Below are 288,358 nucleotides of genomic sequence, written 5' to 3'. Positions count from 1 at the left end.
ATTCCGTACGGTTTTAAGGACAAAGCTGTTTTTTAGTTTAAGTCCTAAGAATGTTTATTTGGTATTAATGGTTTGGTTGTTTCATTTTTTAATACAGAATATAAGGTTATTCGTTTGGGCTGAACTTTGCTTACGCACTTAAATGCATCAAGCCAATCACAACTCCCAATATATATTTTTTTGGTGTTCACATGACTCACACATTAACCAATAGAATGTATCCTGTTATTTATGAAAGTACATTAGCCAATCAGATATTTTTGGTACCTGTAATAAAACTGTTTTTTGTTAATAAAAATCATTGCCATCATGAGAGCCAGTGCATTCACACGGCGTGAATTGCTGTTCCTCATGGAAGTCATTGACCAGCGCATAACGAATAGGCTGCCCCCATCTCTAACGATGGGGTTTCACAGGACCATCGGGCAACTGGAGCGACGATGGTCGGACCTGCACCGCAGGTCACCACGCCTGCTAGAATATCTACGGCTGCGGATCAGTCGGTGTAAGTGTATATGTGAATGATTTAATGTCTATGCCAATCTTAGTTGCATAATGCACTTTGCTAATGTAAATTAGCATTAATGCGCATGCAAATGTAAATCAGCCTTAATGCGTGTGCATGTGTGCAGGATGGCCTTGTTTTGTGTTAAATGAGACCTTGTTTTTTTTTTTGTTAAAGGGATTAAAAGTATTTGAATGCTTTATTATTATGGTTATCAAACTCAAAATTATGTACTAATTTTAACTATCCATCATTTAGGGCAACAGCGGATACTGAGACACCGCAGAAGGCCGACCCAACCCCTATCCCCAACTCCCACAATGTCTTCCCCTGCCCAATCCTCCAAAATTTCACCACCCTCCCCTGACCTGGCCATCCCTATTTCCCCTCTCTCTCCTGAACCCCAATCCCAAATCACCCCTCCTTCCCCTGTCCTACCCATCCACATTTCCACTCCCTCCCCTAATCAACCCTCTCAATTCTCCACTCCCTCCCCTTTCTCCACATCCCAAATCACCCCTCCTTCTTCCCACCTACATTGGCCAATGTCCTCATCGGAGGAAGATATGGTCCACTCTGCCCCTGTTCCGGAATCTGCAGGTAATTTGTTTTTCTTTTGTTCAAGTAATTACAGTAAATGTGCCCTATATGCATACACTGTGGAATCCAGATTTAAAATCTAAGGACATTCCATAACATTTTTTCTGGTGTTGTTTTTTTTATTTTTTATTTTGTTTTCTAAAATTGGTCACATGGAGGCACTCACAATGTTTTTTTTTATTTTATTTATTTATTTATTTTTTCATTAAATATGTCCATTCATTTTTGGACTAAAATATCTTTTGGCTGTGTACATCAAAATGTCATTATTTCAAAAATCTGCAACCTTGTTTTTTTTTTTTAATTTGTTGTTTTTTCATTGTGCATATGACACAGGCCAATACACGACTCTTGTGGCTTTGTAAATTTTAATTAAAAAAAAAAAACAATATTGTAAAAACTGAGAAATGGTTAACACATTTTGCTTGGTATGTCAATTTGTTTTCTTTGTTAATCAGACTGTCCTTTTTCCAGAAATTATATTGTATTGTTTATTAATACACACATTTATCTTTCAACAGAGCCACAGATGCGGGATCATGCAATTTTGCAAGAGATGCAACGCATGCACAGCCATGTGATCAATATGCTGATTTCATTTGACCACTTGATTTCACTCATGCACCAGCATTAATTTTTTTTTTTTGTGCTTTTTGTTGTTTTCAAAAATAAATTTGTTTATTGTTTAAATAAACAAATTGCCTCATTCCTTGCCTCACACATTATAAACCAAGGGCAAACAATATGTTTTTATGTGTTGAATGGGTTTAGTTTTTTTTGGACTAAATATTTGGAAACTCCAAACAATGTTCTTCTGTTAAAAATGGTCATTTTATTAGCATTAAACTTTTGTATCTTTTTATAAAATGTGTAAACATACATTCTGGGTCATTAATCTTTGAATTTTTGGTGAAAAAAATAACAAAAACATGGTTGTATTTGTCATTACCTCCATACTGGTTCTCCATAATACCCTTATGTAGTTAATGTTTTTTTTTTAATTTTTTAAACAAATGTGTTATACCAAATACAAATATGTTTTGACAATTTTGAAAACATACGTAAAAATGATTGATTAAAAAAAAAATCAAATTTTGCTACAGTTTACACTTGGACCCAAAATGCAAAGGTAATGGCCATTTTTTTGCCATTTTATTTTGTTGGACAAATAATGTTTACAAAGAAGCTTTTAATAATGAAATTTTAATGCACACAACTCAAACAAACAGGTTTAATACACACAAAACAAAAATAGAAACTCAAGAACTGGTTGTAGATGTAGCATGCCCACATGTTATCCAAAATCAGGCCAAAGTCACATTTGTCCAGGTGTAAAGTCCAAATTTGGATCATAATTGTCACAGTCATTTATTTTCAGGTAGTATGCAGGTGGTTGATTTGTGTTGCAAAAACCAAGAAAAGAATCAAAAATTCACACTTTGGAAAGTTAACACACATAAATTACCTTCTTCTATATGTTTTTGTCAATAACACGCATCACCAGTTTGTAGGTTGTTTAATTTTTGCCAAAGCCCTGATTGCCGGATGACAAACTAATCATGTGCACTGCCGGGCAACTTAGCATTCAGGGAAAGGATCTGGAAGGAGGCATCACATACCACCATTACATTCATAGAATGAAAATGTTTTCGGTTCCTAAATATAGCCTCCAGCACTGCTGGAGGCTGAAGTGGTATGTGAGTGCCATCCACAACCCCTATGATGTGTGGGAAGCCAGCAATTTCGAAAAATTTTTGCTTAACCACAGCAAGGGACCCCATATCCAATGGCATATGAATAAAATGATGGAGGTGCTTAAATATGGCATCCATCATGGCCCTCAGGATCCTTGAAAAGGAGGACTGTGAAATTCCAGCCACTACTCAAATGTGGTCTGGAAGGATCCTGAGGCACAAAAATGTAACACCGACATAAACTGCGTTAGTGGTGGTATTGCTGTTGGATTGGTAATTTGCCTTTCAAGATCACTCTCTATTAATGAAAGAGTGTCTAGGATAATTTTTGGTGGTAGGTGATAACGCCTTAACACCACATCATCAGGCATTCCAAAAAGGGTGACACGTGTTCGAGATATCTGGGGACTTGCACGTCTACGAGGCCTATGCCTAGGAGGATGTCCAGGTTGGTCGGGGTCAGGGACCATCGCCACTATGATATGACCAACATCAATCTGAAATGTTATGTAATTTTTTTTAGGATTAAATATTTGAAAATGGAAAACATACTTATCTTCTTAAAAAAAAGTCAGAATCTTACAGGGTTGGGCAGGGACATCTTGTCGAAATCCTACATGTTTTTTATTAAAAAAAAAAAGGGATTAACAAGGCAGGCTACGCCCACAAGAACAACACTGCATGCACTACACAGATGAGGTTAAGTTATGTTGACTTGTAAATATTCTAATGTATGCTTAACCTACAGACATGAGATCGCAAAACAATTCGCCACAATTCATATTATTGCATTATAGTACGCTTAACCTACAGACATGAGATTGCCAAAACAATATGCCACAATTCCTATTATCGCATTATAGTACACTTAACCTACAGACATGAGATCGCCAAAACAATATGCCACAATTCCTATTATCGCATTCTAGTACGCTTAACCTACAGACATGAGATCGCCAAAAAAAATGCAAAATCAGTACGCACAAATTAGAAAAACACATTAATTTAAAAATTTCAACACACATTAAAAAGTATTTGCAAATACAACTTGTTTTTAGGTAAACCAATCTGCACAGGCTGATCCTAACCAAAATTTGATAAATTTTACACAAAGAAAGGTTAATTTTTGACCCAAAAGAAATCTACTTACCACACCCAGACGAAACAACAAAAACAAAAGGGGTCCAAAAATCGACTAAAAGAAAATCCAAAAACTAAATGTAAGAAAAGTTAAAACACGTATTAAAAATTTATTTTTTAAAGTATAAAAAAAAATACAAAAAAAATACCTTCAAGATAACAGAATAGTTTTGAACAAAAGAACTCCAAACAAATAAATCCAACCAACCAACTCCAACCAAGAAACACCGACCAAGAAACTCCAACCACGACTCCAACCACTACAATCAACCCACACCGAAAGGAGGATACCAATAACCCTTAAATAGGCTACACTTTTCCGCTCAAATCAATGACACACAATAGCTGTGCACAAAGCATGATGCAGCCGTATAATGCACACGTATCTATAAATACGTCACGACAGTCCAAAATTGGTCTGCTGAATTCTGTTGTGGAAACATGACCACGGAAGAGCAGCAAAGGCAAAATCCTGGCCCTCAAAGTAAGTACACAGAAACGTATATCCAAAGATTGTAAACTAAATTAAGAAAATTAATTATATAATATTTTTTTAATGAAAGGTGTTGAGGCTGAGAATGAGGAGGCTGCGGGGCCATGTACCCAGGCCAGGGCCAAAAGAAAGGCAGCCACAATTCACAAGAAAGGAGATGGAGGTTTTGGTGCAAATGTGCATTGATAATCTGGCGCAGACACCATGAAATATGGGTGCAACACAGAGATGGAAACTTTGGGAGGACATAGCCAATGCTGTCAATGGTGTGGGAAATTTTGTCCGATCTACAAAAGAGGTCAAAAGGCAGTATGTAAATAAAGTAACCTATTTCAAATGTACGTTGAAAAATTTAAAATAACAATATTCCTCCTCTTTAAAACATCAGATGGAGTGACTTCAAATACCGCCTGAAGCAAAAACTGGCAGATAGGGCTAGGCATGCAGGGAGACAGGTGGTGGGCCAACCCCTGTGTCACTTGAGCTTACCGATTTGGAGGAGCTGGCACAGGGGTGTGTGCGGGAAGAGGAGGTGTTTGGCATGTCCAACATGGACACAGACATGCCAGACTTTGCAGCTCTACATGTTGCCGCAGGTAAATGTTTTTTTTTAATTAAAACATTAAAACATAAGTTAAAAAAAACAAACAAATTTAAAATGTTTACTATTTCTTACAGGCACAGAAGAGGATGAGTCAGCTCCAGAGGTGACCTTTGGCCGCAGTAGATCTGCTGGCTCCGCAGGGGAGGAAGCAGGATATCCGCCTGGGGACCCTGTGGCGGCCAGCCCAGGGCATACCCCCTCGCAGGCAGTGGCCCTCCTCACAGATCTCAATGAGAAAACGGATAAGAACACAGAGATTCTGATGAGGATGGACGCCAATCTGCTACGGGTGGCGGACGTCCTGGAGGAAAATGCTGTGGCCAATGTGAGCATAGCAAATGCCCTGGATCAGCTCATCCGCCTGTGCATGTTGGAGCCACCCTCCCTTCCTGTTGGACCATCAGGGCCATCCACCTCTGGCGCAACATCAGCCATCCCTCCAAATGTGCCTAGCCCTATGCCTAGGCCAGAGGAATCAACATCTGCCTCTGGCCAGGCCAGCCGCAGGAGCACACGGACAAAATCTTGCTCCCTACAACACCAGGCCAAGCACCCAAAAAGGCATTGACAGCACTGGCTACATTTCCCATTATCCATCTCTGTGTTTGTCCCATATTTGTGCACCCCAAAAACCTCCATCTCCTTTCTTGTGAATTGTTTTTTTAATTTAATTTATTTTATTTATTTTTGCATTTGCCTTTTATTTGCTTTTTTACTTATAAAAAAATAGCAAATGTAAAAAAAAAAAACGAAAACAATATGGTTTTGAAAATTTATTTGCTTTGAAATAAAAAAAAAATCAATTTGTATGAAATTTTTTTGGTGACCAAAAAAAAAAAAAATGTGACCGTAAGGTAACAGGTAAGTTAAAAATAACACAAGCTAAGCAATTAGTAGGTGATTGGATTTGTGTTTAAAACAAAATTAAACCAAAATAAAAAATTATTAGGTGATTGGTGTTGTGCTTTAAAAATAATTAGCAAATCACAAAACAACATACAATCGGAAGGTATAAAATATAACAGGCACATTTCAAATAACATTATAACAGGTGATCCAATTATTAGGTGATTGGTGTTGTGCTTTAAAAATAATTAGCAAATCACAAAACAACATGCGATCGGAAGGTATAAAATATAACAGGCACATTGCAAATAACATTATAACAAGTGATCCAATTATTAGGTGATTGGTGTTGTGCTTTCAAAATAATTAGCAAATCACAAAACAACATGCGATCGGAAGGTATAAAATATAACAGGCACATTGCAAATAACATTATAACAAGTGATCCAATTATTAGGTGATTGGATTTGTACCTTTTAAAAAAAAAAAAAAAAAACATCAATTCGCTTAGGTAGCTATGAAGACACTATCGTCTTTGCAAAGATACGGCCGCACATGCGCAGTGATACATGGGCGCATGCGTGGTTGTAAAAAATCGAATGCGTACGAGCGAACGGCCGCTTGCGTCCGGGTCTGAATCAGGCCCACTGTGTCCAACTTACTACCACGCTAGATCCATCCCTTCCAATATATTTTTCCATGATATACTGATCCAATTAACCTTATTTTGGACTTCAATAAATGATAAGAATGAGATACAATATTGTGTGTCACTTTAGTTACGTGTGAAGTTTTTTCTTAATCACATTCTTTGGAGCTCACCTAGAAAACAAAAGTTCTGCACCTAAGAGCAACATGGAGGCACAAAATGGGTTTTATCAATTTTACCCAATACTAAAAATTATTCCCTCTGAACTTATTCTACTGTAAGTCCTGTTTTTAGAGGGCTTGGACAACAAAAACATAAATTATTGCTAAATTGGAAAACCATGAGTGTACAATAATGGAAACCAGTCCCTGTTACTTGTGGTACTGTATGAATAAGTGAATCCTGTATATTAAACTGGTTTCACTGGAGTAAGAAAATTTCCATTTTATGGGTCCACAAGATATATGGCAGATCCAATGATGAGGAAAAATTATCCTTAAGCTTTTGGCAATGATATTACTAAGTAAATGCAACCAGGATTTGAGTGTAATCTAATGTTGTTAGTCATATTAATTGCAAAAATACTTTTGCTGCTTGGCATTCTGTGATGAAACAAGTATATATAGATTGTTGGTGCCTTCCAGTATAGTAGAATATACAAAGGATCCTCCTGGTAGGGACTGGTTAACCCATAAGGAAGAAAAATAGGAGGCACACCATTCTTGGTGAGGAGAGAGTTGTTTCACTAGCATTTTTTCACATCTCCCGAGCAAAAGGTCAGAGGGCCTTGAAATGTCGACTTGTATGTGATGTTTAGATTGTTAATACAACTACTTTCTCCCCAAGAATGGTGTGCTGCCTATTTTTCTTCCTTATGGTTTAACCAGTCCCTACAAGGAGGATCCTTTGTGTATATATATATATATATATATATATATATATATATACTATATGGACAAAAGTATTTGTCCACAACTGTTAATTGTTGATTTGAGGTGTTTCAATCAGACCCATTGCCACAGGTGTATAAAATCAAGCACCTAGCCATGCAGTCTCCATTTGCAAACATTTGTGATACAAATGGGTTGTTCTGAGGAGCTCATTGACTTCAAGTGTCGTACTGTGATAGGATGCCACCATTGCAATAAGACAGTTCAACTGTAAGTGATATTATTAGAAAGTGAAGGCATTAAGGAACAACAGAAACAAAGCAGAAGACCACGTAAAATCACAGAATGAGGTCAATGACTGGTAAGGTGAATGGTGCATTAAAGTCGCCAACGCTCTGCTGATTCAGTGGAAACATGTTTTGTGGAGTGGCGAATCACTCTTCTCAGTTTGGCAGTCAGATGGATGAGTCTGAGTTTGGCGGATGCTAGGTGAATGTTACCTGCCTGACTGCATTGTGCCAACTGTGAAGTTTGTTGGAGGAGGGATAATGGTATCGAGCTGTTTTTCAGGGTTTGGGCTAGGTCCCTTATCTCCAGTGAAGGGCAATCTTAATGCTTCAACATACCACATTTTGGACAATTCTATGCTTCTAACTTGTGGCAACAGTTTGGGGAAGGCCCTTTTCTATTCCAACATGACTGTGCCCCAGTGCACAAAGCAAGGACAATAAAGACATGATTTGATGAGTTTGGTGTAAAAGAACTTCACTTTCCTACACAGAGCCCTGACCTCAACCCTATTGAACAACTTTGGGATGAACTGGAACGGAGATAGCAAGTCAGGCCTTCTCATCCAACATCAGTACATGTCCTCATAAATGCTCTAGAGAATGAATTGGCACAAATCTCTTCAGAAGCAATACAAAATCTTGTGAAAAGCCTTCCAAGAAGAGTGAAAGCTGTTATAGCTGCAAAAGGGGGACCAACTCCATATTAAAGTATATGTATTTGAATACAGGGCCTGATTCAGACCCGTTCGTAAGCGTCCACACGCTCGCTCTGTGCGATGGTTGCACAACTGTGCATGCGTATGGTTCGCAATGCGCATGCGCAAACTAGTCATTGCGGTTGGAAATCGCGCGCTCGTAGAACACAGAGGGGCTGCTATTTTGATTGACAGAATGTGCCGTTTGTGGGTGGTAACAGGGGAAGGTGCTTGAAAACGGGGGAGTGGTTGTGCGAACGCAGGTGTGCCCAACAGTCAAAAGGCCGATTAATGGGAGTGCACAACTAGCAAAGGAGCATCATCGATCACGTCACTTAATTGTCTTTTAGCCTGAACTGCTCGCAGTGATTGCGGGAAGTAATTCCTACCTCAAGCGCTGCGAGCAGTTCGGATGCCGTTCAATGTTCCCGATTAATCTAATAAAAACAGGAGATGACGTGATTTGCGAATGGCAAAGGGGCATCTTGAAAAAATAGTGAGCGCATTTAGCGGACACTCGCACAGACATAGAGGCGTCCTCACACCGCTAAGAGAGAGCGCTCAATTTAAAATATCTGGACTCTTTTTCAGAGCGAGCGACCGCAAATAGCGTCCGGGTCTGAATCAGGCCCACAGTGTCAATAAAGTCCCCGTTGGTGTAATGGTCTGGCGTCTGAATACTTTACTCCAAATAGTGTGTGTATATATATATATCTATATCTATATATATATATATACATATATATATATATATATATATACATATATATATATATAGACATATATTTATATACAGTATATATATATATATATATATATATATATACACACACATATATATGTATATATATATATATATATATAGAGAGAGAGAGAGAGAGAGAGAGAGAGGCTGGAGTGAAACCTGTGTGTTCTGCTTTAGCAGTGAAGGTGTAGAATTACAGGTTTTCACATTTACACCTTCTTGACCCAGCTGGAATAATCACTGGAGCACAGGAAAGGTTTAAAACTCTCACAAACCTGATGCTCATTGCTCTGATGCTGAGTAGCAGCCAGGAAGTAGGGACACAAAGTTGTAGTGCCAGGGTCCAATAGCTAATTGTGGCTGCAAGCCACTGCTGACTGATTAGCACAAGGAGTGCTGGGACTTTTATGTTTGTTTGCTTGTTAATTTTCTGTTATGTGCTTGTATGTGTGCAGGCCTAAACTCACAAACGCTAAATTGCAGTGTCTGGTGCCAATAAAAGACACTGCTTTACCAAGTACCTGCCTGTCTGGATTCCTCATTTCAATACTCTGGGGTATATTTACTAAGGTGTGGGTTTTTAGAAGTGGTTTTGTTGCCCATAGCAACCAATCAGATTCTAGCTATTACCTTCTAGAAGGTGCTAGATAAATGTTAAGTAGAATCTGATTGGTTGCTATGGCAACAAAACCACTTCTAAAAAAACCACACCTTAGTAAATATACCCCTCTGTGTTACTTATGGTGGCCCATACAGGGACCTCTGCACTGCTGTTGCAGTGCAATCGCTAGACGCCTACGACATAGTAAAGGAACTGAAAAGGCAAAACGTTTGGTATATGTGAGTATGGTTGGTGAATCAGAAAAAATGCAGTTATATTAAGGACACTGTAACTTGCTGTGCAAAACTTTGGTTTCTGTGTACTTAGAAAAAAAAGTACTTTTACTTTGTTTTTACTAAGGTGCTTGAGATATTACAAATTCTGATTAGTATCTTTACGAGCTAGTATGCTGTCTAGTTAAGTTCACCTGTTGACTGACCAAGAGCAAGACACTACAGTGCTGGAAAAGAAAAATCCATTTTTTTTCCCATGTTCTGTTTAACCCTTGCATTGCTGGCGAAAAAAAAGTGTTTTTTTGTCTGTGTTAAACGTGAATTACAATTACTTTGCTGAAAGAAAGAGATATAATTATTGTGTAAACTGGCTTGTTATCTAAAAGCACCTGCACTTGTACATACATCTCCCACTATGAAAATGGAGGAAGTTTTTTGCACTATAGTAAATTTGTTGGCCTCTCACCAAAAGACAGAGGAACAAATGTTACAGTTTTTGACCCAGGTAATGGGCACAACAGGTCCTGGGCATCTGAAGAAAATGTCTGCCTCAGATGATCCAGAAACATATTTGCTGATATTTGAGAGGGTTGCACAGTGTTTAAACTGGTCAGCAGACACTTGGACTAATAGACTTGCCCCCTTTCTCACTGGTGAGGCTCAGAAAGCCTATGCTGATTTGTCCTCTGCTGATGTGGAGAAATGTGACCTGGTCAAAAGTGCTATTCTGGCCATGTCAGGTCTCACTCCTTCTGGAAAAGTGCAGTGCTTCCATGAATGGGCCCTATTACTAGGGGTCCCTAGTCTGCTGAAGCAGGTTGCAGAACTCACCAGATAGGGGTGGAGTTGGCTCCAGCCAAAAGACCGCACTGCCACTCAGATTGTAGAGACGGTGGTTGTTGACCAGTGTATAAGAACCCTAGAGTGGAATTTGCAGTGCTGGCTCATACATGCTGATCCTCAAAATCTAGAAGAATTAAATACAGTGTTGGAGTGGTATGATACCACAGGAAATATGACATAAAAATGCCAGAAAAGAAACCAGGGAATGAGCAACCTGTTAAGATGGCACCCAATTGGCCTGTGACCCCGTCTGTCACCCATCCTCAAGGAAACAGCTGGAGACACCATTTATTTTATTTATTTATTACCAGTTATTTATATAGCGCACACATATTCTGCAGCGCTTTTACAGAGAATATTTGGCCATTCACATCAGTCCCTCCCCCAGTGGAGCTTACACTATATATTCCCTATCACATATGCACACACATACACACTACAGTTAATTTGTGTTGGGAGCCAATTTACCTACCAGTATATTTTTGGTGTGTGGGAGGAAACCGGAGTACCCAGAGGAAACCCACGCAAGCACAGGGAGAATATACAAACTCCACACAGGTAGGGCCGTGGTGGGAATCGAACCCATGACCTCAGTGCTGTGAGGGTCATTTGCTATGAGTGTGGAGAGCCAGGTCATGTAAGGCAGGACTGTCCCAGAAAAACAGAACCTATGGAGTGTGGGGTTGCTAGTTTGGGCGCTACGTACCCTTCTATTTGCACAATGATACCGCTGGATTTCAGACCCCTGTTAATGTGGGAAACTGTGTTGCTGAATGGCTGAGAACTCCTAGCTATTATAGACTCAGGGAGTGAACTAACCCTGATCTCAGATTCTGTCCTGCCCAGGGCAGTGGAAAAGGTGCCATGGTTAGCTGAAGTACTTTGCGTTCATGGATCCAAAGAAAATGTTTCCCGAGTGAGCCTCACTATTAAGGGGCACACTTATGAGGTGGTCATCACAGTTGGTCCTAAGCTCCCCTATCCTATCATATTGGGATGCAATTTCCCAGGATTTCTAGAGCTCTTTAAAGGAACCACAGAGAAAATGCCAATGTAATATCTCCAAAGCCCTACCTCTGAAAAGGGAGAAGAGTGGAAAAGCATGGCCAGTCCTCTTTGGAGAGAGAACCACTGCACAATTAATGTCAGAATAAAGAAATCCACAACACTTTACCTGGTTATGACCAGGCAAAAATATTTGCAGAGGTGTCATACCCAATACAGATGTTGCCGTGGATGTGCTAGAAACCACCACCCTTCAGGTTCCTAGGGGCTGCTTTAGTTCGCATGGTCCAACAGAAGTTCCGCTGGTGGACACCTTGTCAGCAAAACAGTGAAAAGGAGCAGAAGCCTTAGTTCGCAATAAACACCCTGTGTTTTCTTCCCTGCCTGGATATACTACCTTGGTGGAACATGACATACACCTGGAGGAGTGGGCATAAAGCAGCGACCATATCGCATTCCTAAGGCTCAGCGACAAGCAATCCGGCAAGAAGAAGATTTGGTTCCTGTACCATCCTGCTCGCATGTCACAATGGCTTTTTGAAGAATACATTGTCTGCGGGGCAGCGGAAAAGAGTAGAACCCGGTGTCCGCAAGAAAAGGATGTTTGCTCCTCTGCCAGAACACACCTTGTTCAGGGGGTATGAAGAAGACATGCCAAGGAATATGTGCACTTCCTCAAGCTTTTAAAAGTGAAAGGGGGATGTGTGGTGAGAGGGGTCTTCTCTCACCTGAATTGCCCACATTCTGGTGGAATCAGCTCCCTCCAAGAGAGGCTGGACTGAAACCTGTGCATTCTGCATTAGCAGTGGAGGTGTGAAATTCAAGATTTTCACATTTACACAGAACTAGCTGGAATAATCAGTTGAGCACAGGAAAGGTTTAAAACTCTCACACACCTGGTGCTCATTGCTCTGAGCAGCCAGGAAGTAGGGACACAAAGTTGTAGTGCCAGGGTCCATTGGCTAATTGTGGCTGCAAACCACTGCTGACTGATTAGCACAAGGAGTGCTGGGACTTTTATGTTTGTTTGGTTGTTTATTTTCTGTTATGTGCCTGTATGTGTGCAGGCCTAAACTCACGTACAGTATGCTAAAGTGCAGTGTCTGGTGCCAATAAAAGACACTGCTTTACTGAGTACCTGCCTGTCTGTATTCCTCGTTTCAATACCCAATGTTACATATATATATATATATATATATATATATATATAAAATTTGTCTATGTTTAATAATAACTTTTATATGTTTAAATACTAAAACACATGTACATAATTCATATGTGAAATTTGAATAGTGTTTTTATTTCTGTTATTTCTTTAGGTTTGTTATACCAGTGAAACACACATTAAGCTGACATACTAACATACTAAAGATTGCAATGAAAACGTAAGCAATATGTGGAAGCTGACATAACAAATAGGACAATAATGATGTTGGAGAACATATGGGAAAATTAGTTTGAAAGTGTTTAACAAAAGGAGCTGTTTTTTTTTAGTCTATGCCACCTGGAAAAACAGGTTGGAGACAGCAAACAAATTTGAAAAAATTGCTTTTGTCAAAGGATATATTTTGAAAAGTTCTGATCCCTTTTTAAATACAAACATATTTTGTATGATATCTGCCCAGTTTTTAATTTGCTATTTATAGTCCTTTCCATTCTTTGACTAAATAATACAATTTGCCTATTAAATCTATAAATCATAATACAAATTCTTTAGATCTCAATAAATATTAACTCACGTAAGTATTTCAAGGTTTTAAGAGCAAGACGCTGAGACTGTGGTACACAAAATTATTCTATTCTGTTTTCTTTGACTATCTTACCATTGATCTTTTTGTTCCTGCCATGATGTACCTCTGTGGCCACTGCACAAAAGCATTTTACATGAAAGAAAATCTTCTAAGCTTTGCAGAAATAATAATGAACCAAAAGTTTTCTTTATTGTGACAAACTAACAATGTCATATATCTATTATGTATTATATCTAACAAAACATTAAAGATGTGCGGTTCAGTTTTCCGGAAATCCGAATCCAGACAAATTTTATGAATCCAGACAGATCCGAGTCGCAATTCTGATTTCCTGAGGAGATACTGACAAATCCAAGTTGCAGTTCTGATCTTACCAGGGTACGGAATTTGTGTTTTAAATCCAAATTTCATGTTTTGGATTGCAAAAATTACATGATTTTAGCTATTTTTAAAAACTTTTTATCAATTTAAAAAAAAAACAGATCCAAAGCCTAAACACTTGGGAGTAGTTGTGCAAAATCAAAACCAAAGATAAATACAGATTCAAATCCAAAACATAACATGGGGCACATCTCCACAATTTCACTATTCAGGGAGATGGGTTTTGTTAGGACCGCTTTAAGGGGCCTATTCATTGTGCTAATTATCAGGGGCCGGGCGGCCATGATAATTAACATTCTAACTAAGGCCCTGATTCAGAGCCGGACACTCTGACAGAGCGCTCGCTCTGAATCAGGGCGTCTTTTTTTTTTTTATGGAGCGGCCTCCTGGCCGCTCGCATTGCTGTGGGTTGCCACCCACAGCAAATACGAGCAGCCAGGATGATGGTCGCGATGGTCAAGACCATCACGACCATCGGGCTTGTGATGAGACCCTTGTGGTAGGGTCTCGTGGCCACAAGCCCCAGAGAGCTTTTGGCTCAAACAGATCAGAAAGCTCTCCCACTGACATCACTTGTAATGTCAGTGGGGCCGCCCCCAAATGATAGGCATTCTCATGGGAATGCCTCCATCTGGGCAGCCACCCCCCGGCCCGCCCACCAAAGGGGGCGTGCTGTCACTCAACATCGACAGCACGCCCCCTTTGGTGTCAGACCCGGAGCGATGGATTGCCCATCGCTATCCGGCTCCGTCATGCGCATGCGCTCTGGGCCACCATCGACCCGGTTGCGAGCGCTCAGTGCTTGTGACCGGGTCTGAATCAGGCCCTAAGTTCTCTGACCTCTATTCTTGTATTTATATTAGCAGTAGACCACTTGTATCTATTATCAAAAACACCTTTATTAACCATTATAACAACTAACTTATTTCTAATAAATAAAGATATGACAACTGTATGTGACATTATACTTGGTCATTTTTTTTCTTTAGTTTAGGAACTAATTTTTTGATTTTCATTTTATTAGGATGTTTGCTGTATTGTGAATTGTTTTCTAAGGTATTATTTGTATGTACACTAGATCAGGATAAAATATACCTTTTAACTTTGTAGAGATGGTGATGTGATGTCAGTGACTTGACCTATAGCAATGATATGAAATTTAAAGAACCAGAATGGATGCCATTTATATTTTATACATCTTTATGAACATGATTATCCTGTGTCATGATCATATGCTTGTACATCTGATGACTGATGTACTACCTTATAGCTATATAATTTTGCCATTGTGACCTTCATTTTCTTTCTTTATTTTTTCAATAAAACAAAAATTGTTGAGAAAAAAAAATTGGTCATCAATTTATTGATAACATTAAGAGAAGAACAATAGTAGAAAGGAAAAGGGGACATATATAGTGAGGTAATATAACAGGCTCTGAAACCACAGTAGCCTTAATATAGATGTATGTCAAATGGGATGTAATCATCCTGCTCAATATTATCAAGTTAAAAGGTCTATAACCACCAAAACAACAAATAGGGGTCATGGAGGGGGGTGGAAACAGTAACAGCAAACAATAAAGAAAGAAAACGGGGGCATAGACCTGATTGGAGGTGAGCAACTCCTGAAAAACCTATTGGGTTAACATAGAAGCCAAAATGTGGTCCCTCATTGGGCAAAAAAGTGGTTAAACATTTCTTAATACCACCTCCAGAACCTCATACTAACTGGTGGCAGGTGACAGCAGCCTCAGGTCCCCATATGTGGGGTTCCCACGGGTGCAGTGCAAAAAAAGTAAGCATATGACAGTCCAATTTCCAAAGGCCAAACATCTGCAAAGCTCACAGAGAGAAGCCTGTTGCATATATAGAAGCAACTGCACCAAAGTGAGATGGTTAGTAGCTCAGTAAGAGCTAGCCTTTGTGGGTAAAGCAGCCAAAAAGAAAAAAAAATAGCAGAGGAGGGGCACCTGCAATGTACAGAAAAGGACTGTGTAGCCCTACACAGTAATGCAACAGGTGGCAGTAAACTACAGCCATAGATGGAGCCACCAAATAGTATACCCAATAAAAACCAGGATAAAATGCTGGCACAACTACTACAGCACCTGTGGCTCACCAACAGAGACAAACTGCTAGCTACAGTAGGTGAAGGCAAATCTGCATGCCAGTATATGCAATGTCTATGGTCTGGGTCCTGTTAAGTAATAGTGAATGCAATGCCATGCAAGCGAATCCTATGAGAAGGAAAAAACACAAGGCATTAAAGAAAACATCACTCAATAAGTGGGACAGTGTATAAATGTACAAAGGAAAGCAAAAGGAATAATCCTGGAATGGACAGTTAACTAACCAGGAAAACTGAGTCACAACTGTCCCAGTCCACCTGCATGTGACATGCCAAGTGGTGGCCAGTAGGCAAAAAACTCACTTGCAATACAAAAATGTCAAAGAGGATGGAATTATGATAAAAAATGTAGTTTAACAGAATAACACATGCATAAGGCGCTGTATGAAGAAGGTACAGTACAATTATACCTCAACCACCTGTGCAACAGCACCTCAGACCTAGGGACTAATTGTGCCAACCAAGTATAGGGACAACCAGAATAGGGTAAAGAAAGGTAGAGGGTGTGACTATGCAGCCAGCGATGGTCAATCATCAGAATTTCTCAAGGGGAATATGCAGGGATAAAGTTGATTGTATCTCAGTACCCAAACCCCAGACACCTGCAACAGACTGCAGAGTCCCTGAACTAAAACATGCAGGCAGTGGAGCAGACTATGGGAAGAGGAAATAAGGGGCAAAGTCTGCCACAGGGTACAGCAGTGCACAGTCCAAACATGTGTCCCTATTCCAAAATAGCACTGCCAATAACCCAAATTATAAAATGATAGCCACATTAAGGTTACAGAGACATGTGTAGACACCATCAGGAACAAATTTGTCTTGTAGGTTTTTAAAACTGTCATTGGCCTGGTATACATACATGGAAATAGAAATATCAACATGGTAAATGCAAACACAAACAACATTATATAACATAGAGGGAGAAAAACCAACTACTGAAACTAAACCAAACAACCCTATAATCTAAAGCAGAGGTAGGATACACTACACAGAACCCACCATCAAGGAAATAAACACTATTGAAGGAAAAGCGGACTACCCAAAGAAAACTATAAAGGGCTCAGAGAAAGGAACACATGTCCATATGGGATTATGTGCTAAAGGCATTTGCCAGATGCTCATTGACCACACTGCTGTACCGAAGAGGTACAAATTGCAAGGTCAGAGAATAGAAACTCAGATCACAATGTAAACAATTATCAACTGCTGACTGACAAGTGAGAGCCCAGAGTAGCACCAAGCAACATACAATGAGCTGGGCAATTTAAAAACTGGCAAGTTGGGGACAGAGATGTGGGCAATAAGATAAACTGTGGTAGCTGAGCAGGCAAAAAGCATGGACAGCCACTGCATCCACCTTTCCACCATGCATCACTAGTCAGTGGCCCTCAGTAAACACAATGGAATCAGTAAAATAAATAAAAGGAAAGCAAGGGTGGAGACAAACACCATGGTACCAGATGACAGCTACTGTACAGGTGCACTGGAAAAAACACAACATGCAGAGAAGTAACAGGAAGAAAAGAAGCCACACACACCCAGCAGAGGAGAAAAATGGACAACAGGAGGGAGGACTGGAAGCAGGAGCAGAAAACAGTGGAAAGAAGCAACCGAGAATAACAAAATTGATAGGGCATGGATGTTACGCCACAGCAGTCATGATACACACATATGCAACTGTAAGAGCACACTACGAAAGGAAAATGCAACACTGCAACAAAGTATGTGTACAATACTGCTCAACTAGCTCAGACAGGCAATTAAAATGCCAATAGCCTGCAGTAAATAGCAAGGACAGCCAAAATTAAACTGGAACAACCATTTCCTAAAGGCTAAAAGTGAAAGACAAAGAGATAGTACCACTGACCAGTGAGTCTGGCAATGCAGCCACGGAAGCTGTAATGACCCCCTCATCGGAATCCCATATGTCGAGTCAACACCGCCGTCGAAATCCCGACATGATTCGGGATGTCGATGTCATGATGCCAGCAGATGGCATCCCGATCGTAAGGACACAGCAGAAAGGTGAGTATCAGCCTTGGGGGACACTTAGGTTGAGGTGCCTCGGGAGGGTGTTAGTGTTAGGCTGCGGGAGGGGGAGGTTAGGGTTAAGCTCCATGCAGGGAGGGGGGGATTAGGTTCAGGCACCACCTGGGGGGTTTAGGGTTAGGCACTAAGGGAGGAGGGTTAGGTTTAGGCACTTACTGGGGGGGTTAGGGTGCAGGTTAGAGAGGGTTAGTATTAGGGTACAGAAAAGGAGGGTTAGGGGGTAAATAGGACAGGGGAACAGTACTCACTATTCCCCTGTCGGGATTTGAACCTTCGGGATGCTGCTGTCCGTGTACTGACAGCCGGCATCCCATCCATCGGTATTTCATACTGATTCCGTTTTAATATATACTGTTTAATTTTTATTTCCTTCTTTCTTTTTTTATTTCCTGTTTTCCTCCTGTTTTTCACACAGGTATTCTGCAATCATTTAGTTGCATATATGTCTAGAATTTATATTATATAGTGTGCCACAGAGAACAAGGAAGGCAGGAGCCAAGTAGGGGACCGAGTAATGAGGGCCTGCTTGTCCCTAGGCATGTAAGCCCAAAAATGCCATCTGCATGCCATCCTGGAAGTCAGAAATGGCTGCCCAGGAATCCAGTCTATGAGCACAGCAGCAGGAAGATCTACAACCCAGGTACCATGAAGGACAGTACAAGGCAGTCAGAAGATTTATTGGCCAGGCACCCAGCACCCGGCGAGTGGCTCCAGATAAGGGAGGCAGGCCTGGCATGACATGAGAGTACTGTACATGCCCTGGATCATAACATGACCAACAGCTTGGATGGCTGAAGATACAGCATACAAGCTGTATCCAGGAAGAGGGCAAAAAAGGGCTGAGCATAAATGGTCAGAAATCTGCCTATGCAATACTGGTCAATGCAAGAAACCCTGCCAGGTGTCCTATCACAAATTAGCCTGGATCTTCAGCAGTACAAATGGAACAGCAGAGGGGAAGGCAGCACAGGAAAAAAAGAGAGAGGGTCAGAAAAGTAAAATCAAGGAGGAAAAGAAACAAATGAAGAAAGAAAGAGTACACCAAAAGTAGACAGTGAGTAGTGAGTACTTCCAGACTTCAGTGAACAAAGGCCCTCATTCAGAGCCGTTCGCTATTTGCGGTCGTTCGTTTAAAAACAAGGGGTGGCTATTCAAATGATCCGTACGCACATTGCAGTCTGTTCACACCTCTAAGTCTGAACGAACGAGCAAAACATACGCTCGTTTATTTGTTAAAAACGCCCCCTGGCCGCTCGCACCATACGTCATGTCCGCTATTTATTAGATTAATCGAGTACATCGACCAGCGTATGAACTGCTCGCTATTCTTGTGGTTGGTGTTTGCTACCACAAATTTGCGAGCAGTTCTGGCTATAAAATAACCCAGTGACGTGGACAATGACGCTGCTGTTTTAAATATACACACCCATAAAACGCCCGTTTTGACCTTTAAGCACGCCTGCGTTCGGATCTCCACTCCCCATTTTCAAGCACCTTCCCCTGTTACCACCCACATACGCCTCATTCTGTCACTCAAAATAGCAGGCACTCGCAATATAGCGTACAAACGATTTTCGGCCGCACTGACTGGTTCGCGCATGCGTACTAAAAACCGTACGCATGCGCAGATGTGCAAACATCGCTCGGAACGAGCGTACTGCCGCTAACGAGCGGCTCTGAATGAGGGCCAAAGAGTCCTGAGTCCCTGCATATAGGTCACATAAAGACTACTAAGGCCCAGCTCCACCTCCCCCTAGCTGACTGATTGACTAGCCACAATTTTTATAGAAAAAAGGGAGGGTTTACCCCCTATTGTTCCTCAGCACACTGAATTATACTTGCAACAATATATGAAGACTATATGGTAATAGGAATTCAGAGATATTAGTTGCATTCATTTGCAAATACATGGGAAGCTGCTAGGCCGCATCACGGCTTCTGTGTCACTGGCAGTCCCTAACACTAAGGGGTTCACGTCCGGGGAGCAGGGCACCCCAAAAAATGTCCAGTCCTGAAAACCCCATTTAGTCCCGTCAGTATGTGTGGCAACACACATACTGATACCGGGTACGTGGATCTGGAAACCCCCTTTTTTTATTGCAAAGTCCATGGATTACTGCGGAGACCAGCACCAGGATATAGGTGAGTATGCAATCTTTTTTGCAGGGCCAGTCATTAAGGATTCTACTGGAGAAGAGGACAGAAGCATCTGGTATAGGTAAGTATGTGTGAATGGGTAGGTGTATGTAATAAAGCTTTACTAATCACAGTGTGTGTGTTTTGTCTTTCTTTAGCTATTTATTTTACAGTGGGGGTATAGGTGCTGCCCATCTTTTGGCACATGTAGTTCCACAAGTGCCAAAGGGCAGGCATGCTGGCACCTGTAGTCCCATGCTAAATACAATATTTTACTTATATTTCCCCTCTTTATTACTCCTGTACCCAATGCTCCAGGGGTGCGGGGAAGAGCCCCAGGCTTCAGACCAAGCCTGGGGTAAATGAAGAGGAGGGACCCCTTTTGTGGGGAGTTCCCACCTCCCCTGAGATCCCCGGCTTGGACTGACCGGCTTGGGCTGATAATGCTTTGGCCCTGGAGCCCCAGTGAATGGGTCTCCAGGCTGTGGCATTACAGCCCGGCTGTTTTGGGTCTAGCACTGGTTTTAAATATAGGGGGGACCCTATGCAATTTTTACCCCCTATATTTAAAACCAGAACTGGCCCTGCAGCCTGGTGTTGGTTTCTAAATTACGGTGGATCCCTACACATTTTGTTCCCCGTAATTTTAGAAACCAGGACTGGCTGGCAAGCCTGGGGCTGGTTAGTCTTTTTTTGCTATTTTGGGTCTAGCACTGGTTTTAAATATAGGAGGGACCCTATGTCATTTTTTTTCTGATATTTAATTTTTTTTCCTATATTTACAGGCAGAAACATATATGGATCACAGTGATATTTGTATGTTTCTGCCAAACTCTCAGATCACAGGCAGGTGTATTTTTTCCCATCTCATGAGAGCTTAGAAAGTCTCTGCTTGGTAAATTCCAGAATCCTACCTTCACCAGTGAAAAGGTTCTCAAGTTTTGCCAATGGTGAATTGAAAAGAGTTTGCAAACTCTTCAGTATTTTCCTGTAGCAAAGGAAAGCTCTCTCCCGAGTTTGACATTAGTAATTTGAGAGTGGGAAAAAATGCCCAAACTCTCCCAAATCTCAGCTTAGTAAATTTACCCCAAAGTGTTAGATTATAAGTGTAATTACAATTTGAATACTAAGAAAGAGTTACGCCGGAGATCTTAGTAGCCATATGCAATTACAGAGCACAGCTTGAAAAATTATTTTAGGTAAATTGTCACTACTGCTCCCATCAGATGCTGTTATATTGATTGCAAAGCACAGCTTTGTAAAATTGTTTTAGGTAAATTGTCACTACTGCTCCCATCAGATGGTGTTATATTGATTGCAAAGCACAGTTTTGAAAAATTATTTTAGGTAAATTGTCATTACTTTTATATTAGGAGCAATTTCTATAAAGGAAGTTAGGAATTTATTGTGAATCTGTGATGGTCTACTCCCTTCTCACAAATTGTTTATTTTAGACTTTATTGCATCCCGATTTAGTGTGTGTTGAGCACAGGGGGTATGGTCCCAATCAGTTAGCACACAAACACATGTTTTTAACTTTAGTCATTAGTGATCAGTTTGGCTGCAATAGTCAGTTTTAGATTCAAAGTGTTAGATTATAAATGTAATTACAATTTGATAACTAAGACGAAGTTACTCCAGAGTAAATCTGGAGGAAAACTGAGGGAAAATATCCTCAAAACCAGAACACTTTCTGAACAACATCAAGCAACATATTTATGTTAAATAATGTATTCGCCATCTGCTGCTGTATGCATATCCAGGAAACTCCTTTCTGCACTCGCTGCTTGGACATTGCGAGTACTTCCCTATCTGCGTGCTGCTCTTGTTGATTGATCTTTTTGTTCAAAGCACTTCTGACCAGATCGGCTCTGTCCATTGTAATTTTTGCCTTCATATTACAAAAAATCTTGTTTGTATTGCCTTTTTCCATGGCATCACATCTATCCACTTTAATCATTATTTTAATAACTAATTCCTTCACCCACTACTCACATACTGTACCTCTCTTTACATTTCACATTTGGAGTTGTGCTCATACATTAGCAGCACTGTTCTTTTACCTGTTTTTTTGAACATTTAACCCACACTTTCTCAACATCACACAGCCTCCACTCCAGTTTTCTTCTCGCTTATTACCTTGTCCACAGCATGAACATAATTTCTAAAAACATATTAATTGTCCACATAATTCTCTACTTTATCCATCCCTATCCTCCCCATTTTGTCTCCTCCACTTGCTGTTCCCCCTTTTTTCTTTTATCAGTCTGCTCTCCAACCCTCTGCTTCTTTTTCCTGCCTTTCCTGTTCCTCCACTCTCAACCACCTCCCTCCCTTTATGACCTTGCTACCCCCCCCCCCCACTAAGCCCTGTTCCTTCCTTTGTTCTGCCTGTCACCTCCAGGGCTGTCAAGATAAATTCTGGGCCTGGATAAAGCAACATCCTGTGGGACCACAGCATGTTGGGCATGGCTGCACCCATATGTGGGTGGGTCTAGCATAGGAGATGCTCCTACTCACAGGAGCATGGCATAGCACCCAGCAGCTGGGACAAAATTATTCAGTACTGTATTAGGATGGCAGGACAGCCCCATACAGGGTTGTCTTAACAGCAGTGTGGGCCCTGGGCAAAGCAATGCACTGGGGCCCCTACCCATCCATTCACGGGAAGAAAATGTAAATGGTCAATAAAATTAAACTCTCCTGCATGCCCATCAGACCTCCCACACATGCAGAAAGACTCTGTCTGAAGCCGGCGGATGAAGTGAAACTGGGACTGAGGTGAATACTCGTCACCAGGAAGGATGGGGTGGGGGAGGTTAGATCAGAATACAGTGCATCGGCGGCTGGCTTATAAAAATATCACAAATTTACCAACTGGCTGGGCTGCAGGGGGGCAGGTTGTTGGACCCCTACAAGCTTCGGGCCCTTGGGCAACTGCCCAACAAGCCCAATGGAAGAGATGGCCCTGGTCCCATAATAGCTGCATTTTTAGCAGGATGTATTTAGATGCTAAATTGTAACACAAAAATGTAAGTGCTACAACTTTATTTTGTACATTTCTCAAGTGAAGAACACAAAAACAAAATCTATTTACTGTCATAGAGATAGATGAATGAAGGACTTAATTTCGACATAACATCAGGTAATTTTATACACACACATTCCGCAGCACATACCCTAACCCACTGCGCCATGCTCCTTCCTAACTATCTACCCCATCTGTGTCACCCCTGTCTGTCTGCCCCTCCCCTTTAGAATGTAAGCTCCCATGAGCAGGGCCCTCATCCCTCACTTGCTTCTCCTCCCCCTACTTATAGTATAATTTACTCCGAACTCCCCAATTGGCACCTATCATTTGGTTGCTGAGGCCCTGCTGCTTGTGTTATGCAGCAATGTTTATATATTATGTCTTTGTCCTGCATTGTTTTGTATTGCTATTAACTGTTTTTCTTGTGTGCTCATTTATGTATTGTGTAAGGCGCTGCGGAAACTTTATGGCACCATATAAATAAAGGAGGATAATAATAATAATATCTGGTGAATGAATCCTGAAAAGTAATCCTCCACTGTTTAATGCTGAGCTGCTTCTTCTAATGATGACACAACATATCTTGGTATTTAAAAAAATGAGACAGCTTTATTATACATGAGTAACATAAAATACAGCCCATCAAAGGTCTCACTAAGTAAGCAGTGTAATCACCCCACTGTCTTTTACTGCATAATCCATGGGAATCGACAGTGGAAGGTAAGTACCCTAACCCTCCCCTCTCCCCACTCAAACCATAACCCTTCCTTAGGGGTGCCTAACCCTGTCTTCCCCCAGTTAGTGCCTAAACCTAACCCCCACTCCCCACACCCTAAACCTAACACTCTTAGGTGGGTGCCTAACCCTAACCTCCCCTAGTGGTGCCTAAGCCTAACACCCCCTTCCCCTGCCCTAACCCTCCTGGGTGGTGCCTCACCTTACCCTAAGTCCCATTGGGGGTCCCTAAACCTAACATTCTCCCCATGGCTAGATGCTAAGACACCCGGCATACTGAACAAAGGTATGCCGATTGTCAGGATTACGTAGTGGGGCCAATGATAGTGTCAAAGCTGGATAACTGGCTGAGAGAGAATCAGTTTAAAATTAGATTGGAACGATGCCATCTTGTGAATGGCCACAAGACACCATCTTAGAAAATGAGATCTGCACAACGCCATTTTTTGAATGGCCGCCCAGCACCATTTTAGGGAAACTCACACTTAAGTACATACAGCGATGCTATTATTAGCATCATGCGATCGCATTTTTCACCTTACCCCATACACACATTAAATACACACAATTGCGCTGTTAACATGACGCACAGTAGCGACTGCATAATATCCTGCAGGCAAACACTGTTTATTAGCTTCATGCGTATGCATCTGCCCCAAGTTAACTAGCGTCTTTCCCAAACCCCTCATACTTACACACTGCACACTCACATAGAAGGTTCCATAGCTTCAAAGTGTAATATCCAAGGTGTATTAATTTCTTACTAATGTTGTGAAATAAAGACTATTTTGATATCTAAGGTTTAGTACATGATAAGCAAACTGTGTTTGGTGTTGTACTGATCTACTTTGTCTCAACAGCTGTCTGGTGTCATTGGTGAGAAGATAGCAACATGCATTATTAACTTATGGACTGTAGAGAGTTAAAACACTAAAATGTACTTTGTAATGTTAGCAGTTTGCATGCGGCAGGAAAAAGGAGACAAAAGGCTGTTGGAGGCTGACCTGTGTCCATTTGAATCAACCTGTTAAATGCCCTGTAAGAGAAGCACCGTGACTGGGAACCAATGGAATCATGCCAAACTTACCTATTGTGTTACTTATCCCTGTAAGGGTATAAATGTGTGTACAGACTCCAATCTGGAGTCTTCTTGCTGATGCTGTTGATGGAGGTTTCTTGTAGATGCCGGTAACTGGCCCCAGAGCGCGTGCATATGTATAACTGTACCTTGGGTCTGTATGATTTGTTTGCGCTAAATTGTCTTTAGATCACAGCGTGTAACCTACTATTTTTACGTTGAATAATAACCTTTGAGCGTTGGAAACACATTTCAAGGTCTGAAGGCATTTATTTACTGTATGACTGCGTATGCAAATAGCAACAATTCTAGAAGGTATAGGCAGGAGCGTATAGAAGTTTAAATCCAGTATCCTTAATAGGCATCAAGATTCCTCCCCACACCCCAATCCTAACACTCCCTCCCTGGTGCCTAACTCAAAACCTTCCCATAATGCCTAACCCTAACCTCCCCCTAAAACCCCGATACTTATCATCAGGATGCCGGCAGTCGGGATACTGGTGCCGGGATCCTGTCCTGTCAGGATTTTGGGGCCGGTATTTAGACAGTGGGCATCCTGCACACCTGGATGCCATCTACAGCCCAAATAAACATCCTATTCCATACAGCAACACCAACTTATTTGTTTTGGCGTCTGTACTTTTCCATCAATTACTGTATATTCTGCATGATATCACTTTACCTTTTAAACACAATTCTTGCCAATATGAAGTAAGGAGTCAATATACTGTACATCAGATACACTTTGGATGGATTATTTTTATTTATTTATCTTGATCATGTACTGTACAAATACACTAATGCAGTTTCACTTTAGCATGCTTTTTTTCCCTAAACTTGTATTTAAACATGTGTAAATTTGTAATACATTGTAAAAGACGTATACCCTTATATGCACTGTCACAAACTAAAATATGGACAACACCAAAAATACACACACACACACACACACATTTCTAACACAAAAAAAAGTTTGGGTTTTTTAAATAATACCTAATTTCTGTCTATTAATATGTAAAGCATCATGCTTTCCTAACTTCTACTGAACAAAACATTAATATTTGGTAAAATAAATAAATAAATAAAAAATTCCATACTGTACACATCTTATAAAACCCTTTTTTAATTTTGTTAACTTATCTATATAATAAGCGAGAAAGTGTGTGTGTGTGTGTGGTTCTGTCATTAGCTGGACCCACCAGCCAATCACAGGCCACCCTACAGTAAGTGGACTTTGATTGGCTGAGAACCACATGGCTGTCATTCAACAGCCACGAGGGTTACAGCCAATCAGCAGCCTCTCTAAAGTTAGAGGCCACTGATTAGCTGTGACCAACATGGCTATTGGCCGACAGCCATGTGGCTTACAGCCAATCAGTGGGTGCTTACTGTAGAGCAGCCTGTGATTGGCTGGTGGGCCTGGTTAATGACAGAAACCACCCAGTCTCTGTCATTTACTGGGGTAGATATATATATATATGTGTTAGCACATATATCTCTACATTTTCGCAGGTCAGTTCAAATTTTTTTTTTTTATTTTGCCAAATCCCAGGGAGTCTACAGGAGAAGAAGAACAAAGCTAGGCCAGGAGGTAGGTGAGTGCTGGCATTTTTACAGGAATACCATGGGGATTTATACTGGAGAAGTGGACAGAACAACTGGCAGAAGGTAAGTATGTGTGAGTGTGTTATGTATGTAATAAAATCATACTTTCAATGGTGTGTGAGTTCTGTCATTATTTTACTATTCATTTTACAGTGGGGGTACAGGTGTTGGTCGCCTGCTGGCCACAAGTGCCAAAGGGAAGGTAATCTGGCACCTGAAGTTCCACTGTAAATAACAATAGTATAAATCTATTTTTCACACTATTATCCCTGCAACTACCATCCAGAGGTGCAGGAAAGAGCCCCGGGCTTCAGCCCATGCCTGGGATGCTCGGAAGAGGGGAGAACCCTTTATTGGGGGTCCCCACCTCCCTTGAGGTCCCCAGCTTGGGCTGACTAGCTTGGGGTGTTAATGCTTTGGCTGGGGTGACCCGGTGAAAGGGTCACTTGACTGTGGCATTACATCTTGGCTAGGTTTGGTGCTGATAGAGGGAACCTCATGCCATTTTTGACCCCTATTTTTAACTCCAGGACTGAATCTCAGCACCCAGTGTTGATTCCTAGAATACAAGGGAACCCTACACATTTCCCCCCCCATATTTTTAGAACCAGGACTAGGTCAGGAGCCTGGGGCTAGTTGTGTTTTGGGGGAGTAACCCCACATCATTTTATTTTAATATTAACCTTTTATTTGAAAAAATAAACCTCAGAAACTTACACAGATCACACTGATCTGTTTATGTTTCTGCTAGATACAATGCTCAGAAGGGGGTCTATTTGTAAGTTCTATTTTTACACCTTGTTTACTTTTACTACACACGTGATTATAATCAAGATATTTGGTAAATTCCCATGTTGTATTCATGTGTGTCTGTGTTCAGACAATGGTGTATTCATATCTAGTTAATCTGGTGCATTTTTACTTCTAAATTGACAATGTTCACCCCTAAATATACAGAAAATACACCCTTTCTTGACATAGTAAAATTTCCGAGTTTGTAAAAATGACAAAATACTCATGTTAATGCATATTCGGGCAATCACAGAGCTTAGTAAATTTACCCCATAGTATTTGTTTCAAAGAAACCTAATGTAACAATGTAATGATTGAGTTCTATCAATACGGCACTAGTGATAATACGCAGAATGGTTTTTATGTTGTAATATAACAAGTAAGTATATTTTCTAAAAGGATATAGAGTGACCCCAAAATGATCCCCCCTAATTATATATGTATATATTTTTTGAATTATTTATATTTCCTATCTACTCTATTGTTTATCTAAATATATTCTCTCCCTTATAGGTCTTAATATCCACTATTTATTTCACATATTTTCTACAATTTATGAATTTCCTAGATTTTATTTGCAGCTTTACTAGCAAAAAAAACCACCTCACAATCGTAATTGTACTAATTTTTGGAAATTAATTGTCATAAAGCCCATTAGGTGCTGAATTCTTCTGATTAGAGCCTGCTGGAGTCACTGTCTAGTCTAAAAACAGGCTCCTGCAATGACAATGCACTATGAAAGAACCCTGCCCAGCCTGCTGCAGTCAGAACCGGCAAGTTTGAGTACTGCAAACCTTTTTGTTTGTATGTGTCACATATCAAAAACTTAAGTAGAACCAAAAGACATTGAAAATTTAATCTGAAAAGATGTGTAATTATGTCCAATATATGACTTTTCTATAAAAGGCTCTCTATTAACAGCAAATTACCAGGCCCTACATAATCATGTGGATTTGTTTCATTTTGTCAAAATACTGCAAGACAAATCAGTCTAAGAGAAACTCCTGAAGTTTGACCCATTGCACTGCTGTCCAGAACAGCAAAAATGGAAAATCTCTGATGAAATATTAAATCAACTTGCCCTGGAAGTAATTTGTGGCTCAAAGGAGACAATCCAAAAAGTGTGAGACAGGCAGCAGTTACTAGAACAATGTTACATACCTCATCAGTGAGCGCCTGAATGAGTTTCTGTCTTGTGTTCATTTTTCAAGCTTCACACAGGACTCACGAGATACTCTTTGTAAAGATCATGTGTCTTCTGTCAGTGAATCAGCTAAAGAGAAGCAAGTGCCCTTATCTTCAAAATGTAGGGTTTTCAGAACTGTCTTGGAGAATTCCTCTAGTGATAGTGTTACAGAAGAAACTATTGCCTATAGATACTGTTTAATGGCTTACAGGTACATTACAGACCAGTCTCTCCTTGGATGCTGACAGGGTTCATCAGTCCAGCCAATGTATTATTTTTCTGAATGCTCTGCAGAAATGTGATTTATTTAGTACTACTTTATTAACCTGACTATATTTGGAGTACACTTACTGTATGTGGGCAATGATACTTTCTACCCACTGAAGCCTTTAATTGTTGAAAGCTCGAAGGATACCTTTTGGGATCATTGTCTCTCTATGATTAACTTAATGAGTTCAAAGATCCTGCACATCAATGTTGACCCCCTGGTGTTTCACTCAGATCCTTTCTGATTTTAAAGCTGAGGGTGGCCAAGAAGTCATAAAACCTGCTGGTGAAAGTGTTGGACTGGTAAACAACCAGGTCTGAATTAATTGTGAATATAATAGCATGCTTTGCTGGTGTCTTAAAAAAAGTACTGAAGATGCTATTTGACTTTACAATACAATTTCCTTTTTAAGAAAAAATAAAAATTGGTTGTCATATTGTAGTGCTTGACAGGTTTCAAACATGAATAGGTTTACACTATGCAATGTTCTGTAATTCTCTTACTAACAATGCTGTACAGAGCTATGAAAGCAAAGTGTATTTAGAACTGTTGTTTAAAGAGGTCCAGTGGGATATAATTCATTCATGCCTTGATAATCCATCAGCTGCCATTTTCTTCTCAATGCAAATGCTTTGAACATTATTAATGTGCACATTTCTACTATACTAGTGTAGTTTCAGGGGAGATGAATGAACATGTAACTATAAAGCTTCATTATCTTTTTAACACATCATCATCTAGGCAAATGCTTAATTTAGGATGTAAGGGCAATGATCTGTTTTTATATAAATTTACTGTAAAATAATCATGCTGAGCAATCACTTTATCCGGAATGTTGGTGGAAGTAAAAATTAGTTTTAACAAAAGGGTTTCTCATATTAAGGTGTCTTTTTATCTAGTGGTGATTAGCCTTAACTTGGCTATTTTCACCAAAACAAATGTTCTGCCACTGGTTCACACCATTTATGAAGAGGTTAATCCCAAAGAAAAAACTGATTCCTCTGGCAGTTACACATTATGGGGCACATCATTCTGTCCCCATAAACTTCTATGGTGATACTGAGAGCAGCCCTAGCATGAGAGAATAGTGGTGATACATCACCATGGGGTTGATGTATCAAGCAGTGAAAGAGTGGATAAGTGGATCAGTGGAGAACTTGCCCATAGCACCCAATCAGCTTTTACCTATCATAGAATGTACTTGATAAATGTACTTGATAAATGCTACCCCACTAAATGCCATGGGCAACTTCACCACTGGTCCAATTCTCCACTCTTTTCACTGCTTGATACATCAACACCTTTGTATCACTGATATTAAACCATACATGATTATAGTTATAAGAGCCTCTTTGGCACCAAAGGTAAGATACCCCAAGATAAATGAGTCATCAACAGATCAATGAGCTGAGCCATGTAACATACACTTGTCTAAGTATATATATATATTTTCTATATGTCATGGAGAGAAGCAGAAAACTGGTCACCAAAAAGTGTAATTGGACGAGTTCTCATTGAGAATGTTGCTTGTATTCCTTCATACATGTTTCAGCTAGTTCCAGAGATAACCTTTATCCAAAAGTTTTAATTCAAAGTTATCATTAGTACAGTTTCTCCTGATTCCTCTATTTTGGCATTTAGGGATGTTTTTGATCTATGTTGGATTATGACATCTTGATGGTAATAAATAATTATTTGCATCCATGTCTATGAAGAAGGATTTTGTTAATTTTAATGTATATTTCAAGTTCTAAAAAAATCAGTTTTATCCTTACCAAAAGTGGATACAAATTGGAGATTAAATTCAATGACATTCAGATAAGATAACAAGTCTTGTAGTAAACCTGTATCTCATTTCCAGATAAAAAATATATCATCGATGAACCTCTTCCAGGATTTAATGTTTTCTTTAAAAGTATTGTTATTCCAGATCTTAAAATCCTCCCAGTAACCCATTAAAAATATGCATAACTTGGCAGAGAGCATGTACCCATTGCTGTTCCCTGCATTTGAAAATAAAAATGATCAAGTACTTTAAAATAATTGTGTTCTAAATGAATTTGATATTCTTAAGAATAAAATTAATATGTGCTTTTGGTAGGCCACTTTCCTTTTTAAAGTAGTACTTTGTGGCAGCCTTGGTCATGTTATTAGAGGTATATAGGGACGTAACATCTGTAGTGTAGAGGATGAAGCCTTTTTCCCATTAATCCTTCTTATGCAATTGATTATGTGGCTCAAATCTTTTAAATAATAGGGTATTTGGGACACTGAATTTTGAAGGAAAACATCTACATACTTTGAGAGTGTGCATGTTAAAGAATCAATTTCCAAGATTATGATCTTATTTTTCCCACTTTCTTTTTAATATCATATATCCTCCATCACATACATTAATGGTGGTTTATTACATTTATACTTCCCCATCAAGTGGTTAGGACCTCATCCAATTGTCTACTACTCGTTGCTTTTTTATGACATCCATTACTCATATTGCTAAATTCAATAAACTAAGGATTTCTTGGTTATTTAAAACTTTCTTGCTCACATGCCATTCACTGCCCAAGGAAGCTATTGAGCTGTGAAACATGTTGCAAGATTCCAAATAAATGTGACTTATTCTAATTACTTTGCTTTCTTTTTAATTGATTTTTGTTTGTATTTTGTATATGACTTTTTAGTGCGAACAGCCTAGTTAATTGTATTTTTTTATTTTGTCTTGTTTTATTAAATTAGTCATTGTGTGTTATAGGAAATAATTTCTAAGACATATTTGTATTTTATATATTGCAAAATTTAGAATAAAATATATTTATTTCTCACCTAAACTTATGTAGTAGATAATTTTTCTTTTCTTGGGTGCACAGCTTCTGTACAGTGAGCAAAGCAGGCAGTTGTTCAATGGACAGACAAAGTTGTGTTCATACAGGGTATTATTTATTCTCATTTAAGGTGTTACACAAAGTTACATTTAAATACACTAAAGCCAGTGCCGGAGATTTATACTATAATAAAGCTGTCTATAATAATGGGCAAAAAAAAGACGATAGAAAAAAATTGGACACAGTTTAGTTTTACCCATTCCCCAGTTGTGAAAGCACTAAAATTCATTTTGGAATAGGACACCTATTGTAAAATTCAGCTTAATTAAGCTTTCTAAACAAGCAGCTTGTACTGGCAATCCAAACCATATAAAGCAAGAAGCAAACTTTAGAATGATGTTATAACTTTTATTGTCTCAGTATGCAACCACATAAAGTTTCAGTAATTTCCCCTTTGTCAGAAAGATCTGATGAAGCAGAGATCACTAGACAATCAAGCCTTTTTTGTAAATGATCAGTGATTTCTACAGACCTAAATTTGTGGGAACTTACTGTATGTCATTTGAAAATTCATGGGTTACTGTATCATGCATGTAACATGGTTTTAATTTGAAGAGTTAACTTTTAATAATTAATTGTACATCCTGTTCTTTGGCTCATGTTGTTTGTGCTAATGTTACTTACAGAAGCTGACTATTACAGTGATTTGATGTCTTTGCCTTCCTCCATCTTTCCTAATTTCAGACATTGTGCTCGATGGATAGCTGCACAGAGATTCCATATACCAAGGTACAATCTATTATTGGCTAAAAAGAGCACTTCTGCTTTGTAATATCAAAGGTAACGATGTCTAGTGTGTACCGACCTCGTTAGTGGTGGGATCCGGAGGGGTGCCGGCATCGGCAAGTGTGTACACACTTGCCGATGCCGGCAGTTATAAAGCGAAGGCAGGGGCAATGCTGCACTCAGATCGGACAACATATCAGCTAGTGTGTACCCGGTATGTCATTACTGTCTCCCTACATCTTTATGAATGAACTTCTCTTCAGGGTTGCTGCAAAATCATCTGTAATCTTAACTGAAAGATATTAGATTATTGCACATGCTGGACAATGTACACTACCTGGATTTTATAGTCGTAAAGAGTTTCTGACTAATATTGTAATATTTGAGTATCCCTACAGCTATCATCTAGTATCCTTAATAGGATGTGAATTTCCCCAAACCTGATTTCAAGTAAACAAAAAAATATCAATATTTTAATGTGGTACTTAGAAGAATGCCTGATACTTACTTCCTGATTAAATTATAGTTACATTTTATCCTTCCCTAAGCTACAGAATAAATACTGAATAAATATGAATGTACAATATATGGATAGTGCTATCTAATTGAAATAAGACAAATGTAACATTTGTTTTAATTGTACAGTATTATTCTCTTACTTTGTTCTGTGTTTATATCTTGTTCTCTTCCTATCCTCTCTTTCAGTGATTGTAATAACTGTTTTTTATTATTTCAGTTTATTTCACCTGTATCTTGACACTACAGTTTAAATATGTTCCCGGTTCTAATTTAACCAGTGTATATATATAGTCAGGTGCATAAATATTAAGACATTGACAGAATTTTCATATTTTGGCCTCTATTCACCACCACAATGGCTTTGAAATGAAACAAACAAGATGTGCTTTAACTGCAGACTTTCAGATTTAATTTGAGGGTAATTACATCCAAATCAGGTGAACAGTGTAGGAATTACAATGGTTTCTATATGTGCCTCCCACTTTTTAAGGGGCCAAAAGTAATGGGACTGTCAACTGAAAAGCTATTTCATGGACAGGCATGGGCTATTCCTTCATTATTTCATTATCAATTAAGCAGGTAAAAGGTCTGGAGGTCTACCTTGTGTTTTGTGCTGTGCTCAGTCTTGACATGGTATGTGACCTGTAACATAAAACGGTCTTCCACAACCTGATCTTTGTAGCAGAGAGTTTGGCTATTCCTCACCCAGTTTTATGTCTCCTACACAGCTGTTTCTGTTAATGACTGTTTCAACTTGAAGAAGTCTCTTGACCATCATCCTACGAGGGCACCACAGCCAATTGTTATTTCTGTCCATATAGGAGTGCCAGGCTCGTTCTTGTTCATGTGTATGGTCTGCTGTCTGGATATTTGGTTATACTAGGTTGCAACTCAAGCCAAGGCACCCTACACATTCCTGAAAACAAGACATTGCATATTGTTCTACTAACAGGATTTTTACATAGTCTTACTGTGTGACATTTTTTGGTCACTGTAAATTGTTTTTAACTACAACACTATCATTTTGATTGTGAGGATTATCAATGACTAATTGCCACATATGGAGAAACTTGGTACTGACATGGATCCCAATCAGACACTGGAGTTCACACAGATGGATGCTTGTGATGTATTCAGCTATTTGGAAGCTGATGCAGAATCAATTTTGTATAAGCAAGCATTAGATGATGACACTACTGCCCCTACTTCGGAAGCTCTCTTTAAACAATGGCTGAGATTTAAGCAGCGAGAGTGTGATTATTTATTATAAAAACAAGCAGCTACCCAGAGGCTTCTGGGCCAGAAACATGCCTACGATCGGAAGATACAGTTTGGCATTTTGCCTTAAATGGATTTCAATTCTAAACAAGTGTTCCATGGATTTATTACTCCTGGTAATAGAGCAATCAACTCGCGAACTTAATCTGACCAAGGATAAACAATTGGAGTTCGAGACAGTGCATAAAGACAATTTATCACAAGATACCAACAATCAAATATTGGACAAACTTAATACTCAGATGGAACAATATAAGATTGAATTAATGCAATTTAAAATGAAAAATTACACAAAGTTCAATAGGACTATGAGCAATGAAGAGTATACTCCTTGATTAATAACACCAATTATAGGGGTGATAAATTTGGCAACCATAGATATAGAACACAATGCCTGAATTTTAGGGAAGTAGATGGATCAAGCACCTCTGCAAGCAAAGCAGAACTTAAGCCTACCACCTCAGTACAACAAATTCTCCCTTTGGGGTTACAGACCCGGTCCACCACATATATCCCAACCATGAGAGGTCGCAGAGGACAAGGAGGGTGGGGCAGAAGGAGAGGCAATGCCAGAAGATGACCCCGACCATAACAGATCTAGTGTTCAATCTTTCAGCTAAACCACTTACACAGGCTGAAACAAAAGTTTTGTCCAAAGGACTATCTTTTGTGCCAACTTCTTGAATGGATCCCTTCAAGTGGAAGGTATACTTGTATAAGCTCAATAGGACCTTACATATAAAGAATTTTTCAGTAAGAATATTACAGTCCCGAGAGAGTTTCCACATCTATACCACCTCATTTGAAAAAAATCAATCCAAGGTCAATGTTTGACCCAAGTACACAGAATGCATCGATTATAACATTCTCTAGGCTAATGGAAACAGAGGGTTTACAGTCACAGCCTGTTGTTGTACACCATCAAACCTTAGCAGAGAAGAATCAGCCACATTGAATGCTTTGTCTAAAAGGACTGATATCATAATCAGGGGTGCAGACAAAGATGGGGCCATTGTAGTACAGGAACTTATTGCATACCAAAGTGATGACACTACATATGAATTATTATCATCAGATCCCACTATAAAATTGAAAACAGAATTAGAACAAATACTATTTACAGCTAAGCAGGATAATATCATCCCTCTGAGCTATATCAAGCTCTATTGGCAGATCATCCTGTGGTCCCCCTGAATTACACGGTCCCTAAAATTCACAAAAGCTTGGTGGACCCCCCATGCCGTCCGGTTATTTCGGCCAGTGGGATCCCTGTATCAGCCCATAGCGGTTTATTTGGATTCTTTGTTGAATCCATGTATACAGCACCTACATTCTAATTTAAAGGACACAACTGCCCTTTTACTTAGGCTACAGGAATTGGGGCCATTGCCCACTAATTTGGTGTTTTGTACTGCGTATGTCACCAGCTTTTATACCTGCATCCCGCATGATGAAGGTATAGAGGCTGTTAGATGCTTAATTAGCAATAATCCTCACACATAGGACAATCTATTGTTTTTTTTCTGATACTTTTGAGGTTGGTATTAACCAGAAATTACTTTCACCATGATGGCAGGTATTACATTCAGAGAGAAGGGTGTGTTATGGGGTTGGCCGTGGCCCCATCCTATGCTAATGCCTTTATGTATAGTATAGAACAAAAACTGCTGTACTCCGAGGGCATTATTAATTCTGATATATGTTTATATGTAAGATATATAGATGACCTGTTTATCTTGTGGAAAGGGTCGAATATGGTGTTAAAAGATTTGCTAGATCATCACAAACACTTTTCTAGTGTAGTGAAATTTAAATACAAAATGAGTAATGACAGCATCTAATTCTTGGGTGCATATCCAATTAGCCGTGGGGTTTACCCCGTGGCTAATTATCACGCAGGTCAGGATTCAATTAGCGGGGACTCCACGCGCAGATGTCCCCGAGACCCCGCGCGCGAGTCCCCACTGTCAGGCTTTACCTCGCACCTCATGTAGGTGCGAGGTAAAATCTGCGTGAGGCCGCCCTATTCAGCCTCGCGCGAGCATGAATAACAGACTGATTCTGCAGTTCTCGCGGAATCAGTGTGTTCTCACATGGAAGTCCTGTTTTTGGACGCGGGGAAAAAGCTTCTTTATTGAATAGCTTAACCCCATGCCGTGGGACTTTCACCACTCAATTACTCGTGGGAGACGTCCCGCGGGTAATTGGATATGCCCCTTGGATGTCAAAATTTGTTTTAACAAACATTTACTCAATACTTCATTATACAGTAAAGAAACAGATCACAACACTCTATTGCGACATGAGAGCTCTCACCATCTACCTTTATGGAGCGGTTTGCTCTAATCACAATTCTTAAGGGTACGACGCATCACTTCAGATCCTAAAGAAGTAGAGCCAGCCCTTAACAATATGCTGGAAAAGTTTGTAGCCAGGGGCTATAATCGCAAAAATCTACAGCAAGTGAAAAAAAAAGGGCTGAACACCCCACGACAAGTTACCTTAACACCAAAGAACAGTACAGGAGTAGCACAGCCAACAAATTGTATTCCTTGGCTTAATAGATTTAACCCTAATAGTTATAAGATCAATAAAAAGGTAAAAAAATGGTGGCCTATAGTTACTAGCGATGCAGATTTCCCTCACTGCATAATTCCAGACTACATCCCAGCTACACATGGGGTCACAACATTAAGGACAGAGTAGTGAAGTTGGATATTACAGGCTTGAAACAACAACTGACACATTTTCTTATCCGTAAAGCAGGCTGCTACAGATGCCTGGGCTGTGTCACTTGTCGGTCTCTCATGGTGTGTGACACATTCAGTCACTCTCACACTGGTAAACGGTATAAAATTCCCTATTCGGTCACTTGTACGACTACACATGTGATATACATGTTGAGCTGCCCCTGTGGTTTGGCCTATATTGGCAAAACACAGAGACAGTTCAAGGAACGCATGGCACTTCATCGTAGTGCCATCAGATCAGCATTAGAATCGGGCCACAGTAACCAGCCAGTGGCTAGACACTGCATTCAGGCTAAACATGGAGTGGCCTGTATTCGGGCAATTATCATAGATCGTGTCCCACTCATTAAAAGAGGTGGCAACAGGGATAAGACCCTGTTGCAGAAAGATAGCAGGTACACCCTTAATACTCTGAATCCTAATGTTTAAATGAAACATTAGGATTGCAGTGTTTTTGTGATTTAATAATAGTGTTATCTTGTACTGTTATAAGATGCACATTGTCTCTGACAACCTTTCCGAAATATTACATGGTGGAATATACTACTTAGCTGGTAGTAGGCATGTTATTCCTATTTCTGATTCCTTACAACCATGATTGCTGTAATGTAATATATTGTTTTTAACTATTTGATTTTAACTTTTTTTGTTTGTATCTTTATTTCTTCAACAGACGATTTAGTTGCCTAGCAACGGGGTCAGGCATTCTGTGTTGTCTCATGCTGGAAGTTCCTTCTGGATGATGTCAAAGCGCTGTGAGAGCTGACTCCTAACCGGCAACGTGACGCGGCGCTCGGTGGGGACGGATAGGTGAGTACAATGTGCTATTATTGTGTGTAGTTCTGTGGGTATTTAAGGATGTGTTCTTAGAGGTATTTGCTGTATATGTATCCCTGAAGATGGGGGTTGGCCCCGAAACATCAGAATAAAGGATTATTATCTTACTTGATATATAGATGCAGCACTGTATTCGGTACTCTTGGGCAGAAGATGATGCTTGGGTGCCTTCCTGACGGGTATAAACCCTCAAAATAGTGCAAACAATAAGGGACACTCCAAGACTTTCACTGGTGAATATAAATGTTGCTTTAATTAATCGACATTTCGGGGACTGCTACCGCATCATCAGGACAAACATGAATGAAAAGTGTAATACAAACATTCTTATATACTTCCATATCAGGCCGCTCACCCGCCTCCAGTCGGACGCCGTCCTCTACACACACTAGACGCCGGATATCAGTGAGTCAGCGCAAGAAGAATGAAGTGTATCCTTGGGGCTGCGTCCAAGCGGAGGCAGGAAGTCATAAGTAGCAACGGCATAACAATTACTATACAAACTACTAAAGCGTTTAAACATATAAACATGACAAAAAACATAGGGTATACGCAGTGAACATATAAGACATGATGACTCACTTCAATATATAAAAGTAATCATAACAAAAAATAATGAGTAAAGAAAAAAAATAAGTAAAGAAAAAATATAAATACACCATAACTATCACCACCTGGGTAAATAACTTATACTCTCTACTGAGTTGCTAGATCTATTAATGTATTTGCATATAATGACCATAGAGAATCACACAACAATAAATTAAATATGTTACAAAATTTACTAAACTAATTACAATGAAAAAATATTTTAATAGCAATGAAAAAAATATACAATCTGATCACCATAGTGAACCCAAAGTAATATCTACATATCCCAGAAGTTTTACTATGTATAACTGACCTAAGACGGTGACCTCGGAAGAATAGCCAAAATGAGATCATAAGAAAACAATTGAAAAAATATATATGAAAAAGTATGTATAGAAAAGCATATATAAAAGGGAGAGTCTGCATACAGCTTATGGGCAATAATCCAAAATGGTTTATACATAAAAACAAGATGTGTGCAAGGATTTATGAACAAGCGCACAACCATATCCCTTCCACATTATCATAATGTCATCAGCATACCGATAGTATCTAAAAATACATTCTTTAATTCTAGGGTCACTGAAAAAGAGACTAGTTTCAACTATATACTTGTAAGAGTTTGAGTTTGCATAAGCTGGTGCTACCCTACTACCCATGGCACAACCAACTCTTTGAATAAAGAATCTGCCTTCATATAAGTAGTTGTTATGGGTCATGGTAAAATTGAGTAATTTGAGAACAAAATCAATGTGAGGCCCTACAGACTTATCATTATCACTGATTAATTTCTTAACTGCTGCTAAGCCATCTGCATGTGGTATACACGTATATAGACTAGTAACTTCTATACTAGCCAAAAATAAATCTATGGGCACAGTATCAATTTCAGACAACATACACAAAAAGGTATTGGTATCCTTCAGATAAGTATCTGTATTCTGTATTACTGGCTGCAACAGAGAATCAAGGTAGGCTGCTATAGGTTCACACAGAGAACCCCTGGCAGAGATGATGGGTCTGCCAGGGGGTCTCTGTGTGTTTTTGTGAACCTTAGGCGTAATATAAAACAGTGGGACCACTGGACATTAAGTAAATAAACTGTCCCCGATATTAGGAGTAATGACCCCATGCTCCACTGCTTCCAGCAGAATACCATCCAACTCCAGTTGAAAGGAGTCAGTAGGATCTTTGGGGAGTGACACGTACGTGTGTTCATCCGACAAGAGCCGTGTATATTTTTCTTTATATGTATCTAAGTCCATATCCACAATGGGGCCCCTCTTGTCAGCCCCCCTTATTATAATATCTTGCCTTGCTGTTAGATTGTTCAATGTTGTTGCCTCCTCCTTAGTCAAGTTATGATGGATAAATGGGATGTGATCTGTAAGTGATCCTTCTAGCATGCGTGAAAAAGTTTTAATAGAAGGGTTAAAAGATTGTGGATCAAACTGAGAGGGAGTTTTAGAATAATGCGTGGCATTAGACAGATGCTGGCTTGTGTCTCATCATTCTAGGACTTGTTTTTACCAAAGAATTCTCTCGACCGAAGCTTTCACTGTAACTTATAATTGTCAATTTTCCACTGAAAGCTGTTGTGTACATAAGTAGGTACAAATCCTAAGTCCTTGCTAAGTACTTGATGTTCTAATGTAGTGAGTGGAGTTTTAAACAAATTGAAGATTAGGCTCTCCTGTTCTTTGGGGGTCTGCCGCCTCCTCGACCTATGCGTCTGGCCACCCCTTCTCGTTGGTCTAAATTTCCCGGTACTCTTTGTGCTATGGTCTCCAATCCTAAAGGGGTGCTTGTAAAAGAATGGCTATTGTGAGGAATCTGTTCACTGTCACTTCCCGAAGTACTGGATTGCTTGAGAGTACGTGTGCCCTGATAATGACCCCTCTGCAATCTCATTTTACCCCTACTTGGGGAGAAAGATGTATGCAACCAACTGTAGACTCTGTGTTGGGTATAGTCTTGTTGCACCTTAATGAGTTTATCCTTTTTAAATTTAAAAAGATCTTTGTAATAAGCCTCAATTTGTGTTTGCAATTTATCCATCTATTTACAAGATGGATCTGTTAACAAAGTGTTATGATGTTCGTGCTCAAAAGTGGAAAATTTTTCTTTTGCCAAATTTAGCTCTTTAGTTGACTCTTCCACCACTAATAACATCAAATCCATAGAGAACTTATTCAAAATCGAAATCCACTTTGTACAGAAAGGGGTGCTATATCTCCCAATTGTGGGGGTGTTGTGGACTCTAAAGCCTCTGGGGATTTGTTTATTACGGAAATATTCCGATAATGTCATCCCATGGTACAGGAAGTCAATCTCCCTTTATTAATTTAAATAACTCTTTAAACAAATCTTCATTGCTATTAGAGCTGCCCAGATCAAATGCTGATTCCTTATAAAGAATGGTGTTGGCTTCTGCATCTGAGAAACTGTCTGCAGTATCACATGTAAGCATCTGGTTAATAGCACCTGAAATATCAGACTCTATTGACGTCATTGTAATAGAAAACAACAACTATTTTTCAGGGTGCTAGATGGAGGATCAGTTCAAACTTAAAAAACTTGTGCAAAAAGTGTAATGTGCAATAAATGGCAGTTAGCACATGAGGGATTTTTGAGCAAACAGATTAAGTCCCGCCAAAGTGCAGTTTAGTGCATAGTGTAGCAGTGTGTGAGCCAAACAATAAATGAGCAGTCCTGGATAGTATACACAGCTGACATTAGGTGTCTTTATATGCTCACAGGTCCGTACATGGGGCCTCCCGTGAATAAATAGATACAGCACTGTATCCGGCACTCTTGGGCTGCTATTTGCCCCTGAAGATGATGCTTGGGTGCCTTCCTGATGGTATAAACCCTCCAAATAGCACATACAATAAGTGGCACTCCAAGACTTTCACTGGTGAATATAAATGTCGTTTTAATTCATCCACTTTTCGGGGACTGCTACCCCGTCATCAGGACAGACATGAATGAAAAGTGTAATACAAACATTCTTATATACTTACTTACATATCAGGCCGCTCACCTGCCTCCAGTCGGATGCTGTCCCTCTACACACGCTAGGCGCCGGATACCAGTGAGTCAGCGCAAGAAGAGTGACGTGTATCCTTGGGGCTGCATCCAAGCGGAGGCAGGAAGTCACATGTACGTTGCTATAGTAACAGCATAACAAGTACTATACAAACTGCTAAAGTGTTTAAAAATATAAACATGACAAAAAGCATCTAAAATATATATATATATATATATATATAATGTATGTTACATTTTGTTGTATTCCTCAAGAGAAATTTAGTAAAGATTGAAATGTCATATCTTTGATACATTATGGCTCAAATTGTTTTTGCATTGCAAAGTCCATGGAATGCCGCCCGATATGCTGCTTTGAATGTATATATTGTTGCCTCTCTCCAGCACCACCCAGGTAGGTGAGATCCGGTGGTCATTAGGAACTGCCAGGACTCAGCTAAGAGAGGCCTGATCTCTGACATGAGCTACTGGATATGTGCAGTGTCTTTACTCCCTAGCATCCATGAGGACAGAGCGGACCAGGAGACTCTCACCACTAAAGAGTACTACAGTGCCCTGATATATGCCCAAAAGTACCTTATACGGACTTAGAGATTAGGCTTAGGGATAAAGGGATAAATACTTATCGAAATACTGAAGCATCACAGGTCAGCGCTGGAAGTATCTGTCACATGGCCGCAGAGATTGAAAGAAAACAGTTATTAATTTCTAAATCAAGATTAATAATGCATAAAGTTTATATATAAAAAAAAAAATCTTACACAATTTACAGTAAAATTGTATGTTATGTACTAATAATAATAAACTAAGCACACAGCCAGGCATTAGTTCATATTTAGCTACAGTACTGATCTCAGGATATGGCTCAGAATTTTTAAGTCTTTCGTCAGAAAAATAGAAATTTGTATATAGTAATAGACTTGTATTACAAGCCACTGGATGTTTCACGGACAATGGGTCCTTATTGTGTTACCTGCAGACTCCAATCCTGTGCAGCATGGAAAATGAAGAGGGTTGTAACACCCTAGTACCCGACTGGTACTGCGCTCAACCTGACCAGCGGGGAGTGACTATTGATGAATCCTGAAATAAGGGGGAGACTGCAGTAAAGGGGATTATTCCTCCATGCCATTTATTCTGCTCCAGCAGTGCAAATCATAGGCAAGTTCTTGGAGAATACCCCAGGGCACACCTGATGCTCCTGTCTTGTATTCCAATTCCGGAAGGTGTACAGTGAGGTCCGTTCTTCTGGCTCACATGTTGCTGGATTCTGATGTGTGAGTGGGAGGCGTAGCGGTTGGCACTTGGATGCTTGTACAGGGGGATGTAGGGCAGGAGCTATCACCGGGTCTTTTTGAATCAGAGTCAAGCAACTGAGGTGAGCCGTGTCCTTGAGATCCTGGGACTGTAGGAAATCACCTACGCATTTTGACGTCACATGGGCGTCTTTGTCAAGGCGGGTACATTGTAATCATTTTCCACTACTTAAGTAGCATTCTTAATTTGGCCTACTATAATACAGCTTTGTTCAATTAAAATGATTGGCTTGAGTGGTTTACTTGGAAATGCTATTGAGAGACTTCAAAAGGAGAGAATGCAGTCTATTGATGTAAAATGTGCATCAATAACATTCCCAGAGGATTCATGTCTCAAAATTAATCATAAAATGACACTTTTTATTATTTTATCATTAACAGACTATTATATATCTGTCAATAAACTGAGAGATAAAATACAAATGCACATACATACAAATATATATATATATATACATATTTATTTAATTATTTTATTAGTACATCCTTCCTCAGTGTATTTCTTACTTATCGTTTCAAACTATATATATTTACAAAGGAACTTTTCCAGGATTTCTAATGTGTCAGTTTTATGTTTTCAACCCTTATCTTAGGAGGAGATGTGTATATATGTGTATGTAGACCGCATATAAAAAACAAAGATTATAATAGTGGAAGAGAAAGTAAATGAATATCGGTATCCAATTAATGAACTCTGCACTTAGAGAATAGTATTTCCATAAAGTTACTTGGTACATTAATTCAAAATTATGTACGCATCATAGTATTAGTTAGGTAGATAAAGAGAGGAAGAGTGAATATCTTTTTAGTATCTCTGTATATATCCAAAGGTAGATGAGGGGACCAAGAGCAATTATTGTGAATGTAAATTAAAAAATAAATAAATAAATAAAAATTATATTATTATTATTATTATTATTATTATTAATAATAACATTATTAGTAGTAGTATATAACATACAATATTCCTATGAATTACGTAAGATCACATGTGTGATTTTCTTTTTTATAAATAAACGTTATGCATTATTAATCTTGATTTATTGGCTTGAGTTTAGTAACTGTTATCTTTCAATCTCTGTGACTGCTTTTCTTATATATACCTATTTTCTTTATGAGGCTGATTACCTCATTCAGCCGCATTGAGACTAAAAGGATTTTATAACTCTAAAAAGCGCCTGGGCTCTTTTTTCCAAGATGCTGGAGCTACACTGCTGCCAGGAGAAGGTAAGTAAAGACTGGGCCATGAGGGACAGTTTGTTGACAGCTCATCATGTTGACATATTATCCATGTAGACCTGATGAATGTCGACATTGTCACTGTTGGCAGTTCAACCTTGTTGACAGGGGCAGAACTATGGGAGACAATGGAGGCGCCTGCCGTTGGGCTCCAGCTCTGAAGGGGCACCTCCTCCATTATCCACAACATATTCACCCCACTTAGGCCTATAACTATGTACCCGGAGTGTATCATCATGGCCGCTCAATTCATGGCACCTCAGTGACAAACGCAGGATTTCTAGGGGGGCGTTTCCAAATGCTTGATTTTAGAGTGAGTGTAGCTAGTAGATGAAGAGGGTAGAATTAGTACTCAACCAGTTTTAATATGTGTCATACAAAGTGTATTGTGTATCATAATTCGAGCATATACAGGGCCAGCGATCACAGTAAGCCATTAGATACGCAAGTAGACCATCCTTCCTGAACTGGATGTTTTTATTTTAGATGTGTGCCCCATTCCAAGACTATTGGAGCAAGTCCTGGAGCCTGGAGGAGTAGCAGAAGAACCTAGCACTGCCCTGGACATATATGTACATATTGGGCTCTATAGCATTGCATCACTAATAGTGCATGTTTTCCAGATCTCCTAGATGGTGCACAGGTTATTTATTACTGTCTGATACATGTTAAAAGATCCACAGGTGGTGCTCATTATTTCATTTGTGATACTGAGAAGAACATGCAGCACTAGAAAAATTCTATTATATTACTATTTCTACTGTGGTCATGTGTGTGCTGGGGAGGGGGGTTTCCAGGCAGATGGAAACCCCCCTGTGTTTGCCTATGCACCTCTTCCTGGCACCTGAGAAGTCACTATACAGTATACACTTGTGTAAAGCTCCATGTCAGACCGTTAGCTGCTGCCTTCATCTATCTATAGCCTGTCTGCATGCGAATTGCTACATTACAGTGTCAGTGGCTATATCATGGGGGGGGGCACACACCAAATTATAACTTGCCTCCGGGCATCTGGAACACATTTACGCCACTGCTTGTTGACATGCTGCATGTCAACAGTTTGATCATGTTGACATTCTTATGTCGACCTGATGAATGTTGACATGTTAACTGTTGACAAATCATACCACACCAGAAGTCTACTATTTGTCCTGCTTTCAAAACAAATGCCTAAAAAGCATAATTGTATCAAGTATTGCATATCAAATTGTGAGGGAAGGAAGTAGTAGAACCCTTGCAGTTGTTTTCCATGTTTCAGGGACTAATGTGATTTAGATCTGTTAAACTTAGAGAATGCCTTCAACATTGCTGCTGAAGACCACTTTATCAGGGATCTGATGAAGAATGTTTAGTCAGTGCAGTTTACGTTTCAAGTGAAATGTTGAGCAAAGGTCTGATTTATCATACACATTTTTTCTTTTGCAGGAAAGTGGACTGGAGCATATTCAAAAACAGGATGCTTTTTTTTGCAAAATGTATTTGCCTAACAAACAATGTCTTCCATTGTAGAAAAGAGACATCAAGTGTGATACAATGGCTATGTTGTGTTCTGTGAAGGATGGGGGAAGGGTGTTGGAAGGAGTGGGCTCTTGCGCTGCCTCTTTCCAGCACTTTTCAGTAGGACTAAATACCGACAATTAACATACCAAGGGTCAAAATACAGACAGGGACATACACTAGAAATGTATGTCCCTGTCTGTATTTTGACCTGCAGTATGTTAATTGTCGGTATTTAGTCCTACTGAAAAGTGGCAATTACAAAATACAGACATATCACTATACCAACATGGATAAAATACAGACAGATCACTATACCAACACGTTCAAAATCCCAGCACATCAAAATCCTAGCAGGGACAAAATTCTGACCTTTAAAATTCTGAAACATCAAAATCCTGGCCCTGAATATACACTCCATATGGGTGGCATTTGTGCAACAAAAGAAAAAAATACCTACAGATGTGTCCTCATAAACCCATATTTTAGCAGATAGCAGAAAGCGTCAATTAATTTGGGTGTGTGACTTGATAGCAGATAGCATCAATTACTGTGAATATGGGTTTATGAGGACACATCTGTCAGTATTTTTATTTCTATTGTTGCACAATTGCCACCCATATGGGACTACAAGTCTCAGCATGGAAATATCTCTTATTCTTAAACACTTTTTAGCAGATAGCATCAATTACTGTGAATATGGGTTTATGAGGAAGTATCTGTAGATTTTTTTTCTTTGGTTGCACAATTGCCACCCATATGGAGTGTAAATACATTGTAGGGATTTTGGTGATTTATGGGGATTATGAACATGTCAGGATTTTTATGTGTCAGTATTTTGTCCTTGCCAGGATTTTTATGTGTCCGGATTTTATCCTTGCCGGGATTGTGTCCTTGCCATGATTTTAACTGTGCCAGGATTTTGAACATGTTGGGATTTTCACATGTCAGTATTGTCAGTATTGTGTTTGTCGGTATGCTGCCCATGTCAGCATTATGAGTTTCGGGATTTTGATGTCGGGATTATGTCTGTCAGGATGTAGTCTGGTGGGATTTTGACTACATCCTGTCTAATTTCCTGTGTAATATGCTACCTGTTATTCTAACTGATATAAAATAAATCTGAGAACTAGTTGAGTATACCACGTGTGGACTAACCGCAAATAGCACAAACTACTGCGTTATATATTTAATCAACATCACTCACACTCAGGGCAATTATATTCTACTCTGGTGCATCAATTCATCTATAGACTTACTGCTACTAGCAAATTCTGGATTAGAACAACTTTGACAAGGACCAAACTGTAACGGCTAGATGACTGGGTAAGAGGATCTCTCAAATGGCAGGTCTTGTGGCGTGTTCCCATTATGCAGTGGTTAGTACCTACCAAAAATTATTTCAAGGAAGGATGACCAAGAGAATCATGGGTGCCCAAGTGCATCGATGCATGTGGGGAGAGAAGGCTAGCCTGTCTGGTCCTATTCCACAGAAGAGCAACTGTAGCACAGATTACTGAAAAAAATTAATGCTGGCTATGATAGAAAAGTGTCAGAATGCACAGTGTATCACAGCTTGCTGCATTTTGGGCTGTGTAATCACAATCCAGTCAGAGTACTCACGCTGACCCCTTTGCACCTCTGAAGTGCCCATGAGGGGCATGTGAGCATCAGAACTGGACCATAGAACAATGGTAGAAGGTGACCTGGTCTGATGAATCACATTTGCTTTTACATCATATGGATGGCCAGTTGCATTTGCATCATTTACCTGGAGAAGTGATGGCACTAGGATGCACTATGGGAAGAAGGCAAGCTACCAGAGGCAGTGTGATGGTCTGGGCAAAGTTCTGTTGGGAAACCTTGGGTCCTGGCATTCATGCACTTACTGAACCTAAACATTGTTGCAGACCAAGTACAGACCTTCATGGTAAAGGCCTCTCAGCAGGATAATGCTTCCTGCCACACTGCAAAAATTCAGGAATGGTTTGAGAAACATGACAATGAGTTCAATTTGTTGAATTTGACTCCAAACTCCCCTGATCTAAATCTTTTGGAAGTGCTGAAAAAACAAGCCTGAGCCATATAAGCCCAACCTCACACCTTACAGGACTTAAAGATTCTATTGCTAATGTCTTTGTGCCAGAGGACTACAGGACACCTATACAGTATTTGCTGCCTCCTTTGTTTTCTATTACTGGTAAAATCATGTTGTGTAAGACTAAGAAGTAAATGTAATTAGGAAATGTAATGCACTTTGATTTTATTAGATGTCCTTTTAAGTTAAGATGATAAATCTTGCAAGCATATTTTAGTAAAAACAATTAAAACTTAATTAAAGGTTTCAACTCTGCAAGCAAGCTTGATTTAGACATTTAGTTTGAAAAACAATGGTTAATATTGCATTTCTGTTACTTTACTATCTTATAACATAGCTCTATTGCATCAAAACCATCCCTATCAGGATTCAAATATTTAAAAAAAATCTAAGACAAGAATAAAAACATTAATCAGTGTTATCTAATGATTCAGTTTGTTAAATGAGCTGCTGAATTTTTTTCCTACCACTGATCCAATATTCTTGTGCTATGTTAGTAAAACAGGTCTGAGAAACAATTGTGCACCTGCAGGTTAATATGGATGCATCAGTCTATAGCTGGATCTAATTAGTAGCAATGCAATGAATACTTGAACATGGGAGGGGTTGGGATGCTTTGCTCATGTCATGACTTTTACACTAATAATACATTAGGGTTTGCAGTACAGAATCGCAGATGTGGGTTCTAGGTTTAAAATAACCATCAGCTTTCTACATGTCTATACTCTTTAATAAATGACTTAGCTACTTTAGAAAGTAGTGTCTTTAAAATTATTAGTAAAGGTGCATACACACACAACAATTTTTTGAACAATTATCGATAACGATATCGTTTATCGTTCAATCGTTGAAAAAAATTGTTCACTTTCTGAGTTAAAATGATGAACGATAATCGTTCATGCGTGTTCACATTTGTAGTTTGTAGTTCAGTCAGACTGACCAACTCAACGATTTTCAGTAAGGGAATATGCAAAAATCGTTTGTAGTTAAAAAAAATCGTTCATTACATTTAGTAAATGAATGATTTTGGTAAATGATTTTCGTTCATTTTTCCCTTGAAAAAATGAACGAAAATCGTTTATTAAAATCGTTCATTTACTAAATCGTTGTGTGTGTATGCAGCTTTACACTGGGTAGGTTATTATTATTATCAATATTGCTATGAATATTATCATGAATATTATTATTACTACTGTACTATGATTATTTGTCTCCTTAAGCATCATCATATTTATGTTACGGTTTACATAATTATTTAATATTATCAGTTACTTACTGTATATGGTGCCACCATATTCCGTTGCACTTTACAATTGCAACGAAATATGATGGCGCCATATATAGTAATATATAGTAATAAAACAAGACTTGGTAATAACAGACATGGAAGTACGAGGGCCTTGCTCGCAAGCTTACATTCTTTAATTGCATACATATTAAGGTATGTGACACCCATACATTAGACAAGGGCTAACATTTAAGGAGGAAAGGGACTAGAAGCTGGGGCTGTCGAGCCATTTTTGGGTGGAGTCAGAGGGTCTCATTCAGACCTGCTTGCAAGCGCCTGAGTGCTCGCAAGCAGGTCAATGATGGGCTCTGCGCACGTGCAGCGGCTGCACTGTGCGTGCGCAAGCCCTGGAGTGAGAGAGAAATTATCTCGCTCTGGGGCTCACTACAAAAGGGTCGGCTGTCGATGGTGATCGACAGCTCGCCCCGTTTTCTAGGTATGGCGGAGGGTGGCTTCACAAACGGAGGTGTTCCCAAATGAACGCCAGCCATTTGTGGGCGGCCCCACTGAGATCACCAGTGATGTCAGTGGGAGAGCTTCCGGCTCTATTAGAGCCGGAAGCTCTCTGGGGCTTGTGGAAGATGAGACCCTAGTACAAGGGTCTCGTCGCAAGCCCCGATGGTCTTGACCATTGCGACCATCAACCTGGCCGCTCGCTACAGCTGTGGGTGTTCACCCACAGCTTAGCGAGTGGCCAGGAGGCCGTCTTTTTTTACAGATGCGGCCACCCTCATTCAGAACGATTTTGGCTCCAGCTTCAAAAGGTGACAAGTACTAATAATGTTGGTATGGCAGAAGGTAGGATTACCAAGCATTGTGCATTGGTTGGTGGATAATGTATGACAGTGAAATCATGTATTTTGCTAAACAGCAGGAGTAGACACCAGAGGGTAAATTTACTAAAAGCTAATTTTGGTTCCATTTAAAATCGACCAAAATAGAATTTTGGTGCATTGGTTTCTATTTTAAGTTCTATTTGAAATTCTGAATGTGTTCTATTCACCAAAATCGACTCAAAATCGACCCAAAATGGAACCAAAATTATACAAAAGCATTCATATTGGTCAAAACATGTCCCATGCACTGTATTACCCACAAACACCTTCATCCCAGTGTTAATTTGCATATCCACAATTTTCTAAATCATTGCTATGCCTTTAAATGCCTGATTTATAGAGTAAGAGTGCCCCACATGCTTCTCTCCCATGTGTTATACCATAATTTTTCAGACAATTCTACAGTATTTAAAATGCAATAGAACTATTTCTGATGGTCGATTTTGGGCCAATTTTGGGTTGATTCTCAAATCTACTGTTAGTAAATAAACTTTTTCTACTGATGGCTATGGGGAAGTACCGATGGTCTATTTTAAGTTCTGTTTGTGTGTGGTGTCGGGGATTTTGAGTCAGTTTTGCATTTAGAAAATACCTGATTGTCAAAATCACCACCAAATCACTTCAAATATACCACAAGATAGAATGGAACTGAAATTTGACCCTTAATAAATTTACCCCCACTTCAAATTGAATATACGTATGAGGAAGCAGTGTGGGGAATACTACAAGCAGATGTTAAGCAAGTCATAAATGTCCATAACTCTGATTACCACCACAGAATGGTGAGTGCTATCTATTTATTTTTTTTACTAAATAATATACAAAAAATGATGCATCTTTTCTGCCTTTCCACCAAAAAACTGTAAGCATGGCATTAGCAACCAACATGCTTTATTTGTTGATAACTTAAAAATGTATCAAATTAATAAAATAGGGTTAGTTATATTTTTGCTCCAACCACTACATAGCAATAAAGTCATGACAGTATCAGTTTCATTAAATAAAGTCTGCGGAGGTATAGCTTCTCCTGATGAACTGCTACCTGCTCCTGTGTCCAGCACGATAATGGGTTCAAGGTGCACAGCAGCTCAAGGTACTAGATTCCTGCCATTTTTATGCCTGTCAGTGTGTTCTTCTCACTAATTACCCCACAACCCGGAGACAGAGCAGCAACACGTTTTGTCCACTTCTAACAAAGTAGATGAAATGTACCGCTGGGCTGCCAAACAGCAAGGAGAGAGGGAAACTACATAGATGCAGACAATAACATCAGGTACCACTTCTAATTATTAAAAAAAAGGGGAAGGTGGGGAAAAGGAGGGGGGGAGAGATCCAGGAAATATACCACCATACTGCTAAAGCTACTACATAAAATTTCAGAATCAAAATTCAGAAGGAAAATGGATCTAGAAGGGCTGTGTCCACAGGTGTTCCTCAGTATCAACCGATTAAGTTGTGATGGAGTTGGTGGTGATGCTACTCAGAGTAAACAACAACAGTACCTGGAAGGAGATCAAATAAATGACCAACAAGACTCTATTATGGAGCACTCTTATAGCCTGTATGAGTATTTGAAATAAAATATAACTTTTAATGTATCAAAAAAACTTATTAAAATGGATTTACAAAATAAAAATGGGAAGGTGTCTCAGGTAAAGAGATAGGGGTGTGAGGGATTAACCATGTTAGGGCGGCAAAATATGAAAAAGGTGATGCATTTTATATATAGACAAAATTTACATATACAAATACATATAACACATAGATAATATAAAATACACCCAGGAACAAAGTATTACAGGTCAAGTCTCACATATCCAAATATTCCAAAATATGGAATATTATGAAATAAAGAATTTTTTTTAGCATGACTGAGATAGTGAAACCATTGATTGCTGATGGCTTAATGTACACAAACTTTGTTTAAGGCACAAAATGTGATAAAAAAATTTAAGTATAAAATTGCATTTAGGCTATATGTAATGAATTTCACATACTGTATGTACACAAACTTTGTTTGAGCCACAAAATTAGTAAAAATATTGTATACAATTAATTGTAGGCTCTGTGTATAAGGTGTATATGAAACATAAATGCATTATGTGCTTAGATCTGGGTCCTATTCCCAAGTTATTTCATTATTGTATGCAATTATTCCAAACTACACAATATTCTGATATCCAAAATACCCCAGGTCCCAAACATTTTGGATATGAGAGACTGTACAACAATATTGTTGTTGCTATCATGAACAAAAGGAGAAATTCAATTTTATTCTCTCTCTGAGTATATACAGTATTTTGCTGCAAATACTAACATCAGTAAGCACTTCATTAATACATTAGGTGGATAAGAGTAAAAAGTAAAAGTCAGGGTGTGATCTGTATTGCACAGTTCTGCAGCTTCCCATCTTACCTAGGGCATATGGTGGGGAGTGAGAGACATGTGTTCCACAGTAACCCTTGGAAACAACAGTCATTAACGTCTCACTGTTACCGCCGTTTGTCTCTACTGTACAGTGTCTTGCACTAAGTGCATAGGACAGTGAATGAGAAATTACTCTGCTGTTGGCGGGAAATGAAAAGAGTATGATAGATAAGTGATGTGTGTTCAAGTATGAATCCTCTAATAACAGTATAAGCTTATTACATACCAGAGTAGATATTTAATGATCACCTTAATCATCAACTATACAGTTTGTTAAAGATTATTCTGAGGTAGCTGTTCTCAGATAATAAAGTGTAAGTGTGCATCGTTTATAGCACTGTTTGTACAGTGTGTCATTGGTTTCTCTAAAAAAGAACCATTAGTCCACCATCATTGCAGGGTCCCACCATCCTTGATAGCAATGCTCCTTTGAAAACATAAATAGAGGAAATATAGCACAATGAATAGAGAGGTGCAGCTAGGTTAATGCACAAGAGTATACACCCAAATATAATACTCAGTTGACATAAATAGAACAAAAGTAGTACACTCAAACCAAAAAAGCGCCCCCCACTCAACATATATAACAAATAGGACACCAATGTGTTTTCACACAAAAAATGGAGAATAATCACCAATTGTAATGGTACTTAGTAACTCCAAGTCCTGGGTCTCCACTATTAGGCCTCTATGTTGAGGTACTATTCAGTTTCCCTTGGGACAATTCCATATACATAAAGGGATATAAAAAAAGTGGAATAATAGTGCAGTAAGCCTCAAAAAACATAAGTTTTAATAACAGGTTTGCACTTACAACAACGAGATGTATAAAAAGCATATAACAATTTCCATATGCAAGACTGCACCCAGCCCCCGTCCACGTGTCGACATCAAACCCAGATGTAACAGGGAAACAGTGGGACCGCCACTCCGGATATAGAGGTCCACTAGGATGAAGTCCACCTAGGCAAGCTGTAGATGCTGCAATCAGTTCAGAGGGGGAGCCCCGCTTAACGCGTTTTGGACACCGAATGGTCCTTCGTCAGAAGTGTGGAATGCTCTGCTAGTATCTTCCTTAAATAACCTAAATACAATTAACTCACATGATTCCAATTAACGAGCGCCGGCGGCTGTGTGTAGATCCGGAAGCCGGAAGTTACTCACCCGAGTGAGTTCCACCGGACCCGGAAGACCTGTGTTCCAAAGATTCAACACACGTGGTTTCACTTGCTGCAAACATGAAAGCTGGAAGTCATAAATCCTGGTGCGTTCCACTGCACCCGGAAGTCCTGCGTTCCAAAGGCACCCGGCTTAAATCCTCCATGATAAATAGAATCAAATAAATGAAATCTTTATTATTCTTAAAAATTGCTGGTTTGTCCTCATTGATAAGTCCACACAGACATATACCACATGGAAAACAAACAAATAAACAGATAAATGTATAATCTATAACCACAATAAATATAATAGCACCACAATAAATACGTGCAAATATGCAGGTTATAGCAGTACAAAACCCGCGAGAATCTGACAGTGGGAGGATGACAGTTTGCCTCATTTTGGGATCTGAGTCAGGCAGAAAACACGAGCTGGACTCAGATACCGACCTGGATTGTGAAGTTTGGGTGGGTCAGGTTCTCAAGGAACCGGAACCTCTCTTCTCTAAATTCAAGTCCTCTCCATTGGTGGAACTGCATAAAATCATTTTACCTTTGTGTCACATTAAGTTAGGCATGCTGTAAAGAATAATTTAGTGAAAGCTCTGCATAAATAAGACCAGGCTTTCAGTTATCTGAATGAAGAGTTTCCTACCTTAAGCCAAGCAAAGCTAAAAGAAGGCATATTTGTTGACCCCTAAATATGGAAACTGCTTATGGATGAAATATTTAATGCTAAATTGACAGAAATTGAATCTGCTGCTAGATCCTCCTTCAAGGCTGCTGCATGCTGATTCTTAGAGAACAGAAAATAGGCCAACTACTGTATGTGTCCATTGTGAATGAACTATTGGACAACTACAAGAACAAAGGTTGTGGAATATCACTTAAAATTAACTTTTTTGCATTTCCAGCTAGACTTTTTTCCATGACAATCTGGGTAGTGTAAGTGATAAACAAGGGGAACGTTTTCACCAAGACATTCTGACAAAGGAGCATTGCTAGTGGTCCTTGGTCAGAAGCATGGCATGCTCACCTAGTATTTTCCTTAAATACCCTAAATACAATTAACTCACATGATTCCAATTAACGAGTGCCAGCGGCTGTGTGTAGATCTGGAAGCCAGAAGTTACTCACCCGAGTGCGTTCCACCACACCCAGAAGTCCTGCATTCCAAAGGTTCAACGCACATGGTTTCACTTGCCACAAACATGAAAGCCGGAAGTCACAAACCCTGGTGCGTTCCACTGCACCCGGAAGTCCTGCGTTCCAAAGGCACCCAGCTTAAATCCTCCATGATAAATAGAATCAAATGAGAGAAATCTTTATTATTCTTAAAAGTCGGTGGTTTGTCCTCATTGATAAGTCCACACAGACATATACCACATGGAAAACAAACATAAATAAACAGATAAATGTATAATCTATAACCACAATAATTATAATAGCACCACAATAAATACGTGCAAATATGCAGGATATAGCAGCAAATAAATGACAATAAGTGCAAGTAGAAGAAAATTTTATATAGCAGCAGAATAACAATAGGTGCAAGGATGGGGGATTTTATATAGCAGCAAGTATGTAAACTCAAGATCACTATTTGATTAAAAATATAAATAGATAAATTAGGTTAAGAAACATTTGAGTTCAAAATCTCCATTCAGCCCCTTGGGTACAAGGGTCCCTATTTGGCAAATCCACCTCATTTCGGCTTGTGAAAGCCTCTTTTCAATGTCTCTTGTTTTCCATCTGGGGAGTATCTGTTGAATACCTAAGAACTGTTTTAAATGGCACTCTTTGCTATTATGATGATTTTTAAAATGTGCGGAGACTGTGTGTGTAATTAGACCTTTACGTATATTATAGATATGTTCGGATAATCTTGTTTTGAGGTTTCTGGTGGTTTTACCTATATCCATTAGGCCACAGGAACACTCCAGGAAATATATCACGTTCCTGGAGTTACATGTAATAAATTCCCTTATAGGATAATTATTACCGTGCATCTCGAATTCTAGAACCTTCCGGTCATGAGATTTAACTGTTTTACACATTAAACAGTCGTCGCATCGATAAAAGCCCTTAGATCATACACTCTGTCTTGTTTCAGTATCTAAACTACTCCTAACAAGTTTGTCTTTAAAGGCAGGTGCCTTCCTATATATAAAATGCATCTTATCTGATATTACTGGACCTATAATTGAATCTTGCTTTAATAGTTTCCATTTTTCCTAAACACTTTCTCTATTTCTTTAAAGGATCTATTGTACTGAGTAATAAAAGCCCACTTAAATTTTTCATCAGTAATATTTTCTGTGAATTTAGTTTTTAATAGTTCTGTGCGATTAATTAAAGACGTTTTTTCTTTAGCTTGCAATAAAACTTCATTCGAATAACCCTTCATTCGAAGATGATCAGCTGTCTCATTAATTTGTTCCTCACAGATCTCAGGTTCCGTACAGTTTCTTTTGTTCCTCAAAAACTGACAATAGGGGACCCCATCTAACCAATTTGAATGGTGTTGACTCATTCTTTCTATGAAACTATTAGAATCAGTTGTTTTTCTAAAAGTTTTGGTATTAATTACACCATTCTTAATATATATACAAAGATCAAGAAAAGATACCTCTATAGTGCTACAATTAAAAATCAATTTAATATTAAAACTATTGTCATTAAGATTATTGCAAAATAATTTAAGTGAATCTTCTTTTCCACGCCATATAAATAAAATATCGTCAATAAAATGTTGCCAGGACACTACGCCAGCCCCCAGCTCACCATTGTGCCACACATGGTGATTCTCCCAGTACGCCATAAATAAATTGGCATAGCTGGGAGTGAACCTAGTGCCCATAGCAGTTCCTACTTGTTGTAGGTAAAAGGACCCATCAAAATAGAAATAATTGTTTAATAAAATGAACTTAGTACTTTCAAGAATAAAACATTTTAAAGGGTCAGTAAAATTAGTAAAATTTAAAAAATAAGCAACAGCGGCTAGGCCCTTCTCTAAATCAATAATGTTATACAAGGTACTGACATCAGCTGTGCAAATAATATCACCCTCTTCCCACTTGTAATTAGGAGGATTTCAGATTATATCTCCAGTATCTCTCAAATATGCTTTGGTAGTCTGTACGATTGGCTGCAAATAGGAATCCACCATGGCTGAAAGATTACTGGTTAGACTATTACATCCAGCAATAATTGGTTGACCTGGAGGGTGGGGGGGATCCTTATGGATTTTAGGGAGCACATAAATCGAGGGAATTGACGGATTTTGGATGTTTATAAACTCACATTCACATTTTGTGATCGCATAATTTTCCAATGCTTTCTGAGACAACTCTACTAACTCTTTACTAATTTTTAATGTGGGGTCACTTTTTAATTTTTTATATGCAGATCCATTATTAAGATGTTTATAAATTTCAGTAATATAGTCCCATCATCATTAGACAGATCTTTTTAAAGTGGGACCCCAGAACCCCCAGAAAGAATCGTTTTTAGAAAATAAGAGAAAAACTTGTATAGGTAAAAGAGCGGGGAATAAAAAGAAGCACATTAAAGTAATTAAAACAAACCCTACTAATCAGATAAGAAAGGATATTGATTTAATGGAAGTAAATGATCAAAGTAAAAATTTTAATCTCACTGATAGGATACTAACTAAAAGTGAGAAAAATGTGCTCATAAAAGGGATGAAATTTTTTCCATCAAATAAGCCTAATCCATTTAACGTGTTTGTAGATATACAAAAGTTTATACGAAAGTTAATGGTTAAACACTTTTTCCTTAGTAGGGAAAATGATGACAGCTTAATAGAAAGACCCCTTAATAAGACTAATTTTAAACCACCCTCCACCTTTTATCCTTCACAATTAAAAGGGAGTTGTATAGACTGCTTTAATAAAGTAGTCTGTCAAGAGGTAGATAAAATTACACGTAAATCCAACTCAAAAATAAAACTTAATTTAAGTAAAAAAGAATTTGAGGCAGTAAAATCTTTATGAGATGATAAGTATTTAGTGATTAAACCAGCCGACAAGGGTGGAGGGGTAGTCCTTATGAAGAGGGAGGACTATATTACTGAAATTTATAAACAACTTAATAATGGATCTACATAAAAAAAATAAAAAGTGACCCCACATTAAAAATTAGTAAAGAGTTAGTAGAGTTGTCTCAGGTAGCATTGGAAAATAATGTGATCACAAAAAGTGAATGTGAGTTTATAAACATCCAAAATCCATCAATTCCCTCAATTTACGTGCTCCCTAAAATCCATAAGGATCCCCTCCACCTTCCAGGCCAAACAAATATTGCTGGATGTAATAGTCTAACCAGTAATCTTTCAGCCATGGTGGATTCCTATTTGCAGCCAATAGTACAGACTACCAAAGCATATCTGAGAGATACTGGAGATGTACTTAAGAGAATTTCAGATTATAAGTGGGAAGAAGGTGATATTATTTGTACAGCTGATTTCAGTACATTGTATACCATTATTGAATTAGACAAGGGCCTAGCCGCTGTTGCTTATTTTTTAAATTTTACTAAATTTACTGACCTTTTAAAGTGTTTTATTCTTGAAAGTACTAAGTTCATTTTATTAAACAATTATTTCTATTTTGATGGGTCCTTTTACCTACAACAAGTAGGAACTGCTATGGGCACTAGGTTCGCTCCCAGCTATGCCAATTTATTTATGGCATACTGGGAGGATCACCATGTGTGGCACAATGGTGAGCTGGGGGCTGGCCTAGTATCCTGGCAACGTTTTATTGACAATATTTTATTTATATGGCGTGGAAAAGAAGATTCACTTAAATTATTTTGTAATGATCTTAATGACAATAGTTTTAAAATTAGATTGATTTTTAATTGTAGCACTATAGAGGTATCGTTTCTTGATCTTTGTATATATATTAAGAATGGTGTAATTAATACCAAAACTTTTAGAAAAACAACTGATTCTAATAGTTTCATAGAAAGAACGAGTCAACACCATTCAAATTGGTTAGAAGGGATCCCCTATTGTCAGTTTTTGAGGATCAAAAGAAACTGTATGGAACCTGAGATCTGTGAGGAACAAATTAATGAGACAGCTGATCATCTTCTAATGAAGGGTTATTCGAATGAAGTTTTATTGAAAGCTAAAGAAAAAACATCTTTAATTAATCGCACAGAACTATTAAAAACTAAAATCACAGAAAATAATACTGATGAAAAATTTAAGTGGGCTTTTATTACTCAGTACAGTAGATCCTTTAAAGAAATAGAGAAAATGTTTAGGAAAAATTGGAAACTATTAAAGCAAGATTCAATTATAGGTCCAGTAAAATCAGAGAAGCGGCATTTTATATATAGGAAGGCACCTGCCCTTAAAGACAAACTTGTTAGGAGTAGTTTAGATACTGAAACAAGACAGAGTATAAGATCTAAGGGCTTTTGTCGATGCGGCGCCTGTTTAATGTGTAAAACAGTTAAATCTCATGACCGGAAGGTTCTAGAATTCGAGGTGCATGGTAAGAAATATCCTATAAGGGAATTTATTATATGCAACTCCAGGAACGTGATATATTTCCTGGAGTGTTCCTGTGGCCTAATATATAAAGGTAAAAACACCAGAAACCTCAAAACGAGATTATCCGAACATATCTATAATATACGTAAAGGTCTAATTACACATACAGTCTCTGCACATTTCAAAAATCATCATAATAGCAAAGAGTGCCATTTAAAACAGTTCTTAGGTATTCAACAGATACTCCCCAGATGGAAAACAAGAGACATTGAAAAGAGGCTTTCACAAGCCGAAATGAGGTGGATTTACCTATTAGGGACCCTTGTACCCAAGGGGCTGAATGGAGATTTTGAACTCAAATGTTTCTTAACCTAATTTATCTATTTATATTTTTAATCAAATAGTGACCTTGAGTTTACATACTTGCTGCTATATAAAATCCTCCTTCCTTGCACCTATTGTTATTCTGCTACTATATAAAATTTTCTTCTTCTTGCACTTATTGTCATTTATTTGCTGCTATATCCTGCATATTTGCACGTATTTATTGTGGTGCTATTATAATTATTGTGGTTATAGATTATACATTTATCTGTTTATTTATGTTTGTTTTCCATGTGGTATATGTCTGTGTGGACTTATCAATGAGGACAAACCAGCGATTTTTAAGATTAATAATAAAGATTTCACTCATTTGATTCTATTTATCATGGAGGATTTAAGCTGGGTGCCTTTGGAACGCAGGACCTCCGGGTGCAGTGGAACGCAGCAGGGTTTGTGACTTCCGGCTTTCATGTTTGTGGCAAGTGAAACCATGTGTGTTGAACCTTTGGAATGCAGGACTTCTGGGTGTGGTGGAACGCACTCGGGTGAGTAACTTCTGGCTTTTAGATCTACACACAGCCACTGGCGCTCGTTAATTGGAATCATGTGAGTTAATTGTATTTAGTGTATTTAAGGAAAATACTAGGTGAGCATGCCACGCTTCTGACCAAGGACCACTAGCAATGCTCCTTTGTCAGAATGTCTTGGTGAAAACGTTCCCCTTGTTTATCACTTACACTACCCAGATTGTCATGGAAAAAAGTCTAGCTGGAAATGCAAAAAAGTAAATTTTAAGTGATATTCTACAACCCTTGTTCTTGTAGTTGTCCAATAGTGGACACATACAGTAGTTGGCCTATTTTCTGTTCTCTAAGAATCAGCATGCAGCAGCCTTGAATGAGGATCTAGCAGCAGATTCAATTTCTGTCAATTTAGCATTAAATATTTCATCCATAAGCAGTTTCCATATTTAGGGGTCAACAAATATGCCTTCTTTTAGGCTTAAGGTAGGAAACTCTTCATTCAGATAACTGAAAGCCTGGTCTTATTTATGCAGAGCTTTCACTAAATTATTCTTTACAGCATGCCTAACTTAATGTGACACAAAGGTAAAATGATTTTATGCAGTTCCACCAATGGAGAGGACTTGAAGTTAGAGAAGAGAGGTTCCGGTTCCTTGAGAACCTGACCCACCCAAACTTCACAATCCAGGATGGTATCTGAGTCCAGCTCGTGTTTTCTGCCTGACTCAGATCCCAAAATGAGGCAAACTGTCATCCTCCCACTGTCGGATTCTCGCGGGTTTTGTATACTATAAAATTACCCGATCATTGGTGCCATTTCACTCCAGCTTTGGAGAATGTAGTGAGCAGAGAGGTGCTTTGTCCATCCAGGGACTGCTGTGTCTGTTCTGGGCATTGGCTGCTGTGTCCTTCAGGGGTTGCTGTGTCCATCCAGGGGCAGTGGCTGCTGTATATATCCAGGGATTGCTGTGTCCATCCAGGGGCAGTGACTGCTGTGTCCATCCAGGGGTCGCTGTGTCCATCCAGGTACTGCTGTGTCCATCCAGGGCAGGGGCTGCTGTGTCAGTCCAGGGGTTGTTGTGTCTATCCAGGGGCAGTGGCTGCTGTGTCCATCCAGGAGCTGCTGTGTCTATCCAGAGCAGGAGCTGCTGTGTCCATTCAGGGGCAGGGGCTGCTGTGTCCATCCCGCAGTGCCCTGTCCATCCAAGGGTGCCCAGTATAAAAAAAGAAAAGTTAATGATATAATTAAAAAAAATTATATATTTTTTTTGTGCTATACCCCAGTGTACTATTTTATTTTAAAAAAAATACTGTGACACTGCAAGTTAGACTGCAGTGTAATATTCATACATGTATTGTGACACTATAAATCATAGTGCAGTGTAATATTCATACACGTATTGTGAAACTGTAAATGGTAACGCGGTGTATTCATAAAATAATTGTGACACTGTAAGTGGAAGAGCAGGGTATTCATAAAAAATATTGTGACACTGTAGTTGGTAGCACAGTATATTCATAAAAAATATTGTGACACTGTAAGTGGAAATGCAGTGTAATATTCATACACATACTGTGACACGGTAAGTGGTAGCGCAGTGTATTCATAAAAAATATTGCAACACTGTAAGTGGTAGCACAGTATATTCATAAAAAATATTGTGACACTGTAAGTGGAAATGCAGTGTCAAATCCAACACATATTATAAGTCACTTTAAGTGGTAGCTCAGTGTACTCATAATAAATATTGTGACACTGTAAGTGGAGACGCAGTGTTATATACAATACGTATTGTAAATGGTAGCGCAGTGTATTCATAAAAAAAATTGTGACACTGTAAGTGGAACACAGTTTAATATTCATACATGTATTGTGAAACTGTAAGTGGAAACACAGTTTAATATTCATACACATATTGTGAGTTACTGTAAGTGGTAGCACAGTGTATTCATAAAAAATATTGTGACACTAAGTGGAAACGCAGTGTATTCATTAAAATATTGTGACACTGTAAGTGGAAACACAGTGTAATATTCAACACGTATTGTGAGTTACTGTAAGTGGTAGCGCAGTGTATTCATAAAAAATATTGTGACACTAAGTGGAAACGCAGTGTATTCATTAAAATATTGTGACACTGTAAGTGGAAACACAGTGTAATAAACAACACGAAAGGTGACACTGTAAATGGAAGCAGTGTATTCATAAAAAATATTGTGACACTGTAGGTCATTGATACTGTAGCGCAATATTTAAAATTGGTACAAATTGACATGTGTGCTGTACCACACTTCGTTAGTGTTTGTTGATATGGAGAACAATCAGTTGAGAGGAGAGCAGGAGCCACATATTAGTGCAGGAGCTGCTGCCAGTGCCACAAGTTATGAAGATACTACAGCCATAGCCAAAAGTTTTGCCAATGACACAAATATTGGTTTTCACAAAGTTTGCTGCTTCAGTGTTTTTAGACCTTTTTTTCAGATGTTACTATGGTATACTGAAGTAAAATTACAAGCATTTCATAAGTGTCAAAGGCTTTTATTGACAATTACATAAAGTTTATGCAAAGATTCAATATTTGCAGTGTTGACCGTTCTTTTTCAAGACCTCTGCAATTCACCATAACATGCTGTCAATCAACTTCTGGGCCACATACTGACTGATGGCCGCCAATCCATGCTTAATCAATGCTTGGAGTTTGTCCGAATTTTGGGGGTTTTGTTTGTCCACCTGCCTCTTAAGGATTGACCACAAGTTCTCAATGGGATTAAGTTCTGGCGAGTTTCCTGGCCATGGACTCAAAATGTTAATTTTTTTCTTCCCCGAGCCTCTTTTGCATTATGGAAAGGTGCTCTATCATGCTGTAAAAGGCATTGTTTGTCACCAAGCTGTTCTTGGATGGTTGGGAGAAGTTGCTCTTGGAAGATGTTTTGGTACCAATCTTCATTCATGGCTGTGTTCTCAGGCCTCTTGATTAATGACAACATATGCTTCCTTATGTGCCATGTTGGAATATACCAAAACTGTATGTTAGATATATGATGATAAGAAATGTATAGATACCAATGTTATAATATATATATATATATATATATATATATATCTACAGATTACAATTGGATAACTGAGATGGTAAAGTTGTAAACAAATTAATGAGTCTGTATCTAAAGATGAAACTATGCTTCAAATAAAGTTTAATGTGAAAAAAAAAGGAAGTTGAACTGCCACGTGTTTGTGCCGCCCACTGCTGCTGCTTAGCTTAGTCAGCCAGCTAGCTTGGTGAAATGAATGTTATTGAGGTTAATAATACTGTAGAAGCAAAACAAAAGCCCAAATTATGTGATTTTAGCAGTTTTTATAAAAAAAAAATAAAAAAAATACAGATCCAAAACCAAAATACGCAAGGGCGGTTTTGGCAAAACCAAATCCAGATCCAAACCACGAAGGAGATACAGATCCAAAACCAGAACCAAATCACGGGGGTGCACATCCCTACTTGAAGTTTTCTCTCCAGCAACATTCAGATGTGTCCACATACATCTAGCCTTCTTGTGCGTTAAACAGTCCTTCTAGTAGTGCAATGCCGTGGTGCGACTGTATAGCACCAAGTGTCTTTGCATGAAACTTTTTCTCTTAAAATGCATCTTATTCACAAAGCGATGCAAATACTGTAGGATGCACAAACAGCTTATGCTGATTAAAATGATATATGGCATGTCATTATCCTGTGTGCGACTGCATCTGTATCTGCATGCAAAATGCTATGTTACAGTGTCCCAGCCAATTATATTGTAACGTATCATTTTGCATGCAGATATAACCACAGTCGCACACAGAATATACTGTAGGCAATCCACATATCATTTTAATCAGCATTGGCTGCTTATTTGTTCTATTTGCATCGCTTTGTGAATAAGATCCATTTTAAGGGAAAAAGTTGTACTAAAAACCGCTCGGCACTACTGAGTCACATGACACTCATGCATTATGTGTAACGCGACTTGTATCATGCAGAGAATAGATGTATGTGGACACATCTGTAGGCTTCTCTCTCTGGCCACTTCTTTGTGATTTTTAGTGTCTCTGCTGTCCCATAAACACAGAAAACAGCAGTACTTTGTGAATCCACCTTGCAAACCTATCAGCAGTGCAACTACCTTTAGGTCAAAACAAAGATTCCATTCATAATTCTTAATACTTGATCCCCGCCATCAACACAGCCATACTTTATAAGTTTCTTTTCTGTCCACTGCATAGGCCAGAGGCACTGAAGGGAGTTTGATCCCATTATGGAGTAACACAGCTTTCAGACTACTCTTTACAGAATCAATAAACAGTCGCCACTCACTAGTATTGTGCTGAACACCAAACTCAATCATTAAACTGTTCAGTACACAAACACATGTGGCCATTTTTTTAAAAGTTTCTTGTGCTAAAACTTGAAATTGTCATGCCTTGAGCCAGAAGGTTTCACTGTTGCAGCCTAGAACCCAAAAGTTTGGCTTGTTGTTTTGACAGTTTCAAGTCACAAACCAAATCATTGAATTTTTCCTGTTCTATGATTTGAGGTGATTTGTCTTGAGTTTTGGGGTGATACGCTGCTATTATTCTTGTATCTTCTGATTCACTTTCCTTTGATGTCCCTAATTCACTTGTACACACGCGAGGTATGGTAACAGGCAGCCCTTCTCCATGAGGCACAGGTTTTAGCTCTGAGGACACTTTGGGATATTTGATAGTGTGTTTAGTTCTACTAGAATGCCCAGCAATACTAGTTAGACAAAAATAACAGTCAGTACAGTGGTCCTTAGGCTCATGCCATACCACTGGGACAACAAACGGCATCATATGGTGATTTTCTTGCAACCATTCTGTTAGTTTAGTTGTGCAGGCTATGCAAGAAATATGGAGTGCCCAGATGTCACCAAGAGCACAGTCAAAGTACATTTTATAAGCCTTTTTTTATCAAGGCACTAATAGAATTTTTTCGACTTTTTGGTGTGAACTTACTGCATACATAGCAAAAGTTGTCAGGTTTACACACCCACGAATTTTAGCGAATAACATTTTTTATATGTACTTACAATACAGATAATGCAAAAAAATGACTCAAGAATATAGGAAATAAAGAACACAAGAAAGAATATACTGATTAAAGTGGATAAATGAAAACAAAGGTAAAATAACCACTTGCCAGTGGTGTAAGGGCCACATATCTTCTTATGGTGATTGACCATCAGCCAGAATGGGACACAGAGATGGAAGCTCTATCACAAAGCAGCCCACTGTGAGAACAACCCCCAATTACCGATGGTCATGGTACAGTCTGGGTAGCTTCCTGCTTATTCTCCCTCTACACATCAGTCGGGAGCTGGGACAGGAGCCAGCAAGCAACATGGCATCCAGCACTATGAGGAGTGTTCTGCCCCAGGACCAGCACATAGAGGAGAATTAGGAAGATAAGGATGGGGATTCTGATGACATAGAGGATGAGGAGTCTGGGCAGGATATGTAACGAATAGCGCAGGCAGAAGGGAGTCTTGCCAAGTTACAGTGATTAAATACTTTCATTTTTAATTTTACTTTTTCTAAATATCTCAAAAATCTTTATGATATAAAATTTCTGGTGGCATATTTGAATACTACTCACAAAATTATATGTGAATTGATATACTGTATATCATGTCAGATGCAAAATGGCTGTTGAGTAGTGTACTAAATCTTGTAGGTAATGTTGTGGGAGTTTACATTTCGATTGTTACTGTATGTTGTTAGGGGGTTATGGGTAATTATCTGCAGGGTTATGATGATATGATCTGATAGGGCTTCAGTATATTATGTCCCATTGAGACAAAAAGAACATGTATGGTATATTCCCTTCCTGCTCTTCCTCTTTCTGACAAGAAGTTCACAACATTTGCAGTTTAGTTTACCTAGAAAATGTTAATCATGGGTTAATTATTTGATACTCTCATGATCATGCTAGGAGAAGCCCCCCACAGACTGAGATGTTACCCATTGTTTGGAAAGAGCAGGTAGGCTATTAGGAGTCCAAACAGAAGGGGTTTCCAGCTAAGGTATTATAACACCCACTCAATACTAGAGATGTGTGGTTTGGTTTTCCTAAAATGCGAACACACCTGAACTTAGGAGTTCCAAGTCAAATAGAGCCCCAGTTCAGAATCACTTTAGGGAACCAAGTAGAACCGAGTTTCAGCTCAGGTCTGTTGTCAGTTCAGAACTTATTCTAAAAACTGAACTCAGGTTTTGGACTGTAAACAGATCCAAATGACATGATTTTAGTTGTTCTTATCGATTTCTTTATTGATTATTATTGATTTTTATGAAATCCAAAACCGAACCAAAATCGAAAAATGTTGATGAACTAGAACCAAAACCAAAACAAGGGGGTCCGTTCACATCTCTCCTCAATACTCTTACACACATATCCCTGTACAGAAGTTGGAAATATCTCATAGCATAAAAAACCCTTTATCCAATGTGGAAACAATATGAATATAAAAAGTGATGCCCGGGGCTCAGAAAAGTTTTCTCAAATATGACATTGAGCTTTTAACTGAACTGTCAGAATCCTGTACAGAAACATGGGAAAGTTGCCAAAATCTGACACTGATGTGATAGTATTGGCTAAAGATTATGGCTTCCACTGATCTGTCAGGAACCAGTATGGGAACGTTGGAATGTCACCATGATTAGATTCTTTGAAACTTTAACTCTGCTAAAGAAAGAAGACAGAATTGAGACTATTGCTCATCCCCCTTGTTCAGCATTTATTTCCCTTAATCTGTATTCTTGTCACAATGTCAATAGTACTGTACAAGATGTCATGACAGAATGCTGGTAAAAGAGCTGCCTTACATTTGCCTTCACACCTAGTAATGCCAGCCCTGCACTGATAAAGGCAGTAAGTCAAACTATGGGCTATTTATGCTATTTATGTCACAACTTACCAGAACACAACAGGACAGCAGGCTGTTGGGTCTGGAAAGGTCAGCTGTAGTAGTTTGGGAGGGTGGTGGATTTTTGGCAGTCGAGGACTGCTAATATTTGTGACAGGCCCACAGTTTGCCACTATAGTGACCCGGTGTGCACCTGGACACCACCAGTGATGTGGTCTTACAGCATGAGACAATTGTGCTTTACACCAGACTCTGGGTCTGATTCAAATGCAGTATGCAAACTTGATGGTTTACGTACATATCCGATGGTGGAATGTCTGCGCATATGCAGGGCCAGTTCTGTGCATGTGCAATATGGATCCTGCGATCATGGTTGCAGTGCCCCCTGAGCCACAATCCGATTGACTGGCTGTGGCCATTTGGGGGTGGGAAGGGGACGGCACTGGCTGTATTCCTGGAAACAGGAACACATTGCCCCTGTTTCCTGGAAAGTTTGAGGTTAGGGTATGATTTGTAGCATGTATATTTCCTGGCCTAACAAGTGGCTAGGAGCTGGCCAGGCTTCAGCTTACCCAGTCTGGCCAAAGCAGTAACCATCGCGACCAATGGTCATGGTGGTGATCCGAGACAGCATCTACAGATGCTGCTCTTGGATTGCAGATGCATGCAGGAGGTGTCTATTTCTATTTCATATAGACCTCCTGCTGCATTAGCATATTGGTTGAACAGATTTTCCTTGCGGCTGTGGAATACCGTCCACATCTAAATCAGGCCCTCTGTCAGTAACTTCAATTAATGGTTCCCTATATAATAAGCCCAGCCTCAGGTCTCAGTTTTTGATTATTCATCAAGCTACTGTTATCTCCACTGTCTCACCAGGGGTGTCTTTAGAGAGGAGGGGTCCCGTGTGCATTCCCCGTCCGGGGCCACCTCCTCTCTTCCCGGCGGCCAGCCACCGACTGATGTGGCTGGCCGGCCACCGGAACATTAATAGACTCTGGGCCTGATTCAGAGCCGGGCGCTCTGACAAGAGCGCTCACTCTGAATCAGGGCCCTCCTACCTAAAATTGGAGCGGCCTCCTGGCCGATCGCATAGCTGTGGGTGACCACCCACAGCTTATGTGAGCAGCCAAAAAGAAGGTCGTGATGGTCAAGACCATCGCGACCATCGGGCTTGTGACAAGACCCTGCGGTAGGGTCTCGCTGCCGCAAGCCCTGGAGTGCTTTTGGCTCTATCAGAGCCAAAAGCACTCCCACTGACATCACTAGTGATGTCAGTGGGGCTGGCCCCAGACGGTAGGCGTTCCCATGGGAACACCTCCGTCTGGGCAGCCATGCCCCCGGCACGCCCCCCAAGGGGGCGTGCTGTCCTCACCATTGACAGCACGCCCCCTTTGGTGCGAGCCCATAGCGACGGCTTGGCCATTGCTATGCATCTTGCGCATGCGCACGACAGAGCTCCCTCCGTCATGCGCATGCGCACTAGAGCACCATCGACCCGCTTGCGAGCACTCAGCGCTCACGAGTGGGTCTGAATCAGGCCCTCTGTGCACTAGAGTGTGCCCAGAGTCTGCAGTGCATGCACAAAACGTTGGAATAATGGCCCAGGCGGCCATTTTTCCGACTATTTGTACAAAACTGACACCCGGTGCGGGATCTCAGAGAGGTTAGTTTTAAATAATATGGGTGCAGGGTGTACGGTGCGGGCCCCCCATGGACCCGGGGGCCTGTGTGCACCGCAAACCCTGCACCAATTATAGATATGCCCCTGTGCCTCACCATATACAGACGTCTGCCTGTGTCCTCTGATTGTGGACTTTCCCAAATAACTCATACAGCCATTGCAATTCCCCTGTGTGCTAACACTATTACCTGCTACCAGACTTTGGAACTTTGGGTCTGATTCAGAGCCGGACGCTCTGACCAGAGCACTCGCAATGAATCAGGGCCCTCCTACATGAAAATGGAGCGGCCTCTTGGACGCTCGCATAGCTGTGGGTGACCACCCACAGCTATAGCGAGCATCCATGATGATGGTCGTGATGGTCAAGACCATCGCGACCATCGGGCTTGCGACGGAGACCCTGCAGTAGGGTCTCAGTGACCGCAAGCCCTGGAGTGATTTTGGCTCTATCAGATGTCTATCTGATGTCAGTGGGGCCGGCTTCAGACGGAAGGCGTTCCCATGGGAACGCCTCCGTCTGGCAGCCACGCCCCGACACTCCCACCAAAGGGGGAGTGCTGTCAATCAACATCGACAGCACGCCCCCTTTGGTGCGAGACCCGGAGCGACGGCTACCCCGTCGCTAGCTGGGTCTCGTGCATGCGCACAACGGAGCTCCCTCCATCGTGCGCATGCGCAGTAGGGCACTATCGACCCGCTTGCGAGCGTCCTGCGCTTGCGAGCGGGTCTGAATCAGGCCCTTTATCCACTACCACAAGGGATAAAAGGTACATGCAACAGAATTGTGACAATTTATGGTGTTGCTTGTGGTTGTATTTAATTTGAAAAATATTCATCTAATTTGACCAAAGCATTAGATTATAAAGTATGTATTGTTGTTTCTCTGTCATTTTCAATCTTGCCATTAATGGACATTGCATAACTTTATTGTTATATTTCAAGTGAATGATGTAACTATTCATAATATTGCTTGTGTGTTTTTGTAAAAATAAAATAAAAGTTGCAATGTGTAGATAGTAGCTGAATACTGCACAGCCATATGCCTCCTTTGGTAGTTTCCACTTGACTTATCTATTATACTGCATGCCTAAATTATGAATGAACAGATGTACATAGCACTTTACTCCCAACATCACAATGAATATATGGATTAGCCCTATCAAAAAGAGTATCCTGGTTGACTTGCCTACATCAAGTGTATATGTTAATTGTAGACAGACTCAATCCCAATGTTGTTATAACTAATGTAACAATTGTATGTTCTTCCTGTGACTGAATCCCATGTTTGTTTTGTCAAGAAATTATAATGTGAATGTTGTTCCTTTCTGAGAACATGGAATTTTTTTAGACGAAATGTTTGGCCCTCAAACAATTTCCCTTTTAAAATACTTGTTTAGCTAAATAATGTTTGTTTATCTACCTTTATTTTTATTTCCATGTTTCACATCTAGATGTTTGAATATTATAGGTATTATTACTGTTTGAACAACTGGTAAAGCCAGACACTTTTGTATGTTCTTGGATTTTGCTCTTTTCAATTTATTTTTAGTTATGGTTGAAGGAGCAACCTTTTCCTATTCCTATTTCCTATTTTACCTAGTCACCTTATCAAATCGTAAAGACAGACATGGCACTGTACACATATTAAATAAGAGAAATATATAGCTGCAAAAAACTATGGGTAATCAATCATATATCTCAATCAAATTATCATCAAAGTATAATTGTACATACAGTACAATTTAAAATTTAAAATTTACATATACAGTTTTGTAATAATCATCTCACAAATTTACTAAAGACATTCCTCAATACTTGTTATTTTATTTAAAATTTACATATACAGTTTTGTAATAATCATCTCGCAAATTTACTAAAGACAAACTCGGGTGAGTTTTGGTGAGAGTTCTTTAATCTCACTCATAAAACTCAGATGAGATAGCAAACTCGAATCAACTCACCATCGGGCAAACTCAGAAGTACTTTTCATGAAAAAGATGCAACGTGCAAATTTACTAAAATCGAGATTACAATCTCGGGTGAGATTACAGGAAACTCCCAGACAAATTGAAGTTTCAAACACTCCACCTCCTGAGCTGCAAGTTTGCCAGAAACATAAATAGATTTGTGTGATTTGTGTATGTTTCTGCGTGTGTACTTAATGTAAAGTGTTTATATTAAAACAAAATTATGTAGCCCCCCCCCCAAAAAAAGCCATTACCAGCCCTGGACTAGTCAGCCGATCCTGCTTCCAAAAATTAAGATGAACAAAACAAGTAGGGTTCCACCATAATTTAGGTACGAGCACCAGGCTGCAGGGCCAGTCATAATTTTAAATATAGGGGAAATAAATTGCATAGGGGTCCCCTATATTTAAAACCAGCACCGGACCCAAAACGGGTTGGCTGTAATACAACAGCCTGGAGACCCTATTACCAGGTCTCCGTGGCCAAAGCATTATCAGCCAAAGCTGGTCAAGCCAAGCCAGGGATCTCAGGGAAAGTGAGGACCCCCCAAGAAGGGGTCCTCCCCTGAAACCCCAGGCTTGGTCTGAAGCCCGGGGCTCTTCCCCACAATGTAAAATCAAATAAACCTATTGTATTTTACAGTGGAACTACAGGTGTTAGCTTAACTAATGGAATCACCTGACTTAGCCTGGCAGTCATTGAACTCATTTCAAGAGGCTGGAATTCCACCTGGTAATTAATTAATTCTTGCTTTTTTTGGTGGAATGGCAAATATAACTGTTCTTGAAGCTGATGTAATCTTTTTTATGTGGTTGCTGAATGCCAAAAATGCCCAGAAATTTAAACCAAAAAGGAACCAAAATTATACAAAAATATTCCTATTGGCCAAAGTATGTCACATGCTTTGTATTACCCACAAACACCTTCCTCCCAGTGGTAATTTGCATATCCACAATTTTTTAAAATCAATGCTATGCCATTTTATGCCTGATTTTTACAGCCAGAGTGCCCCACATGCTTCTCTTTCATTTTTTTTATCATCATACTGAGTTTTTAGACAATTGTACATGAATTAAAATCAAATAGAACTATTTTTGATGGTTCTATTGAAATTGTCAATTTTGGGTCGATTTTGGGTCTGTTTTCAAATCGACTGTTAGTAAATGAGCTTTTACTACTGTTGGCTATGGGGAAGTACTAATGATCTATTTGAAGTTCTATTTGTGAGTGAAGTCAAATTTCTGGGAGTTTTAAGGGGAATTTGAGTTTTGGTTTTGCTTTTAGTAAATACCTGATTGTCAAAATCACCACAAATACACCTCAAAATCACCACAAAATAGAATGGAACTGAAAATTAACTCTTAGTAAATTTTGCCCCATAGTGTCTCCAGACACTTTGCTGACATTGACATTAAAGATACTGATGCTATTAGAATAATAGTTGTAGAACAGGTTAAACCCACACTTACAGGGTTGGGGGGACAGGTATAGGCATCTTTGCACACAAGAAGCTTATTGGATTAATGAATTGAACTACCTCTCACCCTTTGGGTTAAATTAAATGATTGATCATAATGGAATTATCTTGTTCCCTTCTATTCTTTCTAATTTGCTATTATCAGTTTTTTCCCATTTTCTTCCTTTCTTAATAATAATAGCTCTTTATTTTTAGCTGTTTATTATGTTTTTCATAGGTTTGTATATTAAGACTATAGCATTTTTATTATCTTATTTATATGTCTAATTTTGTATTATCATCATGGGCAGCACAGACGGTGTAATGGTTAGCATTACGGTCTCACAGCACTGAGGTTGTGGGTTCAATTCCCACTACTGTCCTCACTGTAAATGTCCACACTAAAGATTGTAAACTCAACTATCAGGGTCTGATATGAATGGCTAAGTATTCTCTGTAAATTGCTGCAGAATATGTGTGTTGTATATCAATAACTAGTGAGAAATAATTATTTGGTTTAAGGAAATGTCTTATTCATTGATTTATTTAGCTTTATTATTTTTTTATTATTCATCAACTTTCTGAATTAAGATTATATACAGAATGATGATTATTCTGATTATTGGTTTCCACGATGCCTGTCAGCAATCTAAGACTGGTTTAATATGAATAACCAGATTAGTTTTGACACAGGGGGCAGAAGGACCCAAGAAATGTTGAGCTAAATAAACCTTATATGCATTAGTTATATTTTCAGGTGTGTGAAATGCCTTAGTTATGACTGTGTGAATTCATATGGAGTTTAATGCTGGTGATGGTATAAACTCACCAGCTGGTCAAAGGTGCTTTTTGATACATTGCTATAAACCAGGTTCGGATTTCTGAAATACAAACCCCCCAAGCTCGCCCGATCTGAGCCAGGAACTGAGTCTGGCTTGGGTTTTCCCACCTCGCTCGGATCTAAAATCGAGGCAAAACATCATCATCCTGCTGTCAGATTCTTGCGGGTTGTGGTTTCTATAAAATACAGTGAAGAGGGAGGGTGGGGGTTTTCTGTGCTGGTGCTACTGTTGTCCATAGGGGCTGTGTCCAAAGTCCATAGGGGCTGTCTGGGCTGTCTTGTGCAGTGCTGTTGTCTCATAAAGGCTGTGTTGTCTATAGAGGGAGGATGGGGGTTGGTGTGCTGGTGCTGCTGTTGTCCATAGGGGATGTGTCCAAAGTTCATAGGGGCTGGCTGGGCTGTGTTGTGCAGAGCTGTTGTCCCATAAAGGCTGTAGTCCTAAAGGGGTGCTGTAGTATTGCCCAGGGGGTGCTATGTTCATCAGGGGTGCTGCCCCCAAGTGCAAATTTTTTTTTTGTTTGTGTGCGCATTAGCCACACATGCATCAACAAAGTAGCAGCGCCAAGCGTGTGCCTGTGTCATAAGTCAAGGGCCAGCTGGCTCATCTGTTGAATGGTGGTGTAACCTCCAAAGTGTAGGAAAAAATTAAACTAAATTATTTTTCTGTGTTTGTGACTTGTGTGCACCTTAGGTGCATGTGCATCAACAAAGTAGCAGTGCCCAGCGTGCACCTGTGTCATAAGTCAAGGGCTGGCTGGCTCATCTGTTGAAGGGTGGTGTTATCCCCAAAGTGCTGGAAAAAATTAAAAAAAAAATATTTTTCTGTGTTTGTGACTTGTGTGTGGCATGCCTTAACCGCACGTGCATCAACAAAGTACAGTAGCAGTGCCAAGCATGCTCCTATATCATAAGTCAAGGGCTGGCTCATCTGTTGAAGGGTGGTGTAACCCCAAAAGGGCCAGAAAAAAAATATTTTTCTGTGTTTGTGTGTGCCTTAGCCAAACATATCAATATCATATAAATGGAGGACAAAAATTTGTCCAATAAAAATAAAATAGGGAAAGATCAAGAACCACTACCTCCTACTGCTGAATCTGCTGCCACTAGTCTGCCAAGGCTGATGCCCAATGTCATAGTAGAGGGCATATAAAATCCCATATGCAAAAGTTAAGGAAAATTACCATAAAAAATAAATTTAAATAATCTGAGGAGAAACGTAAACTTGCCAATATACCATTTACGACACAGAGTGGCAAGGAACAGCTAAGGTCTTTCCCTATGTTCATGACTAGTGGTTCAGCTTCACATGACAATGGAAGCCCTCCTCCTCCCGCTAGAAAAATTTAAACGAGTTAAGCTGGCAAAAGCACAGCAAAGAACTGTGCATTCTAATTCTAAGAAGATATCACAAATCCCCTAGGAGAGTCCAAGTGTGGCGACGGTTGCGATGCCTGACCTTCCCAACACTGTACAGGAAGAGGTGGCTCCTTCCACCATTTGCACGCCCTCTGCAAGTGTGGAAAGAGCACCCACAGTCCATTTGCTGATATTCAAATTGAAGACGTCACTGTTGAAGTACAACAGGATGAGGATATTGGTGTAGCTGGCGCTGAGGAGGAAGTTGACAAGGAGGATTCTGATGGTGAGGTGGTTTTTTTAAATCAGGCACCGGGGGCCAAAGTTGTTGTCTGTGGGATGAAAAAGCCCATCATGGTCATGCCTGGGTAGAAGACCAAACATTCCTCCTCTTTGGTCTGGAAATATTTCTATCCAAAGCTGGACAACAACTGTATTGCTATATGTACCGTTTGTAAAGGTGGAATAAGTAGGGGTAGGGATGTTAACCACCGAGGAACATCCTCCCTTATACATCACCTGTAGTGCGTTCATAAAAAGTTACTGTCAAGTTCAGAAACTGTGGCTAAGACCGTAATCAGTCCAGGGACACCTAAATCCCTTTATCCTGTTGTATCCAAGCGCCTGCAAACCACACTGTAAAGTCCTTCCTCATTAATTTCCTCTTCAGTCAGGATTGGAAGTAGTCCTGCAGGCTATGTCACCGGCATGACTGACTCTCCTATCCCGTATTCCTCCGGAGGATCCTGCATTGCTACGCCTATTGCTGCCGCTGCTGCTGTTGCTGCTGGGAGTTGTTCATCATCCCAGAGAGGTAAGTAGGAACATCATTAATTTTTTTACTAAGCAATTGACCCTCCAACAGTCCTTAGTGAGGAGGATGAACTACAACAGCAGTTATCCTGTTGCAAAGCAGATAACTGAGGCCTTGACAGCTATGTTGGTGTTAGACGTGCATCTGGTATCTGCCATTAGTGCAGTGGGATTTAGACAATTAATGGAGGTAGTGTGTCCCCGGTACCAAATCCCATCTAGATTCCACTTCACTAGGCAGGCGATACCGAGAATGTACAGAGACATCAGAAAAAGTGTCCTCAGTGTTCTAAAAAATGCGGTTGTACCCAATGTCCACTTAACCACAGACATGTGGACAAGTGGAACACAGCAGACTAAGGACTATATGACTGTGACAGCCCACTGGGTAGATGTATTGCCATACGTAGCAACAACAGCAGCATCACCAGTAGCAGCATCTCAGAAACGCCAGCTTGTTCCAAGGCAGGCTATGCTGTGTATCACCGGTTTCAGTAAGAGGCACACTGTCGACAACCTCTTAGAGAAACTGAGGGAAATCATCGCTCAATGGCTTACCCCTCTTAGACTCTCTTGGGGATTTGTGATATCTGACAACACCATTAATATTGTGCGGGCATTACATCTGGGCAAATTCCAGCATGTCCCATGTTTTGTTCACACAATAAATTTGGTGGTGCAGAATTATCTGAAAAACGACAAGGGCGTGCAGGAGACTCTTTGGGTGGCCCAAAAATTTTCTGGCCACTTTCACCATTCAGCGACTGCGTGCCGAAGACTGGAGCACCAGCAAACACTCTTGAGCCTGCCCTGCCATCACCTGAAGCAAGAGGTGGTGAAACTCAACCCTCTATATGCTTCAGAGGTTGGAGGAGCATCAAAAGACCATTCAAGCCTATACATCCACCTATGACATAGGCAAAGGAAGGGGTATGCACCTGACTCAAGTGCAGTGGAGAATGATTTCTGTTTTGTGCAAGGTTCTCCAGCCCTTTGAAATTGCCACACATGAAGTCAGTTCAGACACTGCCAGCTTGATTCAGGTCATTCCCCTCATCAGGCTTTTGCAGAAGCAGCTGGAGAAAGTGAAGGAGGAGCTAAGATGGAACGATTTTGCTCAGTATGTGGGACTTGTAGATGAAGCCCTTCATTCACTTTGCCAGGATTTGAGGGTGGTCAAATTGTTGAAATCAGATCACACTACATTTTGGACACCGTGCTCGAACCTAGGTTTAAAGCCTATGTGGTGTCTCTCTTTCCAGCGGACACAAGCCTGCAGAGGTGCAAAGATCTGCTGGTGAAAACACTGTTAGCTGAAGCGGAACGTGACACGTCAACAGCTCCTTCATTTTCTCCTGCAACTGGGGCTGCCAGGAAACAACTTAGGAATACTAAACAACCTGCTGATGGTGATGCAGGGTAGGCAGGACCAAATTTGGACATCTGGTCCGGACTGAAGGACCTGCCAACAATTTCTAACATGTCTACTGTCACTGCATATGATACTGTCACCATTGACAGAATGGTGGAGGATTACATCAGTGGCAGCATCCAAGTAGGCATGTCAGACAGTCTGTAGCTGTACTGGCAGGAAAAATAGGCAATTTAGAGGCCCCCGTACAAACTGGCTCTATTTTACCTAAAGTTGCCCCCCCCTCCAGTGTGTACTCCGAAAGAGTTTTTAGTGCAGCCGGTAACCTTGTCAGTGAAAGGCATAGGAGGTTACTTACACAAAATGTGGAGAAGATGATGTTCATCAAAATGAATTATCAATTCTTCCAGGAAGACTGGCCTCCAGAAAGCACAGAGGGACCTGTAGTGGTGGTTCCAGCGGGGATGAATTAATACTCTGTGAGGATGAGAATGTACACAACACTGAAGAGGGTGAGGAATTGGTGGATGAGGAGAATGAGGATGACATCTTGCCTCTGAAGAGGTAGTTCATGCAGGGACAGATTAATTGCCAGCTTGTTTTGTGGGGGCCCAAACAAATCATTTCAGCCACAGTCATGTGGCAGACCCTAGGGCTGAAATGATTGGTTTGTGAAAGTGTGCATGCCCTGTTTATTCAACATAAGGGTGGGTGGGAGGGCCCACGGACAATTCCATCTTGCATCTCTTTTTTTTTCTTTGCAGTATATACTCTTTGGGGCCTAGTTCTTCAAACTGCCATCCTGTCTGCCACTGCAGTGTCACTCTTAGATGAGCCACATGTTTGTGCCGCCCACTTGTGTCACTTAGCATAGTTATCCAGCTACCTCGGTTCAACCTTTTTGCTTAAAAACAATATTGTGAGGTGTAAGGTGTTCGGAATGGACTAGAAATTTGTGGAAATTAATGTTACTGAGGTTAATAATAGTGTAGGAACAAAAAAAATCTGTGATTTTAGCTGGTTTTATGCTTTTTTCACAAAAAATCCAGATCCAAAGCACAAAATCCAGAACCCAAAACACGGAAGGGTTGTTTTTGCAAAAACAATTCAGATCCAAAACACGAAGAAAAATCCAGATCTAAAACCAAAACACAAAACACAAAAAGTGGCCGGTGCACAACCCTACTTTAAACATAATTAGCTGCTGAACCTTGCTGGCTAATACATTGTGGACTAAGCAGGTGGCAAAGTCTTGTGTATTTTATCTCACACAGCATAGAAGTGCAGGCAAAACAAAGCCAAGTTTCCATAATAATGAAGGGACCATGACAATGACTTTCTAGTTGGATGTTCGATAAGCAGAGGGGTAGTTCTGCTATCACATCATATCTAACTGCTGCCTCATCTTAACAGTAGAAACTCTAATCCTAGTCCCCCTAGTGCAATAGAGGGAATTTATTTTATAAAAATCATGTTACCACACCAAGTCAGGTTGGCCAGAGTAAGGCTACTAGCACTAACTATGGGACATTTCAAAGTGCTGGCCACAAAAAAGGGGGATAGGGTGGGTTGAAATAAGCATATTTACTATATGTCCCTCTCTCATCAGTGCGGTTAAATGGGGAATTTTTTTTACATATCTCATACACCATAAAATATCCTATTATGGGAGTTGGGTTTGAATCCTGACCACTTGCCCATCAATTGTTAATGTCAATTCTGGGACCATTATTGCACTAGTCCTAGCACTTCAGCAGAAAATAATAAAACTTACAAACTAAAGAATAGTCATAATCTTTTTTTAGTAAGACGACATCATCATTATCATTTTAATAAATAAATAAATATTATATAAATATATTAAAACCATTCAAAACATGACAGTTATTCAAATACCGCTGCCTAATTGAATCCTAGGTAATTTTAAGTCATTTAGTATTTTACAATATTCATAACCAATAATCCTGCAATAGCAAATAATTTTAACATAATGCCAGGTCCTAATTTAGAAGAATGACCATATACACACAAGGAGAAATACAACATACTTCCATTTAAGTAAATATGCTAGTTACATAAAGGTCAGTGCAGAACAGTTAAAACAGCCTAAGGCAGTACAGTGACCTTTACATAACATGTATCTTTCCTGAACATATAATGACATCTCTAGTTATCAAGTAAAAAGGACAATTTGAATTGATCATTCATTACTGCAGCTTTTTAAAACTCAAACTTGATTTGTAAAACAAAACAAAATAGTTTTTCTTTGGCGTGACCTGAAGATGGTAATAGTGTAGACTAAGGAAGATTCAACGTACTGTAACTATAATATTTTTGGGACTAGTAAATATGGAATAAATAATGTCTTTGAGTTAAAGTGTCTGCATGATTCAAATGACCACAGTATTTTTATTTGAACATCAAATTTTGTTTCACCTAACCTCAGGCCTGATGCCGAGTCTTACGCAAATTGGTTGTATGTTGCTCCAAAACTGTGTGTATATATTTCCCTGTATGGAGAGTTGTATGCAGCTACAGATGTGTCCTGATACATCTAGCCTCCTTGCACGTTAAATATCCCTTCTAGTCACGCCATGCCGTGCGGCGACTTGGTAGCGATGAGCATCTTCTTGCGTAACTTTTTCCTTTAAAATGTGACTTATTTGCAAAGTGAAACAAATTGGATACACAAGCAGCTTTTACTGATTAAAATGATATGCAGCATTCCTATAATCTGTGTGAGACTGCGAGGGTATCTGCATGCGAAATGCTACGTTACATTGTCATGGCTGCTGACACACATTATATATATATATATATATATATATTGCAAAGAAACAAGAGCTTACTCACAGGGAATAAAAACTTCTTATTCAGACATCACGTCAGGTCAAAATGCCAGATTGAAGTTTTTGTCTACTATGTGACCTTTCTCAAGATAAGTCAACAAACAATGAAACTGTACATAATCACCACTGTGACTAGAAACTCTATATATACCACTGCCACTTACCTGAGTGTCAATCATGAGACACGCCACTGTATATGACTTAATAGCCTACACCAGTGGTAGCCAACCTTATTTGGGGTGTGAGCTACTCCAGAAAATGAAACCTCCTGAAGAGCTACTAACATTTTTGAAAAAAATATTTGGCTAATAACTGAAAAATTGAAGATCATTTAAGGAAAATTATAAAAATGTTTTATAGAAAACAACAATGCATTTAATTAATACAGTGATTTTCCTAGCAGGGCTGGGTGGGAGTCGCCCCAACTGCAGTGGACTCCTGGGATGTCCAGATGGTGAAGGTAACATTGTGCCACACTACAGTATTCACCTGATGTTTGTTCCCGTGGCTCCACTCATGACTTTGTCAGAGGTCGCTTCCTACTAGTTGAATCAGCGGTACTGGATGAGCTACCCAAATTAAAGATGCAAGCTACCAGTAGCTTGCGAGCTAAGGGTTGGAAACCACTGGCCTACACTATGTCTACGGAGCCCTAACTAAATGTAAGGGGAGGACACTGAGGACTATGCACCCCATCGGTTGTGGACCATTATGTGAGAGTGCTGCTCCTTTAATGGAATATATTAGATGATCCTTCCTTCTGACCAAGCACCCTTGTGGAATTATTTTTTAATAAAGCAAATTTGTTCATTAGACTATACCCTCTTATGGAACCAATTAAAACTGGACCCTAATTACCATACCAAACTGAGCAGCCATTATTATTTGTATTGCTTGATGACCTTTATTTTTGGTGACTTTAAGTATATTTTTTAATTTTTTCATATGTTTGTTTTTCTTTTTTGAGCATCAGGCACACAATTTAATATACATCAGGAATGATTATTGTGTGGCAAACCCCTGTGAGTGATTTACATATCATATTTAACGGGTTGCATATGAGATGCCAGTGCTCGGGATCCCAGCAGTCAAAATCCTGGTACTAACACCTGCCAGCAGGTATCCTAACCCTTCCCCTACCTATAACCCTAACCCTCCCTCCCAGAACCCTGAACCTAATGTACCCCCTAGTGCCTAAACCTAACTCACCCTGCCTAGTGCCTAACCTTAACCCTCCCCCCTAGTGCCTAACCCTAACCCCTAGTGTCTAACCCCTAACTCTAACCATCCCTGTCCCACCACTACTTACCTGCAGGATGCTTGCAGCAGGATTTTGACAGGTGGCAGGATTCTGGCACCAGTATAGCACCTGCATCCCATGTGCCGGGATTCTGACTACATCATGTATTGAACATACAAGCATGTCTCAGGGACAGAAATTTCTTGATGAAGAATTGAGAGCAGCTCAAAATATTCAAATCAGTCTCACTAATGATGATGCAGAATGGGTGTTGTTTGATATAGTAGACTTCAATAAACTACCATCTCAAACCCTCCTTGATTTGTTCCACAAACTGAGCAGGCTATATAAGAGGGATATTGATTTTGTCCTTCACAGGCAATTTCTATCAGACTACAACAGTTATAAACATTCCAAGGGGAATCAGGGTAAATAATATACCCACAATTGGAATAAGGAACTCAGTTTTACATAGTAAATGGTTCGGGGTACTGAATAAGTGCCTACTGGACCTTATTCTGTTGGTCATTGAGGAAGTAGGGTCTGAATTAAAGAAGGCAATGAGTGAGATTGAGTTATTTAACAGAGATTAAACATCCACATTAACAGCTGATAAAAGAGACATTTAGATTGACAAAATCAATTTACAAATTGACAAATATAGAGCTGATTTAGACTCTTTCAAAAGGAAAAAATTGTAGACAGCTAAACTAGACTGTCAACAACACACTGTCTACAGGTGGCTGTCAGGTGATGGCACAAGTATACACCCATTCCAGGAGCGCAGATTTAGATGCTTGCAAAGGGGCAGTGGAATTAACACAGTCTCCTCCCAGACCTTGTCGGACTCTGATTCCTCTGAGAGACTACCTCCTTCTGGTAATTTTTTAGGGACAAGCATAGGAGCACAGAGAGATCCACCAAGCATAGACACAGGAGACCTCATCCAAGGAGGGGTGGGCACAAGATGATGACCAAGGGGCAGGAGAGGGATGAGCTGATATGTAATCTCTCTGAACATCATCTAACCAAGGAGAACATTCCCACTTAAGTAAGGGCCTCACCATTATCCCAATGTGTAGATTTGACCCCTTTGAGTAGTCAATTGATCACTATATTTATATATACACATAATGTATGTTTCTATATATATATATGTCTCTGTATATATATATATATATATATATATATATCTTTGTGTATATATTCTGTCTGTCTGTATATATATATATATATATATACAGAGTCATGGATTTTCCACTATATATATAGTGAGAAGATGACACCATGGCACCATCTAGTGTAGTATGATTCTAAACTGATTCAAACAAAATACATACATTTCTCCATATTGATGTAAGCGTACTAGAAATAAATATATCACTCACTTATCTGTATATACCAGATATTTAATTGCTTGCATTAATCTTCCCCTTGGTTTCAATATGAAAAGAAAAATAACATATAGTGTATTAAAATGTATTAAAGTGTAAAGAGTAATTTGCGAGTGATCAATACGCACTAATACCCAAATAATTGATGAAGTATTACTTTCCTTAAAAATCTCTCCTTAAAATAGAAAATTCCAGACTATATCTAATACATAAAACACATAAAAAATGGAACAAACATAGCGAACAGTAATATAGTTCATATAGGTTGATTATGAATGCAGATGCACAATGAAATAAAGAAATGATATGAAGGTTTTCAGGGTATATTCCAACCCTTTAGGTAATATTCTTACTGCAATATAAATATTTGACTATGTGGAAATGGGCAACATCTCCACTTCTAAAAACACTCACTTTAGTAAATTTACCCCTAAGTGTAGGAAAGATTTATAAAGTAAAGAGCAAGTTAGTTAGAATAAAGCAAGGAACAGTATAAGGAAACAAAGAGGACATAATGATCCTTTGATATTGGTGAGCCCAGCCCTACTGTTTTAACTATAATTTTAAACTAGTATACAGTGGTGGAATCAAGGTTGTTCTGCAGACAAAAGATTTGGTAGAAAAGTGGGGACAGGTAACAGGTACATAGAAGGAAATGTTACTAGTGTTTTATTATTGCAAGTATTTTCCAGAAATTTGGACAGGTAACAAGGTTTCGCCTAACTACTAGAAAAGAAAATCAATTAATTACAGCAAACCTAGAAAAATTAAAAGTTCCTTGGATACTCTTTTATTCCTATTTCTCCCCAAATTTGAAGAGATATCAAGGAGCAGATCATAATCCCAACTCTATATGGCCAATTTTCCACTTGTGTTTGCCATGATTAGATCAGACCTATCAGCATGGAATAAACTCATCATCTCATGGTTTGGCCAAATTGCTGCTGTGAGGATTAATATTTTACCCCCCCATATCGCATGGAGAAGATGTCTTTGATTTTGAATGATACCTTAGCCAATTTCATAAGAGTCTGCAGGCCTTGGACAGATCACTTTGAGGCTATAACCCTTTATCCACCTTATAGCATTATTTCAATATATTGATTAAATAGCACTGGTGGTGTGTGCTGGCACCCTCCCTAACTTCTACTTATACCATACTTATTTCTGATTTAACTTTAATAATTCATCTATGAATACTGTAACCTTAAGAGTGATCATCTAGCATTCACTTCCATATTGTTAGGTGTCTCATCAAAGGTCTATTTATATCCATTATGTTATTTCTAATTTCTAACCTTATCCATATATGGAAATGTTTGATATGTTCTGTAATTCATTTAAAAAAAATCAATAATCAAAATTTATAAAAGTACTAATTTTGAACCCCACGGATTGTGACTGCTTGTGACATAAATGCCAATAATGATCCTTTAATATTTTTTTCAATTTTGATGTGTATTTTCTTTCTCCAATAAAAAAAATTCATTGTTGGCATATGATGGTGTTATATTAGAGCCCATTGCTGTCCTCTGCTTTTGTAAAAATAAAAATGTTGCAAAAAGGAAGTAGTTTTGGTGCAGTATGATGTACATAAGTAACATAAGATATTCTGTCTGGGGACCAGCAACAGACTATGAGAACCACTACATCACTGGTAATGAACTCTCTGTAGCATACATCAAATTGGACCTAAGGTACATTGATGATTTCTTTATGATCTGCCAAGGTGGTGAAACTAGATTGCTTTAATTTGTGGATTATTTGATTAACCTATCTGGCACTACTTGTTTTACTTTAGACTTTAGTAACAATTCAGTTTCTTTGATATTACAGTACACTTACCCACACATTTTTACTTTCAATGAGTTTTCACTCTATATCACTCAAGAGTGGTTTACCTTACTCTCAGTTACTAAAATTTTCTAGAATTACCTCTAATAAAGACCACCTGTTGCTAGTACTGGAAGAGATTGGTCAACAATTCATACATCATGGCTAAGACTGCAAGGATGTGAGAGAGGCAATAATTAAGGTCTGTGATATCAACAGCGATATATTACTGACAACTAAACTCAATGTGTTTAGTACCTTTATGACAGCTTCTATTTTCATCAAATAAGCACTCCTAAACACTGGCATATTATTGCCGATGAACCAAATATAAACAAAACCAATTTGGGAACTTCTCATTTTGCTTATGGACAAGGTCTTAATTTGAAAGATATCTTGGTAAATACTGACAACTCTAATTTACAGATTTATCCTAAACATAACTAGTTCACGCAAAATCCATGTGTTTATCACTGCTCTATTTCTATTTCCTACTCTTTTTAAAATACTACTACAAAGAAGAAATATTTTGTCAAATTCACATTGAATTGTATCAGTAAGTTTGTTGTGTGAGTGCCAGTTTTTCATTTCTGTAATTGTAGAGGGCCAACATCTAGATTGTTCTGTGCTGGGGGGTTTTAACAGTGTCACTCTCCTAAAAATTCCCACAGAACAAGCTGGCATGCTGTCACTCTGTAAGGATAAAAAGATTTTTTATTCTGATTCCAGCAATAGGACTGTCAGAAAAATATAGGCATAAACTGTCTAAAGAAGCAGGTACACAAAAAAGGAATCTGTAGTTCAGTGTAAACCCCACCCTTTACAAGCACCTGTAGTATGTCATTAAGCTGATTGAGCAACTACCATATTTTTTGCTTAAAGAAGCAGGTAGCAATTCCGCAAAACACGCAACATAGTTTATGTAGTTTAACACATGCTATACCCAGCGATCAAGACATGTTTGTATTAATACCACACTTAAATTCTCAAATACCTATTTATTTCAAAAAGTGGTACCAACTGCTCAATTGGTGGAACTTACCCCAGAAAGAACATAGTTTGCATTTGGATTCTGTTAGAGAATTTCTGGAATCTTTTTTCCTTTCAAGGCAGCAGAAACCACTAATTGTTTGAACCTAATTCTGAAAGTGGTTAGGGCACTAGAACACATATTTCCACAATAACCCTCTTGTCACATTCTCCTACAGTTCCCTTGCAATAAGTTACAATGTATTAAAAGTGACAACTTGTTGTATAAAGGGATTATTCTTAAAGTCATATGCCATTTTCATGAATAACTCATTATTACATTTAATTAAATAAATGGCTTGACAATTTATCAGACTATTTTTGTCAATTTACCAGACTATTTTCCCTGTTACAGTATTAATCAGATATGAGAACTCATCATTATTACAACATTATTGTACACATTTTGCAGTGTACATCATTATAAAAAAACGTTTTTCTTCCCCAGCCAGTTTAAAAAAATGTTTTTAGTACTGATAACTTACTGTGTACTAATCTATATCTGGGCATTGGTGCTCTTTTAAAAATAACTTGAAGCTTTTCTTGTACAATGTTTTTCATTAGGGGATCAAGTTTCAAATTATGCCTTGACAAAACCTCTTTATCTGTTTTTCTTTATTTCTATATGTAATAATAAATTAAACAAATAATTTTTTAACCCTTCCTTCAGAATGAACCTTATTTCTACATTTTAAAAAAATCCAGTGTTAAGATTTCTAGCTTCAACCATACTAACTTCCACATGTTTTTTGGACTTTTTCTCCAAGAATCTAGAACAACCTGTTGCTCAAATATATTATCATCAATGCAGTTTTTCATACCCTAGTCAACTGTGAGAAATGTACTGTAAATTCTTTTTAAAAGAATGACTTTATCAGCTAAAATGTACATGTGTTTTAGGGCCGTATTCAATTTGAGGCAAAAACCCATTATCTTCGCCTGTTTCAATTATCCCTGTATTCAATTTCAAAGAATTTTTGCCAGTGCGAAGTCTTTGTAAAAAAATGGGGATAACTTTTCTCCACACAATAGGTGGCAAAAAAGAGTGCAGAATTGGGGTGTAATGGTGCAGGCTTAAAAAAAATAGCCTGCACCTCTGGTAATGTCCCCTAAATTAATGTGTGCTAAAAAAAAGTTTTTTAAAAAAAATCGGCACATCACAAAAAATTAACTTCAATTTTGGGGTTAAAAAAATAAAAATATGGGGGACAAAATCCTAAATTAGCTAAATAATTTCCAGAGGGGTTCCCAAGTATGCGGCAGGTGTTTGTTTCATTGCGGGTGGTAGCGGCAGGTGCATTTTTGAAGAATTTTAATAAATCATTTAAGGAACTTAAAAATATGCTTACACACATTTTCATGTACCCCAAGTTTGATGGGCATAGTTATTTTGCCCCCAAAAAATAAGCTAAGTGCTATTCTTTACCCCTTCTTGAAAGCTGCATTTATGCACCTGCCGTGGCTATTTAAAAACCCTGACTCCCTTCAGCAGGCAAAAAAGGGGGTACCCATAGTGATCCCCATTGTCTGGACATCTTTAGGTGGGTGCCAGGAACATTCCCTGAAAATTCCCTGATTTTTTCTATACTTACCTTTCCTGCCGGGTCCCGATTCCGCAGCTTCTGAAATTGAATATGGTGATAAGCGGGCATGTGCCCGATACTTTATCCCCTGTCAAACCTCCGATGTGGAGGAAAAGTCCGGCATATGAAAAGTGCGGACTTTTTGCTCCAAATTGAATACCCCCATAAGTCTTGTATTTTTAGTTTCTACATCAGAGCAATTTTTTAATTAGAACTCTTATATTCTATTCCATTAATTTTCTTTTAAAAGTAAGTTGCCAAATTTAATTTTTACTGTAGCTTCTACAATTAGGTCAAAAACACTAGATTTTGTACTCGATACATATTTTCCTTAGATGATTTTCCAAGAATTTTGTTAACATTAGGCTGATATTTCCTTATCTTTATCTTCACCTTCCTCAATGTTTGCCTTTTCCTCATCATTTTCACCTTGTTGTGCCACCTGCTTTCTGTTTAGGCCCACAATTTCTGTGGAGGGGGATTTCCTGCCTTCTTTTTATGTTTAGCCAACTCCTTGTGTTCTCTAAAAAGTCTCCTCCTGGGTTTTTATCTAGTGTTATAGCAATTTTAAATGCTGCAGCTAAACTCCTGGCAATCTTCAACTTTGCAAAGCTGCCACTTAGTAAATATATGCTTAAACACAAGAGGTGTGTCAGGGCTCTGCCGGGGATCAGCGCGGCCTTACCTCCTCGCCGGTTTCCTTTGATCTCCCGGGCGGTCGGGCAGCTGGCATGGCGGCTGAGAGGACGCTGAGCATTCTCCCCGTGCATAGGGGACTGCGGGTGGTCCGGTGTCTGGACTCTGGGTTCCCGGCATGGGCGCCGCCATGTCAGTCGGCCCATGTGACTGTACTTCTGGCCTGGGATAGGTGAGCGTCAGCTGATCGCTGTGCACCTATCAAAGGGTTCTGTGGGGTATATAGCCTACTTCCACCTTTCTGCAAACTGCCTGAACAAAGGTTGTCTCCTAGTCCCTAGTTGAGTTCCGGTCCAGATTCCTGGCATTCTATTTCCTCTACAGTGTGTTCCATCTCTGCCTGTGTGCCAAGACGTTACTGTGATCCCTGTGCAACAGTGAGTTACCATCTGCCTGTGTGCTAAATGTGTCTCTAGTGAACTTCTTGCAACTGTGTATTACCATCTGCCTGTGTGCTAAACGTGTCTCTAGTGAACCTTGTGCAACAGTGAACTACCATCTGCCTGTGTGCTAAAACGTTTCTCTAGTGAACCAGGTGCAACAGTTAATTACCATCTGCCTGTGTGCTAAACGAGCCTCTAGTGAACTTCATACAACAGTGAATTACCATATCTGCCTGTGTGTTAAACGTGTCACTAGTGAACTTTATGCTACAGTATTGCCAGACTTCTTTACGTTGTTTGTGGATCACTCCACAGTGCCTTAAACCTTAGGCATCTCTTATTAGGGCCACGGTTATTTGTGTCTCCAATTCCCACTGAGCTCGGGTACCTGGTCAAAGGACCGCAACCTGCTCACAGGGTGCAGCTAAGCCCAAATCCCGATTGGAGGGGTCACTGGCGAACACCATCCTGTGGGTTAGACTCCGCACCATTGTCCAGGTCTCGTCAACACTCGAGAGCTGTGGATGAGGAGAACATATATCCAGGCCCCTCGCCTTCGTTTCCTCCCACAACCCGGGCCCAGAGTTTCCACTCCCCCAGCGCCAAGCGTGACAAGGTGTATATGTGCGAATGCTGAAGGGATCATGCAATGGAATACAATGATAAATATGATCAGTCGCTAAGACTAGTTGCTTCTGATTGGCTGATAGTAGTTTAACGTCTTACGCTTACAGTATAAAAATGATTTTCCTTTTGGATATGTGATAGAAAAGAAGATTTGCTTTTGATTTGAAGGGGAAAACAAGAGTAATTTGCATTACATTTATTTTCCATTTTTACTGTATTTTCTATTTGCGCTTATATTTTAATATATTTTATATGATAAATGCAACTTTCACATTCATCAATATCAATCAAGACAGCATTATATGCTGTAAATATGTCACTTTGTTATATTATTATAATATATATAAATATGGTAATGCATCTTTTACATTTACTACTCACTATTAAGGCACATCTCTATGCTTTCAAACCACTATTGTGGTGCATAATTATACACACGTTTTGCTCCTGACATGCACCTGATACAAATACTAGTGCTGTGCAGCAATATGGATCTAGAGATGCATGCGACTGAATATATACATATAAATGCTCTTTTACATGATAGTATATTCCACCAGGCTGTCATGGCACAAATGCATACAACTTCACATTAGCCCCCATAGTACACAATATTTCAATAAATGTATTAATGGAAGGAAAACTAATATGATACTGTAAGGGAAGAACATTAAGGTGCTAAGTAGGCAAATGATAAATCCCTGTAATTCATTATTCCGAAGTTAATGTCTATTAATGTCTAGTTATTTAATATATGTTTTAGTACCTAGAAATTGCATTTCTATTTTGATCAACCTAACCTGGTGAATTTAACTTAAGAGTTAGAGTGTGATTTTCCATAATTGTGGGTGGAATCTCAGAAAGCAACATATTGTGATGGACCCATTATAGTAGTGACTAGATACATATATTATTATTATTATTATTATTATAATTATTATTATTATTATTATTTTATTATTATTATTATTATTATTATTATTGTTTCCCACTTAAGTTGTACTTTTTAAAATAGCACTGGGTTCGTGGCAAAGAACTATGAATATCAGTTAGACAAACACATACTTTGCAGAATTTAAAGTTGGAAAAAAAATTGTCTATCTGTAAATGTTCAGACTTTCTGATGTTATAGTAAAGCAGACTGCATGTTAGTCACCGATCTGTGAGGGCCATAGGCTGTTCATGCTCGTGTCTCTAATTCATCAGCAAAGTTACACAATACTACAGTTCCAGTATCATGTATAATTAAGACATTTTTGTTTCACTTGAAGGAAATACTTGCTACAGTATTTATGAATTATAGAGAGTTTCTATCTATAGGCTGTGTTAGTAGAGGAGAATGAGACATATCTAACATCAATAGAGAATATTTAATGTTGTAAAATAGGACATGTAGTTATCTATATATAACTATTAACATAAATAGTTTTTTTCTAGAATTGTATAACTCCTCTAAATCATTAATAAGTAAATTTAAGGTATTCAAAAGTTCCAATAGTTTGAAACCCTCTGAAAGGTTTATATTGGATTAGGTTTGGGTGAGGTATTGCTGAGGTGAATAAGCAGCCATGAGTTTATAAGAGGCTTCTACTGTTCACTCATTTGTTAAATTGCAGGCTTTGTATGTTTTTTCTATTTCTCATGAGATATCAATATTTCTTACTGGTCCGGCAGTCAACCTTAGTGAATAAAGTAGGACATACATTTGTTGACTAAGTAACCAAAGGCAGCAGTGGGTTATGGGAAATTTCTCTAAGAAGAGCAGTGTACTGTATTGAGTGTAACACATAAATTAGTTATACAACTCACAATGTATCAAGAAATACAATATATATATATATATATATATATATATATATATATGCTCTAGCGCTGGTACCACAGTATGATACCTTATGGATTGCAAGCACAATAGACCAGGTATATTCCCACAGCATAATATTATAACACCCAGCAACCTGGGATTAGTGTTATATGCATATGACAAGTATGTACATGGCAACATAACTATAATATATATGTGCATTATCTGTTCATATGTCCCTATGGAGAAGTGTATGCTAATTTATATCTGTCCATGTACCAAACTGTGTATTAATGATTGTATGTACAGGGACTAGTATATATCATTACCAATAAGACGCATATTGGGTAACAAATAAAGGGCCTGATAGGCCATATGCTGATGATGTCATTATGTACCCCAACTCTAGTTAAAACTGACTGATGTTAAGAAATTCTGAGATGCCGTGACAAAGGTTCTCAAAGAACCGAAACGTTGGCAAATTAATTTGGTATGTCCTATTAAACTGATTAATATTGCAAACTTCAAGCCAAGTCTGGAGAGTGTCTTCCTTCCATCATATGATGATAGTATAAATATATTTATGGGTAACCATCAAAGCTACCCTGGAAAGCACAACAGCAATTGATATACGCTACAGTGAGAGTGCCGGACCACATCTCTCTCTCTCTCTCTCTCTCTCTCTCTCTCTCTCTCTCTCTCTCTCTCTATATATATATATATATATATATATATATATATATATATATATATATAGCAATATTGTGAGAACATTGTATCTGTCTGCTTGTTCCTTCTTGGCATAAAAAGTACTTTATAGATTTTCATGAAAACTGTATAATTATTATTGGAAACTCCTGGAAATAAGCTGCACTTTGTTTAATTTTGTTTATTCAAGATGAAGCTGAGAAATAACAAAAACAAAATTTATTGACATCATCAATGCAAGAGATAGGTGTGGATGCATGCGGCTACGATGACATAATTTCTGCCAACATTTTTTTATTTGAGGTGTTCTAGTTGTATTGCTTTGCATAGGGTCCCTGTCGCAGAGGTGGCCCACATGACCAGCAGTGCTGTACAGACTGATGGCAGCAGCGCCTTCACCCACCACTCAACCCAATGTCACTGTGTGCCCTGTGCATAGACTGCTATGTAGTCTATACAACTGAAGTGAAAGCAGGCCCAAAGCACCTCTTTCCCACAATCCTTTACCAGTCACACCTATCTCTTGCATTATGTCAAATAATATATATTTTTTTTATATTGATGGAGATGAAACAAATTGCAGGTTAATTCTAGGAGGTTCCACTACAAATTATACTATTTTCATGAAAATCAGTTTGGTAGTTTTTGCGCCAACTTGGAACAAGCAGACAGACAGAACATTCTTACAATATTAGTATAGATATATATCAGACATATAGAGGAAATGTCCAATGTTTTATCAAGGGTGCCAGGATATAGTAAATGCAGTGTAAGAGATGGAAAACAGCACTCAAAGTTGTGCTTCAAACACCAAAGTGTTTATTTACAGCATTTGAAATATACAGAGAAGCTATCAGCAGCCAAGTGCCCCTTCTCAAGCTTGGCTGTTGGAAACATTGCTGTTTATTTAAAATGCTGTAAATAAACACATTGGTGTTTGAATCACTACTTGGAGCGCTGTTTTCCATCTCTTACGCTATATCTATATATTTTGTATTGTGGGAGTGCTGTGGGAGTGTAGCTTGAGTTTTGTTCTATTCTTAGTCATGCATATGAAGAAGGGATGTGCGCCGGACCATTTTTGCCGAATTTGGATTTGGTTCTAATTCGTCGTCCGGCTTTGGATTTGGATTTGGATTTGCCAAACTGCGGTGACTGGCTTTGGATTTGGATTTGGATTTTTTTACAAAAATTTACAAAAAAAGCTAAAATCACATAAATTGGTCTTTTTTTTCTTCCTAGAGTATTATTACCCTCAATAACATTAATTTCCAGTCAATTTAGACCATATAACAGCTCATAATATTGTTTTCAACATTATTGGCCAAAGGTTGCAGTGAGCTGACTGGTTCCTAAGCGATAGAGCAGCGGCACAACGACACAGACACCACAGTATAAAGCACATCTATGACACATTGCCACACAGCAGTGGCAGAAATGAAAAGTAGTGCACCCACCCAGTGGGGTACGGCCAGCAGAGTCACAGTACTTGTTTACATAGTGGGCTACGGCCCAAGGAGTCACAGTGCACAATCTTATTCACATTACACCGCACGTAGGGCCTGATTCACATTACACCATAAAGTAGTGTCTCTTATTTATGTTACGACACACAGTAGTGCCCCTTTTGCACAATGCCCACAGTAGTGACCCTTTTACACAATGCCCACAGTAGTGCCCCTTTTACACAATGCCCACAGTAGCGGTGTTCTTTACACAATGCCCCCAGCAGTGGTGCCCCCTATGCAGTCCCCTTAGTAGTAGGGTCCCCTATCCAGTGCCCCCAGTAGAATGCCCCCCAGTAGAATGCCCCCCATTAGCAGGCCCCCCCAGTAGTATGCCCCCCATTAGCATGCCACCCAGTAGTATGCCCCCCTTTAGCAGGCCCCCCCAGTAGTATGCCCCCCATTAGCAGCCCCCCCAGTAGTATGGCCCCCCAGTAGTATGGCCCCCCCAGTAGTATGCCCCCCCCAGTAGTAGGCTGCCCCCAGTAGCAGGCCCCCCTCAGTAGTAGGCTGCCCCAGTAGTAGCCCCCCCTGTAGTATGCCCCCCCTGTAGTATGGCCCCCCCAGTAGTAGTAAGCCCCCCCAGTAGTATCCCCCCCAGTAGTAGTAAACCCCCCCCAGTAGTATGGCCCCCCCAGTAGCAGCCCTCAGTAGTATGGCCCCCCCAGTAGCAGACCCCCCCAGTAGCAAACCCCCCCCAGTAGTATAGCCCCCCCAGTAGCAGGCCCCTCAGTAGTATGGATGCCCAGCGCCCAGTAGCAGACCCCCCCAGTAGCAGACCCCCCCCCAGTAGTATAGCCCCCCCCACAGTAGCAGGCCCCTCAATAGTATGAACCCCCAGTAGCAGACCCCCCAGTAGTATAGCCCCCCCAGTAGCAGACCCCCCCAGTAGTATAGCCCCCCCCAGTAGCACCCCCAGATCTTTGACAAGTAAAAAAAATTAAATAATAAAACTTACCTGATTCCCCGCTCCCGCGCCGTCCGCTCTGCTGTCACATGCTGCGGAGGGAGCCGGAAGACGGAGCTCATGTATGAGCTCCAGCCGGCTCCCTCCGTACAGCAGCCAATGAGAGTCTGTGTGACTGATTCCATTATGCAATTTGAGATTTTGTCAACAATTAATTTGTTCAACAATATATAGTATTGAAACAAGTTTTTAGGCGCAATACACACCAAATATGCAGCAGGTTGAATTCAGAGGAATAAGTAACACTTAAATTCAAATACAATAATATCTAAAAAAAAAGGGTATGAATACAACACAGTGCTCCTTGATGTTATATGTAGGCTATAAATCAATATAGACCAATAAGGTACTCAATTTACTCAAAATGAGACCAAATATAACTACAAATAGTCACATTTATTTTATAAAATAAAAAAAGCAAATATAAATATAGGATATTGATAAAAAACATAAATATGGTGCAGAATAACATAAATAAAAAACAAGTATATGCAGGGATCTTTCCATTTATACCATATCAGGCACCTGGTGTGTGTAAACTGTATGTTTAAGAAGCCGTCGTCCGGGTACTAGGCTGAGTTCCACAACACACCAAGTAGCGTTTTAGCCCTTTTGAAGAATGGTGTTCCAGAAGTCCCGTATTAGAATGCCATGGCAACCTCACAATACATTTCGGACTGTAGTCCTTCCCCAAGCGCTGATGCCATGGCAGGAAAAGCGCTGCCTTTTAAATTTAAAATTGTCCCGCCTATTAAAACAATTCATTTGTGCACTTACAGTAGATACTATAGAGTAGATCCTCCTCTTCCTCCTCCTCCTCTTCTTCCTCCTCTTCCTCCTCCTCGTCACATTGTTTGTGGGAATGTCAGGTAACGCATAGCCTGGAGTGGTTGCAAAATATTTTAACCATGCCAGGCAAATGGATAAAGCATGTTAACAGTGTCAACATTATAACTTTAAACATGATCTGTTACCATAATGTTTACATTTATACTGCCAGCACAGTTAAAAGGCTTTGAATAACATTACTACTTTACTTCAGCAGTCGACATTATGTTTATGAACATTTTGACTCTAGTCGTTGACAACACATGAAAATAGCATACTTATGCCCAAATTGCTAGACATGCGCAGGTCTGCATCAGTAACATATGCACACGGTTTATGTGAGGCATATGGTATATACATTTTCACCATGTTTTTAACCATTTGTTTAGTATGTAGAATATACATTCCCTATTACATTTTAATAAAACTTAAAAACCATCAGCAGGTACAACTCTCATATCATGTATGAGAAAAAATTCATAAAACACGCACACAAAAACAAAGCATATGCAATATGCATGAGCATCAAGAAAGCACCTATTAGCATCAGAGATGAATTAACAATCAGTCAATCAGAAGCAGTTGTGTAGTGCTGGTTAACAACACCGTTGTCATATGCGTCTTTATAATGTGTGCAAGGTGTGCAAAGCACACGGGCCCCTGGGTCCAGGGGGATCCACACCGCACACCCTGTGCTCATAGTTAATAAATACTTACCTCTCCGCAGATTCCGTTGTGCTGCTCCACAGCGCCCGACCAGCGCTGCAAAGCAGCAAGAAATCACTGGAAAAAATAGCAGCGGCCATACTCCTGGTGATCTGCGCATGCACAGACAAGATGTCCCCAGGAAAATAGGTGCGGACGCCATTTTCCAGGAGACCCGCACATGCGCAGTAGATCTGGCATGAAGCCAGAATCTACCATGCTCAGTGCAGTGACGGAGAGTAGGGGGCCCAAACAGAGGCTGCACACGGGCCCCCTCCTCTCTTAAAAAAACCCTGACCATTGTGTATTCCCAATTATGCAAACACACCCTTACTGTACTTGGTCTACATCTTATCCTTCCCTCCATGGCTCCACCTCTCCAGTGGCAATGGAGTGCTTGTTTCAGATGCAAGAAAATCTGCTTACATCCATACATATGTCTGTGAGAGGTTCTCTCTATATGTGCAGAGCCAATTTGTATGTTTAAGCAAACTGGCATAAGTCCAAATCATCATCAGCCCCCACCACTAAACCAACTACAAAAGAACTGAAAAATAAGAAAGAAAGTACCCCAGCACAAAGGGTTTTGACAAACTAGTGTCCTGTTGCAAGATATACTGTAGAAATCAAATTTCATGGACAAGCTAAATATGTGAGCCCATTGAGCACATTGAATAAAGCACATTGTCGAGCCAGATTTCAGTATAATGAATTGCAGCATTCTAGTGTGGGAGGACAGCTGCATGGAAATATGTCTGCAGACATTTCAAATTGTTTCCATGCAGATGTGGAGTGCAGTGTCTGAACACAAATCAATCACTCTGAAATTGGGAAATAATCATCATAATAGCGATTTAACATTGGACTATTTTACGTCCTGATCCAATCACAATTTAACCATTCTGGAGATTAAAACAGATCACATTTATTTATTATACATAGTTAACAGATTTAAATTGTTATGATATACTCTGTTATATTAATTGTTCATATTTATGTATGTTTTTTTTACATACCTCCAGAATCTCACATATCTCTTTCCCATGGGAATGACTAACTGCCTTGATTTACACTGTCAGTTTCAAATAAAATATAAAGTTTGATCTCCAATGCAAAAAATAAATATATATATATATATATATATATATATTTATATGAGCAATTCATTAGTATGTAAATATGTTCACTTACTCACCAGGATTCCAGATTGGAAAATCTGAAAAAATAGGCTATGCCTCAAACAATCCAAGCCACACCTACCAAGAAACCCCTATTTATGACACCACGATGGAAAAGCTGCTGGAAATCTCTCTTTTATCACTGCTAAAAACCGTGAATGTCTCACGAAAATCAGGATTGTTGACAAAGACACAACACACAATAATTACATATAATTAGTTTGCAATGCATCAATATTATTTCCTTTTTTACCCTTGAGGTATACAGCAATGAGTGAATAGAGTGGATATTATTTTACACTGTACAGTACCTGGGAAGCAGCTGATTCATTGTTCCAAATGTTTGCTTATGCTGCTTTGAAGTTTGAGTACAGGTCACCTGCCTTTGTTCCTGCATAACCGAGAAGGAGTACCTGGTTAGCCAAATATCCTGAGAATATCATGCACATTATTATGAGCATGCATGTGCTTTTAGGATGAATGACAACATACAGTATTACATGACAATATTTGTGACTTGCTGAATGTAAATTTATTTTCAGAATTTTTTGTAGTTTGTAGCAAATCTAGGAGCAGAAATAGGAAAACTCGAGAAGTGCGTGGACTCCTGTTTTTTGGTTTTGGTTCTAATTAATCGTCACTTTTTGGTTTTGCCAAAACCACCCTCAAGTGTTTTGGTTTGGTTTTGGATCTGGATTTTTAAAGTTTTTTTTTAAGAAAAACAGCTAAATCATGTAATTTGGGCCTCTTTTGTTCCTACCGTATTATTAACTTTAATAACATTAATTTCCAGTAATTTCCAGTAAATTTTGACCACCTCACAGTTTACAATATTGTTTTCACTTGTATTGGACAAAGGCTGCAGTGAGTTGACTAGCTAACCTAAGCGACAGAGTAGCAGCACAAACACATTGCAGTTTAAAAAAGAATAAAGCAAATCTAGGAAACAGAGTGGCACTGAATTGTCAGACAGGATGGCAGTTTAATATCATAAACTATACAATGCTATAGAATATTTTCATTAATCAAAAACTAGAGCAGAGACCTGAGGCCAGAATAGGTAAATAGAGGTGGAATATTAAAGCAGTTAAATAGTTAAAAAAAAATGGCGTGGGGTCCCTCCCTAATTTCATAACACTTTGGACCTCTAAGCCTGGTCTGGTTATGGAAAATCGGGGGACGGAAAAACCGGCATGGGGTTCCCTTTATATTCCATTTACCAGCATTTACCAGCACCAGGCTGAACCAGCCAGGGTGGTAATGCCACAGCAGAAAGACACTCAGTTTCGAACTGACAGCAGACCCAAACAAGGAATTGGTTTCACTCAGTACCCCAAAGTGATTCCGAACTGGGACTCGATTCAACTCGGATCCCCTAAGTTCAGGTGTGTTCATGTTTCAGGAAAACCGCACCGCTTATCTCAAAGGAATACAATTGGAAAGTTTATCATTCAGTAGTCTGTATTAGTATTATCAAATGGACAAATAGTCGAGGCATATGGTTTCAAGTTGGACACAAGTCCAAATGTGGGCACTTCTCATGAATATCAGTAGTCCGCTGCAATAAGCAATCTCAGACTGCACATGTGCAGCACCATGCATACAAACTTTCACGGAGGATAGAAGAGCGTAAGGTTCTCTCCATGTGTGGCTGAATTTCTCTACATGTGAAATAGGAATTTCTGAGCGGCAACAAGGTGGCTACTGGACAGACACATAGAACAAACATGTCTTGTGGGAATGTCACGGGTGTATTAAGGGTATGTAGCCTGACTTCTGTGCTTGTTTGAGGCATGCAGATGGACTTTGGATGCCTATTTCATATGAAACTTTTGCACCCAGTATGGGGTGGGTGCAAGTGCCAATACTAATGATGACTGCCAGAAAAGCAGTGGGCTGTGCAATGCATAAACATAAAGCCACACTTACATATATTAGCACAAAGTATGAAATCTGGATGACACAGTATCTGCTGCTCAGAGCTGGTGGAAGCAGATACTGCTTGTAGCCAGGTCCGTAGTCCACTGTGTGCAGCAGCTGCTGAGAGTGGACCCAGCAGGATGAATTGTCCATCGCCCTTTTAATTGATAAGGCAGCAGCAGTCAGTCTGCGGAAGGTATGGGCAGCAGGAGTCCTGACAGACTCCCCAAATAAATACCAACCCATTTTCTCACTCTCTACTCCCTTGGTTTCCTGGGATAGTAAACCTGGCTTCCCATTGGTCAACTGTGGCCATTTTGTGTAGCCTGCTATGGTGGCAGACATTTTCTTTTAGCTGCCAACCAGGAGATATCTAGCTGCTGAGCTTGATCTCTCCAGGTTGGCAGCCAGGAGGTTACACATATTATAGCACAGAGCAGCCAGGGAGCAGGATCATCCTCTGCCTGCCATGCGCAGCCAGGCTGCCCTGGATCACTAAAATTATACCAGCCTGGGGAAAAGATGGCACTCTGGCACATGGTGGATACCTAGGCAAAAACATAAAAATGTGCCCCTTAAAACAATGTCACATTAAAGAAAATACTGTTTCTCCCTTGTAGCTTATTTCTCATCTCGATATCCAATGAGTTGGGTATGGGATCCCAGCGGTCCAGATGCCAGCAGTTAGAATACCAACAGCAACATCCCAACGATCATATCCCGACACCCACAGATAAGTACCCCTACACTAATCCCTAACCCTCACCCTAACCCTCTCTCCCCACAGCCTAACCCTAACCCTGCATCAGCCCAATAGAGGCACAGAATCTCTGTCTGAACATGGCCATTTGTGTCAGGGCATCTGACTAGCCACCCCCCTGTTAACTCCCAGAAATGGCCACTGAAATCCTCAGCTCTTGTATCCAAATCATTCTGCATCTTACAGCAGTAACCTTTGGGGTGCATGTGCAGACTGAAAATATTGTCCACTTGTATGCGGCATTGACCCTATGTGCACCTCTGAATCAAACCCCAAGTCTACACAGGCTTTCACTGATCATTGACCACAATTTGCGACACTGTAAAGTATGGATTTGGCCATGTTGATGCCCACTTCACTCAGTAAGTGGCCAGCATATGAGGGCTGGGCTACTCTCTCGGGAGGCTGGGAGAACCTCATGACATTCAGGAGTCTCCAGGACATTTGGGAGCGAAAGTAAGACTTGTCATGTGATTTTTGTAACTTTGCAAAAGTAATTTGTGCTGCAAAGGTCGAACATTTAAAATGTAGGTGCGCATTTAGATTTGGTGCAGTCTAGATCAACTTGTGGTGTGACAATAGCATTAGTGTGCTGCATGCAAAAGTAGGTAGCACACCATGTAGACTTACATGATCCAAAAATGTACCACAAACTTATTTTCAAGAGTAATATTACACTTTGAGCACTGACGACATTGCCATGGCAATCAGTGAAATAAAAAAGAGAAAAAGTCTACAAGTTAATGGAGAGTTCAGGGGACACAAGACATGAAGAGGAGGAGGAGGAGGAGGAGTAGGAGTTGAGATTAGCAATAGACAGTGAATGGTTCACCATCAATGACACAATTGGTATCTTCCATCAATAGGCCTGATTCAGCATGGATTGCAACTGCAACAGCGTACGCAAGAAATTGCGATCAACTGCAGAAGTGTGATAGACTCTGAACACACCCACCGGTATGCAGTTACATATACAATCGCAATTGCAACAGATTAAAAAACGCAATTACAACCAGGGGCGATCTCAACTTTTCACAGATCCTGTATAGATAAGGATCTGTACCAGTCTTCTTACAGCATTTGTTCTTGTTGTAATGATTGTTTGGTGTGCACACATAATTTTTGCTAATTGTACCTTTGATCTGGCTAATTTATTAATTTAGGCCTACTTTTTTTTTCAATCAATCTGTTGTGTGCAAATTGCAATCTAGAATAAGATGATAGATAGGTAGTCAGACAAAACTCATTTAAAAAAAAATAAAGTGTATTGATTTAAATTAATTAAATACAATTTATGTATATATATATATATATATATATATATATATATATATATATATTGTGGCAGTGTCACCATAGATGGCACTGGTGAGCAGCTGATATGTGGCAGTATCACCAGAAGTGGCACTGGTGAGTAGCAGATTCTGTGTGGGGCAGGTGAGGTCCGCCCACACAGACTAGAAAAGCATTTTGGAAAGATGGCTAATGGCTGCCTGGTGGAGAGAGTTCAGGTGTGGGAGCTCATGAGAAGGCAGACCAGTCAGGCTGCTGGGGACAGTCTAGGTGAGACTGTAGCAGCCAGGGGAGCCCAGTGAAGCTAACTGAGCCATTGGGGGCCAGAAGGCCTGGGTCTAGATCTTGCAGGAGGCAAGGGGGGACATCAAACTCTCAGACTGTGGTACTATAAAGCAGCGAGGCTGCAGGCTAAGGAAGCTATATCAGACCACTAGGCCAGGGTCCAATTCTGCATATGGCAGGAAGGACCCCCATTTACAGAGACTGTGTAGGCAGAATAGCTGCACCCTTATAGAGAGGGCTCAAGAAGTGAGCTGGTGCCCTAAATTAGGGTTAGGTTGTTTATTATGTTATTGTTGTTTCCTGACTACCATGCTGAAGTAAAGCACCATGTTCATATGTATGCTGGAAACCTGTGTATGGCCCTCATTAAGCACCTAAACACTGCACCAAGCCACCCTCTGCCGACCTAATTAACCCAAGACATCACATTATGGTGGAGAATGCGGGCACCAAGATATTCTACGCACCAAGATTCTATGCAAGTAAATGGACATAAGGAGGCTCACTGCACTTGCATGGCTCGTTAATGTGGTGAGTGGAAACAACACATGTTGAACTGTTTAAGAGAATTGTCTACAAATGTGCACTGTTGCTGCAAGCATTTTGTGTGGTTTAAAAGTTCTGTTGAAATCCTCAATCTTGTTAAGTCAAGGTGTGGTACTGAGGGAGCAGAGGCTCCTATTGAAAAGCTGTTGAGACTGTTTTGATACATGCTGGTAATTGTAGTGCCACATGAAGAAAAAATGTTTTGCTGGATTAAAAATACTTGTGAAGACAAAGTGTGATACAGTGCAAACAAAAATAAGTTATTCCTGTGTATTTTGTGTCAAGAATTATGGCAAATAAAAATAAATATTTTAAAGGCAGAATGCCTGCTACAAAGTTTCAGTCTCAAGCTAGAGAGATGGAAAACCCGGACTGGAGTTTACAGTCGGAATGTGAAGAAAGTCAGTTACATGGAAGAGATTTAAAGTTGTTTGATATCCTCTTTGGTAAATCCTTTCAAATTGATGGGGTAAGCAGTGATAATACATTATAAGAGACTTTTACAAAGCAGAATAAATATGTCAGTGTATGATGCAAGGTCTGTCCAATGAGGGCTATATCAGCCTGGAAGAATTTGACAGTATGCGTAAAGCTTTGAATGAAGGCAATTCGTATTATGCTGGGAAGGTTGATGACTTAACGGAGCAATTAGCTGATGAGAAAAATAGTCATGAACAAGATGAAAATAAATTACGGAGTGAATTGTCCACTTTGAAAATGGCATTTGAGCAGCAAGAAATAAAAAAAAATGTGAAGCTCTTAAAGAGACAGACCTCAAATTGGCAGCTATGTCTGAACACATTGAGGAAGCTAAATCTTTCCAATCTGTTACAAAGTATGAGAATGATGTGCTCCTAGCAAAGAATGACGTATTGGAGCAGGATGTTGTGGAATTGCAGCAAAAGTGTGTGGTACTTCAGCAGGAGGTGGAAAAATTGAAAGAAGGTGTCCAGAGATATCAGAGTGATGCAGATTGCGCACAAGTGAAAGTGTCGGATCTGGCTCTGGTGTTAAAAGGAAAAGACTCTTTAATTGTGTCCACACAAGAGTGTGAATTGGAGAAAAGTTCTCTGGCTGAAGAGTTCTGTGAAGTAGAAGAGAAGTATCTCCAGATGATGCAGACTCGCGCTCAGTGGGAAATTAATCTTGAAGGTAAAGAGATGGAGATGGTCTATCTTAAAGTCAGCTGTAAAGAGCAAGTACAAACTCTCCAATCCAATTTAACTGCAGCTAGAGCAGTTCCAGAATGTCTGATGGGAAGAAATGTATTCCTGGAGGAAAGTCTGCATAAAGCCACAAAGCAAAGTGAATCTTTGGAGAGAGAGCTTAACTTTGCCCATGGCAGGACTTGGAAGTTGCAAGAACAGAGTGAGAACCTTGAGAAGTGTTTGCTAAGTGCACAGAACCAATTGCAAAGATTCAGAGTGGAGAGCAATACCAAAGAACTGGAGTTGCAGAGTGAATTAAACGTGGCAGAGTCTGAAATTAATGTACAAAAGTTGAGACTTGCTGAACATGAAGTTGTGGAGCACAAACTTTTGCAAGCTGAGAGCAAGTTGGAAAGTGCCATGGTGAAAATTGCCCAGCTGGAAGAGCAGCTGTCTATGGTCAGGAAAAGTTCCACATGGTAGTGGGAAAATTAGAAGAGGGAAAGAAGTTAAATAACATTCTGAACTTGGATTCTGGAACCAAAATGGTGTCCGATGTCTTTGCTGAACCCAGTGTGGCAGAAATACATAACCACAAGCAGCAATTGGTTCAAGTTGATCCTGAAAAGTCTGGCGCACAGAGTCTTATGCTACTGCTGCAGAGTGTCTTGTGTGATGAGCAGCGGACAAATGGTGAATTGCGGGAACTAAGCAAGATGTTCCAGAATGATGTCTTTCAGCAGCAATGTGATCATAGAGATGTCCTCATTAACTATACCAGTGTACAAGAATGGACAGAAGTATCTGAGTAGGGAAAGTCCCTAAAGGTCCATCTTGGAAAAGTAGATGAGATTCCTTGCAGTGACTTTCAGCTTACAGTAATAACTGAGGGTGTAAAGTCCTCCCAAAGGGGCACAGATCCAGGTTGCATAACCGTGTCTAAAATTGGTGATAAAGAAATAATTTATACAGGTGGTGATCGCATAACCCGTAAGGCAAAGGTACAAGATGTATAAAAGTCTAAATATATGTTGAAGGCTTCCAAAGATTAAACTGATGTCACTATGTGATCGCAGTGATGTGAATGTGCCCAAGTCATGCATTTTTGCAGTGGAAAACAGAACCTTACAGGCAGTTAATAGTAACAGTCTTGTGAAGAGTAATTCTCATATATGTGAAGTAATGCCATCATGCAACCAGGATAAAACATTGCAATACAGCTGAATTTATCTGTGAGGAAGTGAAGTGGTCTCAAACTACAAAGCTTGAAGCAAAACATCCAGCTAAAGTGAATTGGAAAAGAAAGACCTCTGTGGAGAGTGAACTTCAACCTGTGCTTGTGGAACATGTGGAAATTCATTATATTTTCAAGGTTCAAAAATTGGGAGCACAAGAAAATCCATGAGATCTATGCCTTAATGAAGTGGCAGATAGCCATCAAAGCCGTGAGATAAATTATGTGGATCAATGGAGTCAATATTCAAGTATCCTATGTGGACCCGGGAGTCCAGAATCTGGGGATGACAGTGCCAGTACGTTGTCTGTTGACATAAAGCCAAGGTCCAGAATTTGTGATGCTGATAACTCTCAAGGTACTGATAGCTCCTCTTCTTTCAAGGGGCCATCAGTAAATTATGCCAATAGCCAATATCGTGTTTCAAGGTTGAAGGTTAAAGATGTGACAAAGGAATGTTGGCCAAAATGTCTGCTTTTAAGAGGTGTAAGCAAGAGAAACCTATACTTGGTTAAAAAGAAACAAAGGAAAAGCCATTCTTTGTATGAGCCAGAAGATGAGGAAATGAACTTGCGGGGTTCTGCTGAAGTTGACAAGAGTGAAGATGAAGTCACTTCGGGAAAAGTAACTTCAAGTTCTCGCTGCCTGACATGCTACCTGGAGGTGAGCCTCAAGTACTGCACAAAGAAAGCAAGTACCACCATTGGTACCATAAAGTGAGGAAACAAGTGAGGAGAAAAATTATCTCTGGAACGTGGAGGATGCGACCCCCAGAAATTATCAGAGTCTGGGTGACCGTGGATATGGTTGATTTCCCTCATGAGGAGAGTGAAGAGGGACATCATCAAGAGAATGCCTCATCCCGTGTTGCTGAAACCAGGGGTTTCAAGCTGGGGAGGGGGATATGTGACAGTGTCAGCAGAGATGGCACTGGTGAGCAGCTGATATGTGGCAGTATCACCAGAGGTGGCACTGGTGAGCAGCAGATTCTGTGTGGGGCAGGTGAGGTCCGCCCACACAGACTAGAAAAGTTTTTTGGAAAGATGGCTAATGGCTGCCTGGTGGAGAGAGCTTAGGTGTGGGCTGATGAGAAGTCAGACCAGTCAGGCTTCTGGGGACAGTCTAAGTTAGACTGTAGCAGCCAGGAGAGCCCAGTGAAGCTAAGCGAGCCATTGGGGGCCAGAAGGCCTAGTTCCAGATCTTGCAGGAGGCAAGGGGGGACATCAAACTCTCAGACTGTGGTACTATAAAGCAGCGAGGCTGCAGGCTAAGGAAGCTATATCAGGCAACTAGGTCAGGGTCCAATTCTACATGTGGCAGGAAGGACCCCCATTTACAGAGACTGTGTTGGCAGACTAGCTGCACCCTTATAGAGAGGGCTCAAGAACTGAGCTAATGCCCTAAGAGAGGGTTAGGTTGTTATTATTTTATTGTTGTTTCCTGGCTACCATGCTGAAGTAAAGCACCATGCTCATATGTATGCTGTAAACCTGTGTGTGGACCCTCATTAAGCACCTAAACACTGCACCAATCCACCTTCTACTGAGCGAATTAACCCCAAGACATCACATTATATATATATATATATATATATATAAACAAATACAGCAACAGGCAGCACTCCTCAGATCCAAATGAAATTGATTATTTGCTGATGCCCTACCGGTCAGCCATTGGAGAAATAGCAGACATACACAGAACCAAATGAACAGCAGCACTTAATGCAAAAAAATTACAGTTGCAACAAATTCAGTTCCAACGTTCCAGTGCTAGAGGCATTTTTGTCCGACACCCTATCCTCATTGAAATGTTGGAACTGAATTTGTTGCAAGTGCCCAAGAGCCACCATTCATTTGGTTCTACGTATACAGTATATATATATATATATATATATATATATATATATCTCCAGCTCTATACAAACAAGCAGTGGCACTCAGTTTTGCTTCATGAGAGAAAAATGTGTATTAATTACAACAGCATGATATCTGTTGATTCGGGGCACAAGCCTTAAGCTTACCTTAATATAGATGTAGAAGCCCACCGTGTGTGTAGAGAAAGAAGTGGGTGTATGTCCAGTGGGTCTCACCTGGATGACATCACTGAACCGGGAGTGTCACGTTGCTAGGGTAGCCAAGGATGCTACCTGGTCTGTCAAGGCATCCCCATAGAAAGAAGTACAGCTAAATACAAAGCACCAAGTATTACAAAGAGGTCCACAGTGTCTGAGAGAGCGATGATCCCCAGAGAGGTAGAAACAGAGTAATGTACAGTATAGATTGACAGAAACCAAAAAATATATATGCATAAAAAGAATTATACCCATAAATAATAACACCCATCAAGTTAGTTACAGTTATCCAGGTTGTTACCAATAAGCTGACCTATATATTGGAATGTTACAATCATCCTGAAATATAGTTCACAAAAGAACCTCTTGGAGAAACTATTTAATATCTACAAATGAGACACTATCGTGGCCATCCTAGGTAATTGTCTCAACTAGACAGACACAATAATAGTCACAATATTGTAATACTCCTAAAGCCCATGAAGGATAAATCGTGGAACTAATCTATCAGTACTCTGTACATCTGGCATGTTCATACGTGTTGGTTCTGTCTCAATGGAACACGTTCTGTGGAATTTTTTCATTTAGTCCATTGGGACTAACAGTATCTAAGTTAAAGATCCATCTTGCTTCCGCCTGGATAAGTTTGCCAGTTCTATCACCTCCATGTATGGATTTGGGAATATGGTCAATAGTTTGATGTTTAAGGCTGTCTAAAGTGTTGCCCTTCTCTATAAAATGTTAGGCCACTAGTTGATCTGAAGATTTTTTCAATAGAGCCACTTTAATGGCTGATCGATGGAGGGCCATCCTCTCATTGATCTTGTAGTCTTCCCCACATAATATAGCCCACACAGGCAGATAATCACATACACTATAAAGGATGATGTGCACGTATGTACATGTCTTATCCTAAAGGTTTGGTCTATGTGGGGGTGTTTAAATGTTGTTCCCATGATCATATTGTGGCATGTGGTGCATAGTAAGCATTTATTACAGCCTGGAGCCTTAGAAAGAAAATTGGTTACTGTGGTCGTGGAGTCTGAAAATTCTGTGATATCGGTGTGTACCATAAAGTCTTTAATATTCTTTTCTTTCATGTAACAAGTCATAGGTCGCTTGTTCTTAAAGTACTCAAGTTCTTTGTCTGTGGACACTATAGGCCAAAGCGCTCTAGAAGCTCTTGGTAGGATGGAACTGGAAGTATTAAATCTTCTAGTCCATGGAATAATAGATTCCACCTTTCTGTCTTTGGTCACAAGTAATTGAGACCTAGGAATAGATAAAATTTCCTGCTTCTGTTTGAGAAGGCGTTTAAGATCATACCCTCTGGAGAAGAACTTCTGAATAACCTTATCTAATTCACTATCTATGAGGCTCCTATCACTAGTTATATGTGAAATCCAGATCATCTGTGATTTGGGCAGCCCATTTTTCAGTGCCATTGGATAATGGATATTGGCCCATAGAAGAGTATTTTTATCTGTGGGCTTCCTGTATGCCCCTGTTTCAATGACTCGTATAGTGATTTGTACATCCAGATAGTTTAAAGATTCTTTGCTTATTTGATATTTCAGTTTGATAGAAGAATCTTTGGCATTGATGTTTTCCATGAGTTGTGTAAATTCAAAATCCCCCTCCTGTCCACTACATGAAAAGATCATCAATGAAGTGTGTGAACAGAATGATGTTTTTGAAAATTTGTGGGTTTTGAAAAAACATAATGTACTCCTCCTCGAACATAAAAATGTTCGCATAAGATGTCGTCATGTTGAAACCCATGGCGCAGCCATTTAACTGCAGGTAGAATTTACCATCAAATAAGAAACAGTTTCTGGTAAGTGTGAGCTCCAAGAGTTCCAAAAACAGGTTCAAATCCACTGAATCCATTTTCTCCTGTTCCAGGAATATTTTCATTGCCTTTAGTCCTCTATGATGTGGTATATTGGTATACAGATTACATACGTCCATGATGCACATAATTGTGTTTTGAGGTAATGTAGCCACCCTACTTAATAGGTTCAGTCAGTGGTGTCCTTTGTAAAAGATGGTTGTTTCATCACCAAAGGCTGCAAACTACTGTCCAAGAATTGTGAGATGGGTTGGTACATAGAGTTCCTTACGGAGATGATGGGTCTCTCTGGGGGCATTTTAGATCCTCATGTATCTTAGGAACTGTAAAAAATACAGGAACAACTCGATGTTCCTGTGTGAGAGTGGATAGTAGGGCTCTAGAAATAATGCCATCATTTTTAGCTCTAAGAAACACTTCGTCCAGTTCTTTCTTAAAATTTTCAGTAGGATCCATTTGCAGAAGGCTATAAGTATTGATGTCCAAAAGTTGTTCTAAGATATTTGATCTATAGTTGTCAATTCCGTCCCCTTTGTCAGTGGGGTGGATTATGATGTCTCTGTATGATCCTATATCTCTCAACGCCGAACATTCTGATCTTCTAAGGTTGTAATGGGTATTGGATGAAACTGCCATATATCTAATAATGGAGTCATCTAAAAGTTGTATGAATGATTTAATTGAGGAATTAGCTGATTGTGGATCGAAATTTGATTAGTGTTAACTTAATATATAATCTATCCTCAAAACAACTTAGTGCCATGGAACTTAAAAGTATTGAATAAAGGCCTTTCATTTGTGCCCACAAATAAATTTAACCATCTCACATGAAAAATTGATTTTCACAAGTTTTCCCATAAATTACGGTTACAAGAATATTTTCAAACCAAACAGTTAAAACAATCACAGCAGTGCATAAAGAGTTCCTTAACAGTAAGTCCGGAGCGGAATTGTCATCCTTGACCTATACAACTATAGATTAGATATCTTTGAACAACTTTCAGGCAACTTACAGCCTTCTGCAAATGGATCTTACTGAAAATTTTAAGAAAGAACTGGACGACATGTTACTTAAAGCTATTTAATAATGTGTTTTGTTTTTACTGTTCTCACGTTTGCGCTTTCCCTCTGTGATTGCATATATATATACAGATGTGTCCACATACACCTTTCTGAAAACTGTGCCATGGCTCTCAATTTGGCATGACATCAATTCTCATATTTTGTCGTGCCATGCTATTTGCGGTGTAGCAAAGATGCAATTCATACTTTCACCACTGGGTGGCCAGTGTATCATGTAATGTAGCACTTAATAGTGTTCAACCTATGTAGCAAAGATACAGTAGTGGTATCCTTTGGATTTTAATAGAGGGCAAACAAGGTGTTTTTAGGAGTGTTTATGTTAAGGTGGAATATGCATTTGCATCTAAATCACTGTACTAGACGCTAAAGCACTGTACTAGCACCATAAAAACTCACTAGGAAACTGTCATCAGTTCCTCAAAAGACAGATTCTGTACTTCCCTCCACCAGTATTGTGGCATAGTGGTAAAGTCACTGCACATCACACTTGGCAGTTAGGGTTTGAATCCAAGTGTAAACATTTATTTTTTTTTGCTCCAAAAATAAATTTATATAATTCAATAATATAATAATATCAATAATATTATTGTAATAACAATAAAACTTTTTAGAATAATATCATATTTCATCTAGAGGCTGTGGGGATCTGAGTCAGTGAGGACAGCATGTGTGTGTGTAGTGATTTCTTAGTGTAGAAATTTCCCCCTGAAAATATGGCTCGATATTTCATATACAGTACTGGTTCTAGATATACATTATAATTCTAAAACTGGCCATTAGTAATTTACAGTATGTTAATGTCCTTTTTCAGATTAACCCATTGCTTGTCTCAACACAGAGGGGGGAGGTGGAATTCTTTTGTAAAGGCTGCACATTTTCCACAGACAACAAATCAAGTTTTCATTAGCCCTCCCCCTGTATTTTGTCTGTTACTACTCATTAATGTTGCCCTTTTTGTATTGAGACACTTTTGTACTTTTGGCCCATCCCTTCCTCCCAAAATAGTACTCATTTTCTATGGTTATATTGTACATTATTTGACCAGTAATGTAGCTAGAAGAAGTATACACAGTATGTCAGTTGTGCTCTCTCTCTCTGTCTCTCTCTCTATCTCTCTCATGTGTGCCGACCCTCGTGTTTTGGTTTGGGATTTTTTCTTAAAATATCATAAATTCAGTTAAAATCACATAAAATTGGCCTGTTTTTGTTCATACAGTATTATTAACCTCAATAACATTTATTTCCAGTAATTTCCAATCAATTTTGACCACTTCACAATATTATTTTTTTCATCTAGTTAAGGACAAAATGTTGTATCCAGCTAGCTGGCTGACTACGTTAAGTGATACAGTGGATGGCACTAATATGTGGCAGTTCAGCTTCCAATTTCCAACATGGATACAGTGTGTTATACAGTATGGGTTGGATACACCAATAGTGCTCTTACTATGACAGCAGTGTCGACAGAGCAGGGTTGCTGACAGTGTCCTCAGTATATGGAATGGTAGTGCTGTGGTGCTGGCAGTATCCTCAGTGCAGGGTACTGGCATTGTAAGCAGAGCAGGGGTGCCAGTGGTGTCTTTAGTGCAGGTTTGCTGGCTGTGTCGGCAGTGCAGGGTTTCTGACGGTGTCCTCAGTACATGGAATGGCAGTGCTGTGGTGCTGGCAGTGTCCTCAGTGTAGGGTACTGGCAATGTCGGCAGTGCCAGTGGTGTCTTTAGTGCAGGTTTGCTGGTTGTGTCAGCAGTGCAGGGGATGCTGACTGTATCCTCAGTACATGGAATAGCAGTGTTGTGGTGCTGGCAGTATCCACAGTGCAGGGAACTGGCAGTGTAAGCAGAGTGGGGGTGCCAGTGGTATCTTCGGTGCAGGTTTGCTGGCTGTGTCGGCAGTGCAGGGTTTCTGACGGTGTCCTCAGTACATGGAATGGCAGTGCTGTGGTGCTGGCAGTGTCCTCAGTGTAGGGTACTGGCAATGTCGGCAGTGCCAGTGGTGTCTTTAGTGCAGGTTTGCTGGTTGTGTCAGCAGTGCAGGGGATGCTGACTGTATCCTCAGTACATGGAATAGCAGTGTTGTGGTGCTGGCAGTATCCACAGTGCAGGGAACTGGCAGTGTAAGCAGAGTGGGGGTGCCAGTGGTATCTTCGGTGCAGGTTTGCTGGCTGTGTCGGCAGTGCAGGGGTTGCTGACAGTGCCCTCAGTACATGGAATGGCAGTGCTGTGGTGCTGGCAGTGCCTCAGTGTAGGGTACTGGCAATGTAGACAGTGCCAGTGGTGTCTTTAGTGCAGGTTTGCTGGCTGTGTTGGCAGTGCAGTTGTTGTTGACGGTGTCCTCAGTACATGGAATGGCAGTGCTGCGGTGCTGGCAGTGTCCTCAGTGAAGGGTACGGGCGATGTCGGCAGTGCTGGGGTGCCAGTGGTATCTTTGGTGCAGGTTAGCTGGCTGTGTCGGCAGTGCAGGAGTTGCTGATGGTGTCCTCAGTACATGGAATGGCAGTGCTGCAGTGCTGGCAGTGTCCTTAGTGTAGGGTACTGGCGATGTAGGCAGTGCCAGTGGTGTCTTTTGTGCAGGTTTGCTGGCTGTGTCGGCAGTGCAGGGGTTGCTGGCAGTGTCCTCAGTACATGGAATGGCAGTGCTGTGGTGCTGGTAGTGTCCTCAGTGAAGGGTACTGGCGATGTCGGCAGTGTGGGGGTGCCAGTGGTGTCCTCAGTGCAGGTTTGTTGACTGCATTGGCCAGTGCAGGGGTGTTCTCAATGCAGGGTGCTGGCAATGTTGGCAGAGCAGGGGTGCCAGCGGTAGCCTCAGTGCAGGTTTGCTGACTGTGTTGGGGTGTTCTCAATGCAGGGTTCCGGTGGTGTTGGAAGTGCAGGGGAGCCAACAGTGTCCTCAGTGCATGTGTGCTGACAGTGTCAGCAGTGCAGAGGTGCTGGTGGTGCCCTCAGTGTGGGAGTGCCAGCAGTGTTGGCAGTGTGGGGGTCACTAACGGTGTCCTCAGTATGTGGGGCAGCAGTGCAGGGGTGCTGGTGGTGTCAGCAGTGGGGGATGCTGCCTGTTTGGTGCCGGCTGTGTCAGCAGCGAGGGTGCAGGCGGTGTCATGCAGCGGGTGATGATGGGCGCCATCCTTTTTTTGCTTCCTGTGTGCATATTAAATGGGCTTATATGCATTTGCGGCTATATCACTGTACTAGCCGCTGAAACACTGTACTAGAACCAAAAAAACTGTCACTAGGAAACTGTCATCAGTTCCTGAAAAGACAGATTCTGTACTTCCCATCCACCAGTATTGTAGCGTAGTGGTAAAGTCACTGCACATCACACTTGGCAGTTAGGGTTTGAATTCCAGTGTAAACATTTTTTTTATTTGCTCCAAAAATAAATTTGTATAATTCAATAATATAATAATATCAATAATATTATTGTAATAATAATAAAACTTTTTAGAATAATATCATATTTCATCTAGAGGCTGTGCACACCGTGTACACTATGTGGGGATCTGAGTCAGTGAGGACAGCGTGTGTGTGTAGTGATTTCTTAGTGTAGAAATTTCCCCTTGAAAATATGGCTCGATATTTTATATACAGTACTGGTTCTAGATATACATTATAATTCAAAAACTACCCATCAGTAATTTACAGTGTGTTCATGTCCTTTTTCAGAATAACCCTGCCCATTGTTTGTCTCAACACAAAGGGGGAGGGAGGACGAATTCATTTGTAAAGGCTGCACTTTTTACACAGACAACAAATCAAGTTTTCATTAGCCCTCCCCCTGTGTGTTGTTACTACTCATTAATGTTTCCCTTTGTCTATTGAGACACTTTTGTACTTTTGATCCCCGCCATCCTCCCAAAATAGTACTCATTTTCCATGGTTATATTGTACATTCATTGACCAGTAATGTAGCTCAATGTTTTGTTTTCCACTTTATTATTACAGTAAAGTATACACAGTATGCCAGTTGCTATATATATATATATATATATATATATATATATTATAAATAAACTTGATAGCCCCCCACATTTGTTGCCCAGGAACACCCACAGACCTAAATTTGGCCCTGGGTGAGGGTTGCACACTGACCCACCACTGCGGTGTTCATAGAGGGGAAAGGAGGAGGAGGAGGTGAGCTGCTGCTGTTACACTGTTGTGGGTGGGAGAGGGGGGCACACAGAGCCAGTGATGCTGTTATCATGGATGGGGGGAGGGGCAGAGCTGCTTGGAGTGTGTGCACTATGGATAGGACATAAAAAGACAACATTGAAAGTACTGTACCAATGTTTTTAACATTAATTACAAAACATTGTTTACACCTAAACATTGGTTCTGAAACCCGATGGTTAGTGTATATCTCCGATGGTGGTAGGACTGCGCATGCGCAGGTGGTGTACTGAGCATGTGCAGCCCTTTGACTGTGAGTCCGCTTGCATTGTCTCCCGGCCATAGCCTGATTGACAGGTTGTGGCGTTTTGGAGGTGGAGCGGGATGTTCCCTGGCAGCATTCTCAGAAACAGGGGCGTGTTGCCCCATTTTTCAAGGAGGGGCGAGGTCAGAGTCTGTATGGGTGCACGCAGACTTTCTGGCCTCGCAAGCTGCCAGGACCCGGCCAGGCTGTGGGAAGTTTTAGCTCCCGCAGCCTGGCCTAAGGAACATCGGCAACCATCAGTCGCAATTGTTCTGACGGTGACACCAGGCTGCGGCCTCAGTCACAGAGCTGAGATCATGCAAATGCAGAAAGGAGGTGTGCGATATCTCCTTCTGCATTTGCATTTTAAATGAACAGAATTGCACAGTCTCATGTGCGCGCTTATGTGCGGCTCTGCAATTCCATCCAGGCCCTTTGTGTCCTTATATTTACCTCAAAGTGATGACAACAAAAGGAAACAATCAAAGGTACCCATTTATTAACTAGTTTTATCACCAAAATGAGTGACAAATGTCCCTGTGTATGATGAATGTTGCTCCAGCCAATCAGCTCCCAACTTTCACTTTTCTAACAGTTGACAGTTGGGAGCTGATTGGCGGGAGCACCATTTATCATACACAGTGAAATGTTTCACTCATTCTGGTGATAAAACTCGTTAATAAATGAGACCCATAGTGTAGTATTTTAAAATTATTGTTGATCCACCCAATGTGAGGGCTTATTTATATCTGAAAAATAGGTGTTGATAGAACAGTCCCATCTACCTGATGTTCAAGGTACATACCTTTTATTACCTCTTCAGGTTTTAAGGTTACCTTATAATTTTCTTCACATAAAGAGGATTCAACAGCATACAGTAGATTTCAATAAAATCCTTTATTGCAACTCCAACAGATGATTTCCAGATGATATTTCATGTACTAACATAAAAGTAAAGGTACAGTACATACAGTGCATCCGGAAAGTATTCACAGCGCGTCCCTTTTTTCACATTTTGTTATGTAACTTACAACCTTATTCCAAAATGGAATAAATTAAATTTTCTCCTCAAAATTCTACACCAAATAGCCCATAATGACAACGTGTAAAAAGTTTTTTTTTGAGATTTGTTCAAATTTAATAAAAAAAACCCTGGAAAATCACATGTACATAAGTAGTCACAGCCTTTGCTCAATACTTTGTTGATGCACTTTTGACATAATTACAGCCTCAAGTCTTTTTGAATATGATGCCACAAGCTTGGCACACCTATCTTTGGGCAGTTTTGCCCATTCCTCTTTGCAGCACCTCTCAAGCTCCATCAGGTTGGATGGGAAGCGTCGATGCACAGCCATTTTCAGATCTCTCCAGAGATGTTCAATCGGATTCAAGTCTTGGCTCTGGCTGGGCCACTCAAGGACATTCACAGAGTTGTCCTGAAGCCTCTCCTTTGATATTTTGGCTGTGTGCTTAGGGTCGTTGTCCTGCTAAAATATTAACAGTCACCCCAGTCTGAAGTCAAGCGTGCTCTGGAGCAGGTTTTCATCCAGGATGTCTCTGTACACTGCTGCATTAATTTTTCCCTCTATCCTGACTAGTCTCCCAGTTCCTGCTGCTGAAAAACATCCCCACAGCATGATGCTTCCACCACCATGCTTCACTGTAGGGATGGCATTGGCCTGGTGATGAGTGGTGCCTGGTTTCCTCCAAATAGAATGCCTGGCATTCTTGCCAAAGAGTTCAATCTTTGTCTCTCATGGTCTGAGAGTCCTTCAGGTGCATTTTGGCAAATTCCAGGCGGGCTGCCATGTGCTTTTTACTAAGGAGTGGCTTCCATCTTGTCACTATACCATACAGGCCTGATTGGTGGATTGCTGCAGAGATACTTGTACTTCTGGAAGGTTGGTGTCTCTCCACACGGGAATGCTGTAGCTTTGACAGAGTGACCATCGGGTGCTTGGTCACCTCCCTGACTAGGGCCCTTCTCCCCCAATCGCTCAGTTTAGATGGATGGCCAACTCTAGGAAGATTCCTGGTGGTTCTTGAACTTCTTCCATTTATGGATGATGGAGGCCACTGTGCTCATTGGAACCTTCTAAGCAGCAGATATTTTTCTGTACCCTTCACCAGATTTGTGCCTTGAGACAATCCTGTCTCTGAGGTCTACAGACAATTCCTTGGAGTTCATGCTTGTTTTGTGCTCTGATATTCACTGTCAAGTGTGGGACCTTATATAGACAGGTGTATGCCTTTCAAAACCTTGTCCAATCAAATGAATTTACCACAGGTGGACTCCAATTAAGCTGTAAGAACATCTCAAGGATGATCAGTGGAAAGAGGATGCACGTGAGCTCAATATTGAGCTTCATGACAAAGGTTGTGAATACTTATGCATATGTGATTTCTTAGTGTTTTTTTTTTAAATTAAATTTGCAAAAATCTCAAAAAAACTTTTTACATGTTGTCATTATGGGGTATTGTGTGTAGAATTTTGAGGACAAAAATGAATTTATTCCATTTTGCAGTAAGGCTGTAACAAAACAAAATGTGGAAAAAGTGATGCGCTGTGAATACTTTCCGGATGCACTGTAGCATAATACTGCTTCAAACAGCTATTTTATTAAAAATATTACAGATAAAAAACAGGACCTCTATATTTAATAACAAGTCCTGAAAATAAAAAAAACCACTAAAACTCGTTTGAATGAGGATGCCTACCATCCCACTGCCAGGGACCATCCCCGCTCCGCCTCCAAAACGCCACAGCCTGTCAATCAGGCTGCAGCCGGGAGACACTGCAAGCGGACTCAGAGCCAGAGGGCTGCACATGTGCAGTCCTCCCACCATCAGAGATGTGCCCTAGCCATTGGGTTAGCGTACATCTCTGAATAAGGCCCAAAGAGTGCCATTCCAAGGGAGTGATATACAGTATGTGGGACGATACATACTGTAAGCCCTCATAAATTAAATTTAAAATAAGTATGATTTCAGAAGTTTATTGGTGTTTTATATGTTTAAGCACCTACAGGTCAATTAAAAAATAGAAAAATTGGTTAACATCGATGTTCCAGAACCAATGTTTAGGTCTAAACAATGTTTTGTAATCAACATTAAAAACTGTACAGTACTTTAAATTTTATCTTTTATGTCCTATCCTTAGTGCACACACTCCAAGCAGTTATCCCCCTCCCCCTATCCCTGATAACAGCATCACTGGCTCTGTGTGCCCCCCTCCCCCACCCATAGCAGTGTAATGGTGCATACACACTTAGCAATCTGCCAGCAATACAATATCACTGGCAGATCATACTGCACACTCCCTGGTGTGTTGGATAATCTATATAGATAACTTGCCAGCAACTATAGCGACCAGCAATCAGCAGGTTGTGCAGCATGCAGGGATGATGGGCGATATCGCTATCATCCATACGTGCCTGCACATTGCTGGTTGAAGGTAAGTTGGCAGGGTACATTAAAAAAGGATGATTTGATAGATAACAATATTGATATCATTTCAATCGGCCTTTTAAATTGCTACGTGTATGCAAAAATTGCTACAGCAGCAGCTCTCCTCCTCCTTCCCCTTCTATGAACACAGCAGCGGTGGCTCTGTGTGCCCCCCTCACCCATAGACACCACTGGCACTGCTGACATTGCCGGTACCCTTCACTGAGGACACTGCCAGCACTACAGCACTGCCATCCCATGTACTGCAGACATCGTCAGCAACCCCCGCACTGCCGACACTACCGGTACCCGTCACTAAGGACACTGCCAGCACTGCAGCACTGCCATCCCATGTACTGAGGACACCGTCAGCAACTCCTGCACTGCCAACACAGCCAGCAAACCTGCACTGAAGATTCTGCTGGCACCCCCACACTACCAATACCTCCGTTACCTGTCACTGAGGACACTGCCAGCACTGCCATTCCATGTACCGAGGACACCATCAGCAACCCCTGCACTTCTGACACAGCCAGAAAACCAGCACTGAAGACACCGCTGGCACACCCACACTACCGACACCTCTGTTACCTGTCACTGAGGATACTGCCAGCACTGCAGCACTGCCATCCCAGTATTCATATAGAGTACTGGTTCTAGATATACATTATAATTCAAAAACTGCCCATCAGTAATTTACAGTGTGTTCATGTCCTTTTTCAGAATAACCCTGCCCATTGTTTGCCTCAACACAGAGGGGGACGGAGAAGGAATTCATTTGTAAAGGCTGCACTTTTTACACAGACAACAAATCAAGTTTTCATTAGCCCTCCCCCTGTGTGTTGTTACTACTCATTAATGTTGCCCTTTGTGCCTAGAGACACTTTTGTACTTTCAGTCCCTCCCTTCCTCCCAAAACTGTACTCCTTTTCCATGGTTATATTGTACATTCATAGACCAGTAATGTAGCTGGAAGCACAATGTTTTGTTTTCCACTTTGTTATTACAGTAAAGTATACATAGTATGTTAGTTGCTATAGAGAGAGAGAGATGTGCGCCCACCGTCGTGTTTTGGTTTTGGATCTGGATCTCCCCTGGTTTTGGATCTGAATCTGGTTTTGGATTTTTTTCCTTGGTGTTTTGTGTTTTGGTTTTGGATCTGGATATTTTCTTAAAATATCATAAAAACAGTTAAAATCACAATATGGGCTTGTTTTTGTTCCTACGGTATTATTAACCTCAATAACATTTATTTACAGTCATTTCCAATCAATTTTGACCACCTCACAAAATTATATTTTTCATCTTGTTAAGGCCAAAAGGTTGCATCCAGCTAGCTGGCTGAATAAGCTAAGTGACACAGTGGGCAACACTAACATATGGCAGTTCATCTTCCAATTTCCAACATGGATACAGTGTGTTATACAGTGTGGGTTAGATACACCAATAGTGCACATACTGTGACAGCAGTGTTGGCATAGCAGGGTTGCTGACGGTGTCCTCAGTACATGGAATGGCAGTGCATTGGTGTTGGCAGTGTCCTCAGTGAAGGGTACTGCCGATGTCAGCAGAGCCAATGGTGTCTTTAGTGCAGGTTTGATGGCTGCATCAGCATTGTAGGGGTTGCTGACGGTGCCCTCAGCATGTGGTTTGGCCATGCTGCGGTGCTGACAGTGTTCTTAGTGTAGGGTACCAGCAATGTTGGCCGAGTGGGGGTGCCAGTAGTGTCCTCAGTGTAGATTTGCTGGCTGTGTTGGCAGTGCGGAGGTTGCTGGCGATGTCCTCAGTACATGGAATGGCAGTGCTGTGGTGCTGGCAGTGTCCTCAGTGAAGGGTACCGGCGATATCAGCAGTGCAAGGGTTCCAGCAGTGTCCTGAGTGCAGGTTTGCTGACTGTGTTGGCAGTGTAGGGGTGTTCTCAATGCAGAGTGATGGCAATTTTGGCAGAGCGGAGGTGCCAGCGGTGTCCTCAGTGCATGAGTGCTGACAGTGTCAGCAGTGCAAGGGTGCTGGTGGTGTCCATAGTGTGGGAGTGCTGGCAGTGTCAGCAGTGTGGGGGTCGCTGACTGTGTCCTCAGTATGTGGGGCAGCAGTGCAGGATTGTCAGCAGTGGTGGTGTCAGCAGCGGGGGATGCTGCTAGTGGGGTGCCAGCAGTGTCGGCAGCGGGGCTGCAGGTGGTGTAGGGCAGCGGGGGATGGTGGGTGCCATCTTCTTTTGCTTCCTGTGTGCATATTAAATGGGCTTAACGCTGATTGGCTGAGAGCCGTGACAGAAGGCTCTCTCAGCCAATCAGCATTAAGCCCGCTCAAAACAAAACCTTGTGACTCCATAACCTCATGACCCAAGAGTGGGATCATGAGGTTTTACCTCAGGTTAGGGATCTGGGGCAGGCAAAGAGATCCGAGCACCCTCTGTGGGTCAGTGCCCTTGTTCGACCGCACTGGTCAAACATCCCAAGAGTTGGCTCTGATTAGGGGGTCCTTAGCTCCCCAGGGATCCCCAACCTGGGCTGATTAGCGGTCAGGTTTAATGCTTTCACTGGGGGGCCCAGTGAAAGAGCTCCCCTGGCTGTGGCATTAGCCTCCTCACTAGAAAAAGTCTGGTGCTGGTTCTGAATTTTACAGGGGGACCCTACTCATTTTTCCCCTGTATTTCCAAAATCAGATCAGTGCCCAGTACCAGTTGTGCACTGTTGCTATGTCGTTTGTCCCCCATATTTTTGCAACCAGAGCTGGTTCTGACTAGCCCAGTGCTTGTTGTGCTTAAGTACAGGGGACCCCTATGTCATTTGTCCCTTGTATTTAATCAAAACCAGCACTGTGTCATTAAAAGCTCAGGGCTCTTTTGTGGAGGGGGGCATGCCATTTTTTATTTATTTGTTTTCACAGGTTTTTTTTTTTTACCACAGCAACACAGACGGGTCTCTCTGATCCCATCTATGCTCTGTGTCAATGACCCAGATGCATGTAGCAAGGATCTCCTGGTGCATGTATGCATCTATGTCATTGAAATACATAGCCGCACAGAGGGGTCTCACTGATCAAATCCGTGCTTCTGTGTCAATGTACAAAAGTGTCTCATGAAAATGTGGTTTGTTGTCTGTCTGTGGAAAATGTGCAGCCTTTACAAAATGAATTCCTCCCCCCTCCCCTCTGTGTTGAGAAAAGCAAAGGGTTTACCTGGAGAAGGACATAAACATATAGTATATTACTGATGGTCAGTTTTTGAATTATACTATATGTATATATATTGAATCATAAAAATTAATTTTTGGAGAAAAAAATTGGTTTACACTGAGATTCAAACACTAATTTCCTGGTGTGATGTGCAGTCACCTTACCACTACACTATAACACCTACAGGCAAATACTGAAGTCTTTTACCTCTTACAAAGTGAAAATGAACTGAAACTGACAGCTTCTGTTCTAGATCCAGCTAGAAATATAGCATTAGTTTTTTTTTTAATATATGAAATATGGTGCTATATTTCCAAGTGCTATTTTCTATTCTGTAGGACTTTTTACTGTATATGTAGCCAAAGTATGCAGTAAATTTTATAAGCCTGTCTGGCACTGCAATGGGAAGCAGCTTACTGTATTGGATTTTCCTCTCCAGCCTTCTACTTAGGCAGCCGCAGTATACTTTTCTAAAAATGCCACCTGCTGTCTGAAAAGTGGTACTACACTATATTTCAGCCTCCTTACACATGTCCCGACATGTATACCTTGGCAGGGCTGGTTATCTGATGCCATGAATTGCAGGCAATGGCTCAGTTTTCACAAAGGTGTATGTGTATATATATATATTTTTTTAATTTGCTATGTGTATTGGGGTGATTCAGCTTTGCACTTGCATGCAATGCTGAATTCAGATTCCTGATAATCAAGAATCTGTGCATGCACAGGACCCATTCTGCACACTAGCAGAATGGGTCCTGCGTAAACTCAAGTAGGCCCTTCGATGCCTCTGCATTTAAGGGGTGGTGTGGGGATGGGCTGGACAGTGTGCTTACAAACAGATGCATGTCCTACCTATTTTCCGGGAATGGCAAGGGCCAGGACTGCATAGACGGATGTTGTTTCCAGGTCTTGCAAGCTGCCCAGCCTGAGTAAGGTGAGGCTTACTCAGCTGACTGATGGCCTGCCGCCATTCACCATCGCAACCGATGGTCCTTATAGTGATCCCAGTATGTGACCTCACTCACAGTGCTGGGCTTGCAAATGCAGCAAGGGGTGTCAGACAGCTCCTAATGCATTTGTATATTTAGTTCTAAATTGTATAATTGCCTGCATGCCTTTATTTTAATTAAACTGTACTGTTTTTAATTAATTTGATAAAAGTTATGTGTCTAATATGTGTTTTTTTCCTGTGTGTATACTCCTTTCTAAGCTATACTAAGCTAACCTAAAATAATACACAACACATGATATACAGGTTGAATCTCCCATATCCAAATATTCCGAAATATAGACTATTCCGAAATACAGAATAATTTTGGCATGACTGAGTTAATGAAACCTTTGATTTTTGATGGCAACAAACAGCAGACTTTTGCCTGGATCTTTTGTGTTTTACTGTGACTTATATAAGCTCCTGATCTATTTATATAGTAACTATTAGTATTTTTGTATGTATATGTTTTTTGTCCATATTGATCATTTAGCATTTGGTATTTGGGTTTTTTTTTGTGACGCTGCAGACGTTTGTTTATAGTCTGCTGTTTGTTGCCATGCCGCCCCATGTAAAGCATTCCATGCCCGACGGGAAGTGATTCTACTTCCGGGTAACGCCCCTTAGCGGTGGAATGCACGTGCTCTGTGAGCGGCGTTAGCACCACGAGGATGGCATTTAAGAGTTTGGCTGGTGTCAGGTAAGTGTGATCTGATTGTTGGGGACCTGTACCTGGTATCCATTATACCTGAGGCTTGACTGCTTGAGAAAGGTCCGTGTAGTGGACCGAAACATCGACCTGTATGTAAGCCCTCTCTTTTGAATATTAAATACTGCAAACTACTGGTGAGTGCCATCCTTTAAAACATATAAATTGCTGGAGATCCTGGGATTATGGTATTGCAGCTGATGTGCACCCCTTTGACGGGGAAGCAATCGGGAAGCCGACTGCCTATATACCGGCAGCCGGCTTCCCGACTGTCTTATCCCGGCAAGGGTGAAATGCCAGGCATCTAGATGTAGACGCCCACATTTCCCCGACGCCGGGAGACTGGCGCCCGGCATCACGATCGTAGTGATGCCCGGGTGCCGCGAGCGGACAGCCGCGGGGGAGAGGGTTAGGTTTAGGGCTCCCGCGGGGACTTATGGTTAGGCACCCCCCGGGAGGGTTAGGGTTAGGCTAGGGGGAGGGAGGGTTAGGGTTAGGCACCCCCGGGGGGGACTTAGCATTAGGCACCCCCGGGGGGGACTTAGCGTTAGGCACCCCCCCGGGGGACTTAGGTTTAGGTAGCGGGGAAGGGGGTGGTTAGGGTTAGGCAATTAGAGGGGGGATTAGGGTTAGGCACTTGGGGGGAAGTTAGGGTTAGGTACCCCTAAGGAGGGTTAGGGTTAGGGGGGTTAGGTTAGTGGATACTTACCTATCCATGATCTGGATTTCCAGTGCTGTCAGGCTTCCGCTGCATCGCACTCTGCTCCTGTCGGGCTGCCGCTGACGGTAATCGAACTGCCGGCCATGCAGCCGGCGGTATTTCATACCCATTCCCTTTGACGTGTATGGACCTTGCCTGATGTGAGTGCTGGACTTTGGATATGAATATTATTGACGCCCTGTGCGATCTTTTCAGCACCCATCCTGGATTTGAACATATGTGACTGAGTACAGTTTTTTTTCCCAATGACTTTGGATCTACTTCTAAAAATCCTTGTGATAAAAATGATTACCGATAAGGATTGAAATGATCTTGTTGTTTTTTAAAAAATTTTTACAAAAAATTCCTTTTTTTAAAAAATTTTTTTCAGTGGAGTACTGTAGATCTTTTTTTAGCACCCTGTGTCACACTATAGTGGGTAACTATGGCAGCTGTACTTGTATGAGTGTCGTAGGTGCCTTCCATTGGCTGGTTATTTTTGTCTTTATATGTTTTTTGTTTGTATGTACCAAGTATTTAAAACTTTAGACTGACTATATCTGGAGGTGATGTCTCAAGAGAAATCCATTGCCCTTGATGAGGGCCTATTAGTAGAAGCAGAGCATTATCTATATTCATTGACCGATGAGGACGCAGAGAAGGTTCTGTTTGATAAAGATGAGTTTAGTAGTTTACCAGCTGAGAAACCCATTGACCTGTATTATAAATTACTACGCATGAGGAAACGTGAAGTTGATTTGACCTTACACGGCCAGTTCTTATCAGAATATTTTAGATCTAAAAAAATCCCTCGTGGTTTTAGGGTAAATAACATCCCAACCATTGGGCGAAATAATCCCAAATTCTGTGTGAAATGGTGCAGTGTTCTCAATAAATGTGCGCTCGATCTAATACTGCTGGTAATTGAAGAGGTTGGTTCTGAACTGAGCCAGATTAAAACTGATATGGCTCAGTTTGATCAATGTAGTTCACAGCGTTTGTATAGTGACAAAACTGAAAACTGGAGCTCTAAATTACAGGCTCAGATTGACACATACAAAACAGACCTTACTGCGTTTAAGAGGAAAAAATTGCACACGGTCAACAATGACTATAAAAACCATCAAGTCTATAGATGGCTAACTGGTAATACTGGACGTAAACCATACCATAGATCTCAGAGAATAAGACGTACTGGTACATTGGATATGGTAGATTCCGCCTCTTCTGCGACCGCTTCAGATACTGACCATTCTGACACTGCCGCCTAGTGTTTTTTAGGCCATGGAGTAGAGGCAGACGAAGGGGTGATTACCCCAAAAGAAGGAGGCCACACCCGAGGAGGGGTAACCATAAGGAGAAGAGGTCGCAGGAGGCAGATATGAATCTTATTTTTAACCTTTCTGACTACGCTTTGTCCAATGCTGAAACAGCACTGTTGTCCTTAGGCTTAAGTTTCGTCCCAACTCTACACCATGATCCGTTTGAATTCCAGGAGGATCATTTTAGATTTGGCAGGAAACTTCGTCTAAGAGAGTTCTTTAATGAGCATATAATTTGTGATAATATGGATCAATCTTTGTTTAAGAAACCTGGTAGTTTCGACCCCCAAACCACAAATGCATCTATAAATACGTTTTTGAGGATGACGAAGGGAGAGGTGATGAATGATAATAAACAAATTACCTATGATAATCTTAACAGAGAGCAGCGGACTGCTTTAAAATCTCTAATCAATAACAGCAATTTGGTAATACGCCCTGCTGATAAGGGTGGGGCAGTGGTACTAATGAACTGGGTGGATTATGATAGGGAAATCCAGCACCTGTTAGCAGATACTTACACATATGCTCTCTGCATAGGTACTCCTATGCAAATGATTAAAAGGAGAGTGGATGGCATTATGCAGCGAGCAGTACAACATGGCTGGCTCAATGATACAGTCAGTAATTTTTTGACAGTTGAACATCCTAAGTTCCCCATACTATATGCCCTGCCTAAAGTCCATAAGACTCTACAAAATCCTCCTGGGCATCCAATAATATCGGCTGAGGGGTCTATACTCCAACCAATAGCCCAATTTCTAGATAGCTTTTTACAGCCAATAGTACAACTAACTCCGAGCTATCTGAAAGATACAGGTGACTTCCTGAATAAACTTAAGAACATTGAAGGTATTGGTGAGGGTACCTGGTTGGCCACACTAGATGTCACCACCTTAAATACTGTCATACCGCATGAGGATGGAGTGATGGCAGTACAAGAAGCATTGTGTGGATATGAACAGATAAGACCACCTGTGGAGTTTCTTGTGGAACTATTGGAAGTGGTTTTGGCGGAAAACCACTTCTTATATGGTGGCAAGTTCTATAAACAATGCGCAGGTACTGCGATGGGTAGTAATTTGGCGCCCGCCTACTCAAATTTATATATGTGTAGATATGAACGCATTAACATCTTGCCTAGGTTTGGTGCTGCGATTCTACAATATAGTCATTTTATTGATGATGTCTTTATAGTATGGGGTGACACAGAGGAGAATTTTTGGGGGATGGTAGAAATTTTGAATGCACTACCAAGCCCGATAAAATTTACTGTTAAAATTAGCAAAGACTGTATTGATTTTCTGGATGTGACGGTCTATAAGAAAGATTGTAAGCTGTATACAACTCTCTTTAGGAAAGATACGGACCAAAATACCTTATTATACGCAACAAGCCAGCATCCAACTAGACTTAAGGAGAGTCTGCCCATTTCTCAATTCCTAAGAGTCTTGCGTCTCAATACGGAAGTTGAGGTGGCTGAGAAACAGATCCTTGAGATGAAAGCCCGCTTTGTGGAACGTGGATATGCACGATCTGTCATTGAGAGGTGCCTTATTAAAGCACGAACAAAATTCACTAATAAACTACCAGTGGAAGAGCACTCAAGCCCTAAAAGGATGATCCACTCCAGTAGATATGATAGCAAATCCAGCATAATCAATAAATCATTTAAAAAACATTGGCCATTATTGGCAACAGACCCTGTGTTGAAGAGAGGTTTACAACAACCACCTATTATGGCTTACAGGCGTGGTCCCAACCTGAAACAGCTCCTTATGCGACCCCTGAGTCAACCGGATGATATACAAGGTGGTAATTGGCTTAAGTCATCTAGGAAGGGGTGTTTTAAATGCCCGAATTGTGTGACATGCCATTCTATGGTGGCGGGTTCAACATTTCCACATCCCCATAGTGGCAAACCGATAAATATTCTACATAACCTTTACTGCACCTTGGATCATGTTATTTATATGATTATCTGCCCGTGCAGATTGGTGTACGTGGGTCTGATGAAGAGGAATTTTAGAGAACGTATGGCAAATCATAGGAGCTCAATACGTGCGGCTATTGCTACAGGTACATCTGATAAACCGGTGGCTAGGCATTGGCAACAAAATAGTCACCCATTATCATCACTCAGATGTAGACTCATTGACTGGGTTCCACCACATCCAAAAGGAGGTGACCGTGAATTAATGCTGCATAAGCTTGAAGCACGATGGATATACAAGCTGGATACGATCTCACCTAGAGGCCTGAATAAACACAGTGCACTTGGAGCCTACTTACCAAGATAAATTGATAGATACACTATGAATCTATATATGACATAAATGCTGATTTTTTTGGGTGCTCTGGCATTATTATATACAGTACTCCACTGATTGTTTAATTAAGTTTTTTCGATTGTTTTTTGATTTCTTTATTTTTGATTAATATTGTTTTTGTTTTAATCCTTTTTTGTGGGTGGGGGTATATAGAATTCTTTGCTGTATTTATAACTATGGCTGTGATATGAATGTTTAAACATTTTGATACCCACTGAAGATGGTATTTAGATATATTTAGATGCTTGCTTATATGATTGTCCTCAGCCAAGGGTTTTTGATACCAGCCGGACTGCTTGTATTGCCTACCTCTATTGATATAGGAATTTTTTGCCTGGATCTTTTGTGTTTTACTGTGACTTATAAGCTCCTGATCTATTTATATAGTAACTATTAGTATTTTTGTATGTATATGTTTTCTGTCCATATTGATCATTTAGCGTTTGGTATTTGGGTTTTTTTTTGTGACGCTGCAGACGTTTGTTTATAGTCTGCTATTTGTTGCCATGCCGCCCCATGTAATGCATTCCATGACCGACGGGAAGTGATTCAACTTCCGGGTAACGCCCCTTAGCGGTGGAACGCAAGCGGTGGAACGCACGCGCTCTGTGAGCGGCGTTAGCACCACGAGGATGGCATTTAAGAGTTTGGCTGGTGTCAGGTAAGTGTGATCTGATTGTTGGGGACCTGTACCTGGTATCCATTATACCTGAGACTTGACTGCTTGAGAAAGGTCCGTGTAGTGGACCGAAACGTCGCCCTGTATGTAAGCCCTCGCTTTTGAATATTAAATACTGCAAACTACTGGTGAGTGCCATCCTTTAAAACATATAAATTGCTGGAGATCCTGGGATTATGGTATTGCAGCTGATGTGCAGCCCTTTGACGTGTATGGACCTTGCCTGATGTGAGTGCTGGACTTTGGATATGAATATATATATATATGTGCCTATCCAGGGAGGTGAATCCCATATGCATATAGTGGTCACAAGGAGGCACTCAGCAGACTGATTTAAAAAATAAAACAATGTCCTTTATTTTATTCCTACGGCGTTTCGGGGTAACCCCCCGTCTTCAGGGGCAAGCAATACGAACTAACAAGTAACATACACAAATATATACAAGACACACATGCAATTAAAACACCATTATCATACTCACCTGTGACATGCTGCCGTCTGAGGACCCGCTTCCTGCTCCGGCTCGTGTGTCCGTCGCGTAACCGGTGACGTCATCGGCAGCGCGGCACAGGCGAATGATGCTTACTCACTGTTGCTAAGGAACATGAGAGCTACAAATACAAAATGAAACAAACTGATGTTAAAAAACTCCGGCAATGCTTGATTGTTATACTGCGCATAGTTAGAGAAAAATCACTGTATCAACAACATAGATATGTCAACTTTTCAATTATATGATACATTATAATCTCCCATCAGCAAAATTTATCACCACTGATAATACTGTCAAAATAATATCAGTAAAAACTACTCTGAAGCTGATTATAGAAAACACTGGAGTCCCAGGGTCTCATTCAGACCTCTAGGAGCCAGTGTTCCCAACTCGAATATCCAACGGCTTTCTCTATGCAATAAGATTTTTTCTCTATTGCCGCCTCGCTTGCTTTCTGGAACGTGATCGATGATAATGAGTAGTTAAACTCACATATATGATGAGCAAGTCATCCTATATCCTTACGTAAGGGACTTCCTTATTCCCAGTTCCTCAGAGTGCGACGTATCACTTCTGATACCAATGCATTAGAACCTGCACTAGAGGATATGATAGAGACATTTGTAACACGAGGATATGATAGGAATGAATTAATTGTTTTAAAGAACAAAGTCATCAACATGTCTAGAGAGGATACTTTGGCCATTAAAATTAAAGATCCCGCTCTTTAACCCACGAATCTAATCCCTTGGGTGAATAAATATAGTTCTTTCAGCAAATCTACCACAGGTCAAGTCAAACGATGGTGGTCTATGGTTCAAAGTGATCTGGAACTACCCTCTTTACACAATGCTAGGCTTCTACCAAGTTTCACTAGGGGAAAGACTATAAAAGATCAGGTGGTTAAGTTAGACATTACAGGCCTTAATAAAAACCCAGTGACACATTTCTTGAGCAAGAGGAAAGGCTGCTATCGTTGCTTGGGCTGTGTAACATGTCGATCAATATCTATAGGTTCAACTTTTTGTCATCCACATACGGGCAAAAAAATCAGTATTAGACATGCTGTTACTTGCACCACTACACATGTCATTTATTTATTGACTTGTCCATGTGGATTGGCTTATGTAGGCAAAACACAGCGACAATTCCATGAACTCATGGCTCTCCATCATAGTGCAATTCGCCAGGCGATAGAATCAGGCACTAGCGAGCAACCGGTCGCTAGACATTGTGCCCGGGTCAAGCATAGTGTGGCAAGTATGAGGGTCATTATCATCGATCACATTCCAGAAAGCAAGCGAGGCGGCAATAGAGAAAAAATCTTATTGCATAGAGAAAGCCGTTGGATATTCGAGTTGGGAACACTGGCTCCTAGTGGTCTGAATGAGACCCTGGGACTCCAGTGTTTTCTATAATCAATTTGAGAGTAGTTTTTACTGATATTATTTTGACAGTATTATCAGTGGTGATAAATTTTGCTGATGGGAGATTATAATGTATCATATAATTGAAAAGTTGACATATCTTTGTTGTTGATACAGTGATTTTTCTCTAACTATGCGCAGTATAATAATCAAGCATTGCTGGAGTTTTTTAACATCAGTTTGTTTCATTTTGTATTTGTAGCCCTCATGTTGCTTAGCAACAGTGAGTAAGCATCATTCGCCTGTACCGCGCTGCCGATGACGTCACCGGTTACGCGACGGACACACGAGCCGGAGCAGGAAGCGGGTCCTCAGACGGCAGCGTGTCACAGGTGAGTATGATAATGGTGTTTTAATTGCATGTGTGTCTTGTATATATTTGTGTATTTTACTTGTTAGTTCGTATTGCTTGTCCCTGAAGACGGGGGGTTACCCCGAAATGCCGTAGGAATGAAATAAACAACATTGTTTTATTTTTGAAATCAGTCTGCTGAGTGCCTCCTTGTGACCACTATATATATATATATATATATATATATATATATATATGTGTGTTTATATGGAAGTGGGAGGCACATTTAGAAACCATTGTAATTCCTACACCGTTCACCTGATTTGGATGTAATTACCCTCAAATTAAATCTGAAAGTCTGCAGTTAAAGCACATCTTGTTTGTTTCATTTCAAAACCATTGTGGTGGTGAACAGAGGCCAAAATATGAAAATTCTGTCAATGTCTCAATGTTTATGCACCTGACTGTATATATATATATATATATATATATATATGATGAGTGTCAATCTGGGTTAAGGAACAGTGGTTCCGGATACCACCTTGGTCCAGACATTCATATATATACATACACATACACACACACAGGAGACGAACACAATGTGTCATGATGGATTATAATTAATCCGAGACACTGGAAAAGCAGCACTGCATATGTTTATCTTTTATGAAGTGCTACTTTTCAGTGAGGAGGTGACGTGCTGCTGTCAGTGAGGAGGTGATGTGCTGCTGTCAGTGAGGAGGTGATGTCCTGCTGTCAGTGAGGCGGTGGTGTGCTGCTGTCAGTGAGGAGGTGATGTGTTGCTGTCAGTGAGGAGGTGATGTCCTGCTGTCAGTGAGGCGGTGACGTGCTGCTGTCAATGAGGAGGTGATGTGCTGCTGTCAGTGAGGCGGTGACGTGCTGCTGTCATTGAGGAGGTGACGTGCTGCTGTCAGTGAGGAGGTGACGTGCTGCTGTCAGTGAGGAGGTGATGTGCTGCTGTCAGTGAGGCGGTGACGTGCTGTTGTCATTGAGGAGGTGATGTGCTGCTGTCATTGAGGAGGTGATGTGCTGCTGTCAGTGAGGAGGTGATGTGCTGCTGTCAGTGAGGAGGTGACGTGCTGCTGTCAGTGAGGAGGTGATGTCCTGCTGTCAGTGAGGCTGTGGTGTGCTGCTGTCAGTGAGGAGGTGATGTGTTGCTGTCAGTGAGGAGGTGATGTGTTGCTGTCAGTGAGGCGGTGACGTGCTGCTGTCAGTGAGGAGGTGACGTGCTGCTGTCAGTGAGGCGGTGACGTGCTGCTGTCAGTGAGGAGGTGACGTGCTGCTGTCAGTGAGGACGTGACGTGCTGCTATCAGTGAGGAGGTGATGTCCTGCTGTCAGTGAGGCGGTGACGTGCTGCTGTCACTGAGGAGGTGATGTCCTGCTGTCAGTGAGGAGGTGATGTGCTGCTGTCAGTGAGGAGGTGACGTGCCTGTGTCAGTGAGGAGGCAAAGTGCTGCTGTCAGTGAGGAGGTGATGTGCTGCTGTCAGTGAGGAGGTGATGTCCTGCTGTCAGTGAGGCGGTGACGTGCTGCTGTCAGTGAGGAGGTGATGTCCTGCTGTCAGTGAGGAGGTGACGTGCTGCTGTCAGTGAGGAGGTGATGTGCTGTAGTCAGTGAGGCGGTGACGTGCTGCTGTCACTGAGGAGGTGATGTCCTGCTGTCAGTAAGGAGGTGACGTGCCTGTGTCAGTGAGGAGGCGAAGTGCTGCTGGCAGTGAGGAGGTGATGTGCTGCTGTCAGTGAGGCAGTGATGTGCTGCTTTTCTCTCAGGTGATGATGTGCTGCTCTCAGTGAGGCGGCGCTGTGCTGCAGACAGTGAGGTGGTTGGTTAATCAGATGCAAATGTAGCTGAGTATGGGCATAGTATTGGGGTTAACAACGTGTTGCTGAAAGTGCTTTCGTAAAGAGATGCTGAATCGCTCATACTGTGAGTGGTGGGACTGATGATAGCGTCTAAAGATGCACCAAGATGTATAACAGCATCTGTAGATGCTAAAAGTGGGTATACTTAATCCTTGCACATTCAGACACATGGCTGTGCACCATGCAAGGAATTAGTATTAGCCGCAACAGCATCCAACTCAGAATCAGGCCCTATAAGGAGAGAGAATCCCATCCCATCAATAGACCCCGCCTTCTCAACATACCCCGCCCCCAGGGCTGCTTCCAAAAATATCCCGGGCTGGTTTTCCATCCCAATCCGCCCCTAGCTGTTTGATATTATAAAAGTGTTAGCTTTTTTAATATAACGTTGTGCAATTATTGTATGTATATTGTTGTATGTTTATAATTTAAGTTTCTCGTTTCCTATGATTCTTTTATGACAAAACATTAAAAGTTTTAGTTTTAATATACAAGGTACATTCTTGTGCCCCCCAAAAAGAGAGTAATTTCTTTCCCTTTTATAAATGCTGTTCTTACTCTAATGGGTGCACCTCCATAAGAATAATATATCCCTGATACTACTATCCGCATTTGCATATTTATTTATTTGGAGTAATTCTACCTTCATCTTAATTCATTTGGCACCAGTGGTCAGAGTATCCCCTTTTCCTTTCCCTAGTATTATGAACTCGAGAATGAATACAGATACATTAAAACGAAGAACACCAGTATTTTTTCTTATGAAATTCTTGTTGTTGTTGTTGTTGTTATTATTATTATTATTATTATTATTATTAATATTACAAGCATTAATAAAGAGTTATATATTGAAGTAAAATACATTTATTTCTATTTCAACATGATGTTCGGACACATAGATAACTAACTCAAAGATTGTATTTATATGAGTAACAATTTTATTGAATTATGCTGTTTTGTACTAAACAGAAATCATTGAAGAAATGTTAAGCCCTTTGAGACAAAACTACATCTGTATGTATATGTTAAATTCAAGCCCTTTCGTCATTCACTCTGTCGTCTCTCCCTAACATAATGAAAAGTCTAATTAATTCATGTGCAGTTCTGACTTCAGAATACTGGCGTTACTTTGGCACTGAACAACGGGTGTCAGCTGGTGAATTATAACATTGGCACACAATAGTAGAGACAAAGCAAAAACACAGCGACAGCTGCTACCCAGACCTTCTTCATTCTGGCCCAGTGAATAAAGACAGACAGCTTCATTATGCAATAGTCTGCAGTTAGGCCACCACTGACACCTTCAACACTTATGGTGTTTACAAACACCAGTTCTGAATAAATAGAGATGCATTTGGCTTTATTAGTAATGCAACAAAAATGAAATGATTGGATTTTCCAATGTCTGCAAAATAAAATGTATCTTTATTGTATACAATGCTACAAATTGTATTTTTATAAATTAGTTTTGGAAACCATTTTCAAGCAGGAAAACACATTTTATTAATATAATTAGAATTTTAAACAGGCTATGGAATTATTCTCTAAAGTGTTATACATAAAACTGTTGATTAAACATTAGATTAGCATTGCAACTATATTTTTCTAGTTAGTTCATGACAACTGTATCTGAATACAACCCAGACTTTAGTGAACATTTGCTGCCTGGCCCTTACTTGCTCGCAAGTCCATTTTCTGACGGATCTTGTAATTTTTAGTAAACTGTGCATGCATCAGAGCCTGCATATGCAGCTTATAGCAGTTATGGACAATTCAAAATCCACTTGCTGGCTATATACATGTAACCCCCCTTTTGCCACTATAGTTACACCAGGTTACTAACTCCAATTTCACTAAGTGATCTAATGTTAACAGTGCCTCCACCCAAGTATAAAAATATAGGCCCTCATTCAGAGGCGGTTGCAAGAAGCGACCGCTCGCTCTGAATGAGGGCGGGCGCTTGCCTAATCAAGTGCGGCCTCCTGGTCGCTAGCTAAGCTGTGGGTTACCACCCACAGCTTTAGTGACTGACCAGGTTGATGGTCGCGGTGGTCAAGAACATCGTGACCATCGGGGCTTGCGACGAGACCCTAAGGTTGGATCTCAGCAACTGCAAGCCCCAGGGAGCTTCCTGCTCTGATCGAGCAGGAAGCTCCCCACTGACATCACTGCTGATGTCAGTGTGGCCGCCCACAAAACGGCATGCGTTCCTTAAGGAATACCTCCATTTGTGAAAAAAACCCCTGCCATGCCTACAAAACGGGGCAAGCTGTCGATCAACATCGACAGCCGCCCCTTTTGTAGTGAGCTCCGGAGCGAGAGAAATTCTCACTCGCTCCGGGGCTTGCGCACGCACAGTGCGGCCGCTGCACATGTGCAGGGCCTAAACATCGACCCAGTTGCAAGCGCTCAACGCTTGCGACCGGGTATGAATGAGGGCCATAGTGTGGGCCTGCTTGGGAAAACCCCTGTTAAGATACTAGTTATTTTGTGTCTTAACCTAGGCTTACTTATAAAGGTATAAAATGATTGTATAACTTAACTTAAACCTGTTCTTCTGTCCTCCGTAGATTACTGATTACTCCACTGCTACTCCTCCAGGCAAGTGACACACTCAAATGCAGTTTGACAAGGGTAAATTTATACAGATAGAATACATTGAGACACAATAAGTAAAGAACAATACAACCTCTAAAATACACCAAGTTTTACATATACAGCATAACCTCAACTGACAACTTGCACATACAGCCTTTCAACACTAAATATATAGTGGTAGAGTCCTCACTTAAGCCTTGTAATAAGTTCACAGTTCATACTCCGGTAGGCTAGTGGATATTCCATTAAGGAAAGGTGTCTGGAATTTTAACTTACAATTGTGCTTTGTAATCCTATAAATAACTTCCTTTGCACAAAAATATTTAGTAGGTATCCTATTGGGATACAATGTGGTATAATGTCTCTGGCTAGTTGTTCCTTCCACACATAAATAAGCTGTAATGTCCTAGGAATTAACTAGCTGTGCCTTTTTCCTGAAGTACTTATACCCCTATTGGTTTGCAACTTTGTAACTCAATTATATCATGCTGAACAAAAATAGTCTGTTCTAAAGCCTCCTTACTTAAGCTGCTAAAGTCTGGTTGCTGTTCTTTTGTTGTTACTTCCAACTCCAAATAGCCATTTACAATGTCACATAAACTTTACTAATGCCATCGTATGTGCTGGTTATTATCACATATCCATAGATGACTCTCAAATTCAGTTTATAGGATTTGCTATGGGAAATCAAGCTCCACTCCTTTACAGTTACTAACAAACTGGCCAGTATAACTGTTATAAATGGGTTATTAAACTACACTGCTGTTGCTGTATGTGAATGTACCTTAGGATGCAGAGCAACAGTTTAGAGGTAATGAGTTGTAGTATTACACACTATGGGTACAGCACTACTGCTGTTACCCACCTGCTTGCCACTGGAAGCTCGGCTTGAACTTGCTGACTATTGATCCCCTGACTATGCATAGCAGGGCGCTTGTGATCGCCGACTCTCTCTTCACCTTTGGCTACTTCCCCGGGGACATAACTATTACCAGGCAGCACTACTGCTGCATGTACCCCTTCTTTGTGCAGACTAGCCTACCACACATGTAATCCACCTCCATCCCCTCCTGCAAGGCTCTGCCTCCTGTCTGCTTGTGTCTGGGGACTTAGGTAAAGGCTTGAGCTTCCTATTGAGTGTAAGAGCAGCAGCTACTCACTCCAGCACAGCGCTGCTGCTGCCCTGTCCGATTTGGATCCCAGCCACCGCTCCGCCTCCTGAATATGACTGGCACCTCTCTACCTACTCTTCTAGAATGTAAGCTCTTATAAGCAGGGCCCTCTAACCTCTTGTACTTCTCCCTACTTTAGTTTCATCTACTTCTTACTCACCACTAGGGCACCTAACACTTGGCTGCTTATGCTCTGTTGCTTATCTGGGTGTCATTATCACTAATGTAGCAAAATGTATTATCCATGCCCTGGTCCTGTATTGTATTGTTCTGTAAGTCGCTTGTCTACAACTTGTTTATGTGCTTTGTAAGGCGCTGCGGAACATTTGTGGCGCAATATAAATAAATGATAATAATAATAATAATACTTCTTTCGGCTATTGCAAGCTCCGCTCCTAAACATGACTGTTCCAGTCAGGCTGTAGCCACCTGCTCCAAGATGCTGGCAGTCTCCCTTCCACCATTGGCCTCCAGTCTGAGCCAGCCGCCTCCTCCCACAGGGAATGCCCCGACCAGTGCAGGTCCCTCCGTTCCTCTCTGCCACCGGGACCACCTCCCGTGACGCCACCGGCACGGCAGGGTGAGTACCGCTACCCCAACTCAGCTCCTTCTCCAGCTCTGCCCCCCTGTGCCTGGCAGCTCATTGCCACTCACTGGCTGCCTGGGTCACAGGAGGGCAGGCCCTAGAGGGAGGGATCCGCAGACTGGCCTGCAGCTGCTGCCAGTTGTCCTTATATCCTACTGGACTCAGAGGCATGCGACCTCTACTCTGGCTGCAAGCCCCATCCTTCCCACCTAACGCTCATGCTACCCTCTACACATCTGCCTATGTTAGCAGGGTTTCCTCAATGTAGGCTCGTGCCAATTCTGGCACATTCCATCAGCAGCCTGTGCTGCCATCTCTGAAAGTGTACACAAGCACTACTGTACATAACACGAAATTCAATGTTCACATACATCACACATTTCATTGACTATACATGAAATGCAATAAAATATATATATTATTTATTAACTTTAAATAACTTATTTCCTTTGGTAGCAATATATGAATTACCAGATGAATTATATATATATCTGTAACCCTAACCAGGGCTACATACAGTTGTGCATATGCAGAGATTTGCCTGATTTCAGATGGATCTCTTGTAGAAAGGATAGAGCTGGTGCAAATGTGTGCATCCGATTCTGAATACAGACAGATTTTCTCATTTACATCTGAGCAACTGCAGATACTTTATATCACTATGAATGCCCAACATTAGACAGGTTGTAGCCACTTTGTACGGCTAAACCCGGTGCTTTGGGCACGTCAAAAGTAATGGACGCCTGATCAGAGCATCAATTTCAGTACTCTGATGAGTACCCATTACTTTGGGTGCCCAAAAAAACAATTGAATCCCCCCTTGGAAGCATTATATATTGTTTTAGTCTTCTATTTGAAGACTATTATACTGACATTAAGTACAAAATATAATAATAATAATAATAATAATAATAATAATAATAATAATAATATAAAAAAAACATTTATTTGAAAAGTGAAAAGATAGTTAAGAATGCCTTCAGTGCTTAAAAAACTTGATTCAAAAATTAAGATAAGTAATTGTCAGAAAACCAAAGAGGCATTTTGGAAAGACGTTGTAACGTGAGGTTAGCACCTCTAAGTATACAATGTCAAACTGAGTAAAAGTGTGACTTTTATTAATGGCACCGGATTGACATTTATTGCGAAACCAAGAACTGTAATAAGAGTGTCCTCACACGTTCTCATAAGGAGTCCCTGGTTCTGAAGTATATCTGAGTAGTTGCAGCATTTGCACAAATTACTTAATTACATTCCTGTATATAACAACCATTGTTTTTATGGACTCAGAACATTTTTTTTTACAGTGATTGAGTGCATGTGTTAGAGATAAGTTGTTTTAATAGTACTGTTTTTATAAGGTGTTTATAATATGGGTTGGGTATGGGATGCCGGCTCTCAGGATCCTCGTGCTCAGAATCCTGACACCGGCAACCCGACTGGTTTACAATGTCAACACCTACCCGTAAGGAAGCTAACCCTAACCCTATCCCTACCCCTAAACCTAACCCTCCTTCCCCGCAGCCTAAACCTAACCCTCTCCCCCCACAGCCTAAATCTAACCTCCCTCCCCGACACCAGGTTAAACCTAACCCTCCCCCCGCAGCCTATCCCTAACCCTTCCCCTAGTGCCTAACCATAACCCCTAACCCTCCTCCTAACCCAAATATTTAGCATCGGGATGTCAACCGTCAGGATGCTGGAGCCTGCATTCTGGCTGATGTCATGATTCTGGTGCCAGCATTCTGAGTGCCAGCATCCCGCCCGCTGGGGTCATAACTACATCCTGTTTATATGTACCTTCTGTACTGTGGTTTATGTATAGATTTTACTAAGGGCAGGTTTTGTATATAATAATTATAATAATCCTAATAATATATGTACTAAATCTCTGTATACTGTATTTAACAAATACAAAAGCAAGACTGTATATAGCGACTCGCCGCAATTTAAGAATTTCACTCTATATGCACTAAACTAATCTGGATAGCTCACAACAAGGGATTCAGTACTGTATGTGGTCATATATCATTCCAAGACTTCAGAACACATGTAGACTATGTTAGCATTTTCCAAATGTCTCTCACATATATATTGGAAAAGAGCAGGTCTTGTGTTTTATGGCTGGTATAGGATCTTTACTATACTTTTATTCTATAGTTGGAATGCACACATATAGAAAAGGTGCATTAGTCACATTTATCTAATGAGGTACAGTATCTTAAACATTTCTGCCTAATTTCATCTAATATACCACTAAAGCATTACCAACACAGTCATTTGACCACCATAGCAACTTCAGCTAGAGGGATGGGCTTCTATCCAACCGAGGATTCCAACATAGACCCCTGAGTCATGTTGAAAGGACATGATGACTAGATTAATGAGTTCCTCAAAGCGGTGTTTGACTGCTTCACAATCTGCCCAATAGTGGTCAGCCTTTCGCTATCCCTGCTTAGCACAGCCAGGGCTAGGCCCTTCCTATTCCTGCTAAGGTGTCAAACAGTTCTGTCAGCATACCATTGTGGACCACTAATATTCCTTTTCCTGGCCTCTAATAACTGCTCTAATTTCTGCTCTACTCCCATGCTCTATATTTTTATTCCACAAATGCCAGAGAATAGCAATCATTAGATTTGCAGGTACAGTACATTTTCAAAATTATTTAGTTAACATAAGGCATTCATAAAATACCATATAGTATTGCAGGAAGTAATGGTGGACTATAGAACTACAAATACCTCTAAGCATTTTTGGTATGTGTATCTTATTTAAATTTAGGACTCTCGAAAATATATCTTGTCTCCTTATAAATATCAGTCTATAATAAAAAATATAAGTGACAAGTTACTTACTAAATAGTAAAAACTTACTTTTATTTAATTTCCATCATAAAATGTATCTGTTGGCAAACTGTCAGTGTACAAGTCATCATAAAAGTTTGCAAGAATCCCAAGGAGTGAAACTATTAAGATCATAAACTAAGACATCTAATACCCATAAGTCTAATGGTATTTTAATGATTGAGACCTTGTCCAGTAATATGCAGCTGCATATGATAACTAGTGGCCAGGAATATGATATGTACTATATCATGACTCAATGTTATCAAACTAGCATAGAAACTAAACATTTTAATAAAAAGTTTTGTGCTTAACACAAAACTGAGATTGCCTTATGTAGCCCTTGTCCTTGAATTACATCAATACACACTATTCAATATACAGTAATGCTTATACAGCACTGTTAAAGTTATGATGTACTATTTCAGATTTTTCTCTGGATAATACATAAGTAATCATTCATTTCTAGTAATCAGTTACAATTTACCATGTGATAAATTAAAGATATGTGTTTATGAACATTGCAAACACAATATGTTACAGTTAAAAGTCTGCCATTAATGGAAGGCCACAAAATAAAAAACAATTCAATGACTATACCCATAATTCAATATGGGATGTTTTCCAAATAACTGTTAGAATCATTTTTATGTCTTCAGTTATAAAGATACAGAGTATTGCTTAGTTGATTGCAACAAAAGATTTGGCAGCCTAGGAAAAAATTATTAATTTAGAAGTCTTGTTGGGTTTTGTTTTTCCATATTTACATTTTTAGTTTTTACTGTTTTTTATCCTCCTCAGATAAACACCCAAAGAAGCAGATAACCCAGGACAGAATAAGGCTGTATATGTTTCATTGCCTATTACAGCTCCTTTTTACTTTTGGTAAAGTCTTAAGGGGCCTATCCATTAGACGACTTTTTAAACGATCTGACCAAAAGCAGGAGGTTTTGTACGCATCGTTCAGAAAGTCATCTAATGGATAGCTGGCAAGGACCAGCGATGCTCATGCACGCTGGGTCCTTGACGACCCCGACTATCTGCTGAACATGCTGGTCAACCTGACAACGCTAGTCAGGTTCCACATGTTCACAGATAGGGAGGTCGGGATCCTGCACTGAATGACGATCAGTGAGCACCGTACAGTGCGGGCACCGCACCCGGCGACCTGAAGGAATGAACGCTAGGCGTTCAGTTTTTAAGGTCGCGTAATGGATAGGCCCCTTTACAGTACTGTGATACATCACTGGTATGTCTTTTTGGACAAAGTCCCTCTACAAGTGCAAGCAAAAATTAAAAACAAGCGATAAGGAGAGCTGAAAGATACCTGCCAATGCAAAAAAGAGAAGTGTACTTTACAAAATACATGATAAATCATAAGACTGTAAAAATCACTCATTTGCTATTATTTGATTAACTAGGGGGGCACCCTTCATATCGGCCCATAAGTTGCACAGCCTCACTCAAATATTACTCATCTTTCCTTGAAATTGTTTATTACAGACTGGAAACAAACTTTTAAAGGATGTCATGTACTGCTTACCCCATGTCAATACCACTAAATACCAGTAAGTAGACCACCTTGAACAGACAATGTAAATTGTAAAGTGATACTGCAAGCCGCAAGTCTGGACAGGCTAAAGTACTGTAGGGAAAAGTGTATTTGTCACCACTTCTTACATTTATTTCCCCCTATATTCCTTTTCCATGTTTTACAAAAACACAAGTAATGCAAGAATAATTTCACTGTCAGATTTACATATACAGGTATTTTTTTCTTTAACTACAGCATACTTTCACCTCAAGAAAAAGAGTGATAATTATAAGAAGAATAAAAATAAGCTAGTATTTGTTGTCGGGCATGCAATATTAATGTAACCAGCAGTCGTGGTTATGTTCAGTAAGTCTGCACTGCATATCGTGTCTTTTTTATGACAACCATAAATAATTAATAATAATGAAAATCATACTCAGCTTCAGAGTTCAGCATTCAAATATGTCCTTTAGGTTCTTCTCCCCAAAACTGGGTCACCCCTTCATTACTGCAGATGTCCAGTAATTAGTAGTCTTATTTGTCTGGACCTGATGAGTGCTGCATAGTTCGTTCCAACTAAGGCCAGAGAACAAAGGACTGGTTAGCCCCCATATCTGCAAAAAACAAAATGCTTCACGACAGAAGCAGATTTTCCTTTTAGATAAAAGCTTGAATGTCTCAACATGCTTGGTGTATATTATCACTAAATGTTCAGCTAATGTATTGTTGGACCACAACTATATGCTCAGTTAAGGTCTAAATCTGAGTCAGACTAAGGCCCGTATTCAAATTGGAGTTTTGGCCCATTTTTTGGAGATAATTTCACCTGAAAATTTATCTCCGTATTCAATTCCAGTCCGTTTTCACCTAAGCGAAAAGTCAATGCACTGAAACAGGTAAAACTTTTTCTCCACAGAATGGCAGGAGAAAAAAAGTACCAAATCTATATTTTGGGGTGCAGAAGTTGGGAAACCACCCAGAACCCTTGTTACACCCCACCAAAGGAAAATTCACCCACAAAAAGAAAAAAAATTCCCGGAACACCCCAAAAAACACCATAGAAATTTGGGGCAAAAATGAAAAAAGTTGGGGGACAACTTCAAAAACTAGCAAAATAAGCATCTGGGGGTGCTCTAAGAAGGGGCACTGTGTTTTTGGGATTGCAGCTGCTTGCATGCAGGAGGAATTTCACTTTTTTTAAAACTTCAGTTTAGAGACATAAAAATATGCTAGTACCCATTTTCAAGCACCCAAAATTTGATGGGACTACTTATTTTCTACAAAAAACACTGTGCTAATCACTATTTAGCTCACAGCTAGACCTCCCAGCACTCTCCCAGTATTTTGCCTTTGTCCAGGAACAGCATTTCTAGTTTTCCCAGAATAAGCATTTGTCCATTCTGCTCTGTGTTTGTCTCTGCAGCCAGCACCTGCATATTTAGCACCTAGTCCAGTCACTCCCCTAGTCACCCGAACCTCCCAGCTCACCCCCCTCCAGAGGAACACTTGCACCGGATCGTGACAGTTTGAACAGCCGCCAATATGCAAGCCGCCGGGTTTCAGGGTGAAGCAGGTTTTCAAGATCTACTCCTTCGTGTGACTGCACAGGAGACAGCTCTGCAATCCATCAGACAGCAGCTGCAAGAACTCTCTAGTCAAATGATGGTTATTCATTCGGTTCTAGCTGCTTTGTCCCCAGACACACCACAAGTTTTGCCAGTGAATTCTGCACAGCTTCATTCTGAAGTTTCAATTACCCCTACTGATGAAAACATTTCTGTGTATGCTAGTGAAGCTCTCAAGTTATTCCTGAGCTTTCTAGTGCAACTCCTGACTTGACTAACAGCTCTTCCAAGCAAATTACAGTAAAGCATCAAAGTTTCCTGTGCCCTAAACTTACTGAGGTTGAACGTCAGCGATGCCAGGAACTACATCTGTGTTTATATTGCAGTTATGATGATCACTTTCTTAAGGACTGTACTCTGCGCCCACTGAGAAGTGGTGGCAAGTGTGTGACTCCCAACGTCTGCGCTTTCAGTTCTTCCCATCATCCATCAGTGATTCCTGTTTCTTCAGTTACAGATAAGGAGGTGATGCCCACTAAGCAAAAGAAAGTTCAAGTTTTCGATTGGGGCCCTGCTACAAGATGCTTCAACCCTCGTCTAAGATATTTTGGGAGGATATTTCAATCTCCTAAAGACAAGGACACTACTCATTCCATTTCTACCGGTCTCAGCCCAGATTCTGTCTGTTCAGGTCCCAGCCCGGATTCTGTTTTCCTAATACAGGACTCCAGTCAGAAGCCCCAGGAGAGGTCTCAACTTCCTTACCCCAGCAGGGTGTCTCAAGTCTCATACCCCAGGAGGGGGTCTCAAGTCTCACACCCCAGGAGGGGGCCTCAAGTCTCGCACCTCAGTAGGGTCCTCAAGTCTTGCACCCCTGGAGGGGGTCTCAAGTCTCACACCCCAGGAGGTGGTCTCAAGTCTTGCACCCCAGGAGGGGGTCTCAAGTCTCGCACCCCAGCAGGGGGTCTCAAGTCTTGCCCCCCAGCAGGGGGTCTCAAGTCTCTCACCCCAGGAGGGGGTTACAAGTTTCATGCCCCAGGAAAGGGCCATCGTTTCAAGTGTTATGCCCCAAGAAAGGGTCTCAAGTTTCAAACCTCAACAGGGGGTTTTGAGTCACACACCCCAGGAGGAAGTCTCTGTTCTCGCATCCCAAAAGGAGGTTTCATGTTCCATACCCCGAAAGGAAAAGCAGAGTCTGCTTCCCCAGAAGGGGGTGTTAGGTCCCATACTCCAACAGGGAGTGTCAAGTTCTGTACTCCAGGAGGGGGCCTTAAGTCTCTCACCCCAGGAGGGTGTTACAAGTTTTGTGCCCCAGGAGGGGGCATTCATTTCAAGTCTTTTACCCCAGGAAGGGGTTACAAGTGTTGTACCCCTGGATAAAACTTTCATTTCAAGTTTCACACCCCAAGAGGGTACCTTCGATTTGAGTTTCACGCCCCAGGAGGTGGTTTTCAGTTTGAGTTTCACGCCTCAAGGGGAATCCTTCATTTCAAGTCTTACACCCCAAGAGAGGGTTTTCATTTCAAGTGTTATTCCCCAGAAAGGGATTTCAAGTATCTTACCCCAGGAAGGGGTCACAAGGCAAGCACCCCAACAGGGATTTCCTGATGCTATACCCCAAGAGGGGGTTTCTAGTGTTATGCCCCAAGAGGGTCTCAAATACTATTCCCCAGAAAGGGATTTCAAGTATCCTACCCCAGAAGGGGATTTCAAGTGTCTTACCCCAGGATGGGGTTCCCAGTGTTATACCTCAGGAGGGGATTTCAAGTGTTATGCCCCAAGAGAAAATCCTCGTTTCAAGTTCTTCACCCCAGGAAGGGGTTTGAAGCCTCTTACCCCGAGAGAGGGTTCCTAGTGTCCTTCCCCAGGAAGGGACTTCAAGTGTCTCACCCTAGGATGGGGTTTCCAGTGTTATTCCCCAAAAGGGACTTCAAAGTGTTTTACCCCAAAAGCGGGTTTCAAGTATTATACTCCAAGATGGGATTCCTAGTGCCATTCCCCAGGGGGGAATTTCAAGTATTACATTTCCGAAGGAGAGTGCAAGTGTCTTACCCCAGGAGGGGGTCTCAAGTCTTGTACCCCAAGAACAAAGGTTTCCAAGTGTTACTCCCCAAGATGGAGGTTCTAGTGTCATACCTCAGCAGGAGGCTACCAGTGTTACTCCTCAGGAGGGAGTCTCAAGTCTTACATCCCAAGAAGGAGTTTCAAAATCTGTATCCAAGGGAAAGATCTCAAGTTTCTTGCACCAAGAAAGGATCTCCGGTTCATTACTCAAGGAAGAGTCTTCTGGTGTTGTGTCAAAGTCAAATGTTTTAGTGCCCCATCAGTTAAGAGGTTCACAAAATGATGCTACCACTATATCTATATGTATTCCTCATGATCCATCTGATGTTTCTATGCCCATTTTTTGGATGGAGATATAACGCAGTATTATGCCTTGGTGGATCATTTCATCGCTATTATAAAATCCTCACCATGGTCTGAAATGAAGCCTACTGATGTAGTAAAATTTATCATTTCATCTTTCCGAGGTAAAGCTTGGGACTAGGTTGAGCCTATTTATGATTCAAAGGATCTGATGCTGTCAGATTTAGTAGCCTTTTCTGCGGCAGTCATTAAAGAATTTGGTCCAACTTATCCTGACAGTTCTCTCGGGGATACTCATCTCAACAAAGCCTCAAGTTCTGGGGTATGACCCTCTACTATTAAGCTCAGATACATTTCTTTGAATCCTTCTCAAATAGATCTGGTACAAGAACAACCTGTCCCGAAGGATAAGACTCAAGGAGGCATAAGGATGATGAATTATAATACAGATTCTGACTAAGATCCTGAGTACGATGAAAAAATAATTTCGGTAGTTCCCGTGAAAGACACTTCTTCTTCTAGTGGTTCGAAAAAGGCTTGGAAAAAGAAAATGAATCAATGACTTCCTGGTGACCAACCTTTCTATGACAAGTTGACCATTTTTTCCAATTATTTAGTCCCAATTGAAGTTTGAGAGACCATCTGGTAGTTGTGTACCTTGTTCTTCTAATCTTCAAAATCATCTTATGTCTTCAAGCAAAGATTTTTTGATGTTTTTAAGCTGGATTTTTGACTTTCCTGTGTTTTCAAATATTTTTTGTGTCTTTCTGAGGAGTTCCAGCTGAGCTTTTATGGGTGTTCGGTGCCAACCCTAAAAGGAGGGGGTACTGTCAGGGTTCAGGCTAGGATCGGCTATCTCTTACCTCCATGCCAGCTTCCCCTGACTTCCCTGTGGTCAGACACCAGGTGCAGTGAGGGGTGAGATGCTGAGTATTCTACCTTAGGTGCTTTTGCGGACTTCCATGGTCGGCTGTGTGTTTTGGGGATCGGAGGAGTTCCCATCATGGGCGCCGCCATGACAGTTCCTCTCATGTGACAGTCCTCCTAACCAATGGTAGCATGATCTCAGTCAGCTGACGCTGTGCTCCAATAATCTGCTACCCCTGGGTATAAATCCACCCCCAGAACTTCAGGAAGATGCTGTTCAACTTTGTTATTCCAGTGCCTGTGATACTCCCACTGTTGCTCTGTGCTAAATCCTTCAGCGTGTTGCTTCAGCCTGCTCACAGTTCTCCAGTTTCCTGTATTAGCTTCCATGTTATTCTTAGTCTGAGAGATCAGTTCTCTCCCAGTATACTGTCTTTCATGTTTTCTATGTCTGTGTGTCTTGTTAAGTGCTGTTAGTTCTGTGGCTATTACCTTGTGTCAATGAGGTGTCAAATTACCTGCTATTAGTAATAGCTCCCAGCTGCACCTTTTAGCATTCCCAGCCTGTCTACCTCTCTGTGTCTCACTGTGCTAATCACTATTTAGTTCACAGCTGGACCTCCCAGCACTCTCCCAGTATTTGCCTTTGTCCAGTACCAGCATTTCTAGCTCTCCCAGTATTTTGCCTTTGTCCAGCACCAGCATTTCTAGTTTTCCCAGAATAAGCATTTGTCCATTCTGCTCTGTGTTTGTCTGTGCAGCCAGCACCTGCATATTTAGCAAACTGCTGTACCTGCCATTGTCCACATTTCCCTGAGCTGCTGTGCTAATCAGTTCCTGGTTTTCTCAGCGATTCTCAATACATATCTCAGTAATCTCATGCAAGCCGGTGATCAGGATTTCTAATTGTGTTCCAGTTTATCTACAGTGTTCTAGCAATAACTTCATGTAATATAGTTTCCGGTCTTCTGCCATTCCCAGGTACCTGTCCAGAGGGCGCAACCTGCTCACTTGGTACAGTGGAAAGCCAAATCCCAATTGGAGGGGTCACTGGAGAAAACCACCAAGTGAGTTAGACTCTGTGCCTCTGGGCAGGTCTAGTCAAACCTGGGTTCAGCCGCAACTAGGAGACCGAGTCCTGTCACTCACCTAGTCACCCGTACCTCCCGGCTCACCGTCCTCTGGAGGAACACTTGCATAGGATCGTGACATCTACTTACCACCAATGTGTGTGTTTCATTGTGGGAGAGGCTTCTTTTACAACATTCTGACTTTTTTTTTGTTTGTTTGTTTTAAATGTAGGCTATAGGTTACATCAGCACAATGCCGTCTTCAGATGAAATTTTTTCAATCAGCTCAAAAAGAAAATAAGGTTAATCATTCCAGAAGTTTTTCAAAACCTATGGAGGTTGTGTCTGTTGTTGCTAATTTGGACCTTTTATAAATATGTGATGCGTTCTATTCTTCATACACTGTTGCATGGCCATAACTAGCTATGGGTGACCGGTGCTGTTCCACAGAAGGCAGAGGCTCTGTGGGCAGCACCATCACCCTCTGGCCCTTTCTCCTGGCTAGCTGGGTCCCAATAATGGCTCCATATTGGTACCCTGCACAGTATATGCAGCCAATTGGGCATCCACAGGACACCCAGTGAGTGCTGCACTTACTGGAGCAGCCGGTCATACCACCTTCTACGGAACATAATGACATAGCATGGTTAGTGGGCTGCACGGGCACAGGGTGCAACTGTGACCTGTCACACCCCTGCATTGCTGTGTTCTTAAATATTTGTGGATTGCCCTTCAATTACAGAAATTTGGCCCATTCCTGGTCTTCTGTTTGCTGTATTGAGTGTGCTTTATTATTTTTTTTATTTTACCCCATATACTGTTTATATATATATATATATATATATGTATATATATATATGCTAATATTTATAAATATATATGTACAGTATAGTGTGCTAACTTGGGGTAATTAGCTGGTAGATGGGTGTCAGTGGTGCATTGTCTGAGATGCTTAATCAGGGTACACACATCTCTTCAGGTTTAAATAAAATAAAAGTGCTTTACTGTCAGCATACTGTAGGAAGAAAACAAAAAACGCCTATCCCCCATTTAGGGTACTGACTCACTTCTTCGCCTCTGACTAACTTTGGGCAGCTAGTCTGCAAATAAAGTCCAAAGTCTCTCTCTGCTTCCTGCAGAGTAACACTGGGATATTTAGCCTGGCCTGGCTTGGCCTCTGGTGTCAGGGTTCAGCCTAGGATCGGCCTCTCTCACCTCCTTGCCGGCTTCCCCTGACTTCCTTGCGGTCAGACGTCTGGTGCAGTGATGGATGTGGGGCTGAGTATTCTCCCTTAGGTGCTTTTTGTGAGCTTCCATTGTCGGCTGTGTGTGCTGGGGATCGGAGTTCCCATCATGGGCGCCGCCATGACAGTTCCTCTCATGTGACAGTACTCCTAACCTATGGTAGCATGATTTCAGTCAGCTGATGCTGTGCTCCAGTAATCTGCTACCCCTGGGTATAAATCCACCTCCAGAACACCAGGAAGATGCTGTTCAACTTCGTTATTCCAAATGCCTGTGTTACTCCCACTGTTGCTTTGTGCTAAATCATTCAGCGTGTTGCTTCAGCCTGCTCACATTTTCCCAGTTTCCTGTATTAGCTTCCATGCTAAACCTTACTCTGAGACTTTAGCTTTCTCACAGTACTTCAGTGTTTCATGTCCCTTCCCTGTGTGTCTTTGTATATGTGCTGCTAATTCTATTGCAGCTTTCCTGTGGCTATTACCCTGTATCACTGAAGTGTCAGATTACCTACTGTTATTAATTAGCTCACAGCGGGACCCTCCAGCACATGTCTGTGTCAATCTGCTCTGTGTCTTGTCAGTGCAAATCTGCACTTGCAGTTAGCACTCTCCCACTATATGCCTATCTTCTCTATATGTCTTGTCTGTGCAATCTGCACCTGCATATATAATTATTCCCAGTATTTTGCCTTTGCCCAGTACCAGCATTTCTAGCTCTCCCAGTATTTGGCCTTTGTCCAGTACCACATTTCTAGCATTCCCAATATATTCCTTGAGTCCACTCTACTCTTGTATGTGCAATCCCTAGTATATGTTGTGTTTTCCAACATATTTAGCAAACTCCAGTACCTGCCTGTGTCCACATCTCCCTGAGATGCTGAGCTCGTCAGCTCCTAGATTTCTTAGTGATTCTTAGTACTTTCTCAGTAATCTCATGCAAGCCACTGATCAGGATTTCTAATTGTGTTCCAGTGTATCTCCAGTGTTCTAGCAATAACTTAACGTAATATAGTTCCGGTCTTCTGCCATTCCCCGGTACCTGTCCAGAGGGCCGCGACCTGCTCACTTGGTGCAGCGGAAAACCAAATCCTAATTGGAGGGGTCACTGGAGAAAACCACCAAGTGAGTTAGACTCCGCGCCTCTGGGCAGGTCTAGCCAAACCTGGGTTCTGCCGCAAATAGGAGACCTAGCCACAGTCACTCCGATATTCACCTGAACACCCCAGCTCACCGTCCTCCACAGAGGATCACTTTTACCGGATTGTGACATCTGGCTTCTCAATTGTCAGCTGCCCTGACAAGGCTGGCTGGCTGCCACAGCCTCACAGTTGCAGTCTCATCTCAGTCATTTAAAGGTTTAGGGTTCTCCCTACCTCCTCTAGGTTTGAAACATGGCTTTCTAGCCACTAGTGGCTTCCCAGCACACACTGGTCTCCAATTGCAGTGCCACCTGGACTGTTTGACCGCTCCAGCCCTCCTTGGGCTCTGTGCAAAGGGTAGCAATTAGGTGAGCTAACACCTGGCTAATTCTATTCTATTCCCATTTGCATTTCTTAAATCGATTCATACCCTTCTCTTGGCTCACACCACATCATTGGTATGCCAAAATTAAGTCCTTTTTGATCACCTTTAGTTCAATTGCGGAGTGATTCCACGCAGGTTTTACAAACTTTGTGAGGCACCCAAATCTTGTCTTGCTGGCTTATGTGATGTCCAAAATAAGCCTGATGTGCTTGTTTTATGAAAACAGTTATATTTTTTCTTTCTTTTGTAACACTATATTTGCCACAAATATAGCAAAAAACATTGGGGTTGTTAGTACACCATCTCCGAGAAGAACTAATTTTTATGGCAAAAACGTTTTGTTTCACACATTCAGTGCTAACTCCCCAAAAAAGCTGAGGAAATACTGAACAAAACAAGCCCAAACGGCGGGAAATTGGTTGTGGTGGCACAGAGAAAGGGCCAAACAAGAGAACAGGAGATGTGCTAATTGCGTCACTCAGTCCTCTCCGTTGCTCCTCTCTGTATGCTGGGAGGAGGTGTGGATGTGGTCTGAGGATGTCCCAGCAGTGGCTCAGCAGTGTACTGCCACATCTCGTCCCAGCGTTAGTGAGAAGATTTAAATGTGTTATGTGTCTCAAACGTGAATACCAGCTACGTTATCACAAATAAAACAAATTCTTATTATTGTTGAAAGAGGGTATTTGTTAAAAAAGCAAAACTAAGTTGATTCTGTTAAATAAAGCAGGCCTAGACTAGTAAGGTACTTCAAATGGAGAAAATAATTGAATTGTATAATTTTTCATTAATTAGACTGGAGCCAATTCAGCTATAGCAAATATCTAATGCAAAAATAGGACCTGTGAGTACTCTCAAACTGATCTTAAATCCTTGGCAAGAAAAAAAAATATTTTTTGTTCCCCAGTGTAGTAAACCATGTGGGTTTTTAACTAACAACAGAATTTTTTTTAGATGATTATTTTCAGTTAAACAATTAAAATAATTATGCGAAAAATTGTGCTAAAGCACAAACAAACGAGGAAGTTGTACTACCAAGAGAAGACATTCTAAAGATAAGTTTGGGGAAGACAGGGCATGTCATTAATGTAGCAAGAAATATCATTTATGCAAAAAAGAGGTTGGCTTTGTCACAGTTACGTTTAATCCCAAAACACTGCATGGAGAAGGTTACAGAGATAACTATTTCACTACACTTGGTACATTTGGTGGCTTCCTTATTAGGTAAACCTTTCAAGTACTGTTAAAATTCCACACTGAAAACATTCCATAGAGATCTGGTTCATGTTATCACAATAATAGATTTGTTGGATGCTTATTCAGGGTTGCCATTACCGCATTCTACCACATCTCAAAGTTGCTGTTTTGGATTGATGTCTAGTAAATGTGGAGCTGATTAGAGCATACTGAACTCATTGTCATGTTTATGGAACCAGCTCGAGATGACAAAACACAGACAAGATGACAAAACTCAGACAGGCTGCAGCATTTGATCAATGCTCAATAGGGGCTTAATGTGTGCCAAGGAAATATTACCCACAGCAGTACACTACCACCACAAACCTGAACCACTGTCTCAAGGCATGAGGAATTCATAGATTCATATTGTTTATGACCAATTCTGACCCTACCATCTGCATGCACAAGGTAAAATTGAGCTTCATTAGAAAGCAAGCAGCATTATTCCAAACTTCATTTGTCTAATTCTGGTGAGCGGTGCCTACTGTAGCCTCAATTTCATGTTCTTAGTTGACAGGTGTTGAACCTTGTGTGGTCTTTCGCTACTGTAGTCTATCCACTTCAAGTTTCATAATGCTTTGCTTTTAGAAATACTCTTTATCTTACAACTACATGGTTAGTTAGTAAGTACTGTTGTCTTCCAGTCAACTTGAACTAGTCTGGTCATCTTCCACTGACCTCTCTTACTGAAAAGACATTTTCACTCACTGAATGTTTTTTTTTGCTTTCTGCACTATTCTATGTACACTGTAGAGACTGTTGTGTATGAAAATTACTGGAGATCAGTTTCTAAGATACTGAAGTCTCTTATACCATGGTCAAATTTACTTACAAATCACATTTCTTCCCCACATTTCTACCCCATTCTGTTATTTGGTTTAAATAGAAACTGAGCCTCTTGACCATATGTGCATGATTATATGCATTGAGATACTGACACACAAATACAAATGGCTAATTACATATTTGTGTTATGAGCAGGAGTAAATGTTTACCTAATAAAGTGGCTACTGAGTATATAATATAATAGGGTGAGTGGTATAATGTGTGAAAAATATAAATGGGGTGCATAATGTGTCTAATGACCAAATGGGTCTTGACTACATGTGAAATATACATTATGTAGTATACAATATGCTTGCAGTTCATGGTGTGCTGCATAAGAATGTTTCTTAAAAGACACTCACGTGATGTGGGGCGGGGCCTATGGTGTATGCACAGCTCTGGTCCCTAGGTTACCTTACTCTAGCACTGCAATCATTTACCAGACAGAGTTACATGGTCTCACAGGTATCAATCCTGTATATGCACCTTAAACAATACTCAGTGATGGCTTCATCCACTTTCAAATATATTAGGTCCTTATAAAATTATTACTAACATTAATTGACATCATGATTGTGTTTTAATCAGATTTGACTCCTAACGGTACATTTTTATTAAAGGTTGATTTTTATCGTTTTTGATCGAATTTTAAAATTATCTAATCACTCTAACTTGATTATGTGCTTCTGCGGCTAAATCACACATTTAGTTATACTTAAAAATACAAATCCAAAACTGTCTGTTAGTAAATTTGTGATTTAGCCCCAGAAACACAACATCGATTTAGATCAATTTATTTCAGTTTAGATCAAAATTGATTCAAATTGACCTTTAGTAAATATAACCCTTACATTCTTCAACAGGTAGCGGCTTTTCTGAAAAAAGGCCGGTGTACCAGGGACGATGAGGGAACAGTATGTATGATTCTGGAATTTTTTAGACATACACTGTGTTATATACTGGAAAACACATTGAAGGATCCACCATATCTTATGAATGCAGATTCAGGGCATGTAAATTCTCATGATAGGGTGTAACTAATAACTTTCAGTTTTGGGCGGAATTATCCATTAAACCATGTAATATATGGTTCTATTGTCATTCTAATACAATAAATGAATTACTACAAAAGGTTTTTATTTTCTTAGAAACTCTTCAAATGAATCACTATTCCAGTGTTCATAGCATTTTTTCTTTTAACCAGTCAATTAATCCTTTGTGGCATTATTCAGCCCATTGAATGTATTTTCATAGTTCACGTAATATGAATCCTCTGCCTGTGAGCTGAAATACAAAACAAATCCTAACAAAACTAGTAAGAGATAAAAGAAAATCATAAAACTCTTTGTTTTTGAACTATGTATGACCTCAAACTATTAATTTGACAAATCGCTTCACTACTGTTAATAATATTCTACTTTAGCCATAATCTTACAGTAGTTTGTAGGAATCTATCATCTGCAAACTGTATTTGTTCTAGGGAATAGGATTGCCACACAGCAACAGCAGGTGGGTATAGGCAGCGATCATATCAATGATTCACTGCCAGCATGGAAAGTGAAACTTTTGAATCATTTCTCTGCCAACCAGACAGCAAAGTTGTGCATGTGCAAAAGCCCGTGACCATGCATTGCAGTCACATGCATGCTTGTGCTAAGCTGTTTTGCTCAGCAGATTCTCGAAGTTTACTGGTGACAATCTTGATTCTGAACAAATAAAGATTAAGAAGGATACACATACCCTATAACCACTACAGTATAACCAAACTGGAGAAAGACAAATAAGAAGTATCCAAAAGTTGCAGAAATTTAAATTTATTGACAAAGAGGACACAGTTGCATTTAACACATAACAATATGCTATAAACCATTGAAGGTATAACCCAGAGAACTGGGAATTGTAACATTAGAAAGTCGTAACCGAACTCCATTCTTTATTATGGCAGGTCATTGAAGGATGGATATATTTTAATTCATTAATGTCCTTCTGGACCAGTTTCTGCAGGGGTCTAAAGGAAAGTCAATAGCAAAGAAGTACTATAACCAAAATTCCAAAACAAAGACCACCACCAGCAATAGCAGCTGAGTGGGTAAGGATGGGAGCTGTTACTAGCTCATAATCCTATTCCCTAGAACAAATAAAATTTTCAGATTATAAATTCCTGTAAACTACAGTTTGTTCATGGGGAAGCTTGCCACCTAGAATCAGCAGGTGGGTAGATTGCCATATACCTGATGGTTGCATGGAGGAACTTAATTTTTATATAAAGCAGATGGCCTCCAATAGAATTTGGCAGAGGTTCTGGCCAAAGACCATTGGGCTGCAAGCATAATGGTCTGGAGAGACAAGCCCCTTGGGGCAGTCTTAGTAGCTGCAGCTCCCCAAAGGGAATGAACTTCACAAAGAGATGTGTCAATGCCAGCACCTCTCATGGCTGAGTCTATCCAGCCTCAGATGATAGAGGGCCTAGGAGTTCTGAACGTTTTTTTGCCGGTGATGAATATCTGTCAAAAGTCTTGTCTATAAGCCATGAAAGACAGGAACATAGAAAGACAAGAGACAAGACAAAGATAATAATCTGTATCATCTCTGACAATGTCAAATTCAACAATGGAAGTATTCACTGTAAAAGTTTTAGAGCGGCCATTTAAATAACCTAGTGGTGTCTGAGTGGGAAGCAGTTTGGAAGCCGACGGATGGAATCCCAACTGCTGGGTTCCCGACTGTCTAATCCCGGCAAGGGCTAAATGACAGGTGTCAAAATCCTGATGCCTTTCATTTTACCTATTTTACCTATGCTGGGAGCCCGACACCCAGCTTACCGATCGAAGGTAAGCCGGGTGCTGGGTGCAGACAGCCGCAGGTGGGGAGGGTTAGGATAGGGGGCTCCTGGGGAGGACTTAGGGTTAGGCACCCCCAGGAGGTTAGGGTTTGGCTAAGGGAAGGGGGGTTAGGATTAGGCACCCCCGCGGGGGAGGTTATGGTTAGGCACCCCCCCGGGAGACTTAGGTTTAGGCACTTAGAGGGGAGATTAGGGTTAGGCACTGGGGGGAGGTTAGGTTTAGGCACCCTTAAGGGAGGGTTAGGGTTAGGGGGGAGGTTAGGTTAGTTTATACTTACCTTAGTGCAGTCAGGATTTTCACCCATGGCGGGCTGCGGTAAATCATACTAAACCCGTCTGAGTAGGCAATCAATCGGCTATATAAATCAAAGTGATTTCAGGCCCTGAGCTGTGAAAGCTATAGCAAATAAGGAGGCAAGCTGGAAAGTAAGCTCACTGAATCATCTAAGGCAGCTACTGTAGGTATGACAAGAACAGATCAATATCCCAAGTTTCTGAGTATCAAGAATGAATTGGTCTATATAATACCTATGTGAAGCTTGGAATCAATAGATTGAGTGCTGAGTCATATGAACTGATTGTGGCTGAAGCCATCCCCAATTGAAATTTGTGAACTAAACAAATCTATGCTTAGTTGGAGAATAGAGGCACTATTAGAATCAGGGATCTGGGAACACCAAGAAATAACCTCTTTAATCATTACAGTGCATCTAGCTTTTGTCTTGGTGTCTACAAAGCATTAATAAGAGCTTTTGTGTATGTAGCAAGGGCATCAACACCCTAGCAATGTTATCATCCACATGGAGCAAGAAAGGTTCCATAAAATTTCTGGGGTGCATAGGAAGCAATCTGTGGGAAAGCCCAGTAGAACTTTGGGACCTTTTCTGTGGTGTGCAATGAGGGGAAATCAAAGATTGGACAGCCAAACTGGGTAAACCAGAATGATCCGAGGAACCTGATCAATCCTAAAGTTTATGAAAAGCTCTTAACAGAAGAGCCAGTGGGAGAAATGCATAAAGAGAAGGAATGTTCATCCATTGGAAATATAGCATGTCCATCTTCCAAGCACCCTTTGTCCAGACTCTGGAAGCAAATAGAGGAATATGTGCATTCAGAGGAGAGGCAAATAGATCTACCACTGGGACACCAAGAGCTAAGTCTATTTTCTGAAAGACATTGCCTATTTGAGACACGGTGTCCAAAGATAGACTCAGTCTGGAAAGGGAATCTGACAGTTTGTTTGTCTTTCCAGGAACGTGGAGAGCTAAAAAAATAATGTCCCTCTGCATGGGCTAATGCCACTTTTCTACCACTTCCTTGCACAGTGACAGGGAGTGGGTACCTCACCATTCTGTTGCTATAGGACACTGCAGTGACACTCCTGACAAATAACTAGAGCACTGTGAATTGATGGGGGAACCATGGATTGAAGAGACAGTTTTAGGACATTGATGTATAGGAGGGATTTTGCTGGAGAACTATTTCCCAGTGATTGTTGTGTCCTGAGAAATAGCTCCCCAACCCCAAAGGGAAGCATCTGATATAATTGACAGGACTGCGGGAGGCAGAGTGAGGGGCCATGGAGCCAGAATAAGTAATGTTGTCCAGCTCCATTTGTCTTGAGTTACTTTCCCAGAATAGCTGCAAGGTCCCAGAGGAATATTGTCTGTCTGCATAAAAAATATTTTGTCCAAAGGAATGATGATTAAAAAGGAATGGGTATGTAGGAGAAATCCAAGAAATGGAATCTGAGTGGATGGGGTATAAATTAACATTTGTTAGTTGATAGTAAACCTTAAATCTACCAGAAAAGACAGAGCTATTTTCTGGTGTGATGTCAGTTTTTCTATGTCTGAGCTAATTAAAAGTATATCATCTAATTAACCATGCATTGTATGCCTTTCTGACAAAGGTGGAATATGGCCACCTTCATTACTCTTGAGAAGTAATATGGGGCATTTACCTTCACTGTTCGCTGGTACAGCTGATCTCTTTACCTGAACTGTAACAGACACCTGTGGTTCGGGTGTATGGGAATAGAGTGGAAAGCATCCTTGAGATCTATCTTTATGCAGTAACAATCTTTGGTAAGAAGATACAGAATATCCTGCAAAACTTCCACATTGTTGTAGAAAACCATTCAGAGCCTTTACATTTAGCCCTGGATGAACCGAGCTATCCTGATATAAGAACGGTAAGATATGGCTTGTCCAGCACTTTCTTGTATGGTCTGCAAGTTCTATATTGCCTTGTAGTAAGGCCACCTGCAATGTGTCATCTAAGCATGAACTGCAATTTTTATATATTGGGCTTCTGATGAGGAAAACAGATTAAAGGCAGATTTAGGCCAAACTGAATAGTTTTAAACAGCCATGTGTCTGAGGTCAACTGGGCCCTTTTATGAAACGAATGTGATAGAGTTATATGGAGAGAAGAAGTACTCACTGACCATTCTGTCTGGATTGGAACAAGAGCTGGAGGGATTTGTCCTGCATTCTGCAGAGTTAGAAGTAAAACCTCTTCTCTGAGATCTGATGAAGTTTTGGGTTAGGTCACCGCCTCTGGCTACTCAACCCATCTGGAGAAGGGCTTCTTGCTGACCTAATTTTAGGTTTGAGGTCAGGGGCTTATCTACCTATTGGCCAGGATGGCACTCACCAGGGTCGCCGGCTGAGGGGGGGCTCCACCCAGCGATGCCACCCACGGACAGGGGGTAGATACACCCCTGACTGACTGTGCATGACTCCTCGCTCCCACAGTGCAGACCAGGCTGTTGCTTTTTTGATAATAGTGACAGCCGTGGCCCACAGAGTTTAGTGACAGTAGCACCAGCTGCCACACATCAAAGGTCAATCAGTTGCAGCAGCCAGCTGTCCTTAGCTGTGTGTCATAGAGTAGGACAGACGCTGGCACACTGCTGCTCCTCCCCTCACAGGCAGCCACACAGAGTGACTCCGCCTCCGGATCTCTATGAAGATTCTGCCTCCGGATGTCTGTGGAGGCTGCAGCTGTCACTGTAAAGCTTGAACAGGATCAAACAAAGTAAGTGTGGAGGAGATGATGGAGACGGGAACCTATTAATGTAATGGGGCTGGTCTATTAATTTATTAGTATTAGTATAGTGGAGGTGAACCATATAATGTAATAGGGAGGGGACTGAGCTATTAATTTTATTATTATTTTGTGGGATGGCTATTAGTGTGGCGAGGGTTAATAATTTATGTAATGGGGTGGGGGCTGGGCTATTCATTTATTGATGTGGTGGGGTAAATCATTTAACAGTGGGTGGCAACTATTTATTTAATGATGAGGGATATTTAAAAATATAATTGTAGCATCTTGGCAATGTCTATTAATTTAAGATGGAGTGAAGGGTAATTTATTAAATATTAATGCTAATTATAAGCTTTATGGGATGGAAAGTTTATTTACTTATTGGAGATGGATACATGGGATCAACAGTGATTATGTTGATGCCAGAATAGAAGATGTGAAATGACTGAGCAGTATGCGCTGAACACCGCGATCGCACACACCACCAGGACTCCCAAGCCCTGCACAGTGTATAATTTCCAGCATCCCCATGCAATGGGATGTAGTTTAAATCCCAACTGTCGGGGTGCCAGAATCTCGACACCAGTCACAATCCCGGCACCAGCATACCAACCGCCAGAATCCCGATGGTAAGTGTTAGGGGTTAAGGTTAAGCACTAGGGGGAGGGTTAAGCACTAGGGAGAGGGTTAGGGATAGGCTCAGGCTGAAGGGGGGAGGTTAGGTTTAGGCTTTGGGGAGGAAGGGTTAGGTTTAAGGGTGGGGTTAGGATATCCTAACCCTGTCACAATGCGAGCATCAGGATTATGACTGCCGGGATCCCTACCCTGGCATCATGTACCCAACCCCAGACAACTGCTTGCCAAAAAAACTCTGTTAACCTTTGATGTCTCTAGAATGTGTGTTATTTATTAACAGCAATGTGAAGGCACTATTTTCCCTTGTGGGCTATATGAAACTTTATACATTATATTGTTTAGGAATAATGTGACATATCTGAGGGGGGGGGCGCTAGTCCCTTATTTTGCCAGGGGTGCCTTTTGTACCTCTAGATTCACCCCTGCTTGAGGTCAGCAAAGGATTTCATACTGTAGCTTTTTAATGGGAACAGACCTCATTAGTAAACTCAAGGCCAAATAAGTTTTCATCAGAAAAATGCATAAAATGAATAGCTTTAGGAGCAAGGAATAAGAGACTGGCCCTAGTAAGCCAATGAGCCCTGCATAAATTAGTAACTACCAATGACTCAACAGACAAGATGGACTTGTTTTCTCATTCAGCCTTGTCCAGGACATGTAACAAAATACCATGAGTGCCTGCAATTTTGTACTGGATCTTATAAACTGTAAGAACTCTTCATTAGTGTCAGGAGTAACCTTATCTCCCAGTATAATATTCAGAGAAGGATTTATATCTGTGAATAAAGCAGGTATATCAGGTAAACCTGCATGAGAACCCACTCAACCTCCTTAATTAGAGTAGAATGAAAGACAAGTTGAGTTAATTTAAGCATCTCAGAATTTTCTGACAAGGCCCAGCATGTGGAGTACAAATTAGCTGGTGGTATTTTATCTGCTATGGCTACTCTAGCCATTTGAATGTTGCTCCATTCTCCCCTTTTAGAAGAGAAAGCTGAATGTACTACCTCCTCAGACTCCCAGTGCACTACCTGTGGATGTCTGTCATGAGACAAGAACCACATATAAGATGGACCTGGTAATACATGCTTTAAGATACCTTTATCCTGGGAACAGGCCTCTGAAAATGTCAGCTAGGAGCAGCAGAGCTTTGCTTTCTAAGTGCAGGAGAGTATGGTCTGCTATGGACCTTAAATTTCTACCTATTGCTGACAATACCAGGAAAATGTGGTGATCTGCCTGAACTGGTTTGCCTGTGAGAGACAAGGACAGGGGTACATTTATTTAGATTCTTGTTGGTCCGAGATTGCATTCACAGGTGTGTTTGGCCATTTTTTCAAACACGGAAATTTACTAAAGGCAAACACAGGTGTAAAACTGTGATTCTCTCTGTAAAACACGGGTGAAAACACAAATAGTAAAAAATACACCATCTGCCAAATTTAGCAAGTACTTTCTATGGATAGGAATACAACACAAGAATTTATCAAGAATCAAAATTGCAATCTTACGTGTAAACTGAGCAAACTCGGTCCAATATAGAAGTTTAAAATAGACCCCACCCCCCCAAAAAAAAGCATAACCAGCCCTGGGCTCTGTGAGCCGATCCTGGTACAAAAAATGGAAAAAATTTGTCTGGTTCAAAAAATTGGTTGTGAGTTGCCTGGCTGTTAATCAACAGCCAGGCCACTGATTGGCTAACAGACAAGATAATCAGCAGCCTGGCTGTTTATTGACTGCCATGCCACCCACAGCCAATCAGCCATTTTTATCATTGGAGAATTCCCTTCAGTAAATCAGCAGTTTCCAATACTGCCAGGAATCTGCCAAAACAACAATCAAAATGAAGCTTGCTATATTTACCTCACAGACTGATAGCACAGACAGACATGTTGACACTACTCAACCTTTTTCCCCTGCAGATCAGGCAGCTACAGAGTCTCATCCTCCCTCACCTGTTTCCCGGGCACCTCCTGGGGAGATATATCATCAGCATATGATTAGTCTGTTCTGAATAAGTCCCTCCCATCCCCATTTACTCACAACCCAGTCTATTGCCTGGTATGACATAAAAGCTAAACATATGATTTCTTCAACACCAAGAAACCCGCCCTAAGGGTGCCCCTGACTTTCTGATAAAAAGGCCTCAAAATGCCTCTATAATCCTGACTAGGATTGGGATGTAGTTAAATTATTGACATGTGTGCTGTTGACAGGGCCGCCATCAGGGGGGGACTGCCGGGCCTGTAGTCCCGGGCCCGGAGAGAGAGGGGGCCCGGTGGTCAGCATTAATGTAGAAGACGCGGCGCAGGCACTGGCAGCATTCCAAAAAAGTTGCCAGCCGTGAGCTAATTAGAGCTCGCGGAATGACAACCAATCAGGAGCGGCATCTCCTGATTGGTTGTCCCGCGAGCAGCCAATCAGCAATGGCCGCCCCTGATTGGCTGTTGGTCCACGTGCAGCCAATCAGCAGTTGCCTTATCTGAAATGCCACCAATGCTTTCTTGTTGCTGCCGATGCATAACTCACTGCTGCGGCCCTTGAACCTGGGCCCCCGCTCTCTCCGGACCAGCTGAAGTAAGTACTTAAGCCCTCCTAATGCAACCAGCATTTCACTGCGTGTCCGCCCCCCCCCCAAGTCCAGACAACCTCCCCTGCCCTGAGCCTCTCCCCTACTCCTAACAGCCCTCCCACCCATGTGCCTCCCCCTTCTCCAGCCTTTCCTAACCTGTCACCCCCCCCTCAATATGGTTCAGCCTTCCCTGCACTATGCTCTTCCCCAGGGGGGCCCAGAATATTTTATTAGTACCAGGCCCCATAATTTCTGGTGGCAGCCCTGGCTGTTGACAGGCACAATGCTAACAGTTTGGAAAAGAGAAAGGAAAGAAAAACTCTGTTTGGTGAGCACTCTAAACTATCATAAATCTTATGTATAATAAAACATAACTTTTATTGTTTAATCATTAATATAAACTCACTGTTGTACACAACTTATGAAAAATATCAAAAGAATCGATGTTTGATCCAATACATATTGGTTTCTAAATGCCCTATACAATTAGTAAACATATACATACACGAACGTACAGTATTAATAACATATATTGACATAAACATACAATAATAGTGAAATACAAACACCCTCCAATATATCAAAAAATTACGAAATATACAGATAATAAAATTAAATTAGAATCTGGCTTGATTCGCATGATTATATAAACATCGGTTTAACCCCTAATGCATACCATATATATGTCCTATGTTATAAAATTAGAAAAGTCCAGGCATAGAAGCTGCCAAACCTCATTCTACTGCTCCTCACTTGGACCGAGGTCTATCTATGAGTAGTGAGAGATTACCGGAAAGGCAGGTTGCCCGTGGAAACAACAGTATAACCGCAGTGTTACTCAAGTTTTCATTTCTGATGTTACGGGTCTTACTGTATAGAATTGGACCCCTAATGAGAGAACTACTGAGCTTGAGATAACCGTCGGTTAATAGAGGGATAGAGAAATGACACTCAAAGTTAACTATAATGATATATGATAGCAGATGAATAGCTGATCATGCTCTTTGAAATGATTTCTCATAACAAGTCAATGGTTTGAGTAACAACCAATATAATTCACTGTCTAATCAATGATATTCGGTCGCTATATCTATCCTGATTATTGTTATCAAAAAAATGATATTTATCAAACAGAAAAAGTAATTCGATTTTCTATCGTCTAGTTAGCATCTTGAGCAGATAGCCATATTATGACAGGTATACACATTAAATGCTGTTTAAAAATACAAAAAACTAGATTATTTTATGACTAAAAAAATGTAAAACACTGAATGAATATAAAGTACACGGTATAGAAAAAGATGTTTTGAATCAACTTGTAACAAAATAGCATATGAATTCTGTCCCAGTAAAATACAATTGTAACACTTTCAGTATCAACTACAAGCAGTAAGCATAGATTGTGTAACTTTCTTATAGCATAGTATGTTAATAGTTAGATGCATCTGAGTAGTCTCTGTTTGCCGCGTAGTAAACCAGATGATTTCCGTACAGACAATTACATCTGATGTAACATTTGGTTACAGAGCCAACTATCAAGAAGCGGAGTGACTGCTTATACTTGAATATATCTATGCTGCCATAATAGAGGGGAACAGCTGCAATAATGTTCAAATAAATGATTATATAGTGTACAGCATAATACAAATTGAGTTATGTCAGAGTCTAGTCGCCAGTGACCTTTATGTTTTTTTTAACCTGTCTGTATTTCAGGTTGGTCTTAATATAACACACGTTCTATCTATTGGTGTAATTGGCACTGTGATCCACAGCGTTTCAAAGGATATACAAAAGGCTAATTTAGCACAATTAGTACATTTATCTATTTTATACCAATACTGTGTCAATTTACTCCAACGCATGCAAACTGTCACAGTGTGATAAATTTACAAATCAGAAGTTATCCATGTAAAAATTTAAACCTCATATAATAGACTGCGTTGAAGACTGTCCTGTCAAAAAAAGAAAAAGGTGACTACACATAATTTAGTAAATAAATAAATCAAAGTTGTTGCCATATGATAAATATTCAAACAAACCGTGTTTCCAAAGATAAAATTTAAAATGTTAGAGCATGGCCGCTAATAACCTCTATTATAATATATGAACCCATTATCTTATAGGAAGGTCTGATGAGATCTTTAGCGTGTAAAGGTATGGTTCATAAAGGCATTAGTACGGAGATAACTCCGGGAATAAGGAACCTGATGGAGGTATGTGCCGTGTAGTATCCACAGACAATGCTAACAGTGTAATGTTGATAGGACAATGCCGACAAAGTAATTTGATTTAAAGCACGTTAACCATGACGGCATTATAATTTCATACGCAATGCTTTACTATCATGATCCCTCTCAGGGGGAGTTTTTAATAGAAGCCCATAGAGGGTTTCTATTCCAAAGATGGCGACCGCATCAAAGCCTCGGTATGTATCGCATTCTGGAGCTTAGTGCATATGCAGTGAGCTTCCAGACCTCAGAAAACTTCATTTTCGGAGGTTTGACCAAAATATTTGCAATGATGCATCCCACCCCTTTTTTTCTGATGGATTAAGAAGTGTCCATGATTTACATTGGATTACAAATAGATTACTTTAAAATACAAATTAGTGAATGAGGGTTTGGTGAGTTCTTGTCTCCATTAAAATTTATTTAACACTTGTGGGATTCAGTATAATGGAACCAAGTTTTTTGGACCGCTAGCCATTACAATGTTACCACTCCAAGGGGTCTAGTTACTAAGCTGTGTTAGGAGACAGAGTGAAAATTGATAAGAAAGTGATAAGGTGCCAGCTAATCAGCTCCCAACTGTCATCTCACAGGCTGTGTTTGAAAAATGACATTTTGGAGCTGATTGGCTGGCACCTTATCACTTTCTTATCACCTTTCACTCTGTCTCCTAACACTGCTTAGTAAATAGACCCCCAAGGTTCATAGGATTTCTCATAACTACTGATCTCTATAGACCCAGAAGGCCATTATTATAATAGACTATTATTTTGTGTGGGACTATTCTGTTTTTTTTTGCTCCCTTGCATAGGCTCTATACCTCTGTTTAGGAACCTGGAGTGGTCCCTGATATGATGGGAACCAAATTCTGTGGGTTCCTTATCAATAATGTGAATCATTCTAGGCTGCAATGGACTTTCCATTTGTATTTTTTCAGTACGTAGAGCTTTTATTTTAATATCTCTTTTAAATGGGGACTTTATGTGTAACACACATGCTAGAATCCATTGTAATGAATGGGCAATTAGAATGAATAGGAAAAGTTATGCGCTGCTTGCACTCTGGACGCATTTGCAAGGACAAGAATATAACATATAAACCACTGATCAAATGCATAATTAACTGAATAGCATTTACATGTACAGTATATGTACATCTTGCTCTTGTGATTTTTTTATGCAAACATAACACCAGTGAGTAAAGATGCTTAAACACTCATTATGAAGGTATCTGATCAGTCTATGGCAGTACTCTCTCTGTAAATGCTGCATCCAATATAAGTATTTATTCATTTTTTTAAAACTATATTGCTTCAACTATTCTCCTGTTGATAGAATTCCAACAATGTCAATTTTCCCCTGTAGTTTAAAAAGTGCTGTCTAGTCAAATACTCTATAGCAGGCTGTGTCTTCCTCTGCAGATGAAAACATATTATAACAGGAAAGAAACAATTTTTCCTGTGGACCCTCTTAACCCCATAGCAGGAAGCTCATTGCAGCTGCACCGTAGGCCACCTGTGATTTCAGTATTGAATAGCTGGATATCCTGTCCAAGAATCTAGTGCTCAGCAGCCCAGCATAGTCACTTGAGGGTGATATTTAACTTTGTAAGGACTTGAACATCCCAGATTCAGCTATACGTGCTGTACAACAGTTTGTGTGATCATGACATTCGAGATGCTAGATACTTTTTAAAGTGGCATTAAAGACAAGTAAACAATGACAGGACAGAGAGAAGAAAATTAAAGGGAAAGCATAAGACCTCCATTGGTTATTGTTAACCACAATAAACACCCTTAAGTTAATTCAATGTAACCTTAACTATATGAAATAAAGACATGGACACCACAACTTGGCTTACAGATTTTAAGTCATTAATTAACCAGAGAAAGGTAGCCAGGAAGGTGCTGCAATCTCAGTTCTAGACTATCCCAATGTAATACTTTTAAGGGAAGACTAAAACATCCCCCCTACTGAAGCACTTGCGTTGGAGAAGACTCATCTTCCCTCACTTAGGCACAGTCCAGACACCTCCGCACTAGAAGCGCCCAGATCCCCCTACACAAGGCAAAACAAAGTGGCCAAATATCAGAGGGTATGTGTCACACAATGCATTCTTGTGCCACAAAAGGCCACGGAGATGCAGCAGCCTCCCCCCCCATGCTGCGCCTCCACTATAGCAGGAAAAGGACAAGTAAAGGGCAAGTCATCATAGAAAGCAAGATTTATTACTCCGAAAATCCAAGAGGCCATTCATCAGACAGCCTCCCACTTACATACTAAACTAAAAAATACACGCCCTTAAAGGATCCCATTGGTCCAAATAACGATCGTTTAAAACCATATAACCCAATCTGCCTTTTTATGGGGTTGTCACACTCCAATCAACAAAAAAAACAGGATTCTTCTATATCCTTAAGTCTAGCTAGGTTTTGTCTACTCTTCTGGGTACCTCAGTAAAACATCATGCATTCGTTTTGTTTTTACTGATGCTCAATTATTTTGGATTATAAAGCCATAATGAGAATAAAAATATAACTGTAAAATAATAAAAAAGACCCTGAAGAGTTTGTGTCACTGGATGCACTTATCTACTTATTAAAATAGAAAAGAAATGAAAGCACATTTTGCTAAGGGAAAGCACACCTCCTGCCTACATGCAAGTCCAATTTGCCATTCCCAACATTATCATTACCTCATTAAATCCAGCAATGACCACACATTGTAATATAAATGATTGGTTATAATTCCATTAGTATAATATATAGCACCAGCATGGTGACCCTGTACCTACCACACTCTCAGGTAGCTAACGTTTATTAAAGACAACCATGCAGCTGTTACATGCTATTTCTTTATACAATAGCAGTAATTATGGAAGCGTTCAAATTTTTTTACTTTTTAAGTCTTATGTCTTCAGGTCTGTAGTCACTAAAATGTGATTTGTAAAAAACACAATAGTAAGTTAAAATCATATTTTAAGTCCTCCTTTTACATAATTACTGTAAATGATGAAAACATGTTTATGTACAGTATAGTTTGCCCCATGCATTGAATATACAGTACTGTATAAAATCTGCATGGAAAACACAGGTGATCTCTATTCCTACTGTGTCAATATGGCAAAACCTAGCAGATTTATTTTGCTTAACATGTGCTGTATTGCGTTATTAATCTAAAATTAACTTTCTCCATCTGTATACAGTATAAAGATATATAATGAGAACATCTTTTATTTAAAAATAGAAATTGCCCCAAAAATAAAATTAACATTTTCAAATATAAACCTAAAAGGTAAAACAGCTCACAGCCCTCGGACAGGAGGTTAAAGGGTGCTAAGGTGACAGAAAAGTTTTAACCACAAACCAAAGACTTTAGGCATTATTATTGTTTATGTAGAATAGGTATTGAGATCCACTTACAGTACAGTGTGTATTGAGGCTTAATATTAGAATGAACATGTATAACCCTTTCCCACTTGACAGATGATTCCTAAAGGACTCACAGTGTAATGAATTATCATATGCCAGTATGAGAGCGGGATCATTATAAGCGCATACTGTACAGTACTGTACTTGTAGAGATTAATGTTTAGCCTTAGGACTACTGTAAGGGTTTTTTTTCTTGTTTGGAAGCAGTATTGAGGCCCACTTGTAGTACAGTGTGTATTCTTTACACAGACCAACCAAGCCACATATGGCACAGCATCAGGGTGGATCATCATTTGGGATGGGAATCACTTTAGCGCACTATAGATTGTAGCCTATTTGAACACTCATAAGTTTAATTTATCGTTCACGCAATCTTTAATTTCTCATGCCAATAATTTCCTGGATACAACCTTCATTGTACCAGGTGAAAAAAAATTCTTCCAATTTTCTGTATAACTGTATAAGACTAAGTGCACACTATAAGAATTGGAAACCTATTATATCAAAAGAGCAACTGTTATGAATAAGAAGGAACTGCACTAGTTTAGAGTCATATTATGAGCAGGTACATATGATCCTGAGAGACTTAATGAAGAAATAGAGCTAAAAATGTAATCTGAAAAATATTGGACTAAGGGGGTCATTCAGACCCGCTCGCGAGCGGCAGGACACTCGCAAGCGGGCCGATGTTCCCCACTGCGCATGCGCACGATGGAGGGAGCTCCGTCGTGCGCATGCGTGAGACCCGGTGAGCGATGGGCTCACCATCGCTCCAGGTCTCGCACCAAAGGGGGCGTGCCGTCGATGTTGATTGACAGCACGCCCCCTTTGGTGGGCTTGCCGGGGGCGTGCCTACCAGATGGAGGCGTTCCCTACCGTCTCAAGCCGGCCCCACTGACATCACTAGTCTCGCAAGCCCAATGGTCATGATGGTCAAGACCATCGCGGCCATCATCGTTGACGCTCGCTATAGCTGTGGGTGGTCACTCACAGCTATGCGAGCGTCCATGAGGACGCTCCAAAAAAAGGTAGGAGGGCCCTGATTCAGAGCGAGCGCTCTGGTCAGAGCGTTCAGCTCTGAATCAGGCCCTAAGCTACAACCGTCTTGTACCCATTAGAGAAGGATGCCTATTGCACAACTCAAACACAGTTACTGTCTGCATGGGAGATTTGTGCTCAGTGTCCTGATGGATACGCTCTCCCTTACTTGGTCCATATCCAGTTACTTTACCTTTCCTCTCCCCTTTTTTTTCTTTGGATTAGAATTTAGTTTGTTATTCTATATACTGTATCTAACAGAATAGGTCTATTGTTGTTAACCACAAAATGCTGTGTTACAATGCTATTGAAAAAGCAATGCCTTTAATAGCAAACCACTACATGTTTTTGCTATTAAAATAATTTCCCTTTTAAATTTCATGCTTAAACATGCCAGATGCGATGTTGCACCAACTGTCAACATGGAGAAGGAAACATGATGGTTTGGGGATTCTGAATGATTGGCACCCTGAACCAAAATGGCTGCCAGAGTATTTTGCAGTGCAATGCCAAACTTTTTGGTCTATGTCTAGTTGGACTAAGGTTCCTCCAACAGCAAGATAATTACCAAAAACATAGCTCTAGGCTATGTCAGTACTAATATCTTTCAGCATCTCCAGTGTCATATACTACAACCTCCTCCAAATAGACTTCACCCATCTATCACTGCTTTTATCCATCCTAAATATCTCAGAAAAATTGATCTTACTTCCCTCCATTCTACAGTACTATTTATGCACCATTCAACTTGAGCATTAGCTCTCCCTAGCCTCTAGAATAGAATTGAGTTACACTCACCTATAAACTAAAGTCCTTAATGACAACACCCCTCCAAAAATCTCAAAATACTCTCCCTCACACCCTCTTGGTTCTGCCTCTGGCCTACATCTCACCTGTTCTATGATAACCACCTCACTTATATGTGTTAAAGTTAAATCAAAATGTTTCTGTATTGCCTTAAAATTAATTACTGAAGTTCTATGCAAAATAATTGTCTTTAGCTAAATCTTGCAGTGACCAAAGTGATGGTGACGGGTAACCACAAAAGAGATGAGAAATGAAAAAAAGTAATTTGATGAGAATTCCAGGAACTATGGGCCTGATTCAGACCCACTCGCGAGCGGCTGTCCGCTCACAAGTGGGTCGATGGTGTGCACTGCGCATGCGCACGACAGAGGGAGCTTCGTCGTGCGCATGCGCGAGACGCGATGAGCGAAGGGCTTTCCTTCGCTCGTTGTGTCTGATCAAAGGGGGCATGCTGTCGATGTTGATTGACAGCACGCCCCCTTTGGTGGGAGTGCCGGGGGCGTGCCTCCCAGACGGGGGTGTTCCCAAGGGAACGCCCATCGCGACCATCATCCTGCACGCTCGTATATGCTGTGGGTGGTGACCTACAGCTATACGAGCGTCCAGGAGGACACTCCATATTTATGGAGGTGGGCCCTGATTCAGAGCGAGCGCTCTGGTCAGAGCGTCTGGCTCTGAATCGTGGCCTATGACTATAGTGGCACTGGACAGTCTGGAAAAAACAGATATCAGCTTTATTTCTTATTTATTTTACTGATGAACTAACATCAGCCTTATCTGCTGAATGTCACTTCAACCAAGTCACCAAATGTCACAAACATCACCTGATTTTATTTCACTTATGTGTGCCCTAGACTGCCCAATAGTACATACATTGTTACTCCTTTTGCTATAAATTATATTCAAATTATAATGTAAATGTAACATCCCCCTGTTAATGATCTGTCAATTATGTGCATAAAATGTCTCGCAAATCTGCTCTAAATCCAGAATTCAATTTGATTTCTCATTATACTTACTGTACTCCAGGTCACTCTGCGCAGAGAAGTAGAGATATCTCTCTAAATAACCCACTATTTGCTTTGTCACAAACAGACTAGAAAAATAATTTTTACTTAATACTTATATTCTTCTCCAGAGCCTCTACTCATCTACAGAACTCCCTTCAATCTCAGATAATACTCTACCCCAGTTTTTAAAATATTATACTTAAAATTTAAAATTAATCTTTTAAAATCCAATCTTTATTAGAGCCTAGTTATTTTTACACCTACACAATTCCCACATGCAGATCTTGCTGCTGTCCTAATCTTCACTGTGGATCACAATCGCTCCACATCATTCTTTTTTGTACTTCCATTCTATATTATAAGTTCTAATGACCACGATCCACCTTATCATTTTTTTTTCATATGTATGCTACTTTTGTATACCTTTTATGTCCTTGTTTCCTGTATGCTTTGCTTTCCTTACTGTCTGGCGCTGCTGAGCACTGTGGTGTCTTACAAATTAACAATAATATCACATGTGACTTTCATAAGGTGCATCCATCACTGTTGTTGGGTACAAATAACAATATTGAAATAAGATATATTATTCCTATTTCTGAAATTACAGAGCACTTAGAAATCTAGGCATGCAATTTATCACTAGCGATGATAGTTCATTGTTTTTCCATTGTAAACAGAATATGGTTCAGCTTGACCTTGGATAAAGTACAATAATTTATTGTTATTAAGCAATTCAGTCTAAAATAGGTGAATGCAGGAAAAAAACTCTTTATACCCAAATTGAGAAAAATACTCACTTGAAACACATGCATAATAACTAAATTGCTCACAGATGAGTGAAATATAGTCTCAGCTTCAGTTCTCCTATTTCACAGGAAATGCAGAAATACAGTATATATATATATATATATATATATATATATATATATATATCTATATATATTTATATATTATAAGGGCACAGTCGTGTCCTTATATTAAGGCTGCGTGTAATAAACTGCAATTCTTCCATAGAGAATTCCGGAGGGGGGGCCATGGTATTTAAGGAGCTACACCTCAAAAGCTATTTGAGATATCAAGCTGAAATTTGGCCCAGGCGGGTAGAATAGAATTGTAGCTCAGTGTTGCATGCCAAATTTGAGGACATAAACATAAAAAATTAGGACAAGTTCCAACTGTCACATTTTTCTGACATTCACAATTAGGACCACTTTTCTACTGTAGTCTATGGGTGTTTTTTGGGAAGACCCAGTACGGGTTGTGCTAAATACAGGGGACAAATGATGTAGGGGTCCCCCATATTAAATACAACCAGCACCAGGATTTTCAGAACCAGTCCTGGTTGCCAGAATATGGGGGGACAAATGACATAGGGGTCCCCCGTATTCAGCGCAACCAGCACTGGGCTCTGAGTCGGCCCTGGTTCTGGAAATACAGGGGGAAAAATGTGTAGGGTCCCCCTGTATTTACCAGAACCAGCACTGGACTCTTTCTAGTGGGGGGGTAATGCCACAGCCAGGGGAGCCCTTTCACCAGGCCCCCAGCCGCAACATCACCCCTGACCGCTAGTCAGCCCAGGCCGGGGATCCCTGGGGAGCTGGGGACTCGCCCAATAAAGGGGTACCCCTCTCTAGGGCACCAGAGGCTCAGGCTGATAGCCCGGGGCTATCCCCGGCATCCCTGTAGTGGTGGGTGCCAGGTTGATTGTGTAAAGTGTGGTGCAAGTAAAGAGTTAAAATATTGGCTTTTGCTGTGGAACTGCAGTTCCCAGAAAGCCTCCCCCACATGCTGGTACTTGGAGAACCACAAGTAACAGCTTTCGGGCATTACAGGCATGCTGGTATTTGTAGTTCCACAGCAAAAGCAATATTATAAAAAACACAGAAGACACACACTGTTGAAAAGTTACATTTTATTAAACCATACATGCACATACACATGTTCTCACACATGCACACAATATTTCATATACTCATCTATGTATCCCTGTAGCCAATCTGTCCTCTTCTCCAGTAGACAATCCAATGGAGTACCTGTATAAAAAATCCATACTCACCTTCTCCTCCTATGCGTGGATCTGTCCTCTTCAGGCAATCAAGGGTCTTGGCAATAAAAAAATGCAAAATACCCGGACCCACGAGCATTAGTAGTGTCCTCTAAGGACACTACTACCCGATTGACAGCTCCCTCCGGCATTTTAGTTCAGCAATCCCAATGCCTTCCGCCTCTCAACCAATGAGCTGTTCTCACCATTGACTGAGTGTGCCCTTTTACAAAAAAGCACCTCAGCGCCATTTTTGAAATTCAAACAAGGCTGCCGCGAGCCAATCATGGCTCGCGATGTCATTGTCCCCGCCCCCGTGGCTGGCTTAAATACCGCCAGCGCGAGGTGCCATCCAATCAGTCCTCAGCTGAGAGGAAGCAGAGAAGAGCTGCCAAAGATGCCGCGGAAGCCCTGGATGGGCGATGGCTGGGAAAAAAGCTTAATGGTCGCTGCCCTCGAAATGAAAATGCTGTAGAAGTACTGTGGGAGCTGCAGCCATGAAAAAGAGCTTAAAGGCTGCTGCTCCCCAGGTGAAGGTGCTTCTTAATAAAATATTTAAAAACACTGTGTCTTTTTGTTTTATTTTAATATTGCTTTTGCAGGGGTACTATAGGTACCAGTAGGCCCTTAGTGCCCTGCCTGCTGGTACTTGTGGTTCTCCAAGTGCCAGTATGCGGGGATGCCTGCAGGGACCTGTAGTACTACTGCAAAAGACAATATTTATATTTTCATATGCACCACACAACACAATCAACCCAGCACCCACCACCCAGGGGTGCTGGGGATAGCTCCGGGCTATCAGCCTGGGCCTGGGGTGCCCTGGAGATGGGCACCCCTTTAGTGGGGGTCCCCAGATCCCCAGGGATCCCCATCCTGGGATGACTAGAGGTCAGGGGTGATGCTGCGGCTGGGGGGCCCAGTGAAAGGGCTCCCCTGGCTGTGGCATCACCCCCCTGCTAGAAAGAGTCTGGTGCTGGTTCTGGTAAATACAGGGGGACCCTATGCAGTTTCCCCCCCTGTATTTCCAGAACCAGGGCTGGCTCAGACCCCAGTGCTGGTTGTGCTGAATATGGGGGACCCCTACGTCATTTGTCCCCCATATTTTGGCAACCGGTACTGGTTCTGAAAAGCCTGGTGTTGGTTGTGCTTAATATGGGGGACCCCTATGTTATTTGTTGTCTGTATTTACCACAACCAGTACTGGGTCTTCAAAGCCCAGTTCTGATTGTTGTTTTTGGGGAGGGGGGCACGCCATTTTTTTCATGCACAGGTTTTTTTTTTTATTAAATACAGGAGCACAGACAGGTCTCACTGACCCATCCCTGCTTCTGTGTTTGTTTTTTTAAACACAAATGCAGGTATTACAGATATTCCAGATCTGAGCCTGCATCTGTGTTCTGCTAACTTCCCCAGGTCCTAATGCCTGCTACACCTCAGCCGCTAATGCCCACTACCATTGCTGGCCACAGCTAACATCCGCTAACCCCTACCCCCTTTCCCTTGCATCCTGGCCACAGCACACTTTACCTAATCAACCTGGCACCCACCGCCCAGGGGTGCTGGGGATTGCCCCGGCCTGTCAGGCTTGGCCTGGGGTGCCCTGGAGAGAGGGACCCCTTCATTGGAGGATCCCCAGTTCCCCAGGGATCCCTGTCCTCGGCTGACTAGCAGTCAGGGGTGATGCTGCAGCTGGGGGGCCCGGTGAAAGGGCTCCCCTGGCTGTGGCATCACCCTCCCACTAGAAAGAGTCCGGTGCTGGTTCGGGTAAATACAGGGGGACCCTACGCATTTTTTCCCCCTGTATTTCCAGAACCAGGGCTGGCTCAGAGCCCAGTGCTGGTTTGCGCTGAATATGGGGGACCCTACGTCATTTGGCCCCCATATTTTGGCAACCAGGGCTGGTTCTGACTAGCCCAGTGCTGGTTGTGCTTAAGTACAGGGGACCCCTATGTAATTTTTCCCCTGTGTTTAAACACGCACAGGACTGCCTGTTAAAAGCCCTGTGCTAGTTGTGCTGGGGGGGCACCTTTTTTATTTTACACATTTAATTTTTAACATAGATGCGTAGATGGATCTCACTGCTACATTCATGCATCTGTAACTTATTGATTTTATTATCTCAGGTGCATGTGCACTACCAGTGAGCCCTCTGTCACTTGCTGATGCCGCCTTGCACTGCACTGCTGCCACTGCTCTGCACCACTGCTGCTGCCGCTACTCCACTTGCCTACAGCCTGTCCTGGCAGCCATCTCACACTCTGCACCTCCCAATCCACCTCCTGTGTGCTGGTCCCTCTTCCACCTGCGCTAGTGTACCATTTTGTTGCCCTTCTCCCCTGCAGGTGGCACGGTTTGCTCATCCAAACCCTGATAGTTAATAAATTTACAAAAAGCTATGAAATTCCATAGACAAAGCTTATGATCTGAAAAATCAGAAACCTATTGAATTTCTGCCACTCAAACTCCAAAAAGCAATGAAATTACTATCATTAAGGCTGATGCCTTAATGGACATGTTCCTTGCGTAATACAGATATGGTATGCCATGACACCATGTAGTTAACTGCAGATTTAACACTCTCACAGAGAGAGATTGCTGTCACTCACAAAATGGTGGAGCTGCTAATTCACAGAATTGTGTGCTCATTGGAATACACACATGTAGTCTATGCAACTGAGGTCTGAGCAGTTATGTGGCACACACATCCCACTTAGGGCCCACAATCTTCCCATTCAGTCACCACAAAAATTTCACTGAGTTCCAACATCCTTTTCACTCCAAATGTCCAACTCATGCAGTATACACATTCAGCTTCCCAATTGCTAAATCTATCATACTCTGTCTATACATGTACACTATCTTCGCCTCCATGCTGCTATAACTTCCCCAATCCCTACAGCTGTGTGTTCTCCCAACTGTGCTAGTCTGCATGGCCAATATGTCTTTCCCCATGTACACCACCCTGTCTTCCTGCATCCGTGCCACTGTGTTTCCTTACATATGCATCACTGTCTTACCCCCAGCCACGCCACTCTGTCTTCCCCTTATCTCTGCCACTCTTTTTTCCTCCATCAGCACCACTCTGTCCCTCCCAACTGTGCCACCCTGTCTTTACCCTCCCACCCATACCACTCTGCCTTCCCCTCATCTCTGCAACTCTTTCTTCCTCCATCTGCACCACTCTGTTCCCCCCAACCATGCCACTCTGTCTTTCCCCTCCTATACGCACCAATCTGTCTTCCCCAATCCCTAACGTTGTGTGTTCTCCTATTGTGCTAGTCTGTATTCCTCATCCACACCAATCTGTCTTTATCCATCTGCGCTGTTCTATCTTCCCAAATCCATGCTTCTTTGTATTCCCCATTCATGTTGCTCTGTTCCCCCAAACCATGCCACTCTGTCTCCCCCCATGTGCACCACTGTTTTCAACCCATCTGCATCACTTTGGCTCGCCCCCATCTGTACTGCTTCATTTTCCCCTCTGCATGCCTTCCTGTCTGCCCCTTCCACAACGCCCTGTCTTCTCTCCAATCCACCATATTCTGATCTCATCTGCGCAGCTATATATTCTGTTCAGACCTCAGTTGCATAGACTGCATGTGTGTATTACAATGAGCACACAATTCTGTGAATTAGCAGCTCCACCATTTTGTGAGTGACAGCAATCTCCTGTGACGTGTGCAATGAATGCCTCATTTTATGCTTGGACTGCATATGTGACCATATACCATCAGATATGGATATACAGTATGTTACCTTTTTACTTTCTCATTTTACTTTCAATAAATGTGTATTTTTCAGTCTACACCATCAGTCTGTTTCTTTCCCCTTATATGGTGATCGCTATATGACAAGTGGGGAAATAAAGAAACCTTTATGTGCCTGCTGACAACCATATATATGTAAGCATACAAGTGAGCACCTGTATATTTACATTACATACAGAGGGTGCACCCGGGCTCTTTTACTATGGAAAGAAGCTTCTGTCTGGAACACTCCATTTCGAACTTCTAACACTGAGGTGTTATCTTTGCAATACTGCTTGGAAACTGAAACATATTGTTTGTCTCTTTCTCCTTTTTTTCCCTATGATATTGGAATTTATCGGAGGAAATACATCACATCTTTCGCAAATTTGTGGGTGAGACTAATCAGTTTGGACTGAGATCTCTAAAAGTTTTTTTTCTCTCATGTTTGGATTCAAGTCTGGCGCATGATTATATACTGAACCTTTTTATAATATCCTCTTGGTGAAGTCTATCCTGAACCTGGGCATAAGTGACAAGACGCGTTAATGGCTTAGCGCTTGTCGAAGCTGAGTAATTGGCTGAGACAAGTTCAGTTTAAAATTGAATCGCGGCGAAGCCATCTTGCGACTGGCCGCAAGATGCCATCTTGAAAATGAGATCGCAAGACGCCATTTTGCGAATGGCCGCCTAAGCGCCATTTTAGATAAACTCACTTTTTAGTACATGTGGCGATAATACTATTAGCACCATGCGATTGCATCTCCCATCATTTCTCATATACACAATAATTCGCATAATAGCGCTGTTAACTAGTCGCATATTAGCGAATGCACAAGACCCCTGAATGAAAACACCGTTTAGTAGCTAAATGCGCATGCATCCGCACCAAGTTAACTAGCGTCTTCATATCAAACCCCGTACACTCAGACATCACATATTCACTTACAAGGTTCCATTAGCTTTAAGATATACGATTTAAGTTGGTTCAGTTAATATAAATGCTGTGAAATAAAGATATTTGATAACTAAGGTTTTATACATGCTAAACAACCCGTGTTTGGTTTCGTACTGATGCGTACTCTTTCCACAGTATTCCGGTGTTATCGGTGGGGAGATCGCATCATGCATTCTCAAGTTATGGATCGCAGAGACTTCAAGTAACAAAATGTATTAACTGTTAGGATGTTACAGGGGGCGGGAAGGGAGAGACCCCCAGCTGTTAGAGGCAGGGAGAATCTATTTGAACCAGCCTGTTAAATGCTCCGTAACAGATGGATCCCCCTTGGGAACCAATAGCATCAGCAACAAACATCTCTATTGTTTTGTCTACTCCTGGGGGGTATAAATATGTGTGCTTAAACACTGGGTTTTTAGTCTTCGTGCTGCATGCTGATAGACGAGGGGTTTCTTGCTGATGCCTAACACCTGGTACCAGAAGCGCTGCGTATGTATACTGTACTTGGGTCTGTATAATTCCTTTTGCGCCTAAATTGTGTCTGGATCAATTGCGTGTAACTGTCTGAACTTTTACTTGAATAATACTTGTGCTTTGGAACCACAGATTCCAGGTCTAAGTCTTTATTAACTGTATGACTGCATACGCAAATTAGCGTCATCCTTAGAAGGTATAGGCAGGTTATCAGAAGGTATAGGAAGGAGTGTTTATAGAGGTTCTGATCCAGTATCGTTACGCTGTACCAACACTCTCTCCAACTTGTTTGAACTGCATGTAAGACTTTATTTTATTATCCTTTTTATGTGTGTGCATTATACAAAGAAAACTCCTAGTAAATACTATACTATGGGAACATATGTATTTTGTCTACTAACATGAACAATATATACTTAGTGGCTGGACACAGAAATTGTGAGGGACATATGGGATTGCTCTTAAAGATGTCAGGTACATCCTGGTAATTCCCTATTGACATTTGGAGGGATGATCCCAATGTTTCCATAAAGACCCACTTTGATGAGCCCATATACCACCTTATTGTGGTACGCATATAGCTTACATTATTCAACAACTAGTACTCATTTATTACACTAGAGAGAGCTTGTTTCTCAACCTTTCTATATATGTAGTGACTTTCAAAGGTATTCAACCCCCTAAAAAGTAAACAGATTTGTCTGTATTGCAAATGACACTTGCACTGATTCTTTCAGGCAGTATTCATAACCAGTAGGCTCTTAAAGTACATTTTAATACTCACAATCATTTATCTGCAGATTTTATTAAAAAGAAAACAACTGAACAATGCTGCTTACATAAGCATTCAACCATGCAGACTAGTACTTGGTAGAACACCATTTGATGCAATACCAGCCTTAAGCCTGTTGGGGTAAGTTTTTACAGGTTTGCACTACAAAGTGATTTTGGGAGTGATTTTTGCCCATTCTTTCTTGCAGATTTGCTTCCAGTTGTTCAGGTTGATAGAATCAAACTTGTAAACTGCAACATAGCATTTTAAATAGAGATGAGTGGTTCAGATTCAGAAGTGAATTAGTTCAGGTTGATAGAATCTGACTTGTAAACTGCAACATAGCATTTTAAATAGAGATGAGTGGTTCAGATTCGGGAGTGAATCTTAGGTTTCCAAGTGGATGCAAATCCTGGCCTGGGTCCTCCCACTAAGTTCAGTTCCCAAAACAAGGCAATACCTAATTTCCTGGGAAATGTTGGCTTTCACGTGTTTTGGATGGCATATAGGTCCCTTCCCCATTTTAGGCGTCATTATACATAGAAGAGTGCATGGAGAGTGTTATGGCTGTAGTTGTCCTTCAACAATCGCCATTACAGAACATTGTAGGGGGTTGGAGTGGGTGTAAAAGTAAACTTGCACTTACAGTATCATTTGTTGTTTCACAAGGGTATCTCTATCATCTGCATTGCAGTACATGTGAAAGCAAATTGAATCTGTCTATGAGAGTCAGACACTAGTAAGCAATGGGCAATACAGGCTGCTTTCTGTTTGTTGAAGTGAGTTGCACTTACATTTGTTTTAACAAGGGTATCTCTATCATCAACTTAGCTGACCAAAAAATAGTGTGCTGTGTCTCAGTGAGCTGCACCCCAAAAAAAATGTTTTTGGTGTAAAACAAAAATCTCAAATCTTTTAGTTAAATTTATATATTTAAAGGGAATACTGGGTGTTTTTGAGAGCCAGCATATATTACTATAACTACTGTGTGTTTCATTCATGTCAGCTGCACCACAAAATAAAAGTAAAAAGAAAAGATTTTTTTTGTGGTTTTAAAAAAATTATCATGTGTTTATACTCAATTTAGATATTTAAGGGGATGACTGTGTATGTTTGAGAGACAGCATAAATTACTGTACTTACTGCGTGTTGTAGTCCTGCAGTTCCACCAAGAAATAATACAAGTGAAAAAAGACTTATTTTGTAGTTTATAAAAAACTTGTGCTTTATAATTCAATTTAGATATTTATAATGAAAGACAGTGTGTTTTTGAGAGGTAGCATATATTACTGCACTTATTGGGTGCTGTGGCCCCATCAGCTTCTCCCCATGAAATAAGATAAAATGGAAAAAAAAATCTTAGAAAAAATCTCAAGTCTTTTAAAAAAACTGATTGGTAAAAATAACAGTCTCTTCTTTCTTTATCCCATTTTACATTCATTTGGTGTGGTTCAAGTATAGTAGCTTTGCTCCTGTCCTGGTGTAAATTAATAATGAATCAGTATATAGAAGAACAGGAGCAATCCTGTACTAGAGAAGGCAGTCATAATACTTCTTCAACATCTACTTTTAAAGAAGGTCAAGTGGTAAAAAGGTGTAAGAAAGAGCACTCCAATCTAAACAATGTTTGACAATCTTTAAGAAATTGGAAGAAAAATGTTACTGCTGTAATTCCCAACGTTCCATACACAATGCACAGTGGCAAGGAAAGGCTCAGCCTCAGACCATGGCCTTACTTTGTCAGTTGTTGTCCTTCTACTGCTCTTTCTTGCACTAGAATGACTATTGCGACAGTCAGGTGTCTTCTATAACCTTGCTTGCATCACCTTCTCAATCTGAGTCTAGATGTGTCCCCTTTAAACAGGCAAATCAGTCACATACAAATAACACTAAGGGGTATATTTACTAAATTGTGGGTTTTTAGAAGTGGAGATGCAACCATTTAAATTCTACTTAACATTTATCTAGCACCTTCTAGAAGATAATAACTATGGGTTAACTATCTCCACTTCTAAAATCCACTCTTTAGTAAATATACCCCTATGGCTGAAGAACAAACTGTGTGTTAACAAACATCTCCAATTCCTAAGGAGAGTCTAAGGGTATCCATGAGTGTTATGTGTGAGTTTAAAATGTTTAATTCTTAGACCATAATCATAGAGAAACCTCCTTCCACCATTTCCAAACCATCTGCAAATGTGAGGATAAGTAGTAGTAAAAGCAAACATAATGATGGTTTAGACATGGAAATTGAGAATGCTACTTTGGTGGTGCAACAGGACAAGGGGGATAATTGTGTATCTGACATTAATGAGGATGATGATGAATGTGTTGGACAATAATAAGTTGATAAAGTTCAGGAGGATGATGTGATAAGAAGTGCATTCTCATCCCTGGGCAAAGACCAAATAAGCCACCTCTTATGTACTGTATGGAAACATTTTTACCAAAATCCTGACATTTGTCAAGGCATCTGTACCATGTGTAGTGCCAAATTAGGTAGAGGTATGCACCTCTTTCATGTTATGTCATTTGCAGAAAATGTATTCAAGTTGGTTATTAAATTCTGGAAAATCATATATAATAACAAGCAGTCCAGCAACAGCAACCAGCAGAATGGATAAATAACAGCACATACAATCTCCACCACCATCACCTTCATCATCAACCTCCTCAATGGCAATTGTAGGTAGTCCTGCATCCAATTTGCAAAGGCAAACTGACACCCTGAATGCAATCAACAATTCCCAAGAATAATCCTTGCACATTAGGGTTGCTGCTGCTGGGGGTAAATCTTCATAACAGAAAAGAACCAAGAAGACTAGTAGTTTCAAACAACAATTGACTGTGAAACAACCATTTGGAAGAGGATCCAAGTATGACAGCTGCCATCCTGTTGCACAGCAGATCACTGATGCCATGATGGCTATGTTTGCAGTAGATCTAGGTCCAATATCAGCCATCAATTCATCTGATTTTAGCCGATTAGTGAAGTCCTGTGTTCATGCTACCAAATTACATCTAAATTCTATTTTTTTAGCACAGCAATTCCTCACCTGGGACATTAAACAAAAAATTATACTTTGCTTTGAAAATGCCATTGTATTAACTATCCACATAACTACAGATATGTGGTTAAGTGGTACTCATCAAACTAAAGATTACATGATTGTGACTGCCCACTGGGTGGGTGTATTGCCTTTAGCAGCAGTATCTAACACACAGTGCCAGCTCATTCACAGGCAGGCTACACTCTGTATCACTGGCTTCACTAAATAGCATACAGGTGTCAATACATTTGAAAAACTCATTGATGTGATAAATGGCTTACCTTGCTGAGACTCTCCTCAGGATTTGTATTTTTCAATAATGCAAGTAACATTATACAAGCATTACAACTGCGTGAATTTCAACACATATCATGTTTCGCACACAAAATAAACTTGGTGGCTCAGAATGTCTGCAGAAGATGCTGGCTGTGACTGTAAAATTTCTAGGCATTTTTGGCATTCAATGATTGCATGTAGAGCATTGCAGCAGCTTCAAGAAAAGTTCAATTTGTCATGCCACCAACTTAAGCAAGTGGTAGTAACCAGGTGGAATTCCACCCTTTATATGCTTCAGCAACTGGAAGAGCAGCAACAAGCCATCATGTACACATCAAGACATTAGATAAGGAGATGGGGGTAAATTTTACCACCTTACTGCAGCACACTGGAGAATACTCTCCATTTTATGAAAGCTACTGAAACCATTTGAAATTGTAAACTGTGAAGTGAGTTCAGACATTGAGTCAGGTCATACCCTTAAGTAAACTACTGGAAAAGAAGCTTGAGAAGCTGAATGAGGAGCTGAAACTAAGAAGTTCCACTAAGTATGTTGGACTAGTATATCAAGATTTTTATTCGTTTAGCCAAGATCCAAGGGTTTGCAACATCTTGCAATTGAATCACTTCATTTTGGCAAACATGCTTGATCCTAGGTTTAAGTCCTATATAATGTATTTCTTTCCAACTGACAGATCTTAAGAGATGCAAAGAGCTCCTTGCGAGCAAGTTGTCAACTCAATTGGCACATGACACTTCATCTCCTGCTACGGTTTTTCCTGCAAATGCTTCTGCCATGAAAAAAATGACCTTTTCCAGTAGACCCACTCATGATGATGACTCAACTTAACACACCAGCAAGAAAAAATATGACAACTGGTCAAGACTTAAAAGAAATTCCCACATATATTGACACCTCTACTCTACTACCTCTAATACAATAAGCATCAATAAAATGGTGGAGGAAAACTTTAATGATTATGTATAAATTAGCATGTCACACAGTCCCTTTGAATACTGGGAGGAAAAAAAAGGCAATTGGGATCCCCTTGTACAAACTAGCGATGGTGCACTTAAGCTGCCCACCCTCCAGTGTGTACCTGGAAAGAGTGTTCAGCACAGCCAGGAACCTTGTGAGCGATCAATCTAGAAGGCTACTTTCAAACAATGTATAAAAACTGATGTTCATCTAAATGATCTACAAATTCCATGATGAATACCTTTGATGCCAATTACAAACAGGGACTGTAATGATGGATTCCAGTAGCGATGAGATAATATTGAATGATGGTGATTTTAACAACAGTGATGAGGGTGATGATGAGGATGATGACATCTTGAACTCTGAAGATGATTATCACTTTTAGCCTTAAGTCATTTGTTAACTTGGTTTAACCAAACCACCAAAATATTTTGTTTGTGGGTGACCAAACAAACAAAGCACGTCAGCTTCAAAAGTGGCAGTCCCTGTGACTCTTTGCCTGTTGTACTTCCGCTGCATTCACCTGTTTAGGACGCAAAACTGTGACATGCGTGACCCGCAATTTGCCATACTCAATTGCAGATCAGGCAAAAACGCAAATAGGCGAATGCATAACAGGCGGAAAGTACTGAATAGAATGGGGGAATCAGTCTGTACCACAAAATAAGACACACTGACACTGGAAATCATTACAGATGTGTACTATTAGCCCTAATAAAAGTACCTTGTATCCATAAGTTGTGTTAAATGCTTTCTAGAAGCATGTTTGTAAAAGTGGTGAAGAATGTTAGAAAACAGTATTTTTTGGTGTAAATAAATATTATAGTACTTGAAAATGGGTGCTAGTATATTTTTGTGTCTCTAAAGTGCACTTTTAAAAAATATTACAAATTTACTTGCTGCATGCACCTTCAATCCTAAAAACACCTGCCCCATCCATACAGTCCCCCAAGAAGCCTATTTCACTAGTTTTTGTATCCTTGTCCCTCCACTTTTTAAATTTTTGCCCCAAATTACATGTCTGTTTTGGGGTGTTCTGAGGTATTTTTTGGGGCTGATTTGTCCTTTGGGGGGGTGTTCAATGGATTCTGAATAATTTCCCCACATTTGCACCCCAAAATAGAGATGTTGCACTTTTTTCCTCCTGCCATTCATTGGAGAAACTTTTCTGCTTGTTTCAGTGCATTGAGTTTCCGCTTAGGCGAAAACGACCTAGAATTGAATTTGGAGATAAGACGCAAACAGGTGAAAAGCAGCAATAGGCAAAACTTTTTAGCTGATTACGGCTTTTCGCATCTAATTGAATTCAGCCCTTGGTTTGTAAACTTGTGCATGTAATTTTTAATATACAACATTTTTGTTATTGGTTTTGCCCACCATGCTGTATTGATGTAAATACTATAGCCATGGCCAAAAGTTTTGAGAATGACATAAGTATTGGTTTTCTTACAAAGTTTGCTGCTTCAGTGTTTTTAGACCTTTTTGTCAAATTTTACTATGGTATACTGAACTAAAATTACAAGCATTTTATAAGTGTCAAAGGCTTTCATTGACAATTACATTACGTTTATGCAAAGAGTCAATATTTGCAGTGTGGACCCATCTTTTTCAAGATCTCTGCAATTCGCCCTGGCATGCTGTCAATCAAACTCTGGGCCACATACTGACTGAAGGCCACCCATTCTTGCCTAATCAATGCTTTTGGAGTTTGTCAGAATTTGTGGGGTTTTGTTTAATATTTTCTAGAATGTTCCTATGTTGTGCCTATAGTATCTATAACTTTATCTTACATTTTCTTACAATGCTTATTAATTTCCACAGCTTTCCTTCAGATTCACAATATGACCAATGTCGTTTGAAGTAGTGCTTTTTATCGATAAAAGCTGACCTTTTTAATGATTCACAGGTAGAGGCTAATTGAAGCCAATTATAAGTGCACTGTCAAGCAACATGTTTCAGATTTTATTAAAAAAATATACAGACACATAATGAATTACAAGTTTGAAAATTGACTTTTCACGCCTATTACAATAAAAATACTGTCTGAAGCAAACTTTGAACTGTTATTTGTAATATAGATAAATCTATTGACTTTTTAGGCATTGAATGCATTGAATGCTTTGGAAGCCAATATGTATATAAACTACTGGTCAAAAATTTGAGAACACCCCCATTTTTCCAGATTGTATTAATACAGTATGTATTAGTTGAATGTCTCAATGTACTCTGAAATTAAAACATAGATCAAAAAAATAATTGAAGATAAAAAATAAATTATGGATTAATTTATTTGATGAAATTGTATCTAAATGTTTGACTCAACAATGTAGCTACATTTTCCAGATGTAACAAATTACAGTACAAAGGAACTCAAATATTGTTTGAGAAGTTCCCACCAATATGTTACACTTATATTGTAGGTTGCTTTGTTTTTACCCGTTTGTCCAGTTCAGCCGAAGCCAACACACGGTGGTTTAAAAATTGAAGCCTATCATCTTGTTCTTTTCCTTGAAGTTAGATCTGACATAGGGCCTGATTCAGAAATGTATGCTAACCCAATTGTTAGCACACATCTCCAATGTTTGGGAGTCTGCACTTGCACAGGATTCGTTCTACGTATGTGCAATACTTCTGTGGGTGTAACCAGCACAGGAAGTGGTCAAAACCTATTGTAAGGCCCTGTGTGTGTTAGTCATGTTCGTTCATATGCTATTGGCCTAAGCAAACTGGTTTCTGAGGTCAGTAGAAAGTTTGTGTAATATAACAAATAAGAAAATATAGTCTAACAGCTATTAAAAGCATTGCCCTTTCAATAACATTGCTGCCGAGAAGCTGGTTTTAAAAATCAGAAAAGTAAACCACACACAATCCTTTACCTACTGAATGGCATACAAAACAATGCGTGATGAACCAAGGGTTTAAAATTTTTATTCATTTTTATCATATTCATTCTTATTAATCGTTTCATAAGACCTTCCTTCAGACTTCAGTTGTCTACTGGCGGTGCTTCATTCAGTATACAGTAAATACTGCTACAGGTTTTAATTTCCCGCAGTCTCCTTTTAACATAACCTTTACTTAAAGTACAGTGTGTATATATATATATATATATATATATATATACATATATATTTAAACAATGTGGTCACATACCATTTTGCACCCCAAAACTAGGAATGGTGAGTGCCGTGGATTAGTACTTTCCATACAAACTCCATACAAGCTTTGTATATATATATATATATATATATATATATAGTATAGCGTCAGGCGGCACTCGAGACGACTTGTAAATAATACACAGACCGCAATACAATGTGAGAATCAACATTTCAATGCTACTGCATTTTCGTCAGGTATCCTGACGAAAATGCAGTAGCATTGAAACGTTGATTCTCACATTGTATTGCGGTCTGTGTATTATTTACAAGTCGTCTCGAGTGCCGCCTGACGCTATACTATACAATTTTTCCTCCCTGCTGGAGAGGTAAATGGAAGGCACCGGACGCAATTCATTCTTTTAGGCAAGGAGTGCCGGCCTCTACGTCTTTATATATATATATAAATACAAAGCTTGTATGGAGTTTGTATGGAAAGTTTGATGAAGTTGCTACGTGTTTACAATTCCTTTGGGATCTACTATATTGGTGATGGAAAGAGGTAGAAGAAAGCAATGCAGTTTAGGGCTGAACCAATCTGAATATATTTGAACCAATCTGAATATATATATATATATATATATATACAAAAAAAATTATTATTTTTGAAGGGGAATGACAGTTGGTGGTTGAATATGAAATGTGCTGCAGCTATGATGAGATAGTCAGTCAGGACATTGCACAGGGGGAGGAAACATTTTAGCCTCTTTCATTCCCTTAGAAGTCGAATTTAAAAGAATACCATCTTATTGGCTACCTACGTCATGGAAGGAATATTCTCCCTGATTTTCATATTTCTAGGTCCAGGGGTTTGGGCTGGGCATAGATGAGTCAGTAAGTCATTCAGTCAGTAAGTCAGTCAGGTAATATATATATTACCCCTAAGGAAGCCTTTATTAAGGTGAAATGCGTTGAGACCCTGCCTCACCTCTACTTACCTCTGCTGACACCCAAAAAACACCTGGATACCTGTCCTGGGAGACCAGCCACAGAGATCTTTATAAAATAAGCACTTTTTCTACCTTATGTTAATTTTAAATGTGTATTGTATAAATAAATTTGAGTTGAAACTTACTACACTATGGAAGCAAATCCTTTGCATTATTAAGGTGCCAGAATATTGTACCTGTGGTATACATTCCAGTCCAGGACATTAGTTATCTTAACTACTACACTATAAGGCACTTACTTTTTCTCCCTTTTTTTCCATATATATATATATATATATATATATATAAATTCCAGGGCTTGCACTCACACCTAACTTAGCAAGCCAACGTAGGGGTGCCACACGGATTTCTTAGGATCCAGAAATAGAAAACAATTGTCATAGACAAGGGCACTCTCCATATAAAAAAATGTAGTTTATTTAGGCTATATATAGCTGTCCTTCATACAGAAAATATCGATCTTCCAGATATAAATCTAGATAAAATTTGTCAATGTTTCGGTCCCCTAACGGACCTTCTTCAGGACAATACATCTTATATGAATTGAAAAATAATTTGATCATCTATCACAATAATATCTGCGGAAAAAACAAACACAGAAATACACAGGCTTAGTCTTACAGGCTTCAAAACTCCGTGGCAAAAAATAAATGAAAAAAAACAAACATAATTACCCAACTAATGCGGGATGTGCCAATTGAAAATTAACTATACTATGTCATGATCTCCATAGATTAGGTGTGGCACAAAGAACACTACTATAATCCATATGTACATGCCTTAAACACATACATATCATATGAACACAGGATGAATGTGCAACACATTATATTATTCTAATATACATACATATCATATAAACACAAAATAGGGGCAAGTGACATTAGTCGCTACTACAGATCACTGGTGACTCAAAGAGAGCATATATAGTTATCAAGTAATCCCTGAATGCTATAACACCAATTGCTAGTACAACATACATACTCAGTGATATACCTGAATTGAGTACTGAAAACCAATCAATGCAGTCACAATCTGCAGTTCACAGGGACCAGCGCGTGTATAAAGAAAAAAACCCCGATGGTCCAATGCAACTAAATGACAAAAAAAGCAGGAAGAAAAATATTAACATGTCACTAGACAACATGAGTGCCTGCTGTAATCGTGTAAGGAAATGCAACCAGTCGACTTACCACCACGGGACAGAGATGAAACCAGCAAACACTCTCCCTCACATTCAAGATGCCAGCTTCCATGTGACGCCAGTGTGAATGCCGCTAGACAAACCATGCCGCTGTTTTAAACTGGCAGATCTGGAAGTGCGTCACGTGACACGCATGCTGATGAACCATAATACTGGTTTCCTGCTTAGCCATGGAAACGCACAAGCTTGCATTCCATAACAACTCTGTAACCCCTGGCAATAAAAATCAGGTCAGCCTCACCTCTGTCACAGGTATATAACCTGATCACAATGCAGTCCACCTGTGCGCATAAAGTATCATCCTAGAAAAAAACATAAGATGTCTCTAGCAGGCTTTATTGCTATGCCTGCCTGGCTTTGTGAAAAATGACCATGGGACAAACTGAGCTGATACTGGCTCTATCAGGCTGGAACCCAATCTAAACCATCACTGCCCACATATAATAATTAATACCTAAATGTACCAGAGCAATGGAGAAAAAGAAAAAAATGTACAGTAAATGGTAACTACGCCACGCGTTGAAGCCCGAGATCAAATACCCATATCAACACTAGCAAGATCTGTCAGAAAAATGCCTATTACTTATTCACACAGACCTATAAAACTAAGTGACCCACCTGAAAAAAGATATATAATAAATATAAATATTACCCCTAAAACACGCAAATATAAAAAAATGTGTGCAAACAAACAAAATAAAATGTGAATGGTGGACTAACATAAGTGATGATAAATAAAAGGTGAAAAAAACATCAAAGCAAAATACTCCACCAGAATACACCACTACAGTAGTTCAAATTCAAAAAAAATGAAAATAATATGAAAACAAAAAATAAAACATATGAATAATCAAAAACACAAGATCCACCACTTATGCATAAAAATGCGATAAAGAAAAAACAAACCTCAAAGCATGCCGCAATAAGAAAACAGTGCCACCACCGCAAAAAAGTGCTAAGGAAACATAATAAATGAATTGTATTCATTGAGGCCATTGGGGGCCACAGTGTCCAATCGATGTATCCAATAGCTTTCACATTGTTTCAATAACTGAAGTCTATCACCACCGAATCTTGGAGGAGGAATCCAATCAATGAGTCTACATTTCAGACTCGCCACCTGGTGTTTTTGGTCCAAAAAGTGTCTAGCTACAGGCTTATCCGAGGACTCAGAACTTAATGCTGCCCGGATGGTGGCCCGATGGTTCGCCATACGATCCCGAAATTTACGAGACGTGAGACGCACGTAGTATAATCCACATGGACAGATCAAAATATAGATCAAGTGATCCAGTGCACAATGTAGATGGTACTTGATGTTGATTTTCTTACCTGAATGTGGGTGTGGGAACGAGGGACCGGTCAGCATTGAAGTACATGTGATGCAAGAAAAACAGGAGAAACTTCCAGGTCTAGCAGTCATAATATTCTGAATAGAAGTGTTATCATTCGGATAGGTTGTAGGATGCAACAACAGCTGCTTAAGACTCGGTCCCCTCTTATAAGCCATCATCTGATGGTGTTCTTTAGAGGCACCGGAGGTTACCTCAGTATGAGGTGTCATGAAAATCTTTAGTGCTTGTCTTAAACATCGTTCTAGAGTATCAGATTTGTATCCTCTCTCCTTGAATTTATTGGTCATTTCATGGAGCTACCTGTCCTTATTGATAGGATTGCTGTTAATCCTCATCACTCTCAGGTACTGCGAAACAGGCAAATTATTTTTCAATGCTGGAGGATGAAAACTAGTTGGCCACAATGCTAAATTTCTATTCGTTGGTTTGTGGTACAATGACGTACCCAAACGTCCATTCTCCTTAGTAATTGCAACATCCAGAAAATTTATGGTGGTATCATCGACCTGGAAAGTGAATCTGATGGGACTGGACAATACATTTAATGAATCGACCATGTCGATGAACGCTTCTTTGGTGCCACTCCAGAGTATAAAAATATCATCAATGAACCTTCGATAAAAAATAATGTGATTACTGTATTGGGGATAAATATATTCTGACTCATATCTGGCCATGTAAAGGTTAGCATAGGCTGGGGCCAAATTTTACCCCATTGCAGTTCCCGACAGCTGCAAATAATAAGCGTCTTTATATAATAAAATTATTATGATACAATTCTAGACTGGCAAGATCCACTAGGTATTCAGTTGGTATACGTGCTCCCTTACGGTTCTGTAAGTGGAGCTTGATAGTTTCAAGGCCACCCATGTGAGGAATTACGGTGTATAGAGAATTTACGTCCATGGTTCCCAAAAGCACATTGTCACTTACAGATCCAATGTCCCCCAATTGTTTAAGAAAATCTCCAGTATCGCATATATAACTAGGACAAGTATGCACAAATGGTTGTAAAGCAAAATCCAGGAAAATCGCTAAAGGCTATAATATGGAGCCCTGAGCTGCGATGATCGGCCTGCCCGGGGGGTTAACAAGGGACTTGTGGATCTTCGGTAATGTATATAAGATTGGACACTTAGGTTTGTCCACGGTTAAAAAAATTTCTATTGGCACATCTCGCATTAGTTGGGTAATTGTGTTTGTTTTTTTTCATTTATTTTTTGCCACAGAGTTTTGAAGCCTGTTAGACTAAGCCTGTGTATTTCTGTGTTTGTTTTTTCCGCAGATATTATTGTGATAGATGATCAAATTATTTTTCAATTCATATAAGATGTATTGTCCTGAAGAAGGTCCGTCAGGGACCGAAATGTTGACGAATTTTACCTAGATTTATATCTGGAAAATCGATATTTTCTGTATGAAGGACAGCTATATATAGCCTAAATAAACTAATTTTTTTTATATGGAGAGTGCCCTTGTCTATGACAATTGTTTTCTATATATATATATATATATATATATATATTTATTGTGATATGATCGGGGTAGGGGTCCCTCTCCTGGGGTAGACAGGCGCCTCTTTATGCACAGCAGCCAGGAAACAGCAGTAGTCGTGGGTTTTCATGCAAGCTGGTCGGCATCAGTTTTTGTTGTGTGACATCAATAATCAAACAAACAAAACATAAAAATAAACCCTAGCCCATCTTGGCTCTAACTAGACAGGTAACTCCCTCTCTACATGTAGCAGGGCCTACTGCCTTTCCACAAACAGAGTACATATCAATGTCACAGTGTCTCAGAACAAAACCTCAATGTCTATTCTCCCCACAGTGTGTGAGACACTGCGTCAAAACTCTACATAGCTCTTATGAGCCACTTCCAGGTGTAATCATTAATTAGCCTGGTCTCAGGCTGAAAAGCTGAACACCTAAAGCGGCCCTGTGGATGGAGCCCTCCCTTCTCTCTCACACCCACACCTCCAGGACCCATTACCCGGCTTTTACCAAAAGCCGACACTCAAATCTGCTTGGTAAAACAGACTAAAAATACATATGACAGGAATCTGGGACACACATATACTCCATCCCTAACTTCTCCAGTGCTCCTATAACAATATATATATGTATATATATATATATATATATATATACACACATATACTAGCTGTTGCCTGCAGCTTTGCTTTGCCCGAGATGAATTTGCTTCTGCCAACATTTTTTTTATTTTGAGTGTTATAATTTTGTTGTATTGCTATGCATAGCCTGTCACAGGAGTGGCCCACGTGACCAGCAGCATTATACAGACTAGTGACAGCAGAGCCTTCACCCACCACTCACACCAATGTCACTGTGTGTCCTGTAAACAGACTGCTATGTAGCCTATCCTATTCAAGAGAACGTGGGCCCAAAGCACCTTCCTGCCACCTCTTAATGGCCACAAACATGGTGCTACAAGTATAAATATAAATATATATATATATATATATATATATATATATATACTGTATATATATTATCCAAAAGTACTCCGGCACTCAAATCCTGTGCATGGGGTTTCTTGCTCCGGCGCCTTCCTTAGGGAACAATGCCGCAAATGTAGAAACAACAGAAGAAGACGGCACTCAGAGACTTTGATAATGGTGAATGCAAGTGAACTTTACTGTCAATGTTTCAGGGACATGCTCTTTGTCCCGAAGAAGGGGAGCAAGTCCCTGAAACATTGACAGTAAAGTTGATTTGATTTCACCATTATAAAAGTCTCCAAGTGCCGCCTTCTTCTGTTGTTTATGAACAATGTTCATTACACTGCTTGTGACACATCCTGAAGAAAAAGTCTCAGGACTTTGAAACGTCGATGATGTCTATTATGTCACTTTGATGAATTGAATACAAAACTCTTTTACATTGTGCTATGGAGTGCAGCCTTGTTCTTACTTATAAGGACCAGGGATTTTATATATATATATATATATATATATATATATATATATATAACTGCATTGGTTTTTTACTTACTAAACACATAGCAATTTCATGAAACTGTCTATACTAATTCCAAACAAGCTTTTTGATATTTATGTTCATGAAGCAGTTACCTTTGATCCATTTTGGGGTTTAATTTTTGGTAGGGCACCACTTTCAGTTTAAAGGTATCTCTAGGGTGGTTTTTAAAATAATACAAGGGATGTCCTAAACACAAGTCTATGAAGTGCATGCTCATATAATTATTATTTTTATTGTAATTGTTTTACTGTATCTTCTGCAATGCTGTACAAAGCAGTACACACAATGCATTATAACGATTGTAAAGTGCAACGGAATATGCTGCGCTATATAAGAAACTGTTAATAAAATAAATAAATAAAATAACAATTACATAATTTTACATTTATACAGACATGACAAGAACTAAAACTTACTCAAAAGAGCAACTGAAGCTTAGTGTAATTTAACAAGTTGATTTACTTAGCTTATCAGAGGGAAAAATACTAATGCTTATATATCTCCGAAAAATATTTGCTGTTGTTTAAATAATATCCTGTAAGAATGTGTTTGGTTGTTTGGCTTTTCAATGTTGCTGGATTAAATACTTGAGGTTTTTAGTATGATTCACATGACTGTAGAGGCCACTTCATATTACTGCACGAAGATCCTTTCACAGAAAGTGCATAACCTCAATATTATTAAAATACATAGAGGATTGCAAATACAGTTATCTACTTGATATAATGAAGCAATAACTCATTTTCTAATTATTGTTTACATTTCTGAATAGAAACATTATTTTCTTTTTCTGTAGAAAATGAAAATTTCTTCTTTAGCAAGCTTCTTTGTGGAAATCCAGATGATGATGATGATTTATTAATTCATTTAATTAATTATTTATTTATAAAGCATCACAAAGAGCACCATACATACAGCGCATATAATAAGTCATCATATCCTATTAAACTCCTTACCTTTTATCAAAGCACACACTGGAAAATAAAATAAACTAAATCAAACTTCTTCCAGCTTTATAAACACTTTCCACCTTACTACATTCAACTAATGAAAAAAGGCAAGTTAATACAAAGTTATAAATTAGAATTACAGCAGTGCAGGTTGAACGATGGACAATTGTTGCCCAAGGCCCCTACACATGGTGCCAGGACTTCTGTTCATCCCCTTAGCCTACTATGACCTGACCTCTGTGCCAAGCTCTCTACAGAGCCTACACTGTTTCTACGGTCATGTCGTGGACATCTACTGTACCAATAACATAATGCTGTCTCTTCAATTTCTGTCACACCCACAGATGAGCCGAGACAAACTATCCTGGAGAGTTAGGAGAGTGATAAGCTTAATTGAAAAGGTGAGTTTTTAGGGCATGTTTAAAAGATTGACTGCCTAGTTTGAGTGAGCATGAGAGGACATTCCAGAGGATGGGGGCAATGCAGAAAAAATCCTAACAGTTGGAGCGGGAAGAGGTGAACAGAGAGGAGGAGCTCATTGCCAAAGTGTGTGAATGAGAAGCAATGTTTAAGGAGATGAGGTTGGAGATGTTGGGGTAAGATTGGTTAAGGGCATTGAAGGTGAGTGAGAGGTGTTTGAATTTAATTCTATATAGCATCGGGAGGAGTGACTGATAGAGGAGGTAAGTGAAAATGGAGTGGCTTGAGAGGAAAATGTGATCACAATTTAATATAATGTGATGGTGCACTGAGTCATTATATCAGTGATATAAAAGGGTCGTAGAGATCCTGATCTACAGAGCCATGATCAAATCTCCTTTATATTAATAAAATGGTATTTGCAGTGTTGCAAAGTGATGCCAGGTGCTCCAAAGGTGGGTGTCTTTGTGCTAGGAGCAGATCCGGAAAAGGGGGGGATGTGATCAGTGTGATTGCTCCCCCCTTTTCAACTGCACAGCCTGAGGAGAGACTGCTGATAATGATCAGCAGCAGCAGCCTCCCTGTACCCACTGCAGTGCTAGGCTGGGGAGATACTGCCACTAACAGGTAAGGGTAAGGAGGGAGTCATGCCCCTCCATCAACCTTAGGCCCAAGTAATTAGTATCCACCCTTTCCCCTCTCTGTGCCACTGGTGACGCTGCTGAACAAGCAATACAATCAATTATTAGCCAACTATATATCACGGCAGCATACTGTACTATTGCATACAACCACTACATGGTCAGCATATACTAATGCAGTAATAGTCCATATAAAGCTGCTCACATTGCAATCTTCTATTTTTATACATCATACTGACATAGAAGAACTTCAATACGAATTGTGTTGTGTCTTTACAATCTAAGGTATAATTGCTGCAGTTTTGTTGTTATTATTTAGATCAACAGCTTATCTGGTGAATCAGTTGTTACCAGTGGCGGCTCCAGGGGTGGGGCTGCAGCGCAGTCCAAAATTCAAATAAGGGAGCCACACCAACTGTCATTTCAAGCGTTTATTTGGCAAAATTAATAAATAAGACAACTGTAATCACTGTGGTAATTAATGTTACTGTATATATTGTCTTGTACTTTATAACATAAGTTTATAACTATTTTCAGTTGTTTTTTTTATTATATATTCAATGTATATGTAAAAAAATATTTTATTCTTGATTCTGAGTGCCCTTTTCAGCTAGGAATACTTTGGTATTTTCCAATTTTTTATATGAAATATGCTGTAGATTGTAAACTCTATGTCACATGCTGGAGTCTGGGACACCATTATGGGGTTTGGTGCTGTCACTTTGTGGCCCTCCATGTCCCCACTGGCCACCTGCGGCACCCCCAAAGTGTTTAAACAATTATATGTTTTTGTGGCTCCTTTCCCTGTGGATCCTGCTATTCTAAACCATGGGTGCTGCAATCTTGGATTGGATCTCATGATACGCTCTACCTACCTGCTTCCTGCAACTCCAGTAACATGTTCCACCCAGCCTATAATAGCCTAGAGCACCCTATTTAAACCAGGAACTGCTGACAACACGTTGCTCCTGGTTCAGTACCTGCTTCAGGTTTGCTACACTGCATTCTGCCTCAGTGTGTTCCATAAAATCTGCATCAGTATTTGTTTCACAGCATTCTTCCTCAATGTGTCCCAGCACACCTGCTCCAGCTTTGCTTTACAGCATTCATTCACAGTGTATTACAGCACACCTGCTCCAGTATTTCCTTCACAGCATTTTGCTCCAGCATAATCCATCAAACCTATTCCAGCATTACTTCAAAGCATATATCACTGCAGCCTGCTCTCTTAGTGCTCCAGCACCCAGTTTCAGTATTTCCTGCAGTCTGTTTTAGTTATGCTTCCTGCACTCAGGCCCAGTGTATTCTTGTATACTGCTTCAGTCATTTCTAGCACTCAGTCCCAATGTTTTCTGTAGCCTGCATTAGTTATGCTTCTAGCACCCAGGTCCAGGGTATCCGGCAGCCTTCTTCAGTTGTACTCCTGAGACCCATTTCCAGTTTAATTGCAATCTAATCCAAGCAATGGCAGGCTGGAGCATGAAGAGCCCACAGGGGAACGCAATAATAGAGGCCCACTAAGGGGTGTGGCCAACTATCCTGGGAAAAAGTATTGGTATCATTTATGACCTGTGTATATACTGCTCCTGTGCATGGCAGTCAGATATGTGGGCAAGGGATGTTGTGGTGGGCATGGAGGGGTAATGGAGGCAGATGGGCCAGGGGGATAGAACAGACTGCAGAGTGGTAGTGTTTTGTATGAAAGGGTCAAGGAAGGAATGCACAGTGGTAGGGTTGACTATGCAGGGCTAGTGCAGGATGCAGGGAGGTAGTGCAGATAGATAGTGGTGAGTATGGTGATGTCAGGGAGGTAGTGCAGAAAGATAGTGTTTGGTAAGGAGGGGCCAGGGGGGTAGTGCAGATTGGTAGTGGTAAGTATGGATGGGTGAGGGAGGTAGTGGTGAGTATGGAGAAGTCATACTGGTAGTAGTGAGCCACCCGGTAACCCTTGCAATGCTGGTCAGTTGTGGGTAAATGAGACCACTACACATGTACTAACATTATACCACACTGTAGTGTCCCTCCATATTACACTTTACGGTAGTGCCCACATATTGTGCCACACTGTAGTGTCCACACATTATGCCAAACTGTAGTGTCCACACATTATGCCATAATGTAGTACATCAACATTATGCCACACCATAGTGCCCACACATTATGCCACACTGTAGTGCCCACACATTATGCCACACTGTAGTACATACACATTATACCACACTGTATTGCCCACACATTATACCACACTGTATTGCCCACACATTATGCCACACTGTATTGCCCACACATTATTCCACACTGTATTGCCCACACATTATGCCACACTGTAGTGCCCACACATTATGCCATACTGTAGTACATCCACATTACATCATAGTATCTACACATTTTGCCACACTATAGTGCTCACACACATTATTCCACATTGTTGAGCCCACACATTATGCCACACTGTAGTACATCCACATTATGCCACACTGTAGTGCCCAAAAATTATGCCACACTGTTGATCCCACACATTATGCCACACTGTAGTACATTATGCCACACTGTAGTACATAAAACAAGACTATATTCCCCATCGCTTGTATTCCACCTATGGGAGGAATACATGCTGCAGTCAAACCAAGGAGAAATTGCAAACCCTACAATAAACAAGCATAAAGAAAAAAACTGTGCTAGTATCCACAACAAGCATTAACTAGTAGATTGAGAAATGTATAAAAATCCAAATTTATTAATACTGTAGCAATCAGATTCAATCAAGTAAAATAGATACCCATAATCTTCAGTAACAACAATGTTTCTAAATACTCTTCAGCAATGATTGGTGACATATAACAGACTTAATAAAAAATTATTTCAGTGTGATAATATATTTGTATATCATGAAAGGCAAAGTGTCAGCTCATAAATAGTGTGTCTTCTATACAGACTCTTTTGTTGGTTTAAAATTCAAATTTGTGTCCCAGCATACAAAGTATCTATTGCAGTGAAATATGGAGACTTGTCTTAAGGCATAATAAATGGTCTTTCCTTATGACAAACTGTGACTAGATCTCTCCCTTTAATTAGCAGTTCACAGCTAGTTTAATTACCTGTTCCTTCCTCTATTCAGTTGAAGTATCCAATAGCAAAAAGACCCACTGAGCACTGTTCTTACAGTGTAGATATTAAATAAGAACTCTAGTACATCCACATTATGCCACACTATAGTATATCCACATTATGCCATACTGTAGTGCCCACACATTATTCCACACTGTAGTGCTCACACATTATGTCCATGTATTCAGGGCCAGATCTAGACATTGTGGAGCTCAGGGCAAAAGTTCACAGTTGCGCCCTCCCCCCCCAAAAAAAAAAACCTTTTTGTAGATGACGTCCCTCTGCACGTGCTGAAAGCACACGCGCTTCCGGTAAGGGGGCGCGTCCTTGCAGAACACCCCCAATTCATCAAACTGTGGGGTGTGCCCAGCACTTATGAAGGTTCTGGGCTTCCCCCAAGCTCTCCCCTCGTGGCGAATAATTGCCATGTGCAGTAATGCGCCTTACACAGTAATGCCCTTTATAAATACATTATGCCACATGCAGTAATGCCCTTTATAAACAAATTATGCCACACGCAGTAATGCCCTGTATAACACATTATGCCACACGCAGAAATGCCCTGTATAACACATTATGCCACATGCAGTAATGCCCTTTATAAACACATTATGCCACATGCAGTAATGCCCTGTATAACACATTATGCCACACACAGTAATGACCTTTATAAACACATTATGCCACGTGCAGTAATGCCCTGTATAACAAATTATGCTACATGCAGTAATGGCTTTTATAACACATTATGCCACATGCAGTAATGACCTGTATAACACATTATGCCACATGCAGTAATGCCCTGTATAGCACATTATGCCACATGCAGTAATTCCCTTTATAATACAGTATCCCCAATTCAAATTATGCCACACATTAGTCCCTTATTCATGTTATGACACACAGTGGTGCCCCTTTTACACAATGCCCAAATTAGTGCCCCTTATACACAAGGCCTACAGTACTGAGTAGTAGTGCCCCTAATACAATGCCCACAGTAGTAGTGCCCCCTATAGTAGTGCCCACATTAGTAGTGCCCCAGTAATAATGACCCCTATAGTAGTGCCCACAGTAGGAATACCCCCTATAGTAGTGGCCAAAGTTGGAATGCCCCCATTAGTGCCCCCTATAGTAGTGCCCCCAGTAGGAATGCCCCCTTATAGACATGTTCCCAGTAGTAATGTCCCCTTACAGACATGCCCCCAGTAGAAATGCCCCCTTATAGACATGCTCCCAGTAGTAATGCCCCCTTATAGACATGCCCCTTATAGACATGCTCCAAGTAGTAATGCCCCCTTATAGACATGCCCCCAGTAGTAATGCCCCCTTATAGACATGCCCCTTATAGACATGCCCCCAGTAGTAATGCCCCTGTATAGACATGCTCTCAGTAGTAATGCCCCCAGTAGTAGTGCCCCTTATAGACATGCCCCCAGTAGTAATGCCCCCTGTAGTAATGCCCCTTATAGACATGCCCCAGTAGTAATGCCCCTTATAGACATGCCCCCGTAGTAATGCCCCCTTAAAGACATGCCCCCAATAGTAATGCCCCTTATAGACATGCTCCCAGTAGTAATGCCCCTTATAGACATGCCCCCTGTAGTAATGCCCCCTTATAGACATGCCCCCAATAGTAATGCCCCCTTATAGACATGCCCCTAGTAGTAATGCCCCCGTGCCTCCCTTCTGAAAAATAAAAAATACAAAGACAATACTTACCTAAGGCCCCGCTCCTGCGTCCGCTGCTGTCCGGTCCGACCATGACTCCACCACAGATCTATGGGAGAAACATCATGAGATCCCTCCCATAGTGCTCTGTGCTGGAGCCGGAGCTCTGAAGTGAGCTTCGGCTGCCTTTGCAGGGAGGGAGCCGGGTGCCCGGGGGAGACCGGCGCTGTTTTTTTTTATTATGGGATTTTTTTTTTACCTTCTGGGGACTCAGTGGCACTCTCTAGGGGCCGGTGCCCTAAGGGACTGCCCTGTTAGCCCACCCCTAGAACCGCCACTGCATGTAATGTCCACACACATTAGGCCACACTATAGTGCACACACACATCATACAACACAATAGTGCCCACACATTATGCCACACTGTAGAGCCCACACACATACCACACTGTAATGCCCACATACATCATACAACACTGTAGTGTCTACACATTAGGCCACATTGTAGTGCCCACATATTATACCCATAGTGTACTCAGCAGAAGCATCAGCAGCTGACAGAGAAGCAGTCACAGGCAGCCTCACAATGTGTCATTCCCATGAGGCAGCGCTGCTGCTATTCATCATGAGTCAGAGGAGCATGTGATGAGCTCCTCCAAATAGAGCTGAGCACATGCTCCTCTGACCCCTCTGCAGAGACTACTGGGATTTATTACCCAGTAGTGCACTGATGACTGCACTGTAGCCCTGTCCTCTGTGTGTAGCTGCCAGCCAGGTCCGTCACAGCCTTGATGACTACCCAGCAAGCAGCTGCACTGCAGTCTGCCCTACCAAATGGCACCAAAGGCCCCGCCCTTCAGCGATAGAGGGTGTGGCTGCAAATCACTGAGGCCCACTGGGGATTTCACAGAATCCCCGGTGCCCCAGTCCGAGCCTGAACCTAAGCTAAATAAAGCTACAGCCACAGGCTTTCCTACCTTCACCTTTTCTCTATATCAATCCTACACCTTCTGCAGCATCAGTCTTCTGCTACAACTAGTGACTTGCATGAGTAATAGCATTATTAGGCCATTCAGGTTCACTCACACTTCAGAACAACCAGCTATCCCAAGGGGAGCCGACCCTAATCAACAAATATCTAGTGCCATGACACTCCACTGGGGCAGGGACTGATGTGAATGGCTAAATATTCTCTATAGAGTGCTGCAGAATGTGTGTGTTATATAAATAAATATTAAATATGTTAATAAATAAACACTCCTGTTCCTCTGATAACACTGCACAACAATGAAAATGTTTCCGATATGAAAATAGTTACTTCTAATTGATTTCAGCATGCAAAGAATGAATATGACATTTAAAACTCTCAGTTAGCTCTGAGTTCCGAGATATATCCCATTTATGATGATGTAGGGGTATTCCTAGTGAAGTGGGCAGAATGGAAAGAATCTTACCAGCAATCTGCGTTCTGCGCAGAGGGGGCGGGGTCTAATGACCCAATTAAATGAATTAGTTATTTGTCCCCTCCCCTATTCAAATATATGCGATTCACGTGATTACCCACACAAGATAACTGTGGTGCACTGAGTGACAAGCATAGTGAGCGATTCCACCAAGACATTTCAGTAATGGAACACAGATATCAGGGTAGGTGAATCACTAATGTTGGACAGTGACAAGAGATGCCCCAGAAGAGGAGTACAAGCGACAAGCAAAGAGAAAGCACCCCCACGAATAGGCCACTATATTAGATAGTACTTTCGTATGCTGTATGTTTGTTTCATATGCTGTATGTTTGTTTCGTTTTGTGTTCTTACTTGTGATTGATTGAATTAAAACAACTGTTATTTATTTTATATCAAGAAAATATCAGATTATTTTAAAATAGCTTTTCACTATGACCATATTACTAATGTACATACAGTATAGTGCAAGTAGTGTAGCTCAAAAAATAGAGCTAGTAAAAACATTCTGAAATCATTTTAGTTTTTCTTGACCTCAAATTAGTAATGTATGACTATATTTAGAAGGAAACAAATTAAAAGTATTAATTTGTTGTACAGTGTAATCTGTCTTACTTCTTGTCCTCTTGTCTGAAATTACTGTTCTCCCTCTGTTTTGTCACTAACTGTTTTTTTGCTGGCTTATTCTGCTCTATTCTTTATGTGACAGTTGCTCACCTGCTTCTGTCTCTAGACTGAGGTGACAGAGTCACTAAGAACTGCTTGATGGTCTTCCTTCTTATTGTATTGATAGGAGATGGCTAAGCAGGGATCATCAGCTTGGGAAAACCAATAAGTCCAGTATGGGGGTCTAGCGTGTTGTGCTCCCTTCTAAAAACCCAATGATAGAACAATGGAGGAAAAAATTTAACCAAAAGAATATAGGTATTCTTATTCAGGTATATGAATACGATTTGAGTATGATTCAACAAAAATAATAACACTACCACATAACATTGAATTTCCTCCTTAAATATAAGGATAAATAAAGCCCTCTGTATTTATATTAAAACTTAACTTTTATATTCAATTGACACTCTATGTAAGCTACAACAATAAACAAATAGTACTCAATTATTCCTATCTCCACAGTTTGTTAGCATTTGCAATTCTCTATTTAACCCCTTCTTATTTACATTACCAATTGACCATTACCTTTTACGTGTTCACCTCAGACAGTCAACTCCTCAGTCATTCTAAGTACAACTCCTACATAAAAGTTCTAAATCATCTTTAAACATGTGAAATATAGTGTTATTAGAGTCAATGTTCTAAGGCCACGTATAAGGAATATAGGTGAACCTGGTATTACTATTTTGAGTCGTCTTTGACTATCAATATCCCAAAAGTTGAGCATTACTTTTTATAAGAGACCAATTTAAGTTCACTATTAAAGGCTGACTCCTCTTTATACTCTAACATGCTTTATACCTTACACTGGAGTATTAAATTCACCTTAGTCTGCAGGTTAGTAAATGTATTAGGCTAAATCCAAATGATCAGATACCCTTCAAAGGGCAAATAATGGCTAATCTTGAGGTAGCTCATCTTAGCTAATTGTAATTTTTTCCTTTCTATAGCATTAGAATATAAATGCTACTGCTTCCAGGTCTTGGTTCATGGTTCATTCCAGTCCAAACATTTATTCAGTGCTTTCTATAAAGTGTAACAAGTCACTAATATGAGGCGGGTGTAGTAGGTATTCAAATCCCGACTGCGGCAGCATGGCAAGGGTGAAAATCCTGATCATCCCTAAGGTAAGTATCGCTAACCTAATTCCCCCCCTAACCCTGCCTTAGGGGTGCCTAACCCTAACCTCCCCCCAAGTGCCTAACCCTAATCCCCCCGCTAAGTGCCTAAACCTAACCCCTCCTTCTCTGCTGCCTAAACCTAAGTCCCCCGGGAGGGGTGCCTAACCCTAACCTCCCCCCGGGGGTGCCTAACCCTATTCCCCCCTTCTCCTAGTCTAACACTAACCTCCTGGGGGGGTGCCTATCCCTAAGTCACCCCTGGGAGCCCTAAACCTAGCCCTCCCCCCCCGCTGTTGTCCACCCCCGGCACCCGGCATCACTTCGATTGGGATACCTGGCATCTGTCTTCCGGCATCTGGTTAATGACAGGCGTCTAGATTTAGACGCCTGTCATTAGTACCACGCCAGGATTAGAACGTCTGGAAGCCGGCGGTAGGGATTTAGACCATCGGCTTCCAAACTACATCCCTATGAGGCAACCTAGTGGTTTTAGGTACTGAACTGTGATATAAATGTTGTGTAATGAGCTGTATTTGTCTCTTTTTAAAGTCACTAGACCACAGCTTTATTATGAGGGAACGGTGGGCCTGATTCAGAACTGCTCGCGAGTGCATATCGCTCGCAAGCGGGTCGATGGTCCCCCACTGCTCATGCGCATGCTGGAGCCGGCACCGGCGTGCGCATGCGCGAGCCCCAGCGAGCGTCAGCAGCTCCGTCGCTCCTGGGCTCACTACAAGATGAGGCGGCTGTCAATATCGATTGACAGCTTGCCCCATTTTGTAGGTGGGTCGGGGGGGTGGCTTGCCAAACGGAGGCATTCTGCCATTTGGGGGCGGGCCCACTGACATCACAAGTGATCTCAGTGGTGAGCTTCCGGCTCTATTAGAGACCATCGAGACCATCACCTGGTCATCCACAGCTTAGCAAGCGGCCAGAAGGCCGGCTCAAAAAAAAAATGCCGCCCTGATTCAGAGCAAGCACTCTGATAGAGTGTCTGGCTCTGAATCAGGGCCAGTATTCTTTATTTCAGCTACAGTTTGCAGTCTACAGCTGATCCTTTACTAGCTAGGGGATAATGCCCTTCTGTTTCATGCAAATCAGACCGACATGTTAATAATGTGCACTAGCTATCTATCCGGCATACCAGTACTTTGATAGTTTCTCTGCTTCTGTGACAGTCACAGTGGCAGAACCAGGGGGGGGGGCGATTAGGGCGATCACTCCCCCTAGCAGAGTCCTTCTGTGCTGTGCTGTGAATGGAGATCTCTGGTTGTGCTGTAAATGGAGATCAGAGATTGGAGGTGGTGGGGGGGCTGCAGTATCCGGGAAAGATATTTCTTTGTGCAGTCAGCATACAGCCCACAGCTGGCTATGGGCACACAGCTCCTGCAAGCCAGGAACTGAGTGCTGGGGGCTTTTTCCGGGATCCTGGGAAAGGGAGCTGCTGAAAGCTCAGCTGATGGAGCTGCAGTTTACTGAGTTGATCATGTAAATGCAGCAGCAGGCGTGATCCTGTCCCCTCTCTATCCCTCTCTATGCCTGGCCACACTCCATTCTCTCTAGTCTGCACATACTCCCTGCCCTGCCTCACCCAGGTAAGTGGCTGCAGATCGGAGCACCCAGCAGCTGCTGGTACAAGAATATTGGTACTTTCTGGTGCCTACTTTTAGCAGGGTCTGGTGCTGTTTGTCCTGGGCATTGTGCAGGAGTAACTGCCTACACATTTCTGGAGGGGAGATGCCAAGGGATGGATGCCCTGCAATGCACCAGGCAGCTTTTACAGTAGCCTGTGAATTTGTATAGATGCATATAGCACACTTGCATTGTACATGTACACACACAGGATGGGATGTACAATTGCTAAAATGTGGTCAAAACTTCTAAATGTGCATTTTTCTGAGTTTTGACCACATTTCCCATATTCACAAGGCTCCGGAAAGCAAAACTTTCTAGAGCTTGTGCCCAACAGACGATGACAGCTATAGATGGCATTGCCTGTAGAAGCCTATGGGCTTCTTACGGCAGAAAGCCCCAGAAGGGATCTCTCCTTTTCCTCGAATGCACTGGCCAACTGTCATAAACCTGGAAGTCATGAATATGCATGGGACAGCTCTTATCATCAGAGCTGTCCTGTGTGCAAGTAATCATGCATACAGTGTTAAAAAATGCTGGTATGCATGCAATAAGGAGAGGGAAGTACATGATACATCCCACCTATAGTGGCTATATAACCATATATCAGATTCTTAACTGTGAGTGCAAGAAAAAGGATTATGGGCAAGATGTACTACACAACGCATCCATGATACGATACATCCCACCACTTTTCCAGTACTTACCAGCATTAATAATGTCAGTATGTACCTAGAAATGCAATTAGAATCACAAAGGACAGCTCTTCTGATAAGAGTTGTCCTTTACGATCACAGGACTTCTGGGTTTATGACCCAGGAGTCCTTCTGCGCATGCTCAGTATGAAGCACATGCCACGGAGGGTTCTAGGACAGATCCGATTGTATCACTCTCAGATGCAAATTGCATTACCCACTGGGTCACATTCCGGAGCTTGGTACATATAGAAGTGTAGCCTATACTAAACTTTGGCTGCATTTTTACCCTTAGTACATCCCATCCTAAGTCTTATACAAATAGGAATGATCAATGTCAGTAATGAACTAAAAAAATAAACAAAAAACACCTATAAAGGGGAGGAGTTGGGACCAGAAAGGAGAGGAGTCAGAATAGATTATTAAATCGCCCCCCCGTTAAAGTAAACTGTAGATCCGCCCCTGGACTCAGTCAGGCAATCAGCTGTCAGATAATGCTTTCCTCAGTCTCGGTGTATCTGTTATCTACTGCTGAACACTGCCCTCCATGACCTCCAGTACCTCAGACCATGACACTTAACCTATTTCTCTCTTTCTATTTCTCTCTCTATGCTATTGCTTTACTTCAAGGATCTGACAGGGACCACTCCACCTATCATGTACCTTAAACTGCTCTCATCCACCTCTTTCAGTTGGTACCTCAGTCCAACTGTCACTCACCTTGTTTCACTGCTATTTATAGCAATAATGTATGAGTTGCCATGCAAACTTCCCTTCAGATCACCCCATAACTGATACTCCTGCATTAACTCATTCACTGCAAGAACTGCAGTACAAAATCTCACTGGCTTTCTGATGAAACAATTGACTCTTGCTGTTTCATCTATGTCCGTCACAAGTAGCTATGTTTTGTTACCTACTTTTCTAAAGTTGGATACCAATGGCAAGGATGCTAGCATAAATAAGGCAGTAATCACTAAAAATTAGGTATGTTTTAGAGTGTTGACCACACATTTTGTAGTAGCAGACCACCAGTTTTTCGTGGTCATACAGTCAAGAAATTATACACATTCCATGGATGATCAGCAGATAAGGATGTGGCAAGCAAAGTCCAAATAAAATGCAATGGGTCAGATACATGGAAAAGAAATAGCAACATGAGGGGTGAAACAAGAGTGGGATTTAAATATAAGTTCAATATTCACTACACGGCAATTGGTATCAAACATACAAGAGGATAGCAAAGCAGGATTAGTAAACAGACCTGGTCTGTACACTGTAATCCAATAGGGAAGCACACAGCAGAGTAGTGAAAAAGAGAATTAGGGGTGGTTTTTTTCCAGTATTTGTGGGATGTACACACAAGCAGATTCACAGAACAATCACCTAGCAATGACTGCTAAGTGAGATCTCAGTATAAATGTTAGTGGGTGTGGCTCTAATAACTGATAGGTTGCTGGCAGTGCACGTACAGATACTTTCATACAATACCGGGATCTGGATACCCATCTCAGTTTACGGACAATATTGCAGAATCACTGACAGTCACATTGCATAGTCAATTTGTCAAATTAACTGGCCTCGAGTAGTGAGAAAGCACTTAGGAAGCACAATATATAATAGCTGACTGGGACATTCTCTTTCTGACAGCTATTTTTATGACCAATTCCCTTTTGGAACTGGTCAATCCCCTTGGAACTCCCTTTCGGTAGTCAGAATTCCGATGCTTAGGAAGCTGTCTAACAAAATCCCTGCGTCTAAATCCTGACAGGATACTAAAGATAGGCATCTAAATACCAATGCCTATCTTTAGCCCAATGCTGGAATCCCGACAGATGGCTTCCCGAATGAAGGTAAGTGGGGAATGTTAGCACTTAGCCATGAGAGGGTAGGTTTAGGCACCCCAAAGGGCACATAGGGTTAGACACCCCCGGGGAGGGTTAGGGTTATGCTAGGGGAAGGAAGGGTTAGGGTTAGTCACCACCCTTAGGGTTGGGCACCCCCCCTGGAGGGTTAGGTTTAGGGTGCTGGGAAGGGGGGGTTAGCTTTAGGCACCCCAGGGGGGACTTAGGGTTAGGCACCACCCTGGGAGTTTTAGGGCTAGGCACCACCAAGGGAGGGTAATTGTCTGACCTCTGATGTGGTGGGGTAGATGAAGTGTACATATTTCTTGACAGCATTAGACATCAGCACCTTCTGTCTCTCACCTGACAGAAAATATGACAGTTAATCAGCAGCTCTGGTCATGCCTCTGCTTCTCACTGTCATGGATTTACAGAAAAATCCATGGGGATTACAATATATTTTGTTCCCCACACATATCCTAGATTGTAATCTTATTTGGACAGGGCCATTTTTAACTTCTGTTTTATATGATTGTCTGTCATTTGTTTGTATCATTACCCCCTCCTTGTAAAAATCTGCAAACTCTTTTGTCATTTGATAACATTTTAGAATATAATAATAATAATAATAATAATAATAATAGTAATAGTATTCTTGTATATTAATGTTATGCACAAAGCTAAGTTACTTTTAAATAAACTGACACCGTAGGTAATAACAACATGAGCACTGCATGCAATTGCCTTTTCTAAAAACTCTCACTTTAGTAAATATATCCATAAGGCTCTGGTGGCTAAAACAAAAAGTGCAAAGTGCATCCTAGTGCTTTATCATTGTCAACCTCAGCTACAACACAACACAGTATTTTGGGCAATAGTAACCAATGGTTTCTAAGTGATCTAAAACTGCATTAAGATACATTTCTAACCTGCACACTTTACTAGATACTATGGCCCGTATTCAATTTAGAGCGAGAAGCCAGAATCGGCGAAAAAGTTTAGCCGATAACGTAATTTTGCCAAGCGGAAATGTATTGTCGTATTCAAATTGAAAGATAGGCGAAAAGTCAATGCAATGTAATAGGCGAAAAAGTTTCGTCTATGAATAGCAGACGGAAAAAAGTGCAGAATTGGGGTTTTGGGGTGCAACGTTGCAGACTTCAAACAGTCTCCCAAAGGTAAACTGCGTCAAAATAATAAAAAAAACCACTTAAGAACACCCCAAAAAATCACTTTCAATTTGGGGGTAAAAAAATAAATAAATTGGGGGACAAAGTTAAAAACTAGCGAACTACACCCCAGGGGCTTCCCCAAGTATGCCCCCGGTGTCTTTTTTCATTGCAGGTGCTTGCGGAAGGTGGATTTTTCATGATTTTTTAAACTTAACTTTAGCAGCTTTAAGATTTGCTTGCCCCCATTTACAAGTACCCCAAATTTGCTGGGATAAGTTATTTTCTGCAAAAAAACCTCCTGAATACTATTCTTCACCACTTATACAAAAACGCTATTTAGCAGCTAGTGAGCGTGTTTAAAAACACCAAATACCTTCAGCAAGTCAAATCGGGGGTAATCATAGCTAACCCCCATATCAGAGCATCTTTTGGGGGGTGTCAGGCTGATTTCCCCAAATCTGACAGGATTTTCTGCTTGTTTTGCCGAGTCCCGTTTTCGCGAACTTTCAGATTGAATACGGGGATATGCAGGCACGTGTGCGGTTCTTTACCGCATGCAAAACAGGTGAAGTAGGCGGAAAGTCCGGGAGTCAAAAAAGTATCGCGGGTGCGAATGAAATTGAATATGGCTCTATATTGCATGCACTGTGTACTGCACTACATTGAATCTAGTAACTAGCATTTAAGCAGAAGTCATTCTAATGTTTATAATACACCACATAGACAACTGCCATTGATTTTTAAATTAATACAGTGAAAAATAATATATGTTTGTCAAGTTGTATTCTGAACATTAAAATCATTGTATTTCTTTTCTTTATTATTTCAGTATAACTAATTTTATAGTTGTTCTGTGAATACTCCAGGGAGTAATCTAATACTATTTGAAGTCTCGATCTTGCTGAAATGTTCAGATTCTTCTCATACCACACGTTTAATGGTCATCTGCTAATGATAAAACCCTAATTCATGAGACACATGATAAACTAGTCCTGTCCTGAAGAATGAGTTGTCTAGAAAGTTTAAAGTGATAATCATAAAACCTGGTCAAAAAGTTGTCATTTGTCATGTGTGTCCCTGTAAGAATGTTTTCTGTCTGCCCCTATTTTTATTAGCTTTAAGGGAAATGTGATGCCTTAGAGTTATATGGCGTTGTTTGTCAACAGTATACGTTGCCGAAAAAATCAATAATGTAAAGAAATATATTTTAACAGCTAATACAATTTATTTGCACACTCACAATAATAGTATTTATTGGCTGCACAAATTTTGGCACATAAGCAAAACTATTTAATGCCAAGTTGGTAAAGAATGTACTATAGCACAAAATACAGTACTATATAGTTGTGTATAAATCAGTTCCAACACACAATTTTCATAATATAAAGCAGTCTGCTGTATCTACAAAGTTTACAAAAAAAAAAAACATTTGCTAGTTTCAGATCAGAGATATACAAAACCAATAAGTCACCCATAGTTTTATTATTTTACACAACACTCTTGAGCTATAACTTAACTAATAAATAAGACACAGACAAATGTATAGAATTGGTAAAATAGGTCACCGCCAAATTTATTATATGAAATTAGAATTGTTAATTAGAATTGTTAATTAGTCCTGGTGGCGAAAAAGCAGTGCTAACTCGGTCCACAGCTCATAAGTAATTGATGGCTTTACCAAAATGTGGTGGAGTTTTCTCCACCCCCTGCGCAAGCTATCCTGGGTAGAACCACCTCCCCTTAGCTAGCATAGTGCTGGCCCCTCCCTAGGATGAAGACCTGGTTCTCCCTTAAGGTAGCAACCGACTCGCCTTTCTCAAAGGGAGAATGCTAGCCAAGCTCTGCTGCACTAAATTGAGCCGCCGAGGAGCACTGCTTTCCACCAACAATGTGGACAAAAGGAATGGCCACATAACGCCACCAAAGAAAAAACACAGCCCTTACTAACTATTCCAATGAGGCTAGGATATCAGAGACAAAAAACCCTAAACCTTCCTCAGTGAGGTGCACTCCATCCGGCCTATATAAATGCGCCTTCTCATATCGAAGACGAGGGTGCTTGATAGCACGCCCGCCCAAGCCAACCACAAACCTAGACACTGCAGCATTCAGCTTCCGTCTTACTCTGTCTAGGGCTGCCCCACATTGTGTACTTCACCAGAACCTCCTTGGAATCATATCAGACCAGCAAAGTTTAACCAGTGGCCAGCGTTCCGCTATTAATTTCAAATCTCACTTAATGGCAATGATCAATTCAAGTTCTTTACACATGCCAATGTCATTACCACCCAAGTGCACGACCAGACAGACAGGGGTCCCCCACTTGCTCTCCAACTGCCATAGAAGGTCCAAAACTGCTCCACCTAAAACCTCTCAACCCTATCCAACGGACCTTAAAAGATTCTAAGCTGGCCCCATTATGCCTGCTAGCCCAGTAAACAAAAGAATGCCAAACAATCCACACCGGCAATCTTTCTTCAATAAACCTGTGATGGGAAAAAGCTGCATAACATAACATTAATAATTTTGAATTACCCATTAAACAAAAACTTGAACCCAGAACAAAAACATGGAAGGGGAAAACTGAGTTGTTTAGCTGACCCAAATGGTGGTGAACACCAAACCTCTTTCTTTGAGGGCAAAGGTGAAAATAACTCCAATCCCCCCTAGCAGCGGGTAGCATAAGACACTGGGTTTCCTCCGTGGAAGAACCTGATGCTGCAGCGCAAGTTGCCGCCCCAATCCTAAACGAATGGGTGCCGTACTCTTCAGTCGGCACATCCAAAGCTATCAGGCATCTATCGAAAAACGCTTGCAAACTGGAACTTAGAAAGGGGGGAAAGATCTTGATGAATAAGCCATTGAGCTCCACCTTTTGGACGCTGGTGATTATATTTGTTGGCTAGAGTGACCGGGCAGGTGCTCAGCTCAGGGTGCGAGTGAACAGAAATCCAACGCCCCCGACCCGTCTGATCCATTTTTGATTTCTGTATTTTTAACAGTATGGCACTATCTTTAACTACAACATTACACAGAAGCAACCCTGAGTTGACTGATGCTTTATTTTTTGCCACTAACTCCCCAACCCTAATGCACCAAAAAATGCCAGCACAAAAGCCAAACTAAACAAATTTGCCTCAAATTCACCTTTAGCTACTTCTGAGACTGCCAAAACTAAATCCCTCAACATACCCACATTTATTGGCCTACGGGAATCGGCCACAGACGCCAGTTCCCTCGCCCAGCCTATCATCGCTTTAGTAATGATGAATGACTTCGTAGGATCATTCAAACCGTACATTCGCGAGAAGTATGAAAGCACCAGACATAGAAGCTTTTGAATGTCCACTTTCATGCCCCTACCACACAAATTCAGACATACTGACATGCAGCTCCTTACCCTAATCGGAATTTGAGAGAAAAACCTGCCATTCATTCCAAGCTGTGGAATAAGACCTCAATGTACCCGGCGCGAGTGCTCTCAAAGTGAGTCCTTCCATGCCAGATTTATGATCTGCCAGACAAAACCAGGACAAGGCAAACCATGAATCCTGACAGCCAGGGCCAATGACCTAAACCTCACCCACTGGAACCGAGACAAGGCATCAGCTATCTCATTCTCCACACCAGGAACATGCCTGGCCTTAACATCAATGTTTCTCAACAGACAGACAAAAACTAAATGCCTAAGCAGCCTGAGCACTTGGGGGCAGACCGACCTCTGATTGTTAATGGCTTGAACCACCCCCGTTATCGCACCAAAATACTATTCTCTGATTGCTAAACTTTGAAGCCCAGAGCTCCACCGCTACCACAATTGGAAATAGCTCCAACAGGAGTAAATTACGTGTCATGCCCTCCAAATTCCATGACTCGGGCCAAGCCTCAGCGCACCAATCCCCACCAAAAAATGCCCCAAAACCTAATGCCCCTGATGCGTCTGTGAACAATTGAAGTTCGTGATTGGCTACAGACGAAGCGAGCCAAATGTGAACCCCATTGAACTCTCGTAGGAATCTTAACCATACCTTAAAGTCTTCCTTCATTTCCTCCAAAAGGCGGACCATGTGGCAAGCCTTTTTGATGCCTGCAGAGGCATGCTCCAGCCTACGACAAAAAACACTACCCATGGGAATGACGTGACAAGCAAAATTTAGCAAGCCTAGTAGCGACTGCAGTTGCTTCATAGTTCTTTTCTTAACTGATGTAAAATGCAATAACAACTCACTGATCTTCTGCACCTTTTCACAGGGCAGCCTGCATAAACCCAAATCAGTGTCGATTTCAATACCCAGGTAAGATAAAATAGTAACAGGGCCCTCAATTTTTTTGTGTGCAATGGGAACCCCCATTGAACCAAAATGTGCCTTGACCGAAAATAGCAGGTCGCTACAGACTGCGCTATCGGCCGGCCCTACTAAAAAGGTGCTAAACACTCAAAAAAGGAACAAGAAATAGAACAGCCCATAAGTAGACACTTATCTATGTAAATGGAATCGCCTATCCAAAAACCCATGTACTTAAATGATTCGGGATGCAAAGGGAGCAACCTGAAGGCCGATTCAACATCGATCTTTGCTAACAAAGCCCCTTTTCCAAAATCCCGCATGATACCAAGTGCATCCTCAAATGACTGTTATGTGACACTGCAATCGACCAGATCTAAAGCGTCATTAACTGACCCTCCTTCCGGGTAAGACAAGTGCTGTATTAACCTGAACTTTCCCTGTTCCTTTTTTGGTACCACGCCCAGCGGGGAAATGTCAAGATTTTCCACATTCGGTGAGGTAAAAGGGCCACACATACGCCCCAAACTCAGTTCCACCTCTATATTTTCTGCCACAAGCTCTGGAAAATCCCCAGCTGTCTTAAGATTTCTTCTAGCTACAACTATAACTGGACGAACCAACGGTAACCTAAAACCTTCTTTAAAACCCTGTAATGGAAGGCCGCTTCCTCCTTAAGAGGATAACGCCTTAACCAATGCTCTAATACCTCCAACTTAATTGGAGACACAGCTTTATTTAGCACCTGTACGCTGATCCCCTTTTCCTGCTGTGGAACCCCCAGGGCGATTGCATTCCTTTGCTGTGTGACTTCCCCCACAAAGCATGCACACATGCCGGTAGCGGCAACTGGCCCCTCTGCTACACTGGGCATTATTAAAAATGTAGCACTTCCCCTTGCCTCTGGTATTATATCTGGGGCGGGCTGGAAAGGGATGTTTAAGTCCCACCGTGGGCTCGACAGCTGATCGGGCCTGCTGCGTAACCTCCAGCCACACCTCCACATCCTTAAACCCAAAACTAAAAAATTTCTGGCCATCATGTTTTTTCCTAAACAGTTCATCATACTGCCTCCAAACATTATGCCTAGCAGCGAACTGCATACCCTTCACTAAATGCAGGTACTTCAGCACATTCAGAAATTCAGCTGGGCGTGTCTCGATATAACAGGCAGCAAACACATATATACTGGTCAGCCAATTCTGATAGCTCTTCCTGGCCTCCTCAGCTGCCACTCCCCCCTTTTTTGCTGATCTAACGCCTTCTTAGCATCATGAGTGATGGCGAACATGTCGACATAATGACCTTTACGAATTCGCTCTCTGATTTTGGAACTAACTCCCCTTAATATTGCCATGTTGGAGAAATGGACCACATCCCCTGAAGCATCTGTAGCTGAGCTGGCCGCTATACTACCCAGTGTTTTGGGACTCTTGCCCTTACCCTTCAACTGCTGCACAAAGTATTTCATGAGCTTGGGCGGCCTCTCCCCAGAACTAGAGGAGTCCGAAGACTCATCAGTGTGATAGCTGCACAATTGAAGGTAGTGCAATACTCATCTCACCTGATCCAGACGCCGATGCGCATCCCTGGAGGAGGAGGCTTGACCCTCGTTGTGCGGCACGCCCACCGTGCTTATATCAGTGATGACATCCCTTGAAGTTGACGGATGCCAACGGCTGAAATAATGTAACCTGCGGGCTCAAGACATTTGCATTAGTAATGGGAGCTGATGATGGACATACAGTAACAGACGTGGGGGGTGCGCTCTGCGGCGGGGGAGTTAATGGGGGCTGCATAGGTTGAGGAAATGCTGGGGAAGGTGGTATGGGTGGGGCTAGTGTAGGGGAAGATTTACGTACTGCTGGGGTTGATGGCGGGGGCGGGGGAGGGGTTTGTGGAAGGGAGGGTTGACACACCAGCTGCTGGCATGCATGCTGCCCAGGAGTAAACTGAACCTATTGGTGCATTGGTGCAAAATTGTCTGGGGCAGTCATGAACTGTTGGGGAAAAAACCCCGGCGCTTGCGCGTACGAAGTGGCATAAAATTGCTGGCTTGGACCCATGAACGGGTTAGGAATTGACTTCTGGTATAAACCTTGGCTAAAGTAAGGTGAAAAACCAAATGGAGGGGTGGGGGCGGGGTCAGACCCATAATTCAAGAGCTGCTGCCACGCATTTGCGTAGGCCACAGCAGGTGGGGAGCGACATTGGAGCCAGCAACCTGGGCCAAGAGCCCCCATAAGGGGTAGCTCTATTCTGCTGCGCAAACGGCCTAGTGAAGTGGATTAAAGGGGGTTGGTGCACCAAATCTGTGGGCCCATTATCTTGGGTCCTATGATACCCCTGCACCCTAGGTGCTGTGGAAAACCCCAGACCTCCAGTCCCTAGGACAGAGAGGGGGGAATCTGAGGAGGTTAAAACCTCCCCAGCATCTAAACTGGCCTCCGGAGGTGAGGGGGCATTGCTAGCAGCTGGGGAGGGCTGGCGCACAGCCCTTCCAGCCACCTGGGCCAAATTACTTTGGGGGGTCCCTGCTGTAACCGCCGGACTTGGCGAGTTTATTATGTATAAATTGCCTGACACTGCAGCCGCAGTTGCGGGCACAAGACGGGGCCCCACGAGGTCCAAAATAGGCGCCGGGGATAGCTGGGCATGTGGAGCTGCCGGGGAAGCCTGGCGGGTGGTCCTGCTAATGCCCGGCGGAGTAATCTGGCGGGGGGTGCTGGGTGCGCTCTCCGCACCCCTCGCCAACCAAGCCCGTTGTCCAGATGGTAAAGGGGCAGGTGGGAGAGAAGAGCCGGAGCTTCCCGCCAATGCAGCTGCAGCGGCGGGCGGGAGGAGGGGGCCCATGCACACTGTAGACAGGTGCGCACGCCGGGCAAGGGAAGAGGCTGCGGCGATCGCTAATGGTCTGGCCGCTTCAGCAAGGTGGCGGGGAGGGGGGGCATTACGGCAGGGATGGGGCATTGTTCAATTAATGGGGGGTTTTAGAGCAGATAGTAATGAGGTAAAAGGGGGGAAAGAAAAAGAAAAAGGAGGGTGAAAAAGAAAAGGAGGAAAGAGAAAAAAGCTGTGTGAAAGGGAACAGAGATTTAAGGATAGTAAAAGATAAAAAACGTTTAATATGCTTGGAACAGAACAATCACTGGTGTAAAACAGCACAATACACTTTTACTTATCACTCTGGATCTCAAAATGGAAAGAGGCAGTTGACTCCTCCTCCAGCCTTAAAATACAAATGCTAAACCCCGCCTCGACGGGCCAGCTAATAGGCTGACCAGATAATGATTGGCAACTGACCTCAACCAATTATAAACTATCAACAAAACCAGCTCTAACTAGTACTGTACTAAAATAAAAAACAGTGTGCTTATATCTTCTCAAGATTATTCAAGCATTCGAATAGTTTATTACCCATTAGTTTTTGCCATAAAATAGCACACACAAATTTTATCTTTCAAATTATTAGGCATTTCCTCATGGATTAAATAAATGTACTTGAAATAATAGCTATAATATTCAACAACATAAGGCAGAGAGCCACAAAGAACGGACAAGGGATAAATGTGGATTGTCTTCAACTCTCATTTTTGCAATAGTGAATTATAAAGGGGTGGAGGAATGTAGGAGGGAGAACAATATGATTTCAACCCTACAATACATGTGATATTTGTAGAAAAAAAATAGTTCTCTTAGAGGTGGGCTTACTTGTTTCATGGTGTATATATTGGCACCAAAAACTAATAATCAACATATTTCTAAGGATTCACAAAATGAAGGATCCACAAAATCACTAAGCTGCAGGATAGACATTTTTACTGCCCTTTGAAACCCATCTTCTGGATTCTGCTTTTGCTATATGTGTGAGCAAAATGATTATGTTTAAGAAAATAGAGGCATCAAATTGCAGACATGGCATTACAATGGTCACTTCCGCTACAGCACATTATTCAATTATTGCCTAAATGGAGGTCCAGCTTGAACAGGAAATCAGGTATGAAGATCAGTAAGTGCTAGGCATTGGCTCCCAAGGTAGCACTGTGTATCTAGTACCCCACAGTCCACCACTCATCTAGCATGGCATTCTGAAGTCACACCCCACATGGACTACAGGCATATCCAGATAGGGTATTTGGGTGCTGTTAATACCACAGGCATAATGTACCCCAAATCTTCCTTCTTGCCTACCCAGCTTATCAGCTAGCAGTCTTTACTTATGGTTCCCACCACACCTATACCAGCAGATGGTCCATTACTTCAATAGTGATGTATTCAGGGCACCTAACCATCACCAACTTTCAGCAGTCATTTTATTTAACCTAATAAGGAGAACAAGAGGAAGCCCGTTATTGAAGGCTTTTTAGGGCATCTGATACAGAAAACATATGCCAACTGGTACAAGGTAGTACTGTTTAAAATGGTGCTTGCAATTTCATTTTTTGGAGTTTTTTGAGTAAGATAAATAGTGGCAGCATAACAAGCTGATTAGCCAGAGGGATAATCATGGAATTTTCCTGATGGGCTACTAGTCTGATGGGACCATCGGTCAGCTGGGTGATTTTTTTCTCTTTAATCCTTATATATTTTTAGCTGTTGGCACAGCAAGGGTGTTGTAATTGGGAGTATTGGTGGTGCAGAGGGACAGAAAATATGCATTTAGAGAGATATTCTCCATTTTAAAGTTAGACTTGTTGCTTTTTCCTAAAGTAAAGTAAAGAATTTCTAGACATATTTTAGGCAATATACTGTACATAATATATATAATAACACACAATGGTGGCACATAAAAGCCCAATTTAATTAAGCAGAATTCTAAAATGTACCTTAGAAAGATTGGGACTAGTACCTGAGGAAGCCGCTAAAGGTTTATGAAGACAGAAAAATGCAGAAAGAGTCGTGACAGAAAGTTACCAGCCTGTACATATCCACCATTTACAACCCAGGAGCATTGTGAGTACAGATCTAACATAAAGACGGAGGAATGTTACTATTAACATATAATAACCCGGAGGTAAAAATCCTGCTGTTTATGGGTTACAATAGAAATCCCATCGCCTCTCATACTTGCTTGCTAAATATACTCAGCTAATGCATTCAGCTACTTTCAAAAACTATCATCTGAGTTTATTAACAACTAGGAGCTACAGTATCAGTCTCCTTCTCTGCAAACAAATACTATTCTAATGCTTGCTAAACGACTCCATTTACTCATCTAACTGCTTCCAGATTTAACACCAGATGATTGCCACTTCACTATGTTAATATAGGTATAAGCTGCTGAAATTTGATGTATTGTATAATAGCTATTCAAGGCTGTGGAATTCTAAGAATTGTAACATAATTATGAGAATGGCATATTAAACGAATATTAGATATACTGAGATCCAGATATATGGAGAAAGACTAAGACAGTTTTTAAATTGTCTTTTAGCATTTATTGTCATATCAAGTGGTGAACTGGCCGGTGTATTTAAAAATTCTTTTGTTTATTGTTTTTTATAGTGGTAATATAAAATATATCTTTTCACTAGCGCTGTCTTGAACTATTTATACCTTTGATTCTTGACAGAGAATTAGGCACACTTCACAAAAAGAGATGTAGTAAGGGCCTTGTTTTTGGGACAAATGTTTATTTCATTTATTGCATACTTACCAACTCTCCTTGAACCCCGGGGAGAGTCCTTAATTTAAGATGGTTCTCCTGGCCTCCCAACAGAGTTGGCCAGTCACCCATTTCCTGACTGAAGTGGGTGGCCTGGGGGTTGGATAAAGCATTTCTCATTGAGTTACGTCATCATAACTCTGTCCTGCTGTCAAATGCTGTAAAGCTTTCAGTAGCAGGGGATGGCACTGATGATACTACACAATAATTGTACATAGGTGCACATACAGATGTGTCCTCTAAGTCCCGGGTGACTCAGCAGCACAAAGCAGCTCAATCAAAATGTACATCTTATTTGCATAAATAAACACTGAAAGTGCAAAACCTTATTTGTTACATTACATAATGATCAATTTTATGTGCAACATTTGTACATCTGTGTGCGACTGAGTCTGAATCTGTGTAAGAAGTGCTCCAATGCAGCGACTGCAACATTTTCTCATGCAAGTCCCGTTTGTCTGCAACTTTGTATGTATTTAAAATAGAGATGAGCGGTTAGGTTTTGGCTTGGATCTTCCCGCCAAATTTGGTTCGCAGAATGAGGCAAAACATAATCTTTCACAGATTTCTTAGCACAGATGTCAGTGAAATATGATATTTTGCCTCATTCTGGGATTCAAACTTGGCAGGAAGATCGGAGCCATAATTGAACCACTAATTTCTAATTTAAAACGTATTCTTGTGTGGATGAAGTCTCAGCTCAGCATCTCTAGTACACTTTGAGTGGTGTTTTGATGTATCTGCTATGTGAATAAGATGCAAAATGTAAAGAAAAGCACATATGATACATGTTATGGAGCATCTAAGTCACACTGGGCATATTGTGCCACATGGCATATACAGTAGATGCTAGTTGCAGTGGCATCAGTAGGGTGGGTCTTACCCAGTGTGCCTATTCATCTGGTCACCCCCAGTCCTGGACTTCTTGCAAAAAGTATGAGGCCACGCATACACAAAGCCACACCCCCTAATGTATGCCAAGCAGCTTTGAAATAAGGGAGAGGCTGGGTCAGCCCGGTAGTTCCCTCAGAACTTGCCAAACCCCCAGCATGCCAAAACTAGAGGGGTGACACGTGGTCACGCCCCCCCCATTTTTGGCATGCTGGGGGTTTGCTTGCTGCTCGGAGAACTGCTGGGCAGCTCCGAGCTTCTCCCTGATCTCAATGCTGCTCATTGACACCATCCAAGGGGGAGATGCCAAAATAGCTGAGCAGTTTTATTATTTGTTGTGACCCTTTTGAATGGTGTCACCGGGTGTGGTCTGCACCCCACTAGTGATGCCACTGGCTATATGTATGAAGACACTTCTGTATGACCTTATTTTTGCAGTACAAGTTTACAGATGCCATGTATTAAATTAGGTTTTTTTTGTACCCAATAACACTGTCCAACCTCTCATTTGCTTAGTTATGCCTTATTTTGCTCATTTATATAACACACTGTCAAAGCCACCATTTTACTATCGTGTAGTGTTTGGCTTCACAAGCAAGAAATATGCCTACACAGACTGACTTATCCAGATAGAAATTATGCTCATCTACAACAACTCCATAAGCAAATATATCATCTTAGTATACAGAAGAATCATAAGGACATCCCAAGTGCATTAAAATAGCTTTAGCTTTGCACCAATTCACTATATTTTTCTGTATAATATAAAAACAACTATTTGAAATAAAATAACATTTAAAAAGTTTCACTTAATTGAATGCTGTATAGATAGAAGTCTACATTTTGTTTCCGACAATACTCTCAGTCATGAAATGTACCATCCAAATAAACAGGAAACACTCTGTGTGAAAGAAGTTCAAATTGTGAATCCTTTTCAGTTGAAGCCAAACATTAGATCAGTTCCTGTCCTCAATTAATTTATCACAGTCTCAGTGGACCAGGCAAGGTTACAGAGACACAAATGGATGATTCTAATAAAAATATCAGCCAGGCAAATACATATTTTTCTTTTCCTGGGCAAATTACAAAGTGTTCACTTCAAGATAACACAGCCAGCTTATGTGTATATTGAAATCATTCTTCGTCCTGAAAATATAAATCAAGGATCAAGTAAATGTGTGGTTTGGTTTATTTAGTATGTTTTTATTAATATCATTCACTCGAAGAAGAAAAAAAAATTGCTGAACAAGGGGCTGTTAAATGAAACATATATATTTATAATGTAGCATTGTTTCTGACAAAAGACTATCATCCACGGCTGAAGTTATTATGGAGAGAAACTAAAATCACAAAGTAGTTATTTATGACTGGCAATGGAGATACCAACTATTTGTGCATTTCAAATCAAATCAAGAAGGGAAGAAACTGTTTCGCATCCTGCTAGTTCGACACCTCATACATCTAACACACTTACCAGAAGGCAAAAAAGAGAACAGAGAATGACAAGGGTGGCTACAATTTGAGACAATCTTATTTGCTTTCGAAGCAGCCTTTTTAGTATGAATATTTTCTAATCTAGGTAAAGATTGACCAATAATTCTTTCAGCCACTTTAATCACCCTAGCTAAGTGTCCACGATCCAAGCACTTGGAATTCCCATATATTTGCACCAAGGTGTGAGTGCCACCATGAAAACTATATTTTCTAATATGATAGCTCTTCAGACTTGTACATGATGTGAGTTGACAGTTTCAAAAGCATAACTAGTACAAAAACATGAAAACAAATGATGAATGTGCATCTGTCACATTTAAGGAAGCAGAAACAGTTGTTGACTGGGAGGCTGGGATGTGATTTTTCAAAATTAAAAGATATTTGATATTGAAGGTTAGAGGGGAATTCAATTAGCCACAATAAAATGTTAAGTTAATGTGCGTCAATGCACCTACTGCCCGTTAATGTCACTTTTCGACTGTATGCATGGTATACTTTTATGAAGCCGGCGGTCGGGATTCAGACCGCCTGCTTCTAGACTACTTAATCCCAGTGAGGATTAAATGACAGGCATCTAAATCTAGACGCCTGTCATTATACCGATGCCGGGAGACCGGCGCCCGGCATCCCGATCGAAGTGATGCCGGGGCGCCGGGCGCGGACAGCTGCAGGGGGGAGAGTTAGGTTTAGGGCTCCCGGGAGGTACTTGGGGTTAGGCACCCCCACGGGAGGTTAGGGTTAGGCTAGGGGGAGGGTTATGGTTAGGCACCCCCGGGAGGACTTAGGGTTAGGCACCCCCCCCAGGGGACTTAAGTTTAGGTTGGCTGGGAAGGGGGGGTTAGGTTTAGGCACTCAGAGGGGGGATTAGGGTTAGGCACAGGGGGAGGTTAGGGTTAGGCACCCTAAAGGAGGGTTAGGGTTAGGGGGTAAAATTAGGTTAGTCTACACTTACTTGGGGACGATCGGGATTTCCTCCTCTGTCGGGCTGCTGCTGCCCATTTTATGCCCAATTCAATTTGAAAAGTCATCTTCTGGCATTTGGGCGGTAATTCTTTCAGGTGTTACATGCATAAAGTATAGGTGAAAATGGGGAAATCAGCTTGTACCCCTTAAAAATGCAAACTAATATAGGATAACAATATAGAAGTCTGTTAGTGGCCCAAAGCAAACTATTTTGGGTTCTTAAAGTGTGTTACATGTCTGTTAGAAGTATTTTTCAATAACAGTGAAAAAAAATAATAGAAAGCAAGTCTTTCTCAGCAAATTAAATGCAGTACTAGAATAAGAGGTGCATACAAATGCATGTCAGTTTATTTTTGGGTCATTGTAAGTAGAGATGAGTGGTTCAGTTTTATTCAGTTTTACTCTGTTATTTTCGGATCTCAAAAAAGACATCATATTGACTATCAGGCTCTCATGTGTTTCATATAGCCAATGAGATAGATCCGAACTAATCCGAACTTGCGTTTATTTGGAGAAAACAACTGTGTCAAAACCGAACAGCTCATCTCTAATTTTAGGCCACTGTTAAAAAAGTGTTAATAAAACATCTGTACCTGCCACCTGCAAAGTTTAAATAACCGGCCCCATCCATACAGCAGTCCCATATACCTGCCCAACATATTTTAACTCAAGAAACCCCTAACAAGTAGTGAAATAAGATTTCTTCTATTAAGTGCTTACTGTTAGACCTGGTTTGTTTGTTTGTTTGTTTGTTTTTTTTGCTCATAGCATTATAGGACAAACATATTAATTAAATAATTTATTAAAGGGCGCAGATGCATATAGATTGTTATTTGCATTAATGTGTTTGTCCCATGCATTACATATTGCTATTTATGCACTTAGTAAACTGGTACAGCACAACTCATGGGCTCAGCACCTGTAAACATTAAGTGGAAATGAAAAGTTCTATGGCAGTGCCCCTATATTTGCTTTCTCCAAACAATTAATCTCTATAAAATATTCATATCTATCAATTTAATATATGTTCATTCAGCAAACATTCCCAAACAACTGAGCTACAGTATTGGACTTTAAAATGTCATACTGCCTTAAAATCCTGCCTTATTAACATGCAGATACATATGTTTTATGTAAAAACCAAAGAGACAAATTACATCAGAAAAATAGGCAGATGACATCACAAATTGCTTTCAGAGGGCATTTTTCCCTGTTCATTAATGACTCTTTGGGTTATATTTATAAAGGGGTGACTTCTATAAAACACTTATTTTATTTTGGGTTGGAGCTGAAAATTTAAAGCAGCACCAACATTCAGTTTACACTAAATATTAGTGCCGCTTTCAATTTTTAGCTCTGGTCCGCTAAAAAGCAATGGCTTACAAAAGCTGCCGCTACGCAAATTCGTAAATATTAGCCCTTTATATCTCTGGATGCTAATTCATTTATTCCACACACCCCATGCAATTACACTTATATCATGAATATATTTGCAAATAAATTCCTTATACAACCAGTAATCATACCTAAATTACAATTAATACTATAGCCAGAATATGCAAACATTTCAATTTACATTTTCAAAAAAATAACAAACAATTGTAAAGTGCAACAGAATACACTGGCTCCATCTATATTGTTGTTAATAAATAAATACAAAATTTGAAAATTAAATGCCATCTTCCTTGCGGGATGTAGTCACCATCCCGATGGTTGGGATGCTGACGCTCAGAATACCGGCACTGGAATCCCGACAGACAGTCGGAATCCTGGTGCCAGAATCACAGCCAACAGCATCCCGATGGTAAGTATTAGGGTTAGGCTACTTACCTTCAGGCATTGGGATTTTTACTTTTGGGATGTAAGTGTCAATATTCTGACCGCCGGCATCCCGACCACCAAGATCCTGTACCCAACCCTTCCTTGCTTTCTCATTGTGTTAAGAAATGTAAAAGAAATCCGCACTGATCCTAGTTAATTATTTTGTTTCCTAAACTCATTCACCCTTCCTCCTAATAAGTACATCTGGTGTTATTATTCACCAATTTCATAAATGTTTAGCTCTTACCATAAATCTTAGGAAAAGAGACTTGTGGAAATTGGCGCTACCCTGCTCACCAATAGTATACTAATTATAGGAAAGAAAAAAGTTGTGAGGCCTGTATGTGTCCACCCCAATGATTAGACAATAAATATCCAACAATCAAATTTCAAATTCAAATTTCCTTAGCAAAATTATAAAAAAAAACTCTCTTTTATGTTCAACTCCCCTCTGGATGACAAGTTTAATTGATTGACCTCTATACTCTCTCTTCTCAACAACTAGTCACCTTTGCTATTCAGGAAACAAAAATGGATATTAAGAAATCTCTAGTAAAAAAATCCAGACCCTGTATCTATTCAAAATGTGGTTTGTTAATTTTGCCTAAAACCATTTCACTAGTGTTTTTAATAAAGCAAATATTCAGTAATATATATAAAGCAGATTTTATACACTGTTTTTGGTCGAAAAAAGTAGAAACTTATGGAATAAAATAATCTCTTATATTAACTCTATTACTGGTTTAACGCTGATACCAGATATATCGGAATGCTTATATGCTAACTTTAAATCTTGGGATTTAGGTTATTTTAATAAGTCGTTGCTACCATTACTTACTATTATAATCACATTTGCTAAAAAATTGATCTTAATTTATTGGACCAAGAGTTCAGCCCCATCTCTCAATGAATTGAAGCAGAAGTTATTGCAACTATTTTGACAGAAAAACTTTAGTCTTAGATAAACATGACAGAGTTCAAAAGGTTCTTCACAAAATGGACTGCTTACCTTAACAATCTATATCTGCCCACTCAATATCACATAATGAAAATGTTTGCATCTAGAGAGTGACAGCACCGTACCTTCTTAATGATTACCTTTCAGAGAGACTTTATTTGAATTTTTTATACGTTTATTATACGTTTTTTAGTAAATACAATGCTGAATGCAGATTCCCCATTATCGAGAATCTGTGCATGTGCCAGACCCATTCTGCGAATGTGCAGAACAGATCCTGCATGATTGACAGACAGAGGTATATAGGGGGCGGAGGAGGGGTGGGGACAATTGGCATTCCCAGAAAATAGGGGGTGTCAGCCCCATTTTCTGGGAGTGGCAAGGCCAGGGGCTGCAACCATGGATGCAGTTTCCTAACCTCGCAAGCTGACCAGCCTGAGTAAGCTGAGATATACTAAGATGGCCAGCTTGTGTGCATATACAGGGTATTTAAATGCTCCTTGCTCAAAGTGGAGACAGAGCATTTACATATCTTCTTTCTAATTTTCAACTAAAAATATTCTTCACCAAAGAACTTAAGTTCCTTCTATAAGGCAACATTGTTTCATCAGAGTTTCCCTCTTGAAAGCTTGCAATATGCTATATAGAAATTATCCCTTTCCTCATGGGAGGAATAATAGCAAAACCTTTCAGAGGTGTTGAAGCAATTAATCCATCTGTGTACAACAAAGAGTTCTTGGTAGAGTAATAAAAAATAAAAAATAATGCATCATTTATTTTTTACATCTTTTGGACATTACCACCATTGACACTGCCATAAGAAAACTTCATGCTGTGGTAGAAGTTTGGGGGGTTGACTATGCTCTTTCTGTAGATATGACCATAAAAGTGTGCATACCACAATATACTGGGGGACATATATATGGCTCGTTGGCACGCTACAGCCCCCAGACAGTACACGGTACATTGAACCCTCTTTCCCTGCATCTCTGAATGTCACCATTGTTACTACTAATCAAGGTTAATTATTTTAATCAAACTAGTTTATCAAGCAAGATAAATTTTAAGATGACTTTCTGTATTTGTTTAATGACCTCAATTGGCAAATGTAGTGGGATTGTTTCAAATCTAAATAGAATCTTGGCATAGTATAGCAAACATCTTATTCACCACTATTTTCCCAAACCTGTTGCTGCCGTCTATATAAATCTACTTTGATGCTGGCAATTATGGAAGTTTTTTTATTTTAAAGTGTAATTACTTGCAAAATAAATACCTAAATATTTAGTAATTTACACGTTTAATTTATCATTTTGAGCTACTGTAGCTAATTGTATATCAGGATAGTATTGAGTAGAGTTTACAAAGGGGGAATGAATAAAATAGAGAGTACAGTAAGTAGAATTTCATCAGTAGGTGGACATAATTAATATTCTCCCCACCCAGACATTTAATATTTGGATTCATTATGATTAGTTATGCTAAAATAAAGGGAGATAATGGACATTTCTGCCTAGTGCCATTACCAATGTGTATAGTGTTGATAGTCATACACATACATGTGAATCTTAAATATAAAACTTCCAGTCAAGTAAGGTGTCTCCCCTCCTATTTATTTAGTGCTGAGATCAAAAAGGACAAATAATTCTATCAAATGCCTTAGCTGCATCCAGGGGCTTATCTACCCATTGGCCAGGATGGCACTCACTTTATTTATTCTATTGTACCAGGCAGCCGCCGGCAAGCAATGGCGGCTGCCATGACCTTGACATCTAGTAAGTTCCTAGATGTCAAGGTCTGGGCAGCCACCATTGCTTGCCGGCGGCTGCCTGGTACAGTCAGGGGTGTAGGGAGGGCAAGCTCCAAACGCCGTAAAGGATAGAGGGTGCGCCGGAGGCCGACTCCACTTCAACTAGACTGCCTGGCCTTAGACAGGTCACAGCTGTCAGCCTGAGCCACTTAAGCTTCCCCCCTCCACGCTCCCAACCCGAGTCATGTGTGTGATGTCACACGCACGCGCACATGACTTCAGATGGGCAGAGACTGCAGTGCAGTCTACAGGAATTTGGACTGGAGAGAGGAGGTTCCTGGGACACACCTACCCACCGTGGAGGGCCCCATCCATCAAGACCAAGTAATCCACAAGTTGGACATTGGACACTGCTACACTACTGGAGAAGGTAAGCTGCATTCAACAGGCAGCTGGGAATTTAGGAAGGGGGAGGGGGTACAGATAGAGGCACAGCGAGGAATAGGGGGTACAGATAGAAGCAGAAGGGTGCACATATAATGACACTGAGAGGAATACGGGGTACAGACAGGCTGAATAGGCTACAGTTAAAGGCACAGAAAGAATAAGGGGTACAGACAGACAGAAGGGGGTACAGAAAAAGGCACAGAGAGGCAGAATGGAGCACAGATAGATGCACAGAGATGAATTGGGGATACATATAGAGGCACAGAGACGCAGAAGTGGACATAGAGACGAATATGGGGTTTAGAGTCAGTAGGGGGTATATATAGAGACACAGAGAGGCAGAAGGAGGAAAAGATAGAAGCATGGACAAACACAAGGAAGTACAGATAGAATTATTCAGAAAATATGTGGGAGAGGGGGCGCCAGTCCATTACTTGGCCAGGGGCGCTCGGACCCCTAGATACACCACTGCCTGCATCTAAATGGAGGAGAAAGAAGGTGTCTTAATATCATTTACTATATGGACCAGATCAGTGTCCTGAAAAAGGTTCGTCCAGAGAAATAATTAATAATCTTAGGAAGCATTATATTTAGTCTAGAAGCTGACTGACCCTATTCCCTTTGACCTTGCAATGGGAAGTTGTCCAATACTTCCTTAGAAACACAAATGAAAAAAGAACTTGCACACCGGATCACTTTAGCCTCCCTAATCTTGCTGAATACAAATTGAAAGAAAATCTATAAGTTGAATAGTTTCATTTACATAACAAATGTTATCTGTCTGTAGAAACAAATTAAATGTATATCAGTTTTAGAGTAGTAAATAATTAACTGAAAGTTGTTTTCTTACAGCATATAACTCTAAAGGATGAACAATTTGGCATATTTAATTGATAAAAATGCATTACAATCTAATCACAAGTGTAATTGTGCATTCCATTATCCTGTGAAATTAATGGTAGTGAATTAGTTTTACATTATCATTTTATAAATTACTTTTGCCAAGTTACTGCATAAAAGGCACAAAAAGCTTCATTGGTGTTTGTAAACAGCTTGCTTTAACACATTTTCATTTAAATGTGAGAAAAATGCCACCAAAGGTTATTGCCTGTGGTTCTCAACCTGCACACACCACTAAGCAAGATATTACTTGTCTAGCAATTAAACAGTCTCTGAAACAGTGAGCTCTGTGACCTGAAAAAAAAAACAGCCTATGATCGAGGCTATAATCGCAAATATGAGGATCATGCTGTAAAACACAAGTAAAAATATAATACGTACAGTAACTCAGCAGAAGACTTATTGTTAAAGCACAAAATATAACTTTTCATTGGAAATTAAACTAGACGTTACAAGTAAAAAAAATATTACAATTATTTTTATTCTAAACACAAGCCAAAACCTGGTTTAGCCTTAAAATGAATTGCTGCTTTAAATCTAGCGGCTATCTCACTGAAATCGTGCTGTGCCTACAAATCGCAGGCTATTATATTTGGACCAATATATTAATGGAGACATTAGTCATCATAACATCATTGCCCTTTAATATTTGATTTTAACTTCAGAAATACAGTTTCCCACAAAGATAAGGGATGGAGGAACATAACTGTGGTGTCAGCAATCCATTCTGATGATGGAGATACAGATAGGACAGTGGGATCCAGTCACCAAAATTTGCTATTTTTATTACTGCGATCATGATCTGACTGCAGTGGTCATGATTGCAGGAATGTCCTCAATTGTTGGGTCCAGAAATCAGAGTTGTGAACCACCAGTAGTAATACTTGGGGTAGTCTATTAGAAGACCCACGTATTCATTTTGAATAAGGAGGCTCTCATTTGGGAAGGCTGTTTTGCTGCCCCCTTCCCTAGGCTTGATCCTATTACGCCTTTTGTTGGTCTTCTGAATCATAAGCTCTAGGAGTTAGCTGATAGCTATTCTAATTAAAGACACATGAAGGTTGCTGGGCAAAAATGAAGGAAGTCACAACTTTCAAAGTGCTAAACTCTACCAATGACTTTAAAAAATACACAATATGAATCCAGGAACATGCTTTTAACACCAAACACATACTTATAATAATAAAAAACATTTATGTATCAGACCGCTATATTGCTATGCAATGTCTGAAATAACGATGAGGATTTTAGTGCACATTTTGATCAAACTGTCACAATTCGGCCTCATTCAACTGGGTTATTATACTATGTGGCCTATTCATTTAACCATATAAGCCACCGGACCAGTTTCCAGCAGTTTGCCTTTTATGACACAGAATGCTGTTTCTACACGCAGTCAGTAGGGATGTGAGCACAATTAGCCTACCTTAAGCGGCCAATAAAACAACGTCAGCAGCTCAAGTGTAATTAAATCTGTACCTAATAGTTAATTTCTATTACATTAAATCTAAATTGCTCTGTTGTATCTCATATCTTTCTTCTCCCAATATTTTTAAATAGCTATTGGTTTCAGTGTAAATGACATCATTAAAACAGTCTCAACTAAGTACATACAAAGATGAATAGACTGTATTTTTTGTAGAGATAGTATTAATAAAGATAGTGTTACAGTATGTAATGTTATACGAAACATAACAAGAGTGATTGTGTCAAAATACAGTAGATGGAAAAATGCATAAAGTAAGATATAGATAAATTTTGGAGAAAAAACTATTAAGTACTGCTAGGTCCTGATAGGACATGACAAAAGAATAATTTCAAACTGTATCAAATGTACATGGAAAATGTCTGTTAGCATTGGCATGCACAGAGCATCCAGTCATCACTTTATATATATAAAAGAAAAACAAATCTCCTTTATATAAACAAAATATAATGTATGCTTGTTTTAAATCAGTTACCTCCATGGTGCTCCCATATATTTTTACTTCAACACTGATGGGTCTGTATTATCTATCTATCTATCTATCTATCTATCTATCTATCTATCTATCTATCTATCTATCTATCTATCTATCTATCTGTCTGTCTGTCTGTCTGTCTGTCTGTCTGTCTGTCTGTCTGTCTGTCTGTCAAGTCATAGCAGTGAGGTGTGCACTGAGAGAGAGGAAAGAAAAAAATAGTAGTAGAAATCACACAAAGCTTAGTAATTATAATTAAAACTGTTGTAAAAATTAATAGTGACATGTCCTAAAATCCTAAATGCAAATCAGCATGGCTGACCTAATTATATACATTCACAGTGTTGGAGCTAGATGCATTCATTGTATGCTACATATTTATTCTGCTATGAAGGCTACTGCCAAGGATATTTAGCTTAACTGCTGATCTTTTTTCATTGACTTTGCCTCTGGAGAGCTTAATGTTCTAGTTTTAATTATGTAGCTCTTTCAAAGTCAAGTCTAATGTTTGAAACAATGCTTGTGAAAAGAAAACATACTTTCTAGAGACAGACATTTCTCTACACTGTAGGGTTTTGGTGGCTCCTATATGAAGGATCCTGTGAATACTAAATAAAAGATGACATTGACCCATTTCAAGTATAATTTACAATAGTGAAAGCAGTGAAATTCTACACTGATATTCTGCAATATTCACTCTTCCTGATAGACATTATTATTATTATTATTATTATTATTATTATTATTATTATTATTATTATTATTATTATCATTCTTTATTTATATGGTTTCACAAGGGTTCTGCAGCACCTTACAAAGTACATACAAAAGGGTGACTTACAGTACAAAACATTGAAGGACAAGAACGTGGTTTATATCCAGCGGTTATAATACTAAAATAAACAATAGGATGACAAAAACCAAGGGTTGGTTCCCATTGTAGGGAGTATGGAGGAGATGATGGTATAGGTAAGGGAAGGAAAAGCTCGTGAGGGAAGAGGGCCCTGCTCGTGAGAGCTTACATTATGAATTATTGCAGAAATAAGGAATTAATAGTTTAACTAAAGTGTTCTACAACTGTTGTCATATTGTATACATTTTATTTTAAATTGCAAGTAAAATTTTTCCACATACTTGGGGGTATGTTTACTCAGTGGCAGTTTTGCACTTTCGTCTATTAGCTGAGAAGCCACACTTTAGAATATAATAGAACATAAGAGAACCATCAAAGTTTTTACAGCTAGAAGTATTTACTAGGTGGTGGGACAAGAATCCGCCACAAACCCAGTGGTGGGGTGGTTGTGTTAGGCAAGATAGCTCAAAAAGCATGCTGTTTGATTTATCTGGTCAGTCATAAGGGCAATCATTATGTATTGAATAATGAGGCAGATAACACTGATAATTATCTTAATATCTAAACTGAAAATTATTGTTCAATTTTATTAAGAGTGATATTATTTATTATCATAAAGGGGTAATATCAATGGTTAGTTGTTGTTTAAAAATTATTTTTTGATGTGGGGACTATTTATAGACTGTACAGTATCCAAATAGATGCTGCTGTTTTAAAGCAGTTTTACAACAATACTGAGGCACCTCTATGGTGGTTTAGGTCAAAAGACCCAGAAAAAAAAATCACAAAACTGCCTAAACATATGGACATTAGCAGCAGTTTACAAAACCTCATCAAAATATTACATTTAGTACTTTGGTGCTTCAATTAGCAGAGGTCTGAAAACAGATTTCATGCTCACTTAATAACTAATGAAAATACAAAGGTGAATAAAGATAAACTAGCCTGAAAACTTTTTTGTTTTAGATATAGGGTTAAAATATTAAAATTACATTTGATATTAATTCCCTGTAATTTTTTTCAATTAAATCTCACTTGATGATATCACTTTACTTCATTTTAGACAGCTAACAGGGGTTTGAAGTGGTAGTTGTGACGTTAATCAAAAATGTTTACATATTCATTTTAACAAAAAATAATTTATATTATCATATGATCTGTAAATATGTGGACTGTAAAATTCATATTGTAGTGGGGTCAGGGCAGGGAAAAGAGAGAGAAGGTTTCCAACAGTGCTTTGTTTTTATTGGGGCAGCATAGGAAGTATCCACCTTGCTATCTCAGCCCTGCCTCTGACTGTCGCTTTGCCTCTACTGTACATTTATTACCTTCTGCCATTCAGGCATTCACAATTTTTGCCTGTGCTGATTTACTCCTCTGGAGCTCATTCCCAGAGCCTATCAGACTCACTACCAGCCCGCGCTGTTTCAAATGCTCCTTTAAAACCTAGCTAACCCTGTCCCCAGAGCAGGGCCATAACTAGGGTAGTGCGACCAGTGCAGTGGCACAGGGCACTGCAGTGCAGGGGGCGCTGTTTGGGCCTGTCTATTTTCTTTTTTAGTATTATTCTCACTTGTAGCTTCCTCATAATTTATCCTCAGCATCTCCTGGCCTCCCGTTTATCTGCCATGACCCTTTGTCATGAAGCCATGGCCCTTTTTCAGGTGCACTATCTTATGTCCCTATTTAAAAAATGGGGGGCGCCTATGCTCTCTCTGGCACAGGGCAACAAAAAGTCTAGTTACGGCTCTGCCCCAGAGTGCTCCCATTGTGCATGACCCTTTCTGTTTGCATCCCCAGGGCCTTGGATCATTGAGTTAGACAGTTTTATTGTCACTCATGATGTTGTCTTACTTCACTGTTTTGTCTAGTATTTTAAACATTGTTGTTGATTTTTATACTTTCTATATTGTATTTTTTAAATATAATTATTTCAATGTAAGTGCTTCTCTGTTGTGTTGCCACAAACACTTGTTGACACCATATAAATAAAGGATAATAATAATAATAATAATAATAATAATAATAATTAATAATAATAATAATAATAATCATATATATATATATATATATATATATAAATAATTCATTGGTCTGTTTGTTTGTTATGCATTTGGACATCCCTGCACAAATTTGGATGAAACCAATGCTAAGTAGTCCAGTTGGATCCTGGCCAGATTTTAAGGGGGTTAGGGTCCCGGTCAGGCCTCTCGTTGGTGTATACTTGGCAGAACTTTGACCCGAAAAGTCTGTTCTAAGCCTTCCACTGGATGAATTTGGGCAAAAACTTCACAGAGTTGTAACATTAGATCTTAGAAGACATACTAGGAGGTTGAGGTTATGGTCAGACCTCACCTTGTTGAATGCTGGCATGATCTTTGACCCAGTGAGCCTGTTCTGGGGCTTCCACTGGATGAATTTGGACGACATCACATAGTAAGACTTAATAACTTGAAAATTTAAACCTGGGCAGTGCCGGGTACTTCAGCTAGTAATAATAATAACAGTTATGGCAAAATCATTAAAGGGTTAAGGAATCTTGGCAGCTTGAGAGAATGGTGCACCCCAGGTCAGTAAAACTACAGATTATTTTCTTAACTTAATGTGAATTTCAATGAACATTACAAATATATAATATAATAATTCAGCTTGACTTAATAATACTACAAATGCAAAAGCAATGAACAAACAATGAACACATCAAATGTGTGTACGTCATTTCAGACATTTGCGATACTCCAAATTAGGGGTGAGCGGGTTCGGATTTCTGAAATCCGAACCCCCCCGAGCCCCCCCGATCCGAGTCCGATCCGAGTCAGGCTCGACTTTTCCCGCCTGACTCGGATCTGAAATCGAGGCAAAACGTCATCTTCCCGCCTTCCGAGTCTCGCGGGTTTTGGATCCTATATAAGGTACACACGTCGGCGCCATTTTCTCACTCGGCTGTGGACAGTGAAGAGGGAGGGTGGGAGTTAGGGCTGTGTAGTGTAGTGTAGTGCTGCTGTTGTCCACTACTTCAAAGTCCATAGGGGCTGGCTGTGTTGTGCTGTGCTGCTGTTGTTAATAGGGGCTGTGTCCACTACTTCAAAGTCCATAGGGGCTGGCTGGACTGTGTTGTGCAGTCAGTTCTCCATAGGGGCTGTGTCCACTCCAAAGTCCTGTGCAGTGTCCCAGTCCTAAAGGAGTGCTGTAGTGTTGTCCAGGGGGTGCTCTGTCCATCAGGGGTGCTCCCCCCAAGTGCTAAAAAAATAATATATTTTCTGTGTTTGTGAATTGTGTGCGCAGTAGCCGCACGTGCATCAACAAAGTAGTGCCAAGCGTGCGCCTGTGTCATAAGTAAAGGGCCGGCTGGCTTGACCGTTAAGGGTGCTGTAACCCCCGAAAGTACACTCCAGTCCAAACCAAAAAAAAAATTATTTTCTGTGTTTGTGAATTGTGTGCGCAGTAGCCGCACGTGCATCAACAAAGTAGTGCCAAGCGTGCGCCTGTGTCATAAGTAAAGGGCCGGCTGGCTTGACCGTTAAGGGTGCTGTAACCCCCGAAAGTACACTCCAGTCCAAACCAAAAAAAAAATTATTTTCTGTGTTTGTGAATTGTGTGCGCAGTAGCCGCACGTGCATCAACAAAGTAGTGCCAAGCGTGCGCCTGTGTCATAAGTAAAGGGCCGGCTGGCTTGACCGTTAAGGGTGCTGTAACCCCCGAAAGTACACTCCAGTCCAAACCAAAAAAAATATTATTTTCTGTGTTTGTGAATTGTGTGCGCAGTAGTCGCACGTGCATCAACAAAGTAGTGCCAAGCGTGCGCCTGTGTCATAAGTAAAGGGCCGGCTGGCTTGACCGTTAAAGGGTGCTGTAACCCCCAAGTACACTCCAGTCCAAACCAAAAAAAAAATTATTTTCTGTGTTTGTGAATTGTGTGCGCAGTAGCCGCACGTGCATCAACAAAGTAGTGCCAAGCGTGCGCCTGTGTCATAAGTAAAGGGCCGGCTGGCTTGACCGTTAAGGGTGCTGTAACCCCCGAAAGTACACTCCAGTCCAAACCAAAAAAAAAATTATTTTCTGTGTTTGTGAATTGTGTGCGCAGTAGCCGCACGTGCATCAACAAAGTAGTGCCAAGCGTGCGCCTGTGTCATAAGTAAAGGGCCGGCTGGCTTGACCGTTAAAGGGTGCTGTAACCCCCGAAAGTACACTCCAGTCCTAACCAAAAAAAAATTATTTTCTGTGTTTGTGAATTGTGTGCGCAGTAGCCGCACGTGCATCAACAAAGTAGTGCCAAGAGTGCGCCTGTGTCATAAGTAAAGGGCCGGCTGGCTTGACCGTTAAGGGTGCTGTAACCCCCGAAAGTACACTCCAGTCCAAACCAAAAAAAAAATTATTTTCTGTGTTTGTGAATTGTGTGCGCAGTAGCCGCACGTGCATCAACAAAGTAGTGCCAAGCGTGCGCCTGTGTCATAAGTAAAGGGCCGGCTGGCTTGACCGTTAAGGGTGCTGTAACCCCCGAAAGTACACTCCAGTCCAAACCAAAAAAAAATTATTTTCTGTGTTTGTGAATTGTGTGCGCAGTAGCCGCACGTGCATCAACAAAGTAGTGCCAAGCGTGCGCCTGTGTCATAAGTAAAGGGCCGGCTGGCTTGACCGTTAAAGGGTGCTGTAACCCCCGAAAGTACACTCCAGTCCAAACCAAAAAAAAATTATTTTCTGTGTTTGTGAATTGTGTGCGCAGTAGCCGCACGTGCATCAACAAAGTAGTGCCAAGCGTGCGCCTGTGTCATAAGTAAAGGGCCGGCTGGCTTGACCGTTAAGGGTGCTGTAACCCCCAAAGTACACTCCAGTCCAAACCAAAAAAAAATTATTTTCTGTGTTTGTGAATTGTGTGCGCAGTAGCCGCACGTGCATCAACAAAGTAGTGCCAAGCGTGCGCCTGTGTCATAAGTAAAGGGCCGGCTGGCTTGACCGTTAAGGGTGCTGTAACCCCCGAAAGTACACTCCAGTCCAAACCAAAAAAAAAATTATTTTCTGTGTTTGTGAATTGTGTGCGCAGTAGCCACACGTGCATCAACAAAGTAGTGCCAAGCGTGCGCCTGTGTCATAAGTAAAGGGCCGGCTGGCTTGACCGTTAAAGGGTGCTGTAACCCCCGAAAGTACACTCCAGTCCAAACCAAAAAAAAATTATTTTCTGTGTTTGTGAATTGTGTGCGCAGTAGCCGCACGTGCATCAACAAAGTAGTGCCAAGAGTGCGCCTGTGTCATAAGTAAAGGGCCGGCTGGCTTGACCGTTAAAGGGTGCTGTAACCCCCGAAAGTACACTCCAGTCCAAACCAAAAAAAAATTATTTTCTGTGTTTGTGAATTGTGTGCGCAGTAGCCGCACGTGCATCAACAAAGTAGTGCCAAGAGTGCGCCTGTGTCATAAGTAAAGGGCCGGCTGGCTTGACCGTTAAAGGGTGCTGTAACCCCCGAAAGTACACTCCAGGCCAAACCAAAAAAAAATTATTTTCTGTGTTTGTGAATTGTGTGCGCAGTAGCCGCACGTGCATCAACAAAGTAGTGCCAAGAGTGCGCCTGTGTCATAAGTAAAGGGCCGGCTGGCTTGACCGTTAAAGGGTGCTGTAACCCACAAAGTACACTCCAGTCCAAACCAAAAAAAAAATTATTTTCTGTGTTTAGCCGCACGTATATATCAAATCGATATAACATAAATGGAGGACCAAACTTTCTCCGATAAAAATAAAATAGAGAAAGATCAAGAACCACTTCCTCCTAGTGCTGAAGCTGCTGCCACTAGTCATGACATAGACGATAACATGCCATCAACGTCGTCTGCCAAGGCCGATGCCCAATGTCATAGTAGAGGGCACATACAATCCCAAATGGCAAAGTTCAGGAAAATGACCTTGAAAAAGACATTTAAATCAGCTGAAGAGAAACGTAAACTTGCCAATATGCCATTTACGACACGGAGTGGCAAGGAACGGCTAAGGTCGATCCCTAGTATGTTCATGACTAGTGGTTCAGCTTCACATGACGATGGAAGCCCTCCTCCCACTAAAAAAATCAAAAGAGTTAAGCTGGCAAAAGCACAGCGAAGAACTGTGCTTTCTAAGAAGATATCACAAATCCCCAAGGAGAGTCCAAGTGTGGTGGTGGTTGCGATGCCTGACCTTCCCAGCACTGGACGGGAAGAGGTGGCTCTTTCCACCATTTGCATGCCCCCTGCAAGTGCTGAAAGGAGCACCCACAGTCCACTTGCTGATATGCAAATTGAAGATGTCACTGTTGAAGTACAACAGGATGAGGATACTGGTGTAGCTGGCGCTGAGGAGGAAGTTGGCGAGGAGGATTCTGATGGTGATGTGGTTTGTTTAAATCAGGCTCCGGGGGAGACAGTTGTTGTCCGTGGGATGAAAAAGCCCATCACGGTCATGCCTGGGCAGAAGACCAAACATTCCACCTCTTTGGTCTGGCAATATTTCTATCCAAATCCGGACAACAACTGTCTTGCCATATGTACCATATGTAAAGGTGAAATAAGTAGGGGTAGGGACGTCAACCACCTAGGAACATCCTCCCTTATACGGCACCTGCAGCGCGTTCATAAAAAGTTACTGTCAAGTTCAGAAACTTTGGCTAAGACCGTAAGCAGTCCAGGGACACCTAAATCCCGTTGTCCTGTTGTATCCAAGCGCCTGCAAACCACACCGTCAACTCCCTCCTCGTCAATTTCCTCCTTAGTCAGGATCGGAAGTAGTCCTGCAGGCCATGTCACTGGCATGACTGACTCTCCTATCCGGGATTCCTCTGGAGGATCCTGCATTGCTACGCCTACTGCTGCCGCTGCTGCTGTTGCTGCTGCTGGGAGTCGTTCATCATCCCAGAGAGGAAGTAGGAACACCACTACTTTTACTAAACAATTGACCCTCCAACAGTCCTTAGCGAGGAGGATGAAGTACGACAGCAGTCATCCTGAAGCAAAACGTATAACTGAGGCCTTGACTGCTATGTTGGTGTTAGACGTGCGTCCGGTATCCGCCATTAGTGCAGTGGGATTTAGACAATTGATGGAGGTAGTGTGTCCCCGGTTCCAAATACCGTCTAGATTCCACTTCACTAGGCAGGCGATACCGAGACTGTACAGAAACGTCAGAAAAAGTGTCCTCAGTGTCCTGAAAAATGCCGTTGTACACAATGTCCACTTAACCACGGACATGTGGACAAGTGGAACAGGGCAGACTAAGGACTATATGACTGTGACAGCCCACTGGGTAGATGTATCACCTTACGCAGCAACAGCAGCAGCGTCACCAGTAGCAGCATCTCAGAAACGCCAGCTCGTTACAAGGCAGGCTACGCTGTGTATCACCGGTTTCAGTAAGAGGCACACCGCCGACAACCTCTTAGAGAAACTGAGGGAAATCATCGCCCAGTGGCTTACCCCACTTAGACTCTCCTGGGGATTTGTGATATCTGACAACGCCACCAATATTGTGCGGGCATTACATCTGGGCAAATTCCAGCACGTCCCATGTTTTGCTCACACAATAAACTTGGTGGTGCAGAATTTTCTGAAAAGCGACAGGGGCGTGCAGGAGACGCTTTGGGTGGCCCGAAAAATTTCTGGCCACTTTCGCCATTCAGCGACTGCGTGCCGAAGACTGGAGCGCCAGCAAACACTCTTGAACCTGCCCCGCCATCACCTGAAGCAAGAGGTTGTGACACGGTGGAACTCAACCCTCTATATGCTTCAGAGGATGGAGGAGCAGCAAAAGGCCATACAAGCCTATACATCCACCTATGACATAGGCAAAGGAGGGGGTATGCACCTGACTCAAGCGCAGTGGAGAATGATTTCCGTGTTGTGCAAGGTTCTCCAGCCCTTCGAACTTGCCACACGTGAAGTCAGTTCAGACACTGCCAGCTTGAGTCAGGTCATTCCCCTCATCAGGCTTTTGCAGAAGCAGCTGGAGAAAGTGAAGGAGGAGCTAAGACGGAGCGATTCCGCTCGGCATGTGGGACTTGTGGATGAAGCCCTTCATTCGCTTTGCCAGGATTCCAGGGTGGTCAATCTGTTGAAATCAGACCACTACATTTTGGCCACCGTGCTCGATCCTAGGTTTAAAGCCTATGTGGTGTCTCTCTTTCCGGCCGACACAAGCCTGCAGAGGTGCAAAGACCTGCTGGTGAACACACTGTCAGCTGAAGCGGAACGTGACACGTCAACAGCTCCTTCTTCATTTTCTCCTGCAACTGGGGCTGCCAGGAAAAAACTTAGGTATCCTAAGCAACCCGCTGGCGGTGATGCAGGACAGGCAGGACCAAGTTTGGACATCTGGTCCGGACTGAAGGACCTGGCAACAATTTCTGACATGTCTACTGTCACTGCATATGATACTGTCACCATTGACAGAATGGTGGAGGATTACATCGGTGACAGCATCCAAGTAGGCATGGCAGACAGTCCATACCTGTACTGGCAGGAAAAAGAGGCAATTTGGAGGCCCCTGTACAAACTGGCTCTATTTTACCTGAGTTGCCCCCCCTCCAGTGTGTACTCCGAAAGAGTGTTTAGTGCAGCCGGGAACCTTGTCAGCGAAAGGCGTAGGAGGTTGCTTCCACAGAATGTGGAGAAGATGATGTTCATCAAAATGAATTATCAGCTCTTCCAGGGAGACCAGCCTCCAGAAGGTACAGAGGGACCTGTGGTGGTGGATTCAAGTGGGGACGAGTTAATACTTTGTGAGGATGAGGATGTACACACTGAAGAGGGTGAGGAATCGGTGGATGAGGAGGATGAGGATGACATCTTGCCTCCATAGAGCCAGTTTGTGCAGGGACACATTAATTGCCAGCTTGTTTTGTGGGGGCCCAAACGAACCAATCATTTCAGCCACAGTTGTGTGGCAGACCCTGGCGCTGAAATGATTGGTTTGTTAAAGTGTGCATGTCCTGTTTATACAACATAAGGGTGGGTGGGAGGGCCCAAGGACAATTCCATCTTGCACCTCTTTTTTTTCTTTGCATTATGTACAGTTTGGGGCCTAGTTTTTCAAACTGCCATCCTGTCTGCCACTGCAGTTTCACGCCTAGATGGGTCACGTGTTTGTGCCGCCCACTCGTGTCGCTTAGCATAGTCATCCAGCTACCTCGGTGCAACGTTTTGGACATAAAAACACTATTGTGAGGTGTGAGGTGTTCAGAATAGACTGGAAATGAGTGGAAATTAAGGTTATTGAGGTTAATAATAGCATAGGAGCAGAAAAACCTACAAATTCTGTGATTTTAGCTGTTTTTATGCTTTTTAAAAAAAAAATACAGATCCAAAACACAAAACCCAGAACCCAAAACACGGAAGGGTGGTTTTGGCAAAACCAATCCAGATCCAAAACACGAAGAAAGATCCAGATCCAAAACCAAAACACAAAACACGAAAAGTGGCCGGTGCACACCCCTACTCCAAATGAAGCAAAAGCATATTGAAGTCAAAACCCACAATACCCACAGGAGGAAACTAGTCACTGTCATCCAAGATCCTCATAAAACAGGGAGACTGGGGACAACTATCACTGTTCATTTTTGTTATGAGAATGGTGTATGAGGTAATATTAAAAAAAGACTAAGCATACTTTGGTTATCCTCTATTGTAAAGGAGATTGTTTCTACGTCTCCTAGTCATTATTAAATGGCATGTGACTCCAAGAAAACATTACTGTAGAAAAAAATGTATGTTTATGTAAAATATTGCCTTTAAAATCTTGAGTAACTCTGGGTCCACTATTCTCCAAAAATTGACTCTAGTACATGTCTGCATTAAGTTATCAAAGTAGCAACACCTCTATCTACAGGTAACAGGAGATAAGATGGTTGTCTAGCATTGATCAAAGTGTTGATGAGCCCGGACTTCTGTAAAACATTATAAAGTTGACAATAGGCTAACTCCAGTAGGCGACACCATTGAACAATGTCTTAAGTGCCTCTTTGATGAATGAGGTCTGGTGTCTCATCAGCAGAGATCTAGAGCTACAAGGGCTCATTACTACCCACCTCTCTTTTTACTCTCCATGTAATAGGAGATACAAATCAACAATAGACAAAAATGTGTATACATAGAAGGTGCATATTATTTTTTCTGTGCATACATTATATGGAAATGTGTATCTTATGCAAAAACTAATTGACCTACATCCAACACTAACATCCATTCTTTATTCAAGATTCTTGTCTAGGTGTTGAAATGCCCACATAAACAGGGCAATGTCAAGAAGTAAGCTGAGCACCAACCAATAGTGCTGCTTTGGTGAGGGAGAAGTCTCCACTAGTCTTCTGTTACACTATACACCGGTTAGTAGAGATGTGTAGTGGAAGCGTGTTCCTAGTACTGGAATAAGCCTAAGCTGTTGGACAACAAAAGATTTAAGGTTAATAAGTGACTCAACTGTTCTAGATTATCATAGTGACCATCTATTTTTTGCTCACTTTACTGCTTATTGCTGAATATTTAGTAAAATAACAGGGATGTAGTCTGGAAGCCGACGGTCTAAATGCCGACTGCCGGCTTCCAGACTACTTAATCCCGGCAAGGGTTGAATGACAGGCATCTAAATCTAGATGCCTGTCATTTTACCAACGCCAGGAGACCGGCGCCCAGCATCCCGATCGAAGTGATGCCGGGCGCTGCAGCGGACAGCTGTGGGGGGGAGGGTTAGGTTTAGGGCTTCCGGGGGAAACTTAGGGTTAGGCACCCCCCCGGGAGGTTAGGTTTAGGCTAGGGGGAGGGAGGGTTAGAGTTAGGCTCCCCCGGGAGGGAGGATAGGGTTAGGCAGCAGGGAAGGGGGGCTTAGGTTTAGGCACTTAGAGGGGAGGTAGGGTTAGGCACATGGGGGGAGGTTAGGGTTAGGCACCCTAAAGGAGGGTTAGGGTTAGGGGGTAGAATTAGATTAGTTTATACTTACCTTTAGGACAATCAGGATTTCCTCCTTTGTCGGGCAGCCGCTGTCGGGATTTGAACCATGCGGCCGGCGGTAATATATCTCACACCCAAATAACAATAGTGGTAAAATTAGCTTCGTAGTAAATCCACATAACAGTAAAACATTTAGATGGAGTAAATTTTAGTTTACATTCTATAATATACCCACATGTAAATGTCACAGAATGTCTCACCTATAACCATTAACCTATTCCATGCTAGTAGTTTTTTTGGTAATTCTAAATCATAATAAATACCACATCTATATTCTTCTAAATACAAATGTTGCATAAAAATAAACAAATAATGAAAATATAACCTCCTTTTTTGTGTTTGTTCACCGGTTATCATTTGCCCTTCTAGTACGGTGGTTTATGGCAAGGACATTGTATATGAGCAGTGCTGGTGGGAGATTGTAATATTTTAAGACATAAAATCATTAATTTTGCAAAAAGTCAGAAGCTAAAGGGAAATTATCAGCTGAGAGTTTGTGCAGCAGTGTCTTTGTATAAGAAGTAGCAGCAACAAAAAAACTACTGGGCATTTGCTCTTCCACCCTGTCAATTCAGCTGTTCGTCAACTGCCTCACAGTCTATAGAATTGTTGCAATAGGAATCGAGCTTTTAAACAGAAAGTAAACCATAGAACCACACTATTCTATTTAGTAATGATAAATATGCATATACATTAATTTAAAATGTGCATCGTACAAATAAAATATACATTACACATCGCAATAAGATTAAGTAGATAAAGAACTGTATACAAGTACATTAATTTACTTAAAAAACATTGTCAACCCTTTATATCTACTGACATTAAATTACATGCATTTACTGTAGTATGTGATACTAGTATACAGGACCATACCTAGGGTGGTGCAACATGTGCCATTACACCACAGTGCAGGGGGCGCTGTTTGCGCCATTCAATTTTCTGTTTATAATCATTCTTACTTGTAGTTTTTTCTTATTTTATTCCAGCATCTCCCAATTGCCCCTATCTCCTCCCTTGCTGACTCCACCTCCATCTGGACACCGCCCCAAGCACCTACAGTCACATCCTCCTTTATTTAACACACACATTTCAAAATACTGTCATACCCAGGACTTGAACCCATCACCTCTGCATATTTATTGTGTATCACCACTACAGCCATTGGATTCACACTGTTTTTGGCAGTGACACCTAAATAACAGTGGTACAAATGGATTGGTACCCCATCAGCATTGTATGGTTTTTTATGCCCCTTCCCCATGAGCCCATGCCCCTTTTTCAGATGCACATCTCATTTCCCTTTTTGAAAAATGAAAGGGGAGGGGGGTGCCAATGCTCTTTCTGGCCCAGGGCACCAAAAAAGTCTAGTTACAGCTCTGCTAGTATAACACATGTAAATGTTTCTGACAATGGAACCTATTGTACCAATGACAGCAAATCAACACTCATGTTTATTTATGTCAGGTGTTTTATGCTAGCAATGTGTTGTAATTTTCCAAATGTTTCTTGCTACATTCAATGCGTTTAGTACAAGTGAAACAAACTGGATTCTGGTGTATAGCTGAATGCAGTGGCGTAACTAGGGTATTTGGAGCCCAGGGCAAATTTGAAAAGGGAGCACCCCCCACCCCCCATGTGCGCGCGGCGAAGGCGCGCGCGTCAAAAAATGGGCGTGGTCACTTAAAAATGGGGCGTGTCAACATGACACACCCCTTTATTTTTAAACTGAACATTCCTATCCATATGCACCTTAACCCCAGTAGTACCCCTTATACAGTACCCCGAATATGCAGTTGTGGTCCCTCTCATGCAGGCCCATAGTAGTGCCCCTTATACAGTATCCCCAGTAGTGGTCCCTCTTATACAGCCCCCAATTAATTCCCCTTACTCAGTACCCCCAGTAGTGGCCCCCAAAATGCAGTGCCCCACGTAGTGTTCCCCCTTATGCAGTGCCCCCAGTAGCAGTCCCAACAATGCAGTGAGCCCAGTAGTGGTATCCCCTTATGCAGTGCCCTTTTATATAGTGCCCCCTGCAGTAGTCCCCCCCATGCAGTTTTCCCAGGATTGGTCCCCTTATGCAGGCACCCTGTAGTGATCCCCCCTATCTAGTGCCCCCTGTAGTGGTCCCCGCAGTGCCCCTAGCAGTAAGCCCCTTATATAGTGCCCCCAGCAGTAGTGTCCCCCCCTCCCATGCAGTGCTCCCAGTAGTGGTCCCCCTGATGCAGGCTCCCAGTAGTGACCCCCCTATCCAGTGGTCCCTGTAGTGGCCCTTCCTATTATTGCCCCCAGTAGTGGTCCCCCGAGTGCAGTGCCTCTAGTAATAGGTCCCTTTTAGAGTGGTAGTCCCCCCCAAGTAGTAGTCCCCAGTAGAGTAGCCACCCCCAGTAGAGGTCCTCCCAATGGCACCCCCAGTAGCAGCCACACCTCCCCCAGTAGAGGTCCCCCCAGTAGTAGCCAACCCCTCCCCCGTTGTGCAGATAGGTTTAAAAATAAATAAATATATATAAAAATATACTTACCTGATTCCACGCTGCTCCTGCTCCTGTCCGCGATGCCGCTCCCGCCCGCCAGTCCGCCCAGGCTGGCGCGCTCAGCATTATGGTACTGATGTCATGACGTCACTCCCATTACCGACTGCAGGAGCCGGACGGAAGTCCAGCTCTTGCAGTGGGTGCTGCAGCAGTCAATGAGAGTCTATCTGACTCTCATTGGCTGCTGTTTAACACACGCATCGCCGCCAGCGCTGGCGGCGATGTGTGTGTTATGCACAGCCTGAGCCCGCCTCCTGGCGCTATTGGGCGAGCGCTCAGGGGGAGGGAATGGGCTCAGGCGTGCAGCACAGGACCGGCGCTGGAAGCCTAGCACCGGTCCTGTGCAAATGTGTAGCGCTGACCGCACTCATTGCGGTCGGCGCTACACTGGCTATCTAGGGCGGGTGGGCCGGTACCGTGGCCGGCGGCGCCCCCCCGCGCCACCGGTCCAACGGTGCCCAGGGCACGAACCCCGCTCGCCCTGCCCTAGTTACGCCACTGGCTGAATGTATATGTGTCTTTTTATTGTAAGCTGTGCATTTTCACACAAAGCATATTTACCTCAGTCTAAATGCAGATTCAGTCACATTTTGTATTTAAATATGTGCATGCTCCCTTCCTCCCCTATTTGACTTTCTTGCAGAGGTGAATTGGGGAAGGGAGGGGTCATCCAAACGTAGGCATAGTACAGTAAGGGTGTGCTCATGCAAATGTGGCTCATGCAAACACAACACAGATACATATGCAACTGTTAGAAGCATAAACCTTGCAGGTGCTCAACTCTGGGTGCATAATACATACCAATGGTGATGATGATGATGACAGTACTTCTTGATCCCACCCACTCATACAATTACTATTATTAATGTGACTGTTGATTTATTGCCAGTATTTAACTGATATTTGCAATTTGTAGATGGCAGGAAAGTAGATTATTTATATTTATTTGAATTTAATTAATACTTTGTTATTTGTGTTTGTATTTATTTGTATTTTTCATGCTAAATTCACCTTCATTATTTATTAATAACACTGGGACTGATTCAGTGCACTGCTGATCGCAGATTCCCTATTATCAGGAATCTACGCATGCGCAGGACCCATTCTGCAAGTGTGGAGAAGGGCTCCTGCATAGTCGCACGCAGCCCCTTCGAATTCTCTGCCTGATTGACTGGCAGAGGCATGTAAGTGACGTGTGAGGGCAGGATCAGCCAGTGTTCCCGAAAAACAGGGTCATGTCTGTACCGTTATCCAGCAGTGGCAAGGCCAGGGACTGTGTCAACCAGTGACCTGGCCTCACAATCCGGCCAGCCTGAGTAAGCTGAGGCTTACTTGGCTGGCCAGCATCCCAGTGCAGTCCACCATCGCGACCATATACCACTGATGGTCACAATGGTGATCCCAGCCTGTGACCTCCATCGCAGTGCTAGGATCATAAATGTAGCAAGGGCTGTCATACACCTGCTGCATTTGCATAACAGCAAGGCCGGAATTGCAAAGATGCCTGCGTTCAGCTTTGTAATTGCAAACCTTGCTGAATCAACCCCACTGTCTAGAGGCAGTTTATTTTATGTATGATAATACAGTACTTCATTTAACTGCTATATTGTGTACATATTGAGTACTGAAACTTTATCATTTACTACTAACACTGTCAAGTCACATCTTCTGGTGTAAACCAGGCACATGCAGTATTGTGCTGTTTTATCCTAACATCAATCTGCTGCATAAAGTACACCAATGGGAACCTAAGGCTTGGTAAATGTCTTATTTATTTAAATCTTGTGTTAATAGTGCATTCCAGACAAAAATACATCTCATATAATTTTTGGCCATAAGTACATCCATCACTATTCTTCCAGTAAATCGTCTATCAATGAGATACCCCAAAAATTCATATCTTTCTCGCAACAATTATAAAGCTCCTTGAAATGAGAGAATAATTCATGTTCTTCTAATCTTTTCTTTATGTTACACATGTGCTCTAATAATCTGATTTTAAATGGCCGATGGGTTTTTTCAAGATATGATAGGCAACACGTGCACTGGATTACATAAAGATCATGGCTTGCATCACATGTGATACAATCCCCAATTTTAAAATCCTTTGGAGCAAATGTACTAAGCTTTATAAAGTGATAAATTGGAGTGTGATAAACTACCAGCCACTCATCTCCATCCTAACCATCATGTTATAGGCTGTGCTTGAAAAATGAAAGTGAGGAGTTGATTGTTTGGTCATTTATCACTCTACAATTTATCATTTTCTAGATATTAAAACATATGCCCCTTACAATTTACAATAAATTTTGTATGTTTGTTTTTAGGGTACTTACATGATTTACACATTGCACGGATACCATAAATCCTCTGATTCTATTGGATTTGCTTTTCTAGTGCACTCTTAACTGATTTATTCTTAATATTGGGTAGTTTCAGTTGTAAAATAGGTCTCAGTATTGGATCTTCAAGTAAAATATTCCAATTATTTTAAGAAAATATTTTCCACATTCTTGTGTTGTCTATAAAATTGGGTGCGAAAAGCCAATGAGAAATCATTATGATCCTTCACCTGCTCCCATATTTTGCCTACCCTCTTAATCTCATACTTTTTCTTTAATGTGAGTTTCACACCCTTTAACTACATTTTTTTTCTTCACACTTATGTCTGTTTCTGTCTAGCAAACTGGCTTTTTTGGGACATTTTCTAACCATCTTTTTAAGTGATTACTGTTGGCTTGTATGAATGCATTAGAGTCCATGGGTTTTTGGGTATGTGCAGGTTTCCAATTTTCCATTTTGTATATAAATATTAAGGTCCAAAAATGTATAGATAGAATACTAACCTGAAATGTATGATAAATATGAAAAGGGTTCTGGTTTAAATGACTACAGAATGCATCCAAACTTCCCCTATCTCCCTTCCATAAAACAGAATGTCATCTATAAATCTCCATAAAGACACCAGGTTTAACCCATAGCCATATCCTTCCCATACAAATTGATCATCCCTTTGGGACATAGAAATGTTTGCATAGCTCTGGGCAAACCTGGTGCTCTTTATGGTCCTAATCCACTATAAAAATTAGGACCCATTAAATAGAAATAATTATTTGGAGGATAAATGTAATCCCTTCAATATACAGTTCTTTCAGATCTATAGTGACCTTATGCTCCTCCAGGGTTTTTGTTAATCACTTCTATCCCATATTCATGATGATTTATAGTGTAATGTCTGCAGTGATCAGATATATCTCCTCCCTCTTTATTTATTTTAATTTAGTCAGTACATCAGTTGTATCTTAATGTAATACCAATCCTGACACACAATAGGTTGGAGGTGGAGATCTATAAACAAAGAGAGATAATAAGTAATGGACTAAAGGGGTTTCCTTGGAGGTTTTTCTTTTGGTCCTTATGTACTTTCAGGAGAATATAGATAACAGACACTTAATCATTTTCATTGTTATTTTTAATATCCTTAAGTGTTTTATAAGAGAAATTATGTTGTCAGTTGAAAAAGGTTTGACCAGTAAATACGAGAGCTGCACTGAGTGGTGTAGCATAGCTACTTTTTCATTTTGCATATTATTTGCACTAAAGACGTAGCAAATCACTAAATCTGTACCAAAGACGCCAGGCTGCGACTTTAACTGCACAGGAATTAGTTTTAAATATGTATAAAGATGCAGAACTTAGCATAAAAGAAACTGCAACCGCTACATTGTAGCCCTTCTTATGCAGATTTACTCATTCACACACAGATGTACAATTATCACATATCAAATTAATCAGTTCAGTATCATTAAGCTATTTTCTCACATCCGGTTGATTAATTTGTGTGACTAAGACTCACATTTGAGTGAAAAAAATGCTTGATACAAGCCAACTCATTCAGGACCTGGCACACTGAGAAGGGCTGTTTACTGTGACTGCAGCAAAAGCGTGGACACATCTGCAACTGACATTCTATATGTTTAATATATTGTTTCTTACCTAAAATTATGACCCCACCACCCATATCAGCTGGCTCAATAATTATTTGGGTGTTCTACTGCATTGATTTTAGTGCAGATCTCTCCTCTTTTGTTAAGTTGTCTCTGTACCTTGATTTGCACCGCCTGATATTTTTTAGTTCTTCAAGTACACTTTTAGTAAAAGTTCCAACAAAACAACCTTTCCTGTATGAGGGGTTGAATGTTGACTTCTTTTACATATGGACTTAAAATCCTAATTTTTCCCTGTATGCTCCAGATTTATAGTACCTCAGTATTTTTCTGTTTATTAAAAGAAATCTCTTAAGTACTGATATGTCCTCATACATCAAGACTCAGTATGCCACGCTGCGTGAAATACCTGGTGCGAGCGAGCCACCAAGTCCCATGCAACCCTGCAAACGTTTGCCTGAAAATGCATCATGGTTGCAGTTATGTTGTTCAAGCAGATGGTACTGTGTAAGAGCATAATCATTGCCATCTATTGAGTTTACCTGTGGAGACTATTACTGCGCCCAGTGTAACAGTAGATGGCACAGACCCTTCTCACATCACACCAATCTCCAGGTTGTCAGAACCTATGTCTTCCACAATCAATAGTAAATCACCATCTGACCATGCGCCAATACTGCACTTGTATACCACCAAGTCGGGATGTGTGTGCAAGCCTAATACCTGATTTCAGGACTATGTCACATGACTACCCCTATCCATCTTTTCTCTCTTCGTTACTCTTCTTTTTTCACTATCTTCCTTCCTGAAGGAAGGTATGTAGATATGTATCCTGCTAGGACCCTGCGGGATGAGACTTTCTCTGGGGCTATGCATGCTGGTACTAGGAACTGCATAGTGGGAATATCAATGTCCAAACCTCCTTGTGGTAGTGAATACCAGCAGTACAATATACTTTGCACCTTGTTACTGCTAGTGCAAATACAAATTGATAGCACTGAATCTATAACTTCCTAGGATAGCCTTAGTTATCTCTTCACTTATCCCAAAATGCAAGCATAGACTAATCTGTAGACCAAAACAATTATGCATAAATGTGTTGATATTAAAATCTATTGTACACATTAATTATTATTATTATTATTATTATTATTATTATTATTATTATTATTAGATTTAATATAGTAAAGTTCAAGTGCTTATTTAATAACAATTGCAAAAACAAATTGACATACAGAAATATAAATGTAAAAACCGTTGTTAAAAGAAAACAGAAGAAACAACCAAAAATAGGAAATTTATACTAACATACTCTTCTGTGTAAATTTCTGCCAGGAGGAATACTAGAAGGTTTTACAGTTGCAGCACTACAGTATATCCAAAACTGACAATTTGCAATATACTGTAGTTCACTTGCTTTTTAAAATATGTTTCTATCTTGCCCAACAACGCATCTTCTGTTCCCTTACTGAAAGAGGTGTGCTGGTATGCTAATCCATTTTTATGAACAGTATTCCCTTTTCTTATTTTTCAATTGCATGAGTGTAAATGTTTTGGATTGATGGAGGAAGCCATTGCAGATTCTCTAACTGCCACAATCTTTAGGAGCAAGCTACAGAATGGAATGAAGCTAGATTTCCTTACTTTGCACAGATACTGTAACGGTATCACACACTCATTTTCCTTAAGGTTCTTATACTGTAGAAATGTATTTTAGAATTTGTCACAATATGAGATGCAAAGTGTTTTTCCACTTCGATCAAAGACAAATCAGATATGCACAGTCTAATAGTATACTATCCAATAATACTAGACATACAATATAAAATTTATATACAAATTGTTAAACACATTGAAAAGCCATTATATAAAATTGCAAGATTTTTTTTATTAAATAGAAATAATTTCTCCATTAGACTTTTTCCAGGACTAAGTCAAGTTATGTAGTTTATTATGCTGTAAGGTGAATGCAAATTAAGTAATAAAAATGTACTTGCTTAATGTAAGTTCAATATTTAACTATCAAGGCTTATAAATTATTGGCAGAAAATTGTTTTATTTTATAATTATTATTTTTATTACATTTATTTTATAACATATTCCTTTTATTGAAGTACAAGTGCAAATTTCAAGACATCATTTATAAAGATAGTTCAATACTGTAAGAATCCTATAAATAAATAAATTTGATTTACCGTATATACTCGAGTATAAGTCGACCCGAATATAAGCCGAGGTACCTACTTTTACAGAAAAAAACTGGGAAAACTTACTGACTCGAGTATAAGCCTAGTGTGGGAAATGGCAACAGCTGGTAGTGCCCCCAGTAGTAATTCCCCCTGGTTGTGCCCCCAGTAGTAATCCCCCCCTGGTAGTGCCCCCAGTGGTAATCCCCCCTTTCAGTGCCTCCAGTAGTAATCCCCCCCTGGTAGTACCCCCAGTAATAATCCCGCCTTTTAGTGCCCCCTGTAGTAATCCCCCCTTTTAGTGCCCCCTGTAGTAATCCCCCCCTGTAGTAATCCCCCCTGGTAGTGCCCCCTGTAGTAATCCCCCCTTTTAGTGCCCCCTGTAGTAATCCCCCCCTGGTAGTGCCCCCTGTAGTAATCCCCCCCTGGTAGTTCCCCCAGAGTGGTATTCCCCCCTTTTAGTGCCCCCTGTAGTAATCGCCCCCTGATAATGCCCCCTGGTAGTGCCCCCTGTAGTCATCGCCCCCTGGTAGTGCCCCCTGTAGTCATCGCCCCCTGGTAGTGCCCCCTGCAGTCATCGCCCCCTGTTGTCCCCCCCCCCTAGTAGAGAGAGACGTGATAACAATTAAAAAAAAAATAAACACTTACCTGAAACTCCCGCTCCTGGTCCCGCCGCTGTCCGCTCCTGGTCCCGCCGCTGTCCGCTCCTCCGGCCGCTTTGCATGGGAGAGACGTCGTCATGACGACGTGTCTCCCATCACCCACTGCGGGAGCCGGAAGATGGCTCCCCAGGGGGAGCAGCAGCAGCCGCTGAGAGTCTGACAGCTGCTGATTCGGCTTATACTCGAGTATATACGGTATTTGAATAAAACCTTCCATTAAGAAAGATATTGTTTTTTCAAAGTTACTGGAACAACTGTTAGACCTTATATATGAATAATGTTTCATAAATGAAGACAAGTCATCTGGATTAACCAAAAATGTTATGAAATGTATACAAATAAGACATATTTTAGTTGCATGTAGACACCAAGGGGGAAATTTGCTGAAATGTAATTAAGCGAAACTGCTGTTTTTCATTGCAAAAAATTACACTGATTTTCATACTGCTAAATAAGATATAATTCTCTCTTTTAACTTATACCTCTCTACTTCCCCTCCTCTACTTCCTAAGGCAACTATCACTAGGTCTAACATTGAGGCTATCGACACAGCTTCTTTTTCTTCCCTACTTAACTCAATTCTCTCCCCTTTGCTCTCTCTCCACTGCCCTGAACAAGCTGCTTCTCTATACAATGCCTCCCTTACTTCTGCATTTGACTCTGTTGCTCGGGCAATCACTACTCACCCTTGCAGATCCACAGTTCAACCCTAGCATTCCAAATGTACCAGATATCTGCAAAAGTGTTCACGAACCGTTGAGCGACAGTGGAGAAGATCACGCTCTAGGCAGATTTTCTCCATTTCAAATTTATGCTCTCATCCTACAGTGCTGCCCTCTCCCTCTCTAAACAGTCATATTTCAAGCACTTAATCTCCTCCCAGTCCTCAAATCCCCAGTGCATCTTCACCACCCTGAACTCCCTCATCTGCCCACCCCCTCCTCGCCTTCCCTCCTTGATCTCTGCCCTTGACTTTGCTACCCACTTTACATCTAAAATTGACTCCATACATCAGGATATTATATCTGCCCTGTCCCACCTTCTCCTTTCCCAGATCATCCCTCCCCTTCCATGTTACCTACACTGATATCCTTCTCCCCTGTTTCTGTAGAGGAAGTCATGGCCCTTATCCAGTCCTTCCCCCCATTCCACCTCCCCCCTTGACCCTATCCTTTCATGTCTCCTCCGCTACCTCTCTCCTTGTGCCTGTTCCTTTCTTGCCCACCTCCTCAATCTCTCCCTCTCATCTGGCACTGTCTCTTCTACATTCAAACATGCCCTTGTCTCCCCCATTCCTAAAAAACCTAACCTTGATCCTAACACTCTCGCCCACTACCGACTCATCTCTCTCCTCCCTTTTGCATCCAAACTCCTTGAGCGTATTGTTTACAACTGCCTCACCACCTTTCTTTCCTCTCACTCCCTCCTTGACCCTTTTCAGTCTGGCTTCCGTTCTCTCTGCTCCAATGAAACTGCCCTCACTAAAGTCAGCAAAGACCTCCTTGCTGCTAAAATCCAAAGACCACTACTCTCTGCTCATTTTCCTTGACCTTTCTGCTGCTTTTGACATTGTGGACCACCCTCTCCTGCTGCAAATCCTTCACTCCCTTGGTCTACATGACACTGCCCTCTCCTGGCTATCCTCTTACCTTTCTGACTGATCCTTCTCTGTCTCCTCTCATGGCTTATCCTACCCCCCAAATCCTCTCACAGTAGGTGTTCCCCAAGGTTCTGTTCTTGGACCACTCCTTTTCTCCCTCTATACATCATCTCTAGGTGAACTCATCAGCTATTTTGACCTCCATTATCATCTCTATGCTGATGATACTGAGATCTACTTTACCTCCCCTGACCTCTCTCCCTTTCTCCTCACTCGTAACTCCAACTGTCTCTCTGCTACATCTTCCTGGATGTCCCAGCAATTTCTTAAACTTAATATGTCTAAGACTGAGATGATCATCTTCCCACCCTCCCACATTACCTCACTTCCCACTACTCCTTTATCAGTTGATGGCACACCTATCTCCTCTAGCTCCAAAGTGCGCTGTCTTGGAATTATTCTGGACTCATCCCTCTCCTTCAAACCACATATCTAGAACCTCTCACAGTCCTGTTGTTTCCATCTCAAAAATATTTCCAGGATTAGAACCTTTCTCACCCAGGATGCTACTAAGACCCAGTACACTCACTGGTCATCTCCAGATTGGATTACTGTAACCTCCCCCTATTTGGCCTCCCCAACTCCGATCTCTCTCCTCTCCAGTCTGTCCTCAATGCTGCAGCTCAACTCATCTTTCTCTCCAAACACTCTACATCTGCCTCCCCTCTCTTACAAGCCCTCTACTGGCTCCCCTTCCCTTTCAGAACCCAATTCAAGGTTCTCACACTCGCTTCCAAAGCCCTCACACACTGCTCTCCCAATTACATCTCTGACCTCGTCTCCCTTCACTCTCTGGTCTACCCTCTTCATTCAACAAATGCATGGTGCCTCTCATGCCAACTGATTACTTCCTCCTACTCCCACCTCCAAGATTTTGCCTGTGCTGCTCCCCACCTTTGGAAATCCCTCCCTCTCCCCATCAGACTCTGCACCTCTCTACAATCCTTCAAATGGGCTCTGAAGACCCACTACTTCATCAAAGCCTTCCAGCTATCAACCTAACTCGCTGCTACATGCTCCTTCCTCCCCGTCTACCCCTTCTGTGTCACACCCATTTGTCTGCCCCTCCCTTTAGAATGTAAGCTCTTGCGAGCAGGGCCCTCTACCCTCTTGTGCTTCTCCTTATTTTATTTTCATCTACTTCTTACTCACCACTAGGGCACCTGACACTTGTTGTTATGACCACCATTGTATCAATGTATATTATCCTTATCCTTATCCTGCATTGTATTGTTCTGTATTGTACTGTAAGTCACTTTTTTGTTATGTACTATGTAAGGCGCTGCGGAACACGTGTGGTGCCATATAAATAAACGATAATAATAATAATAATAATAATAATTATATCATTATACTGATTTTTTTTACATGCTAAGAATACAAAACATGATATGAAGCAGTTTACCAAACTGACAGAAAGTCCATTGGAAGAAAATTTTGTTGAGAGAGGATGAGATTGCATGTTGTTGTAATGATCTATTCTGCCAAAATGTTTTTTTAAATTTATACATCAGCCTCCCTTTTAATATCCCATGCTACTCATCATCTGGCCTGGTTCCCCATGGAGAGGCCTTAGCTAAAAATCGGGCTTGCACATCTATAGATGCACAGCCCAAAGCTAACTTCATTTATTACTGGCTAGTGGGTTCTAGTAAAAGCATGTTCCAAAGTAGTGCTATAGTGCTATCACTTGTGGCACTAAAGGTGCCAGAAAGCACAGATGTGGCAGTATATGCTTGCTCTTGTAGTGCCATATGAGAGGCGCTGGTCCTCTTAGGACAATATCAAACTAACTTTGCCCCTTTAGTGTAATTAAGCGCTAAGCACATTGATGATGAGGTGGGCATAGTTGGGTTGAATGATGACAGTAAATGGACTAAGAATGCTTGTTCACAGTGCAGAAATGAGATTTGAGGAGCAAGATTTTTGTGCATAGCCATATCCACATTGCAAAATGACTTGCATTCTTCATCAGCTCATAGCGAGAGGCAACAAAAGTATTTGTCCAGTCAATGGAGCTGTTTCTGAGTTGGACATACAGTAACTAAGAAAATGGATAGATTTAGCAATTATGTCCCATTTGTGCATGCGTCTTAAATACTTAAACTGAAAATGTCATCTGCGCATACATCATACAATGCGTCCAAAGTTGCGAGTAGCTTCATCCATGTCACATCTCGAGTACACGGACAATAATGTTAAGTAGGCATATTTGGGCAGGAACTGGAAAACGAGTAGTAAAATGCACGGGGCAGCTGAGTCTGATGGGAGTGTCATGGGTGTTTAGCCTGTCTTAATTTAGCTGTCGGTAGGGAAATGAGATGAGTGTTTCTGATGGATCTTTTGCCCCAAGCATGAGGCTAGTGCAAGTCCAGATACTACTGATCACAGCTGAATCAGGGACAAAAAAAATGATGACTATAGATGACCCAGACTGTAGCAGTTCGGGGGCCCCAAACACTTGTTGACTCTTATTGAAGTAAAAACTGTTTATGAGCTCGGTTAGTTGAGGATTTGTTGAATATTTATCTATTGTGAGCAGTGTACTGTTACTGTTTTATTAAAGATGGCAATTGCAACTGCAATTACAATGGAAAAATGCATTTGTCAGCAAACTTTGAGCGATAAAAGCTTCACTCAAACAAAAAGTGACACTTGTAATAAAACCAGCTCCAGTGTTTCAGCCCTCTCATTATTTATTAAGCCATACATTATTATTTATTTATTATTTATTTATTACCAGTTATTATATAGCGCACACATATTCCGCGGCACTTTATAAAACTAGCAATATTTTAGTATTAAAATGGAAACATTAATTTTAATAAAGGCAGTGGCTTTGTGTTCATTTTACTACATTAAATCTCCTAAAGACATTCATGAGAGAAGGAGTTTTTTTAGAGGATGATTCAAATACCCATTGGATTACATAAAATCATGATAGCATTAAGGGCTTCATTTGAAATTGTGGATTATTGTATTTCCAATGAAAATGAGTACCAGGGTATCAATTGACTAGAGCAAAGGTCAGTCAATACTTAAGTAAAATACTTTATATATATGTTTTGTTTATATTGGTGCACATTTTTTTGAGTGTGAGTTTGTCCCACATAATCACCAAATGTAAACCTGTGAATATGAGACTATTACATTGTGCAACTGTATGAAAACTCGGACATTGTAATGCAACTTTCATTAAAAGGTCTGAGTTATACAGAAGCCTTACAGACCAGTGAGATTCATGAAGGCTTCTGTGTGTAAATAAATTGCAAAATGGGAAAAAAAAACATGTGAGTTCCCCCCTAAAAAGAGAAACCAGTACCAGGCTTTTCTGAACCAGTCCTGGTTGTAAATATACATGGGAAAAAAAAACATAAGATTCTTCTAGATTTTCAACAACCATCACCGGGGTCAGTAAGCCAGTCCTTGTTCAGGAAATACAGGGGACAAAATGAGTAGGGCCCCCTATATTTTCCATAACCAGCACTGGACTCATTCTAGTGGGGTGTACTGCTACAGCCTGGATGCCCTTTCACCAGATCCTATGGCCAAAGCATTAACACCTGACTGCTAGTCAGCCCATGCCAGGGATCCCTGGGGAGGTGGGGACTCCTCCAATAAAAGGGTTCCCACTCTCCAGGGAACCACAGGCCTGGGCTGATAGCCCTGGGCGGTAGGTGCCAGGTTGATTGTGTATAAAAAAAAATAGATGAACAATATTGTCTTTTACAGTACAGCTAGAGGTCCTAGCAAGCCTCCCCATATCCTGGTATTAGGAGAACCACAAGTACCAGCATGTGGGGCATTAAGGGAGCCTGCTGGTACCTCTAGTTCTACTGTAAAAGACAATATTATTCCTCTATTTTTTATACACAATCAACCCAGCACTAACCGCCCAGGGCTGCAGGGGCTAGCCCCGAGCTCTCTGTCTAACTTGGACCTGCTTAGGCTAAACTTGCTAGCCTGAAGCAGGTCTGTTTTTTTACGAGTTTTAAGTCAGTAACAGTGTGCGAGTTAAACACTTACACTCTATTACATAGCCCGAGTTCTATCCACAGGAATCGGTATGTTATACCGCTGGACATCAGGCCGGTGGATTAAATACAGATGCCTGAAGGCCGGCATATGGAGATCCTGACAAGGTAAGTATCAAGGCTATCCCTAACCCTCTCCCCCCCTAACCCACCCTTAGGGGTGCCTAACCCTAACCTCCCCCTAGTGCCTAACCCTAACCTCCCCCCAGGGGTGCCTAAACCTAACCCCCCTTCCCCGCACCCTAAACCTAACCCTCCCGGGGGGGTGCCTAACCCTAATCTCCCCCTCGGGGTGCCTGACCCTAACCCCCCCTTCCTGTTGCCTAACCCTAACCCTCCCAGTGGGGTGCCTAACCCTAAGTCTCCCCAGGAGACCCTAAACCTAACCCTCCCCCAACGCGGCTATCCGCTCCTGACACCCAGCTTACCTACGATCAGTAACCAGGGCATCGGGAGTTCGACGTGGGGCTAATGATAGGCGTTGGTATTTACTGCATACCGTATCCACACACGGCAAAACATCTGGATGCGATGTTGCAGGGGTGTGAGAACCATGCAAGTTTAAAAGTTCTCACACCCTATTACATAGGGTGAGTTCTAAAAAATGCTATACTCCCACATTTTCGAAGCTTGAACCCAATTACATCCTGCCCAAAATCAGCACTGCTTTCCCATTTTGCTTGATGATGAGATTTATTATTAGAGACAGAACATGGCATTGCAAGGCCTCATAGCAAAATTTGGCAAAACTTTTACTGTGATTGCACTGGACTAACACATGCTCAGAATGAAGGAATTGTTCTGTTTGAAATATAAATTTGTATGAGTTACCTAAATTACATTGAACAAAAACATTGTGATTAATCCCTGATTGGTACAGTATGACATTCAGGAAATAAGAAATGTCAAGCAAGTTAAAAGGAACCAAACATTATGTTATGGCTGCCATCATCAACATAACCTGATAACAGCATCATGCAGATTTTCACACTTATTCTTTAACATTTCATGTCCTAAAGTGAGCTCCCACTGATCATCTGTTAGCTCTGTGGGCCTCAAGATGGAGACCTGTCATTGCTGAGACACTCTCACCTCTGAGCCCCATAGCAGCACTATGTTATCTTTGAAACATTACATTTAGATGTTCTATATATTTTCAGGATGTTGAATCCTGCTTTTTGAGGTAGACATTGAAGTTTTGAACTAGATGGTGCTTTCATCTCACATGTTTTTTTTTAATTCAATATAACTTGTCACCAGTGGAAGTATGTTACGTAAATGTTTAATATATTTATAATTATTTCCATAAAATAACTGGGCATTAGACTCTGAAGAGGATCCAGAAGTTTATTATTATTATTCATTATTATTATTATTATTATTATTATTATTATTATTATTATACAATACATGCTTTTGCTAATTAACTATTTTAGTTAGTATTATTTGCAACCATACCCAGCTTCTCACTTAGAAAGTGGAGTTAGTTTCTCAGCCCTAGCACAGAACTTGCTGGATAACATAACTGGCATAATCATGAATAGAAATGTAAAAATAATTCTTTGTCACCAGGGTATTATTATTTACCATACCCCTTCATAGTACAGAGGCAACAAATGGAAATTGCATACTTTACCTTTCTGTGAATAGGTTTTTAAAACTCTTTACATTTGTAAATATATACTTTAATTCATGGTCTTGAGCTTGCTGTTAGCCATAATTTCCCTGGGAATCTTCTATGTACCCATGAGAATAAAAAGCAATGTAATTAAAAGGTTATATTTAGGATATTTTCCATATGAATTAAAAACATATCAATTTTGATCTTTGGTACCTTACTTTCCACAGTTGTATAATAACATTTTAGAGCTAATGTGTAACAAGGATTTAAGGAAGGGAAATAAGGTGCTCCAAGATACACAAGAACATAGCTTGTATCTAGTGTATTTAAAAGCATTAGTCATATACACATTCATGGGCTGAAGTAAGGCCAGACATATTTTCTGCCAAACAAGCAGGAAGCTAATGCACCCATATTTTTCACAGCATACCACCTTATGTGTCCATCTCTGCAAAAGCAACATATAAGCCAGTTTTATGCTAGGTGTAACCAGTAGTACATGTGCTAGAATGAAGCCAGTAGAGAACAGTATCATATGTGCCTGGTTTACACTGGAAAATGTAGCTTAACAATACATAAGTGTGTCTGTACACATTGTATGCATATTGAAACATTTACCCCCTAGTCTCTTCTACCCAAATAACACTACACTGTCACTGATGTGTTTGGCTGTGAACCTGGACTAAGGTTTCTGGCTGGAATGGAGTCCAACCAGTGAAGTCGAGACAGAAGCTGGGAGGTCTGATATAACCTTTTCTCATGCAGCCCAGAGAAGTAAGAGAGGATTAGTTAGAACTCGTACTGGTTACAGGGATAGAACAAGATTAGATAGAGCTGGATACAGGGATTGAACCAGAATAGTTGGACACCGGGATTGAACCAGAGTAGCTGGAGACAGGAGTGCTGGAGATGGAAACTGTGCTGAAAGTCACAATACTAGAGGAACTGTAGAGGTAAATTGACAGCTTGCAGAATGGTGCTGATAACAAAGCACTGGTACGAGCTGACTGCCACAAAGTTCATTTTATACCGCCATGGCTGTTGAGGATTGGCTGCTGACATTCACAGGGAAGCTTCTGGTCTCTCATTGGTGGATCAGTGGCCAGGTGACCAGATCCAAGATGGCAGCACAAAGTAGTAAGTGCCATCGGGAGACATTATACATAGACACTGCGATCCCCATTGCCCCCTGAGAGATGAGAGAGCACAGAGAGTACTCCACGCTGCCCCGGTCGGCAGTTGGGTGTCGTTACTATGCCACTGGGAATGTTAGAGGTGAGAGAGCATACAGCAGGGGAGACCCGGCCGCTGCTGCTAAGTGACATACACTACACGCTTAGCACTGACACATTTATTGTCCTTCTATATTCAAAAACTCTCCAACTGAATGTTAGGTCTGGAAATATGTTTTTTTTTCTTAAAATAAGGATCAAAATCCTGGAAGGATCCCAAGCAATTCTCATATATAGGCCTTAAGGTGGAAATAGTAGCAAGTGTAGGCACTTGGACAACTGGAATATATCAGGACTTGCAAACCTTGCAAACAGCTGCAACTGATGCTGGATCTCTTATTTGACATCCTGATTAGATTTAGACTTCCTCAGGATGTCTTGATTAGACCTGAAACTCAGTGTAATGCTGAATAAAACCTGCATTACCTGTTAACTTGTGGATCAGGCCATGACTAGCAGTTTGCCCTTCACAGCTTACTCTCTGGTACTGGCAGACTTCCCTCTAGGAATAGCAATTATCTCTGTGATTCTGGCAGCTCCCTTTAGTAATCTTGCAACATTGACAGTAGCAGCTCTTTGTAATGAATTTTCAGCCCTCTCCATAACTTTCAGTAACCCCTGTGACTTTGCATATCTCTTCAACACACTTCTTCACAGTACCAACTCTCCCAGTGATTTATTGCTCTTAGATTGGCTTCATTTGGTAAGACTGTGTTCCTGGGAATGGCCATGTCTACCTGCACTCTGGCCACAATCCCATACTTCTTGTCTGGCACAATACTGTCTGCAACAGGCAAGCTATGATGTTAGTTCCATTTCTTTGGGTAGCTTCCAGTGCCCAAGAAAAAATTGAACTGCTACAGCCTGCAGCTCCTTCAATGGCTATTTCTATTTCTGATATGTAAAGAATTCAGCTACAGTACATTAATCTTGTATGCAACTTACTGTATATACAAATGTACAGGATATGTTACTGAGTTTCTTGTAAATAAATATTATAAGCTATAGTGTAAAATGATCACCTAGATTATCATTTACTTAAGTCACAATATATAATATGAAGGATGCATGACTACTTTTTTGAGCAACTTTACTCTATAAGTTTTAAATCCACAATGACTTAGTTATGAACTTAAATGCATTATGACTGCAAAAATCTAGGAAAAGCAGTGATGACATCCACTCTAAAACTGAAAGGTGAATACCTTTTTGATATCATCCCATACTTAAAAGCTTTACGATAAGCTTAGTATACCTTTTAATATCAATTATAAATATGTTTAGTTGGGAATAGTTTAAGGTTAGTGATCCTCAAATCCAATGCTGCAATGTGAGCTGTTAGAGCTGACTTTTCCAGGCATACATGAACTATTTATTTTTTTTTCATTATTTTAAAACATGCCTTATTCATCTTAGAACTCAATATTATGCATTTAATATTTATAGCATATTTTCATTAGTTATGTCACAGGATATTATTTTTAACACAAGAACAAAAGTTTACTTCAATATTGCTTGGAATCAACTCATGAAGTGATACTGAGATTAATCATTTACAGTAGGTAAATTAATATATGAACTATATATGGAGGGTTCAAAATTAAAGTTAACCAAGTCCATGAGAGTCAATTTTGAGAAAATGAATCTCAAAGTTGAAGAACTGTAATTAATTGACCCTTGAACTTTAATTGTTATTACTGCTTCAATAATGTACCATAGTACCATGTTTAATTTATACTATTTTATAAAATATGATGTTTCTAATATACAATCACAGTATTAGTACAAAATGGGTATAAAATGGACTGGACTCACTTTAATTTTTGACATTCCATATGTGCTGCAATTTATGTATAGTGTGAATGATCAAACATTATATCACTTTAATCCTTATGCAACAATATATTTTAACTTGGATCAATATCAAGTTATTTAATGGCTCTAGTTCCTGCAGCCTTTTTAAATAGACTGCACGTTCAGAGCCAGGCTGGAACATGTAGGACATACTGTAGAGATGAAAATAATATATTTATATTGCGTACTGTAAATTAACAATATCTTTAATATTCATTTTACAAAATTATTTTTGCTAAAACTGCTTGATGCACACTGGTGGATCAACTGGTAGCAACAATTTCCAATCCAAATGTAACCCCCCTTCAGTGTGTGGTGTGGGGCAAGGTGCATTTGGAGTGATGCACCTCACATTGCCCCAGGCTTTTTTTCCAGGGTGTGGGCAATACCTGAGAAGGGGGTCCCTGCCCATACAGGCTTTATAACAGTCATATATATAATATAGGTTACACCAACAGTTGAATAACTTGGGCGCCAGACCTTCTCTTATGAAAATAAACCCCTTTAATTCTCTCCTCCAGCACATGACTTTATAGAACATGAATATGGTTACAGCCGCTTCTCCTCTCCCTCCAGCTCATATACATAGCATGTAAGATGGTACTGTATATGGCAATCTTATGGATATGGTTACATTATGTCGAAGACTAATTTACTTAATACCATATTTACATATGCTTTATGCTATATAATGAAGCAGTACATGAGATTTAACAAGGCATTGGTACTTCCATTTTGTTTCTCTGTCCAAACTCAGATTTAAATGAAAACTAGTGTGATGTCTTTAAGGCCGCACCCTAGGGAAACTGTTATGTATGCCTGGAAAAGTCAGCTCTAACAGCTCACATTGCAGCATTGGATTTGAGGATCACTAACCTTAAACTATTCCCAACAAAACATATTTATAATTGATATTAAAAGGTATACTAAGCTTATCGTAAAGCTTTTAAGTATGGGATGATATCAAAAAGGTATTCACCTTTCAGTTTTAGAGTGGATGTCATCACTGCTTTTCCTAGATTTTTGCAGTCATAATCTTTACTGTGTACAAACCATAAATTCCTTGCTATAATGAACAATGTAAGGAAGATTTTAAAAGGACTAAATGCTTATTATGTACAATGTATTTTTTTACAATGAGGCATTTGATTATACACTGCTAGGGATTAGTTCCAATATTGGCCCTCATTCAGAGCCGTACGCTCTGAGCAGAGCGCACGCTCTGAATGAGGGCCGTCCTCCATAACTATGGAGCGTCCTCCTGGACGCTCGTATAGCTGTGGGTCACCACCCACAGCCTATACGAGCGTGCAGTTTGATGGCCGCGATGGTCTTGACCATCGCGACCATTGAAACTGCGAGCCGGAGCCTGCGGTTGAGGTTTTCAACCGCAAGGCCCGGAGTGATTTTGGCTCTATCAGAGCCAAAATCACTCCCACTGACATCACTAGTGATGTCAGTGGGCCAGCTTCTGACGGTAGGCGTTCCCTTAGGAACGCCCCTGTCAGGGAGGCACGCCCCCGGCACGCCCACCAAAGGGGGCGTGCTGTCAATCAACATCGACAGCACGCCCCCTTTGATCAGACACAACGAGCGAAGGAAAGTCCTTCGCTCGTCGCGTCTGGCGCATGCACACGACGGAGCTCCCTCCGTCGTGCGCATGCTCAGTGCAGAACATCGACCCACTTGCGAGCGGACAGCCGCTCGCGAGTGGGTCTGAATCAGGCCAATTGAGTGTTCCAAATAGTGATACAGATCATATAGTTCAGACATGTTAGTAATGTTAGTTACTACCATGATATTTGGGTTTGATGTTTTTTTCTTGTTACCAGATAATCTTTATTACCTATGAGGAAAGTATGCTTTCAAATTATTGGCAATTAATTTAGAAGATATTTCCTTTCTAGGCAAAATGATACTACAGTTTTATGTTATAACTCATAATAATTTGTGATAAGTTCTTTTGCAGGATGCCAGACGTTTTACAAGAGATATTTATCCAGTGAATAAAAATAAATTTCTCTGATTGATACTTCAGTGAGACATTATGTTGGAAACAACTTTGCTAACATTCTTATGTATGATAATTGGGGATATTTGAATAATCAACATGAAATTATTGAACTGGACAAATTTATTGACAATGATACTGGACTTTATATGATAAGACATTCATATATGTTGGACATTTATTAAAAATATTCCGGAATGAACTATTACTACAACACCGGACATAATTGATTGCTTAATTGTACAGAATGGGGGATATTATCGAACTTTTATACAAACCTTGAAATTCAATGTTGAAGTTATTTGACCAATGACACCACAGATGAAGAAACCATTATTATCAATTGCATAAATGAGGCTTATACTATAAAAGAAGAATTTCTATGTATACATTGTGATAGAGACTCTAAAGTGATTTATGATGATCATGATTAGATACTAATTGTTGATTTTCAGGTTTACAAATGTTTTTTAACATATTTTATGTACAGACAAAGTTTATTCTTGAAATCTTAATCCTGATTTTCTTTGTAGTTGGCCTATGCTGTATTCAGATGGCTACTTTAAAAAAATGAAAACATAAGAAATGGAGATGAGATATAGCACATGTAATTAATGTGCTTATCTAAGGGTGGAGCTGTCGAAGACTAATTTACATAATTCCATATTTACATATGCTTTATGCTGTATAATGAAGCAGTACATGAGATTTAACAGGGCATTGGTACTTCCATTTTGTTTCTCTGTCCAAACTCAGATTTAAATGGAAACTAGTGTGATGTCTTTAAGGCCGCACCCTAGGGAAACTGTTTATCTAACAAAGTGAACGAGATCATGCCCATATATGTGTCCTTGTGCTGGGGAAACTATTCAGACTAAATATGGGATGCAGCACTCCATGAGTATCACTCAAAAGGAATTCAGTTTCGAGTCTGATTGCTAAGGAGGAGTTAGCAAGAACAAGCTTTGTCTATCTGATAATGTTAGTGGGTGTATGAAAGGGGCGTATAATCTGAATATTGTAATAATGTATAAGTACTGTGTGACAATGTCAATCATGGTTATTCCTGCATTATAACCCTGGGAGAATATGTCCCAGTTAAGGGCTTGATCTAATTATTTAATTAATTAATAAAATGACAAATTCTTAAGTATACTGGTTTGGAGAATATTACTTATTATGGAACAACACCTGTTAAAGGTAACATAAACAATTATATCACACTCTTCTTCACCAGCACAGTCTTTAAGCACAGTTACAATAAATGGTTTGCACTTTATACATACAGGCCCATCTGGCCCTACACTGGCTGGTGACTGTAGTTCTCCACTTCATACATGCAGGTCCATCTGGCCCTTCGCAGACTGGTGCCTGTCGTTCCACAGCTGCACACACATCTCCCAAATTATTTAGCACTCTGCCTCTTCTTTGTCTCTTCTAAGACAATATACAGAGTGTCTCATACCCAGTCTGTCTCTCTCTGCTCCCCTACTCTTTCTCATGGGACAGCACTATACATACTTTTCCATTGCAGCTATCACACTCTCAGCTGCAGCCCATCCTTCTCCTATAGGAATGGCTCCTATAGACACACTGCTACCCCCCTTTAATGACTGCTGGGGGGCTTGTATGAATAAGGGACTATCCCTCAACAGAAAAGTTCCTGGGAAACTCCTCTTCCCCATCTCTCCAACACATATACTGGTTTTCTTACCCCTCTCATGGGTGCTGAAAACTTCACCGGCAGCTCACACTGCAACCTTCCAGCTCTTTCTCTGTGATCTCTCATAGACTTTATCTCAGTGGTCTCACTCCAGACCTCCAACTCCTTGGGCATTAGATGGGCATCGTGGCAGCGACCATGGCCCCCTACATTTCTGCTTCCCAACTCTGTCTCTCCCCAAAGATGTCTGCTCACTTTCCAACTTCTCTCTCTCAACCTCTTTGATCTCCCCCCACCTCCTTTCTCTGCTGTGCCTGCTACACACCTCGTCTTCCCGCCCCTGCATGTCTATCTCAACCAGCACATCCTTTACCTGAAAGCTAATCCCCATGGTCTCAGGCATGTAGTATCTGCAACAGACAGCAAATGATTAACACTGAGAGGGGTGTATTTACAAATACCATCCCTACAGATTATTACACAAGTTTTTCTATTATGTATATACAGTATTCACCTTTTGTAAAGAATGTATAGAATACCATTTGTTTTTGTACATTTGCTAAAGGAAAGTTGTGTTATTTTTCTCATCTTCAAAAACATAGCAGATTATATATCTGATTAAGTATTTCTATACTTATTAATTTCTTAATACAGGTATGTGAATGAAAAATTAGATTGATATTGCTGTCTGTGCATGTTTCAGAATCCATGAAGATCAGACCTGGTGGTCTGCTTAGCGTCAGCCTGGAGTGTAGCTCCGTGGTTGGTACAGCAGGTTTTGGGGGGTGAGCCATGTTACTGCTGTGCCTTCCTCTCCTGTGCTGCAACACAGAGGAGACTGTTCCACTCAGGATGAGAGAAGGAGAGGAAGGCACAGCAGTAACGTGGCTCACCCCCCACCGGCAACACCGCCCAAAACCTGCTGTACTAACCACGGAGCTACACTCCAGGTTGATGCTAAGCAGACCAACAGGACCAGGTGTGCCGCTTGTTGCGTCCCTGGAGAGAAACCCGGCGAACTCCAGACAGCCTGAAATGGAGACTCCAACATACAGGTACCCCCGCACTTGTGTTACCCCACACAGTGCGATCATCCTCTACATACCCATAGCTTCATTTGTTGAAGAAGTGACTGAAAAGGATCAACTCAGGTTGGGACGCCACCTGTTGACTTCCTCTACTATATCAGCATACCCACGTTACCAGTTTTACTTATCACGTGCATTGGGATTCACCTTCCATATTACTGTACCCATATTTTAGTTACCTCCATTGTGACTTTGACTAGCAACAGTATAACCTATTGTATTTTGTTGTGGTTTTTACTACATTAAATGCTGTGTACTGTCACTATCTCTAGTCCATAGTGTGTATGACACATCACTACGTCACATGGTATTACGCCCACTGTGTTGTACATATTACTTGAGAATCATCAGTCATATACTCCTAAAATACAGTAGACAACACCAGTACAGCACCAGGGGGAGCGCATTAGATTATTATTGTTTTTTTATTATGGTTACACTGTAATGTCGATATGGTCTGAATGTCCACATTCTGAATGTCCACATGGTAAGTATTTCTGCATTTGACATGTCGATACTGACATAATGTCAACCTGATCTTTATTGTAAGTCGATATTCCTATTTTAGCTTGGCCTTAACACTAATTGCAGGCTAATGCCTTACCCTAACCCTAAATACAGCCTAATTCTAACACTAATTGCAGATTAACCCTAACCCTCACCCTAATTTCATTGTTCATATATTTATATTGTTGACAATCATCATGTTGACATTTTGAACATGTTGACATGTTGAATGAACATGTCAACATTCTGACCGAACATATCAAGATTTTGAATGTCAATGTTAGAGTACATTCCTTTATAAAATAATAGAGTTGTTGACATATGGGGCTTTCCCAGAGAAAATGTGTTGGAGAAGCTACATCTACAGTATATAGCAGAGGTTGTCTGTGACTGAGCAAGAGCAACACCAGCTGGAGGGACAGGACAGGGCCATCACTCGTGAGTGTAATTTTAATGTGTTTTGTTTTGTTTTTCTGTGGGGGCCAATTTTTTTTTGTTCCTGTGGGGTGATTTTTCTGTGGAGAGCAATGCTTTTTTTTCCTCTCTGTGGGGGGCACTGATTTTTTTTTGCGGGGAGCAATGTGTTTTTTTTCTGTGGGGGCCAGCAAATGTGATTGTTGTATTCCTGTTGGGTCCAATGTAGTGTGTTTTATTCCTGTTGGGGTCAATGTAGTGTGTTTTATTCCTGTGGGGGCCAATGTAGTGTGTTTTATTCCTGTTGGGGTCAATGTAGTGTGTTTTATTACTGTGGGGGCCAATGTAGTGTGTTTTATTCCTGTTGGGTCCAATGTAGTGTGTTTTATTCCTGTGGGGGCCAATGTAGTGTGTTTTATTCCTGTGGGGGCCAATGTAGTGTGTTTTATTCCTGTTGGGGCCAATGTAGTGTGTTTTATTCCTGTGGGGGCCAATGTAGTGTGTTTTATTCCTGTGGGGGCTAATGTAGTGTGTTTTATTCCTGTGGGGGCCAATGTAGTGTGTTTTATTCCTGTGGAGGCCAATGTAGTGTGCTTTGTTCCTGCGGGGGCCAATGTAGTGTGTTTTATTCCTGTGGAGGCCAATGTAGTGTGTTTTATTCCTGTTGGGGCCAATGTAGTGTGTTTTATTCCTTTGGGGGCCAATGTAGTGTGTTTTATTCCTGTGGAGGCCAATGTAGTGTGTTTTATTCCTGTTGGGGCCAATGTAGTGTGTTTTATTCCTGCGGGGGCCAATGTAGTGTGTTTTTCATAGGTCTTGCATGCCGCATCACCGGATGGTGCGTCTTGTCAATTTTAAAATCTTGTGTAGTGTGCCTCGAGTTGAAAAAGGTTGAAAATTACTGGTATATAGTAATAGAGAATGGCATGTCTTGAGACTGATATGCACATTCAGTGCCCCCCTGTCATTGGTTCTCACCACAGGGGAAAGAGAGAGCAGAGCAGCGGCCAGGGTAAATGTAGAAGCAGAGGGGAGAGAGGAGTCAGCTCAACCTAGTGTAGGCTGGGTTCAATATACTAGTAAATAATAACCTAAAAGAGGAGCACCTACCTATCTTCAAAGCTGTACTTTAACGAAAGAAAGTCCTCTGTAGATGCTTCTGAATCACTGGTCACTCAGTCGAAACCTGTATGATATGTATGATGTTTAATTTTGCTTTATATGTACAATAAAATCAATTGCTGATACTAAATGATGTCATAATGGTGGTAGTTATTGAGAGATGGTATGAAATATGACCCCTCCCACCTGTGTCTGTGATGTTACTTCCAAAGAGTCTACAATAACTCACATCTACAGTCTCTAAACACTTCTCTTATTTCCTATACTAACGCATCACATACCACCATGATGAAAATAAACAGTGTCCTTAAAATCAACCAATAATAATATCACAACATTATCCAATAATAACCATGAAAAATAAAAGGTAATGCTAAAAATAATCTATATAATAAAATGAAGTACTGATACATTATGTCAACACGTTGGTGCACATACATGCAAACAAACAAGTCCTAAAAAATTAATAAGACAAAGGAGGGTAAAGAGCGAGACAGTGGGCCTGATTCAGAGCCGAACGCACTGACCAGAGCGCTCGCTTTGAATCAGGGCCCTCCTCCCTGAAAATGGAGCGGCCTTATGGATGCTCGCATAGCTGTGGGTTACCACCCACAGCTATAGCGAGCATCCATGATGATGGTCACAATGGTCAAAACCATCGCAACCATCGGGCTTGCGACGGAGACCCTGCAGTAGGGTCTTGCTGCCACAAACCCTGGAGTGATTTTGGCTCTATCAGACTAGTGATGTCAGTGGGGCCAGCTTCAGACGGTAGGCATTCCCATGGGAACGCCTCCGTCTGGCAGTCACGCCCCTGGCATGCCCACCAAAGGGGGCGTGCTGTCAATGAACATCGACAGACCCGGAGCGACGGAGAGCCCATCGCTATCCGGGTCTCGCACATGCGCACGACGGAGCTCCCTCCGTCGTGCGCATGCGCAGTGGGGCAACATCGACCCGCTTGCGAGCGTCCTGCGCTCGCGAGCGTGTCTGAATGACCCCCAGAGTGTTGCAATGATAATACATTCTGAGCCAGATCTCTTGTGCCATGCTAAACCTATCTCTTGTGGATGGTAATGGAATCAATGCAAAATTGGATCTGACTTTGAAATCTACAAAAGGGTGATGTTTTACAGTCTATCCCCAGTTTAAATTTTAATAATTTTAAAACTATCATATAGATCAACATATTACAATGTACTGTACTGCATGAAATGTGGCTACAGCAGGCCTAGGCACATTACTCTAAAAGATAGAAGTAACAGTCCAGCAATTTAGTGCTATTAAATGTGATACACAAAGCATTAAAAAGACAAAAGAAAACAGATGATAAGGTTTATGTACATTAGTGGGTAAATTTACCAACATATTATAAAATCCATACACTACATGTATCACCAGTCATGAGTTTCTCAGCATTAATTGCAATTATTTGCTTTCAGCACAATAAAAACCTTATCCACTCATATATTGTAACTACATTTGTCTAGGTAGTTTGTAAACCTAACTAATCCCTACGACAAAGACCCTCAAGGTGTCGAAACGTTGACTGACTGTTACATGGATTTGGTGATGTGAACTTTCTTTATTAAAGTATGTTTTTGATGATTTATCATATATTGTGGTGAATGCCCTCTGTGGCTGTAAAAAGCCCAACTATCGATATATACATATCAGGGGTGCACTCACCAGTTTTCTTAAAAGCTCTTCTTTATTACATACCAGAAAAAAAATAAAAATTACAGCATTATAGCATCAATGTTTTGGTACTGTGCATGGACCTTTGTCAAGATACAATATCAAGTTACCCATATCCCATATGCATACCTATATGCATAGCCTGATACCACTCCCCTAATCATTAGTGACACCCACATTGTTAGTAGCAAGCTTACAAAACACATCCATAAAAAAACACACTAAGGGGTAAATTTACTAAGTGAGAGTTTTTGGAAGTGGAAATGCTGCCCAAAGCAACCAATCAGATTCTGCTTAACATTTAACTAACACCTTCTAGAAGATAATAGCTAGAATCTGCTTGGTTGCAATGGACAACATCTCCACTTCTAAAATCTCTCAATTTAGTAAATTTACCCCTAAGTGTTCATCAACTAATCTAAATATCAAAAATCTTCTCAAATATCTATCATAGCTATTTTCATACCTTATAGACAATCCAAAGAGCTATAGTTATCCCCATGGCACTTATCTAATCAGCAAACCCTGATGGCATGCGTACCACTCACCACACACTTCCTCTAGTTGGAACGCACCTAATCAGGTTGTCAGGGTAACCAATGTTCAACATCCTATAAGCAACTGGACCGCGGCTAAGCGTGCACGCTCACGTAGTCAGACAGCCAGCATAAACATCCTCTCAGCAGCTCACATGGCTGCAAGAATTCATACTACCGTTCACCGCTCACAGGATTAAATTACTTACAATATATCAATGTAAAACATAATCCAATCCAGCAACAAAACTAAAGTAAGCATAATCATTATTCATACCATATCATAATAACATTCAGGAACAGTAAGTTATATGCATAGGGTACAAATGACCCAACAACATGATCATCAAGTACAGATAGAAATAGTACAACATATTACATAAAGTGTATAAAGTATACAAAATGTACATTTGTTACAGACTCTACAGGATAGCCAACACAAAAAACACTGCAAAGGAAAAAATACAAAATGAAAATAAATAATAAATGATAGTAAGAATAAATATAGAAAAAATATTGAACATTTAAAGAAAAAAAATCAGGTGGTGCACCCCTTTGATATGTAAAAATCACATAAATCCAGAAACATACCTAAATGCATTGCTTCTTTTAGGCCATGAGGATAAATAGTATCCGATTTATGAATCCACATATCTTCTTTGTGTAGCAATAACTTGGCATGGTCTCTTCCCCCTTTTGGCAGGTGTATCCAGTCAATAATCAAGCATTTTAATGAAGCAAGAGCTTCATAGAAATGCCTAGCCACAGGCTTATCTGAGGATCCGCTAGACAATGCAGTCCTTATAAAAGACTTGTGATTGACCATTCTTTCACAGAATGGGCAAATGGTCTTGTCCACATAATATAAAGAACAGGGGCACGTTAAAATATACACTACATAATCAGATGTACAGTACAAGTATCGCAATGCTGTACCTGGATTTTACATCCGGTATGAAGATGATGAAAAAAACTGACCAACAAGCATATTTCTACATGTAGTGCAACTGACACAACGAAAATATCGAAACGTCAATGCTGTCATTTTTTGCTGGTATGTAATAAAGTAGTGCTTTTAAGAAGACTGGTAAGTGTACCCCTGATATTTATTTTGATTCAGACAAGAGTAGATGTGGTCCTATATGGGTAAGCTTCCCCAGCAATGATATATTGATGATGTGAGTGTGGAACTATTTGGATTGTGCATTTTCATGTTTGTCCTGCACCCTTTCCTGTTATAGGCTGAATTTTTGACAATCTACTTCTTTGGAAACAGAATAGAGTAATTATAAACAAGTGATTTACAGCCTGGAGACACCTATGTACACATGATCATTATATATTTTTTCTGTGTTTGGATAATTTGTATTTGTTTTTTTATTTTGGTATTTTTGTATTTTTTTTTCTTTCATCTATTTTTCTTTTTTCTTTTTTTCCAGAATCACATATGGAAGGCTTGGTTTCAGCTGAGATGTTATTTAATGTTGAGCATGACCAGCTGGCTTTAACAGATGAGGATTCTGAGCGTGTTTTATTTGAAATAAATTACTTCAGTCAATTACCTGCTGAGAGTGTGCTTGACCTTTATTATAAGATTCTGCACTTAGAAAAGAGAGAAATAGATCTACTACTCCACAGACAGTTTTTATCCGACTATTATCCGAAAAGGAAAATACCGCAGGGTTTTAGATTAAAGAATATCCGCACAACTGGGAAAAATAATCCCATCTTTTGCAGCAGGTTGTGCTCAGTCCTCAATAAATGTACCTTTGATTTATTGTTATTAGTTATTGAGGAGGTGGGGACAAATCTTAAGAAAGTCAGACTCAAATTTCAAACATTAAACCAAAAGTTGTAACTTTACTACAGAGTGACAACACAGAGCAGTGGCTTGATAAGATAAAACTTCTGGTTGATCAATACCGCAAGGATTTTATAGCCTTCAAGAGATGCAAAACCTAAAGCTGGCCACACATCTAAAGATTATCTGTCCAACCAGCCAACTAGTAGATTGGTTGGAATGAAAATCTGGTAAGGAATACAATCAGCAACTTGCTCCCAGACGCTGAAAAATGGACCAAAACTGTTGTATGAACAATAGTTTAGATCAAACATTTAACAAACTTGTCTGAACGACCATTTTCATCTGTTTTCTGGCATTTAGGAGTAAATTGCTGATCATCATTTACTCCCATTTCTTACCAGATTTTCATTCCAACCAATCAACAAGTTGGCTGGTTTAATGTAAGTTGTTCTAGTGTGTGGCCAGCTTAACAAAGTAAGTCAAGATTATCAGGAACATCGTGTATACCGTTGATTAATGGGAAATGATGATTCTAAATATAGATTTAGAAATACCAGATTTAGAAATACTCAGTCTCAACCAGATATTTGCATGTCATCTGATAGGGTTCTCCATATACGCAAACTAGCACAAAACCACCGTTGCCACGCATTAATACATGCTCACAATTGGATATCCCTTTAAATGCAGAAGGCCCCACATGAGGCAGGGCAAATTCAAGAGGAGGGAGAAAACAGACAAATGAGCAGAATAATTAGTAATCAACTTATCTTACTTCAAATTGAGTTGTACAGAGATGAGTCTTCTGTCAAAAGGTTTGACTTTTGTCCCCACCACCCAATTTAATGACTTTAGGTGGTCGATTGATAAATATAAATTGCAAATTGAGACTTAAAGAGAGGTTCAAATAAGAGTTGATTATTAGATAAGAGCATACATGACTCTCTACATACACAGCAGAGGATTAAACATAATTTAACACCTTTAGAAATAATTGCTTTTTGGGACCTTAAAAATAATGATAGAATAACAATCAAATCAGCTGACAAAGGCAGAGCCATTGTTGTATTGAACACTCTAGACTACGACATGGAATCCAAGAAGCAATTATCAGATACCAAGACATATCAGTTATTATCTGGAGGTCCAGTATTAGGATTTAAAAACAAACTTGATTCTATCTTAGATGTGGCAGTGAAAAATGGTTGGATTAGTGAGGAAGTTTACGGCTTCTTAAAGACAGAGTTTACAATATGTCCAGTACTATACTTATTGCCTAAAATTCCTCCTGGGTGTCCCATAATTTCAACCCATAATTCTTTATTTGCATCTGTGGCCCAGTACTTGGATAGTTTTTTGCAGAGTTGCATTACCAAAATTGGAAGTTATTTTAAAGATACAAATGATTTGATAGACAAAAAAAGGTCTTTACCGATGATGAATAATGGTATCTTGGTTACTCTGGACGTGTCATCCCTCTACACAGTTATCCCACACAGTGAGGGAATGTCAGCTGTGAGAATGGCTCTCCGTGAGTCACATGATGGTTTTCCACCTACTGAATTCCTTTTGGAAGTGTTGGAACTGATTCTGACATGTAATTACTTCAGATACGGGGACCAATACTATCTCCAAGCAGCCGGGACTGCGATGGGAAGTAAACATCGCACCTTCATACACTAATCTCTTTATGGATGCCTATTAGACGATGTTTATTGGCCTGATGTTTGGAGATAGTATTATTTTCTATCTTCAGTTCATAGACGATATATTCCTGATCTGGAGAGGTACAGAAGTTACTCTGTTAGAGATGTTGGAGTATTTAAATCAATTGGATTCTCCAATTAGATTTACAATGACATATGATCATGTCCAAATTACTTTTTAGACATCACATATACACCACTAATTTTGGGTATGGTTATAGACTTTCTAGAAAGCCAACATACTACAATACATTTTTATGTTATAAAAGTCACCATCTGTACTCTTTAAAGAGTAATTTATTAGTCTCTCAGTTTTTGCGAGTTCTTTGCAATAATTCAGACCCTGAGATGGCTAATAAGGAAATGCACGATTGATTTATTGAAAGAGGATACAATTTGAGGACCACAGAGAAATGTTTGGTGAAAGCATGAAATAACTTTCTAGAGTAACACCAAAAGACAGTGCTCAGGTGGCACCAAGCCTTTTGTTATAACCACAACCTTTGATACAGCTGGACCAATTGTCCATAATGCAGTACAGAAACATTGGCATGTAGTCGCTACAGATTCGGTCTTGAAGGGACGAGTGCCTGAAAAAGTTCTAATGAGCTTCAAATGGGGTCGTAATCTGAAGGACATTCTGATGTGACCTGATATGAATAGATCACAAGAGACCCACACATGGTTAAATTAAAATAAACCGGGGTATTTTTGTTGCACTACATGTAGAAGTATGCTTGTTGGTCAATATTTTCATCATCCTCATAAAGGACATAAAATCCAGGTACAGCATTGCATTACTTGTACATCTGATCATGTAATGTATATTTTGATGTGCCCATGTTCTTTATATTATGTGGGCAAGACCATTCGCCCATTCCGTAAAAGAATGGCCAATCACAGGTCTTCAATAAGGACTGCATTGTCTAGTGGATCCTCAGATAAGCCTGTGGCTAGGTATTTCTATGAAACTCATCACGCTCTTGCTTCATTAAAATGCATGATTATTGACTGGATACCCCCGCCAAAAAGGGGAAGAGACCGTGCCAAGTTATTGCTGTGTAAAGAAACTATGTGGACTCTTAAATTTGATACTGTCTATCCTCGTGGCCTAAATGACGCCATGCATGAATTTTTCTGGACTGATGTGATTTTGACTTAGCTAAGGGGTGCACCACCTGATTTTTTTCCCAAAAAAATTTCAAGATTTTTTTCCAAAAAAAAGTCAAGATTTTTTTCTATTTTTATTTTTGCTTTCATTTCTTTTATTTTTAATTAAAATGTTTTGCTTTGCAGTGTTTTTTTGTTGGCTATCCTGTAGAATCTGTAACAAGTGTATATTTCGTATACTTTATACACTTTATGTAATATGTTGTACTATTTCTATCTGTACTTGATGATCATGTTGATGGGTCATTTGTACCCCATGCATATAACTTACCATTATTGAATATTATTATGATATGGTATGAATATTGATTATGCTTACTTTAGTATTGTTGCTGGATTGGATTATGTTTTACATTGATATATTTATTATATAGGATGTTTACACTGGTTGCCTGACTACGTGAGCGTGCGTGCTTAGCCACAGTCAGGTCGCTTATAGGATGTTGTATATTGGTTACCCTGACAACCTCATTGGGTGTGTTCTAATTAGAGGAAGTGTGGTGAGTGGAACGCACACCATCAGGGTTTGCTGATTAGATCCGTGCCTTTAGGATAACTATATCTCTTTGGATTGTCTATAAGGTATGCAAATAGCTATGATAGATATTTGTGAAGATTTCTGATATTTAGAATGGTTGATGAACACATGGGTCCAAATGTAATAGGGTGTCAGTTTTAGTAACAGTACAAACTCGCACTTTCTCGCACATTTAAACAGTTTACATTTAAATGTAAACTGACACCTTTTAATGCGAGTAGCATTAAAAGGTGCGAGTTTTAGAGAAGCCATCACAGATCAGTGAGATCCATGATGGCTTAATGGGAGAAGTGGACGTGATCTACGCATAGGAGAGGTGAGTATGTTTTTTTTTTTTTTTAGGTACACGCCTATGGATTACTTTGGATACTAGGTGAGTATGTGTGAGAGTGAGTGTGAGTGTGCATGTATGTTTTATTAAAATTATACTTTCACGGTGTATGTGTTTATTTACGTATTTCTTTAGTTGTGGAACTACAACTGCCAGCGGGCCCGTAATGCCCCGCATGCTGGTATTTGTGGTTCTCCAAATACCAGCATGCAGGGGAGGCTTGCTGGTACTTGTGGCTCTACAACTAAATACAATATGGAAACTTTATTTTTACACTTTACACTAACACTATCAACCCGGTACCCACAGGCATAGGGTGCCGGGGATAGCCCCGGGCTATCAGTCTAGGCCTGGGGTGCCCTGGAGAGGGGGACCCCTTTATTGGGGGGGTCCTCAACTCCCCAGGGATCCCCGGCCTGCACTGACTAGCGGTCAGGGATAATGCTTTGGCCGGGGAAACCGGTGAAAGGTTTTCCCTGGCTGTAGCATTATCCCCCCGCTAGACAGAGTTCGGTGCTGGTTCTGGAATTTTCAGGGGACCCCTACTCGTTTTGTCCCCTGATTTTCCAGAACCAGGACCAGCTCAACAAAGCCCTGTGCTGGTTCTTAATATACAGGGGCCCCCTACGCATTTTGGCCCCTGTATTGTTTTAACCAGAACAGGCTTTATAAAGCCTGGGGCTGGTTATGCTTTTTCGGAGGGGGTGCACATCATTTTTTTTTTATTTAAAAACATTTTACATAAGTACACACAGAAACATGTACATATCTCATGGATATGTGCATGTTTCTGTGTTAATCTGACCTGCTCAGGATATACTCGCTAGCCTGAAGCAGGTCTATTATTTGGGGACTTTTGGTAATCTTTTTTTTACGAGTCTGAAACAGACACTCTATTATATTGGGCGAGTTGATTGTTTTCAGTGAAAACATCTGGATGCGAGTTTGAGAATGGAGAGTTTTAGTAACTCTGAAAAATGCGAGTTTTAGTGAACAGATACCCTATTACATTGGAGAGTTGTGAAAAATTGCGAGTTTAGCACCAAACTCGCAATTTACCAAAACAGACACCCTATTACATTTGGCCCTTAGTGTGTTATTTATGAATGTGTTTTGTAATTTTGCTACTAATGATGTGGGTGTCACTAATGATTAGGGGAGTGGTATCAGATTATGCATATGGGTATATATATGGGATTTGTGTCACTTGATATTGTATCTTGACAAAGGTCCACGCACAGGACCGAAACATTGATGCCTTAATACTGTAATTTTTTTACTGGTATGTAATAAAGAAGTGCTTTTAAGAAGACTGATGAGTGTACCCCTGAAATTTATTTTTATTTAGATAAGGGCTGATGTGGTCCTATATGGGTAAGCTACTCCAGCAATGATATAATGAAGACGTAAGTGTGTACCTATTTAGATTTATTTACAGCTGGTAAAATAATTATTGGACACTTCAACATTTTTCGCCGTAAATATATTTGTAATGGGGCTATTGTAATGAAATTTTCACCATATTATGGGTAACACCATAATAATGTCTCATTGTTTTCATTTCTTTTATTGTGCTCTATGCAGCTCCATGACTAACAGGCACCACACCTGCCATGAATGGCCTATTTTGTTGTCACTCATTAGCCAAATGCCGCCATATCAGCTAATGTGCCGCCTCTCTATCTATTACCATTAGGTCATATACTAAACTTGATTGGCCCACTTGACTGTCAGCTGCATTTTATCAGTGGGCCACTCACCTAATGTGGTTGACCCAATTGGCTGTTATTATGAGGCTCTATACCTAGTGTGACTGGTCTCCTTCACTGTCACTTACAACACCCACACCGTTATGTGTGTGATTGCTTACTCTGCAAAGCTTATATCTCTCTGTGATATGTATATTCCCTTATAAATCATTACTTACCCCTTAGTTTATTGGCTGTTCTGAGAATAAACAGACACTTTTTACTATTCGGGACTGAGTTTGTCACCAAGCCAGTCATGGCAAAATGGAGTCAGTGAGCACTCTATAACCACTGAGAATATCTCCCTGGTTCTGGCTTACTTATCCCTGGGTTTTATTTCTTGTGTTTCTTTACCTTTATTTACTCCACTCTTATCTGTCCATAGGGTCTCTCCCATTAGACATCATATACCCTGGCTAAAAGTAGATGTAGATTCTCATCCCTCAAACCTTGTAGACTCTCATTCCTCATTCACTGTCCTTAAGAATACATGGGGGACAGCAGAAGTTGTGTACCAATGATTGGGATCTTTTTCACACTTTCATTTCACCTATATACTTACCTTTACCTGCATAATTGCCATTTTGTATATAAATTAATTATTTGAATTGTCATGCTTTATTGATGAATGATATATTATTTTAAGAGCATGATTACCATTTTAACAATTCATTACACTGTAATTTTGTACTTGTGCTAAATACTATTAGCCTATTAAATATTGTGCATTAAAAAACACAATGTATACATCACTTATCTTATGTGATGAGGTTTTGAAGGTCTCCTATTACCCTTAACTATATATGGGGATCTGATGAGCAGTATTTTATTTAATATTTGGATTATTACATTGTATCTTGGGACCGGTCAATATATTATGTTGAATTTTCAACCTATACTAATTTTAATAATTTTTTGCCTATGTCATTATTAGTGTAGGTGGATGTGCATGCAGCTCCCATAGCTGTTCCTAGTATTTGGAGAAAAAATAAGTCAGAGGATGTAAAATAGTTTTTACTAAGTACAAACTCCAATTAGTTGAGTAGAAAATTTTGGAAGTCATCCATACCTTTCATACTCAAAAAATATTTGACAGTTTCTATTAGCTCTTTGTGTCTGAGACACAAAGAGGTAATAGAGGTATATAGAGACTCCATGTCTAGCAAGACTAAAAGGTGGTTATTGTCAAGTTTTATACCCTCAAAGGACATCTGATCTATCCAGTAGATATAATAGTAATAACGTGACATATTGGATCAACTGTGTACGCTTGTTCAGGAACTGGACAGTATATTATCTTGAATTTTCATCCTATACTGATTTAGCTAATATTTCATCTGCGTCAGTGTATGAATATTTATTTTCAGTGTCTTTTAAATATCTAGTAATTGGTAACTGATATATTTTATACACAAACTACAAATGAGGAGACACTTTATTTTGATGTCATTTTATTTGACACAATTGTTATATGTGCATTGTGTTTGCTTATGTTTTTAGTCTTGATTGGCTCTATTTATTTTAATATGTATTATTAAAAGTTAAGTTTTAGTAATGAGTGCCCCCACTAGAGTGTATACTTTACCTTCTTTTTTTGCTTTCACAATACTTACCTTTACTCCAGAGGTGCAACACCAGTTTAAAAAACACAGCAATAATAAGACAACAATTTAAGTTGTACATACTGGTTGATGGAACATATCTTTTAACCCTGTGCAAAAACCACTCCCATCTCTTTATATAAGTTTAGAAATTTTCCAAGATCTTTGGACAATAATTTAATAAAAGATTAAAAAAAACCCTTTCATATGCAATGGATTGCATACCAACTTACATTAGGTTAAAATCTAGTTTCAAGTTTTCCATGTACTGTACCTGATTGGTCTAAGTTATATACTCTTTGGATAAAAACAAAATTAATAAAAGTTTTGGTATGAAATTTTGCAAGTCACAAAACATGAGTGAAAACTAATCATTATTGTATGTGCAAATACAATAGAGTCTAAGCTCAAATGGCTTTTGTTTTACAAAGTAGACTTTCTCAATATTTCCCCCTATATCTAGGGATATTTTATTTTATCTTAGAAGTCTCATTCCCATGTCTAAAAAACTGATTATATCCATTTTCTTGCAAAGCATACTGATTTTCTGTATTTATAGAACAAACATTGGTAGTCTTTCTTAGTGAGATATGGTTCCTATCATTTCTAAAGTTATGTCTTGTCATCCTCCATTCAGGAGTGACATGTCTAGAGGGTCTCAATTTGTTTCCTTAACAAAATGTAGTGTTTGAGGTATATCCAATTTCAGTCTATTTCTATAGAAGAGTTTATCAGATTTCTTTTAATCCACATATACAGAGAGGCAAAAATAGATTTCTTAAAAGGGACATTAATGGAAGATTTTTTGTTTCAAAAGTCTTCCTATATGTGTGCGGTTTCTCTAAGGGCTTAATTTCAGATGAAAAATTGTGGATAATTCCATCTTGCTTTTATTGAAGTTACTAATTTTTCTACTAGTAAGTTCACTTTTTTCCTTCATAATTTAACTTCAAAGTTCTTTTCTACTGTAGGTCTGCGTAGTCTGGTAAATGTACTGTACAAATGGAGCAGTTAGAATTGTGTAGTTACTGTAGTTGTTTATTCCTCTAATCTCTTTTCTCTTTCATGCTCTTCTTCCCAATATTTTCTAAATTGTTTAGTTGCTGTGGAATAGTACGCTGTCTCTGAGATTCTTAGACCACAGGCAATATATTTCTCAATAAATGTAGACACAAGTTCTGCTAGGAGAGATGTGGATGTCTTGATTAAGGCATCCTGTATACTTTAAAAAAAATGAAGAACAACAAGGGGATTGTATTTTCCAACAATATACACCAATTCTTCACTATGATGGAAGGAACCTCCGAACTCATCTCAACAAAGTGAGATGCATTCACATAAAGGTTTCTTTCATTCCTATTGTTCTTCCTTCCTGACTGATAATACTTTCATACTTTTAAGAATGACACTCACCTGGGATGAGGATCCTGCATCTAATTTTAGTTGTTTGGAAGGCATACTATTCAAGGAGGTGCAATTGTTTTCTGGAAAGATCAGAGATAAAGAAAACTTTCAATGCATGTAGGGATTTGTATCCCACGTAAGTGTCATTCTTAAGAGTATGAAAGTATTATCAACTGGGAAGGAAGAACAAGGGGAATGAAAGAAACCTTTATGTGAATGCATCTCACTTAGTTGAAGTGAGTTCGAAGGTTCCTTTCATCATAGTGAAGAATTGGTGTATATTATTGTCCTTCATTTTTTAAAGTATACAGGATGACTTAATCAAGACATCCACACCTATCCTAGCAGTACTTGTGGACTATTCTTATTGATATATATATATATATATATATGTTGTTCAAGAATTTGTGCTCTTGTGAGTTGGGACTGAGCTGCAGCTAGAGGGCGCAAGTTATTCCATCTATTATATACACTTTTATATATTTCTCAAGTATGACTTTACTTGTTAAATTTTATTTTCTTTAAAGAGTAACCCATCCAATTTTCTCATGCATTTGCAAAATCATCGTCTACTGTGTAATCTCAACCTGTTCCACCATATCACTGAACACATGATCAAAACCTTCTTTTTTCCATAAATTCAAACATGTTGGTGCATAGCTAAGGTATAGGAAAGGTTAAGAACTAGACCACAAGTGATGTTTGTTTTTTACTGTATTGAAAAAAGGATACACCCTCAACTCCTATTCATTAAAGGAGATATATTCAGGGTCGGATTCATAATGGGGTGGGTGGACCTTCAGCTCCAAGCCCCATATGAAAATAGGCATTTTATTCTCCACTCCAACACAGATAGGAAGAAAAAGAATTTCTCCTGTAACTACCTACAGGACTCCAATGCCCCATGGCCCATCCATTCACTTCCTGGCTGGCCAATTTGAGTTCCGAAGCCCCGGTACTCTACACCCACTCCCCACACCCTCACCAACAGGGCTGTCTGAAGCTCTGTCCCCATGCCACCAGAAGCTACATCCCCATCCGTGCTAAACCCCACCTCCTGGTCCATCCGCAATTGTGTCTCTGTGTATGGCAGCAAAGGTCCAGTCATTTGATGCCCCGGTCATTCACTCCCCAGAGATTTATATGTCCCACAGTGGTGACCGGGTGAAGTGCTAAACTTCCTTTCATTGCGTGCTCTCGTCCAGGCTCCACCATCCAGAGGTAACTGGTGGAAACAATAATGAAGTACTGTACTGTTAGAGGGAAGCAGAACATCAAGAGAGGTAAGAGCTCTAGCCTGTGACAATGAAGCAGACCAAAATAAAATAAAAATACTTTAATGCTTCTGTGTACCTGTGTTCATGTATGCAAAATGCGTGTGTGTGCATGTGTGAGTGTGCAAAATGTGTGTGTGTACAAAATGTGTGTGTGTGCAAAATGTGTATGTGTGTGTATGTGTGTGTAACTACCTTCTGTGCTGGGATGAAAGAACATTGATAAAAAGATCTGAAACACTAAAGACTGCCTTTGATCTCCTGTGTTTGTGTACTAGGGGTTTGATTCAGAGATGAATGCAAAGGTAATCACAGATGCATATTGAGTGATTGTTTGCCATTGCATATACGTATAATCCACAGTGAGCATGCGCAGAGACCACACTGCAATTACAGACACAGTGGAATCCATCGCACAGTGAGTGACAGGCAGTCAGCGTTTGGATGCAGTAATGGGGAGTGATCAGAAAAACACAGGCGTGTCTGACTCTTTAAAAGCTGTTGCATGGGCATGCATAAATTAGCCCATGGGACCTCCTACGCAGCATGAGAGCTCTCTGCAAGTCCGGAAAGCTGCTGTTTGTGGCTGGTCAGACATGTCGTAAGGGCAAGATGGGCGCTGGATATGTGTCAATAATACTGATATTTATACAGGTGAGCAACATTGTACGCATACGAGAATGCAGTGGTGGGCATCCTCATGCTCGGGTAGCTTAGCATCTATCTCTGAATCAGGCCCTAGATGTCCAGCGTGATATATATTATAGTTGTTATAGATCTGCCAGCATTTTACTGTCTGATTTATTCAATTCTATGGGCCACAGAGTGTGGCAGTGATGCACTATGTACTTTGTGATGGTATTTGGCATTCCACCCCCCCCCGCATCACTAGTCACACAGCCACAGCGCTTGTCACAACCCCCTGCAGCAGCACACAATAGGCCTTTCACAAATTTCAGCTCCAGGCCCATGTGGACATTAATCTAACACTGGGTATATTAAATGCTGTAAGGGATTGGCACTCCTATGTTCCACCGTGATAAAAACATAATGGTATACAAGTGGTGGCAATAAGGTGTCCTTACTATTAACTTTGTTCTGTATCCATACTGGAAGTGTCATCTGGTCTCTTTTATGTGCTTTTGCCATCAGCAGGAAAATACTTTCTTAGCAACACCATTAAGTTAGAGGGGCTAATGTTTGGAGTTATTGTTTGATTGTTAAACAAATGAGTGTAACATTAAAGATCAAGGCTAATTTGCACTGTCTAGGGTATATTTCTTTTCCAGGTGCACTGTCTAGGGTAATTTCCTTTCCGGGCATTTATCTGTATATGAAACTGGATATCATTCAAGAATATCAGATCTGAGAGGACCCAAAGATGTGCTCATTATTCTCTACACTTCTGGAAATGCAAAATGTTAATGGGGTCCACAATGAGTAATGAATCCCTTCACAGTGGATTTATGGCTCTTAAAGAGGTTCTTATTTTTTCTTCACATTGCTCATGTACTCATGTACTGTATATAGATTTTATCTATGAATTTTTAATACATACTACACAACTATTTATTATCCTTGTCTGTACTTTTTACATGAATGCTGCTAATTAAACATTTTAAGATAAAGAGAGAATTAGGGACTAAAAGAAATGACTAAGGAACTGTGATTGGAAGTTTTGGCTGTTTGAAATTGGGTTCGGTGACATTTTTACATGAGAAAAGATCTCCATCTCTGTTTACTATTTATATTACTGTTTTGTAAGTAAGTGGCATTGCATTCAGTACTGTATGGTTTCCCATATTGTGTAGTCTACTCTAATTTGAATATTTTGTTTAGTCTTGATGCCCAGAAGTTGGACATCAAGGTGTAGCAGAGCTAGGGAATAGTGCCTGTAGAGTAGCTCTATTTTGCTCAAAGAAGTATACCATCACAAGTTGATATGCATCACAAGAAGACTCCCAATGACTATTGGTGAGTAATATAATAATTCACACAGTAACTTCCTGTTTAACCTGTGCAAGGGTCAATTAGCTCAATGTCTTATTTTGATATCTTTGAGGATCTTAGGAGTGTGTCTGTATCAAATATTTTTTTCTTTTGGGTCAGCAAGTAATTTTTTTAGCAGATTTATTTTATTTTGTTGTGTGTTGTTGATGAATGGGAACTGAGAATGTTTGAGGCCAAAATTTGCTGTCAAAATGTTTGAAATTACATGAACAAAATTGGAATGAGGCAAATATTTCACAGAAAGGTTTAAAATTTAATAACTGGACTTAATCTATTACTAATAGAAAGCATATTATAAATTTTATGGACGAGCACAATTGAAATTGCAACCAGACAATTTAAACCTTGATAACTGTGACACTGCATGTGGAGCTGGCATAAAAGTATATTATATCCAAAGAATATCTTTAGGCTATCCTTTATATTTAATATTTATGTTGTCTATAATTGATGCATCTGGGGAACTGTCATTTGTATCCATGCAACATTGACAGCATTAAACTATATTTAAAACCATTGTTAATCACAAAAAAAATGTTAAATATATTTTTCTCTTAATACAGGGAAATTCTAAAAGAAAAATGTTACAATAAAAAAGCCTCCTCTCATTTTATTTCAGCTGTCTAATATTAGTCTAAAAAAAATCAAGCTGGCAAAAGGTAAAAAATGCCCCTTATCTCATTATCTAGCAAAGTGAGTAATTTGGCATGGCATGTCACCCGTTAAAATCTAGCAGCAGCCTACAGTGATGTTTTTAATTGTTTCCAGTTGCAAATAAAAATGCCAACTAAGCATTTTTTTATTACATTTCCTTATCATATAACCCAGCTTCCATTTTACAGTATGGAAGTGCTGTGCATATATCCCTAAAAGTCAAGAGATATAGTGGTCAAATAAATCAATTTCAGAGCAAGATTAGATAGGTTACTGTATGTGACAAATGTACAGAAAAATATATTTGTCTGAATCAGCACATTTACTTTGTGCTTTATACGACACTGGTTAGTTACAACTGAACATTTTACATACAATATACTACTGCATGCAATAGATTCTTAGCACATCTGATATTCCAAATAGGTCCTGTGCTTTGATGCTTACATTACTATAAGAACCTTGTAATCATGGATATAAATAAGATGGAAAGAGTAACAGTAAGGAATGGAGAGGAACAATGGGTGCTCTCCACTGTAGAAAGTACAACAACCCTCCTTGCCTTCTCAAAAGTAGTGGGGGTCCTTCTGCTATGTTATTTTCATCCATTATGCAAATAAAAAAATAGAATCAAAGAAACAATTAAATAATAGAAATAATAATTTACAATACATTTTTACATATACTAATTATAATACAAGTCAGTCAACCCAAGCTGCAGTTTATCCAGGATGCCAATTGTATGGGTTGATAAAATTACTGAGTATGGGGTACAAATATGAATGTTATATGTGGTTGCAATTTTGCATCCAGTTACATAAGGTAATAAACACTAGTATGCATTATTGACCATGAAACCTTTATGTGTTAAAGTTTCAAATTGTTTCCAATTGTTTTAAATTGTCTTCTGCCATTCTGGGACATTGTCAGAAGATATCTTGTGATATACAAGAAAGACAGTGGTGGTCTGAGTACTATGTCCATAAATAATAACATTCACCAGCACAGACGGCAATGCGCAGTACTTTGGACAGCATTTGTAATGCCAGGATATTTGCATCAATAGTAACATATCATCAGAAGCCCGATATATAATATATACAACAGCAATAACACAGCTATGCTCATTAGTAGTAAGGCCATGAGTAAATTCATCTGTTAAGATATACCTCCAGTATAACAGTTTTAAATAAGATGCCAGTATCAATAAAATGTCTCCAGTGTATCCATCAGTAATGATATGCAGCAGCACTAATAATAATAATACTAATAATATGTGGCTCTAGTATTAATTGGATTTTTTTGCTCTGAAATATCTCAATTTGATCATACTTACAGCAAAACCCTTTACCAGGTTGGTGTAAAGTTTATTCAGATTTATAGTTCTTTCTTTTTTAGTGACTATGAGGAGAGACTGATTTAAGCTGCTTCAACACAGTGGAATTTAGAGTTAGGGTGAAGATTAAGGTTAGAAAACAAAACAAAAATGTGTCAATCATTTTTGTGCCAACCTTTTGACCCTGCTGATCTTTTGACCCTGTAGACCTTCATCCATGTTGACATTTTGTGTTTTGGCCTTTCCTCCCTGTCAACCTTTTGTCCCTGTTGACCTATTGCCTATCTCACATCTGTTTACCTAGACATTGTCTATCTTTTTCTTGAAGATCTTTTATACCAAACCCGTATTGGCTGATGATCATGAGCACATGATCTAAAATATGCAGAAATCCTTTTAACCTTTATGCATAGTCTAGCAGTACTGTATGTAAAATGCTTTGCAGGTGGTTAGAGGATAGCTTGTTGTTTAGAGCTTCCAACGCACACTGGAATTCAGAGCTTCTCTCAGTTCCCATATAAAGAGCCTCTGATTCTAAAAAGTCACTGCTCTTTGTGAGAGTCACTGGCAGGGCCTCCATCAGGGGGGAACGACGGGCCTCAAGTCCCATGCCCAGAGGAAAGCTACACCACACCTGCAGAAAGGGGATGCAGGGAGAGTTCATACAATCAATGCCTGCGGCCACAAGCCAGACCGAGATTGCAGAATGGCAACCAATCAGGAGAGGCTGCTCCTGATTGGCTGCTGGTCTGGGAGCTGTGATTCGCTCGCAGACAGCTTTTGAAATGCCGTCAGAGCTGTTTATGAATTCTCCTGGACTGCTGTTCCTAGCTGCGATTACAGCACCGCTGCCACCCGGGCCCCCATCTCTGAAAAACAGTCAGCGCTAATTCTACCTGGATGCACCAGCGCAGCCAGCTGAAAAGACCATGAAAAACAGGTACTCCCTGACCTTGTCCTGTGCTCTTCCCCCTGTTCCAGCCAGCCTTCCCTGTCCACCCGCTGTTTCAGTCAGCCTTCCCTGCCTTGCCCCCTCTCTGTTACAGCCTTCGCTGCCCTGTGCTTATCCCCAAGTGCAGCAAGCCTTCCTTGTCCCCCCTAGTCAGCCAGCCTTCCCTGTACCACCCCTAGTCAGCCAGTCTTCCCTGCCCTGTGCCTACCCCCTAGTTAAGCCAGCCTTCCCTGCCCCCCCAGTCAGACAGCCTTCCCTGTTTGCCCCCTAGTCCAGCCATCCTTCCCTGTCTCCCCCATAATCAGCCAGCCTTCCCTGCCCTATGCCTTCCCCCCAAGTTCAACCAGCCCCCCCCCCTAGTCAGCTAGCCTTCTCTGTCCAGTCCCCCCAGTCCAGTCAGCCTTCTCTGCCCTGTGCCTCCCACCCTAGTCCAGCCAGCCTTCCCTGTCCCCCCTAGTCAGCCAGCCTTCCATGCCCCCCACCATCCAGCCAACCTTCCTTGACCCCCTGTCCAGCTAGCCTTCCCTGCTCTGTGTTCTACACTTACTATTCTTCTAGCTTTTTTTGTGGATCCAGTTTTTTCAGTGTAATTAATATAAATAAATATATAAATATATATATATATAAATATATATATATATATATATTATAGCATATCAATCTAACAACAGCCACAGCGCAAAGTATGTGAATTCTTAAAGGCACCAATTGATGTCCCACCCCTCAGTGTAGCTCGGCCCACCTCTGCCCTGCTCCACCCCCCAGGGGGGGCCCTGCTTATCTTGTCAGTACCAGGCCCCACATTTTCTCATGGCAGCCCTGGTCACTGGTAAAATACTGCCACACTATGCATGTTTTTCTTATGTTGAACACTGCACTGTCTGGCTTTTCAGTGAATACTGCTGGTAGTTTTAGGGCTGTTATTATACACAGTTCTATTAAATACCAATTAAATCATGTTTTAAATCTTGGATGCTATCACTTATACTAATTTGCTGCTCTGCTTACGCCATATATGATAGCTTATAAAATTGTATTAGTTTTATTGAATGCTAATTCATTATATTTTCCACATGTTTAACCATATAATTATGTGATGCCACTAGCATGCCCACCAGTAGTGTGTGGTACATACAACTCAAACACAGAAACATATTGCAAAATGTAAATACAAAGTATATGAGTGTCAGTTCACAAAGTAATCCAACACCTTTCAAACTGAGAATATCTAAAAAAAATTATTGAGAATATAAAACAAATACCATCAACATGAAATAATAAAAACTAAAATTCAACAAAATCCACAAACAGTTATGTTACTAACACTATAACAACATTGAGGAGAGAGGTAACAGTGTGGGTGCTGGTGGTCTTGTCAAACCAACATTTGTTGATGATGATAAAGTAAGGGCTGTAAAATACGAACAGGGTCATTACACATTTCAGAACAGAGAATGCAATTTGAAATACTTTAACCAAGAGATCCAAGTGACTGTACGTGATTTCTCACCATTGAGTGAACAGACCATATTTTGCTAATCAAGGAAGAATGCTCAGGGGATCAGGTTTCATCCATTTTGAAGCAAACAGGCAGGTGGCTGTCATACAGGCATGTCTTATCAAGTTATTAAAATATTTTGTAACATCTTTAATCTGGAAAAGAAGCAAATAAAATTTGGGTTAGCATGCAAATCATTACATCTAAAACGAAATACTGGAATAATTTCCAAAGAGCAAATAAATGCAACTTTGGCTACAATTTCTCCAACAGAATCCAGATGCTGAAGAATAAATGATGTGCAGTCTGCAGGGACTAAATATCAGCAGGGATACAAATTCAGATTCCTTAGCAGGACTTAAACATTGAGTTCTAAAATTTGGTCAGCATTAATCTTAAACCCTGAGAATGACCAGTCCAAATGGATTTCCACAAATAGATACCATTTAGTATAAGAAAAGGAGCTGCTGAGCAGCAGTTGACAGAGACAGATGCTGATGGATTGTGGTATACTTCAAGGGCCCCTTCCGGAAGCTATTGCTGAAGCTCATGGAAGGTTTCTTCCATGATGGTTCAGCCTACTCTATGAAACACCTTGTCATCATCAACGGCTAGAATCAATGAGGAGATTCTCTATATGTTGGCTAAATGAATGTGGTAAATAAGACAAGGATTATCTAAGGACTGATTGACTAGAAGCTTAGTCTAGAGTTGAACCTTCACAAATGAGTACAATTTTTGCATACATCTAGGAGATCAACAATTATATTGGTGTGGGAGATTGCATAATTACAAATAAAGTTAAATTGGGGAATTATTTATTTGCTTGTATTGCAAGGGTGCTATTTTAATATATATAGTAGCCTAAAATAGTGGGTCATAAATAAATTCACCCCATGTGTCCTTAGCATTAACCACATTTTGCATATGTCTAGCTCTTAATTTTTTTTCAAAAACAGAGTCCAAATTTAGTTTTGTCATTTCATCATTCTAGAAGCAATTTCAGAGGTTTTTTTGCAGCTTTCTCAAATTGCTCAGTAAAGTACTCCTCTATAGGATATAAATTGTATCACTGGAGTTTGTTTTTATGGTTTGCTGATGTTTCTATGATATTATTTAATCATTTGTGAAACACTGATGTAAATTATGTCAATACATGTCCAAAGCCGGTGCGGACCTGAGAAATGTGTATATTATCTGCCTGCTGTATATTTAGATCTCCAATATTCATGCCAGTCAATGACTTGAATGAAGTATTAATTCATTTTGTCTTCCCCATTGCTCTCCCATGAGACCCTCAGAAAAGAAGGCTCTATCAAGTTTGGAAACCAATTTGAAGTCCCCTGCCAAGATGATATTTCAGCTCAAAATATCACTTTAGAGCGTTTGTCAATTAACTTTGAGAAATATACGAGGATCTGAGCATAATTTAAAGCAAGGAATAGAGCTAAGACCTCTTTGAGGTCTGATAACGTTTTCATTGGTTCAAATTATAATTGCCACACCCTTACATTTAAAAGTGTCTGACAAAAAAAAAGTTTGAAATAATTATTTTCTTATAAATGTTGTTGTGGGTTCACAAGATGAATTTCCTGAAGACTATTGTACTGTATAAAGTAAAAGAATGAAGCAGTGATATAGTTAAATCAACACTTTATAGCATAATGTTTCCCAAGTTATAGACTGCTACATCTATTAAATCAAGATATATAATAAGGTGTATTATTATTATTATTATTATTATTATTATCATTTATTTATATGGCGCCACAAGTTTTCCGCAGTGCCTTACAAAGTACATAAACAAACAGATTGAATTACAGTGACTTACAGTACAGTACAACACAATACATTACAGGACATGGATAATATACATTGCTACATTCACGACCATAACACCCAGATAAGCAACAATGCAAAGCAATCAAGTGTTAGGTGCCCTGGTAGAGAGTAAGAAGTAGATGAAGGTATAGTAAGGAGATGCACAAGAGGGTAGAGGGCCCTGCTCATAGGAGCTTACATTATAAGGGGGAGGGACAGACAAACAGGGATGACACAGATGGGGTAGGCAGGGAGGAAGGAGTATGTAGCAGCAAGTTAAGATGAGAGCTGGAAGGCTTTGATGAAATAATGGGTCTTTTAGAGAGGTGGAGAGTCTGATGGGAAGCAGGAGAGAGTTCCAAAGGTGGGGAGCAGCACGGGCAAAATCTTGGAGGCGGGAGTGGGAGGATGTAATCAGCTGGCATGAAAGGCTGCGTGCATTTGTTGAACGAAGAGGGTGGACAGGAGTGTGAAGGGAGATGAGATCAGAGATGTAAATGGGAGAGGAATGGCTGAGGGCTTTGTAAGTGAGCGTGAGAACCTTAAATTGGGTTCTAAAGGGGAAGGGGAGCCAGTGGAGGGCTTGTAGGAGAGGGGAGGCAGATGCAGAGCATTTTGAGAGTAAGATGAGCAGCAGCATCAAGGATAGACTGGAGAGGAGAGAGATGGGATTTGGGGAGGCAAGATAGGAGAAGGTTACAGTAGTCCAATCTGGAGATGACCAATGAGTGTATGAGGGTTTTAGTGGCATCCTGGGTGAGAAAGGATCTAATCTTGGAAATATTTTTAAGATGAAAGTGACAGGACTGTGAGAGATTCTGGATATGTGGTTTGAAGGAGAGGGTGGAGTCAAGGATAACTCCAAGACAGCGCATTTTGGGGCTAGAGGAGATAGTTCTGCCATCAATTGATAAAGAAATGGTGGGAAGTGTGGTTATGTAGGGGGGAGGGAAGATGATTAGCTCAGTCTTAGACATATTAAGTTTAAGAAATCGCTGGGACATCCAGGAAGAAATGGCAGAGAGACAGTTGGAGACACGAGTGAGGAGAGAGGGAGAGAGGTCAGGGGAGGAAAGGTAGATCTGAGTATCATCAGCATAGAGATGATATTGGAGGTCAAAAGAGCTGATGAGTTCACCTAGTGAGGATGTATAGAGTGAGAAAAGGAGAGGTCCAAGAACAGAACCTTGGGGAACACCCACTGTAAGAGGCTGTGGGGGAGAAGAGGAGTCATGAGAGGAGACAGAGAAGGATCGGTCAGAGAGGTAGGAGGATAGCCAGGAGAGGGCAGTGTCATGCAGACCAAGGGAGTGAAGAATTTTCAGAAGGAGAGGGTGGTCCACAGTGTCAAAAGCAGCAGAAAGGTCAAGGAGAATGAGCAGAGAGTAGTGTCCCTTGGATTTAGCAGCAAGGAGGTCATTGCTGACTTTTGTGAGGGCAGTTTCAGTAGAGTGGAGAGAACGGAAGCCAGACTGAAAAGGGTCAAGGAGGGAATGAGAGGAAAGAAAGGTGGTAAGGCACTTTAAAACAGCACGCTCAAGGAGCTTGGAAGCAAAAGGGAGGAGAGAGATGGGACGGTAGTTGGAGAGAGTGTTAGAATCAAGGGTTGGTTTTATTAGTATGGGGGAGACAAGGCCATGTTTAAATGCAGACGGGACAGTGCCTGATGATAGGGAAAGATTAAGGAGGTGAGCAAGATGGGAGCAGGCAGAAGGAGAGAGGTAGCGGAGGAGATGTGAAGGGATAGGGTCAAGGGGGGAGGTGGAAGGGGGGGAGGACTGGATGAGGGACATGACTTCCTCTCCAGATACAGGGGAGAAGAAAGTTAGAGTCGGTAAAATTGAAGGAGAGGGGTGATCTGGGAAGAGAGGAGGTGGATAGCAGGGGGACTGGTGGGATATGATGTCCTGACGTATGGAGTCAATTTTAGATGTAAAGTAGGTAGCAAAATTAAGGGCAGAGAGCAAGGAGGGGAGGCGAGGAGGGGGTTGGGAAGAGGAGGGAGTTGAAGGTGGTGAAGAGACGTTGGGGATTTGAGGACTGAGAGGAGATGAGGTTCTTGAAATATGACTGTTTAGAAAGGGAAAGGGCAGCACTGTATGATGAGAGCATAAATTTGAAAATCAGCCTTAGAGCGTGATCTTCTCCACTGTCGCTCGGCAGTTCGCGAACATTTTTGCAGGTATCTGGTGCATTTGGAATGCCAGGGTTGTGGTGTAAATCTGCGGGGGTGAATAGTGATCGCCGGAGCGACAGAGTCCAGAGCAGAAGTAAGGGAGGTGTATAGAGAAATGGCTTGTTCAGAGTAAGAGAGAGAGAGGATAGGGGAGAGAAGTGAGTCAAGCTGGGAAGAAAAAGAAATGGTGTCAATAGTATCAATGTTACGCTTAGTGATAGTGGCCATAGGAGGTAGAGGAAGGGAAGGAGAGAGGGATAGGTTAAAAGAGAGAAGGTGTATAACCACCATGTGGCGCTATGCCTGACAAATCCCAAAAAACAAAACACGAAATATTTGGCTACTTTCCTTTCCTTTCCTTAAGCCGTGTGTCAGGAAGATTCCCAATATGCGGAGAAAAGGAAATATATGCAATAGTGTGATATTGATAACAACAAATAGATTTTTTAGTCAAAACACACAAAATTAATAGTATAAACAATTACCCAAGAGGGCATAATAATGTGGAGATTTATATTAAGAAAGGCGGGGAGCCCATAGGCCCTGCGTACCAGATCCCAGATGATAAATAGCGTTGTGGGTGC

Source organism: Taudactylus pleione, unplaced genomic scaffold, assembly GCF_031769625.1.
Source record: "Taudactylus pleione unplaced genomic scaffold, aTauple2 ptg000046l, whole genome shotgun sequence".
NCBI classification, from domain to species: Eukaryota; Metazoa; Chordata; class Amphibia; order Anura; family Myobatrachidae; genus Taudactylus; species Taudactylus pleione.
The sequence above is the reverse complement of the archived record's forward strand: the minus strand, read 5'-3'. Positions refer to the sequence as shown.